Source organism: Lissotriton helveticus, chromosome 9, assembly GCF_964261635.1.
Source record: "Lissotriton helveticus chromosome 9, aLisHel1.1, whole genome shotgun sequence".
NCBI lineage: Eukaryota > Metazoa > Chordata > Amphibia > Caudata > Salamandridae > Lissotriton > Lissotriton helveticus.
Window position 1 is genome coordinate 687,196,130 of NC_136070.1, and position 288,358 is coordinate 687,484,487.

Consider the following 288,358-nt stretch of genomic DNA (forward strand, 5'->3'; position numbering starts at 1 on the left):
GGCATGTTACAGCCAGTACACGTGGCGCCTTTAATGTACTGTAAGACAATGTTTAAAAATCAACATTTTGTTTGGGTTTTCAGGTATGCCCCTGAGGAAGGGACTTAACTGTCCCGAAATGCATCGGGCATGATAGAAACAGGATGTGCATCTTTGTATTATGAAAGATAACATTGTATAATCTCAATGCCCCAAAAAATTGATGTAATTTATGTTTGCGAAGGAATTGTTTAGTTGATGTATGAAGCATTGAAAGGAATTCAAATAAAAACAACTAAGGTTAAAAAAAGAAATTAAAAATGCTGTAGAACCGAGTATTTTGCATATTGTGATTTGTAATAATGATAAATTGTTTATTGTGAGCAGTGCACACCGCATTCAAGTAGATTGGCTTCTTATATTATTTACACATATGTCCTACGTGTGTTGACAGCACCACTGGTTTAGTCGGATTAGGTGTTTTCTTTTTTAAAAGTAAGCAAAAACCAGGAGTGCACCTCGTACCACATTATTATCTGTATTATAATTGGCACAGTGGCAATCTTGCATTTCTGTGTTGACCATATTTGGCACCATGTCCATTTGAGTTCCACCAGGGTGGAATTACTAAGTGAATATATGACCCAGAAACCGGTCACTCAGGAAAGAAGCAGGCTGAGATCACCAGTTGGTATCCTCACATCTTCCTTGCTGGCCAGCAAGTATGCATGTCTATAGACATATACATTCAATTTGTTTTTGAGCAAACTGCTGTATTGTATGTTTCTTTCATTGTTCCTGAGAGGGTGCAAACGCATTTATTTACCTAACACTGGTTGCCACCTTTCTCAGAATTAAAAAATACTTTCCATTTGTTTAGGCCTTTCTACTTTGGAAGGGTCAATATCTGGTAGATGACAAATAGTTTGCACGAAATTCTCAGTATTCTTTTGCAGTATGGCATTTATCTGTTTGCTTGTGAGTATGTTCATTTATGAATAATTTCGACAGTTCTTAAATACTTTTAAAATGATTTCTTCATATGTTTACAGTTTTAGGTTTACATTTCAAAAGGGAAAAAATACTGGATTTCACTATTTTCCCTTTTTTCTTGGCTATTCACATACAAATACAGGCCTGGCTGGCAAAATACCAGATAGGGGCACCCCTGCAGTCGCCACATTTTTAATAATAACTATTTGGTAACTGGAATACTCATTTCTCGTATTATGGAATAGTATTGGAAGAAGATTTGTTCTTTCCCAAGTGATTCTTGCAGGCAGAACTCAGCGCATGTGCTGGTGAAAGAATACATTTTCAAATGTGCTGGAGTTTAACACTGTATGCAAGTGATTTGACAGGTCTGCGACTCCAGGCATTAATGAGTTTCAATGACCCCTGCATTAGCAACGGTTATGAGCCTCAAGCAGTAATGATTATCAATTGCACCACGGAGTAATGAACATCAATGACACCAAAACACAATTAGACAGAAGGGTGGCAACATTAATGATCATCAACGGCCTCAGCATTAGTGAAACTTAATGTCATCAAGTAGTAATATTTACCATTATTTACCATTCTCATCAATAGTCACTTTGAGTAATGAATGTCAAATACACCATCATCTTCCAGCCTTGCTCATGGAACAGGAGAGCTATTAGTGCCTCCTCCCGCCTTTCCAAATGAGGAGCAAAATATCAGTCTATTTTTCGCACCATACCCTGCCCTCCTTCTCCGCCTTAACCAAAAGCGAGTGGGAATTTCTGATTTTATGGGTCAAGACCTGAGGCTTCCATTATGCTGTAATTCTTGCCAATTTATTTTTCTAGTCGCCAAATAATAATATTAACAATAATGCAAAGAACTTTGATACCCAGAAACACCCAGTTACTGGACTACCAATATAAATTGCAAGTCTCATTATTAGTCTATAAATAGTAACCCAAGCCTTCATCACTTCCTCTTTATTGCTGCTGGTAGCCAATTAAGTGTATGTTTGTATTTCCTATCATGTTATTATGTGTATGAATATAAAGATTTGATTATTGTCTTAATGTTGTTATTTATTGTTCAGAGCATTTTCAGTTCAAGTGTTTGCTATTTGTTTAGAATTCTTTGCCTTTTGCCCAGGGCTCAAGATTTAATGTTGCTTTGCATCATTCCTTCTGGGACCACCGTTCATGAGGGTGTTTGGCTCACCTGCTTGCACCAAGCATGTTAGTTTGTTTATTCCATCTGGGAACATCACACAATCAGTGTTGTGGAGCTGTCTGGACCAAACAGCCCCTCCGTTTTCTTCCGGCCCCATTCAGGTCAGGTGGAAATCTATGAATTCTATGTCAGGAAAGGAGGCTCCAATTATACTTCTGTTTCTTTACTCCACAAATTTTAGCAGCCAATTATATAAAAACGTTTTAAAACACTACTTTTCCCATGACCATTGATAGAGCGCGCAGGTCGCCCGACTAACAATTTTACCATATGCACACTTGGGCCCATAAATTCAATTTACCATATTTATTAATCGGGTAACCTACACTCTACTACCAGTAACCTTGTTCATTCCTATTTATTTCCAATGTACCTGACTTACCAATCCTTGTCACAGGTACCTATGATCACAATGGATCAGGGAGCTAGCTGGGAAAAAATAAGCAGTCACCAAAATACAATAACATTTATAATATTTGCATTTTTTATAATAACCACAGACTCAGGAAGTTTAGGAAGTTTTGAAAACCTTTATCTAGTTCTCGTCACTGTCAGAAAGCATTAGGTTTACAGTAAGCAAACTATCAATAACCAAAATCATGAAAATTGTGTAACCATGTAGAAAATAGATTATGCCAACCATTTAGAACTCTAAAGGGAAGGTGAAAACAGAGAACATACTAATATGAAGTTTTCAGAATTTAGACTTGGTAGGGTGTGTCTAAAGGACGGGAAAGATAAGGAACATGCTAAAATAACACAGTTTGAGTACCCCTAGAAGATGGGTAAGGCAAAAGAATTTTAATTTATACTGAAGGAATTTGAAAATACCATGTAGCTATAGGGATGGTAAGAAGAGTGGAACACGCTAATAATTCCGAGCAATCACTATAATCCGGCTAAAAGGAGGGTAAAGAAAGGGAACAACTATACTTCATGAACGGTATTTCACCATTGACTTAAAGGAGGGGAAGAAAATGGAACATGCTAATAAAACAGCTAAAGTGTAAAACGTTATTATTGGTCAGCACATGGAAGGAAAGAAAGAACAATGTGCAAATACGATTTTAGCAGTTTCAGAAAGCAAGAAAAGGACGTAAGTGTAGTTCCCTCTCAGATATATATATTTACCTAGAACGGTGTGGAGACCAACCCTGGCCACGGGTCAGTTAAGGACAGTAGGAACCCCCAGGAATGCAGTCGCCAGTAGGCCAGCAGGTGCAGAATGGGAACCCAGGACAGGAAGATCAGGATCAGAACAGGACACCAAGGTAAGACCAGCACCCGCAGTTCAGTAGCGCTACACCTTCTCTGCAACTATCAGTCAAAACCCCGAGTGGGTTCTCGAATTCCCCAGCAAAGTGCTTCGCCAGCACTTAAGTTTCTCAAAACCCCGATTGGTCGGACAGAGTGCTCCGCAGCACCTCTATTTCAATCAGCTATTGAGTGCGTAGGGTCAGTGACAGGTCAGCTATTCGGACAAGTCGGACAAATTCTCTAGCTAAACCTAGGCTAGATAAACTGTTTTCGGGTCAGTGTACCACCCCCCAAATGCTGCAAGTGTAAGGATCCCAAATTTCGATTGGGCAAAAGAAAGGAAAGGTCATCACACCTCCTAGGATTTGACTTTCTCAAGCTTAATATTTGCATTTTTAAGACCGCCCCTTGAATTTCAGGTTCCCATGACATGTTCCTTGCACATAACAATGGTGAATTTAACTTTTTATACATTGTAATACATTTAGCACAAATCAGCTTCTTCGACTAGGTGAATGTGCCTCTTCCCAGGCGCATCTTGGCTTGGACTTCTGTGTTGGCACGTGTTCAATGTCATAGAGTTCATCCTCTGGCTGTGGACTGTCATGCGCAGAAAGGATTATCAAAATGGAGTATCCCCGTCCATCATGCCCAAGGATTACGATACATAAAAAGTAAATAGAAACAGCTTTAGAACACAGAATAAATGAATTCACTGTATACCATGAATCCCTACATTACTCCCAATATTTCATAATAACTATAGCATTAGAATTAATGCAAGACAAACAGCATAGTCAAAGCAGCGATGCAAGCTTCAGGCATGTGAGAACATAAAGCAGCCATCTTAATTCTACTGCGCAAGTGCAAAAGGATTCCCACCAAAACTGCGAGTACGTCACATCACATGGTTATGACGACGCATGCGCAGAAGAAATTCCCGCGTAGCAGCAGCCATCTTAAGTAGCAAGCGTTTTAGGATTAGTAAACACATAGGCAAGCCTCTCTGGGACACCCATAATGTCAGAATAACGGAAAATTAATAAGACAAACAGGTTGATTAATACTATTAGGGTTTTTTGAGGTTCATGAGTACAAGCAAGTCGCTAAACGTGCGAATCCTTGCTCCATCAATCCCCTCTTTGATGATATTCTATATCATCACAAATTAATGGAACCAGATGCCAACTTTTTACATATTACCCAGTTCAATCTCTTCAAACATTCTGTTTAGCCTTTTCTCAGTCTCTTTATTAGGGTGAGAATTTTTCACCCTTTTATAAATCTGATTATTTAATTCTTCAAATTCAAGCTCATCAACATTTCTCTTCACTCCTCTCTTGTTCACAGTATACTTTTTCTGGTGTTTTCGACATTTACAGCAAATTATTATTATGAACGCAACTAACCCTATTCCCGCAATTGGCATCAGTACGTTGCTCAAAAGGCTTTTACCTAGGTTAGAGAACCAATGACCTACAGCAGAGAGACCATCAGTAAGTCTCTTCCAGGCACTGTCAACCTCCAGTGGTTTAAGCTCTTTTTCCAAATTAGTAATGTTCCTCACATACCCTTTGATTTCCACACTTTTATCAGGTATGCAGGTGCAACAATGTTGCGCTTTCAGCATTCTGCAGACTCCGCCCTCTTTTGCCAATAACGTATCAAGAGCAAGTCTGTTTTGTAAAACCATTGATCTGATCGCAACCATTTCGGTATTGACCATCAGGAAACCTCCAGCAGTGTCAGTTGATAACCGATCTACTACTGTTGACAATTTGCAAATTCTGTGTGTATTCAGAGTCACTCCCACTGCAGGTATCAATGCAGTAAATATATCACCTACTATTTCACTAACACTTTCTCTTTTACTACGTACTAATTCATTAGTTCTTTCAGTGCTTCCAGTGGTTTTCCCCACATGGTATATCTTTGGGAAGACAATACCAAAATAAAAGCTTCCGTACCAATGGTCGGCCAATTTGAAATAAGCCTTGTTCCCACATATAAAATAGATTCCAGGAAACACGGGCTCTGACCCATCTTTGAAACCCCAACCCCCAATTACCTTGTAATTGTGTTCGCACTCACTGGAACCAATGAATATATTGTTATAATAACTTGTTCTTTTTCTGTGAAGACAAAGTTTCCCTTTCTTTTCAAAATCCAGTAACATAGCAGCATTAGCCCCACCATTTGAGGTGCTATCCATACTTTCAGCCCATTTAGGGGTTTTCTGATTTTTGTCTTTTGCTTTCTTTTGGAAACTTTCTCTTCTCTTCTCTACCATGTTTAGAAATTATTTTTCTTTTTCGTGTAATGAACAGGTCAAGTTATCTTTGTGTGCGTTATCTATGTCTATTTTACCTACAGTTAGAAAATAGTCACTCATGTATTTAGTTACATCTCTAGTTGTATGTACAGGGTTCAGGTTTCTTCGCACAGGAAGTTCAGAAAATGTCACATCAGAGTTTGAGTAATAATACTGTAAAGGTCCTCTTCTATAAAATAAACTAGTTAGTATACTACAGGAAATTCTATAGGTTAAGGGCAAGTGGTGATACGTCACACCTTCAGCAACCGACGTAGGTAGCTTCATACAGACATAACAGTCGTCTATTTCCATACCTTCTACATAATGTACTAACAGGTTTGCAAAAACATTTAAATGAGTTTTGTTCTTGATCTTGTTGTAATGTAATCCTTCCTCATCTGGTGCTTCTAAATCTAACTTGATTTGCTTAAGGCTGAGTGGTTTCTCAGGTGCATCTACTCTTTGTGGTGTATTTCTAGTGTGTGATTCTACAGTATCTTCCGGTAAGTGATTATTTGGGTACAGGTTCGGGTCTTTACTCATCATAGAAGGAATAGCTATTGTTAGTCCTATCCAAAGTATCAGTACTATCGCTACACTACATAAACATACTTGGCAGCATGTTTTTAAACAACTTCGTCTCGGCCTCCCATTCACAGAGGAATCAGACATTTTAACTCAAAAGAAGCTTCAACCCCTCTTTGTAACTCTGCACAATTTGCTTACTCAAGCAACTTTTCAGGTTGGTTTCGCTTCTTCTTCAGCTTGGTCAGCAATCAATTCTTCATCACTTTCGTCACTTATTTCCAAGTTTTCAAAGTCTTCTAATACAAAGTAAGTCCACTCAGGACTCTGGTACTTGTTATTCAGTTTCTTTATACGAGCACTTCTTCGCTTTGGTTTTGTTACAGCTGGGTCAGTTTGACTCGATACTTCATTTATTTGTTCAGGTTCTTCGTTTATTGTCTTTAATCGCAATCTCAGTCTTTTCACAAATCTAGGTACTGAGTCACCTTTTCTGAGTCTTTTAACTGGCACTGTCTCTTGGCTTTCTTCAAACACTCTTTTATTTTCGTTCAGTTGTGGCACATTTGTTTCAAGTTTGTCTTCAGTATTTCTCCCTAACTGACTAGGTCCAGGTCTTTCATCAGTTTCTTCTGCCTGGTCCCTAAACTGGCCTTGTTCAGGTATATGCCGATTTTGGCTTTGGTCTGTATCGTTTTCTTCTTCCTGAACACAATTGTCTATTTCTATCTGATCCTGTTCAAGCTCTTCGAACTCTTGATTTTCTTCCGCTTGAACTTCCGCCCTATTTTCTATCTGTCCCTCTTCTGGATCAGGCGTTCTTGGTGGAGTGTCAATTACCTGTTCTTTCCCTACCTGTTCCTCCTCAGAATCAGATTGGACTTGGATTTCGATAATCTGAGTACCTTCTTCTATACCTGTCTCGTCCTCACTATCCCACTGTCTATCTAAATAGATTTGTCTTCTGGTTCTCACAGGATCTATAGTCAGGTCGACTATTGGGATCCAATCATCTTGACTGGAGCTCGGTTGTTCCTCTTCAGCTACTTCAGGACCGATATCTTGGGACCCCTCAGCTGCACAACCTTCAGCCTCAGTTTCTTCAGGTTCAGTCACTCTCTTTGTATGGCTGGCATGGATCCAGCGAGGTACTCCTGCACACTTCACAGCTGTGGTGGTTACTAGGATCACCTGTCGTGGCTTTCCCCACCTTGGTGCAAGGCAACTTTTCCGAGTATGTTTCTTTATTACAACCCAGTCACCTGAATTCAGGTCATGTGCTGGAGTCGTTGGCCTGGCGACAGCATCTCCCCCAACCTGGTGAGAGATAGAATGCACTTGGTCAGCCAGTTCTTTACAGTATTCTAGTACCAAATCATCAGATATGCTTATCAGTTTGTATCCTGGCACCCATGCTTGCCGCATTGCTCTTCCCATTAGTATCTCATGGGGGCTCAAGCCCGTGTTCCGGTCTGGAATACTTCTGAGTCCCATCAATATAAGTGGCAAAGCATCAGGCCATTCCAATTGAGTGTATTCACACATTTTTCCCAATCTTGCTTTAATTGTGCCATTCAGTTGTTCTACCACTCCAGAAGCCTCTGGGTGATATGCACAGTGCAGTTTTTGCGTGATTTTGAATGCTTCACAAATTAATTTTATTATTTCATTTTGAAAATGACTTCCTCTGTCAGATACAATCGTGACTGGGAAACCGTAACGAGGTATAAGTTCCCTAAGTAATAATTTGGCTACTATAATGCTGTCATTTCTACGTGCAGGGTAAGCTTCCACCCACTTTGAAAATAGGCAGACAATGACAAGTAGGTACTTCATTCCTCGACAAGGGGGTTACTGAATAAAGTCTAGTTGTAGTCGAATAAAGGGGCCCTCTGCCTTTCCAATTGTTCCTGGTAATACCATAGTTTTCTTTCCGGGGTTAAATTGCTGACAAACCAGACACCTCTGGCAGAGTGCCTCAGCTACGTTTCTGAATTTCGAATTGAACCATGTCTGGCGGAACATGCGAATCATCGCATCTCTTCCCAAATGTGTGTCTCCATGTATCGACCTATTCAGAAAAGGGGGTGGTGATGAACAGAGTGTCTGAATTAAGCAGACCACTCTTACCCAGTCCAAAGATCAGGGCTTGATCCATCACCGTTATTTAGCTCACTGCCCCACCCCAGCTCAGAACCTGGCTATATGCAAATTAGTCTATCTGTCCCTGGCCCAGTGCATCATGGGAACAGGGCAGACCAAACTACCAAGCCAATTCTTCACCAGAAAGAAGACAAGCTTCCGGGGACCGGTTTCTGGCATTTCAGCCGTCGTCGGCCCGGCTTGCTTGAATCCTGATGGAGCAGGATTCAAGCAAGCCGGGCCGAAGACGCCTGAAATGGCAGAAACCGGTCCCTGGAAGCTTGTTTCCTTCCCAGTACAAGAATTGGCTTGGTAGTTTGGTTTGCCCTGTTCCCATCATGCACTGGGACAGGAACAGACTAATTTGCATATAGCCAAGTTCTGAGCTGGGATGGTGCAGTGAGCTAAAAAACGGTGATGGATCAAGCCCTGATCTTTGGACTGGGTAAGAGTGGTCTGCTTAATTCAGGCACTCTGTTCATCACCACCCCCTTTTCTGAATCATTTTGTCCACCATAAGCGTGGAAGGGTATACTCAGATGTGAGTCCCTTGCTCATTGCACCATCAGGATTCAAGCAAGCCGGGCCGAAGACGCCTGAAATGGCAGAAACCGGTCCCCGGAAGCTTGTTTCCTTCCCAGTACAAGAATTGGCTTGGTAGTTTGGTTTGCCCTGTTCCCATCATGCACTGGGACAGGAACAGACTAATTTGCATATAGCCAAGTTCTGAGCTGGGATGGTGCAGTGAGCTAAAAAACAGTGATGGATCAAGCCCTGATCTTTGGACTGGGTAAGAGTGGTCTGCTTAATTCAGGCACTCTGTTCATCACCACCCCCTTTTCTGAATCATTTTGTCCACCATAAGCGTGGAAGGGTATACTCAGATGTGAGTCCCTTGCTCATTGCACCATCAGGATTCAAGCAAGCCGGGCCGAAGACGCCTGAAATGGCAGAAACCGGTCCCCGGAAGCTTGTTTCCTTCCCAGTACAAGAATTGGCTTGGTAGTTTGGTTTGCCCTGTTCCCATCATGCACTGGGACAGGAACAGACTAATTTGCATATAGCCAAGTTCTGAGCTGGGATGGTGCAGTGAGCTAAAAAACGGTGATGGATCAAGCCCTGATCTTTGGACTGGGTAAGAGTGGTCTGCTTAATTCAGGCACTCTGTTCATCACCACCCCCTTTTCTGAATCATTTTGTCCACCATAAGCGTGGAAGGGTATACTCAGATGTGAGTCCCTTGCTCATTGCACCATCAGGATTCAAGCAAGCCGGGCCGAAGACGCCTGAAATGGCAGAAACCGGTCCCCGGAAGCTTGTTTCCTTCCCAGTACAAGAATTGGCTTGGTAGTTTGGTTTGCCCTGTTCCCATCATGCACTGGGACAGGAACAGACTAATTTGCATATAGCCAAGTTCTGAGCTGGGATGGTGCAGTGAGCTAAAAAACGGTGATGGATCAAGCCCTGATCTTTGGACTGGGTAAGAGTGGTCTGCTTAATTCAGGCACTCTGTTCATCACCACCCCCTTTTCTGAATCATTTTGTCCACCATAAGCGTGGAAGGGTATACTCAGATGTGAGTCCCTTGCTCATTGCACCATCAGGATTCAAGCAAGCCGGGCCGAAGACGCCTGAAATGGCAGAAACCGGTCCCCGGAAGCTTGTTTCCTTCCCAGTACAAGAATTGGCTTGGTAGTTTGGTTTGCCCTGTTCCCATCATGCACTGGGACAGGAACAGACTAATTTGCATATAGCCAAGTTCTGAGCTGGGATGGTGCAGTGAGCTAAAAAACGGTGATGGATCAAGCCCTGATCTTTGGACTGGGTAAGAGTGGTCTGCTTAATTCAGGCACTCTGTTCATCACCACCCCCTTTTCTGAATCATTTTGTCCACCATAAGCGTGGAAGGGTATACTCAGATGTGAGTCCCTTGCTCATTGCACCATCAGGATTCAAGCAAGCCGGGCCGAAGACGCCTGAAATGGCAGAAACCGGTCCCCGGAAGCTTGTTTCCTTCCCAGTACAAGAATTGGCTTGGTAGTTTGGTTTGCCCTGTTCCCATCATGCACTGGGACAGGAACAGACTAATTTGCATATAGCCAAGTTCTGAGCTGGGATGGTGCAGTGAGCTAAAAAACGGTGATGGATCAAGCCCTGATCTTTGGACTGGGTAAGAGTGGTCTGCTTAATTCAGGCACTCTGTTCATCACCACCCCCTTTTCTGAATCATTTTGTCCACCATAAGCGTGGAAGGGTATACTCAGATGTGAGTCCCTTGCTCATTGCACCATCAGGATTCAAGCAAGCCGGGCCGAAGACGCCTGAAATGGCAGAAACCGGTCCCCGGAAGCTTGTTTCCTTCCCAGTACAAGAATTGGCTTGGTAGTTTGGTTTGCCCTGTTCCCATCATGCACTGGGACAGGAACAGACTAATTTGCATATAGCCAAGTTCTGAGCTGGGATGGTGCAGTGAGCTAAAAAACGGTGATGGATCAAGCCCTGATCTTTGGACTGGGTAAGAGTGGTCTGCTTAATTCAGGCACTCTGTTCATCACCACCCCCTTTTCTGAATCATTTTGTCCACCATAAGCGTGGAAGGGTATACTCAGATGTGAGTCCCTTGCTCATTGCACCATCAGGATTCAAGCAAGCCGGGCCGAAGACGCCTGAAATGGCAGAAACCGGTCCCCGGAAGCTTGTTTCCTTCCCAGTACAAGAATTGGCTTGGTAGTTTGGTTTGCCCTGTTCCCATCATGCACTGGGACAGGAACAGATTAATTTGCATATAGCCAAGTTCTGAGCTGGGATGGTGCAGTGAGCTAAAAAACGGTGATGGATCAAGCCCTGATCTTTGGACTGGGTAAGAGTGGTCTGCTTAATTCAGGCACTCTGTTCATCACCACCCCCTTTTCTGAATCATTTTGTCCACCATAAGCGTGGAAGGGTATACTCAGATGTGAGTCCCTTGCTCATTGCACCATCAGGATTCAAGCAAGCCGGGCCGAAGACGCCTGAAATGGCAGAAACCGGTCGCCGGAAGCTTGTTTCCTTCCCAGTACAAGAATTGGCTTGGTAGTTTGGTTTGCCCTGTTCCCATCATGCACTGGGACAGGAACAGACTAATTTGCATATAGCCAAGTTCTGAGCTGGGATGGTGCAGTGAGCTAAAAAACGGTGATGGATCAAGCCCTGATCTTTGGACTGGGTAAGAGTGGTCTGCTTAATTCAGGCACTCTGTTCATCACCACCCCCTTTTCTGAATCATTTTGTCCACCATAAGCGTGGAAGGGTATACTCAGATGTGAGTCCCTTGCTCATTGCACCATCAGGATTCAAGCAAGCCGGGCCGAAGACGCCTGAAATGGCAGAAACCGGTCCCTGGAAGCTTGTTTTCTTCCCAGTACAAGAATTGGCTTGGTAGTTTGGTTTGCCCTGTTCCCATCATGCACTGGGACAGGAACAGACTAATTTGCATATAGCCAAGTTCTGAGCTGGGATGGTGCAGTGAGCTAAAAAACGGTGATGGATCAAGCCCTGATCTTTGGACTGGGTAAGAGTGGTCTGCTTAATTCAGGCACTCTGTTCATCACCACCCCCTTTTCTGAATCATTTTGTCCACCATAAGCGTGGAAGGGTATACTCAGATGTAAGTCTCTTGCTCATTGCACCATCAGGATTCAAGCAAGCCGGGCCGAAGACGCCTGAAATGGCAGAAACCGGTCCCCGGAAGCTTGTTTCCTTCCCAGTACAAGAATTGGCTTGGTAGTTTGGTTTGCCCTGTTCCCATCATGCACTGGGACAGGAACAGACTAATTTGCATATAGCCAAGTTCTGAGCTGGGATGGTGCAGTGAGATAAAAAACGGTGATGGATCAAGCCCTGATCTTTGGACTGGGTAACAGTGGTCTGCTTAATTCAGGCACTCTGTTCATCACCACCCCCTTTTCTGAATCATTTTGTCCACCATAAGCGTGGAAGGGTATACTCAGATGTGAGTCCCTTGCTCATTGCACCATCAGGATTCAAGCAAGCCGGGCCGAAGACGCCTGAAATGGCAGAAACCGGTCCCCGGAAGCTTGTTTCCTTCCCAGTACAAGAATTGGCTTGGTAGTTTGGTTTGCCCTGTTCCCATCATGCACTGGGACAGGAACAGACTAATTTGCATATAGCCAAGTTCTGAGGTGGGATGGTGCAGTGAGCTAAAAAACAGTGATGGATCAAGCCCTGATCTTTGGACTGGGTAAGAGTGGTCTGCTTAATTCAGGCACTCTGTTCATCACCACCCCCTTTTCTGAATCATTTTGTCCACCATAAGCGTGGAAGGGTATACTCAGATGTGAGTCCCTTGCTCATTGCACCATCAGGATTCAAGCAAGCCGGGCCGAAGACGCCTGAAATGGCAGAAACCGGTCCCCGGAAGCTTGTTTCCTTCCCAGTACAAGAATTGGCTTGGTAGTTTGGTTTGCCCTGTTCCCATCATGCACTGGGACAGGAACAGACTAATTTGCATATAGCCAAGTTCTGAGCTGGGATGGTGCAGTGAGCTAAAAAACGGTGATGGATCAAGCCCTGATCTTTGGACTGGGTAAGAGTGGTCTGCTTAATTCAGGCACTCTGTTCATCACCACCCCCTTTTCTGAATCATTTTGTCCACCATAAGCGTGGAAGGGTATACTCAGATGTGAGTCCCTTGCTCATTGCACCATCAGGATTCAAGCAAGCCGGGCCGAAGACGCCTGAAATGGCAGAAACCGGTCCCCGGAAGCTTGTTTCCTTCCCAGTACAAGAATTGGCTTGGTAGTTTGGTTTGCCCTGTTCCCATCATGCACTGGGACAGGAACAGGCTAATTTGCATATAGCCAAGTTCTGAGCTGGGATGGTGCAGTGAGCTAAAAAACAGTGATGGATCAAGCCCTGATCTTTGGACTGGGTAAGAGTGGTCTGCTTAATTCAGGCACTCTGTTCATCACCACCCCCTTTTCTGAATCATTTTGTCCACCATAAGCGTGGAAGGGTATACTCAGATGTGAGTCCCTTGCTCATTGCACCATCAGGATTCAAGCAAGCCGGGCCGAAGACGCCTGAAATGGCAGAAACCGGTCCCCGGAAGCTTGTTTCCTTCCCAGTACAAGAATTGGCTTGGTAGTTTGGTTTGCCCTGTTCCCATCATGCACTGGGACAGGAACAGACTAATTTGCATATAGCCAAGTTCTGAGCTGGGATGGTGCAGTGAGCTAAAAAACGGTGATGGATCAAGCCCTGATTTTTGGACTGGGTAAGAGTGGTCTGCTTAATTCAGGCACTCTGTTCATCACCACCCCCTTTTCTGAATCATTTTGTCCACCATAAGCGTGGAAGGGTATACTCAGATGTGAGTCCCTTGCTCATTGCACCATCAGGATTCAAGCAAGCCGGGCCGAAGACGCCTGAAATGGCAGAAACCGGTCCCCGGAAGCTTGTTTCCTTCCCAGTACAAGAATTGGCTTGGTAGTTTGGTTTGCCCTGTTCCCATCATGCACTGGGACAGGAACAGACTAATTTGCATATAGCCAAGTTCTGAGCTGGGATGGTGCAGTGAGCTAAAAAACGGTGATGGATCAAGCCCTGATCTTTGGACTGGGTAAGAGTGGTCTGCTTAATTCAGGCACTCTGTTCATCACCACCCCCTTTTCTGAATCATTTTGTCCACCATAAGCGTGGAAGGGTATACTCAGATGTGAGTCCCTTGCTCATTGCACCATCAGGATTCAAGCAAGCCGGGCCGAAGACGCCTGAAATGGCAGAAACCGGTCCCCGGAAGCTTGTTTCCTTCCCAGTACAAGAATTGGCTTGGTAGTTTGGTTTGCCCTGTTCCCATCATGCACTGGGACAGGAACAGACTAATTTGCATATAGCCAAGTTCTGAGCTGGGATGGTGCAGTGAGCTAAAAAACGGTGATGGATCAATCCCTGATCTTTGGACTGGGTAAGAGTGGTCTGCTTAATTCAGGCACTCTGTTCATCACCACCCCCTTTTCTGAATCATTTTGTCCACCATAAGCGTTGAAGGGTATACTCAGATGTGAGTCCCTTGCTCATTGCACCATCAGGATTCAAGCAAGCCGGGCCGAAGACGCCTGAAATGGCAGAAACCGGTCCCCGGAAGCTTGTTTCCTTCCCAGTACAAGAATTGGCTTGGTAGTTTGGTTTGCCCTGTTCCCATCATGCACTGGGACAGGAACAGACTAATTTGCATATAGCCAAGTTCTGAGCTGGGATGGTGCAGTGAGCTAAAAAACGTCAAGCCCTGATCTTTGGACTGGGTAAGAGTGGTCTGCTTAATTCAGGCACTCTGTTCATCACCACCCCCTTTTCTGAATCATTTTGTCCACCATAAGCGTGGAAGGGTATACTCAGATGTGAGTCCCTTGCTCATTGCACCATCAGGATTCAAGCAAGCCGGGCCGAAGACGCCTGAAATGGCAGAAACCGGTCCCCGGAAGCTTGTTTCCTTCCCAGTACAAGAATTGGCTTGGTAGTTTGGTTTGCCCTGTTCCCATCATGCACTGGGACAGGAACAGACTAATTTGCATATAGCCAAGTTCTGAGCTGGGATGGTGCAGTGAGCTAAAAAACGGTGATGGATCAAGCCCTGATTTTTGGACTGGGTAAGAGTGGTCTGCTTAATTCAGGCACTCTGTTCATCACCACCCCCTTTTCTGAATCATTTTGTCCACCATAAGCGTGGAAGGGTATACTCAGATGTGAGTCCCTTGCTCATTGCACCATCAGGATTCAAGCAAGCCGGGCCGAAGACGCCTGAAATGGCAGAAACCGGTCCCCGGAAGCTTGTTTCCTTCCCAGTACAAGAATTGGCTTGGTAGTTTGGTTTGCCCTGTTCCCATCATGCACTGGGACAGGAACAGACTAATTTGCATATAGCCAAGTTCTGAGCTGGGATGGTGCAGTGAGCTAAAAAACGGTGATGGATCAAGCCCTGATCTTTGGACTGGGTAAGAGTGGTCTGCTTAATTCAGGCACTCTGTTCATCACCACCCCCTTTTCTGAATCATTTTGTCCACCATAAGCGTGGAAGGGTATACTCAGATGTGAGTCCCTTGCTCATTGCACCATCAGGATTCAAGCAAGCCGGGCCGAAGACGCCTGAAATGGCAGAAACCGGTCCCCGGAAGCTTGTTTCCTTCCCAGTACAAGAATTGGCTTGGTAGTTTGGTTTGCCCTGTTCCCATCATGCACTGGGACAGGAACAGACTAATTTGCATATAGCCAAGTTCTGAGCTGGGATGGTGCAGTGAGCTAAAAAACGGTGATGGATCAATCCCTGATCTTTGGACTGGGTAAGAGTGGTCTGCTTAATTCAGGCACTCTGTTCATCACCACCCCCTTTTCTGAATCATTTTGTCCACCATAAGCGTTGAAGGGTATACTCAGATGTGAGTCCCTTGCTCATTGCACCATCAGGATTCAAGCAAGCCGGGCCGAAGACGCCTGAAATGGCAGAAACCGGTCCCCGGAAGCTTGTTTCCTTCCCAGTACAAGAATTGGCTTGGTAGTTTGGTTTGCCCTGTTCCCATCATGCACTGGGACAGGAACAGACTAATTTGCATATAGCCAAGTTCTGAGCTGGGATGGTGCAGTGAGCTAAAAAACGTCAAGCCCTGATCTTTGGACTGGGTAAGAGTGGTCTGCTTAATTCAGGCACTCTGTTCATCACCACCCCCTTTTCTGAATCATTTTGTCCACCATAAGCGTGGAAGGGTATACTCAGATGTGAGTCCCTTGCTCATTGCACCATCAGGATTCAAGCAAGCCGGGCCGAAGACGCCTGAAATGGCAGAAACCGGTCCCCGGAAGCTTGTTTCCTTCCCAGTACAAGAATTGGCTTGGTAGTTTGGTTTGCCCTGTTCCCATCATGCACTGGGACAGGAACAGACTAATTTGCATATAGCCAAGTTCTGAGCTGGGATGGTGCAGTGAGCTAAAAAACGGTGATGGATCAAGCCCTGATTTTTGGACTGGGTAAGAGTGGTCTGCTTAATTCAGGCACTCTGTTCATCACCACCCCCTTTTCTGAATCATTTTGTCCACCATAAGCGTGGAAGGGTATACTCAGATGTGAGTCCCTTGCTCATTGCACCATCAGGATTCAAGCAAGCCGGGCCGAAGACGCCTGAAATGGCAGAAACCGGTCCCCGGAAGCTTGTTTCCTTCCCAGTACAAGAATTGGCTTGGTAGTTTGGTTTGCCCTGTTCCCATCATGCACTGGGACAGGAACAGACTAATTTGCATATAGCCAAGTTCTGAGCTGGGATGGTGCAGTGAGCTAAAAAACGGTGATGGATCAAGCCCTGATCTTTGGACTGGGTAAGAGTGGTCTGCTTAATTCAGGCACTCTGTTCATCACCACCCCCTTTTCTGAATCATTTTGTCCACCATAAGCGTGGAAGGGTATACTCAGATGTGAGTCCCTTGCTCATTGCACCATCAGGATTCAAGCAAGCCGGGCCGAAGACGCCTGAAATGGCAGAAACCGGTCCCCGGAAGCTTGTTTCCTTCCCAGTACAAGAATTGGCTTGGTAGTTTGGTTTGCCCTGTTCCCATCATGCACTGGGACAGGAACAGACTAATTTGCATATAGCCAAGTTCTGAGCTGGGATGGTGCAGTGAGCTAAAAAACGGTGATGGATCAAGCCCTGATCTTTGGACTGGGTAAGAGTGGTCTGCTTAATTCAGGCACTCTGTTCATCACCACCCCCTTTTCTGAATCATTTTGTCCACCATAAGCGTGGAAGGGTATACTCAGATGTGAGTCCCTTGCTCATTGCACCATCAGGATTCAAGCAAGCCGGGCCGAAGACGCCTGAAATGGCAGAAACCGGTCCCCGGAAGCTTGTTTCCTTCCCAGTACAAGAATTGGCTTGGTAGTTTGGTTTGCCCTGTTCCCATCATGCACTGGGACAGGAACAGACTAATTTGCATATAGCCAAGTTCTGAGCTGGGATGGTGCAGTGAGCTAAAAAACGGTGATGGATCAAGCCCTGATCTTTGGACTGGGTAAGAGTGGTCTGCTTAATTCAGGCACACTGTTCATCACCACCCCCTTTTCTGAATCATTTTGTCCACCATAAGCGTGGAAGGGTATACTCAGATGTGAGTCCCTTGCTCATTGCACCATCAGGATTCAAGCAAGCCGGGCCGAAGATGCCTGAAATGGCAGAAACCGGTCCCCGGAAGCTTGTTTCCTTCCCAGTACAAGAATTGGCTTGGTAGTTTGGTTTGCCCTGTTCCCATCATGCACTGGGACAGGAACAGACTAATTTGCATATAGCCAAGTTCTGAGCTGGGATGGTGAAGTGAGCTAAAAAACGGTGATGGATCAAGCCCTGATCTTTGGACTGGGTAAGAGTGGTCTGCTTAATTCAGGCACTCTGTTCATCACCACCCCCTTTTCTGAATCATTTTGTCCACCATAAGCGTGGAAGGGTATACTCAGATGTGAGTCCCTTGCTCATTGCACCATCAGGATTCAAGCAAGCCGGGCCGAAGACGCCTGAAATGGCAGAAACCAGTCCCCGGAAGCTTGTTTCCTTCCCAGTACAAGAATTGGCTTGGTAGTTTGGTTTGCCCTGTTCCCATCATGCACTGGGACAGGAACAGACTAATGTGCATATAGCCAAGTTCTGAGCTGGGATGGTGCAGTGAGCTAAAAAACGGTGATGGATCAAGCCCTGATCTTTGGACTGGGTAAGAGTGGTCTGCTTAATTCAGGCACTCTGTTCATCACCACCCCCTTTTCTGAATCATTTTGTCCACCATAAGCGTGGAAGGGTATACTCAGATGTGAGTCCCTTGCTCATTGCACCATCAGGATTCAAGCAAGCCGGGCCGAAGACGCCTGAAATGGCAGAAACCGGTCCCCGGAAGCTTGTTTCCTTCCCAGTACAAGAATTGGCTTGGTAGTTTGGTTTGCCCTGTTCCCATCATGCACTGGGACAGGAACAGACTAATTTGCATATAGCCAAGTTCTGAGCTGGGATGGTGCAGTGAGCTAAAAAACGGTGATGGATCAAGCCCTGATCTTTGGACTGGGTAAGAGTGGTCTGCTTAATTCAGGCACTCTGTTCATCACCACCCCCTTTTCTGAATCATTTTGTCCACCATAAGCGTGGAAGGGTATACTCAGATGTGAGTCCCTTGCTCATTGCACCATCAGGATTCAAGCAAGCCGGGCCGAAGACGCCTGAAATGGCAGAAACCGGTCCCCGGAAGCTTGTTTCCTTCCCAGTACAAGAATTGGCTTGGTAGTTTGGTTTGCCCTGTTCCCATCATGCACTGGGACAGGAACAGACTAATTTGCATATAGCCAAGTTTTGAGCTGGGATGGTGCAGTGAGCTAAAAACGGTGATGGATCAAGCCCTGATCTTTGGACTGGGTAAGAGTGCTCTGCTTAATTCAGGCACTCTGTTCATCACCACCCCCTTTTCTGAATCATTTTGTCCACCATAAGCGTGGAAGGGTATACTCAGATGTGAGTCCCTTGCTCATTGCACCATCAGGATTCAAGCAAGCCGGGCCGAAGACGCCTGAAATGGCAGAAACCGGTCCCCGGAAGCTTGTTTCCTTCCCAGTACAAGAATTGGCTTGGTAGTTTGGTTTGCCCTGTTCCCATCATGCACTGGGACAGGAACAGACTAATTTGCATATAGCCAAGTTCTGAGCTGGGATGGTGCAGTGAGCTAAAAAACGGTGATGGATCAAGCCCTGATCTTTGGACTGGGTAAGAGTGGTCTGCTTAATTCAGGCACTCTGTTCATCACCACCCCCTTTTCTGATCCATGTATCGACCTAGCCATAGGAGCAAGCAGACAGTCTGGCAACACAGGCATACCATCCACCTAAACAATGACACCATCTTCCACCCTCCTCTGGCAACCAAAGTTTCTCCACCTTTGTTTTTCCTGTGGCTCTGCTGTGTCCTGTAAGTCTCTCACTTCCTCCCATGTACTCACTCCCTCTAGCATCATAAGTTGGCAGCTGTTTCCGTTTCCCCCAACCTTTATATTGATTGCTATTCGGTACCTTGCACAATGTTGGGCTAACTGGTCAGCATATCGATTACCTGCTGTCACTTTGTCATCGCCAGATTTGTGAGCAGCACACTTAACTACAGCCAATTCTTTTGGTAACTGGATTGCTTCCAGTCAATCAATCAATCAATCATGCCATTTGTATAGCGCACTACTCACCCGGGAGGGTCTCAAGGCGCTTGGGGGGAGGGGTATGCTACTGCTCGAACAGCCAGGTCTTGAGTTGTTTCCTGAAGGCGAGATGGTCCTGGGTCAGCCGAAGGTGGATGGGGAGGGAGTTCCAAGTCTTGGCAGCCAGGTAAGAGAAGGATCTTCCTCCGGCGGTGGCTCTTCGGATGCGTGGTACGGCTGCGAGGGCGAGGCTGGTGGACCGTAGCTGGCGGGTGGGCGTGTAGAAGGTCAGGCGGTCCTTGAGGTACTTGGGGCCCAGGTCGTGGAGAGACTTGTGTGCATGGGTGAGGAGCCGGAACGTGATCCTCTTGTCGACGGGGAGCCAGTGCAGGTTCCTCAGGTGGCTGGAGATGTGGCTGCGTCGGGGGACATCCAGGATGAGTCGGGCGGAGGCGTTCTGGATGCGCTGGAGTCTTTTCTGTAGCTTGGCTGTGGTTCCGGCGTAGAGGGCGTTTCCGTAGTCCAGTCGGCTGGTGACGAGTGCCTGGGTGACAGTCTACCTGGTCTCGGTCGGGATCCAGCGGAAGATCTTGCGAAGCATACGCAGGGTGTTGAAGCACGATGAGGAGACGGCGTTGACATGTCTGGTCATCGAGAGGGAGGGGTCCAGGATGAAGCCCAGGTTGCGTGCGTGGTCGGTTGGCTTGGGTGCGGTGCCCAGGGCTGGGGGCCACCAGGAGTCGTCCCAGGCGGAGGGCGAAAATCCCAGGATGAGGACTTCCGTCTTGTCCGAGTTCAGTTTCAGGCGGCTGTCCTTCATCCACTCGGCGACGTCTTTCATCCCTTCGTGTAGGCAGGTTCTGGCGGTGTCGGGGTCTCTGGTGAGGGTGTCGTCGGCGTAAGAGATGATGTTGAGGTTGTGCTGGCGTGCGATGGCTGCGAGAGGTTTCATGTAGATGTTGAAGAGGGTGGGGCTGAGTGAAGATCCTTGCCGGATGCCGCAGATGACTTCGGTGGCCTCGGAGCGAAATGGGGGGAGGCGGACTCTTTGTGTTCTTCCGGCGAGGAACGAGATGATCCACTCCAGTGCCTTCTCTTGGATACCGATGTTGCTGAGGCGCTGGACTAGGGTGCGGTGGCAGACCGTGTCGAACCTAGCGGAGAGATCCAGGAGGATGAGGGCCACTGTTTCCCCCTTGTCGAGGGCGGTCTCGGTGCTGTGGTTGGCTCTGAAGCCGGACTGCGAGGGGGTCGAGGGATCCGTTTGTCTCGAGCAAGGCGGTCAGCTGTCTGTTGACGATCTTCTCGATGACTTTAGCAGGAAAAGGGAGGAGCGAGATGGGGCGGAAGTTTTTGAGATCGGTGGGGTCCGCTGTAGGTTTCTTCAGGAGGGCGCTGATCTCGGCGTGCTTCCAGCTCTCCGGGAAGGTGGCGGTGTTGAAGGAGGCGATGATGATGTTCCGGAGTTGGGGTGCGATGGTGGAGTCGGCCTTGTTGAAGACGTGGTGTGGGCAAGGGTCGGTCGGTGATCCGGAGTGGATGGTGTTCATCGTGCGGGCTGTGTCTTCGGTGGTCACCGTGGTCCAGGTGCGAAGGGTGGCGTGGGGGGCATTGGTTCGACGGTTGGGTGCGTGGGTGGGGCGCCGAAGCTGTTGTGGATGTCGGCGATCTTGCGGTGGAAGAACGAGGCGAGGGAGTCGCAGAGGTCTTGTGACGGAGTGATGTCGTTGGTGCCGGTGCTGGGGTTGGAGAACTCCTTGACGATAGTGAAGAGCTCTTTGCTGTCATGGGCGTTGTTGTCCAGTCGTTCCTTCAGGGATTTCTTCTTGGTGGTGCGGATGAGCTGGTGGTGCTTGCGGGTAGCGTGTTTGAGGGCGGTCATGTTGTCAGTGGTCCGGTCGAGGAACCAGGCTTTCTCGAGGGTGCGGCAGGTCTTCTTGGAGTCCTTGAGGTCGTCGGTGAACCAGGATGCCTTCTTGCTTCTGGGTCTGCTGGGAGGGTTCTTTAGTGGCGCGAGGTCGTCGGTGCAGGCGGTCAGCCACTGTGTGAAGTTGCGGGCTGCTTCGTTGGGGTCCGTTGTGTTGGCGGGTGGGCTCTGGCTGAGGGAGGTGGTGAGCTAGTAAATCCTGCACGTAATTTCCATTTCTGATAGGGGTGCCTGAAGAAGTCAGGAACTCCCTTTGCATCCATAACTGGCCAAAGTCATGCACAACCCCATAACCATATTGGCTATCAGTATATATGGTTATCTTCGAGTTCCTCCCAAATTTACAAGCTTTTGTTAAGGCAACCAATTCAGCTACTTGTGCAGACTTGACTCCATGTAAATAGGATGCTTCCACTGGGCCTCCCAATGTACACACTGAGTAGGCAGCGCTTAGGCCTCCTTCCTCATGTCTCATGCATGAGCCATCTACACACAGCTCATAATCTTCATTAATTAAAGGGTTTTCTTTTATGTCTGGGCGTGGTTTTGTACTGAACTCGGTCAAATCAATGCAGTCATGTTCAGTTTCCTCCCTTACTTCTTCTGCGAATGAATTGGCAGTAAGGTGGCTGGATTCAGAATATTACATCTAGCAATGGTCACGTTTCCTGCACCTACAAGGATTCTCTCATACTTAGTCAGGCGACTAGGTGTGAGATACTGAGTTTTAGCTCTTGTCAGCAGAATTACAACAGAATGTGGAACATACACAGTTGCTGTATGTCCCATCACGATGGATTCACTCTGTTCAAGACTTGTGCATGTTGCAGCTACAGCTTTCAAACATCCAGGTAATCCAGCTGCTACTGGATCCAATGTGGAAGAAAAATATGCCACTGGACGTCGGGTCAAACCATGAATTTGGGTCAGGACTGAAAGTGCACAATTATCTTGCGTGTCACAGAAAAGTGCAAAATCTTTTGAATAGTCAGGCATTCCTAATGCAGGAGCTGTACACAGACATCTTCTCAATTTTACAAAAGCAGTCATGCTTTCGTCATCCCATTCCACAGGATCCTTTGCTCCTTTCTTTGTCATTTTTATCAATGGTCTTGCTAGGACTGCAAATCCCACAATCCACTGCCTACAGTATCCTACAACTCCTAGAAACATTCTAATATCTTTCTGTGTGTTTGGCAATTCCATGTTTCGAATTATTCTAATTCTTTCTGTGGTTACTTTCCTGATACCTCGCTCTATCTGGTGCCCCAGATATTTTACTGATGAGGTACAGAACTGTAGTTTTTCTGGCGACACTTTATGTCCCCCTTCACCTAAATGGTTCAGTAAGGCAATGGTGTCGACAACACAGTCTTTCCTGCTCTTAGACGCCACCAATAGGTCATCTATATATTGCACCAGGACGGATTTTCCCGGCAACACCAGGGTTTCAAGGCACTTTTTCAGAATCTGATTAAAGATCGAAGGGCTTTCAGTGTACCCCTGAGGAACACGATTTCAGACATACACATGGCTGTCGAATTCAAATGAGAAAATAAATTTGCTGTCTGGATGTAATGGGATTGAAAAGAATGCATGACATAAGTCAATGACGGTAAACCATCCAGCATTCCACGGTATTTGGTATAGAATCACTGCAGGGTTTGGCACGACAGGACAGCAAGGAACTACGATTTTATTAACCTTGCGCAGGTCCTGCACGACCCTGTACTTACCACTAGGTTTCTTTATGCCAATTATCGGTGAGTTGCAAGGACTGCTCAACACTTCTTGCAATATGCCTGCTTCTAGCAATCGTTTGATTTCAATAGCAACTCCTGCTTTTCCCTCTGCACTCATTTTGTACTGTTTAGTATTTGGGTAGACTGCATCTTCTTTTATGGCTATTTTAATTGGGTCTACATTTGCCATTAGTCCTACATCTTTTCCAGTAAAATCCCATACCTCTGGTTTCACTGTTTCTCTGAGTTCTTCAGGTTAGTCCTTTATTATCAGTCTTTTAATTTCTGAGTCGGGTCTTGCTAACATTAATTTGTAAATTCCATCTTCATCTGGGGTCTGAATTTCGACGCCATTTGGAGTGCAAAATATAGTGCAGTTTATTTTACACAACAAATCTCGCCCTAGTAGGTTTACAGGACTGGAATCACAAACAACAAATCTATGCATTTCTTTAAAATTCCCAATTTTAATCTCCATAGGTTCTGTAACTGGGGTACTAATTAGCTGATTAGAAACGCCCACTACTTGGATCGCTTCTCCCGAGAGGGGTAGGTTTGGTACGTCTGCTGTTCTCACAGTAGAACGGGTAGCATCAGTGTCCAACAGAAAGGTGACGTCATTTCCTTCAACCTTTCCTTCAATGTATGGCCCTGACTGGTCCACCGGCAAGGAGGCGCCAAGCACGCACTCCTCGTCCTCCCCCCTCAGGCACCGTCAGTAGGTATCGTCACAGAGGAACGTGTCATTTAACAGAAATTGTGAAGCTGCTGCATTTCAATCCTCCCTTCCTTCCCAACCTTCAGTGTTTTCACTCTGTTGTGCTTTGCTCCTATAATTTGGCCTAGGTGCACGAGGCAACTGATTCTGTTTTACCTGCTGCTGGGTCATTCGTGGAGTTTCTTTCTGCGCAGTGGATTCAAATCATTAATTTGCACATTACCATTCTGTACAGCCTTACACTCGTCTCTCCAGTGATCTATCTTTCCGCACCCGTGACATGGGAACTTCTTCCGGGCCTCTTCTCGACTCATTTTTACTCTCGGCTTTCCCCCACCTCCAGGCCCCTGACTCTGATTACTAGTCATTTTATTCAGCTGCTGTTCTTGGTGCTCTGCTAATTTTACCTGTGCCCACATGACTTTTTCTTTCAATTCTTTTCGTTTTTCTGCCAGTTCGTCCTTGCAATATTTATCATATTTCAGGACCAGCGATTGGTTTAGCTTGCCAGCAAATTTTATTGTCTTTGATCCACTGTGAAATCTCAGGCCTTAACCCTAACACAAATCGATAAATCAAATGGATCATGTCCTTCATCTCAATGTTATCCAGCCCACTGTACGTCTTGAACACCTGTAACAGTCGTTCATAATATGAATGCACAGTCTCATCTCGATTTTGGGTAGTTCTATCAATTTGGGTCCAATCAGTTTATTTTGCAGGCACCTTTCCTTTTAGATACAGCATTACCTGATCGTATTTCCGCATGACATCCCCTGAAGGAGCCCCTGTCTTTGTGTCCCTTGGGAATTCTTCACTAGGCCAATCAACAGCAATTTTACATTCGGTCCACAAATCTACAGTAACTACAATGTCAAAGAAACCATCTAGGTCTTTCAGGAGGCATTTTTGAACTTTCACAAATCTTTCAACCTGTCTGTACCAGTCCACAGGTTTTTCGCGCAATTTTGGGAAGTCATTGGTAAAGGACACAATATCCTGTCGGGACCATGGAACATGTACATATCCTCCACCTGGCACTTCTCGCATAGGATATAACTTTTCCGTCTTTTCTGCTTCTTTTAAGACATATTCAGAAGTCATTTGTCTTGATCTACAGTCTTCCTTTTTCTTGGCCCACCTGGCTTTCCATTTTTCTAAATCTCCCCATTTCTGTAACAGGTTTAGCAATTCTCTTATTTGCACCTTTTTCCCTGACACGTTCATGTTTTCCAAATCTTTGTCTGAGAATTCTGCTCTGTAGGGTTTTTGCAAAACTTTAGGGCCTAGATGTAGGTAATAGCAAATTACCGAATGGTAAATACCGAATTTTACCGATTCGGTATTTACTAATCGGTAATTGCTATGTAGGTAAAAAATTCGGTAAAAATACCGATTCGGTAAGATACGGTAATTACCGATTCGGTTATTACCGAATCAGTATTTGCATTGATTCCTATGGGCCTTGAAGCCCATAGGATTCAATAGCAAATACCGATTCGGTAATTACCGAATTGGTAAAATTACCGATTTTACAAGAGGGACAGGGTGTCACTTTGACACCCTGTTGCACCCCTGTTTCTGGCCTGTGTGCCATGTGACACACATACATGCCCTTAGGGCATGTCTGTGTGCCACATGGCACAGGTGTACATGCACCGATTCGGTATTTTAACGAATCGGTAAATTTACCGAATCGGTAAATATACCAATTCTGTAAATTAAGCCTACCTACATGTCAAATCCCAAATACCGGTCGGTAACGGCCGAAATCGGCCATTACCGACCGGTAATTGGCGACCTACATCGGGCCCTAGATCTGCTAATGTCTATTCCCATACTAGCCGCAGTGTCCATTAATTTCTCATGGAACACTTTGGTGTTACGGGTAATACTTTTGCAAATGAATAACAATTCCTCTTCACTAAGGGTGTTCAGTGTGTCCAAACCCACATTCCCAGCCATCAGTTCCTCCAATTCTATTCTTAGTTTATATATATCCAATGGTTTTGGCTGAGGATTTGGCTTCTCTAATTCTCAGGTCCATCTGTTGATTTCTTCAGGAGTCACGACCGTAGCACTTCTAGTACCGGAAGATGACTCAATTTGAACTTCTCTCGAGGTAAAAGGAGTATTCTTTCTCTGTGAACTCCCTTCTGGTTCCCTTATCGGTAAATCCATCAAGGAAATCACAGATTCACATTCACTTGCCTGATCATCTACTATCAATGGCTCTTTTCTCGGCTGTACTACAGATGGGGTTATTATCCAAGTTTTCTGACTACTTTGCTTATCCCCGTACAAAGGAACAACTGGTCCAATAGTTACTGGGATTGTCAAAGCTTCAGGACTGGTATTCAATTGGGAAATTTTCTGAATTAGTTCTGTTCTTTGTTTAATTAAAGCCTCTCGTTCTCTATCCTGCAGTACCTTATCCATGGAGGTTTCATGTACTATCTGCGGAATTAAGGGAGGGCCATAACTTGGTGCACTTGGATTTGTCATACTTGGACCCTCGCCATAATTAGGTTTCAGGAATGGGTTTCTCGTGCTTAGGGATCTTGGTTCCTCATTATAAGGTGATGGATTTTTCATTAACAAATCCTCCAGATACTCATCATCTGAATCATCAGTGGTCATTAAATGTTTTCTTTTCTCTGTCCTTTTCCCTCCCATGGGCTCTTCTACTGTTAATACAGGGTACAGCCCTTCTGCCATCATGTTCTGTCTCCATTCTTTCATTCTTTTTTCTCGGGTTTCTTTCTTCACCTTCGGATAAAATTTAGCTAACCCTTTGTCAATTCTGGGTCTGTCTCGTTCAAAAGCCTCTATTTCCCATTCTTCTAATGCCTCATATTGCGTTAGTCTAGGTCTGGGATGTAAATCATTCATTCGAGTTCTCAGGTTAAACAGAATCCTGCCATTAAATGTACCTTCTAATGGAAATGCTAAAATTCCGTCATTTTTAGTATATTCCACCCAATTTTCTAACCATACACAAGCATGGTAGCCTCTGTCGATTAACATAAATGATGCAGGAGTATTAGGTGGTCGAATGATAACTCCTTCTCTAGTTTTGATAGGCTTGTCTTTCTTGAAATAATTCTTTACTTTGTCTACAAATGTCATTTTTCTCTTGCTTCTGTACATAATGTTATATCTACTGCCTTTCCACTGATCTCTCCCAAAACCTTGATATCTTGGGTCAGGTCGAGTTTCTGGATGGGTTTGATGCCACATATACTTTTTCGCAAATGACTTTGTTTACAAAAACCACTTCCAATATAAATGCGTCTTTTATTTTTCTGCAATCAATCAAATGCGTGATTTCAAACAATTTCAACCAATGGGTGCGCGGCGTTCCTCGTGAAACGAGTTCTCACGCTCCTGTGCTCACCCCTCCTTTACAATGCTATCTCAGCTACACACCCGCCGTTTTGACCAATACCAGCGCGGCACTGAGTGACGTCAGCGCAGCTCCGCAACTGACTCCCTCCTTCACAAGGTACCGTAAAATTCAATTCTTTATTTAAAGTGCAAGTGCTCTGTTTATTTTACAACGCAAAAACATTCGCCACTGTACTCGAGCGTCTAGAAAGAAAAAGATTTGTTTTACTGCAAGTAAATCTCTTCTGTTTACTTTTCATATACTGCGAGTAGGTCCCTTCTACCTACTCTTCACACAAGCATTAGAGAACCTGCTACTCTTTCGACTCATCCACTCAGGGATATATACTAAACCAAAAGTTTCACCAGTGAACCCCTTTGCTATCACACAAGCTTAGATGAACCCGCTACTCCTTCCGTGTGACCCTTACTAGGTGATATCACAATAGAAGTTTTGCCAGCGAACTCCTCTCTATCATTTATTCATACACTTATACAGAAAAACCCTAATTAGTGCTTCTAGTTCTGCCCAATCTGCACCAACTTTCTTTGAGCCACTGACCTCACTGCGAGGTGGATTCTCCTCACCACCCGCTATTCTGCCCCCGGGGATTCCAGACAACATATAACAATCACTAACGGGTTTATTAGTACATAGATCAATATAGCAGCATTTCAGAGAAAAATTTCAAACATTTCATAACATTTTAAAACAATTACATTTGCTCGATCAATACTTTTAGCAGCAATTTTAACTTCACAGTTTAGCAGCAGTTTACCTTTCTACCTATCTTAACTAGTCCTGCTACCTTTAACTAGTCCCTAACCATGGCTCTGCTACCAGAAAATTACTGATAGAGCGCGCAGGTCACCCAACCAACAATTTTACCATATGCACACTTGGGCCCATAAATTCAATTTACCATATTTATTAATCGGGAAACCTACACTCTACTACCAGTAACCTTGTTCATTCCTATTTATTTCCAATGTACCTGACTTACCAATCCTTGTCACAGGTACCTATGATCACAATGGATCAGGGAGCTAGCTGGGAAAAAATAAGCAGTCACCAAAATACAATAACATTTATAATATTTGCATTTTTTATAATAACCACAGACTCAGGAAGTTTTGAAAACCTTTATCTAGTTCTCGTCACTGTCAGAAAGTATTAGGTTTACAGTAAGCAAACTATCAATAACCAAAATCATGAAAATTGTGTAACCATGTAGAAAATAGATTATGCCAACCATTTAGAACTCTAAAGGGAAGGTGAAAACAGAGAACATACTAATATGAAGTTTTCAGAATTTAGACTTGGTAGGGTGTGTCTAAAGGACGGGAAAGATAAGGAACATGCTAAAATAACACAGTTTGAGTACCCCTAGAAGATGGGTAAGGCAAAAGAATTTTAATTTATACTGAAGGAATTTGAAAATACCATGTAGCTATAGGGAAGGTAAGAAGAGTGGAACACGCTAATAATTCCGAGCAATCACTATAATCCGGCTAAAAGGAGGGTAAAGAAAGGGAACAACTATACTTCATGAACGGTATTTCACCATTGACTTAAAGGAGGGGAAGAAAATGGAACATGCTAATAAAACAGCTAAAGTGTAAAACGTTATTATTGGTCAGCACAGGGAAGGAAAGAAAGAACAATGTGCAAATACGATTTTAGCAGTTTCAGAAAGCAAGAAAAGGACGTAAGTGTAGTTCCCTCTCAGATATATATATTTACCTAGAACGGTGTGGAGACCAACCCTGGCCACGGGTCAGTTAAGGACAGTAGGAACCCCCAGGAATGCAGTCGCCAGTAGGCCAGCAGGTGCTAGCTGGGAAAAAATAAGAAGTCACCAAAATACAATAACATTTATAATATTTGCATTTTTTATAATAACCACAGACTCAGGAAGTTTAGGAAGTTTTGAAAACCTTTATCTAGTTCTCGTCACTGTCAGAAAGCATTAGGTTTACAGTAAGCAAACTATCAATAACCAAAATCATGAAAATTGTGTAACCATGTAGAAAATAGATTATGCCAACCATTTAGAACTCTAAAGGGAAGGTGAAAACAGAGAACATACTAATATGAAGTTTTCAGAATTTAGACTTGGTATGGTGTGTCTAAAGGACGGGAAAGATAAGGAACATGCTAAAATATCTCAGTTTGAGTACCCCTAGAAGATGGGTAAGGCAAAAGAATTTTAATTTATACTGAAGGATTTTGAAAATACCATGTAGCTATAGGGAAGGTAAGAAGAGTGGAACATGCTAATAATTCCGGCTAAAAGGAGGGGAAAGAAAGGGAACAACTATACTTCATGAACGGTATTTCACCATTGACTTAAAGGAGGGGAAGAAAATGGAGCATGCTAATAAAACAGCTAAAGTGTAAAACGTTATTATTGGTCAGCACAGGGAAGGAAAGAAAGAACAATGTGCAAATACGATTTTAGCAGTTTCAGAAAGCAAGAAAAGGACGTAAGTGTAGTTCCTTCTCAGATATATATTTACCTAGAACGGTGTGGAGACCAACCCTGGCACGGGTCAGTTAAGGACAGTAGGAACCCCCAGGAATGCAGTCGCCAGTAGGCCAGCAGGTGCAGAATGGGAACCCAGGACAGGAAAATCAGATCAGGATCAGAACAGGACCACCAAGGTAAGACCAGCACCCGCAGTTCAGTAGCAACGCCTGCGCTACACCTTCTCTGCAGCTATCAGTCAAAACCCCGAGTGGGTTCTCGAATTCCCCAGCAAAGTGCTTCGCCAGCACTTAAGGTTCTCAAAACCCCGATTGATTCTGTGAATCGGTCGGACAGAGTGCTCCGCAGCACCTCTGTTTCAATCAGCTATTGAGTGCATAGGGTCAGTGAAAGGTCAGCTATTCGGACAAGTCGGACAAATCCACCCCCCAAATGTTGCAAGTGTAAGGATTCCCAATTTCGATTGGGCAAAACAAAGGACAGGTCATCACGCCTCCTAGGATTTGACTTTCTCAAGCTTAATATTTGCATTTTTAAGACCGCCCCTTGAATTTCAGGTTCCCATGACATGTTCCTTGCACATAACAATGGTGAATTTAACTTTTTATACATTGTAATACATTTAGCACAAATCAGCTTCTTCGACTAGGTGAATGTGCCTCTTCCCAGGCGCATCTTGGCTTGGACTTCTGTGTTTGCACGTGTTCAATGTCATAGAGTTCATCCTCTGGCTGTGGACTGTCATGCGCAGAAATGATTTTCAAAATGGAGTATCCCCGTCCCTCATGCCCAAGGATTACGATACATGAAAAGTAAATAGAAACAGCTTTAGAACACAGAATAATTGAATTCACTGCATACCATGAATCCCTACATTACTCCCATTATTTCATAATAACTATATCATTAGAATTAATGCAAGACAAACAGCATAGCCAAAGCAGCGATGCAAGCTTCAGGCATGTGAGAACATAAAGCAGCCATCTTAATTCTACTGCGCGAGTGCAAAAGGATTCCCACCAAAACTGCGAGTACGTCACATCACATGGTTATGACCGACGCATGCGCAGAGGAAATTCCCGCGTAGCAGCAGCCATCTTAAGTAGCAAGCGTTTTAGGATTAGTAAACACATAGGCAAGCCTCTCTGGGACACCCATAATGTCAGAATAAGGGAAAATTAATAAGACAAACAGGTTGATTAATACTATTAGGGTTATTTGAGGTTCATGAGTACAAGCAAGTCGCTATACGTGCGAATCCTTGCTCCATCACCATCTCCTAGTCACATGATCAACCATAGAGTCCCAGCCCAATATAACCCTCTTACAAATGTACAGCTTGCTCTTTCTTTGCTGCTTCACAGCCATTTAAGTTCATTCCTCTATTACTGTTGCTTTGTTATTGATATCCTGCTTTAGATATTCGCATCTTTTCGCATGTACTGCACAATGTCTACTGTAAATATCTTTCCTATTTACAGTTGGTATTTCTTTATTAATATTGGCGTTTATGTGCCTTGTGCGTTGCGGGTCGTTTCTGCGCTGGGTTAGTTGTGGGCTTCCTGTGGGTCAAAAAGGAGCATCTATCCTCCCGGCAGGGCAGTGTCCCATCCCTGCCTTTGGCACAGTGTGCAGAGGGAGCAGGGGAGCGAGGACGTGCGACTGATTGTTGTACGGTCCTCTTTCTATGGAAATGTTTGGGCAGCCCACAAGCATGCACGAAGGCCACATTGCCTGATTCTGGCGTTTTCAGGCAGTTTGTGGATGCGGTAAGATGCGTTACCCCCTTACCCACCTCTTGCCTCCGCCCTTCATTTTAGGCTCCCCACATACGCCCTGGTGGGTTTGCTGTCTCCCCCCCCGGGTTGGAAAATATTAATAGGCTCTGCCTAGTTTTTGTACCAGGTCCTTCCTTCACATTTTACCTGTTTTACAGCCACACCACGTGGTTTGATTTGACCTGCACTTGAGGTGAATTAATGCTGATTCTCCCTGAGTTGCTCCTGAATGGTGTTTTTTTTGTATCCTCCTCCTATCCTTTAGTCCTATCCCCTCTTGAGGTGCTTATATATTTGCAGAAGTTTGAGGATGTCAGAGTACTATGATGACTATATGGAGGGCTATTATTATGATGATGACCCTGAGGAGTCTTTGGAGCAGGACCTAGTGGACACGCTTGGCGCTGGGGTACAACATTCTCTGAACAAAGTCCTGGTGAGGGCTATTGAATATCTAAAGCCACACCTATGTGGGTACGCTGAGCAGGTTGGCAGCCAACCCCGTCTATTGACCTCCCCAGACCCAGACCAGTGCAAAACCCCCTAAGGACACTACAGATTTTGAGGAGTTGGTGAGTTTTCTGACAAAAGACCACAGTTATAGCGCTGCACCTCTACACTCTGTTCTGGACCTGAGGCGAATGACTCTAGCTCCACTTCATCTCCGATCAAGGGGACGAACCAGGCCCTAGTAAGCGCAAATGCAAGACACGCCACAGTAACGTGCCGAATCAAACTAAAGTGCTTACTTTTGAGCCTAATGAGATAATCCACCTAAAGTATACTGTGTGGCTCCCACCACAAGAAGGTGATTATCTACAATCCCATATCTGTCAAGGTTCGATAAGGATGTCAGGGGACAGCTACGATCCGAGTGCCCCAGACCAGACCTTCCATGAAATGTCACTCACACACCTGAGTTGGATCCCACCCTAGTTACATACCTTAAAAAATATTCTAAGGATCCCAAAGAAAGGTATCGATAGGGCTTGGCACGGGTGCCAAGACAAACTTCTCGATGTATCAGGGCCCCTAATCAAAATACTTGAGCTAAGTTATCATTCCAAGGAGTCAGTGACCCCCACTGACCCATATGTCTTGGTCGGTTTGGCACAAAGACCTGTTTGCCAACTGGGAAATGCAAACTGCACCATATCCAGCAAGAGGCGCCAATCCATCCTCCTCAAACTCGACCCGAAGCTCACCGAGCTCGCATTGTATGATTCAGGTCCCATAGCTCAGGACCAACTGTTTGGTAACCCCTTTCTGAAGGAATTGTTAAAACTTGTAGCAACTTTCAGGATTTAGATAAGGCTCAAGGGTACCTTCAAAAAGGTCTTCCGCCCACTTTATGTCAGGGCCAGGCACTTCCGAGGGCGAGTGTTCAGCCATGGCTATAGCCAAGGCAGACAACAAGGTTTCTATCAACAAGGTAGAGGTGAATACCAAGATTCCTTCAATAGTTCCACTTTCTACCCTTCTCGCCCCGAGCCAAAAGAAACTGTTTCAATGAGAGTCAATATGGAGGGTCGCAGGGCTCTTCCCAGGAGTCTGGTGCCACAGGTGAGACTAATTCCACGTTCAGAGGTGCTGCTGTGGGGTGGGACCAGGTTATTCTTATGCAACTGGCAGGGTATAACATCAAGACCCTTAGGTTCTAGAGGCTATTCAAGGTTACAGCTCCCCTATGCAGACCGCCCCTTCTCCCACAATGTATTTTTCCCAATAAGAGCAAGACTTCATCTCCTCAGAGGTTTAAACTTTGCTGCAGAAAGGTGCCATGGAGGTGTCGTTACCCTACCTTAACGGGTTTGTCAGTTACATCTTCTTAATGGAGAAGAAGGGAGGCAGTCCAGCTTGGTGTTGAATCTGAAGGATTTCAATGGTTGGATTGTGTATTCCAATTTCAAGATGGAGGGGATCATTTCTTAAGGGATATTTTTCAGAAAGGAGATTGGAAGGGCAGATTAGATTTAAAAGACGCCTACCTTAACATCCCCATTTTTCTGCCTCACTGGCGTTTTCGTCAATTCCTCTGAGAAGGTTGTTGTTATAAATACAAAGTCCTTCCTTTTGTTTTTTTCTCCGCCCCTTGGTGCTTCACAAAGATAATGAGACCGCTGGTGGAATCCAACCTCATTATCATGGCCCAATGTCCTTAGTTTGCCTTAACCCACTTGGAGAAGACAGTTCTCTTTCAAGATCTTGGCTTTACAATAGATGCTCATAAGTCGATTATGTCTCCCTCCCAATGTTTGGAGTTCTTGGGTTTCAAAGTAGATTCCCTCCTGTCCCAACTAATTCTCCCCCCCCCCCCGAAAGTCTGAGGTATCAAGAAAGAATTGAGTTTGACACTGACCAGGCAGACTGTATCTTTAAGGTCGTTACTTAGCATTGTGGGGCTGTTAGCCTCATCGATCCAGGCAAAATTTCCCGGTCCTCCCCACTATCATGGCCTTCAGAGACTAAAAATTCAACATCTCTGAAAGGGCCTCAGTTACTCAGAACATATTCTACTTTCAGAGGAAGTGAGGATAGAGATATCATGGTGGTTGGACCACATGAAGGCCTGGAATGGCAGAGCAATTTTTGGTTTGACTCCAGAGATAATAATAGAGTCTGATGCAAGACAGTGGGGTTAGGGCTTGTTGAGGTCCGATCTCAATGGGGGGGTCTATGGGTCCAAAGCAGAGCTATATCGCCACATCAATTGCTTGGAACTCCTGGTGGGTTCTATTGCGATTCGGAGCCTCCACCGAGAGAAGTCAGATTGTTGTATACTTCTTCATATGGACAATATCTCAGAGGCGCGTTATGTGAACAAGTTGGGTAGGATGAAATCTTGCCTTTTGGTGGAGCTAGCCAAAGATGTTTGGCATTTTTGTCTCCAACATCGGATATCGGTGGTAGCGGAATATCTCTTGGGCCAGAACAATACCTTTGCAGATTGGCAGTCAATCTATCTTTGGGACTTGAGTGACTGGAGACTCCACCCAAAGGTATTCTGTGCGCTTCACCATCTGTGGGGACCCTGTCTGGTGGAACTTTTTGCATCTCACCTCAACTGGTAGCTCCCGAAAAGGCCAAAGATACATTTCTTTAGGACTGATATCCCTTGATGGTCTATGTTTTTCCCCCATTCATGATGATTACTAGTGTTTTAACACAGTTGAGATGCCAAAGAACAGAATTGATCTTAGTCACTCTGGTTTGAAAAGCACAACTGTGGTTTCCGGTAATTCTGGAAATGGCATGTGCCTGTTCGATTCTGATTCCTTTCCATTGGAACCTCCTTCTCTATCCAGTGGGCCTTCTACATCCAGTAATCATGTCCCACCTCTCTCTAGTTGCATGGAGAGTTTCTGGGAAAGATGGAGTCTCCCGGGACTATCGCAAGAGGCTAATGTCAAGCCACGTCCTCAAACACACACAAGCGATATGTGTCAGCTTGGAGACGCTGGTGCTGTGAGCTGGCTGCATATCCAGTTTGAGCAGATTGTGGTTTGGTAAATAATTTATTGTCCTCCCTGGCCTCCTCTGGCATGGCCTATCAATCAATGAACAACTTTAGGTCCGCTATTTCGGCATGTCATTTGCCGATTTGATGGTAAACCGGTGGGCGAACACCCAATAGTGTGTAAATTGTTAAGGGGTATCCATGTGGTAAAGCCCCCTCTTCCTAAATATTCAGTTTTATCGAACATTAACATAGTCCTGAGATTTTTAAATTCTTGGGCAGACAATAAATATCTATCACAGAAACAATTGTGAGGCAAATTGACCATGCTCCTGTGTCTAATTTCTTGTAAACATGTGTCTGACGTACCAGTTTTAGATCTGGCGGGGAGAGTTTTTTCTCCTGAGGGTGTTACCTTCTCGATTTCTTGACAGACCAAATGTAATTCCAGGTCAGTAGCTTACCCAGCTTTCAGGATAATTCTAAGCTTTGTGTAGTGCAATGTCTGAAAGCCTATGAGGTAAGTACAGCTGAATGTCGTAGGAATATGGCAGGTCATTGTTAATTGTCTTACATGAGCCTTTTCGTCCGGTGACATCTGCCACTCCTGCCAGATGGAAGAGATGGCTTATGAGTGAGGTCGGTATTGATACATCTGTGTTTGGTGCCCACTCAACTCGAGGGGCGATGGCTTCCAAATCATTTGCTTTACATTCTAGTTTGAATGATATTCTAAAGGTAGCCAATTGGTCGGTAGAATATACATTTAAGTCATTTTATTATAAGCCTATTGTTGATGTTGCTTCTGTGGTGGCGGCTCAGCTTTAAACAAGCACGGTTCTGACATAGATGAATTTTTTTTAGCATTCACGAGAAGAATTTTCAATTCTATTAAGGACACAGCGGTAGGGATTATTACACCTATTTATCTGTCTTTATCTGAATACAGTTATTTGCATACATATGTATTTTGATGAATTGTTTGATATGGAATTGTTCTTTTCCTCCCAGATGACATTGGGTATTAGCAACGATATGTGTTTTGTGGGACTAGTTTTTTACGGATTTGATGTTTTACTTCCTTCCTAGGAATAAAAGACATGAGATTTGTCAACAGCAGTTCACTTTCGAATGACCATTTCCTGATGTTTCAGGCGGAGGATTTCGGATCCTGTGTCCTGTCGTTACAGGGTCTCAGACTGTTTAACTGTTTTTCCTTGGACTGGAGCAAAGAAAGAGGAAGCTGTATTGCTGCAAGACCTTTATATAGGGCTGGGACTCTATGGTTGATCATGTGGCTATGAGATGGTCAAGGGACATGTAGTGTCTTAAAAAACAAAGCCTATCATTGGCTGCTGGAATTTGAAGAGTAAAGAAAGAGAAGCTTAACGCGAATATTAGAAATACTTTTACTCTGCCATTTCTGTCACTAAGACACAAGTCCAATTTCCTTTGGTGAACTGCAACACTAGTTCAAAGGGTGTTGTTTAATTGTTAAAACGTGTTAATTGTTTTAACAATGATTGTTGTGTTCTGATGAACCAGGATTCTATTCCTAACAGGCTTTCTATTAATATTATTAAGTTGTGGATAATTAAATTTATAAAAAAGGCCTCAGTTTATACTAAAAAATAGTAAATATTGTATTATTATTCCATTGTTGTGGTTCATTCGAGTAAATAACATAGCTGAGCCTGCTCAAAATGAGTCAATGGATAAAGGCGAGGAGATTTTCAGAGGATATGTATGTTTTAGCAATAATTATGTAAAGTTAGCAGTGAATGCTTCTATGGGCAAAACTTCAGAATTTTAGGAAAATATGAGGAAAATACTTAAGTCCCAGACCATCCCTGCTTGTGGAAGCAGGCTTTCACTCCCTAACAAGGTAGCAAACAAGAGCCATGGCTCATACATTGCAGAGCTTCTCACAAAACCTGTCAACAAACATGGTGCAAAACACACCGTATCTACAAAGCATGGGTTTTTGGATGTATCAATTACATTAGCCCAAAAAATTTCTGATGGTGTTACACCAAGAACTGAGTAAGACATATTCTCCAATGACTGTCCCATTCTCTATTGGAAGGGGCACCCGCCAAGGCTGTCCCTTGTCATCTTACCTTTTTGCTTTGGCAATGGAGCCTCTGGCGGCATGAGTGTGGATGGATGCAAAAGTGGCAGGCTTTGAGTGGGCATATGTGCTCTCAGACCGCATTGCATTATACGCCGATGATGTTCTATTCTTTTTAATGAATATCAATTGGACGGGACTGAGGCTGCTCCGCATCATGCAAATTTTCTGGGAGTCGTCGGGGATTTACTTGAATCCCTATAAATCTACTCTGTGGGTATTGGGGGACAAGACGGAACTGAGGCCTTGGGCATCGGCAGTGCAGGTCACTGCGGGGGGTGAAGTATCTGGGTGTCTTTCTGTTGGATTGGCCCTGCATGTCCTGGGACAGAAATATTGTTCCGATATGGCCGCGGGTACGCGAGAAGTTAAAATCATAGTTGCATATGCCCCTTTCCATTTATGGTAGGTCAGCCATTTTTAAGATGGTATTGCTGCCACGTCTGCTGTACCAATTGCGGAATTATTCACACCCAGTCCTCCATAAATGGTTTTGTCAAGTTAATGTGGCTCTGGGCCACTTTCTGTGGGTGGGAGGGGCATCCAGGGTTGCGCTGCGGACCTGCTTTCAGTCGACGTACTGTGGGGGGCTGGCTACCTCGGATGTCTATTCATACTATATGGCTTCGCACCTGCTGATAATGAATGGTGGTATGGTGACAGGTCAGATCCGGCATATGCAGTTGAGCAAAGATGCATGGGTGACTCCACCCTACATACTATCTTGTATTCAGCACCCCTATGTAACTCTTTGACGCCAGCTACAAGGATGGTGTTCTAGATGTGGAAGCACGCTCTACATAAGGTGGTTTGGTGGGACAAATTGACAAGGGAGACCCCACTGTGTCATAATGGGCAGCTTCCACAATTGGCTGCTCAAAGTAGATTTCGTGCATGGGACAATATTGGTATCTCTACCTTAGGGGATGTAATGCACGGCCCAGTACTGAAATCCTTTCAGGATCTCCAGCAGGAATATCAGATGCCAAAAACCCAATTTTATAAATACCTCCAAATTAGACATGCTATCTCCCCCAGCATCGCGGGATTGGAAGTCCTTCCTGAATTCAGGCCCATCGAAGCCAAAGTGTTCATAGGGGACCTACAAGACCACATAATCTCCAAAATGTATCAGTCCCTGGTGACAAAGGGCTCTACCAAGCTACAGAAACTTAGAGAAGCATGGGAGAAGATCTTGGTCCATTAGATGGGGAAGATTGGACGGAGGCAGCGATCAAGATGTGGCTACGCCTCATCCAATTTGAATACCTACATCGGGTGTACCAGAGTCAAGCTTTGGAGGGCGGGCCTAGTGTCATCCCCGATATGCATATGGTGCGGGCAGGAGGAGGGAACCCTCTTACATACAATCTGGAACTGCACAGCACTCACTAGATTTTGGAGAGGGGTTATGGCTTGTCTCGCAGAGGTATTGGGGTGGAGCCTCCCCTCCTCGCCAAAACTAGCAATCTTGCACATAATAGACGGTGTGGGGTGAAACATCTACAAACGACATCTAATGTTGTTAGGACTCATATTAGCTAATAGGGATATTGCAAGGCTGTGGAAAACAGCGGCTCCACCTTCTCTGTCGGCATGGAAGAACGGGCTTGACTTTTGTATGGGGCTGGAGATTCAAATATTCAAAGCCAGGGGATGCTTGCAAAAACATCCAAAGATCTGGAAGCGATGGGCAGTTACCGTACCCCAAGTGGATGTCATGATTCTGGGTTAATCATTCGATCCTGTGAGGGAAGGGACCAATGATACGGTGATAGACTTCACATGTTGGAGTGGGCATTGGAGTGGCGCTCAGGATGTGGGGATAAAATAGTGTATCGGGAGGGGGGTTTTAATATTTCGTTTCTCTTGTTTTTCTTATTGAACATATATAATCTAAATGCCAATGCAGTGATCTTGCAATGTTTACCGTGGCAGAAGTCTTCTGGGCTACAGAGCTCTGCATTATATTTGACACTTGACACAATAACATCTGTTTATAAAAAAAACTCAAATAAAAAGAACCTCAAAGAATGAGGTAGATATACATTTTAAAAAGCTGCATTGCCCTAAGAATCAAAAGACCATTCTGATGACGATTCTGATATTATAAGTTAGTTCCCTTGTTCTGATGCCAGAATGATTCAGACCTCAATTGGTTTGGCCCTAACAAAAGTAAACTCAAAATAACATCCACATTTTCAAGAGAAAAGAAGGATCTTCAGACGTCCTTTGAGATTTGTGATACCTCTGGTGAACCCCTTTTTTTTACTCCTTATTGTTATGCCACCCATTGTCATCAGACCAGTCCACTATTCCTCGCACAGAGGAATATATATATATATGCAGGAATCACTAGCCTTCTGGCCAAGTTCATTGAAAGCAAGCTCAAGTTGGAATGTCCATGTCTGATTATTGCCTAGTTCTTTTTCTCTAAATATGGCAAGGACCCAAAGAAGGGAATTGGTAGAGCCTGGTCGGCCTTTTAGGAAACATTAATTGATGTTAATAGACCCATAAAGAAAATATATGAAATGGCTTAAAAAGCAAACATTAGAGATGTAACTAGCAACCCATTAGAACTCTCAAACAAACTGGATACAGAGTGTCAAACACCTCATTGGCAGTGCCAAGACTGCAATGTCCACTGAAAGACGCAATGGTGTGCTCGTAAAGATGCACACCAAATTTACTGTCAGGATTATGCCATACTACCACCAGGTGTCACTCATAAAGGCCATTTGCGAGCCCCCCTTTATATCTGTATAGGACATTATACTTCTCAACCCTTAAGATATTTCATTTCTCTTCATCTTCTAGTCTAGGTTTCTGTCCCACTTTTCTGATGCATTAAGGTCTTTGTAGTCATTTCTGCCCCCAAACACAACCCCAAATACACCCTGGTGGTGGTGCTATAGTCTCTCTTTTGATTCCTGGCTTCACCAGCCTTTCTGACCCTTTTATACCCGCCTCCGAGACTTTTCACTTACTTGGTTCTAAACTGTACTCCGTTCCTGGCTTTCATGCGTTCTGTCTTGTGCCTCCTGCTTTTGCTGACCTGGCGCACAGAACCACCTATTGCTTATTCTCAATAGGAGCTACTGAGTATCTCCCGGAACTATTTGAGATTAATCTTCTCCTTGCTGTCTTGTAAGATCTTTTTCACTACAAAGAGAGATCAATTCTAAGGAGCAGACAAACTATCATTTTTGATAGTTGTCAATTGTTTCCCTGCTTACCCCTTCTGTGGCTTGTATGTGTATTATCTTCATAGTTTCCCCTGCTAACTTCTCAATTCTCAATGTACTGTTTTTTCTAACTTGCAGTATACAACTGAAGTCTAAAACTTCTGTCCTGCCTTTCTCACAGCCTTTAAGTACTCTCTTGTTTATATGTTTTACTCCTTCTTGGCAAATGTCTTGCCCCTGCAGTCAGCAAGCACCCACCTGTTACCTTGCCCTGTGCCAAACTAGGTCCCTTACATTTACTGCATTGGCATCAGAAGAAGAAGGCCTGTCAATCAAGGGCCGATTGTTTGGGGACAATTTTGTTGAAGAAATATTTAACAACTTGAGTGCTAAAAGCCAAGCACAACTTTTTCAGAAAAAAAGGATTCGGACAACCTATTTTTCCATGACCAGTAGAGGAGAGGCAACTCAGTTTGATATGTGACAATCAGTCATAGTTTTTACAACAGAGGAAACCTTGAATTTGAATGTAATAGACCAACCTTCTACCTTCAGAGATGAAGGGGCTTACATGATCAAAGCAGCCATCTTATAAGAATCTCTGTTCACAACTGTGAGTGTAAATCCGATTCAAAGTTGGATTAGTCAACAGCTGATTGCTAGTTCAGGTTGGAGCATGTTTGGATGTTAACAGTGGCTGTGTGTATTCACCTATGCTCCTTCTTGAACTAAAAATCAGCTTCTGACTAAACTTTTATTTAAAATGCTTATAATTATTTTTCAAACATCTTTATTGATTTTATAAATACATTCGTTAAATACATTGAAGAGACAATATAGTAGACTTCAAATAAGTTTTACGGTTACTTGATGAAATTATTATCATTTTAGGAGGAACCATATTTGTATACTTACTCAGCTGAACATCCTTATGATTATTGATAGAATACATTGTTAGAGCTCACTTGGGTCCGGAACACCTGAATAGGTGCTGGGGACCCAAGGCGTTCAGTGACCATATGTTAAGAACCGCTGGTTTAAGTTATGCTGGCTTAGTTCACTTAAATCAGGAATCACAAGAAACAAACTGGTGGTTCCATGTCTGGAATGGAAAATTATTTATGTTCCAGAACTTCTATTATAATCTTAGTCATTCTTGTTAGGAAGGGCATTCACTGTGGCCTGCTCTTGAATTGTGGTGCATGGTCTCAGATCGAGCCCTCCGTGCACGTAAACTATTTAGAGCTGCTTGCCTCCTCCTTTGCCATGCAAACATTTCCAAACAAATGCAGAAACATGCTGTGAGGGATGCATTTCATAGTCAGGCAAAATGAAAACAATCTATCTCCTCGCAGTTTCAAATAGTCCACATCAGTCCATTACTGTTATGAGGCATTTAGGAAGATGCATCTTCCTTCTTGACCTTGAAAGGGGAGTAGAAGAGGTAGGAGATAAAATAGAAAGAGGAAGGGGAACATTTAAATTAGTTGACATCATTGTTTGAGGGGACTAAGAAGAGACAACGGCGGGGTGCAAGGAAGAAGAAGAAGAGGATAAAGAGTGACCGAAAGCAGGAGCATCAGGAGCAATTAAGGTTTCACCAGCGATTTCAGTGTATGTTTCACTTTCATCTCAGAATCAGCATCCGAAACTGGAGGGACCATCTCAGATAGAAGTTCACAAAAGTCTTGAATCAAGTGTCCTAACATATGAAGAATTCCTGGCAATTATATGTCCTTTATTGCCAGCCTGGGATTATCTACCTATAAATATCAGTGGCTAGATATAGTTTGGGATTAAAGTTGAGATCATTCTTGTGACTGCCACTGGGTTTGACAAGCATTAAGCTTTAATGCTTGAGATACACGTCTGGCTCATCTGTGTTGGTCTGTGTATTTCTTCATCTTCTTTTTTTCTTTGCCATTCCAGAGTATATCCAGAGTTCCTCCATTGTCAAGAATATTCCAATACATCAGGGACAGTAGTGTGAATTCTTCTCCGAACTGTTAGCTCAGCATGAGATTTGCCCGTGGTATTATACGGAGTGTCACTGTAGTCCACGAGCATTTGGCACAAAGCTTCAGAAATGGAATAGTTGATTTATGCAACTTGAAGAGCTTTCATAAGTGCAGCCATGATTCACTATATAATTCCATTAGCTTGAGGCCACAATGATGTTATTGTCTGGGGCTTAAAACAAAGGCAGTCCACAAACTCTTTAAACTCTCACTCTGAGAAAGGTGGGCTATTTTCTTACTTCACTATCTTGGCGATGCCAAATGTGGAAAAGTTCTGATTGAGAGCCTCTATGGTTACTTCAGAAATATTGCTCAGGAAACCCTTTTAACAGTCATCAATGACAATCAGCCAGTGTTGTTAAGTTACAATAGGCCCAAATACTTGTATGGGTAACTGTACCATTTGTAGAGGCTCAGGGGAGGAGTCCTTGCTCTGTCAGATGAGACATTCTTTTAGTTTCTTTTCCACTGGCTTATCTCATGAGGGAAATCATATTTTCTATCTGAACAGTCTTTAATCAGACTCTATTTAATCGAATCCAATAGTAGCATGTGCGAGCTTCATTTGCACCTGAAGAAAAGCTTTGGGATCTTTCAGTTTGCTTTGCGGATGATGCTTGTGAGTACGATCGAAGTCTCTCCATTTTTGATGCATTATAAGATTAGCAACAATGCACAGAGCAGGGTCTTGTGGTGAGGCTTGAATTAACTTGCTCTTTTTGATTGCTTGTGGTCTTGTTTATTTATTTTATTTATAAAGTAAAAACTCATATCAGAGATATGCCTTAACGACTGAGGGGAGCATGCACCACGTCTCAAGAGGAAATCGAGAAGCAGAGTGAGCAGGATTTATGTCTTTGCTAGGCCAATGGAGTAGCCTGACCTTATCATTTTGTAGGCGGAAACGCCATTGTTATGTCCTGGGTCTGTATTTTTTTGTGTGGTGTTACCAAATATAGTTAGTAGTGCCTGGTGGTCAGTGATCACAATGAATGAGTTGCCATAAAGAAAGAGATTAAAATGCTCAAAGGCCCATACTACTGCAAGACTCTCCTTTCCTGTTTGCTTGTAAGCCAACTCCTGCTTGGTACGACTGTGACTGGGGTATGCAACGATCCTTCTTCATGCTTCAGAATCACCTTCACTTTGCAAGATTTACTTCCAGACCCACAGGGCTGGCCTTAACAAGAAGGAAAGTGTGAAGTACAGGGTCAAAGTAGGCCAGGTTTTCAGCAAGTCCATTTATTTTGACCACTTGAAAATCAATTCTTTCCTAGTTATATCTCTCAGGGCTGCACTAATGGATGCAAGGTCTGGTACACATTGGGAGGAGTTACTGGCTAGACCTGGAAAAGAGTTAAAAGCTGGTAGATTTCCATGTAAAAGTGATAAGGCCAAAGGGGGGACTTTGTGAGTTTCAGGGCACATTTCATTTTTAAAGAAGATATGCCTAACGAATGTTGAGGATTACATCTGAAATTGATACTTCCTTTTGTTGAGCAAGAGGTGGGCATCTTGTAATGCCTGGCAGACCTCAGTAATGTGCCATGTTCCTCCTGTGACTTCCAAAGGCCAGAATCTCATCACTGTAACTGAGGCATTTAGGTACCCTGAAATTACATTTCTTATTTCTTCCTGATCTGCAGCAGAGAAAACACTGAAGCTGGGGCATTAGTAATGATAAAGGCCCCAATGAGTAGCGAATGTCAAGATATACCTTGATCCTTCTTCCAGATGCAACTGGTGATAGCATTTGTTAATGTCTATGTTAGAAAATACACACGCACTGTTCAACTGATGTATCATGTCCTCAATTAGTAGTGCGCACCGCAGAATTGGAGTAAATACTTTTGAGGACTTTCCTTCAACTGCAAACAAATCGAAATATTCAAGAGGTTTAAGTTGGTGTCCTCTTCAGCTTTAATGTGATGCACGCACATCCGATCAGAATGTTTTCTTTTTACATCTTGTCATTTTTTGAAGCCCATTTTGATCAAATATGGAATTCTGTCTCGAAATCGAGATAAACAATGTATTGAATGAAATAAGATTTAGGGCACAATTTTTAAAGGTTGTTCAAAAGGAATTTTCACTATGGTCTCAGGCCTCTAGAAATCTACTTGCCCACTTGCTGTGGCAAGTCAGATTTTATCTGGTTGAGCTACATTTAGGACTTACTGCCCCTTCTGAAGAATAGGTGTTCTGTTCAGTCATAAAGTTAAGGAGCAATAAAGATGCTTGTTTTTATCTTGTAACATTTGCTCTGTGTTCAGAGACAGAGGTCAGAAATCAATGTACAATTACTTTCCCTTCTCTGACTGCAGATTTCCAGGATTTTGTAATGTGAACTGTCTGACCTGCTGTAGGGAAGTGTGAAATGAAAGGCTGTAAGGTATCAAGTTTTTCCTAACACAGATTTAAATAGCTAATAAATCAAATGTATAAACATTTCAAAATATATTTCAGCAGTTGTAAAAGAACATTTTCTGTACTTATGTGTGATGAAAAAATATTTTAATTGGATGAAAAACTAATCAGAACACTGTGCCTGGTGATGTGCAAATGTTAAATGTTTTCGGAACCCCAATGATCACAGGTTATTGTTAATACACTATATAGTTTAATCAGTACAGCTGCATGGTTGTGGGAATGTTTTTGGCAATTCCTTGGAAATATACTACCTGTAAATGGCAGTGCTCTACCACATCATGGTTTAGTAATATATTTATTACATGTTAGTGTTTAAACATGAACTGAGAAACACTCCTGCCTCTGCCCTGATGGCAATGCTATAGTAAACTTAGAGTCAAGTCAGGGATCATGTGTACCCTCTATGTGAGCTAGTTTCTTATTACACATGGAGCAAACGTTTAGTCTATTTAATCAAACAAAAAAGTTTTGTTTTGTACAGAAGAATGCTGAATCGCATATTTGAAGGTGCACTCCTATGTGAGAACGAAGAAAAAGGTGACTGTAAAATAAAATATTTACTAATGATCACATAATTTGAGACCAGTTTATGGGCCAAGTACATTACATTTAGGTCAATTTGATTAAGTAGATTACTCTTGTTACTCGACCTGAAGGTCTAGTAATATTTTTTCTGATTTTATTTAGCCCTGCAGGCTTTGGGTTTAATAGAATTATTGATTTTTTTCTTTTTTTTAAGTGTTTTATGGTCTCAAATGTTTTTTATTTCAATTTTTTTTTAAACTCTGCCTGTATTTGAAAGACTGTATAAATACATAAATGCAAATCTGAATCTATCATTTTTTCTGCAAATAATTTGAAAATGTCCAACCTTGTTGCATGCATGACACGTGCTAGGTGTCACAGGGTAGTCACATAGCACATTCTTGTGTGTCGAAAGTGGAAACCACACCTGAAACAAGTACCTTTGGACCAGATTTTAGGAGTGTGCATACTTTACACATGCATAACAGATTCCTCTAGGTTAGAATTTATCTTATGAAGAATAATTACTTCAGCCTGGTACTCCACATTGGGGGATTTTCGAGCAATGCTGGGAATGCCTTCAGGTTTTCTGTGTTTTTGCCTGAACGCAGAAGACTTGCACCCTGCTTTGATTTGGGATATCTGAGAGCCTCCCAAGTACTATAATTGTCAAATTCATAGTGCTGCATCGGTTCCTTTAGCTAGTAACGCTGTCACGCATCAGACCACTCACACAGTAAGTCACGGAGTCTTCATTTGCTAGGATAAGCAGAGCATTTCTACAAGCAGCTCCGAGAACAGCATGAACAATGGATCAGCTAAGGAGCGCACCTGCACTGCATCCAATCTCTGCTCTGTTCTAACTGGCATTGCCCAATTCTATGTCAGGACCGGACGCTTCAGATTATTCTTCTCTTACTTTACTCCAAATATACAGCAAGCAATCACATTACAGGAAACATATCAAAAACGTAATTTCCTGTGAATCAATACCATGACATCAGTACCTATCCACCGTTCAGGGCCCTGCTGGCCCTATAAGACCTGTTGTCACCATAGTCCTTCCTCTTTCCTTGCTGCTCAAGCAGCCACAGATAACTGCCTCTTAATGTATTGTATTATTGAAGTGAAATGAGAATGTGAATGCTATTAATTTACTGACATACCTCTTGTATCTGATTTCCATATACAACACATTATTTTGATTAGTCTTGCAGTGTGAGTTGTGCACTCTTTCGATCCGTGGCTCTAGTTGGCCTCGAGGCTGAATTCGGTTTGTTTTCAGTGCGGTGCACATCCCTGCACTTTGATTAGACAGTGGTGGACTCAATGGGTGTGGTGGAGGACCTGAGGAGTCTTGAGAGCCTGCAATCCTCTCTGAGCAACGTGCAATCCTCTGTTTATTGTGGCCATCTGATCACGCATGTGTGAAGATCCCTCTTCTATCAAAGCATTCCTGCCTTAGCGAGCCTCAGAGACTGTATACGCCAATCTGCTTACCCGCAAGTGCGTAGTGAGGAGAAGTTTACTTCTCACTGCGCACTTGCGGCCTGCAATAATTGGCAAGAGCATTGCTCTAGGGGCTACAGACTGCTCTCTCTACCTATTTATTTATTTTATTTTATTTTATTTGTGCATTTTTATATAGCGCGGACTTTACCCGAAGGTGTCAGAGCGCTTCACAATAGGAACAGAACTGATACATGAGAACATTACAAGTGAAAAAGATACAAAAGCAAACGTTACATTAAATGAAGCAAAAATGACAATCGTGAGCCAACAAAATACAGGAGGAATTAGCAAATGGTGCATTACAAAAGTGACAATCGTGAACCAACCAAATACAAGAGGTAGCAAATGGTGCATTACAGGAGGAATAAGTGACGTGTGCAGGTTACAAAAGCGTACAAAGTAAACAGAGGTATAATACTGCAATATATGGAGGGCCCTCAAGCACACTAACTAACGTTACGTAGGCCATGGTGGCACTTGTGCAGGTATCGAAAAAAATATGTAAGAGGTAGGAAACAGTGTGTTACACGAGAAAGTGACGGGTGCATGTTACACAGGAGTACCAAACACAGGTAAAAAGATAATACCGCAATAAATGGTAGACTCCCAAACCACAAGAACACACTGGGAAGACACTACCATAGTCATGTACAGTAGATTTTTCTATAATGGAAGGGCTTCCTTCAGATAATAGAGAGGGCATGGATTACATTTGGAAGTGTCTTTGAAGGAGGAGAACTTTGAGGTTAGTTTTGAAGGCCTGGGAGGAGGTGGTGGTCCGGAGCTGCGGCGGAAGGGAGTTCCAGATTCTCACCGCGTTGCCTGAAAAGGATTGTGCCATCGTTCTTTCCTTCTTGAAAGTGGGAGGTTCAAGCAGAAGATTTTCCGCATTACGTGATGGTCTAGAGCCTCCAGAGAGTTTCAGTTTATCCGCCAGGTAGCGAGGAGAGGAGGAGTGCAAGGCTTTGTGGGTGATACAAGCAGTTTTGTAGATAGCTCTAGCCTCGATTGGAAGCCAGCGGAGGGTGGATAAAATCGGTGTGATGGGGTCGCTTCTTTTGGCCCCATGAATGAAACGAGCTGCTGAATGGAGAACAGATTTAAGGAGGGACAGGTGGGATTTGGGGAGGCCAGTAAGAAGAGAATTGCAGTAGTCAAGTCTGGAGAGGACCAGCGATTGCACCAGGGTTATAAGGTCCTGCTCCGAGAAGAAGCGACGGATCCCCCAAAGAAGGCGCAGATGGTATCGAGCAGACTTTGCAATGGAATTGATGTTGGGGGTTAGATTGAGTTTTTTGTCGAGAATAACACCCAGGGATTTTGTGCTGTCTGCAATGAAGGGTTTAGTGTTCAGTAGATTCAACTGATCCATCCATGATTGCACCGGGGGAGGAGATATTGAAGAGGAGAAGAGGAGGAATTCGGTTTTGGAGGGATTCAGAATCAGTTGATGAGTAAACATCCAGTTATGAATGGAGTCGAGAGTAGAGCTTAGGATAGAGAGATCGTGAGTGGAGGCAACCTTGAGGTAGATTTGAGTGTCGTCAGCATAGAGATGATAGTGGATCCCGGATTTACTTAGGAGATTTCCTAGTGGTTCTAAATAGAGGTTGAACAATGTGGGTGCAAGTATAGAGCCTTGAGGAACACCTTGACCTACCGCCACAGGAGATGAAAGACTGTTCGCTATTTTGATCATTTGTGATCTATCAGAGAGGAAGGAGGCAAACCATTTAAGCACAGTACCCTCCATGCCCATTCTCTGTTTAAGAATGTTGAGAAGGGTGTTGTGATTGACAGTGTCAAAGGCTGCAGAAAGGTCAAGGAGAATAAGAAGACAGGACCCCCTCGATTCGAGGATCCTCAGCGAGTCATCAACCACTTGCAGTAGGGCTGTTTCAGTGCTGCAGTTTTGAATGAAGCCAGACTGGAAATTGTCAAGAAGATCATTGTCCTTGATATGACGAGAGAGTTGTTTCGCTACACATCTTTCTGTAATCTTCGCAAGAAAGGGTAAGTTAGTGATGGGGCGGAAGTTGTTGAGGTCAGACGCATCAGCAGTTGGTTTTTTAAGAAGCGGTGTGACCTGCCCAGTTTTGAAGGAGACAGGAAGGGAGCCTTGATAGAGGGAGAGGTTGACCAGAGTGGTCCAGTAGGAGAGGGAAAGGGTATAAAAGTCCTATAAAAACCTATAACCTGCCAGGCACAATCAGTGTACGGCCGTTACACTTGAGCCTGCTTGGGGTAGCCTCCCTCCTTGATACCGTTTTTGAGAAGGAAAATCTAGTGACTGTTAGTCATTATGCCAGAATTCTACCCTGAGGAATATGAGGGTTATGATGAGTAGTGTTATGAAACATAGGAGGTCCACACATCACGTAGTCTTCATAGGATAGGTTTATTGTAGATAGGGAACAGCTTAGACAACCACCAACTGCCCACCAGGACAGTCCAGCTCCAACTGACCCAGAACAGCGTAGGAGCATTCCACATTCCAGAAGCTCGCGTGCTGGGACACACGCAAGCAGCATACAACACACCTCCCCCCCCAAAACACAAAAAAACAAAAAAACAAAAACAAAAAACTAAGAACAAACATAATCTTTCATTTTTGCAGGTGGCCGCGAGACACGAACACTCCTTCTGGGTACCACGTCTGCATCTCTTTGCACAGACTCATCTTGAGCCACAGGTCCCAATTCAACGACATCAACTAAACCATCTGAGTCATTGAAAATCTCCTGCGGGCCAAGGGTGGTGACAACAGGTACATCAGAATTAATAGGCAGCGAAACCTGAGAGTTTTGCAAAGTATTGAAATCATCCAAAAACAATTGAACATTATCCTCAGCATTAGAGTGAGTAAGACATTTCCTAGAATTCATAACCAATTTGTCAGATCTAACGACAGAGACACGTCTGAAATTCCAAATTTTCCCCCCTTCAACACGCACAGCCTTACTAAACACTTCAAGCACTCTAACAGGATCCGACCACTTAGCCCAATTCCTGGCAGACGAGCTCCCAAATTTCACACGCACCAAATCGCCAACTTTGACCTTGTGGCGTGAAACACTTTCCACGGAACGTTTGCCCATTTTTTCTTGATAAATCTTGACACGTTCTCCCATTTCCTCGGCATTGAAAGCAGACACATTGGGACCAATGGATTTCAGCCACCAAGGTAGCAACCTAGATCCAGGTTTGCGACCTCTTAACAATTCGAAAGGGGAACACCCCGTCACCGAATTAGGTGATGTACGATATGTAAGCAAGGTAGCACTTAATGCTTTTTTCCAATTCAAATCATTCCTGACCGCTAACTGAATAGATTCCTTGACCACTCTATTAAAGCGCTCGGTCTGGCCATTGGCTTGAGGATTATAATTGGAAACCCTCTTGTGAGATATGCCATGTTCTTTAAAAAATGTTTCAATCTCACTGCTAGTAAACTGCGTTCCATTATCTGATATCACCTCAGAAGGAAGGCCCTCCCGACAAAAAACATTATTGAGGAAATCAATGACCTGCTTGGAGGTGATTCTTTCAACGATTTTGACCTCCGGCCATTTCGAAAAATAGTCTATTAAAACTAACCCATAGACCTCCTTGCAGCCAGGCAAATTTAAAGGACCAATGATGTCAATGCCCAACCTTCTCCAAGGCCCTTCAGCATACTCAATGGGAGTGATCGAGGAGGATAGTGGTTTCACACTCTTGTCACTATTGGAACAAGAAACGCAATTCCTGACCCATCTATCCACAACGGCATCTAAAGAAGGCCACCAATAGTACTCCCTTAACCTCCTCTTCGTGGTGGACATGCCCATATGACCCTCGTGAGCGATCTTAATTAAATTTTCCCTGACTGACGAAGGAGGAATGATCTTGTCACCCCTGGTGATAATGTTGTTAGAACACATGAGCTCATCCTTAACCTTAAAAAATGAACTTAATTCACCCGTCAACTTCCTTTCTTCAGGCCAACCACATCTAAGATAAGTATTGACCAAACCCAATGTATTATCCTCAGACATGGCTTCCACCCAAAGATTCTCACTGATGACCTCTGAGTCATCCACATTAATGTCTTTCATAGTGTAAGCTACATCACACTCATCAGAGAGTTCGACTTCGTGATGAGGTAAAGCTAACCTTGACATGCAGTCGGCATGCACGTTGAGTCTACCAGGGATATACTCCACAGTGCATTGATACTCCTGTAGTTTGGCCGCTAATCTGGCCAACCGGGCAGTAAGAATCCTTCCACCACCCGCAGACAACATACTTACTAAAGGCTTGTGGTCCGTTCTAAGCACAAATTTTGTGCCCCACAAAAATTGTCGGAAATGCTGGGCTGCCCAGGTGCACGCTAATAGCTCTTTTTCGATCGTCGAATAGTTGCACTCAGCACCTTTCAATGTCCTTGAAGCATAAGAAATAATACTTTCTTCACCCATACCTTTCTGCATCAGGACTGCACCCAACCCAGTATTACATGCATCAACTGAAACAATGCATTCTTGACCCACAACAAAAGGTTTCAAAAATGGAGCAGAACAGATTTCTTTTTTTAACACATCAAATTGCAATTGCTGTTCATTTCCCCATACAAATTTCTCACTTTTCTTTAGCAACAGTCGAAGAGAAGCCACTTTGGAAGCATAGTTCTTCACAAACTTGCTAAAGTATTCAGTTAAACCCAGAAAAGAATACAATTGATCCTTATTGGTAGGAGGAGGGGCCTTTGAAATACTTGAAATATGATCAAATTTAGGTTTTATCCCTTCTTTGGAAATCTCATGTCCCAAATAATCTACCTTCTCCTGTCTGAATTTGCACTTAGCAAACTTGAGGGTCAACCCTTTTGATTGTATCCCCCCCAACACAGCTTTGAGGTTCTTATCATGTTCCTGAACATTACTGCCAAAAACCAAGATGTCGTCCTGGAATGCAATAGCCCCATCACATCCATTCAACACCTCCTTCATTAAGCGCTGAAACACTGATGCAGCACTGGCAAGGCCGAACGGCATGCGTAAATAGCGAAACATACCCTCAGGAGTGACAAAAGCTGTAAGATTCCTAGAATTCTCATGCAAGACAACCTGGTGGTATGCACTAGCAAGATCTAAGGTGGAGAATACGCTTGCACCAGAGAGGGTGGAAATAAGCTCATTGATCTTGGGTAGGGGATGCATGTCAGACCATATCTCTTTATTGAGGCTTCGAAGGTCCACACATAAGCGAAGCTCGCCATTGGCTTTTAAAGACAAAACGATAGGGGAAACCCAAGGGGAAGACTCAATAGGTTCAATAATATTGGATTTAACTAGATCATCAAGAATCCCTTTCATTTTGCTACGATAGGCTAAAGGTACATTCCTAACCCTATGTCTTACAGGTACCGCATTGTCCTTAAGAATGATCTTGTGTTTGAATTGGGCATACTCGCCTAACTTCTCATTGAATACTTTTGGGAATTCCTTCTTGATGCTATCTACAAATTCATTGTCATTCGGGGCTACCATGCAAACTGGCCATGAAATGCTTGGGTCAATATATACAGGGGGTGAGGCATTGGGGTCTAATTTAATGCCCATCTCTTTCTGATGGGGCCAGCCTAAAAGCGATTCCCCTTTGTTAGCAATATATATTTTGGCTTGAGTAAACCTGTCTTTAAATTCAACCTTTGCCCAAAAGAAACCAACTAATCCAATCTTGTGGCCAGAATAGCTGCCAGGTTTGATATCGGGGCAAATGAACTCTCTGTTAGGCCACAATTCTTCGAACACATCTCTCCCAATTATGGAATACCAAGCACAGGAATCTACTAGCATGGAAACCTCTTTACCATCTATGTAAAATAAAGCAGAAGGGAAACTTTTGCATTCGTCAGAAGATACACAGGAAATACAGTTGAACTCACTAAATTCTGCGTCAAACTCTTCTTCGTCAACAGAAATACAATTAACTTTTTGGGGTGAACGACACATTTTCCCAAAATGACCAGTTTTTTTACATTTTACACAGATCTTATTTAGAGCAGGACAACTTTTAAAATTCCCCACATGCTCAAAACTTCCACATCTGTAACAGATAATGAAAGAGCGTCTATTATTAAACCTATTATCTTTCATGGAACCTTCATTGAACCTGTTATCTCTCGTGAAACCTTCTCTTTTAAAATTGGAGACAACAGGTTTCTTTTGAAATGCTTGACCTCTGACAACGGACACTTCAGGTACAGATTCTTGGATCTTGACGGAAATGCCCTGACCTTGACCTCTTATTTCGGAAACGAACTTTTCTGACTGTTCAATCCCTTTGGCTATATTGACTACAGCCTTAAGTGAAGTTTCCGTTCCCAACCACAATCTTTCCTGTATCTTCTTGCTCTTAGTCTTCATCATGATCTGGTCCCTGAGCACCTGTTCATAATTAATTGTGTCGAAAGCACAGGAACCAGCCAGAGCACGTAACGCAGAAATATAGTTCTCTATAGTTTCGTTTTCCTTTTGCGCCCTTGAGTAGAATTTAAAACGTTCCATTACTGTGTTCACTTTTTTCCCAAATCTAATGGTAAGTTGCTTGACAGCAATTTCAAAAACATTTGTTTCAGAGTCAGAATCTTCCAAGGGAGGCAAATCCGATAACTCCTTTAGCCCTTGTCCACCTAAAGACAAGCGTAATAAATCTAATTTCCTTTTGGCCGAACAACCTTCTTCCTCTAAAACACTGACATAGGCCAGAAACATGGGATACCACAAATCCCAATCCATTTTAGGCTCTCCTGCTACGGGTAGAAAATGTGGTGGAACCATAATATTCGCCATAACTGCTAAAGTTGTGAAACAAAAATGGATAAGTTTCCCTTTTCTTTTCTTTAAAAAAAAATCAAATTTCACTTTTTTTTTTTTTTAGATTAATATGTATTATTTTCCACTACACGTTGTAAAATTGTACAATTTGAAATCGTTGTAAACGGTGAAATACAAATGCCGTTTTTCCAGTAAAATTATGTTTTTTTTTCTTTGCTGAACAAGCTCCTCGAACTCTCCCAAACGCATTTCAAAAGAAACCTGTTGTTTCCAATTTTAAAAGAGAAGGTTTCACGAGAGATAACAGGTTTAATGAAGGTTCCATGAAAGATAATAGGTTTAATAATAGACGCTCTTTCATGATCTGTTACAGATGTGGAAGTTTTGAGCATGTGGGGAATTTTAAAAGTTGTCCTGCTCTAAATAAGATCTGTGTAAAATGTAAAAAAACTGGTCATTTTGGGAAAATGTGTCGTTCACCCCAAAAAGTTAATTGTATTTCTGTTGACGAAGAAGAGTTTGACGCAGAATTTAGTGAGTTCAACTGTATTTCCTGTGTATCTTCTGACGAATGCAAAAGTTTCCCTTCTGCTTTATTTTACATAGATGGTAAAGAGGTTTCCATGCTAGTAGATTCCTGTGCTTGGTATTCCATAATTGGGAGAGATGTGTTCGAAGAATTGTGGCCTAACAGAGAGTTCATTTGCCCCGATATCAAACCTGGCAGCTATTCTGGCCACAAGATTGGATTAGTTGGTTTCTTTTGGGCAAAGGTTGAATTTAAAGACAGGTTTACTCAAGCCAAAATATATATTGCTAACAAAGGGGAATCGCTTTTAGGCTGGCCCCATCAGAAAGAGATGGGCATTAAATTAGACCCCAATGCCTCACCCCCTGTATATATTGACCCAAGCATTTCATGGCCAGTTTGCATGGTAGCCCCGAATGACAATGAATTTGTAGATAGCATCAAGAAGGAATTCCCAAAAGTATTCAATGAGAAGTTAGGCGAGTATGCCCAATTCAAACACAAGATCATTCTTAAGGACAATGCGGTACCTGTAAGACATAGGGTTAGGAATGTACCTTTAGCCTATCGTAGCAAAATGAAAGGGATTCTTGATGATCTAGTTAAATCCAATATTATTGAACCTATTGAGTCTTCCCCTTGGGTTTCCCCTATCGTTTTGTCTTTAAAAGCCAATGGCGAGCTTCGCTTATGTGTGGACCTTCGAAGCCTCAATAAAGAGATATGGTCTGACATGCATCCCCTACCCAAGATCAATGAGCTTATTTCCACCCTCTCTGGTGCAAGCGTATTCTCCACCTTAGATCTTGCTAGTGCATACCACCAGGTTGTCTTGCATGAGAATTCTAGGAATCTTACAGCTTTTGTCACTCCTGAGGGTATGTTTCGCTATTTACGCATGCCGTTCGGCCTTGCCAGTGCTGCATCAGTGTTTCAGCGCTTAATGAAGGAGGTGTTGAATGGATGTGATGGGGCTATTGCATTCCAGGACGACATCTTGGTTTTTGGCAGTAATGTTCAGGAACATGATAAGAACCTCAAAGCTGTGTTGGGGGGGATACAATCAAAAGGGTTGACCCTCAAGTTTGCTAAGTGCAAATTCAGACAGGAGAAGGTAGATTATTTGGGACATGAGATTTCCAAAGAAGGGATAAAACCTAAATTTGATCATATTTCAAGTATTTCAAAGGCCCCTCCTCCTACCAATAAGGATCAATTGTATTCTTTTCTGGGTTTAACTGAATACTTTAGCAAGTTTGTGAAGAACTATGCTTCCAAAGTGGCTTCTCTTCGACTGTTGCTAAAGAAAAGTGAGAAATTTGTATGGGGAAATGAACAGCAATTGCAATTTGATGTGTTAAAAAAAGAAATCTGTTCTGCTCCATTTTTGAAACCTTTTGTTGGTTGACGCACATGATAAAACGGTGCGGGAGTCTGTGAATAAAGCACTGGTAATTGGTCATTTTCTGAACCCCTAAAGTCATACGCCCATCGAGGGCGGGGCAGAGAGCCCCCTATGTTGGATGTATGGCTAACAGATAAGGTGACTGTCCTGTTAAGGATACACCTGTTTGGCCCAACACTGGAAAAGATCTCCCAGAACGCCCTTCTGGACCATGGTTACAGAGTTTCTGAACCCTTGTGTACTTCTACAAACAGGGAGTTGATAAGGGATAAGGATTCCTCACAATCTACCAAATCTGGTGCACTTTAGATCCAGAGGAGATTAATCAACCAAAGTATGCAGAGTAGTTTCCTTCCGCGTAGATGGCGGACTACATCCAGTCATGCTTAGGAAAGGGATATGAAAAAGAGGTTAAGGCAAAACTACAGGCTGAATGTCCCCGCCCTTCTCTAATTGGGAAGGTTGTTGATACTTCTGAGATTGACCAGAATATGGCGGTCTTCATGAAGAAATTCTCAATAGATACGGAAAAAAAGGATTTACTGCACTTGGTGCGGCTGTCAGGATATATTCTGGACTTATCAGGGCTGTTGACAAGAATCCTGGAAATATCAGGCTACACTAAGGAAACAGGGTCCCCTTAATGGGGTGGATCCAGTGTGCGATATGCTTACAGGGGAATGAAATCTGCCCTATTTCATGAGAAAGGTGCTGATACATTTTTATGCAAATTGAGCCCAAGCTTATGGAGTTGGTCCCATCGGAGACCAGACCATTGGCCAATGGACAGCTAGTTGGAGACAGCTTTGTAATGGATTCAGGAAAGTTTGTTTTTACCTTTTCAGTGCTGGACAGTTATAATTGTATTTATATAGCACTAACTACCCAATACGAGGTGTTGGAGTTCTTTTCGGTGAGTAGCACCCTATTCCGGAACCAAAAAAGGATTAGTGGTGGATTAGTATAGGTACAATCATCACTTAAAAGGTGTTTCACACTAGCCTTTCAGTCAGTGCCGGGCACTGTTGAGGATTAGATTCAGACCATGGTTAAGTCCAGGCCTCCTCCAGAGGTTTCTATCCTAGAGGACGGGGTGTTTAGTTAACAAAGTGGGAAACAATACTTTTTTCCCCTCCAGGGCCAGAGGTGGCCAAGGCCGTTTCCACTGTTACAACCACCAAGGCGAAGCTGCAGGAACTACAGACGCCTATTCAGATACACATTATTCCTTCCTCCGACATCATTTTGGGGGACAGGGTCTGTCCTTTTTTCTGCAATCGGCAGCAGATCACAAGCAGTCTATGGGTTTTGGAGATACAAAGTGGAGTTTTACGGAACTCCTGAGATACCCTTCCCTTCCTTCTCCATTTTTCCCATCACTAAATGCAATTCATTAAGGCATAAATTCAAAAGCTCTTGCACAAAAAGGTAAATGTCCCGTCCCAACCTCATTCCAGAGGCTTCACCGACACTATCTTCTTAGTGCAGAAAAAAGGCGGTGGTTACAGGTTGCTCCTAAACCTCAAACAGTTCAATATTTGGGTAGTCTACCGTCACTTCAAAATGGAAGGCATCCACTTCCTGAGGGATTCTGGTTAGTCAGACTCAACTTGAAAACTCTGTGGCCTCACAGACGATTTCTGCAGTTTCAATGGGGTTCAGATTGGTATGAGTTCGCTGTCCTATTGCTGCTTCACTGAGTGGATGAGACCTGTATTAGAGACACTCAGGCAGTGGCAGCCAGTACAGATGGGGGTGTGAGGGGTGGGATAAGGGGGTGTAAAAAAAGAAAATAAGAAACGTACCTTCTCGCTGCATCTCTCTTCCGTGTCGGGCCGGAACAGGACGCACCCATGCTCCCCTAAGCCAATCACAATGCTGCCATGGTTCTGCACTCAGACAGGGACTGGGAGCCTGGGCATGTTCTCTACCCAGGCTGTAATGCAGCTTGGGTGGGGAAAATGCAAAATGTGCATGACTGTTTGGCTGGCCCACGACGACCGGTCAAACATTCATGTGCACTTACAGAGTCCCCACCACTCCTCTCCCCGCTCTGTGAGCAGAGCAGCCCTGCCCCACACAGTTGCCTCAGCAGGAAAAAAATAAAATGATAATAACATCGAGTTATTATCATTTTATTTTTCCTTTATTAAAAGCATTTGGGCAAGCTGCCACTGCTCTTAGGGGTAGGGGAGTAAAATTGATAATCTGTTTAGACGACCTGATGATAATGGCAGGATGGGGCAGAGTCATGCTTCACCTATCCTAAATAATTAAATTGTTATAGGACTTTGGATTTATTATCAATGTCTCAAAATCAAATCTGATCCCATCTCAGTGTCTATAATTTCTGGACTACCAGATATACTCAGGACAAGCGAACCTTGAAATTGCCAGGTCAGAAGATCATTTCTATGAAGAAGAAGTTGATACAGGCTCTCTCATCATAGAACGTCTCTGAGAGTCGTCACTATTGTGGGTCTGTTAGCATCGTCCATCCAGGTGATCTTTCTGAGTCCTCTCCACTATCAAGCCTTACAATGTTTAAAGATCCTCCATCTGCAGAAGCATCTTTCATATTCCGAGCAGATCTCCCTATTAGACAAGGCCAAAACAGGTCAAGTTTAGAAGCATGTTTTTTAATTATTTAATAAACTGTATAAAATCAGGAAATATCAAAATCATATTTGATATTTTGGCTGCATTTGATTCTTTCAGTGATATGTAAAATGGCTGGTTTCATAGCTATCTTTCCCCATATGTGCCACCACATTTACCCACAGAGAATGGGTATAACCCTTGATACATCAGCCCCCAGTTTCTAGTGAGTCAGTATCGATAGTAGGTGAATTGCCAACACCTCAGGCTTTAAATATTCATTGCAAGGTATAGTTACAAGTATATGTGAAAAGAGTGCTATCACCAAGCATCTGGGATAGTGGTGAAAACAGGACACCAGACTTTTGGAAAACATGGAACGCAGTGTCACTTTAAATACTGCTGCAAAAAGGTTCTTTCCAAGTTCAACAAAGATGGAAGTGATATTGTTTGTATTTGCAGCGATTCAGCTATGTGTATGAAAAAGTTGTGTGATGACCTGTCAAAATCGATACCTGAGCAGAAGTGCTTCCCTGTAAGAATCCTTGCCACTTGTTAGATGGTATGCTGAAAGCATCTTTACAATCTTCAGAGTTACTGAAGAATGCTATTGACTTTTTAGTCCATTTTGATCCACTGTTTTGTTATGCGCGGGAACTAAAGCACAACCATTTCTCATGTTGTACTTTGTGTGGCATCAAAGAGTCATCCCAACTGTGTGTCGCTTAGTTGATGGTTCTCTTTCCAAGGTAAAGGGCTGTGCGGATGCTATATTATCCATGTGGCAACCGTTTATAGAACTTTTTCTGAGTGATGATGCCAAAGGCAAGAAATGTGAGTATCTTTGGTCGCATATTGATAGTGATGTGGAAAAAAACTCTACTGCATTCTTAGATTTTTACAGAAAAACATAACTGCAACTTAACTCTGAAAAGTCTGAAAACACCCTTGTCTGCCAAGTGTTCAGCATAATTGGTGTAGATGTGAAACATCTCATTGAGAGTAGGCTTGGTGACACCTTTAGTGAATTTGGCACTGCAACATGGTCCATGTTAGAGTGCTTGCCACTTGGTAAGCAAAGCAATGTTGAAGAGAACTTCAGGAACTTTTCTTTTACAATGTATGAGAAATGGCTTGCAATGATGCATAGAAATATCCTCTTGGCAATCATGGCATTTGAAATCAATGGAACCTCACTGTGGTACTCTGTACAAGTTCTAGATCCCTTCCGTAAAGGGAATCTTCTCCATAGTTTCAAAAGTGCTGCTTCACTTTTGACCGCTTCAATAACTCTGAGGGCATAAGCTCCCCGTTCAAGGCAAACGGTGCAGAACCTGCCCAGAGAATCGAATCTTCAAGTGCACCAGTATTTGCATGGAAAGCTATGTCAGTGGCCAGAGTTAGTAAATTGTGTGCTGGCCCCCGGTACAATCTCTGGATGCTGTGAGGACACTCTGCCTGATTTGCCCCGTACCGGCGCCACTTCTTGCCGCTCCCGCTTCGCGGGAGCCGCTACGTGGGAGGACTGCCCACCAACGCTGCCTGTTTGCTCCGTGTTTGCTGTGCACCAGAGGCGCTGAGAGGCTGCAGGGGAGTTGCGCGGCAGGGACTCGCTCTTCCAGGAGTCCCTGCGTGACCAACCAACATCCGGTCAGCGCCCCCTGCGTGCCCCGCGCCCAGCCGCCCTCCCATCTACAAAATCAGGTGAAGGACCGTCTTGCGGGATGCAAGCGGGACGCCCGGGGCAAAGCCCGGGAAAAGGGCGGGCCCTCTTAGGCCCTCAGAGGCCTGAGGAGACTGGACTGGGCCAGACCCCCTGGCTGTGGGTTCCCATCAGAGTAAGTCAAGCAAAAACTCCATACCTTGGAATTTTATAGCCACTGTTGCCAATGTCTACCATCTTGCTCAGTCCGTCTACTGCTGTTGCCTCTGATAAAACAGGGGCCCTGTTGAATGGCACCCTGGACAATTATTTTACCAAAGCTGTTTCCGAGGGATCTAAAGACTCATCCTTAGCAGAACGACGAGCTGATCGTCGACGTTCTATTGAACGATTCAAGAACAGGGCCTTTTCTGAACCTATCCCTGTTGTTACCATGGATAACGATGTTTGTGTAGACACCATGGATGCTACATCATCTGGGAATAGTGTGCCCCTATTGCTAAGGGAGTGCTTAGCACCTTCTATTGGTTCAACCCAAACTGACTCAGCCACTAACACTCTTGATTCCACTAGTACACCTAATGCACTAAAGGCCTTGACTTCACCAATACCCAGGCCAGGGAAGGTAGTAAGAGGGAAAAATAAGAGTTCTTTGCTATACATAACACATTGTCCACCGCCAACTAAAAAGAGACGTAAAAGGTTGGATCCAAATAGGCCAAAGTTGAGTCATTCTGAATTTGGGAAGAAACCTAATCCTATTAGCACCAAAGTCTCGGGAAGTACAGTTGTCAAGGAAGCTGCAGGAATGGCGCCAGATCCCCCCACACCTTTATTACTGTCCCCCCACTTGGTCACTGAGTGCAATACTGAACATGTTTTGAACGTCGAAGGGTCTCAAATAACCCCTACTGGCAATTTACTAGACAGCATAGAACTCATTGTGAGGAGCTATACACTAGCTATAGTTGAAAGATTAAAAGGAGTGGAGTTAAGACTAGGGAAAATAGAGGCAGACCTGGCTACACATGGAAACCCTATTAGGACTTCAGGTCATAAAGGCCCAATGATAACATCAATCCCTGCTCAAGCGTCTACATCAGTGCAAATTGTTTCATCAGATGCCGTTGTAGCAACTTCTACCATCACATCACACGATAACTTGAGGACAGTCACTCCAGCTGCTATTAATAAATTGTCTACAAGTATATAATCTGCACCTAAGCATCTTTATAATTGCAAAACTAATCAGACAAAAATACCAACAATAAGTTTAGCTACATCCCTGAATCGTATTCCCGATATTCCTGTTAATAACAATCTAGAAAGGGAAATGGGCAATTTATCAAACGGACCGCCAAGACTGGAAATGGAAGATGCTAGATATACTAGAGGGGCTCAAAGCAGGAGACCACCGACCGAACTCCCGCCGGAAGCCGTACCTTATGTGGTGGTCCTCACTGGGGTACCGGAGCTGTCTGTAAACAAGCGGGAAGGATTCTTCCAACTCAAGAATAAAATAATGCACTGGCTATCCTCACATAGACCAATAGCCAGTAACATTTATGGTGAAATAGTTCATGTCCGACGTCTGCCATGGTTAGGTAGAAGACCAAAGGACATAGGGGGAGACGTGGTTGTAGTAAATTTTAGGGACAAAAATGCAGTCCAATACATATTGAATTGGCCTCATGGCAATGAAAATAACTGTATTATACCGCGCCCATTAACCTACTTCTATCCTAGGTCTATAGTATTTCCACACCAATCGTCAACCAGCAATGCCCTATTTGATAATAATTTTTTTAATATGGAGCTTGCTAGGAACCCTGTTCACATGTTTCCACCAGTACCAGCTTCTGTTGCATCTGGGTGGAACACTATACCCCCCAGATACAATACAAGTGAACACAGAAGCATGGCTCATTTTATGCCATTCACGCCACTGGAACTATCGAACAGATTTGATGTATTCAGCGGTTTACAGGAATGTGATTGAAGATTAATGAACAGGGTGGAAGAGGTGTGATGTATTCCTATAGGTTCTGTATCGATCCCCCTATTCCTGACCCTGTTCTGGTTAACAAGTTAACTAGCAGCCATCCCATGATGCAGAAACTGTTATCTGATGATGCCACACCACGGCACAGGAACGTGTTATCTGATTAAGTCATAACGCTTGCAATCTAATTAGACAAGCGATATTCCTCCAGCCCCTGATAAGGCATACGGAGTTCTCAAAACAAATCAAACCTATGACACCCCGGGAAAAACCCTGCGGCCATTGTTTTGATTTCATCGAGAACTTCAGCAAAAGAATGTGCTAACGACCAAGTCGTATGACATCCTTATTGACGTATCTATGTCCATCCTTACGTCAATCTCGGCACCTTACAGGTATAAATATTACCGGTATTGCCTTAAGCAAACACACGCGGTGGTGACGAGATCGGAGCAGCCAGACTTGCCGAAGCCCAGAGCAGAGCAGACCCCGCTGGCGCAGCCCCGCCTTCCTGACGCGCTGAGAACGAGACGCTGCTTTCTCCTGCCGAGAAATCCAGCTCCGGTGCTTCCGGGTAGCCCTCGCAGGCAGCCTGGAATATCGAGACCAGAGACGAGAGATACCATCCCTCATTCATCCTAAATTCCAGGTACAGAACTGAACAACCCCTCGCAGAGAATTCTTGAGTCAGTCACTTGGCAAAACAAACTTAACTTAAACTGCTACTTTCTATTCCCGCCCACGTATTAGGCTTAGGTCAGGTACACTGGGGTAGGCGTAGTTAGAAACACCAGTTGAGTACGATTAGTCAAATGTATATGTGTATGTATCTATTTTATCCATTTTAAACCACCTTATGGCTTAGAAACCATATAAATGTTTTTACAGTATTATTTTATACTTCTGCTTTTATTGTATGCACTTTACTTAACCATAAGTATTGCGATAATATCGATCCATTTCTCTTGTATGAGAAAAGAGACTGATCAATAAATACCATCTTTTATTGAACACGCCCGTCTCTTCCTTTTCTCTACAATCTGCGGAGACTAAGAATGCACGTACTGACTGAGTAAAATAAGTTGTCTTTTGTTTTCACACGACTCTAGAGATACACTCTTGATTAGGGGAGAGCAAAGTTGTAATGTTCTATGGTTGTCAGAAACTAAATCCCTTCTTGTCTATCCAGGGAGGTTCAACTCCTCCTTGCCTATTCAAGAAAGTTTCTAGTGAACTCTGAGCTAGCTGGCAAACCCAAAACTTTAAGTCTAATATCGACAATAGAAGACCTAGTTAACGTCTGGTCTAGGCCTATACTATTGAAGGTATTATTCCAATGCGCAGAGCCTATTGGGATAATAGGAACTACACTACATGGCGCCCAAACGTTTGGAAAGGCGATAAAACTAACGCAAGACATTAGAGTAACTCAGTCGTGCTTTTTCACTCAGACCCCTTTTTTCCCATAAATACTCCAAAGACGTCTGGAGTGGGTGAAAGGTCATATCCGCCAAACCTCGCAGGAGGAAACTCCTATGTATGGTTCTTGGTATAGTCAACGTTGAAGGATACACTGTTCCAAAATATTGTGCATCTAATCTTTGCTTCCATAAGAAACCTGATCTGCAAACAAACAAAATAACCTTCCTGACAGTAGAATGTCAGAAACTGAAGAAGAAAGAGAGATAGCTAGAGTAGCAGCTGAACTCGTAACAGCTGATAATACTATGCAAGCAGCAGACCCGGATTTAATACTCATCCCGGTCAACACAAGGAAATCTATAACTTTAAAACTTATAGAAAATGGACTGACACCTAGAGGTGGCACAGTCATATTCGTAATAGAGGCACACGAATATCGGCAGACAGAGGTATTCTATTCATGGATAAACTTTCCAGCAGCAAACGCTGTAACAAAGGTCTTCCACCATTACAAAACAGAGGAACCTCCTGAAGAATACACTCCTTTCGAGGAGGTGGAAGTACCACTTAAATTTCAAGAGCACCTGCTCTTGTTTAATGGCGCCCTACAACACAACAATCACATCACCAGGCTCGGTCCATTAGGTAGACCAGGAGCAACGTGGCCGGTCCTAGCCGGATACACACCACATCCAGACATCGAAAGGATGTCTGCAGCAGATCTTTTAGTACAACTAAAACAATTAATAAAAATACATAGACAATTAGTCCAATACGTAATGCGGACTTCAACAATCCAACCAGCAATTAAAATTCCACAGCTGACCCCTCATCAGGGGAACACAAATAAAATTACACCACAGAACATACAGTCCTGCCTAGGTAAGGTACCAGCTAAAAGGGAACAAATACCATTCTGGTTAGCACAAAAAATCACCCAAATAGAGGCGGTGTTTCCAGACACCACTCCTGTTGATAAACACAGGATTCTGACTATCTGTCTTCCAATGGGAATCGCACCACACGTGGAGGACTGTGACACTTGGGGTACAGTCTTTGCTTCCATCTACACAAAAACGCATGGTGTTCCATCCATCTCGGTAATACCAGATGTGCTAAAACAAATTCAAGACGAATACGGTCCAGAACCCGCTTTAACTCTTGGTATGAAATTACTGAAAGACTTCAAGCAGGTCTCGGCTATATTACTAGCCAATATAAAGGGAGAAGCAGCAAACGTGGCGATCCGCCAGAGGTTAAAAGAAACAGATATAGCAGACCAACCAGCTGAAATTGCCAGAATCATAGAAAAATCCTATGAGGAACTAGGTAGAGATAGTTTAGGTGAAATACCAGTAAAACCCCAACTGATTGAAAGTCCTGAAAAAATATTTATTAAAAATAATTTAACATCACAAAAGAAGAACTGGGATGGAAACAAACAATCCAATCCAAAAGAAAAGAGATTCCAGTCCAGAGGAAGGTCTCCTCGGCAGAGAGAAAAATCTCCAAACCAAGGACACAGGTCTCCCCAAAGTGAGCCCTCTGGGAAAAAATACAACCTAAGAAATAGGGATAATATAAAGAAACCGGATAGATATCAAGATTTTGATACACGTCCCTCTCAATCTTTTCAGACTTCCTCGCAGAAATCGGAAAGGAGAGGACGATCGGAACCCAGGGAAGGGCACGTCAAGTCCAAAGACAAGGAACCTGTTCCTCCAAATAAGAAATTACAATTTCCAAAAAAGAAGGTAGCCAGTATTAAAGTATTCAACAATGCCGAGAATACTGAGGACACAGCTGAAAAACGGAGAGTGGGCTCAGACAATGCTAGACAGCGCAGCAGAAGTGAGCATAGCTCGCAAAGTCCTTATGAATCATCTGGAGACAGTGGACACGAATGAATACCTTCAAGTGGAAACTGCAGACACCAGAGTTAGCAAACCTCACAAAATATATGAAATAACATTACGTATAGAGGGGGATAAGACTAGAAAAATAAGGGGACTATTTTGGGATAATCTCTCCAAGGGCTATGACATCCTTCTAGCTGAAAAAGACTGGCCACCCGAGTTTGTCAGGGAGTGCCCTCATGGCGAAGAAATAATTATGCCTGCCTTCTCAAATCATATCCCAATTCATAAAAAATATACACTTGCAAGAAAGTGGGCAGTAGCTCAAGCTCCTGCTTTATATACAAATCACGTAGGATGGGATGAGGACTCTCCTCCTCACAAAATCCAGTTAAAATCACAACCTACTGCACAAAGACAGTACCCAATTAAGCAAGAAGCTAAAAAACAGGTAAAAGAAATCCTAGACCAATTAGAATACCAGGGGGTGATTGAAACTTGCACCTCACAAATGAACAACCCTTTGTTTCCTGTCTCCAAACCAGACAATTCATATCGTCTAGTTTTGGATTACAGACACCTTAACTCATGTTGCAAAACTTTTGCAGTACAAAACTCGCATAGTGCAGCACTAATGAATAACATAGTGCGCAAAAAATACAAAACAACATTAGACATCTCTAATGGATTCTTCTGTCAAAATATAGCACCAGAGAGCAGATACTTGTCTGCGTTCTCAATAAATGGCGCTCAAAAACAATTCTGTCGGTTACCCCAAGGGTTCAAGAACAGCCCAGGATTATTCTCAGCGAGAGTAACAGAATTATTACAAACATATGACGAAGAGGCATTATCTTATGTCGACGACATATACCTAACAGATGATGACTTGGATACTCACTTGAAGAGAGTGAACACCATAATACTTGGGTTCGCAGCAGAGGGTTACAAATTCAACTTCAAAAAATCCAGAATTGCCCATCTAACAGTCCTGTTCTTAGGATATGAATTATCAAGTGAAGGCAAAAGCCTGGCTGACAATTTCCTAGAGAAATGTGCCGTACTCCAAGCACCTAGAACACTAAAAAAACCTACAGTCAATTCTAGGCTTCCTAAATTTTGGAAGAACATACATTGCAAATTACGCAGAAAGGGTCAAACCCCTTTATGATCTAATAAAACCAGATTTTAAAAGAACCAATTGGACTCAAATACACACAGAAATTCTGAGATCCTTACAAACAGACATGTTAATTAAAACAAATATAGAAACACGTGATAACACACGCAATCTTGTGATTCGAGTCATCCCAGGAAGATGCGGATTCACATACCTGACCTCTAACGAGGGAGAAAAGGTACCAATTGCATTCAAATCACACTTGTACACAGAAGCTGAAAAGAAATTCAGCATTAAAGAAAACATTGTTCATGCAGTTCAAACCGCAATAGCTAAAGAAAAAGATAAAGCTGACGGTAGACACATCACAGTCATAACAGCAGAATCAGCCTTTGAGGCATTAACAACACCGTGTAATTTACCAACAACAGTATTGAATCCGGAATGGATACAATGGGTGAATTCAATTACAACGGACAAAGTAAAATACTACTTTGATCCAGAATTAAAAGAATTGAAAAATCTAGAATATGAAAGAACATTCCCTCTGCCAATCGACATTCTGCCCTTACGACAGTACGCTTGTGTAATCTATACAAACGGACATGCTCAACCCTCCGTTTGGGGAGAACAAGCATACAACCCCACATGTGAGATTACAAAAGAAGTGTGGCGCGGAGGTAAACTAAGACCTCTATTAACAAAAACACACTCAGTAGAAACCAATTCAGAACAACAGACTGAAATAATAGCATTGAAAATGGCGCTAGGTAATGCGGATCGCGAATTCCCGACACTTATAGTGTCCGATTCATATTACTGCGTCAAATCATATAACAACGATTTGCAGAAATGGATTCAAAACGGTTACAAAGATGACACAGGTGCAACAATAAAGCAAAAACTGCTTTGGGAACAAATAGTTCTGTTACAAAAAGAACTACCAAAGACTCACGTGATACACTCACTGAGTCATCAGCGTGATGGCGTTCACGTTGCAGGGAATTCATTGGCTGAGACAGCCACAGCGGTAGCAACTAAATCGGCTTCCGTAGCTAGAAAAAAGCGTACAATAAAATACATTGACGGTGAAACAGTGCTGGCGGTGAAACCGTCATCAAAAGACGACTGCTCAGCGCTACCGATCAACTATCCACTCAATTATACATACATAATTGATGCAAACTCCGTCCCTTTTGCTCGAATCCCTGGAGTGGGGGATAGAGTAATTCCAAACATGGACAGGAGAACTTTGTTAATTGCAGACGCACATATGGGTGAGGGTCTCAGACACCTCAAACTAAAAGATTCTCTGGAAGAATTACAATCAGTGTACTGGTGGCCAGGCATGAGCCTGCAGCATGACATTTTTGTAAAAAAATGCCCGGACTGCAACAGAGATCGCAGTGGCGAAAGAAACGGTATACTACCGTGGCGTTTCACTCCAGAAAGGATCAGCAGTAAAAAGCAAAGCGTCCGATTAACCTATACAGGCTAGTTTCCACTTATAATGTAGATCCCCAGCACTCGGCTGACGTCTGGACTGTTATACAAAGATTTGCGAGTCTAAATGGCATATACGCTAGGAGCATGCTACGTTTGACCAATGTTTTCACTTTAGCCCTCAAGCTTGTGGGGAAGCACGGCCAAATGAGCATAGCGATGCGGGATTCTTCTCACTTCCTTCCTGAGGGATACGGGATGGTGTAAAGAAAAAACCAAGGCATAAAGCTATCTATAACGGAAAGGGTATTAGGTTCGGGAGCTGGGTGGGTCAAACATCTAATAAGTGTCCAACGTAGTCTAAATAACCTGCCAAGAAATTCTCTGAAGGGATTCAGTCCGTACGAATTATTGTTTGGAACTAGGATGTTCCGGCTACTTCATAAACTTCGATGATTCCTCTGAAGACCTAAGTGAATCAAAAACACAGCCATCATCAAAAACCTTTAAAGATAAAGCTAAAGAACTTTTGAAACAACTGAAAGACACATATCTAATTTCTCCATGGATTGAATTTTGGGTGGGCTTTGGTGCATTTATCCTCATACTTTGGCTTATCATGGTACTAACTTTGGGACGCTTCATTGAGGGAAAATATGCTAAAATGGACACAGCAAGTCAGAAAATCAACTTGATCCTCAAGCCACACACATCTTCACACGTCGAGAAAAGAGAACTTTCTTCAGTCAACTTCACAGCCAATCCTATACCAGGTGGGGTAGCATGGGACAATACTGACTACGAAATTTATGGTCCGGTTGAAATCCTGAAATATCCACACCAAATCAAGATCTCGTTGAGTGACTTTGTAAAACCAAGCTCATTTGCTGATGATTGGGACTTTGAAAACATTAATGATATGATGTCTGACTTAGTGATGTCTGCTAAATTTACCAAACATGATTATTTGCAGGGTTCGACAAATTATGATAGTATGTACTGTTACAACCACTATGGTAACCATTTTCTACATAAATCGGCACAACCTAGAAATGTTTTAAATTATAATCAATGGGAACATTGTGCGACCCCTCCAAAAGGAAGCTCAAGAACCTTTTACGACAAATATTCATACTTTTCAGGGTTCAACACAAGTAATGCTGAAACATTTTATTTCAAATTGTCAAATAAGACAGGGACAAAGATCATGCTAACAAACACGAAATTTATATATTCAGACTCATTTTTTGAACACATGAATACTTTTGGTTTTGATTATTGGGACAAAAATGTTGAAGTAAAAAGTGTTTGGGGTACAAAAGAATGGCAAGTACAAGGTATAGAATCATTGTTTAGAGCCTGCATGATCCCAGAACAAATGATATTTTTGAATGACACTGTTCAACAAACTACCTGTCTTGGCCTAGCCAAAATCAAAGACTTAAATAAACCGTCTATTCCAAAGCCAACAATGGACAGCAATAGCTCTACAGATGAAGAGATAGACGTAAACTATGTATTAAACCAAAACAGAACACATCCTGATTGGAAACAATGGTTGATCTGGCCCACAGATACTAATAACTGTCAAGATAGATTCCTGGATAATAACCACCTACAGTGTGGGCAAATTATGCCTTCAATGGCTGCAAACTTCCACACTGACAGAAATTAAGCAACACCTAACTTTACTTACTGATGGTGCTGACTTGCGTGATTTCATTATGGGACCGCGCAAACAGCGTCAGAAACGTTTCATAGCAGCCTCTGTATATGCAGCTTACAACGAGGCCTGGAAGGTGACTCAAATTGAGACAGCAGAAAGAATACGGGAAATTGACCGTATTAATTTGGAAAAATCACTTTCTGTAGTGGACAATGGGTTAATGACTCTGTCCTCCAGAATTTTTTCTTTGGACAGCATTGTGTCTTCAGCAATCGACATATTATCGCAAGACTTACTGTTGTTACAACACGGTCAGTCTCAATTGCGTTCTATTGTACAGCTTGGCTGGACGTTACAAAATCTGCGTTCAGGCTATGTGCCTTGGCGTTTAATCAACACAACGTCACTATTCAATATCTTTAACCTTACTGATAAACAAATCAGTATGGCACAAAAGGGTGCTGATTATACAATCCTGAGCATTGAGAAACTCGAGAGATTACCAGTGACAATGTCAGAACGACCTGTCAGTGAATGGATAATACATGGGATAATTAATATTCCGATATCAACCTTCAGGTTTCAATACTGCCAAAAATATATACAGGCTGGCATGTACGAAAAATTGGGAAAAGGGTACATTAAGACAACATGGAACTTGCCCTATTCACATGCATGTGTCAGTAATAAAGGACAGAAAGTGTTTCTTAGTGGCAATAATTGTGCGATGTCACTAAGCGGTACACTTCTGTGTAATGGAATTAGTTTGCATGGAGCCTGTGAAGGGAACTCAAATAACCTTTCATGTCACCAGCTAGGCACACCTGCAACAGAGATAGAACCATTTTTTCAAAGACTCTATAATGGGAGTTACATTCTAATTGTGGACCGCAGATGCTGTAGTCTTATGCCCGGGACTCCTTATCTCGTAACTACGACTGCGAAGGTCAAGTGCTGTGGACGCTTATTGTTCCCCAGCTCCTTTCCAGACAGGGAGGCAAGGGCATGGCCCAACTAGAAAATTACTTCTATTCGAATAGACACTTTAAGCAGAATGAAAACAGTGCTTCTTCAGACGCCGACCAGACTCACGTCATCAAAAGAAACGTATGATCTCCTAGTCGCAAGGACGACTGCAGAGATTCACTCATTGTTATCAACTAATTCCCCCATACATTTCGCAGAAATCCTGAATGAAATCTTAAATATTTCTGATACCAGTGGAGTCTCAAAAGTATTTAAGACAGTATTTTCGATGGCATTAACACCATTCAAAGCCATACTGGGTATTTTTCCAGATTTCGTCCATTCGATTTTTGGCGGACTTCCCCTCATTTTGGGACTAATTGCAGGAATTCTATTCTTAGTCCTTATATTTCGCTATGGCAAACCGTGTCACAGACAAAACACCTGCGACAAGGGAAGAAACAATCCGAGCCATTGGATACCGGGACCGGATATCAAAAATCCTGGGACTAACCCGGCTTAGAGACCTGAACATGACTTGGTTTCTTTCATTTCGACCAATGTGGCATCGATGTGTTTTACCTGTATTAAGGTGCTTGCTGTGCGGAGAAGAATGCGTGTTGGACACCTGTCTGACGCTACAATCGGATGCGCCAATGGATGCAGAAACATTGTTGAGCCCAATAAAGGCTCATGCTTTGTGCTGCCCTCAACGGCTGCCAATCCTGATGACGGCATTCGTGGAGACTTCACCGCTACGATTAAGGGGTAGTGAAGTTCAAGATGAAAGCAGCATCGATCAGGTACGACCTTCTGTCAGCAATACTAATCAAAACGTCAATGGAGACAATCATGCACATGAATGCATGGTTACATCCTTTTCCGAGTTAGTGGAACTCTCCCAGGAAGCTGTTGACAGCTTTTTCGACAGTCTAAATGATATGATGTTCTCTTCAGAGCAGAAATAGAGACTTTTGAGCAAGCTAGCACACGGCGTTCCCTGAATTTGGCCTTCAACTTTAATAACAGAATACCATGAACGATTTCCCCTCCAGTTCACGGACAGCAATTTTTTCAGCAGCCCCAAAATATTTTTCGATTTTTCGGGACACTTATCTTCTGCTTAAAGTAAGAACTAAAATTTCTATTTTTAGAAACTTTATAGACATTAGCTGCCCGCTGGTATGTTCATAATTATTTTTATTCTGTGATGAAATGGTCTCGAACCTTTTTCTTCTGTATTAAGAGCCATTTCATGTGTAAATTCTCATATACCAATTAGCAATAATGTATACATATGCGTGATTACTTTAGCATTATTCTACAGCTTGAGTGCATATAATACATGTGACTGTTTTTTCCGTATATTAGATAATTTCGAAATGCATTATATGTATTTTGGGGTGGTAAGGTATACACGATACTCTACAGTATGTTTTACTATGCCTAGATTCGTAAACATGGCCATAGTTAGCGTGGAGTGGGTGTGATGTATTCCTATAGGTTCTGTATCGATCCCCCTATTCCTGACCCTGTTCTGGTTAACAAGTTAACTAGCAGCCATCCCATGATGCAGAAACCGTTATCTGATGATGCCACACCACGGCACAGGAACGTGTTATCTGATTAAGTCATAACGCTTGCAATCTAATTAGACAAGCGATATTCCTCCAGCCCCTGATAAGGCATACGGAGTTCTCAAAACAAATCAAACCTATGACACCCCGGGAAAAACCCTGCGGCCATTGTTTTGATTTCATCGAGAACTTCAGCAAAAGAATGTGCTAACGACCAAGTCGTATGACATCCTTATTGACGTATCTATGTCCATCCTTACGTCAATCTCGGCACCTTACAGGTATAAATATTACCGGTATTGCCTTAAGCAAACACACGCGGTGGTGACGAGATCGGAGCAGCCAGACTTGCCGAAGCCCAGAGCAGAGCAGACCCCGCTGGCGCAGCCCCGCCTTCCTGACGCGCTGAGAACGAGACGCTGCTTTCTCCTGCCCTTCCGGATAGCCCTCGCAGGCAGCCTGGAATATCGAGACCAGAGACGAGAGATACCATCCCTCATTCATCCTAAATTCCAGGTACAGAACTGAACAACCCCTCGCAGAGAATTCTTGAGTCAGTCACTTGGCAAAACAAACTTAACTTAAACTGCTACTTTCTATTCCCGCCCACGTATTAGGCTTAGGTCAGGTACACTGGGGTAGGCGTAGTTAGAAACACCAGTTGAGTACGATTAGTCAAATGTATATGTGTATGTATCTATTTTATCCATTTTAAACCACCTTATGGCTTAGAAACCATATAAATGTTTTTACAGTATTATTTTATACTTCTGCTTTTATTGTATGCACTTTACTTAACCATAAGTATTGCGATAATATCAATCCATTTCTCTTGTATGAGAAAAGAGACTGATCAATAAATACCATCTTTTATTGAACACGCCCGTCTCTTCCTTTTCTCTACAATCTGGTGAGACTAAGAATGCACGTACTGACTGAGTAAAATAAGTTGTCTTTTGTTTTCACACGACTCTAGAGATACACTCTTGATTAGGGGAGAGCAAAGTTGTCATGTTCTATGGTTGTCAGAAACTAAATCCCTTCTTGTCTATCCAGGGAGGTTCAACTCCTCCTTGCCTATTCGAGAAAGTTTCTAGTGAACTCTGAGCTAGCTGGCAAACCCAAAACTTTAAGTCTAATATCGACAATAGAAGACCTAGTTAACGTCTGGTCTAGGCCTATACTATTGAAGGTATTATTCCAATGCGCAGAGCCTATTGGGATAATAGGAACTACACTACAGAGGGAGGTAGTGCAAATAATCATAATATTGATGGAGCTAGGGAGGAAGAAGGGAGTAGATCCCGGAGGGCGGAAAATACTGTTATTGCAATTGACACTGGGGCTAATAGTAGTTTGTTATTATCTACATTATCTGGCAACTATGGGTCAAATGAGGGGCCCTCTCTGACTACACTAGTTTCATGGAATGTAGCAGGGGTCCGTGCAAAATTATGTGACCCTGACTGGAATAACTACATGAACACTTTTGATATTTGTGTGTTGCAGGAAACTTGGGCTACTGATCAGGTCCACAGAGTCGGATATAAAACATATCAAATAGAGGCTGTGCCTTCATTAAGAGGACGAGCCTCAGGAGGCCTACTAATATGGATTAGTGTATCTATTAATATAGGCATAACAATTCTAAATATTGACTCCCTAGATATATTAGGATTGGAAATAACGACAGAGGATAAAAGGGTGATTAACCTCATAAATGTGTATAACAGTCCCCTCCCATCCCATAAGGTGTCGCCATGCATTGAAAAATTGGAGACTTATATGGATACCCTAGAGCCAGATGCAAGCGTAATCTTATGTGGGGACTTGAACTGTAATTTTGAACCGATCACGGGCATGGCCAAATTGTATGAAGATGAGGATGTGGCTAACAGGATACCTCTCCTGATTGATAATGGAACTGTCGCTGCGACCACACTAGCCCTCCAGATCACAAGGCTGCTTACAAGCCATGGTCTGAGGGCTTGTAATGGGCGCATGCCATCTGATAGCCCGAAAGTACCCACTTTTAAGAGGCGAGATTACAAGAACAATTTAGATTATGTTATTATTTCGTCTGACCTATGGCTATACACAATTGATTTAAAAGTCAAGGAAAGATTTGATAGCGACCATCATCCACTAGAAACTAGTTTTCTTCAAAGCTTATTAAAGAGGTTGAATGGTATAGAGGGAGGCCATAGTCAAGTACAGTTACTATCACCAGATAACATCATTCTTAGTAATAATCGTAGGGCCGTTAAGTGGGCATACATACTGGAAAGAGAGGATTTACTAGTAAAAATTTACAGTACCCTTGTAAACACATTTGAATTATATTGTCCACATAGATGTGAATCTGGGGAATTTATTAAATTGCATAAATCCCTCTTTAGTAAATTGTTAGATCTCCTCACAAAAAGACCAAAAAAAGGGACTGGCATAGCAAATGCAAAACCAGTGGGAAAACCCTGGTATAATAAGGAATGCCGTGCTGCCAAAACCATATTGATTGAGGCAATTAAAAGTAAAAGTCCTGTAGAAATTAAAGATAAAAGGAAATTATACAATATGATAATGGCAAAAGCAAAATCCTCTTGGGATGAGGAATTATGGTCCAGCATGCTATTAGCAGCCAAAACCAAGGATCAGAGGCACTTTTGGGAACTAGTGGCTAAGGGGAATAAACGTGAGAAAGGTTCCAGAGAGGTTTTTCTAGACAAGGCCACGTGGGTAAAACACTTTACAACGTTGTATGCAGCAAAACTAACTGAGGTTATTTCACCGGAAGACCCTACTTCTATACAGCCAGCGAAACTACACCCACTGGTAGTCTTTGACTTACATGAAACTGAGCTAGCAATTGCTTCAGTCAAACAAGGGAAGGCTCCTGGACTCGATAAAATTCCGGGCGATCTATATTTGCATAACACTGATGTTTGGGCACCGTATTTAAACCAGTTATTTAACATTATAGCGGCTGGTGAACGAATTCCGGACACATGGGATGGTGCAGAAATTATCACAATTTTTAAAAAGGGGGATAGAGGCGATCCAGCTAATTATCGCCCCATTAGTCTTTTAGATATAACTCAAAAGATTTATGCCAGGCATATATTAAACCGCATAAATACGTGGTTAGATGAAGAACTAGTTTTATCAAAATACCAGGCGGGGTTTAGGGAAAAAACCGGGACCATAGACCAGGTATTGCGGTTATGCTGCTTGTATTGGAAATATGTTATCATCCGCAAGGGTCACTTGTATGTGACCTTTGTAGATCTACGAGCAGCGTTCGACCTAATACCTCGTGACCTACTTTGGAAGTCCTTGGAAAGGCAGGGACTTCCTGGAGAACTTTTAAAATTGGTGATGGGCCTGCACCAGGATAACTATGCCAAGGTTAGGTGGGGCCCGAATGGGGAACTCACAGACCCAATCCCCATAAAAAGAGGAGTACGCCAGGGATGCGTACTGGCTCCCACACTTTTTTCCCTTTATGTTAACGATATTGCAGCCTATATGGAGAATTATGATAATGACTCGCCCCGATTGGGAGGGGAATGCGTACCGTCCCTCCTTTTCGCGGACGACACGATTCTCATTTCACAAACTCCTCGGGGCCTTCAGATCTTATTAGATAGGTTCCAGCAATATTGTATTTCAAAAGGGCTAGAAATTAACTTAAAAAAAACCAAATATATGGCACTAAACCCGCATAAAAGTTTTAAAAAAAATCTAATGTTAAATGGCCACAAACTTGATTATGAACAGAGCTTTACTTATTTAGGGGTATTACTTGATTCGTCAATGGGATGGAGTCCCCAGCTAGGAAAATCAAAAATAATGTTTAAACAAAATTGTCTCCCAATATTAAAAAGACACAACTTATGTGTGAATAAGGCAGTTACTCCAGCCATAGAGATATTCAGGTATAAGGTGCAATCAGCAGTTCTGTATGGGGCAGAACTATGGGGACCAGTATGTCGGAAGACCTTTGAAATACTGGAGAACAAATTTATAAGGAGATTACTAAAAGTTCCTAATAACACCCCATTGATACCATTATTTCTAGATTTAAATATTAAGCATACTGACCATCATGCAATGTTGAGACCATTATTATTATGGGTTAGATTATTGACAACCCAAGAACTGACTGACTATAAAAATGGGGTGAAAGAAGTATTGGACCTAGACAGTGGTAGGAAAATTTATTGGTTTAAGCACGTAAGAACGTGGCTTAACAAGCTAGGTCTAACCCACTTTTGGAGTGAGCCGGAGTCTTTAAATATGGCCTCCAAGAAAATTGTTAAACTGTCCTTTTGGTCCTATGTGAGTCACGATTCTATGTATGCTAGATCGCATGGCCCCCTAACCGAAAAAATTTTAATGTTTAAAAATGAGGCCAACTTTGAATCATTTCTTGATGAGGTACAGCCGCCATTGGCCAAAACTCTGTACCTAAAATATAGATACGGAACATTAAGAACTAAGGCCACTGAGAAAAGCTGGGGGATGACAAACAGTGAGTACTGCACCTTATGTTCAAATAATACAAGGGAAGACGTTTTACATATACTGTTCTTCTGTCCTAGTTATGGTAAAGCAAGGAAAAAATGGATAGTGCCATTATGTCATATTATTGGCTCTACTTCCCATAAGGAAGCTGGTAGAATTCTAAAAACGGATACCAGCCAAATAATTGTGTTTGGAATCAGTAGATTTCTTCTGGCTGTAAACTTCATTAGATTGAAAATGTCTCGTACTTTTTAAGTTGTATACCCTGCGGATTTGTTCAATCCACGTATAATGCTTTCTTTCCTTGTTTTATTGATTTGTCAATTTTAATCTTTATGCCAAGGCTGTTATAAATTCGATGTAATGTTTTTTTTAACATTGTGTAAAAGTTTTTTTAACTTATTTATTCTATTTTGTGATAATTCTAAACCATAATAGTGTGTCCTGGAATGATGAAGTGTAGTAGTGATTATTGATTTTTCGCAATAATGTTGTTTTTTTATTGTACATATTTTATGTTGCGGAGCAACGAAATAAAGATTATTGACCTGTGTACTGGCTGTTTCGGCGTTGCCCGTCTCAAGTGCCAATGTTGAGGGCCTTTTCACAGAAAAAAAGTTTACATGGGAGGGAAAGAGCGAGCGCACATGACAAAAGACTCACTAAAGAAGTATTCTATGGTGTACTACAATAATTTTGATTTGCAAAAATATATTTGGACCTCGTATACACTGTATGTACACTGTCTATACACCATGCACTATCAGTGCAGAAAGCAAACCATAATAAAAGCAAAACGGTTCATAAACACCGGAAAAACACTGTTTCTGTTGTTTTTAATGGCGTGAAAATGTGTAACCACTGATAACTACTATTTTTTAAGGTATTGAAATCACTTGAAACACTAAAAAAAACACCAGAATTTACAAAAAATAGAAATTGAAAACAGGAAAGCCTAATTATAAGGATGCTTGGACCGGCAAGGCCATCTTTGTCTGCGTTGTGGATGTTATTATGAATCAGATGCCAGCAGATGGGACTGAGGAGCAAGCTATGGCCCATTTTCTATGAGGGGGCAGTTGGTCCCAGAGAGAGTTACAAACTCATATCAATTGCCTGGAACTCTTGGCAGGATAGTTTGCAATCAAAATGCTATCTCTTCACAAAGCACAGTGCTGCATTCTTCTTCGCAGGAACAACATTTCAGCAGAGAGGTACCTCAACAAGATGGGAGGTACCCAGTTCAAGCTTCTAGTGGAAAATGCCAAGGTCTTTTGGCACTTTTGTCTACAACGTCAGATATCAGTGATTGTACAATACATTCTGGGATGGGTGAATGTCAATACAAATTGGAATTTGTGCCTCCTGAGGGACTCCAGGAATTGCAGACTTAATCTCCAGGTTTTTCATCTTCCTTAATCACCTATGGGGTCCGTACGTATCGGATTTATTTGTTGTGAATCTGAACACGCAACTTCCGATCTTCTGCAATTGGAGACCAGATCCGCTAACAGTGAGCTCCAATGCTTTCCAAAGAACAGGGTGTGGATTCCCTGGGAGACAACTTGCATCTGATCATTACCTTTCTGTGTCAATTAGCGGAGCAAGGACTGGCATACCGATCAGTCAACAGTTTTCAGTCCTCTATCTCTGCAGGACACCGCCCGGTGGATTGTAAGCCAGTAGAGGAACATCCCTTAGTTTGTAAACTCCTATCAAGCATTTGGCTTGTTCAGCTTCTCAAGCCGAGATTCTTGGTCTTATGGGATGAGGATGTCATTCTTCGATTTCTGAGAGCCTGGCCAGTGAATGAAGATCTATCTAGGAAACAATTGTCAGCAAAGCTCACTGTATTGTTGTGTCTCATTTCATGTTGGATAGTCTCAGATGTAAAATCCCGAACAGGTAGCGTTTTTTCACCATCACAGTGCCATTTAAGATCTCTAATCTTACTAAGACGCCTTCACGCTGGGTAAATTACCCTGCCTTTCCACAAAATAATAAACTGTGTGTCGTAAGATGTTTAAAGGCTTACGAGGATTGTACCAGAGAGTTGAGTCAGTCAATTAGAAGGCAGCTGCTTATTGCTTTACAGAAGCCCTTTGGGCCAGTGAAGTCGGATACATTGGCCCGATGGATTAGATGGTTACTGGCAGAGGCAGGTATATATATATATACAACCTTGTTCGGTGCACACTCTGTCGGAGGAGCAAATGTATCAAAGTCATATTATCTGGGATCCCCATTAGAAGATATCATGGTGGAAGCCAATTGGTCCTCTGATTCTACCTTTAAGATTTTGTATCACAAGCCAAATGTGGATGCACCTTATGTTGTTGTGGGACAGCTTTCAACAAGCATAATCCGAAGCCTGCGGTCCTGCCATTAAATAATTTTTCTCATAGCTAACACATCAAGATTTATATACTCTATTAAGGACACAGAGACGAGGATTATTCCTCGCTTCGTTATTTTGATGTCTTTTAAATTAAAGCATTAATAAGATGAGTTAATGTTTTACAAATGTACTGTGGATATTCATATATTTCACACCCTATGCAATTACAGGAGTTATAATTGTGAGATGTTGCAACTGCTCTGCCTTCTGTTCACAGGTTCGGATACTAAACAAAGTTGAATGTCCTGAAAGCACACAACCTTCACGAATTTTCGCAGAGTGACAAGACATTGATCCTGAAGAATGCTACGAATTTACATCATTTAGCAGAAACATGTTGACCTAGTCAGATAGGGAACATCCTTAACCCTATTGTTACACTGTTTTTAATTCCATCCATTGGGGATATCGAATAAAGATTATTTTCCCCATATTAGGTGGTTTTAACACACACATTTTGATATTATTTAGCACTCTGCCCCTCACTCATATATCACATTGGAGTAGAAAACACCTCACGCTCCTCTTCTAAGGGAGAGTTGAAGCCTACACTGTGCGCAACTTGTGGGCACTGTGTGCAAGAGGGAACCCAATGATGAAGCATGTCACCCTTTGGGTGAGTGATAGTTCTCGTCTTTAAAAAGCAAATGCCCTTTGTCTTGCTTTAAGTTCACCTTTTTGTATCTTTTTTTATTCTTGTGCAACCATCCGGTTACCTTTTGTGAGAATTATATGTTGGAGTGGGACCGTGGATGATGATAATTCCTCCATTAGAGACCCTATTGGGATTTAATAATCATGTTGGATGACTGTGAGAAGTTGGCCTGGTATATGATGCTCACTAGCTCTAGTGATCACCCTGTACCATGCCAAGCAACCCTTATGGTGATGGTTGTAAGTCAACCTTATAGACAAGCTATCCTAGGGGTAGCATGGACTAAGCAGTCTTAGGCTAAACTCTGTAAAGGCATGTGAAGCAAGCTGTATTACCATACACAATCCCCTTGAATACCAAATGAAAGGACACCACACAGATATTGAAAATATATATAGATTTATTTCTACAAATATCCCCTATACTCTTTATGAGCACAGAAGCAAATGCGTTAAAACAAAACACAGTTAAATATACAAAATTTGCACAATATGGATGAGCCCTAGGGGCCACCTAAACCATATACTAAAATAGTGGTATAAGAACCACTATGGGGAAAGGAAAGAGGCCTAGGGCCTGGGGAATCGCTGGAGCTGTTCGGGACTAGCAGTGATGAATTCGGGAAAGGCCCGCGGGACTCGGGTGCAGCGCTTAAAGCGCACGCATGCACCAATGCAATGTCAATGGTGCGTAAAAGTTACAAAGTTAGTGTTCTAGGAACCTTCCGATGGACCTACAAGGATAAAACTTTAGACACAGGCACTAGAGGTGTACACCAGTGTGGAAACACCAGCGTTGCTGAGTTACCTCACCCACAGGAAGCGGGTGCACAGGTGCGAATTAGTGTCGGGTTTCGTCACGCAGGTCGATGGTGCTTGGAGCTGAAGATGCTGCAGGCGGGTCGTCGAGGAGAGTTCCGGTGGATCCTAGGGTGGATCTGAAGAGGTGAAGACCTGAAAGCAGAGGGGACAATGTTCAAAGTCACTAGCCAGTGACTACCGTGGAACCAGGATGGAGCCAGGCAATGTCAGGTGCAAACAGGTGAAGAAGTGAAGATTGTCTCTGCAGCCACGTGGACACGAAGAGGTCGAGGACGTCCAGGCGTTGGTCACGAGCTGTCCCACGAAGGCTCTAGCTGTTGGCGGTGTCGGCTTCTTGATTGGAGCAAACAGGCCTTGGCTGATGCAAGCCACGCAGGAATCGATGCAAGCTTCTTACTCGGACCAGCAAGGTCAGAGCGGGTGCTCCTTTTCAGGGGAGCAGGGGCCAGTCTGGAGCAACCAAACCAGCGGTGCAAATTGTAGTTTTCGTCGCCAAGATGGCCGCTAGCCACGTGGCAAGTGGCCGGGATGGCACGTCGAGTGGCAAAGGGCCCCACGCAGATCGTGGAGATGCTGGGGGGCTGATCTTCGGTGCAAATGCTGCTCGGTGTCGGGGCTTCTCAAACCCCAAAGCACAGCGTCGAGGGTGCCTCGGGTGCTGCGCAGTCAGCTTCTCGGGGGTCTTCCAAGATGTCCGGTCCCACGTCTCTCGGTGCCTCCACGGGTCTCTTCTTTTCAGGGACTGTGGATTGGGCTCTGAGATGTCTGGGAGTCTGGGTCTTGTCAGGCTCTGGGCTCGGGCTCCGGCGGGAGGCGGCGGCAAAGCAGACGTCGAGTTGCTGGTTGGTGGCTGTATTCACAGGGTGGTCACTCCTTTGCCACAAGGGAGATTCTCTTCAGTCTTCTGTGCAGCAGAATGTCGAAGTCCAGTTTTCTTCTGTATTTCAAGTCGAGTTCAGGATGATCTGAAGTCTTGGGACACAGCTCCTACTCTTATTCTAAATCTAGGGGCCGGATTACCTGCTAGGTCCCTCCTCTGGGTGGGACCAGGAAGGGGGGTGGTTACACCCCCTTTCCTTTGTCCAGCTTCGCGCCAAGACTGGGGCTGGAGAGCCCCCGCACCAGTTTGAACTGGCATATGCACAAAAGTTATTTTATTTGTATTCGCTTGAGCGGAGTCCGGTCTGACCAGCCTTCTTAGACAGCTGCTGAAGAACAGACCCCCGTCCACACAGTAACACAAAATATACATTTCCAACACCTCTAAAACCCTGCCCTGACTGGAATTTTTCAGGCTGGGCACGAACGAGCAGAGGGAGTACAGAAAGGCCAGCTACCATCTTGGGAACGGGTACATGCTGTCTTGGTTTCAAGGTTACTTTGCCCGTGCTCGTCTCTCTAGGGTGGGAGCAGGGCTCACTCGAGAGGAAAGGTATGCAGGGACAGAACGATCTATTTATTAAGGTAGTGGAACTCAACCTTGCATAATACTGAACAGAAACAACCAAAGCTGCTTTTTCTGCTGAGGCAAACATTATGAGACAGGAGCTTATTTTTGATCATGGTACAAAATGGCGGCTGAATACAAAATGGTGCTGCAAATGCTAACTTGACTTACATAATGCTGGAAGGAGTCGGCTAGACGCATTCTCAGTCTACCAGACCCTCTTTTTAGCATTTGCTAACAATTTTGTCTAATGCTAGAAGGCGTATCATTACTCACATAACAAGAAAAGAATTAGTAAAACATGAATATTCACATTTTGTTCATATTCAAAGATGCCCTCATCGATGGACATCAAAGCATGGACAGCCTGTACCATCATTAATGGACGAGGACTTTGCATCAGATATAAGGGGGCCTTAGAAGTGGGGGTCAACTTTCCAACACAATAAGCACAGCAGGCCCGGAGGCAATGTATGCATAGACAACATGTAAAAATAACACCCGCTATTGCTATGAGAACAAGAAGAATTTTCCATCCCCAGGATGTGATTAAACCCCAGAACCAACCAGAGAAAGTCCAGGTACCATTCTATTGGTGAATGTCAGATTCAAGCCTGTGCAACTTCTGTATTGCAGCATATACATCTGGAGCAGGGTCCAGTATGTATACATAGCAACTACTGCCGATGATGCAGCAGGCCCCATCCCGGTCAGCAAGAATGACGTCTAACACCATCCTGTTCTGAAGGGCAACGAGACTCGTAGCCTGGAGCTCAGCTGTAATATTAGTCAGAATTCCAGCTGTGGTATTAATTACTCCTTCCACCACACTGAGGCAACAAATATTAAGGCTATTGGACATAGGGCCCCAGAAGGGAACAATCAGTAAACTGCTGCAGACTAGTGTCAGTCTGATCAATGTCTTCTGTATGGATGACCATTCTAATATGGGATAGATGGACAGCCCTACGCCGCAATCGGTGATCCCTGAGGCAGGTGGACGGTGCTATATACACCGGAGGAAGGAGGAAAGAGACATAACATATACCAGACCACCCCCTGGAAGCCACACATAAGCCTGGTACCCATAAAAAAAATGAACAGTATGGGGTGGAAGTAAAGGTGGGCTATTTATTAGTCATGCTCAACTTATAAGTATTATTGCAATTACTCCTTCCCACGTTAACATTCCCAAAGCCTTCAACACAAAAAACTGGCTGTCGTGTTAACTACTGGCACCGGCATTGCTTCATCCTGAGTAATATTGCACATCTGGAAATACTTCAAATATTCAGTGACATTAAAGCCCTCAAAATCCATCATTTCAGTTTGAAACCATGTTACATTTTTTTCGTTCGCTTATACGTTCATACAGGCTGTCGGAGACAAGGTATCAGGGGCCCCTTGCTCTCCTGGATTAAACCCTTGCTGAACACGTATATATTGTAACACAGTGTCATAATCAGCATATGTCATATTCATGGCTTCTGAATGGTAATGAGTATACACCATAGTGAACAGTTGAAACCATGACTCACAACTCCCGAGATAAGAAAATGGCATGGACCGAAATATATAATTTTTATGGGTCACAGAAGGGAGTAGTCCACAAATCCAACAATTTGTCACATTCGATGAATTGTGAGCCTGGTGGAGCATCTGTAAGAAGACATTATCAACACATGTTTTTCTGTGCTCGCCCTAATGAGGAGCTAAAGTAACGAAAATGGGCTCACGGGAGCGGACGTTGTACCAATCAAAGAGTGCACAGGATATTTCTCTTCAATGAACCATACTATCCCAAGTACTGTTACCAAAAAGATCAGGACAATTACTACAAAAAACATCTTACTCTTGATAGACCAGCTAGAACAACAAGAACCACCTTGCCTAAAACGTGGGGTCGTAAAGCGCTGTTCTTCCTCCATTATGGGGTGACCAAATGGGTACATTTTTTTAAATCAGATGAAAGGACATGCAATTGATCCGACTATTGATAAAGCAAGAAAGAGGGCAATTGTTCCTAGCACCCGTCAGAGCCTCGCTGGTAGACTCCTATTGTTCATCAAGTATGGCACTATTGAGCACCAGCAGTGGAGCTAGGCGATCCTAACTCTTTGGAGAAATCCCACGCCACACAGGATTGATGGAGTGTGCTCCTTTCCCAAAAGGAGCACACTCCAGCAATCCTGTTGAATGTTCAAACAATGCACCAATGTCACCTCTCCCTATTCTACTGTGGCCAACTTGTCGAGTCCATCCCTTCTAATCTGAATTTTCCTTTAGTGCACTGTTCCTTCATCAGGGGCGCAAATTGTATCTAACTATGTCAGGACCCTGGAACCACAGGTGGCTCTGATTCAGCACCAAAAGCATCAACACGAGGATTTGAGACCAGTTGGGGGTTCCTGGTCCGATAGAATACGATATCGGAACTCCAAGATGGCCGCTGCTTGTGGGCAGAGGTCAGCGGTCTAGTTCATGGTCCTCCGGTGCAGCGAGTCCAGGTGGAGCGCGCGCTTGATGAATCTGCGCACTTCACCAGAGATTCGACCGTGAGGAGATGTTTCCCTGAAGTTCCTGCGCGTATTTAGAGAAAGTAATAACCGAGTAGTAAAGTAGTAAGTCGGACGACAGTTATTGCCTGACAAGGAGAATTCTGAACAGAGAGCACAGCTTGTGAACATTCGCTGTCAACAACAACAGACACTCAAGCGGCAAATCTTACCTGACCACAGAACTCGAGTTCACGTCGTGCAGCGAAGCTGGACCCAGCGGCTGACAAGAGAAAACCAAGAAATAGAGATAAGTGACTAGAACTCGTTTGTTCTTAAAGTAATGACGTTATAGAATCTAAAAGGTAAACAGATACTTACCGGAGATAGAGCCTGAATAATCTTTCGGTGCAGTGTATAAATAAGACAAGCCCAATGGAAGTAATCCTAGAGAAAAATAAGAGAATAGAAGACAAGGAATAAATTAAAATCCCAAAAGAAGATATACGAAGAGTACAAGATTAAACAGAATAGCTAATCAGTAAGTAGATCAAGAGCTTAATAAATAAATAGAAGGTTATATTAGCTTACACACATAATAGTTAACTCTGGTGTCCTTTAAACCATAGGAAAGGTTGGCAACAAAATAATAAGAAGCATATGAGAATAAGACTACAGGAGTACTGGAAAGAAGTGAGTAAGTTAAAAAGAGTAGTTTTTCAAAAGAGAATTAGGGAGATCCTAGAAACTAATCCACGTACATGTAATTGTGCATTGCAGGAAAAAACGTAGGAAGCCAAATTCCCCAGCCAGTACCAAGAAAAAGAAGACAAATAGAAGAGAGGGCAAGACTCTTGGAAGTTTATGGTAGGTCAGAGGAAGAAAGAAAGCCAAGATTAGAATAGAGTAGAGTAGTCATAGGAGAATCTAATTAGTGTTGTTTTCCTTCAGGTACTCCAATCGGTAGCGGTCTGCAGGTCGGACTGACGAGAGGAACCAGCCAAGAAAGTCTCTTCTTGTTTATTATTTTATCCACTTTCCCCCTTCCCTCCCGAGATAACCAGTTGGAGACTCGTTTACTTGAGCTCTGGTTTGTTGCCAGGGGTGGATTTGGGATCAAGCATCTCTGTTCCCGTGCAGTTACCTAAGGAGTTTTCTCATAGTCTGACAGACTGCCCCAGCGACAGAGGGGTCTTCAAAAAGGGGCTCAGACACAGAGGGTCCAGAGGACCAGGGCGGCTCACGCACAGCTGGGCCAACAGGCTGGGGCTCCTGGATTGCCTTGATCTCAGGTGGTACAGCCTCGTTCAACACTGCGTTGCTCTTTTCCTCTGTGGGCGCCCACGTCAGTCGGGCATCTGTGAAGGGAATGAAATGAGGTACTTGCTCCGAATCGCCAATGCCATCGAGCACCCACCGATCGTAGGGTAACGGGAGGGGCACTCTCCGGCAGTTGTTAGAGTGAATCCAGTTCTTCCGGCCGTCAACCTACACTCCCGAGTGAGTAGTGAGGAGGAGCTGAACAGGCCCCTTCCAATGCTGCTCCAAACTGCCCTTCCTCTGGAAGTTCTTCATGAGAACATAATCACCGGGCCGGATGTCGTGGCTTGGCCCCTCGGAGTTGGTGGCAAGGCTTCATGAATCTGTTGGTGAATAGAGTGCAAATTTTTAGTCAACTCATATAAATAATCCACAAGTAAAGGGTATTCTATTTCAGAAAATCCATGAGGTCGCGGGATGCCCCATACATTCGCCGGGCATCCAAACACGACCTCATACAGTTACAATCTGTCATAGAGTGTGCCGTAGCTCTTGTAGACAAAAGTTTGAGAGTACCGTTGTGCTTCGCAACCAGACTTGCTGACTGGAGGTTGTTTGCAGCATGGAATTTCTGCTTGATGTGCAGGCCGTCGCACACCAGCTGAATGACCTTTGAATTGAAGTGACTTCCGTTGTCACTCCAAATAAAACGGGGCAAACCAAAACGCGGGAAGAAATCCTTTAGGAGTGCCGTCGCCATGGCTGTGTTCTCTTTAGTGGCGTTAGCCTCAATAAATTTACTGAATGCACAAACGACTACTAACACATATTTCAGATTGTTGACCCGTTCCATTTCAAAGAAATCCATCTGGAGAACCTCGAAAGGGAAGGAAGGGGGTTCAAAATTACCAGGGGTGGAGGGGTGCCTTTTTCAGGGTTATTCATCATGCATATCATACAGTACTTTACTAAGTGAGCAGCAACTTTGGGAATGTTATCATTCTGCCATACAGGATCTAACAATTTGCAGATACCCTTCGCACAAATGTGGGCTGACCCGTGCGCCATAGTGACCACAGGGAGTACATATGCATCTGGTAAAATACATCTTTGTTTCCCGACTTATCCGTCCAGCACCCATCCTCATCTAAGCGTGCTGTGCTCTCCTGCCATACTGCCAACTCCTCAATCGTTGCCTCACTCTGTATCTCCTTCACCTTGTCTAGAGTATCTTCAAAAATGGTGACCTCAGGTACCCACCTGGCAGGACCCGCTACAAACATCCTTTTCATCTTTGTTTGAGCTGTCTCCTTAGCTGTCTGATCTGCAAATGCATTTCCCCATCCAACATCATCAGTAATTGCCTTGTGGGCACTGCACTTTATTATGGCCAATTTCTTAGGGAGTATCAAAGCAGACAAAAGCCTATGTATAAGGGGTCATTCTGAATGCGTGTTCCATGAGATTTAAGAAACCCTCTCTCTGCCCAGAGCCGCCTAAAATTATGGTCGACCCCGAAGGCGCACTGGCTGTCAGTATAAATATTAACAGCCAATCCTTCGCTCAACTCACAAGCTCTAATAAGGGCGACTAGTTCTGCAGCTTGGGCTGACTGATAGGGAACTTGTGGTCAACAGAACAAAATGCCAATACTGCTCAATGATTAATCTAAATTAACAGAATAATGGAACCACAATTATTCTGAATGGACTACTCTTTCGGTTCTGAATTAATCGTGAAAAAATGAATTTTATTTTTTGATATTCATTAGTCAATCATTAGATTTTTTGTCACTTTTTTTTACAATTTTTACAAAGTGGAAAAACATCCTATCTAACACAGGGAGCTCCTATTTACACAAGAAATCTGTGAGTTTATGTATGAAAGAAAAATTAGGGAAAGGAAGAAAGTAATGAATGAAAATTCATAAAATATGTACAAGCTAATCACACAGACTTTTTAAAGAAATGAAAAAAATGAAAAGAAAGGGAGGGAAAGTGGCTAGTGGGGTTGAAAAAAGGAAGGTGTATTTTAGGCTAAACTAGTCTTAGATCAGTTATCAAAAAAACATTTTTTAATTGATTTTTCAAAGATTAGACCATCCTAATAATCACAAATTATTGAACAGTTCGTAAATAACAAACAACGTAAGTTTTGATTGGCCTAAAAATTAAACGACAGAGGGGTCGACGCGTTTCGAATCCCCCAAATGCGGGGATTCTCCTCAGGACCACGTGAAGAGAGAATCTGAAAAACAGAAAGTAAGTTGTCTTACTCTCTACTACTATTATATAACCATAACATCTCATTCATACTCAGGAAACACTCAGTGTGTACCTGTTATCTTGCGAATTCCATTCTGAGACCCATCTGAAATATACTTACTAGAAATACCAATAAAGAATTTGCTGGATTACATTTATATTAAAGCAAACATCTCCAACGGATAGCTCTGAATCTACTGGCAGCTCACCAATACCCTGGAAGATTGGGGGTTTGATAGTGTGAAAACACAAGCCAGGATACAGGTATCCTGACCCTATAGGACACATGGAGGGACTCCCTCATGGGCAATTGCTCAAAATGTTTTAGGGGTTTTACACTGACATATGTTGATGTTTTACCTACAAAAAACAACAGAAATTCAGCAGTTATACTTATCTGAAGAAACTAGAACTTGTGCCCTTAAGTAACTTAAGGCCACAAGTTTAAAAAAAAAAGTTATTAATATTTTAAGTGCTGATATTTCTATGTTTGTGTGGGTAAAAATGAAACTAATGTCCCTGGAACCTTTGGCTTTTTCAGTGGATTGTAAAACTTTAATTGTGACAGACATCTGGGTAGTCAGAGCAATAATTCTGCAAGGCATGGTCACTCACCATTGTGGTAGCTCTCATAGAAAAAGTTGGACTGCCGATTTAACTGGCCAAGAAATTATTCAACTTGAGGCAATAGGTTCAATGTCTTCAGATTTGGCTCCTACAAATCTTACCTTTGCATACTGTTCGTACCGTACGCTCTCCCTTTTTATTTGTTCCTTGTAAGCCTGGAAAAAATGTTAGATAAATAAATATTAATTTATACACATACTGCTAGTTCAACTACAATAACTTGGTTGGAACCTAGAAGAGAAAGCATTCAATGTGGACAGAAACCCTTTAGAAACTACTCTGCCACCAGGGTGTGCCAGATAAGCGTTTAAAAAACACCAGGGACTCTTATTAGGGAATGACCTGCAATCTCGCTCCCTCCACAAGCAAGCAATCAAACCCCACCAAGCAGGCCGTGACCTGAAACCCTCAAGGGAAAAGAGCACGGCCAAGAGACAAGGCGAGCAGGTCTCCAAGGCAGACTGCAAGGCAACGGGTTACACCGGGTCTGATTTAATTGTTGGAAACACCTCTGCCAGATTTTCTGAAAACAAATAAAAGAACATTGTCATTTACAATGCAAATAGATCAAAGTCTCTCAAATGCGAGACCTTTGAGGCACTCGTGCTTTAGCTGTAAACATCGTAAGATAAAGACGAGAAGCTGCAATTGCTTCAAAAGCAAAGATATAGAAAAAATGGCGGCTGCATACCTTTTTTCTATTTGTTTAGATTTGTTACAATGGCAGCACCTAAAATAAAGTGCAGCTGCTGAGATTGTAAAAAAAAAGTATATTAAGAGGCATATATCCGTGTTGGACGCTCTCCAGGAACAAAACGAAAGTGGGCCATCTTTAGTGTGGAGGCGTGCGATGCTAGTTAAAAAAAAGTAACCAACTGTTGCGGGAGAGCGCATCCTGCCTGCCCTTTAAGAAAATAGTGCTTGGGGGCTGCAATTAAAACCTACTGAGAAATATGTAACAGGGGGTCTGGAGGTCTCCTCGTGGGAGGTTACAAGAACAGAAAATACTACACAAGATGTCAAAACACTGAAACAAATCTGCATATACATGGAGTAAAACAAAATGTAAATGAGGTAACACATTTAAATAAACTTACCAACTTCCTTTTTGCGTGATCAGATGATTTTACATGTTGCTGCACAGAACTATGCAAAGCAGGAACATAGACACTGCAAACACTGCAATGTACAGTCTCAACTTTCATCATATGATCATCAGCAGAAACACCTAGATACAAAAAAAAAGTAGGCTTGTAGTGCAATGGTAGATGCATGAAACTTCACCAAAGTATATTTTAGTGGTTCTACCCTTCAAGTGCATTCTCAAGAACTTAGGGAAACGCAGCCAAAGGGAATGGGACAACCTTAACTTATTGTATAATTTGAGAACCAGACACAAACACCACAGATCTTCACAATCTGCAAAAAGACGCAGTTCAAATAGCTTTAAAAACTTCACCTTCCAGTAGAACTTTTTCTAGTGTTTTTGCGGCCTCAGTCTGGTTAGTCTGCGCTTTACATAGAGAGGTCTTCTTAAACTTATTGACCGTGCATTCCTGAAAGATGCTGGGGAAGTTTAAGGCATGGTAGACGTATAATTATGATTGCCAACATGACATTTGAAAACCATTATAGCATAGCTATAAATGATGTGCTACCCAGAACTACACTAGTTAAAAAAACCTCTAAACATAATGCACGTCAAGCAAAACCAAAAAAGGACGGTCTGAAATGTCACTATGCAGAACACCAGCACTTACATGCAAAAAGGACATCACAACTTTGTCGAATTTGGTTTGCTTCTGTATATGATCCAAGATTTCCTGGTGAGCAGTACTTTCCAGGTGAGCTTCAATGTCCTTTTCTTCAAATGTCCGAAATTTGCAAAAAGGAACAAGTAAACGCAATCCTGGGAGAATGGATTATGAAGTGTTAGTATCAAACATTGCAATGCATTGTGACAAATGCTCTATAAAAGTGATCCAGATTCTAGAGTAGCTTTTATATGAATCAAAGTTTAGTCCACTGATGAAGGCGCTGGAACTCATGGGTCTCTTTCATGGCACCCAGGAAGTTACAGATCCAATCCTTGTGGCCAGAAGTTACAAGTTGTGAAAACACGTGTTCACTAGCTACACCTTTAGTAAGTTACGTTCTAGTATATTGCCTGACTATAGCAATTGGAGGGCAGAGCAATGGTCACCTTTGAAGAGCAGAACAGATTAATGGGAGTGATTCACTGCACCATAAACCAGCGAAGTAAAAACATCCCATAAGCCAGAGTTATTCAAACTGTGGGGCGCGCCCCACTGGGGGGCGCGACGCCATCTCAGGGGGGGCGCGCTCTCCACCATAAAATTTCACCTTTCATTGTTTCCCACGGCGGAGAGGCAGAGTGGAGCTGCAGGGGCCCTAAGAAGGGGTGAAAACCATCAACGCCTGATTAACATGCAAAAGGACTGTGAAGTACTCGAAGGGGGCTGTGTGTCTGCGAAGCTGAAGCTGTCTCATCCCGGGATGCCACCCTGAGACGCAGGAGGGGTGGGGGAGGGGGGGGGGGGTCGAGAGAAGCCCTTTAATTCCAATGGTGCGCCTGTTCTTGGCTCGTGATATCTGCGAAATTATTCACCGGCTAATGGCAGCATAAAAAAAATAATGAAGAGGTAGTGAAGGCACCACGGAAATAGCGTCCCCTTCTCCAGAGTCCTTGCAATACTTGTCTAACAGCGTAACCAGTAGGATGAAAAAATTTAGAGAGATTTTCGGGCTCCTTGTAGAAACCGCACCCTTTCCGGTATAGATTAATTTGGGTACAATTAAGGATCCAGATCTGTCCGGAGAACAGGAGGGCAGGGGCATCATACCCGGCCTGGCATTTACACCCACGCTTTGCTGGCACCCAGAGGGAACTGGGACAGTTAAAGACAAGCCGGAGGAGGCAGGAGATGAAACACATAAAAGGATCTGGGATTAGAACGGGGCATAGAGTGAAAGAAAGTGTAGGAAGGAGAATGAGAGGAAGAGGGAGAAGCAGAGGAGGAAGGAGAGTGGAAGAGGGAGAAGCAGAGGAGGAAGGAGAGTGGAAGAGGGAGAAGCAGAATGGAGGACGAGAAAACATGGGAGGGGAAGGGGATGAACGAGGCCTTAGAAGTGAGGAGAGGCATGTACTGAAAGGTGAGAAAAAGAAGGCGTGCAGAGGAAGAGAGAGGTTAGAAGGTATGAAAAAAATAGGTGGTAGTAGGAGGAAGAGGGAGATAGGAAGTGAGTGTGGAATAGAAGGGAGTGAAAAGAGAAAGGAAGAGATAGAAACCGAAATGGGAAAGAAGAAGCGTAAAATTGGGCAACAAAATGGAGGGAAAGGGAATGAGAGAAGATGAGTGTGTGTGAGGGAGAGAGAAAGAGGAAAAGAGTGCAAGTGAACGAGAATAAGTGAAAACAAGAACGTGAGTAAGTTATTTATGTATTTATTGTTTTGCAAAGTGTTTAACAGTGGTCTTTTTGTCACTTACAGTAACATATGAACCGCCTGGGCTCACCATAGCGCGCTTAGGTAGAAAAAGCATAAGTATGAGAAACCCATTTTCCCCAGCATATGCTTATTTGCACTTTTCTGCAGATGGATTGAGAAAAAGTTGAAATTAGAATCTTTTGTGAATATAAATGGCATTCTCCTTCCAGAAGGGCTTTTAAAATGTGCCAGGATTTTCTGCAGGTTATTTCGTTCATGTGTTATCGGATACAGAAGCACTGCCGTAATTCGCTCACTGCTCACCGACTGCAGTTTAAATTTTACACCCAGTGCTGCTTAGGATGGCCAGAGTTGAAATTGTTTTTTTTAATGCCATTGGACAGTGCTTCTCAGTGGAGAGTATGGTCTTTTAATGGTACTCATTTTATTGACCACAGAAGTTTCTTTGAGGAGGCTTTGCAAGAATTAAGTGGAGAATCCGTAACAATTTGCACACATTTTATATTGAGAAATGTAGTTTTGGACTGTGTAGTAAGCCTCTGTCATTTCACCACACCAACTCACAAACCTGCAGTTTTCTAAACACTCTTACTGTGACATTATTAGCCAGATATGGACTGGGAAATGTGGATGACAGTCGATTATGTAGAATACCAGGTTCCAGAATTTTTTGTCAAGTGGTGGGGGGCCCGACATCTAAATAAATTCAGCTGGGGGGGCTCAACCTAAAAAGTTTGAAGACCTCTGCCATAAGCCAACCTCAAAAATAGGTTATTCCAAAACCTGTTCATGGAGAAGCTCGTGAATTCTTAGCACTTATGCCATTTCAGGGTTAAAGGCAGTCGAGCTGGAACCTTTGCGATCTGAAATTCAATCATAACATTTGGTGCTTTACAAACTGGTTACATCCCACAATAGAAAACAATCTTCCACTCCGTTCCTTCTTGGAACTGTGGTCTTACTGGTTGCGATTATAATTGATTCTATTACCATAATGTATTTTATTTTAATGTATTATAAAACTATAATTTATGCTAATACCATAATTGAGTCATAATCAGTAAAGTACGAGTGTGATACCCCCTCACCCTCTCCCCCCACAGGACTACAGCCATGTTACCATTCTTCAATTAGCAACTGTGCAACATTTTTAATGTGTTCAACTCAGCATATCTCGGTAGCAATGACAGTATAGTGACAGAATTATAGGCGAGGTGTCAGCGTGGGGCTTTATAGATCTAGTTCGCCAGTTAGCAGGAAACGCAGCAGCGTTTGGAGGAAAGCACGACGCGGCTGGGGGATTAGCAGGAAGGATATGGTTAGCGGAAGAGGATTTCAGGAAGCGGTTGGGGTTGGCAGAAGTCGCTGAAGGACAAAGTGGCACGTAGTTAGCAGGACACTGGATGGATTTAACATGGAGCAGTGAGAGATTAGGGCTTCGGTTGGCTGGAAGCGCTGTGGTTTGGGAATTGGAAACAATACGCAGCACATGAGCAGATATATAAATGCGCTCGTCTGAAAAAAAATAGAATGAAGGGGCTATGGAGGCGGATTGAGGTAGCAACGCACTCGTTAAAGTACAGGGCAGACTGGAAAGAGGTGCGGGGTATGTATGATGGTAAGAGGTGCAGTGCAAATATGCACCGGAAACTAATGGGGCAGGGTAGCTGGTCATAAAGTGGATGCCAATCTGCAGGCAGACTAAAGTGAAAGCGAAAAGTGCAGGGCAAGCGGGCGATGCAGAGGAAAAGAGCAGCGGCGGGAAATAGATTCAGGACAGATCCCAGGGCAAACACTGCATGGCAAGGTCGGGCAGCTTGGCAGTGCAGAGGAGGTGCAGGGCAGGCAGACGGTTTAAGGGAACGTTTGCGAGGCCGACTAACAGCGCTGAGGATAAGCTGCAGAACAGACAGACAGCGCACGGAATGAGTTACAAGACATACTGACAGTGCAAAGAGGATAAACTGACAGCGCAGATGATGGTGTGAAGGGAGAGTGGATAATGCAGAGAAGCATGGCCGCCGGACAGTGCAAACAAGCTCTCGGCATTGCTGTGGCGGGCGCTGGAGCGCATTCCTTTGAAGTCTGATGCCGAGGCACAGAGAAATGGTGGTGTGCGAGCGTCTTCCTTTCAAGTCTGATGGGGTGGGGGACGGACCAAATGGTGAGCGTGCGCCCGGCGCCCATGCACTGGCCATAATCCGCATTCCAAAGCCCTCTTGGCAGCCTTTCCTGGAGCCCCTACATAAGTCTCGCCGAAGCAATGCGCAAGCCATTGACTCAGCGAGACCTAAAAAAACACTCTTGAAGTTGTCTATCTAGAAACATACCTTTTTTGACCGCATTGCCATTTGATCCAGGTTTTGTCAATTTAGGTTTTTTGCCAACAAACGCCCCTCCAACGGGTTTATTAAGTGGTTGCATCATCTTTCTTTTCATCCCACTTCCAGCAGGCCCACCAAATACCAGACTTGTCTGGTACTCGACAACAATTCCAGGTCTCTGCATACCGCCATAATCCTGCAAATTGGTTAACATAAAATTAGCAGAGAGTATGCAGATAAGGCAAGTTACATGGTGTGCAAAAATGTGTAAACTGTTTTATAATATGGGCAGGCATAATCCAAGAACCACTGTTGGGTGGTCAAGGAATTCGTCGGCTAAGCAGGAGTTGTTGCCATTCTGGTAGGTGTGGATACTTCTTGGCTACAATTCTTAAAACTGCAGTAAGGACACTGCTGTACAGGTTTTCATTTGCATTGGTGAGCTTGAGAAATAAAGAAGATAAAATGCATATAAACATGTGTGTGGTTGGGTCTGGTTGCGCGTGTGGTGTGGTTGTGTGTGTGAGAACAGGGAGTTAGAAGGAGGCGGAGTGAAAGAGAACAGCAGATCAGCACAGGAGAAGAGCAGGGAGTTAAAAAGGAGGCGGGTGGAAGAGAACAGCAGATCAGCACAGTAAAAGAGAACAGGGAGTTAAAGAAGAAGGTGGGGTGGGAGAGAGCAGCAGATCAGCACGTGAAAAGAGAAGAAAACAGGGAGTTAGAGAAGGAGGCGGGGTGGAGAAGAGCAGCAGATCTGCACGTGAAAAGAGAGAAGAGAACAGGGCGATAGAGGGAGGTAAGGCGATAGAGTGAGGGCGATAGAGTAAGGAAGGGTGATAGAGGGAGGGAGGCGATAGATAGAGGGAGGGAGGGTGATAGATAGATAGAGGGAGGGTGATAGAGGGAGGGAGGGCGATAGAGGGAGGGAGGGCGATAGATAGATAGAGTAAGGGAGGGCGTAGATAGATAGAGGGCGATAGATAGAGAGTAAGAGAGGGCGATAGAGTAAGGGAGGGCGATAGATAGATAGAGAGGGAGGGCGCTATATAGAGAGGGAGAGATAGAGAGGGAGGGCGATAGATAAATAGATAGATAGAGAGGGAGAGCGATAGAGTAAGGGAGGGTGATAGATAGAGAGGGAGGGCGAAATATAGATAGAGAGGGAGGGTGATAGATAGAGAGGGAGGTCGATAGAGTAAGGGAGGGTGATAGAGAGGGAGGGAGGGTGATAGAGGGAGGGAGGGCGATAGAGGGATGGCGATAGATAGATAGTGAGGGAGGGCGAGAGAGTACGGGAGGGCGAGAGAGTAAGGGAGGGCGATAGAGAGGGAGGGAGGGCGATAGAGTAAGGGAGGGCGATAGAGAGGGAGGGAAGGCGATAGATAGACAGATAGATAGGGAGGGCGATAGAGTAGGTGAGGGAGATAGATAGATAGATAGAGAGATAGATAGATAGATAGAGGGAGGGAGGGCGATAGAGGGAGGGAGAGCGATAAAGAGGAAGGGTGATAGATAGAGAGGGAGGGAGGGCGATAGATAGAGGGGGAGGGCGCTATATAGATAGATAGAGGGAGTGCGATAGATAGATAGAGGGATGGCGATAAATAGAGTAAGGGAGGGCGATAGATAGAGTGTGGGAGGGCGATAGATAGAGTGAGGAGGGCGATAGACAGAGTGAGGGAGGGCGATAGATAGATAGAGTGAGGGAGGGCGATAGAGTGAGGGAGGGAGGAAGATAGATAGATAGAGTGAGGTAGGACGATAGATAGAGTGAGGGAGGGCGATATATAGAGAGGGAGGGAGGGCGATAGATAGAGAGGGAGATAGAGTAAGAGAGGGCGATAGATAGATAGATAGAGAGAGTAAGGAAGGGAGATAGATAGATAGATAGATAGATAGATAGATAGATAGATAGACAGACAGACAGACAGATAGATAGATAGATAGATAGATAGATAGATAGATAGATAGATAGATAGATAGATAGATAGATAGATAGATAGATAGATAGATAGATAGATAGAGAGGGAGGGCGATAGAGTAAGGGAGGGCGATAGATAGAGAGGGAGGGCGATAGATAGATAGAGAGGGAGGGAGAGCGATAGAAAGATAGATAGATAGAGAGGGCGATAGAGTAAGGCAGGGCGATAGATAGAGGGAGGGCGATAGATAGATAGAGGGAGGGAGATAGATAGAGGGAGGGCGATAGATAGAGGGAGGGCGATAGAGTAAGGGAGGGCGATAGATAGATAGAGAGGGAGGGCGATAGATAGATAGAGAGGGAGGGAGAGCGATAGATAGATAGATAGAAAGATAGATAGAGAGGGCGATAGAGTAAGGGAGGGCGATAGATAGATATATAGAGGGAGGGCGATAGAGAGGGAGGGAGGGCGATAGATAGAGGGAGGGCGATAGATAGATAGAGGGAGTAAGGGAGGGCGATAGAGTAAGGGAGGGCGATAGATAGATAGGGAGGGCGATAGAGTAAGGGAAAGCGATAGATAGATAGAGGGAGGGAGGGCGATAGATAGATAGAGGGAGGGCGATAGATAGAGTAAGGGAGGGCGATAGATAGATAGAGGGAGGGCGATACAGAGGGAGGGAGGGCGACAGATAGATAGAGGGAGGGCATTCCCCCTGACTCCTATCACACAACCTACTACCATGGAGTACCCGCTCCACTGGACAACTGACACGATTAGATACCTGGGAGTGCACCTACACACAGATCCTGAGACCATATTTAGGGCTAACTATGGAACGGCCTTCAGCAAGCTGGAGGACGATGTGACTACCTGGTGCAAGCTCCCGCTTTCCCTATTGGGGCGAATTGCCATAATGAAAATGGTTGTACTCCCCAGATTCTTATTCCTATCTATGACCATTCCGATGGTCCTCCCTAAGTCATTCTTCAAGAGGCTACAACAATTGATGACAAAACTTGCCTGGGCAGGCGTCAGCCCCGTGCGAAATGGTTGCTCCTCACACTTCCTTACTCCATGGGAGGGCTTGGTGCGCCTGACCTCGAATTATATTACCGAGTAGCGCAGGCCGCTCACTTAACACACTTGGATACACGGGAACCGAGACATACCGCACGTGAAAATGGAGACTCTGTTTGCCTGGCCTCTCTCACTCCCTCATACGATTTTCGAACCGACAGATCATAGGACTGGAATACTAGATTCAATCTCGACCACGAATCACGCGTGGTTCAGTCTTGTGCAGGTACAAAATGGTGCACTGCTGTATTCCCCTATTATGCCCATTGATTGGGCCCGGTGGCTGCCTCCCCTCCGGGAGAAAGGGGTAGTTACTGAACTGCAGAAACTGAACATTAAGGTCGTCGGAGACCTGTTCAACGACGGAGTTGTCAAGACTTGGGAGCAAGCGATAGTTGGCCTGGAATCACCATCACTTCTGATGAGGTTCCAGTTTTACAGAGTCCGCCACGCGCTTTCTGAACTGTTGGGAGGAGACATGGCGGCGCCACCAGAGGTGAGAGAACTCACGTACGTTATCAAGGCCACTTCTCCCCAGAAACTACTGTCTCATTTATACGCACTGTCGCAAACACATAGAGAAAACACGTACACCAAAGCATGACTGGCATGGCAGTCAGATTTACAAAGGGTATTGGATGACGACATGTGGCAATACTGCTGCACCAACACTAGGAAGCTTTCATTAAATGGCCGGCACAGGCTGGTTCACTTTAAATTCCTAAATAGAATATATTATACGCCAGCCAGGCTCTACAGGTATGGCCTTAGAACCACAGCGGATTGTGAGAGGTGTCACGCTCCTGATGCGGGCTTCCTACACCTAGCGTGGCAATGCCCTAGAATATGGGACTTCTGGGATAAGATCTTCGCTGAAATTAGCGCTGTTGCAGAAATTGACATCGCACCAGACCCTATGATGGCTTTGCTAGGATACACCAAACAGCTGCCGAAAGCTGTGCGTAGACTAGTAGACATGGGGTTATTAATAGCGCGCAGAGCTGTAGCATGCTGCTGGATGAGAGGCCCTGCACCGACACCTAAAAGATGGGCACATGAGATGATATATTACTGTACGCAGTCCGAGAACTATAGCGAACTCCTCCCCCCCACCAGTAGACCCAAGATCTTTTGGGGGCTTTACCAAAATTCCAAAATTATCTGGCGGATAAAGGGGACAACACCGCCGACACAGAGTCACAGGGAGTTTGAGACCGAAGAGTGCCAAGGGCGGCATAACTGGGACATTGAGTAAACTTCTAATCTAGTGGACTAGCGCCATGGGTATCAGTATTGTTGTTTGCTGACACTGTCTGGATTGCATATGTTAGCCATGTTATGTACTATGAGCGCCGCCTGCCCTATTTAATGGGTTGTTGGGTAAATGGCTGTGTATTTGCTTGAGTGTAAGATGACGCGCGATTGATTTCATAGGGATGCACTGACAATTTGTGGGATGGGAGATGGGAGGGGGGCTTTGGTACTATCACTCTGGGTTACTGTTTGTCATCTTTCTAAAATATTCAAAATAAAATAATAATTAAAAAAAGATAGATAGAGGGAGGGCGATAGATAGATAGAGGGAGTAAGGGAGGGCGATAGATAGAGGGTGTGAGGGAGGGCGATAGATAGAGGGAGGGCGATAGATAGATAGAGGGAGGGCGATAGATAGAGTAAGGGAGGGCGATAGATAGATTGAGTGAGTGAGGGCGATCGATAGATAGAGGGAGGGCGATAGAATGAGGGAGGGTGATAGATATAGTGAGGGAGGGCAATAGATAGAGGGAGGGCGATAGAGTGAGGGAGGGTGATAGAGTGAGAGGGCGATAGAGGGAGGGCGATAGATAGGAGGGCGATAGAGTGAGGGAGATAGATAGAGAAGGCGATAGATAGGGAGTGCGATAGAGTAAGGGAGGGTAATAGATAGAGGGAGGGAGGGCGATAGATAGAGGGAGGGCGGTAGATAGAGGGAGGGAGGGCGATAGATAGATAGATATAAATGTAAATTGATACTTGCATAGCGCACTACTCACCCGCAAGGGTCAAGGCGCTTGTACGAATACGGCTGTGGAACCCATCCTGGCTTTCCCTGTGAGGTGTCCACTCCTGGGCACCCCCAAGGTGGAGGCCAGGCATCCTTAGCATTGTGGGGGCCGTAGTGGAGATTAAGCAAGCTATTGCCCAGAGTTGCAGAGTGGGACTCCATGATTGGAATAGGCACCTAGGCGAGAAATATCAGGTCCGTGGAATTTTGAGCCCAAGACCCGCCGAGGCGGGGAATTGAACCCTGGTCCCGGGCTAGACCTCTGCATCAGGGTCTGCCGCTCTAACCATTGAGCCACACTTCTCCACATAGATAGAGTAATGGAGGGCGATAGATAGTGAGGGAGGGCAATAGATAGAGGGCGGGCAATAGATAGAGGGAGGGAGGGCGATAGAGGGAGGGAAGGCGATAGATAGAGGGAGGGAGGGCGATAGAGGGAGGGCGATAGAGTGAGGGAGGGCGATAGATAGATAGAGAGGGAGGGAGGGTGATAGAGTAAGGGAGAGCGATAGATAGAGAGGGAGGGAGGGCAATAGAGGGAGGGAAGGCGATAGATAGCGGGAGGGAGGGCGATAGATAGATAGATAGAGAGGGAGGGCGATAGAGTAAGGAAGGGCGATAGATAGAGAGGGAGGGAGGGCGATAGATAGATAGATAGAGCGGGAGGGAGGGCGACAGAGTAAGGGAGGGCGATAGATAGAGTAAGCTTTATTCAGCTCCTTGCCTTCTAACCAAAGAGCTGTAGCTTGCGTAATATTTTCATAGATGTCAATCAGTCTGCTCCTTTGAAACTTTTCCAACCAAAGATTACACTTCGCCCTAGAGACAGAGAGTTCCATATCGTTCATTTGTTTAATGTAATGTTCTAGGAAATGATCAGAGACTTGCTGAACATTATTATCATCTGGAAATGTTGTGTCTAGCTCGAATGTTTTCTGTAAAGACTTTATTTCTTTTCTACGAACACCAAGCCAAAAAATTAACAAATGCTGTAGAACAAAAAGCAATATAACATTTTCCTTTTTGGCCTGAGAAGAAGGCTAGCCTAATGAATACTAGTCTGACTGCACCTCCCAAAGGGCACTCTGTCTTAAACCCCTAGACATATGCCTGCATATTGTGCAATAGGAAATCTGGCCCTATTGAAGCTGGCTAAATAAATGCAGGAGCAAGAAACATTGTTTATAAATATTCTTACTCCAAACATCTGGTGACTGGTAGTTTTTAGGTCTCGCCTCTCAATGCGCATACGCATTGAGCGAGACTATAGGGGCTTAAACAAGGTTTACCTACACAGGCGATTTGATGCTGTGCCCGTGCGCTTTTAGGTCAATGCGCAAGCGCATTGACCTAAAATGCGCGTGCACATCATCAAATCGCCATCTGTTCCCCAGCAGCACTCCTCCCACTCCTTTGAAGTGAAGCTTAGCTTCACTTCAAAGGCCCCTGCTGCTTCACACTCGCCGCTCTCCCCGCTCCGCCCCGTGTCGCATTTCTCCTCCCCCTCCCCACAGCAATGCCCTCCGTCTTTTTTTTCTCTGTGCCCTCACCTCTCCAGCCCCTCCCTGCTCGCCGTGCTCCTTGCTTCCAGCCCAGGCCAAACTCATGCCTTCAAAACGTGACAGCATTGTACAGCCTGGCCGCCTTTTGGTCTCTTGGTTAACCTTCTCACTCCCTCTTTCTCCCACGCCACCTCCCTCTCTGTGTCTGCCTCCGACTCTCCGCTGCCGTTGTTTCACATTCTGAATCTCTCCCTTTCATCTTCGTTTCGCCCCTCGTTTATTTACATTTAAACATCAGCTGTTGTGTGTTTGAACTTGCTGGTGTGGCCCCTTTATCTCCCTTTTTCGGCTCTTGCCGATCCTCTGCGGCATATCTTTTAGCCATCTGTGGCACTATTTTTTTTTCGTTTACATCAGCTCGCGCACAGCTGATGGCTTAAGTGTAAAAACACTCCCAGCATTTCTTTGTTTCCTGATCGTCTTGGGCTCTTATCTCAACACATTTTTGGAGCAGTTAAAGACTGAGATTAGATGTCAGACTTGTTCCGAGGTCACCAATTCCATGCACCAAATCCCTCCCACTTGTTTAACTTAAGGGCTGGTTCTGCATTGCACTTAATCTCCCCGTGCGGTCCGTCCCCCCCCCTCCTGTCCATCTCTGCTTGTTATTTTCAGTGCTGCCATTGTTCTAGAATCGTTCCCCCTCCCACACAGACAGAATTATTTCTACTTCTAATTATATTTGAAAATGCATTTTGCCCAAAGCAGTATATAGTTGCACTGGGTTATTTTATTTAATTAGTTTTTTAAAGAGCTTGGTGTTTACTTGTAGCATGTTTCGTTAAAGCTTTTGCTTGTTTCCCCTGCAGTAACATATGCAACCCCCTTAACTGCTCAAGGGTCAACAACAGCATGCTCCCTGCAGTTAGCCTCGCATTGTCTCACTTTTCCGTCTCCATGCTGTAATCTTTCAGTCTCCCTGGCAGACTTCCTCTCTTCTCCCAAGGCCTGCTTACTGGTAGTGCTTTTCCTTCCATTAGCCTATCCTTCTCAGGGAATTTATCCACCCAAGCATTTTCGTTGCGTTCTGATACTCGTTTTATTGCTGTTCCCATTATTAATGGAGGAGACTACCATTACCAGAATGCACAGGAAGAGCCTTGCTGTATGTGCCACTCGCCCAGGCAATGGGAAGCTTGTAAACATTTGGGGCAGATAGTCTTGGTGTGCTCGAAAAAAGAGATTTTTGTTGGTTCTTAGTGTATGGTAACTTGATGTCAACCTGCTTCTTGACGAAACAGCTACTTTAACTTGGTTTTTTTTGTAGGCATGGGGAGGGCTGACATCAAGTCTCGAACTGGGTTCCCTAGTTCCAAAGTCAGCTGCTCATGGTCTTACGCCACACCCTCTCTCCAAATATTGCTGGGCATAGATATCAGTGTGTTCTGCTGGTAGTGGCCGAGATGAGTAATTAATTTTTTTCTCGTTTGTTTTCCTGTAGTCACCTCGAGAGGGGGTAGTGCCTGGGGCTGTAGAAGTTAATGAACTGAGTAGCTCACGCGGACACCATGTGTGACCTTGGGCTAAGTTGCAAGCCAGTTTACCCATCACACATTTTAGGAAGAATATCACCAGGTGTCTCTAGTTGGGAGACTGCATCACCCCAAAGGTGGTTTCATGCCATTGAAAGACTGCTGGAAAAATAAAGCCATGTCTGGAGAATACCACTACACATCAGTATCTTACCAACGCAGTCACCACGCAGTCTCTTCTCTCTGTCTTATGAAGTCTGCCCTGCCACCATGTACTTCGGACCCTCACCCTCTCACCTTCACACACCCTCACTCACGCTCACACCCTCACCCACCCTCCCACCACCTCACTCACCCTCACCCCCTCACTCACCCTCACCCCCTCACCCACACAACCATCTCACCCTCACACATACCCTCACACCCTCTCACCCTCACACACCCTCACTCACCCTCAGACCCTCACTCACCCTCACACCCCTCACCCTCACACACCCCCTCATCCTCACACACCCTCACACCCCCTCACCCACCCTCACCCTCACACACCCTCACTCACACCCCCTCGCTCACACACCCTCACACACCCTCACCCTCACACACCCTCACACTTACACCCCCTCACCCTCACACCCCCTCACAACCCTCTCACCCTCACTCATCCTCTCACCCTCACCCCCTTACACCCCCACACACCCTCACCCTCAGACCCCTTCACCCTCACCCACCTCCTCACCCTCACAACCTCATCCCCATACCCTCACACACCTCCTCACCCTCACACCCCCTCACTCTCACTCACCCTCATCCTCACCCTCACACCCCCTCATCCTCACCCTCACACCCCCTCACCCTCACTCTCACACACCCTCACTCACACCCTGCATCCTCTCACCCTCACACACCCTCACTCGCCCTCACACCCCCTCACCCTCACACCCCTCACTCTCACACACCCTCACCCTCACACGCCCTCACCCCCTCATCCTCACACACCCTCACACCCCCTCACACACCCTCACTCACACACCCTCACCCTCACACCCTCACCCTCACACACCCTGACCCTCACACACCCTCACCCTTACACCCCCTCACCCTCACACCCCCTCACTCACCCTCACTCACACACCCTCACGAGCATAACATAGCATAGCATAACAAAACACAGCATAGCATAGCATAACAAAAGAAAAGCATAGGATAGCAAAACATAGCATAGCATAACAAAACAAAGCATAGGCTAGCAAAACAAAACATAGCATAACAAAACAAAACATAGCATAGCAAAACACAACATAGCATAGCATAACAAAACACAACACAACATAGCATAACAAAACAAAGCATAGCATAACATAACAAAGCATAGCAAAACAAAATATAGCATAGTATAACAAAACATAGCATAGCATAACAAAACAAAACAAAACATAGCAGAACAAAACATAGCATAACAAAACATAGCATAGCATAACAAAACACAACAAAATGTAGCATACATAACAAAACATGGCATAGCAAAACATAGCATTGCATAACAAAACACAACAAAACATAGCATAGCATAACACAACATAGCATAGCATAACAAAACACAACATAGCATAGCATAACACAACATAGCATAGCATAACAAAACAAAGCTTAGCAAAGCATACCAAAACATAGCATAGCATAACAAAACACAACAAAGCATAGCATAACAAAACAAAGCATAGGATAGCAAAACTAAGCATAGCATAACAAAACAAAGCATAGGATAACAAAACAAAACATAGCATAGCATAACAACACATAGCATTACATAACAAAACATAGCATAACAAAACACAACAACACATAGCATAACAAAACATAGCAAAACACAACAAAACAGCATAGCTTAACAAAAAACAACAAAACATATAATAGCATAGCAAAACATAGCATACCAAACACAACAAACCATAGCATAGCAAAACAAAGCATAGCATAGAAAAAGACAACAAACCATAGCATAGCATAACAAAGCATAGCATAGCAAAACATAGCATAGCATAACAAAACATAGCATAGCATAACAAAACACAGCATAGCATAGCATAACAATTCAAAGCATGGGATACCAAAACATAGCATAGCATAACAAAACATAGCATAGCATAACAAAACATAGCATAACAAAACACAGCATAGCATAACAATTCAAAGCATAGGATAGCAAAACATAGCATAGCATAACAAAACATAGGATAGCAAAACAAAACAAAGCATAGCATACAGCATCACTCCGCACCACTCAGGGGCACCACAACATCACTATGCGCTACCACAGCATCACTGAACGCCACAGCATCACTCGTTCGCCATCACATCACTCAGTGTCACCACAGCATCAATATGTGCAACCATTTAACAACACCTGGTTCAAATATGTTTTCGCAATGTTTCAAGCTTCATTACAAATGTAACAAAAAGATGTTAATATTTCACTTCTGTTCTTGGATTTTCGTCACAATTAAATACACTGAACATAATCTTCACAAAAGTTATTTACAAAACTTTAAGCTCTTGCCAATATGAATTACAATAACTTTTATTTAAGTATTAATTATTGGGAAAAAATTAAAAGCCATTGTCATTTGTAATATCAATACATGTAAGCCACGTAAATACAACACATATTGCATTACAAATGCTATACGTGTCACATTTGCGAAAGTTATAACTATTGGCATTGTAAATGACACAGCAATTAATTCTGCTATTTTCAAAAACAAAACATAAATACAAAATGTGTAATTTACAATACCAATAGCTCAAACTTTCCTAATGCGAGACCTATTGCATTGCAAATGCTTGTTTTTTATTTTCACTATGCGAAGTTTCTTGTTAAGTGTACTAGCTATTGGAAAATATATTCACAAATGTATTTCTGAAAGGGATTTAATATTTATATACTTCACTACCTCTGTGAGGAGGTGTAACATAACTATTTATTATGGTCAGTGCTACTACAAAAATGTGATTCCACTCAGTGCTTAGTTTATAAATGAATGAGTGCACGTGTCTAAAGCTCGCCTTGGAAGCCCAAGTCCAGCCCTATTAAACGTTGGCCTTCCAAATACCAAGGCTGCATTGTCTGGAATCCACCTCAGGCCTCTTTAATCCACCACCAGACACCATCTGCCTCTTTATCTCACTCATGCAGGTTAATGCTTTCTCCCTTGTTGACGTTTTTTAGGTTTCGCCCTGGCCATAGCAACTGCGTAGCAGTTGCTCCGCCCAGGGCGAAATCTTATGTCCTACATATGGGGCTTTGGTCCCGCCTCTGTCTTCCATTGGCTAGCTCCATAAATGGAGGCTAGCCATTGGAAGAGATTGGCTGTCAATCACGCTTTCCCCGTGAAAACGCGATTCGGGGGCGTTTCCGTGTGTTTTTTAAGTCCCGCCCTCTCCTCTTCCCATTGGCTGGAATTTTACCTTCCAGCCAATGGGAAGGGGAGAGCACGAAAAACACGCCCCCGAATCTGCCGGCCGGGACACCCCCATGACGTCATTCTCCGGGCCGCGCTGTGATTGGCTGCCGGCCCGGGACCTGACTTGTTTGTATAATCTGGCACACTCTATCTAGGTTCACGATTGGCGAGATACCTTAATGTCCATTGTAGTTTTCATTGCGTTCCCTGTTCAGAGATATTATGTTCGCAACGAGAGCGTCATTTAGCTTTTATGTGGGTGATCAGTGGCTGTAGATTTCTGAGGTCTCTGTGGGCTGTCGAGCTGTGACATTCCCAGGGTTTCAGTTTATTTATGACTGACATCTATTCTGCTCTCAAATACGTGACAGTTTATCGCATTAAAAAACAACCAATTACGTCCATTGTCAGATTCCTGCTCTCCAAATTGAGCAATGGTACACTGTAGAAGAACGGCTCAGAGTAGACAAAAGCACATGCGGAGATCCACAACCAATCAGCATCTTGGAATTCTGTGCGCGCGATATGATTGGCTGACGTACCGGGAGTGTTCCAATCTGATGTCACTTTACACGTTAGTTGTTCCTCCCAGAGCCAGGCGAGTCCCAGAAAACGTTCAGCGGCTGTATTGGTTCTTATGGAACTAGGAAGTGCTACATTGCGGGAAATGACATCCGTTAAAAAATATTTTTAGAACGGAACAGAATTCGGACATTTGCCTGGGGTTCGTAGACTGTTTATGTAAGTATGGGACAGGTGGTCACCTTAGCCACAATTTACATTTTCATTTACTGCGTTACAGCCATAACTGGATGAACAGGTTTCTTCAGGCACCCAGATTATTGATTTGTGAGAATTTATGTGTAGCATAAGAGAACTCGAGGTTTGTTGTACATAGGCTGAAGTGAAATAAAACATCATCACACTTTGATAGTGTGTATTAGTTCTTCTAAAGCTACAATCGCGTTTTATACAAATTTTATTCAAAGTCTTAACCATAGAATATTTTGCATGCAATGTTCATCTGACATTTACTAAAGCTAATTTCGTTGACATTGGAAAGATGTTTGGGTGAATTGACCATGTCTGCAGGGGGACGCTCGCACAGCTGGAACAATTTCCAATAAAGTTGGGAGGGCGTTTGAATTAGTTGTGACGTCAATACATGTGATATTCGTTTGCATTGCCATTTCTAACCCGCACCTTTCTTTTAATAACGAATGTCATGGCCTGAGTCAAGTCACGATGTTTGAATACCACAGACATTTGTTGTGCTAGTTCTGTGTAGGGAGGGAGTTGGAAATGCTTTGAAGCAAGGATTTTTTTTATTGCTAGGAGAAAGTGTGATTTGTTAAAAAAAATTGAGTAATAATTGAGAACAGAGCACAATTCTCTCCATATATTGGGATATAGCATAATCTGGTGTTCGTATTTATTCTCAGCTTCCTACGATGTAGCTTTGATCACTCCCAAAAAATATTCTGATTTTGAGTAGGGACGTTTTGGCATCTCCTAGTGAAACCAAATTGAGGTTTATAATGGCGGGAGAGAAAGCACAGTTTTACATCAGTGTAACTGTCTATTTGATAGTTTCAGGGAATAATGTATCCCTTTTATGGACTACTTTTTTCAGTTGTTAGAAAACAAAATATTGTTACATTGAAATCGTTATTTAATTTTATAGTTTTTCCAAAAAGCTTATAGGCTGTGACTTTTACTGCAGTCATGTGTCGTTGTTGATTGTTTTAAATGTGCTACTATCTCTCTTTTTTGACTCTCTTTATTGATTTTTAAACACATTTGGAAAGCAACCACTTTTCCGCCACAAAAAGAGAAAAAACAAACGAAGTATGGAAAAAACAATACAACAAGCTCAGTTGACTGGGGAACCGGCCCAGAACCTGCAGAAATTATATGCACAATCCTCCTCATGCGGGCTCTCACCGTGTGATATCACGGGCATTCCGTTGTGTCCTCTGACTCTAGGTTGTGCTAGGCCTTAAACCCCCCCCCCCCTCCCCTCATGGAACATCTTCCTCAGCGTGTTTACAAGCTCTTGCTTTTACTTTGTGTGGCAGGCACGTGCCTCATATACATTTTTCATAGCACATGCTCCAATCTATGTTGGATTTCCATGGTCTTTGTGAATCACACCCCCTTTTGCCACCGTCAGGGTAGTGTTACAAAGGAGTAGGGAGTATCGATCGAGAGACTGCTCCCCTCTCGCCCCCCATATCCCTGGACGATCAGCTGGGGTCAACTCCATTGCACAGCCTAAGGCTGTGAATATATTCCTACCCATTGCCCCCAAGTGCATCTGCTTTTTGGGGCACTCCATATAGTATACACTAGCAGGGGAACAACTCGAGCCACATTTGAAGGGGGGTTAATACTTCCAGCAATGTAGAGCCAAAGTTCGGGGAGGGGGCTAATACTTCCAGCAATGTGTCCTTGTATAATATAACTGGTGCTCATGCAAAGTGCCGCAATACCTTGGGGTGCAGTTTCAGCTATATAAAACTGCAAAAGAACAACGCTTAAGGTTATTTTTTAGGTAATGCATTCTCACACTGTGGTAGCAAAAGTAATTTGCAACTTTAAAGAATAGGCAGAAACAAGGATTTTTTTTATTGCTAGGAGAAAGTGTGATTTGTTAAAAAAATTGAGTATTAATTGAGAACAGAGCACAATTCTCTCCATATATTGGGATATAGCATAATCTGGTGTTCGTATTTATTCTCAGCTCCCTACGATGTAGCTTTGATCACTCCCAAAAAATATTCTGATTTTGAGTAGGGACGTTTTGGCATCTCCTAGTGAAACCAAATTGAGGTTTATAATGGCGGGAGAGAAAGCACAGTTTTACATCAGTGTAACTGTCTATTTGATAGTTTCAGGGAATAATGTATCCCTTTTATGGACTACTTTTTTCAGTTGTTAGAAAACAAATATTGTTACATTGAAATCGTTATTTAATTTTATAGTTTTTCCAAAAAGCTTATAGGCTGTGGCTTTTACTGCAGTCATGTGTCGTTGTTGATTGTTTTAAATGTGCTACTATCTCTCTTTTTTGACTCTCTTTATTGATTTTTAAACACATTTGGAAAGCGACCACTTTTCCGCCACAAAAAGAGAAAAAACAAACGAAGTATGGAAAAAACAATACAACAAGCTCAGTTGACTGGGGAACCGGCCCAGAACCTGCAGAAATTATATGCACAATCCTCCTTATGCGGGCTCTCACCGTGTGATATCACGGGCATTCCGTTGTGTCCTCTGACTCTAGGTTGTGCTAGGCCTTAAACCCCCCCCCCCTCCCCTCATGGAACATCTTCCTCAGCGTGTTTACAAGCTCCTGCTTTTACTTTGTGTGGCAGGCACGTGCCTCATATACATTTTTCATAGCACATGCTCCAATCTATGTTGGATTTCCATGGTCTTTGTGAATCACACCCCCTTTTGCCACCGTCAGGGTAGTGTTACAAAGGAGGAGGGAGTATCGATCGAGAGACTGCTCCCCTCTCGCCCCCCATATCCCTGGACGATCAGCTGGGGTCAACTCCATTGCACAGCCTAAGGCTGTGAATATATTCCTACCCATTGCCCCCAAGTGCATCTGCTTTTTGGGGCACTCCATATAGTATACACTAGCAGGGGAACAACTCGAGCCACATTTGAAGGGGGGTTAATACTTCCAGCAATGTAGAGCCAAAGTTCGGGGAGGGGGCTAATACTTCCAGCAATGTGTCCTTGTATAATATAACTGGTGCTCATGCAAAGTGCTGCAATACCTTGGGGTGCAGTTTCAGCTATATAAAACTGCAAAAGAACAACGCTTAAGGTTATTTTTTAGGTAATGCATTCTCACACTGTGGTAGCAAAAGTAATTTGCAACTTTAAAGAATAGGCAGAAACAAGGATTTTTTTTATTGGTAGGAGAAAGTGTGATTTGTTAAAAAAATTGAGTATTAATTGAGAACAGAGCACAATTCTCTCCATATATTGGGATATAGCATAATCTGGTGTTCGTATTTATTCTCAGCTCCCTACGATGTAGCTTTGATCACTCCCAAAAAATATTCTGATTTTGAGTAGGGACGTTTTGGCATCTCCTAGTGAAACCAAATTGAGGTTTATAATGGCAGGAGAGAAAGCACAGGTTTACATCAGTGTAACTGTCTATTTGATAGTTTCAGGGAATAATGTATCCCTTTATTGGACTACTTTTTTCAGTTGTTAGAAAACGAAATATTGTTACATTGAAATAGTTATTTAATTTTATAGTTTTTCCAAAAAGCTTATAGGCTGTGGCTTTTACTGCAGTCATGTGTCGTTGTTGATTGTTTTAAATGTGCTACTATCTCTCTTTTTTGACTCTCTTTATTGATTTTTAAACACATTTGGAAAGCGACCACTTTTCCGCCACAAAAAGAGAAAAAACAAACGAAGTATGGAAAAAACAATACAACAAGCTCAGTTGACTGGGGAACCGGCCCAGAACCTGCAGAAATTATATGCACAATCCTCCTCATGCGGGCTCTCACCGTGTGATATCACGGGCATTCCGTTGTGTCCTCTGACTCTAGGTTGTGCTAGGCCTTAACCCCCCCCCCCCTCCCCTCATGGAACATCTTCCTCAGCGTGTTTACAAGCTCCTGCTTTTACTTTGTGTGGCAGGCACGTGCCTCATATACATTTTTCTTAGCACATGCTCCAATCTATGTTGGATTTCCATGGTCTTTGTGAATCACACCCCCTTTTGTCACCGTCAGGGTAGTGTTACAAAGGAGTAGGGAGTATCGATCGAGAGACTGCTCCCCTCTCGCCCCCCATATCCCTGGACGATCAGCTGGGGTCAACTCCATTGCACAGCCTAAGGCTGTGAATATATTCCTACCCATTGCCCCCAAGTGCATCTGCTTTTTGGGGCACTCCATATAGTATACACTAGCAGGGGAACAACTCGAGCCACATTTGAAGGGGGGGTTAATACTTCCAGCAATGTAGAGCCAAAGTTCGGGGAGGGGGCTAATACTTCCAGCAATGTGTCCTTGTATAATATAACTGGTGCTCATGCAAAGTGCCGCAATACCTTGGGGTGCAGTTTCAGCTATATAAAACTGCAAAAGAACAAAGCTTAAGGTTATTTTTTAGGTAATGCATTCTCACACTGTGGTAGCAAAAGTAATTTGCAACTTTAAAGAATAGGCAGAGTGGAGATGCAGGGGCTCTAGGAACGGATGAAAAAACAACAAAGCCTTGTTATCAAGTAAATGGTCATTTGAAAACCTGTAAAATACTCCAGTGCAGCTGTGACGAGATGCCAGCCCACAGCAGCTCAAGGTGTGTGTGTGTGTGTGTGTGTCTCTGTCTGAGCCCTGGTTGATAAACAAGACGTTCTGAAGCCCTTTGAAGCCTATGAGTGTTGCCCGTCTGTGCAGTAGTGTGCCTTTTTGCCTGCTTCACCTCAAACACAGTTCCCCATTGCCCATGGCCTTCAACTGCCTTCAAGCTCTTCAAGCAAGCTGTTGCCCATTGTTGGGTTTCTAAGGTCAGCTTAACCATCCAGCCGCTGGCCCTGGTCGCTTAGTGCCAGTCTTGACGACAACCACTGCAGGCATCAGCATCCGAGACAGCCCTAGTTTTTTAGGTCTCGCCTGCCGATGCACTTGCGCATTCGAGCTGGCGAGAGATATAGGGGCTTATCCAGAGTTTAACCGAAGTGGCGATTTGATGCAGTGCACGTGCGCTTTTAGGTCAATGCGCAAGCGCAATAAGTTAAAATGCGCGTGCACAGCATCAAATCGCCAGCCATCTGTTCCCCAGCTTGGTGCCGCCAGCAGCTCTTCAAAGGATTTCTCCTCCCCTAATTATTCACGCCCGGCCAGCCGTACTTTCACTTTCACGGCCGGCAGGCCGTGTCTCGTTTTTTTTAACTTTAAACCGAACTCCGGGCTTTCATGGCCGGGAGGCCGTGTCTCTTTTTTTTTAACTTTAAACACAACTCCGGGCTTGTCTTTAATAACGCTACCCCCGCCCTCTCACTCGAGCTGCTTCAAATGCCTCCTCTCCTTCCCCATGCTCTGTCACGAGCCTCTGCCCCCCCCCAGTGTCCTCTCTACCAGCCTCCTCCTTTCCCCAGCGCTGTGTGTGTGTGTGGCTATGGGTGTCTGTGGCTCTGGGTGTGTGTGTGTGGTAGTAATTGCTGTCTGCTGAGCTCGTCCAGTAGGGTAAAATAGGTCTCACATTTGCGAGAGATTGAGCTATTGGCAATGTAAATGACAATGCCATTTATTTATGTTTTCAAAACCAACACATATATAAACAAGCATTTACAATGCAACGGTCTCGGCTTTGCAAAAGTTAGAGCTATTGGCATTGTAAATTACAAACTTTATATTTATGTGTTGCTTTTGAAAACAGATAAATAAATGGCGTCATTTACAATGCCAATAGCTTAATCTCTTGCAAATCCTACACTTATTGCATTTTGTCTCGTCTTTATTAAAGTTTAAGCAATTCTGTTTGTAATTAGGTGGCTTTTTAGTTTTTCTTTTATTAGTGTTTTATAAAGTCCCATGTACATAACATGCATATGTGTGCATCTATGTATATTACCTACTGGCGGTCGCCAGTAGGTATATATAGTTAGGATTTTTTCCCTATGGGATTTTTGAAAATTCTATGTCTAATAACTTTGGCGTTTGTGGACGGAATTGGCTGAAATTTTCTGGAAAATGGAACATTTTGTTTCTGAGCAGCCCCTGGAAATTTGGGGGGGGTTCGTCAAGGGGGGGCCGAGAAAAAAGGGGGTCCCAAAACGTGTTTTTAACATTGAGTTTTCCGTAGGGCGGTTGGCCTCACTTTTAGCCCGAACAGCTGAATGGATTTCCACGAAACTTGGCAAAATTGTAGGGACTGGTAGCCCGATGTGCCTTTGCTAGGTCTCAATATATGTGCTTCAGTGGATTTTGAGAAATTAACGTTCAAAAAAAGATATATATCTGTAACAGCGGACCGGGCAGCGCTCCGGTTCGCGGACTTTACGCGTAACGGAACTTCGCGTAGCGAAGCTGATTGGCTCTCCGGTGTCTGTCAACATTCTAAACAGTCCGGAGCGGCCGCCATCTTGTCTCTCGGTAGGATTGAGAGACAAGAGGAGGCCAAAACAAAGGGGGAAATGACCATAAGGGGGCATAGTAGATCCTCCCTGACCCCCTAGGTTTAATGTGGAGACTTTAAAAGGGCTTTGCGTGGGTAGCGCCCGGTTCGCGAACCGTGAAGCGTTATGGGCAGCGTACTATAAGGAAAAAAGAATGATAGACTTTTCAAATACTGTATGTTAATTGATTGTTGGTTTTGTTGATTATTTTTTAATTTTTTTATTTTTTAAGCAATTATTTATTATTGTGATTGTGTTTCAAAATTTAATAACATTTCTAACATTTAACTAGTTTATGAATTACATATAAAAATGATTAAAGACTCAAACAATTTTTTAATATTACATACAATTTTATTTTTCGGATTGTTTTTCAAAATTTAATAGAACGTCTAGCATTTGACTGTCCGATATGTCCTCTTGTTGAGTGAACATAAGTTCCCACATTTGACCGTCATCATAATGAAGTAAATGATCCACACCACAGATTCTACACATTGAACTAATTCATGGTCCCGTGATTCATCCATGAAATCTGAGTCATCACTGTCCTCAATATCTTTTTCTGTGTTGTTCTCCAGAACAATTTCGAAGGAAACATTCTGCTCACCTTCCATTTTATTGCTGTAATTTGCATAAAAAATAAATATATCAGTAGAGATAGGGCACTGTTGGGTTTAAGTTCAGACAGGTACTTGTGAGTTTATAACAGAGAAGTAATCTATGGGCACTGTATGGTTTCAGGCGTGAAGTAGTACTATTAAAAAGTGCCTGTGAAGAAGCCTAAGTAAATTCATAATTATACCACAGAAACCTAAATCAATCCATAATTATAATAAAGAAGCCTTTCTCAATGTCTAACTCTTACAGAGGGATAGTATATAACTATCTGAAAATGTTTTCAAATTTATAAAATAATATCTCACCTTCTAAAAACAAGTTTAAGTTGTGAGTGAAAATGATCTTGCAATGTAGTTCAGGAAGTAGTAGTCAAAATGGCTGTGTTTCTCTCTCTTCCTTTATATATATTCAGGTACATAGCCAATCAAACGTCAAGTAAAAAAAGTAGAAAATGAAAGTAACATTTTAATTGGTTGTCAATTCCAACACTTCAGATGTGTTTTGTGAAGTAATTTACCTCAGGGTATTTAGAGAGGTCTACAGGCTAAATGGTTAAATGGAATTTCAATCAAATTTGTGAAAATGGTAGGCATTGGTATGTAGTATGAGCTAATCTATATTTGGTGAAATTGTCTCCAGTCGCTTTTCTGTAAACTACTTTCCCACCTTTTTTGATGGTGCGCTTCCCAGGGAGCGACCCGGTACGCGAACTGGCGAGCGCCCCAGTTCGCGAACCTTAAGCGTTACGGGAGTCCACCATTTTGTGTTTCGGTCGAATTAAGATACAAGATGGAGGGCAAATAATGTTCAGAATGGGTAGAAGGGGGCACGGTAGACTTATCTTGACCCCCTAGGTTTTCTGAGGGTGGCTGAGGAGGCCCATATGTGCGAAAAAAAACAATTTTTTTAAAAATTTAGCGAGGTTAGCTCCCGGTTCGCGTACCGGGTAGCGCCCCAGGGAGCGTACTTTGTTGAAAATTAGTGAAAAATGTTAGAGTAAAATAATAATTGTGAGTGATCAGATGTAGGGTAGCTCTGAGAAGAGCTTTTGGGTTTATGGTACATTTAGGTACTTATAAGTAGGTACCAATGCACAGTCTTAAATTCAGAATGAAAATTCTGTTGCCCTCATCTGAGAAGTGAACTCCATCTCCTCTGTAGATATCTTGCATGTAGTAACGCAAGTTATTGTTGTACAGGGAGCCCATTCCATGGTCTCTCATGTAAGCTGAAACAGATTTGTTTACATGCTTCCTCGACTTCTCAATTTGTGGACAAAATTGGTTTGACCACCTCCATTTCTGTCTTTGGCATATATTTGAATATACCAAGGCAGTCTGAGAAAAAAGTGCCATCAATTGCTCAAAGGTGTCCTTTAAAAGCATTTCCAGACCTACCCCAGTCAAAGTGCCCAAATCATTACCTCCACAGTGCACAATTAACAGGTCAGGTTTTGGCAAATGCATAAAGGTTTTCACCAATGGTATCAATTGGTGACATTTTAATCCTCTGTGGCCAAACCACTTAATTTCCACATCTTGTAAATTGAGGTTAGGTAAATTCCTGTTCTCAGCATACCTCTGAGCCCAATAGATGTAACTATGTCCAACAATCCAGACAGAAAACATGGTGAGAGAAGGTTCTCCTGCAGTCAGATGAAGTGTGGCAATGAAATGGCAGTTGAAAAAATAAGAGTTTAAAATGAAAAAAACTGTGGAGTTTCTGTGTTAATGAAGCAGTAACAGTGATTGGTGGATTTTGATTGCTGAAAACAGAAAGTTAGGGTGCATGGATGAGTTGTTTGAAAGATGTATTTTGAGTGGTCAAGAAAAAATCATTAAATGAAAGAATGCACTGGATATGAGGTGCACTGAGAGTTCAGAGTTCAATTGCAACATTGTTGTGTGAACTTGCAAACACCAGAGGTCTTCCAAGACGTGGTTGCCATGCAAAAAAGGCAGAAAGGGCAGAGGGGGGAAGGGTTTTCATTTGAAAAAAAGTGAGGGAAGAGTTTTGATTGGGTGACATGAGAGATATGTGTGAAGAATTACAGCATTTCTGTGCTTTTGATAGCTGCAGACTCTGGAGTGCATACCTTTTGCTCTGCTGAAGACAAATTGGTGTGTTTCTGAGACTGTTTTGAAACTCAAAGTATTTGCTAAGGTGAGAAAAGATTTCTTTAATTTAGATAGAGAATAGTGTGCTTTAAGGAGAAAATTATGAAGAAAGTTGTGTTCTTCAAATGTTGCTTTGTCTCAAGTGTTTTACAAATAGATTTTGTTTCTTTGAGAAAATGTAATTGGAGAAAATGTGAAGTATTAGTACTGACAGGGTGTTATTGTGCATAGGAGCTGTGGAGTCTTTTCAAATTATGACTTGAAAATCGTTTTTGAGGAAAATTAATGGTTATAATATTTATGACAAGGACATAATGGTGTATGCTTCATTATAAGGCAATTGAGTGTCTCTGATGTTATTTTTCCCATTTTAATGTAAGACCTTTCTCTGTGGAGCAAATTGCTTGTAAATATGCTCCCACCTGTGCATGGCAAATTTAGATTTTGAATGTTTGTGTTACATAGCCATGTTAAAAGTGACCCAACCATGCTGGAAAGGCAATCAAAAAACGCTTTCATGTGTCTTAAGGACATTTTAAGTCATTTCCCCATGTGCAGTGTTTTCAAATTATGATTTGAAAATCGTTTTTGGGGAAAAGGAATGGTTTGTAAATTTATGACAAGGATATAATGGTGTATGCTTCTTTATAAGGCATTTCAGTGTCTCTGATGTCATTTTTCCCATATTACATTAAAAGACCTTTCCCCGTGGGGCACATTCCTTGTAAATATGGTCCCACCTGTGCATGGTAAATTTAGATTTTGACTGTTTGAGTTACATAGCCATGTTAAAAATGACCCAAAAACTTGCAAAGGTTTAAAAAAAACACTTTCATGTGTCTTAAGGACATTTTAAGTCATTTCCCCGTGGGCAGTGTTTTCAAATTATGACTTGAAAATCGTTTTTGAGGTAAAGGAATGTTGTTAAAATTTATGTGTGCCATATGCCCCCAAATTTCTTTTTCAGGGGTGCAGCAGGGTGTTCTTGAGACACCCCTGCACCTTTGGAAAAATTCCTAATTTGCGATTTGCTAATTGCTAATCGCAAATTGCACCTTCATTCCTATGGGCCTCCTGGCCCATGGAAATGAATGGGTAATTTGCAATTAGCAATTTGCTCATCGCAAATTAGGGTATTTAGAGAGGTCTACAGGCTAAATGGTTAAATGGAATTTCAATCAAATTTGTGAAAATGGTAGGCATTGGTATGTAGTATGAGCTAATCTATATTTGGTGAAATTGTCTCCAGTCGCTTTTCTGTAAACTACTTTCCCACCTTTTTTGATGGTGCGCTTCCCAGGGAGCGACCCGGTACGCGAACTGGCGAGCGCCCCGGTTCGCGAACCTTAAGCGTTACGGGAGTCCACCATTTTGTGTTTCGGTCGAATTAAGATACAAGATGGAGGGCAAATAATGTTCAGAATGGGTAGAAGGGGGCACGGTAGACTTATCTTGACCCCCTAGGTTTTCTGAGGGTGGCTGAGGAGGCCCATATGTGCGAAAAAAAACAATTTTTTTAAAAATTTAGCGAGGTTAGCTCCCGGTTCGCGTACCGGGTAGCGCCCCAGGGAGCGTACTTTGTTGAAAATTAGTGAAAAATGTTAGAGTAAAATAATAATTGTGAGTGATCAGATGTAGGGTAGCTCTGAGAAGAGCTTTTGGGTTTATGGTACATTTAGGTACTTATAAGTAGGTACCAATGCACAGTCTTAAATTCAGAATGAAAATTCTGTTGCCCTCATCTGAGAAGTGAACTCCATCTCCTCTGTAGATATCTTGCATGTAGTAACGCAAGTTATTGTTGTACAGGGAGCCCATTCCATGGTCTCTCATGTAAGCTGAAACAGATTTGTTTACATGCTTCCTCGACTTCTCAATTTGTGGACAAAATTGGTTTGACCACCTCCATTTCTGTCTTTGGCATATATTTGAATATACCAAGGCAGTCTGGGGAAAAAGTGCCATCAATTGCTCAAAGGTGTCCTTTAAAAGCATTTCCAGACCTACCCCAGTCAAAGTGCCCAAATCATTACCTCCACAGTGCACAATTAACAGGTCAGGTTTTGGCAAATGCATAAAGGTTTTCACCAATGGTATCAATTGGTGACATTTTAATCCTCTGTGGCCAAACCACTTAATTTCCACATCTTGTAAATTGAGGTTAGGTAAATTCCTGTTCTCAGCATACCTCTGAGCCCAATAGATGTAACTATGTCCAACAATCCAGACAGAAAACATGGTGAGAGAAGGTTCTCCTGCAGTCAGATGAAGTGTGGCAATGAAATGGCAGTTGAAAAAATAAGAGTTTAAAATGAAAAAAACTGTGGAGTTTCTGTGTTAATGAAGCAGTAACAGTGATTGGTGGATTTTGATTGCTGAAAACAGAAAGTTAGGGTGCATGGATGAGTTGTTTGAAAGATGTATTTTGAGTGGTCAAGAAAAAATCATTAAATGAAAGAATGCACTGGATATGAGGTGCACTGAGAGTTCAGAGTTCAATTGCAACATTGTTGTGTGAACTTGCAAACACCAGAGGTCTTCCAAGACGTGGTTGACATGCAAAAAAGGCAGAAAGGGCAGAGGGGGGAAGGGTTTTCATTTGAAAAAAAGTGAGGGAAGAGTTTTGATTGGGTGATATGAGAGATATGTGTGAAGAATTACAGCATTTCTGTGCTTTTGATAGCTGCAGACTCTGGAGTGCATACCTTTTGCTCTGCTGAAGACAAATTGGTGTGTTTCTGAGACTGTTTTGAAACTCAAAGTATTTGCTAAGGTGAGAAAAGATTTCTTTAATTTAGATAGAGAATAGTGTGCTTTAAGGAGAAAATTATGAAGAAAGTTGTGTTCTTCAAATGTTGCTTTGTCTCAAGTGTTTTACAAATAGATTTTGTTTCTTTGAGAAAATGTAATTGGAGAAAATGTGAAGTATTAGTACTGACAGGGTGTTATTGTGCATAGGAGCTGTGGAGTCTTTTCAAATTATGACTTGAAAATCGTTTTTGAGGAAAATGAATGGTTATAATATTTATGACAAGGACATAATGGTGTATGCTTCATTATAAGGCAATTGAGTGTCTCTGATGTTATTTTTCCCATTTTAATGTAAGACCTTTCTCTGTGGAGCAAATTGCTTGTAAATATGCTCCCACCTGTGCATGGCAAATTTAGATTTTGAATGTTTGCGTTACATAGCCATGTTAAAAGTGACACAAACATGCTGCAAAGGCAATCAAAAAACGCTTTTATGTGTCTTAAGGACATTTTAAGTAATTTCTCCATGTGCAGTGTTTTGAAATTATGATTTGAAAATCGTTTTTGGGGAAAAGGAATGGTTTGTAAATTTATGACAAGGATATAATGGTGTATGCTTCTTTATAAGGCATTTCAGTGTCTCTGATGTCATTTTTCCCATATTACATTAAAAGACCTTTCCCCGTGGGGCACATTCCTTGTAAACATGCTCCCACCTGTGCATGGCAAATTTAGATTTTGAATGTTTGTGTTACATAGCCATGTTAAAAGTGACCCAACCATGCTGGAAAGGCAATCAAAAAACGCGTTCATGTGTCTTAAGGACATTTTAAGTCATTTCCCCATGTGCAGTGTTTTCAAATTATGATTTGAAAATCGTTTTTGGGGAAAAGGAATGGTTTGTAAATTTATGACAAGGATATAATGGTGTATGCTTCTTTATAAGGCATTTCAGTGTCTCTGATGTCATTTTTCCCATATTACATTAAAAGACCTTTCCCCGTGGGGCACATTCCTTGTAAATATGGTCCCACCTGTGCATGGTAAATTTAGATTTTGACTGTTTGAGTTACATAGCCATGTTAAAAATGACCCAAAAACTTGCAAAGGCTTTAAAAAAACACTTTCATGTGTCTTAAGGACATTTTAAGTCATTTCCCCGTGGGCAGTGTTTTCAAATTATGACTTGAAAATCGTTTTTGAGGTAAAGGAATGTTGTTAAAATTTATGTGTGCCATATGCCCCCAAATTTCTTTTTCAGGGGTGCAGCAGGGTGTTCTTGAGACACCCCTGCACCTTTGGAAAAATTCCTAATTTGCGATGAGCTAATTGCTAATCGCAAATTGCACCTTCATTCCTATGGGCCTCCTGGCCCATGGAAATGAATGGGTAATTTGCAATTAGCAATTTGCTCATCGCAAATTAGGAATGGTAAAGAATCGCTATTTATTCCTTAAAATTCGCTATTTTGGAAATGCAAAATAGTTTGATGATACATATGGCGGTTCATCTCTAACAAGATAAGAAGCTTAGGGATACATTTATGATGACTGGCGCAATGAAGTGGACATCACTTACTTCATTGGTAGAGCTTTACATGTATTATCTCCTCTGTATTCTTCATCAAGCGTAACTTTCATCTGCAATCCTGAGTAGGCCTCACCTTAAACAAACCTCTGGATAGGGCACACCTTATCGTCATCCTGAATTAATCATTTAAAATGCTAGGGACAGATTTATGATAGGTGTATGCCTCTTTTGCGCCACTGTGCGTCACTTTTGTGATGCAGCGGCGGTGCAAAAGATTTGCTATGAGGCGACAAAATTACAAATTGATGCATTTAGGCAGATGTGTCATGGTGTAAAAAACACCGTGCCACATGAAACTGATGCAGCAGTGATGCAAAAGATGCACCATGTTGCAAGACAGGCCTCACTTGGGGCCATATGTATGAAGCAAATTAGCATTTGCAAAGGCCGAAGTTCTGTGAATTTCGGCCTTTGCGAATGCTAATTAGACAAATGGTATGTATCAAACAAGTTTGATGCAAAATAAGGAATAGCAAAATTTGCTATTCTTTATTTTGCGATTGCACTGAAGGATTTGCAAATTTTGTGATTTCTTAAATGCAATGTATCAAACAAAAAATATGCAAAAAATGCCATTAAGGATTTGCAAATTACCACCAACTTCTAGTTGGTGGTAATTTGCGAATTCTTTTCAAAAAGCTTTTTTTCCAAAAAACAAAAGGTGACATATGACGCCCATACATGCCCTTAGGGCATGTATGTGCGCCATATGCCCCCAAATTTCTTTTTCAGGGGGTGCAGCAGGGTGTTCTTGAGACACCCATGCACCCTTGGAAAAATTCCTAATTTGCGATGAGCTAATTGCTAATCGCAAATTGCACCTTCATTCCTATGGGCCTCCTGGCCCATGGAAATGAATGAGTAATTTGCAATTAGCAATTTGTTCATTGCAAATTAGGAATGGTAAAGAATCGCTATTTATTCCTTAAAATTCGCTATTTAGGAAATGCAAAATAGTTTGATGATACATATGGCAGTTCATCTCTAACAAGATAAGAAGCATAGGGATAGATTTATGATGACTGGCACAATGAAGTGGACATAACTTACTTCATTGGTAGGCCTTTACATGTATTATCTCCTCTGTATTGTTCATCAAGTGTAACTTTGATCTGCAATCCTGAGTAGGCCTCACCTTAAACAAACCTCTGGATAGGCCACACCTTATCGTCATCCTGAATTAATCATTTAAAATGCTAGGGACAGATTTATGATAGGTGTATGCCTCTTTTGCGCCACTGTGCGTCACTTTTCTGATGCAGCGGCAGTGCAAAAGATTTGCTATGATGCGACAAAATTACAAATTGATGCATTTAGGCAGATGTGTCATGGTGTAAAAAAACCGTGCCACATGAAACCGATGCAGCAGTGATGCAAAAGATGCACCATGTTGCAAGACAGGCCTCACTTGGGGCCATATGTATCAAGCTAATTAGCATTCGCAAAGGCCAAAATTCTGTGAATTTCAGCCTTTGCGAATGCTAATTAGACAAATGGTATGTATCAAACAAGTTTGATGCAAAATAAGGAATAGCAAAATTTGCTATTCCTTATTTTGCGATTGCACTGAAGGATTTGCAAATTTTGCGATTCCTTAAATGCAATGTATCAAACAAAAAATATGCAAAAAATGCCATTAAGGATTTGCAAATTACCACCAACTTCTAGTTGGTGGTAATTTGCGAATTCTTTTCAAAAAGCTTTTTTTCCAAAAAACAAAAGGTGCCATATGACGCCCATACATGCCCTTAGGGCATGTATGTGCGCCATATGCCCCCAAATTTCTTTTTCAGGGGTGCAGCAGGGTGTTCTTGAGACACCCCTGCACCTTTGGAAAAATTCCTAATTTGCGATGAGCTAATTGCTAATCGCAAATTGCACCTTCATTCCTATGGGCCTCCTGGCCCATGGAAATGAATGGGTAATTTGCAATTAGCAATTTGCTCATCGCAAATTAGGAATGGTAAAGAATCGCTATTTATTCCTTAAAATTCGCTATTTTGGAAATGCAAAATAGTTTGATGATACATATGGCAGTTCATCTCTAACAAGATAGAAAGCTTAGGGATAGATTTATGATGACTGGCGCATCACCAGGGATGTGCCAGTCATCCTGCGCCGCTGTTCCGCCACCCATGGTGTGCTGCATTTACAATGCGGCGCACCATGGGGCAAAAATGGCACAGATGCGTGACGCATCTGTGCCGTAAAGGTGGCGCATTGCTGGAGTTGTATTGCAAGTGCGATGCAGCTCCAGCAAGGCTCAGGGGTGCTCCATCTCCACAATGCTGCGTCAAGACCTATGCCTGCTTCAAGCAGGCGCAGGGTTTTGACGCAGCTTTGTCCTATCTGATTGTAAATGCGGCACACCATGGGTGGCAGAGCAGCGGTGCACGTTAACTGGTGCATGCCTGGGGATGTGCCATTTAACATAAATCTGCCCCTTTACATTTAAGTATGTGCAGGGGACACAGAGTCGGTGAGGCTTATCCAAGGTTAAGAAGAGATGAGTCCTGTTCACTGAAAAATTGGACATAGGCTTCACCTCCTCAGCGTCGCTGGACATGGCTAAATAATAGCTGCAAAATGTTACTCTTGTTAAACAATTTTACTATTATAATCTCTGAGATTTGTCTCTTACTCTGCAACATCTCATTGTTGTTATCTTTCTTTAAAGATAAAGACAACATCAACATGAGCGACAATCAGCAATCAGTTGATTTCGACCTCATCATTAAACTCGTAATTGAAACATCAGTGGATGTTGATCCCTTGGATGATTTAAATCCTGAGGATGAAGAAGAACGTGATGAGGATGCAGATTTGTCCGAATTATATGACATAGGATGGGAAGCTGACGTGCTTGAGCCTATGGAACTATAAACATTTATTTTAAAAATTTATAATAAATAAAAAGTAAAAATGTAAACCGTTTAATTTAAAAATAAAGACACCTTCAAAAACAGGTTATGTGTAGTGTCTTCAATAAAATATTAAAATATGCTCATAAAATTAGATCAGATTCACATATAAAATAGCACAGGTAACATGAATATAAATTCCATTTCTTTTCTGCTATTTCTGTATTCTAAATTTGCCAAGCACTAAAAAATCTTCTATGTATAAATGTCAAGTAGTGTTTTAAGTTTTTGATTACTGTTATTGATTTACTGTTGGGTAATAGTGGTTAATAACATTTTTTATTATATTTTACCACAGATTCAACTGCAGATCATTTCAAGATTTCAGCATGCCAACCAAAGAAAGAGTGAGAAAGGCTGCAAAACGTCAAAGACAGCAGGTTAATGAAAAAAAGCAGCAGTCCTCTAACAAAAAGATTTGTCAAGTCACCAAGAAAGCACCGGGTAAGAGTACAAAAACATTCATAAGAAATATCTGTAGTAAAAAAAATATTACTACAGAAAATGTTTCAGTCCAGAAAAAGAGAAGCAATTCAAACGGAAAGGAAAGGCCAATGAAAAATGTTACTGCTAGAGCAAGAGATAACTCTGTGCATGATAGTAGAAGGAAACAACAGTTTAGGGACATTCGTAAATGAATGTTCCGCAACAGGATAATTGGCAATTTGTTAAAAAATATTAAGAAAGGTCAACAGAAAGTGGTTTTTTATAAGAGAAAAAAAAAGTTGAGAAAGTTATTGATCAGGCATTTGAAATTAAACGTAAGTTATTTATTTTGATAATCAATAGAATTAGGAGGCTAAACAAGGCAATTTATGATTTCAAAAGAAATAGTAGATGGAAGAGAATAGTTAATCGTAGTAATTTTTGTGAAGTTTTTTCTGGAGAATGGATGCATAGTTCAAGCTGTGAGGCATTTTTTAATGAGGAGAGTTATTTCCAGGATAATGATTTGGTGCATGCAGTTGACACCAGTGGTCGTGCTTATGAAGTGAAAGATGGTTGTCCAGTTGAAAAAGAAAAACTTGTGACAACAGAGGCAGAAGAGGTGTTAGGTAATGAGGTTTTAGGAAGACGTGCTAAGGGTCCTGTGTACACCTGGAAGTGTAGTAGTATTTGCAGTGTGCGACAGGATTCCATCAATTTGCTTTGTGATTTTGTACGGTCATTTAATAAGAAAAGTTTGAAGCAGAAAATGAGGTTGTTGCAAGAATTAGATCCTTGCAGAGTGAGAGAAGTGACAGGTTTGCATGGTCATTCACTGGCTTGTCTTTCCAGGAGAGTATGCCAGAGTGTTTTTCATCATTTCAGGATGCTAGCAGTGCATCATAATAAAGTGAGGAAATTAGTTAGAATGTTGTATTATGCTAAGAGTCCAGCAATTATGCTTAAACAATTATGCGCTGCTCTTTTGCATGGTTCTGAAATAGATGTGAAGAATATATGTGAAGAAATTGAGTTTTGTTACTTTGGAAGTAAAGAGGAGAATGTTGAAATTGACCAAGAAGAAGCGGGTAATGTGGAAGATAGTGTACAGGTTTCCAGTACAGATAATTTCCAGAGGGAAATTGCGACGTTTCAGGTCAAATCAAGTGAGAGGCCAAATTTCACTTGTGTGTGTTGTCGACGCACTTATTATAAGAATCAGACTAAGTTAGTGGATTTATATGCAAAAAGTGAAAGGGAAAATAATAGTGAATGGAAGGATTTCGCAACATACTTGATGGCAGAAAATTGTTTTGATTTGGGATTGGATCAACGTGTGTGTACTTATTGTTGTTGCAAATTAAATCAAAACCAGATGCCTGCTAGAGCAGTTCATAATAATCTGGAATTGGTTGAGATTCCTTCTGAATTGAAGGATTTAAATACTTATGAATCTATTTTGATTCAAAGTATCCATCCCTTTCAGGCTATTGTAAGAATGGAGCCAAAGACAGGGAAATTGCCTCCATCAGATTTACAGAGAGGATTAAAGGGAAGAGTTGTTTATTTGCCTCTAGATTTGAAGAAAAACATTAACACAATTGGAGTAGAAAAAGTGGAAGAGGAACCTCTGGTTATCTTAGTTAATGGGGTTCCGACAAAGAATAAGAAAATATGGCAAGATTTAGTGGATGTTAGGAAAGTTAAAAAGGCAACATTGTATTTGAAAAAAAATAATAAATACTATAAGAATGTATATGTTGCAGAAGAGGAAGTAAGTGAGGAAGAGGATAGCGATTTGTGTGCTGGTCAAATTGAGAAAGTAGAACCCTCTACTAGTGAAGAAATATATGAACATTATAGTGTTCATCCTTTGCATTCCAAGGAAGTCATGGGGAATGCTATTGAGTTGTTTCAAATGAAACAAGCCAAAGGGAGTCCCATTAGTGTTTGGGAGGAAAGTTTGGAAGCTCGGTGTTTCCCACAGCTTTTTCCAACAGGTCAGGGAGGAAGATATGATGAGCGACCTCATCAAATTCCTGCTTCTGAATACCGGACTTTGCGATTGTATGCAGGAGATGCTAGGTTTCGACAATGCATTCCTTATTTGTTTCATCTCCTGTTTGAAAGCGATCTGTCTGGACTGTCATATGCAGTGAACCACATCTTGAAAAGTGGTATACACATGCAAAACATCTCGGCAAGTGACTTTATGGATAAAGTCAATGTCCAAGACAGTATTTTGGATTCTCACCTGATTAATCTCATGGCGTGTCAGCGTGGTACTAATGAGTACTGGTACCGTCGTCATGGTGATTTAAAATGTATGCTGAGGAACTTAGGAACTCCCACATGGTTCCTCACTCTGAGCTGTGCCGAGTATGGCTGGGAAGACTTACTTGAATTTCTACGAGAGGCAAATGCTAACGTAGAAAACATCGAATTCAAGACACCCGGAGAACTGTGCTCTTTGGATCCAGTCAATGTATGTAGGTACTTCAATCATAGATTTGAAGCTATGATGTCTTTCATCATGAATAAGAAGAATCCACCTCTTGGAGAGGTGTTGGATTTCTTCTGGAGAAAGGAGTACCAAGCAAGAGGTGCTCCTCATATACATATGTTGCTGTGGATCAAGGATGCACCTAAATTTGGAACGGATCCAGAAGACTCAGTGATGAGTTTTATACAACAGTATTCTACATGTGCTGTTTCAAACGCAAAGGAGAAGAAAAGCCTAAGAGAAAAAGTTCTGCGTTTCCAAAGCCATCGATGTGGAAAGTACTGTCGTCGTAAATTCCGAAACAAGGACAAGTTCTACACCAAATGTCGTTTCGGCTTTCCACGACCGGTGATTTCTAAAGGAAGAGTAAACAGTTTGATGTCTTCGCTGCGACATAATGTGATGAAGAAATCACCTAAAAACACATACAATTTGAAGAGGAACGAAGAGTCCAAGTACATCAACGACTACAACCCGGTGATTTTGTCCATGTGGAATGCTAACATGGATATACAGTTTGTGGCTGATAACTGTATGGCTGTGGCTCGGTATGTGACGTCTTACATCACCAAAAAAGAGAAGACAGAATTGAAGGATATGTGGGAGGACATTTCCCATGAAAAGAGCCTCAGCAAGAAGTTGTACAGTTTCAGTCTGAAGATGTTGTCGCATCGAGAAATTGGAGCGTACGAATGTTCTGACCGGTTGTCTTCAGCAAGTCTCTATGCCAAGTCCAGGAGTATCGTTTGGGCGAGTCTTGGTCTTGCTGCAACGCGTAATCGAGTTCTCAAACCTGTGCGGGAAATTGAGTATTTGGCGGAAAAGGAGCCAAACAGTACCGACATTTTGAAGACCAACATGTTGGATACATATTATCCAAATCGAAGCATTCACCTCGAGAATGTTTGTCTGTATGAGGTTCTTCAAAATTACATATTCAAGAGGAACATCAAAGAAGATACTGAGAAAGGAGTGTATGCTGTAATAGGAAGTGAGGGATGTCTGGTCAAGCAAAGAAAATGCCACTTGGTAAACCATTGAAAATTGAGTGGCGAATCTCCTGAAAAAAAGGAGTTTTTCTATTTAGCACTTTTGCAACTTTTCAAGCCTTGGCGTGCAGAAGAGGAACTGCTTGGAGATTTTCTCTGTTACGAAGACTCTTTCAATGCCGCCAAGGAGACCATAGAATGTCCTGCTTTTCCCAAATATGTAGAAATGTTGAATGCAGAAATTGAGCAGGAAGCAATGATTGCAGCCGAGATTGCCAGAGACAGTTCTCAGGACAGTCAGAGTTCTGCTTCATTGAGTCAGGATCCACTAGGAGGACCTGTTATCTTAAATGAAGCTGCCACTGCTATGAATGAAGTGGAAAGAGCCATGGCACATGCTCAGGAGGATGCGGTTAACTTAGAAGAGTTGGAAAGACAACTCAACGTTGAGCAGAGGAAAATATATGACGAAGTTACCATGCAAATTGATCATGGATTAAGTCATGACAAGAAAGAGTGCTCATGTACGTCGTTGAAGCCTGTCCGACTGTACGTGAGTGGAGAAGCGGGAACTGGAAAAAGTTTCCTTATTAAAGCAATTTCATGTTATTTGCAGGAAAGGACAGAGTCATCGCTGTCTTGTGTTGTCACCGCTCCAACTGGACTGGCAGCACATAACATTAAAGGGATTACTTTACATCGTTTACTGATGCTGCCAGTGGAGCATGACAACAAATTACAATATCACAAGCTATCTGGAGATGCTTGTTTTGAAGTTTCAAGAATCTTGAGGAAAATTAAACTTCTTATCATTGACGAAGTAAGCATGGTTTCCAATGTCATGCTTGCCTTTGTGCATTTGAGAATGCAAGAAGTTCTCAAAACAGAGTATGATGTGTTATTTGGTGGCAAACACATCATTGTTTTCGGAGATCTTCTGCAGCTGACACCAGTGAAAGGGCAACCTGTGTTCAAAATGCTCACGCATGAAGATACCAGGAAGTGCCTAGGCAGCATTGGCAACGTCAATATATGGTTAAACTTCAATTATGCTGAACTGCATGAAAATATGCGTCAGGCGAAGGATGAAGTTTACAAGACTATTCTACAAGATGTTAGAATTGGAAAAGTGACCGAGCATGGGAAAGAAGCTTTACATGCACGATTACTGTCAAATTTATATCCAGAACAAGATGTTGTGCCTGAGAATATTTTTCAGAAAATTACTGAGAAGAAATCTGGAATATGTTTGATGCCAACTCTTGCAGAATGTGCCAAATTCAACAACAAAATATTGCATTTAGAAAAGCAAGAGATTGTGAAACTGGAAGCTATTGACAGAGTAGAGCATATGGGATCAACAATTATTTTGTCTGAGAATCTGAAAACAAAATTGGATTCATTAGAGAAGAGTATATCTAAAACTGCAGGTTTTGAAAAGACTCAATGTGTGCTTGAACTGCCGTATAATTTTAAGAAGGAATTTACATGTTGAAAGAGGTCTGGTAAATGGATCAATGGGTAATGTTGTTGATTTTGTAAAATACAGAAATAGAGATGGAATTGAATTCTGATCAAAGATTTTGCAGTTTGTTAAATTCTGTCTTAGAAAAATGTAGCACTGATAGAACAAACATAGAAAGTGTGTCTGAAATTCGAAATCTGTTAGACAGATGTTCAGGCCAAACACAATTCTCTCAAAATATTCAGCAAGATTGTCAGGAGTTTTTAATGTATATGCTTGATGTATTGCATGCTGAAGGTGTAGATGTAGATCAGCTGTTTGGGCTTTCTTATCAATGGCAGCATGACTGCGAGAACTGTAGGGTATCAAGTACTACTAGTGTAGACTCAGAAAGATTTATATATTTAACTTTGCCAGACAGTAAATCAGTCTCCTTTAATAAGCTAGTAAAAGCAGCTGATCACAACATGGAGTGTAGCCAATGTAAATCTGAAATGATGTCCACATTATTTATACGAACATATGGCCAGTATGTCATTTTAATGTTCCAACGATGTAGGCCTGATGGAACAAAATTGACAACTTTAATTAAAAATGTTGTGGCTTCGCAGTTGTCAATATCAGGAAGGACTTTTGTAACTGCAGCAATTATATATCATGACGGTCCTTCAACAACATCAGGACATTACACAGCTTATTTAAAGTCTAGAAATGGCTGGTCATTCTGCAATGATTCTGTTTTAATTTTCAAAAAAAAATTGCCGTATGACCTTAAAAACTCTTACCTGGTGTTTTTAAAACCAAAATTTTAGGGAAAGAATCTCGGGATGTGCTCTGAGGAATTTCAAGAAGTTCTAATGGCTCCTACACGATTTGGCCTTGAGGATAAGTGTAGTTCAGAGACATAACTTCTAACCATAAGACTGGACGTCATGGAGAAATAAGTGCACTTTGAATGAGTTCAGAAAAACTATTTCTTTTTATAAGCTAATTGAAGCAGCCAATCAAAACATAGAGTAGAGGGAATGTAAGTCTGCAATGCTGTCTACTGTTTTACATTGCTTTGTGATTAAAAGTGATGTAGAGAATTAAATAATTGTAGTAGTCATAGAGGTAGTGTAAGTCTGCTTCATAGTAAGCAGTATCAGTGTCATAGGAAATGTAGAACATGACTGAGGAAGAAGGGGAAGATATTACTAGTCCAGGATTGTGAAAATGATCTTCAACATTTTAATTCTGAAAGTTGCGGAAATGCCAAATGACGGGATTGGCTTACAAGAAATCCAAGAGTTATAAATGGCTCTGACAAGATTTGGCCTTGTGGAAACTTGTGGTAGAGAGCAAGAAGTCATTTATTGTATGTAACATGTTTTTTAAAACGATGGAGGTTTTCTTTCAGAAAGTGGCGGGCTGAAAGTAATAACAGCACAACAGAGTGTAAGCTGTTCATAGGACATCCTTTGACGTCATGGAAAGTAAGTTAACTTTAAGGAGTTCTGAATTCTGATTTGTTATGTTGTATGGGTTTTTTAAACACAATCATTTTGATTGTGTTTTTTTTTCCCCGCTGTTATATGATGAATACCTTCAAGTCACTGTTTTTAGTGAAATTTGATACATTCTGAGAACAGCAAAAATAAACCATTTAACATGTATAAATAATTCTGTACTGTTTCCATTTATGATGTACATTTAGAACTGTGTAGGAGGCATGGAGAAGGAGAGGCTTCTGTAAGTGTCAAAGTTCTTGCATAGAGTGCTCATATACTCATATGATAGACTACATTTCCACAATGAGATACCTAAGCAAAGGAAACACAGGTCATATGATTGTGGAATGAGCAAAAAAAATTGCATGTTTTTCAATTATATTACCTGTGTTTCCTAACATTACACACCACATTGTGTAGATGAGGTTTAGGCCTGTTCCTGGAGACAGAGGAGGTCTGACATTTGTTCAAGAGTGCAGTGGACAATACTCACTTCGTTGGTAGGCCTCCACATGTATTATCTTCTCTGTATTCTTCAACAAACCTAAATTCCATCTGCAACCCTGAGTAGGACTTACCTGAAACAAATCTGTGGATAGGTTACACCTTATTGGCATCTTGAAACAATCATTTAAAATGTTAGGGTCAGATTTATGGTGGCCGTGCGCCTCTTTTGCTCCATTGTGGGTCACTTTTGTGTAAAAGATGCACCATGTTGCAAGATAGGTTTCAGTTCATCTCCAGCAAGATACCATCAGTTTAAAATGTATATAATTAGCATTGTGTAGGGGGCATGCAGAAGCAAAAGCTTTTATAAGTGTCAAAGTTGTTGCATGCAGTGCTGCACTTCTAGGTACTGTTTAATATGCTGGACTACATCTGCACTATGAGATACCTAAGCAAAGGCAACACAGGTGATGTGATTGTGAAATGAGGAAAAGAAACTCCACATTTTTCAATTACATCACCTGTGTTTCCTAAGTTTATGAATGACATTGTGCAGATGAAGTTTAGGTCTGTCCACGGACACAGAAGAGGTCTGGCCTTTGTTCAAGAGTGAAGTGGACATGACTTACTTCATTGGTAGGCCTTCACATGTATTATGTCCTCTGTTCTCTTCAAACAACTCGAAATTTCATTTGGAACCCTGAGTAGGTCTCACCTCAAACAAACCTCTGGATAGGACACATCTTATTGGCATCCTGAAGCAATCATTTAAAATGTTAGTGTCTTGCGACACTTTTCTGAGACAACAGCAGTGCAAAAGATGCACCATGTTTTAAGATAGGCCTCACTTCATCTGCATCAAGATACTGTTAGTTTAAAATGTATATCTTTAGGACTGTGTAGGGGGCCTGGAGAAGCAGAAGCTTCTGTCAGTGTCAAAGTTGTTGAAAAACTGTTTGTCCTTCAATCTTTTCCCTTGTCTTTTGTAATTTTTAAATACATGTTTTAATATTTTTCAAATGTTTGTTCTCTCTTTCACAGATTGAAAGTATAAAAACAAAAAGTGAGTAATTTAACGACAATTATAAGGTAAATGTTTTGTATTCTTTTCGTTACATTTCTATCACATTCACCTACTATTAGTTCCACAGCTTCATTTCTTTAACCCTCAGTTTCCTGCCTTTGCTACTTTCCTCATTCCTTTCTCTATTACCTACTTACTCAACTCCTTCCACTCTTTTTCTCAGTCCCTCTCTTCTCATAGTTCCTCACTCTTGTTCACTCACTCCGTCTCTATTACTCTTAGTGTCTTTGACTGATCACTTTTTCACTACTTGTTCATAATGCTTTCTCTGTGTAGTTGAAGCACACTAAGGGGCATATTATGAACACAGCCAATAAAATTATTGCTGTTTTTATTGGCAGAAAACTGGTGCAAAAGTGGTTTTAGCGGCAGTTTTCTGCCGCAAAAGCGGCTTTGGTGACATATTTCTGCCGATAAAAGCTGCAAAACTTTTATTGCCTATGTTGATGATATGGCTCTATGTTATTTACATTTCTTTGCTGTTTTAATTTATTTATGGCATTTATTAAGCGCGAACAATTGCCCGCAGGCGTCTCGGCGCTATACTGTTTTACCCTCCTTTATGATTTATGCAGTTTTTCAGAGGTTGAATAGCCAGGTTTTCAATTTCTTCCTAAAGGACAATAGATTTGGGCTTGATCTTATTGTTTGTGGAAGCGTATTCCATAATCTTGGGGCGGCAGCTAAAAAACGTCTGTCTCCCCAATTGACCAATCTAGGCCGTGGCACTACTAGGTCATTCTGTCCTGCAGATCGTAGCATTCGGGTGGGAATGTACGGAACAAGGTGGTCGCACAGGAATTGAGGCGCTTGATGGTGTAGTGCCTTGTAGACGATACATAACGTCTTAAATTTGATTCGGTTCCTAACAGGTAGCCAGTGGAGACTCCTCAAGGATTCGGATATAGGTTTAAATTTAGGAATGTTGAGGAGAAGTCTGGCTGCTGCATTTTGGATTGTTTGCAGTTTCTTAATTGTCTTAACTTGGGCATTTGCAAACAAGCCATTGCAGTAATCCAGCGCTGATAGGACCATTGCACTAACCAATGTCTTTCCCACATTGGTAGGAAGAAAAGGAATAATCTTCCTTACCAGTCGAAGTTTGTAGAAGGCTTTGGAGGCCGTCTGATTGGCATGAGCCATGAAATTTAGGTTATCATCGAAGATGACACCCAAGTTTCTCACTTTCGTAACTGGTTCAGGTACAGCTCCGAAAGATGATGGCCACCAAGTAGGGGACCAACTAGGGCTGAGGTGGCCAAAGGTGACCACCTCGGTTTTGTCGGAGTTTAATTTCAAGCAGTTTGCTGACATCCATTTTCCAATGGCCAGCATACCTGTCTTGAAATTTTCCGCTACTTTTTCCCCATCATTTCTGACAGCCAGTGTCAACTGAGTATCATCCGCATATGAGGTAAGGTTCATCCCATGCGCTTTGATGGTGTTAGCGAGGTCCGACACATAGATATTAAATAGTGTCGGACTAAGGGATGAACCTTGAGGTACCCCACATGGTAGTGATAGGTCAGCATGCTATTAAGTCTTTTGCTAGGCCTTGCACGCCCATCATTTCGACACGGTTGACTAAGATCTTATGGTCAACCGTGTCGAAGGCAGCTGATAAATCTAAGAGCACCAGTAATGCAGTTCCACCTTGGTCTGCTTTTTCTGTTATTTTTTGTTTTCTATTTTTTCTCTCTGTTATTCCCCATGTTTTAATCTTATTTTGAACATTCACTCACATTCTCCAAGAAACTCTTCTTTGTTATTGTTCTACTCTCTTTTTTTTCTTTCACTTCCTTATCTATTTTGTTTTCCACAATTATACCCTCTTCCGTCTTTTCTTCGGTAAATAGATCTATTAAACAGTATCTCTGGTTTACTCCCTATAGCTGTCTTTCTTTTAACATCACTCTCTGTTTACTTTCCTTATACTTACTCTTCTTTTTTAAAAAAAAAAAAATAAATGTTTTGGTTCGCGAACTGGGAAGCGAACTAAAAGAAATAGAGCTTGCCAGAGTGCTAAACATTCTAGCAATTTTTTTTGAAAGGGGAGGTAGTTCTGAAAAGAACTTTTTTTAATGTATTTGTTGTTTTATATATATATATTTTGTTGTTGTATTTTTTGAACAATTTTATATTTTTTTTGGTTTTTTTGGGGGGGGAAACAACAAAAAACAGGCATTGAAAAGGGCTCAACAGGAGCAAAAAAAAAATTACTGTCTGGGGCGGTTAGGGCAATTATGATTGTTATAAGCTAGGTTGATGGAATTAATACTCATGTTACCACATGATATCAATGCACCGCAGTGCAGACAAGTATATTTCATATGCCCAAAATTCTCCTGGATGTTTGGCACGGTTTCCCGTGCCTCTGCTGCTGTCAATGATATTAACGATGTTGACCTGGCCACAGGAGTTGCTGTTGGGTTTTGTTCCATGTCACGTATTTCCGCCTGGCTGTAATTGAGTGGATTCCACCTGTTCATGTGCCTATGCATGGTATAGTTCCCATAGCTATACTTTTTATCAGTCCCTCTTGATAATTTCTCTTTGCAAATGAGGCAGGTGACATACCTCGCATTTACTTTCTTCTGCCCTGGAGGGATTGAAAAAAACTGCCAAATGAAACTGGCTTTCCTATGGGAAACCCGGGGCACCTCTTCCAAGAACTGTGGTCCTTCTCTCTCCTCTTCCTCTATTTCTTCCTCTTCCTCCTCTGTGTTGGTGATGACCTGGGGAGGTGGTCCTCTCTTCCCATGAGGAGGTGGAGGTGGTGGTGGGGGTGCACCAGCTGAAGCAACTACTGAAGCCATTGCTCTACTATGAATAAAGGTCTTCCTCTCACAATGATGAAAGTCAGAGTGAGGAAAGAAGGAGGGGTTTTCATCATTTGGGAAAAACAATAGTTCTAAACCAATGAAAAGTGTTATTTTTAGGTCACCTGACCTAGCCTTACATGATTATGAAACCAAAAGTTAAATGAACCAATGAAAAGTTTTATTAACAAGTCACATGACCTCTCACGCTTATGTTACGCGCTGCGGAACGCGCCCCGGATCGCTTCCGGGTCGCTGCGCTTCGCGCCTCGGTTCGCGTACCGGAGCACTTCCGGGTGCGCTAACGCAGCGCGTCATAAGACGCATTACGCGACAACGTGATACGTCGCGCTTCCGCGACGCGTCACGATGTTGATTTCTAACGCGGCAGTTGCGCTAACGGAACGTTTACCGGTTTGCGGACCGGGTCGAGGCATCAAATTGAGCTAACGGAAAGCTTCCCGGTTCGCGAACCGGGAGCGAAACAAAAAAAATATAAAAAAATTTTTTTTTTAATAAACATATAAAATATATTTTTGGATTTAAAGAAGAATACATTTTACAGCTATAGATATTAGCTTTTAAAAAACCAATGAAATTCACTGAAAAAACCATAGGTTATAGACCATATATAGTTAGGAATTAGCATTTACAAAACCTTGAAAATTCACTGAAAAAACCATAGGTTATAGACCATATATAGTTAGGAATTAGCATTTAAAAAACCTTATTTTACTCACACAAAACCATTGAAATTCCATATATAGTTAGTTGTACTAACTATATATCGCGCACCCGCAATCCACTGCTGATCATGTCACATATTACATCATTCATGACATGGTCAGTGACATCACTGATGACATCACTGATGACATCACTGATGACATCTCAAATAACATCACTGATATTGGTATTGATATAGGTATGCAGATGTGTATGTTTATATATGTATGTATATATACATATATATATACACACACACACACATACATATATCTACGCATATATATGCATGTTATGTTCATGAAAGTTTGAAAAGCACTAATAAAGCTAAAAAGCCACCTGATTACAAACAGAATTGCTTTACGTGTAATAAAGATGAGACCTATGGCATTTTCTTTACTAGTGCCTTTAGGCAAAGAGTAAAGGTTTGAAGTAAGGTTAGGTTGTTTTTGCAGATTGCGTAGTAGAGAGTGAGTAGTACATAGTGAGTAGAGAGTACTAGAGAGTAATAGAGAGTTAGTAGTGTGATTAGTAGAGTGATCAGTAGAGAGTAGTAGTAGGGAGTAGTAGTTAGTAGAGAGAGAGTAGTAGACTAATAGAGAGTAGAGTTGTAGAGAGCAGAGTAGTAGTGAGTTGTAGGCAGTAATAGACAGTGAGTAGTAGAGAGTAGTATAGAGTGAGTAGGAGATAATGTGTAGGAGATAGCGAGTAGTAGAGAGTGACAGTGTCTCACACACACAGTCTCTCACACATGCATTCTCTCATACAGTCTCTCACATACAGTGTCTCTCACACACAGTGTCTCACTTACACACAGTGTCTCTCACACACACAGTGTCTCACTCACACACACACAGTGTCTCACACACAGTGTCTCACTTACACACAGTGTCTCTCACACACACAGTCTCACTCACACAGTCACACACACAGAACACAGTGTCTCACACAGTTTCACAGACACTGTGTCACAGACACAAATGCAGAGGTTGCCAAACACCAGGGGTCTGGCTCCCGTCTTGATTCTCGCTTATGCCTTTTTCTTTAAACACCAAAAGCATGATGATGATAAATAAGTCACATTCTCTAAAAATGAGTGCGGTGCCTACCACCGGCACAAATTAAGCCCTGGCTGGCAGGACGTGAACACGATCGCTTTCCACTTGATGCCTTACCAAGTGTGGACTGCATGCCTCCTTCAATTCTGTAACTGTGTGTGTTTAATGTTTTATCTCATGAGCCCGGTTGGGTTGAAATGCAATACAGTTTTTTTATAATAAATAAATAAAAAAAAAATATATATATATATATATACTCTTCTCGCTTTGTAGCTCTTGACATCTATAATTCTCTTTCCTAAGCATTGTCTTTAAAGGGGTCTATAGTTTAGTTCCTCCTTCCCTCTCCTCTCCTGATCAACACTACACACTCTCATACCCCCTGCTTACCGCGAAGATATCACCAAATGGAACTCCGAATTGTGGGGCTTGCCAAATATCTCTCCACTGTAACAGAGAGAAGGCCGACGCGTGACGTTCCCAAGATGTGGGCTCCCAAATAGTTTATCCGACATAAGAACTAACAGGCGGTGCAACCACACCCTTTCCGGACCTAAATAGCACAGTCCGGCAGCTCCAAAGAATACACAAGGAACAAATGGCCACATCGAGGGGAGCAGAAGTGATTTTATCCTTCTTCCGTTCTCCCGCAGAAGTCCACGTGCAGCCGCTAGGACCCCTCATACACGTAGTTAGTTAATTCAGTCCCGGTGGTCCCGTTCCTCAATGGAAGACCTCCGTGAAAACAGAACAGGGTTCATACTTGCTGCGGACATTTGCGTCACCTGTAATCTGGTGAAAAGAGGACGGGAAGCGGGTGGCACAGGGGAAACTTACACCTATCTTCCCTAGCAGCAGCCCCGGGCGCCCTCCTCCCTCGCTCATAGTGGTAGAGTCCGCACTTACGGTGTTAAAAGCGAAACTACATGCCCCAGAATGCACCGTACTGTACGGAGCGCTCTCCTCCCGGGTGTGTGAGAGCTGCCCGTGTGCGGGGGGGGGGGCGCAGCCTCCTGGACCACAGCGGATGAGGGGGGAGAGAGGACGGAGTTCAGTTGTTGGAGCTTCGTTGATTTGCAGAAGGTTCTGGCGAGTGGGGGACCCACACGCATTTCGAAATTACTTTACTTTCACCTGTGTTTCGGCTGGCGAATATTTAAGTGAATTCTTATGCGCATCACCGACGAGTGCATATCGCCTCACTGTTTATCAGGTTTGCAGTGTAGGTGTTCTAAATTACACAGGAGTCTGTTGGCGATGTTTTCTTCAACGTGTGTACCTTCGAGTGCTTTGTAGTTTCGTCAGCTGATCCAGGATCCTTCTCCGGCGGCTGCGTGTACTGGTATTCCTTGAACCTGATTTTCTTTACTATCTGGCACAATTTATTACCTCAACTTCAAGCACTCATCAGTTTCCTAAATGACTATAGGTGTGTTTAGAATTCGACCGTCCTTCATTCCATTGCTACAATTACAAGAGAGCCCGTGAACCCTTCTTATGCAGCGTTTTCTACATGTAAGGAGTGGTACCACAAGCCAGTCTACAGCATGTCTTGCTCACGCAGCCCCCACGCGCCAGTAGGCTCTCTGATTGGTTGAGAGTCCACCAATCAGAAAGCTTATTTGGTAGTTGCTAACCAATCACAGCAGACAGCGTAAGCAAGACACTCCGTGCCTTTTGTCTGTAAGCCCCGTCCTTTAGACTAGGGGGCGTGTTTGAAGAATGTAAAAAAAACCGAAAGGCATGACGAGAAAAGGGGCGGGGCTTAAAAAAAGACCCAGAAACGCCCCCGAATCGCGTCAAGGCGGGCCCTGAACTCAGTGACGCTCCTCTCCTCCAATGGCTGGCCAGCATTTACGAGGCCAGCCAATGGAGAAGAGGGGCTTGTTCAGGCCCCCATACTACTGACAAAAGATTTCGGCTCCGCCCACCCACTGCTTACGCAGTGGGACGGTAGCCGAAACCTAAAAATTTGTCATTTACAATGCCAATAGCTCTAACTTTTGAAAAGGCGAAACCGTTGCATTGTAAATGCTCGTTTTACTTTTTCTTCCTCCTTCCTTTACTTTTGTGCGTATTTTTCTTTTTTTACGGTCAGTAAATGTTTGATGAGTGAACATACGTTCCTGGTCCCCAAAAATGGGTGCCTGGTGGGGCCCATCAACTAAAATGATGCACTGATTCCACTGTCATTGCAATTTCCACGTAAATGTGAACTCGCTGGGTCTGTCACATAATCTACAATCTGCTGCACAATTTGCAGAGTTTAATCACAGATGCTTGTTGCTTACACAAGTTATTAAAATTGCTACGTGTGAGACACAAATCCACCTCCTGTCGTTTTATAATTGTAATATATCATGCTTACTAGCCCTGACGAGGCATTGAAGCACTTTCGCCAGGCAGCACACTGCTCCGGAACCCAAGGTTGGAGGTCAGTCCAGTATTATTGGTTATTGTTAGCTGGTCATCTTTCTGCCATTTGGTCTAGTCATCTTCTGTCTACTATTGAAGAATTTGTACGAGAATAATTTTGTCTTGGTAGTTTTAATACCCCCAAAGCATTGACTGGCGGAAGAACTTTTGTCTGCTGCACAAAAGATGAGTGTGTAAACGGTTAGTCAAACGGGACGGAATCACTCCTTAATTGAAAATGTTTGTTCACTTGTCACAGCAATGTATGTTTACATTACAGACACTGCTCAAACTAGCAGTAATGCTAAGAGGACTTAGACTGTGCAATACGACAGACCATGAGATAATTGTACTACGCCTTTTGTTGTAAGAACTGTGCACACATAGGCTTGATTTCTTCTGAGCGCACAGTTGTATAACAGTTGGTTTACACTTCCAGTATGATTATCTTGGGAGGTAAAATAGAAACGACAACGCAACAACATTAACAGATCTTATGTGCTGGGAGAACGTGCTCTTGCTGTCTAGCATTTACATCTACTCTGCTGAGGTTGCAGCTTGCTTTCTTGCTTATGCCAGCCATCGCGCGCAGTAAATACTGTACTCCCAAGGAGCTGCCTCTGAAACGAAGCATGTCACATCCCGGTGCTGGTAGTCGGGGCGCTGCCCAACGAGGTCTGAGGTTGTCTAGTGCTTGAGGGGGCCGGAGTGATAATGGTTGGTGAGCGTGAACAATACTGCCATGCGAGCCTCTACGCTGCTGGGTGTCTGTCTGTCTGAGCCCTACTGAAAGCAGCAGCAACAGAGCAGACAGCGGCGACGAGGACCGCCAGAGCTTCCCCGGGGCAGCCGCCGCCGCGCTGCATATTTGGGCGACACTGGAGCCTTCTCCCCGGCGGACCAATTGTATAAAAAGAGGATAGAGACAGGCGCCCGCGCCGCCCCTGCTGATTCGCACTCTTGGCTCGGTTCGCGAAGCCCCTTCCTTCCTGCTCGTCCACGCCCTCCGCCTCAAGCGCCACTTTCCATCGGGCACAAGGCGGGCTCTGCAGAACAGCGGCGCAGCAGCACACATAGCGTACAATGCCAGGATGCGCAAAAGCAAAACGTTAGGGGTACACGGAATGATGGTGGGCGTGGTGCACGTCAATATGTCGTAATGTGCGCATGCGCAACATTCTTGCGCATGCGCAAAACGGGGGTGGTGGTTTACAGCGCTCCATAGGGTACAGCGCTCGATAGCACACCGCCCTGTCAGACTCTGCATTACGGCTTCTGGGTGCGTCATTTCCGGCTCCACATGGGCGGGCAATTTGAACTTTCCTCCCGGCATCCTTTTTGTGCGCGAGAAAGATCTGCAGATCTGAACAGTGAAAAGACAACAAAACTGAAAATGCAAGGCTGCAGGAGCCGCAGCGGAGGCGGCAGCCCGCAAGGTGAGTAGAGCGGTACTAAAATTGTTGAATTAGATAGGAGTGACGTTACGATGGGTTTGCCAACGAAGTATTATTGCTGTCATCGGATCGGATCTCTTAAATAGTGGCTTAGCTCATAGCTGCCAAGGTTTCAGATTGCTTATGTGTGACATTTTCATAATTTCACTGTAATTATGAGTGACATTCAACGACTATGAGTGACACTTTATCGCAAGCAAAATCCAGCAATGAAAAAGAGGGAAGTATATACATTTCAGAAATTATGACCGCTTAAGCAATGAGAAACTCTAAGATCATCTTAAAACTACTGGAAAGCACCGGCAATGAAAAGGCACTGGGACCCGACTATGCCAAACAGGACGTGAGAGACCATAATGCCTTCAAATGAGTCTCATGTTCCATAACGCTCCCTCCCCACCAAAAAAAACAGGATAGATCTTTCATGGGTGGACTTAAAAAGAACCATGTTCCTCCCTCAGCATGAAATGATAATACTGTGCTGAGAAGCCCATGCACGAACAGAGGTAAACCACAATAACAAATGCTGGGCTTGAGCTCTGCTGTCTCACTCAGGCCTCAGTCCCAGCATGCATTCCTTTTCACAAGCAGGTGCAATCTATTGCTTCCTCAATAAAGTTTTTGAGGTGGGAGGTGGCAAAGCTTTGAGCACAATTTATCCCACAGTAAGAGAGACTGCTCACACATCATGCAAACGTATGTATATCAGACCCAACCTCTTTCCTGTAAAGCTTATCTAAGACAGATCGATTTGTTAATGTTATAGAAATGTGCCACATAAATTGTCAGAAAAGTCTTTCTAACTGAAATACCAATGTGGAAAGGTTTGCAATTCTTGTGAAGATGCAAGGTTTTCAAGAGACCTACACAAAGGCTCCGAAAAATCCCTTTATAACTTTGCACAAAGCTGCTTGGCACATTAGTATCGCGCATCACTGTCTAAAAGCGTACCTGCTAAACATCATGCCTGTGCGCTACTTGCGTTAATTTAAAGGATTAGAGACAGAAGTTTACCTCCTGCACATAACTTCTGCCTCCACCTCTCCCATCACCCACACATTCAAAATATTAATGGGCCTGAATTCCAGCTGAAGCGCTAGTTAAACCCGCAAGACCATTGCACTTCTGTTTGTATTGAACATCTCAGAGAGGCCTGCAGAGGCTAAAAGACGGCACACTGCGCTTTCAATATTCATATATAGAACAAAAGCATCTGTGCTGTACCGTTTATCTTTAAACCTGCGAAAGCCTATACTTTTTTTGTCGTGATAGGGTGTGGAAAGTCCTGGTAGCTCCCATCTCAGTGAAACGCCGGGAGAGGAGCCTAGCAGGGGATTCCTGGAGGGACCAGCTAATCAATCGGGCCTCCGATGAAATCTCAAATTAGGGCTCGGCTCTACAGTGTGGCACCTATTTTTTTAAACGTGCCGGTTGCTTCGCAATGAGTGTTTATAATGAGGCGGATTTGTAAACAAACACTCGCTGATTATGGCAATAAAGCACGTGAGGAGGGAAGTGGGATACAGTAGACTGAATGCGTGTGCCAGCAGATGTTCAACTGTATTCAGGTTAGACAGCGGAAGATAGATGACAGCGCGGCGCGCGCTGAACTGAAGAGCTATTATAATTTATAAAAATACGTTGAATCAGAGTGAGATACCTTACTCCTAGCAGGTATGATTCCCTTACTTTGCGAGGCTCCTGGCCGCAGCGACTCTCGCAGTAAATGCTGCCGGCCCAGGCATGATTTAGAGACCCACACATAGGGTGACCAACTGGCATTGGTGCAAATTCAGGACGGTGAGTGTAAAAATTCAGGACAAAGAGTCAAAATTCAGGACACAAATTCAGGACAGGAGGTCAAAATTCAGGACAAAACTTCAGGACAATAGGTACGTTTTACAGACACATCAGAGGTCGCGCAATAGTATATAAGTAAGCCCAGCCATTTCTAAACATATTCAACCATTTGCAAACCTATCCATCATGTATCCTTCCATCTATCCTTTCACTCATCCATCCCTTCATCCATCCTTTCACTCATCCTCCATTATCCATCCATCCACCCTATCCATCTGTACACTTATCCATTCACTCTTCATCCCATCCATCCATTCAGCCATTTACCCTTTCACCAATCCAGCCATCCTTTCACTTACTAATCCTTCCACCCATCCACTCTTTAATTCATTCATCCATCCTCCCTTTCTCTCCATTGACCCTTTCACTTAGCCATCCTTCCATCCATCCACCCATCCACCCATCCATCCATCTACTCATCCACTCATGAACCCATCCATTGACCCTATCATTCATCCATCTATCATTTCACTCCTTCACACATGTATTCATCCTTTGGTCCATCTACCCTCCCTTTCACTCACTCATCCATCCTTACATCCACCCTTTCACTCATATGTCAATTCATTCACCCTTGCACTTATCAATCCATCCATCATTTCACTCATCCACCTACCCACCCATCATCCACCCAACCATCCACCCACCCACCATCTACCCACCCACTCATCAATCTACCCACTCATCAATCCTTTCACCCACCAACCATCCAATCCACTGATCCATCCTTTCACCCACTCATCCATCCATCCTTTCACCCACCCATTCATCATCCATCCATCCTTTCACCCACCCACTCTCCATCCATCCATCCTTTCACCCACCCACTCTCCATCCATCCATCCTTTCACCCACCCACTCATCATCCTTCCCCTCTTCATCCATCCTTCCCCTCATCATCCATCCATCCTTTTCCCTCATCATCCATCCATCCTTTTCCCTCATCATCCATCCATCCTTTTCCCTCATCAATCCATCCATCCTTCTACCCACCCACTCATCATCCATCCATCCTTCCCCTCATCATCCATCCTTCCCCTCATCATCCATCCATCCATCCTTCCCCTCATCATCCATCCATCCTTCCCCTCATCATCCATCCATCCTTCCCCTCATCATCCATCCATCCTTCTACCCACCCACTCATCATCCATCCATCCATCCCCTCATCCATCCATCCTTCCCCTCATCCATCCTTCCTTTCATCCATCCTTCCCCTCATCCATCCTTCCCCTCATCCATCCTTCCTTTCATCCATCCTTCCCCTCATCCATCCTTCCCCTCATCCATCCCCCTCATCATCCATCCATCCTTCCCCATCATCATCCATCCTTCCCCTCATCATCCATCCTTCCCCTCATCATCCATCCTTCCCCTCATCATCCATCCTTCCCCTCATCATCTCATCCTCCCTTCCCCTCATCATCCATCCATCCTTTCACCCACCCATCCATCCTTCCCCTCCATGCCATACCCTCCCCTCCATCCATCCCCTCATCCATCCATCCATCCCCTCATCCATCCCCTCATCCATCCATCCCCTCATCCATCCTTCCCCTCATCCATCCTTCCCCTCATCCATCCTTCCCCTCATCCATCCTTCCCCTCATCTTCCCCTCATCCATCCTTCCCCTCATCCATCCTTCCCTCATCCATCCTTCCCCTCATCCATCCTTCCCCTCATCCATCCTTCCCCTCATCCATCCTTCCCCTCATCCATCCTTCCCCTCATCCATCCTCCTTCCCCTCATCCATCCATCCTTCCCCTCATCCATCCATCCTTCCCCTCATCCATCCATCCTTCCCCTCATCATCCATCCTTCCCCTCATCATCCATCCTTCCACCGCATCATCCATCCATCCTTTCACCCACCCATCCATCCATCCTTCCCCTCCATCCATCCCCTCCCCTCCATCTATCCCCTCATCCCCTCATCCATCCAGCCCCTCATCCAGCCCTCATCCATCCCCTCATCCATCCTTCCCCTCATCCATCCTTCCCCTCATCCATCCTTCCCCTCATCCATCCTTCCCCTCATCCATCCTTCCCCTCATCCACCTTCCCCTCATCCATCCTTCCCCTCATCCATCCTTCCCCTCATCCATCCTTCCCCTCATCCATCCTTCCCCTCATCCATCCTTCCCCTCATCCATCCTTCCCTCATCCTTCCTTCCCCTCATCCATCCTTCCTTCCCCTCATCCATCCTTCCTTCCCCCTCATCCATCCTTCCTTCCCCTCATCCATCCTTCCTTCCCCTCATCCATCCATCCTTCCCCTCATCCATCCATCCTTCCCCTCATCCATCCATCCTTCCCCTCATCCATCCATCCTTCCCCTCATCCATCCATCCTTCCCCTCATCCATCCATCCTTCCCCTCATCCATCCATCCTTCCTTCCCCTCATCCATCCATCCATCCTTCCCCTCATCCATCCATCCTTCCTTCCCCTCATCCATCCTTCCTTCCCCTCATCCATCCTTCCTTCCCCTCATCCACCCTTCCTTCCCCTCATCCATCCATCCTTCCCCTCATCCATCCATCCTTCCTTCCCCTCATCCATCCTTCCCCTCATCCATCCATCCTTCCTTCCCCTCATCCATCCATCCATCCTTCCCCTCATCCATCCTTCCTTCCCCTCATCCACCCTTCCTTCCCCTCATCCATCCATCCTTCCCCTCATCCATCCATTTATCCTTCCCCTCATCCATCCTTCCCTTCCATCCATCCATCCTTCTCCCCATCCATCTTTCCCCTCATCCATCATCCAGCTACCCTTCCACCCATACATCCAGCTATTTACATTTTCTCTCCATCCTTCCCCTCACTCATCAATCCATCCATCCTCTCTCATTATCCATGTAGTATTCAATCTTTCATTCATCCATTCACCCTTTCACTAATTCATCCAGCCATTCACCCATCCCTTCACTTACTTACTCGCCCACCTTTCCATATTAATTTTGAGCTGAGCCCTTTTGAGAAGAGGCCCATCAAGAACTTCACCCTCGCTGTAGGGGCCGTTCCAGGACTGGGACAGAAGCCACCCATGGCGGAGACAGGATTCACCACAGGGGGGGACAAGAGTCATCACAGGCGGGGGTGGACTGGAGCCACCACATGTGGGGACAGGAGCCATCACTGAGGGGAGGGCAGGAGCCATCACAGGAAAGGGAACAGGATCCACCAGGGTGGACACAGGGGTGGGCATGCAGTATTCTAGTATCATCTTGGGTTCCTCGCCCCCTCCTGCACAAGACAACGAGAAGACAGGCTCTTTGTCCAAAATGCCATCCCCCACTGTGATGTACAGTACTTACAGGAGATACTCTAAGAGAACTGATTAAACTGATTGTCCTCCATACTTTGTTAATCAGTGTGGGTGCGATTGTTCCATTTCTTTATTGTATTACATTATAGACTGCATGTTTGAAGAACCGAGATTTGCTTACAATTTAGTGACAGTAATTAAGCTCAGTGAAGAGAAGCACATGCTGCCTGGTGTAATCAGGGGTGTAATCTGGCCGAGTCTAGGATGTTTGGGGCCCTGGGTAGAAATGGAATGTGTGAGCCCCCCTCTAAATTGCGGAGACATGATGCATTCAGGGCTGTTTGCATGTGCATAGATGTCGCTGCTCCTGAACCTGCAACCCCTCCCTCTCAGTCACCTTCGAAGCACCTCTTAACAGGTCATCAAGGGCTGGAGGTGTGAGGGTTGCCCTCCCGCTGTGCCTCTCCAGTGCTGATGAGTGTCTGAGGAGCTTTGGTGCAGCATCGGAGTGAAGAAGGGAGGTGGGTGCAAGCTGTGCCGGCTTTAGGGTGGGGCAACCGGTGCCCTGTTAAAATGACTGACAAATGGCGTCCGTTAAAGAATCCTTCACGGACAACAGACAGACGGCCGAAATTACGGACTGTCCGTGAAATTTACGGACGGTTGGTCACCCTACCCACACAGTAGGTGCCATAAGGTTCCAGAGGCCGTCGCAGTCCGTGGGGTGGGGTGGGCTCGGGTCGGGTCGGGTCTCGCCATTAATTGTTTTTTCAGATACTGCCGGTGCGGTGCCAGCAATGCTAGCTGCCATTGCTACAACTCCAGCCTCCCACACATCTTGAATTCAACTTAACCACTGCGCAGCTGCAGGTTGTGACGGCCCGCCGCCTCAGCCTATTAAAATGCGCTTCGCGGCAAAATGTCTTAAACAGTCACTCCGGTATCGGCATTGACTCTTACAGGGTAGCAGCTAGGTCAGTCAGACCCCAAGCATGCCGGGAGCAGCGCGCATAGTGCGCTGCCACTCTTACTTTAGCATCCATGAATGATTAGCAGCTCTAGTACGGCTTGACAGATGACTAGGCGCTATGTCTAATATGCGTGACTTTGCATTTCAGTGCGGTGATGCGGACCACCACACTGATGCGTGATACTTGGCAGAGCTGTTAGCTGGGGATAGTGCAACGCCATGACATTCCTGCATTTGACTGATTTCAGGAAGATACATCTATACCAGTTGGAGGCTGGAGCATAGGAATGCAAGAACTTGCTGTAGTAAGCCGGGTATTGTGACGCATGTAGCGTTCGCACATTATCTACGCTAGCACTTAGCTGGGGGTTAACTGGAACACGATCTGTTCCTTGGCTGTCAGATTCGATCCGACAATGGTGGTTTTGGATACATGGCATGCTCCTCGGGTCACTGCATAAGTATATAGTTGCAGTTTTCTCTTGTTGATCTGTGTCACAGGTGAGTTGTTTCACAGGGTCAGCATTGTGACACTGGCCTCAGTCTGTGTCTTGTTTTCGTCTGTCAGATGCCTTCTGACAGTGGTGAGTTTTTGTATACCGAGGCGGTAGCCTCATTACTCCACATTCATTTTGAGTTTTTTTAGTCGCTGTTTAGGTTGTGTTATTGATGTGTGACGCTTTGTCACAGTTGAGGTTGGATCACAAGGTCAGCGCTGTGATAGGCCGTGGGTTGCGGGCAATTGGGTTTGCAGAAGTGTCAGGAAGTTTTATCGCAGAGTCTTTTTTTTCGTCTGTCAAATATCTTCTGGCGGTGATGAGCTTTTGATGGCTGCCGCGGCGGTTGCCTTCTGACAGTGATGAGTTTTGGGTGCCTGCCAGGGCGGTTGCCATTCGGCAGTGATGAGTTTTGGATTCCTGCCTAGGCGGTAGCCTTCTGGCAGTGATGAGTTTTTGGATGCTGTGTTGCTTTTCAGTTTCTGTTTTTCTTCCGCTCCGTCAACCTTTATACATTCCCCGACTTCGCGTTCAGGGTCACTGGATGCGTTATGACGCTGTGCGCCAGTGTTGATTAGTAGAATTCATGCCTCCTTTTTAACTTGGATTCAAATACACTAACATCTCATTCTAAACAGTTCTCGCTGCAGTACTGTTGACCAGTCCTAGCCCACCAGCCTTTGGGAGGCTGTGGGCTAGGCTGGAAGTTTTACTGGCCTTCCTCCTTTTGTGGGTTGCAAAAGGGGGGTTAACCCATGAAAGTCACTGGGACCTGGGTAGTCAATGAAAAGAGCTGAAGGGGCCCCAGTAATCACACACAAAATTAATAAAACGTTATTCTAAATATATATAACCACGAGTCAAATGAGCTGGCATTGTTTTATTATAATGAAGTTGTTCAAAAATTATTTGATAACATTTCGTTTGCAAAATTGATACATTTCGATATCAGTGCCCTGGAAGGGGGACGGGGAAATTGTGCAATGAGTGAGTATAGGGAGGGTAGAGTGACATAAACACAATGGCCAAAAGGGCCACACACTATTATGTACACAATTATTACAATTTTTTTTAGGAATAAATGACCATTAGTTCTGTTCTGACTTCAAAACTTCCTCCTTTTGTGACAGTTCACTGTCACTGTGAATGACAGGTTAGTTGTTGACTCCCCCTCGAATTCTATTTTCCTAATCTGTTTGAGGTGGGAGAGCCTGCTCAGCACTATTTACCTCGCTGACTGGAACTTCCTACGAGTCTGGTGTCCTGAATTCCTTAGCCCCATGGCTTGAGTCCTAAACAAGCATTTGCAATACAATAGGTCTCGCATTACTGAAAGTTTCAGCTATTGGCGTTGCATTATTATTTGTAACGCCAATAGCTCAAACCTTTAGTAAGGTGAGACCGGTTGTATTATTGCAAATTCTTGTTTTTACTTTTGTTAATAAGTGAACCTTCCTTTGTACAAAATTCGCTCTTGGCATGTGTTCAGGTCCTGTGCAACTTTGCGTCATCTCTTCTGCAATGCTGTGAGCCTCTTATCATTGAGTGAGATGCTCTCAGCAGCACGCATTACCTACAAACCGCAATAAGCAATTCTCGTTCCTCTTCTACTCATGCGCACTCTTTGTTAACCTTGGTTCTGCGCACATTTGTGCATGTTTTATTTGGAAAATAGAATATACTATAGCAACTCATAAATCTCAACACCTCCTGAAAGTAACATTTGAGAATTTGTGTGCAATATTTACCTCTGTGGCGCTTAATATTATAAGCAAGTAAAACAAACAAAAGAACGACCTAACTAAAACATAGAAAAGTATAGTCTTGGAGTATACTCTTGATTTTTGAATGAAGTTTCATGTATAATTGAAGCCGTGAGTAGTATTGTTGGTTTGAATGACCATGAAAAAGATGACCATTTCCTTCGCGGCTAGCCTGCAGCTCAGGTGGTGGCCATTGAGCATGCCAATCTGCAGTCTGTGGCTGGGAGTGGCAGGGCACTGTGATAGAAAAGGAGGGATTTGGAAAGATGAGGAGCAGCTGTGGCGGAACAGGCAGGAAGCCTGGGAGAAGAGGATAGGCAGTGCTGTGTTCTGTTCAGGAGGCCAGTCTGAGTTGAGGGCATGCTGTGGCATATGAGTGGTGAAGTCTGACTGGATAGGCACTGCAGAGCCTACAGTGGTTGTGTCCAGAGCGACTTCGGAATGCAATGTGCAGGGATTATACCTAACACAAAGAAGAAAAAATAATAAAGGCAAAAGCATAGACGAGCCCAGCACAACAAAAGACGACGCGCAGCTGCCATTGATAAACAGCAAGCTTTAAATAAAAAAAATTAAAAAACGTTGTTAGGCAAGTCACGAGCAACAAAAGAAAAGACGTGCGGCCGCCATTATTAAAGAGCAAGTGCAGTGAGCTGCCACTTAGGAACTAAGGAACTGGTGCTTAAACGTGCTGCAGGAAAACCATTATAGAAAATAGTACTGCGAGGCTGTAATTAAAACGTACAGAGTAACAACACATGTAACAGGGGGTGTCCTCATTGGAGGCTACAAGAAGAGAAAAGGAGGGACTACTAAGCCTATTGATTAATGATAAGGCACCTTTTGCAAAGGACAGTGACAGGAGCCAATTAAAAAAAATGGGCAGAAAGTGGGTGGAATTCCATGCCAATCTCCTGAATACAGTATGTCTCGAAGAGACGGCGCAAGTGCTGCCTAAAGTGGGGGGACTAACTAAGTTAGGCAGTATTCAAGTGACATGGCGTGTGACATTGCATGTGGCATCACAAGAAGTGACATCAGATCTTAACATCTCACACATATGTTAAGCAGGTATATTGTGAGTACATTTGAGTGCATTAAAATATTTAACAAATGAGATGTTGCGTCAAGTGACGCAGCCCCAATCCAAAATCTCTGCCTTGTCATACATTTTTTTTTAGCTCTGCCACAAAGAAATTGGCAACAAGGAAAAACATGGCCATAAATCTGTTCTGCTTCATTGATTGCAAAGTTTGCATTTTAAGATATGTTATGGGGTTAAGGGACCCGCTGCATAGATCTTTGTGTGCTCGGGGAACAAAAATAATAGGATAACTCTGGAAGTTAGTGCACTTGCTGGAGATATGTGTTTTGTCTTGTTCCAGTTATAAATCAAGGTAGCATAGAGGGTTAATATGTTTCCTGCAAAGCGCATTATGTGCCACACAGATGGCAGATTTTTATTCAATGTAAATTAATAAGTGGGATGCTACTTTTAACACAGAGATCCTTTTTAGGTCTCGCCTGTCGATGCGCATGCGCATCGAGCTTGCGAGACTATTGGGGCTTAAACAGTCTTTAACCAACTTGCAAGGAATCGTGGCGATTCCTTGCAGTGCCCGTGAAATTCAAGCTCAATGCGCATGCGCATTGACATTAAAAGCGCGTGCACATGCCCCCAGCCGCCTGCCTTGCATGTCTTTTCCCTCAGCCGCACTCCTCCCACACCCCCGCTCCGCCCCCTCCCCTGTCTGCCGTGTCGCATTTCTTCAGGGCACTTTCTCCACGGCCGCCAGGCCACATCAAAGGCTTCCCCAGCACTGCCCCACCCATCAATCACCATCCCACTGCCACCCCCCTCCCTCTCCATATGGTGCGCTCTGCCTCAGGCCTCTGAGCCGTCCCTACGCTCCCCACCCACCCCCATCCTTCACACCCTTTGTCATTACTTCGGCCCAAGCCTGAGCCATCCCTACGCTCCCCGCCCACCCCCCTCCTTCACACCCTTCGGCACCACTCCGGCCCCGATCCTGAGCCGTCACTTATTCACGGCCGCAGGCCATGACTCGCATGTACTTCCCCGGCTCTGCTCCCCGCCCCGCCTCCTCTCTATCCCTCGCTCTCCTTGTTTTGTTCTCATTCTCGCAAGCTTTTACCAAGTCTCAAGGCCGCACTTTCAAGGCCTGTCTCTTTCACGGCCAATGCTTGTTTACTTCGTCTCCCCCTAACCCCAACACTTCGAGATCGCTGTTATTTTTTATTTTTTATTTAATTAGTCGATTCCCGTGATTTGTGTATTTAAATTAGTAGTTTAGGAGATTAACGTTGAGCCAACGCCTAGGCTCGAACTCTGGTCTCCAAGTCTCTGGTCGGTGAAACTGTTTCAGCACAACAACAGCCACGTCACAACCCACCATTTGGAGCAATGCGCTCCCGCCATGCCCCCCACAGCAGTGCCAAGAGCTTGTTAATTCTTAACTAACTGCGCAAATTGCTCTGTACCACAAACTGCTACCCCCCACGCCTCAACTCTCCACGTCTGCACTTCTACTCTTCCCTACTCTCTAACACTACACCCTCTCACGCAGGCTCTCCACACTTTCACTCGCTTTCCCTGCTCCTTCACCTGTCGGACTCCTCTTCGTCCTCTCACATTTATACCTGTTTAGTCCCATCTTTCCGGCTTTCCCTTCCCATCTCCTCCCTCTGCCTCATCTCCCTGACTTGTCATTCGACGACCCCCTCACACACAGCCCAAGCCTTCCATCCATCGTACTCGCTTGTTTCCTCCCACCTTCCTCACCCTTTAACAATGTCCTACCCTCCAAGGTATCTCCCACATGCTTTACCTCTTACACTCCCCCTAACACACATGCTCTCCCCTCTTCATCGGCTCTTCTCTCCCTGTTACTTCTTCCCTTCCAACACCTTCTCCTCCCTTACCCACTCCTTCTCTCGGCCCCATGCTCCCTTCACACTCTGCCCCCCCCCATCTCTCTCTTTTTTTCTGCCTACGCTGCCTTTACTGCCCCGTCCTCGCCTTTACGAATTTACGCTGTTTACCGTGTGTCTCTTCTTTTACAACTTATTTGAGTGTTTTTTGTGTCTACACTCCAGGCTTTTGGGGTTCTGTTAACCCAGGGGCGTAACGCAGGCACCTGGAGAGGGGCATAATTTGAGCCGGTGGTTACCGGTACGCACATGGGGAAATGCCATTAAAATATAACAGTTACTCCACTGTATGGTCTTAAATGTAAGGTTAGGTGGCTATGGGGGAGAGGAGTCACAAGTGCAGTGAAATAAACTTTCACTTTTAGCTTTCGTGTGGCCGCGCTTGCTAAAGCCTCCTGCCCTACCCCTCTTCCTTATCCCCTCTCCTTTGTGCCTCTTCCCAAGAGCCAGCTGAAACGGGAGGAGATGGACTTGTTTTCGAGGTGCAAATGGGTTTTATTTAAAGGCGGTTCTGTACACTGACTGTCCAGTTGTGCAGTGGTAGAGGTGACATTGTGTACACCGTTGCATCAGCCTTGAAAGTGTGCAGTGTTGAGTGTGCATGTGTTTGTTGCATCCACCACCACCACATCCACCACCACCACATCCACCATCACCACCACATCCACCATCACCACCACATCCACCATCACCACCACATCCACCATCACCACCACATCCACCACATCCACCACCGCATCCACCACATCCACCATCACCACATCCACCGCATCCACCACCACCACATCCACCGCATCCACCACCACCACATCCACCACCACATCCTTCATCACCTCCACCACCACATCCACCATCACCTCCACCATCACCTCCACCATCACCTCCACCACCACCTCCACCATCACCTCCACCATCACCTCCACCACCACATCCACCATCACCTCCACTGCCACATCCACCGCCACATCCACCACCACATCCACCACACCCACCACCACTACATCCACCACCACCACCACCACCGCCACCACCACCACCGCATCCACCACATCCACCATCACCGCATCCACCACCACATCCACCATCACCTCCACATCCACCATGACATCCACCGCCACATCCACCACCACCGCATCCACCACCACCGCATCCACCACCACCGCATCCACCACCACCGCATCCACCACCACCGCATCCACCACCACCGCATCCACCACCACCGCATCCACCACCACCGCATCCACCACCACCGCATCCACCACCACCGCATCCACCACCGCATCCACCACCGCATCCACCACCACATCCACCACCACATCCACCACACCCACCACCACACCCACCACCACTACATCCACCACCACCACCACCCCATCCACCACCACCACCGCATCCACCACCACCACCGCATCCACCACTGCATCCACCACCACCGCATCCACCACCACATCCACCATCACCACCACATCCACCACCACATCCACCATCACCACCACATCCACCACCACCACATCCACCGCCACATCCACCACACCCACCACCACCACATCCACTACACCCACCACCACTACATCCACCACATCCACCACCCCATCCACCACCACCACCCCATCCACCACCACACCACATCCACCGCATCCACCACCACCACCACATCCACCGCATCCACCACCACCACATCCACCATCACCACCACATCCACCTCCACATCCACCTCCACATCCACCATCACCTCGACATCCACCATGACATCCACCGCCACATCCACCACATGCACCACCACCGCATCCACCACATGCACCACCACCACGTCCACCACCGCATCCACCACCACCACATCCACCACCACCGCATCCACCACCACCACATCCACCACCGCATCCACCACCGCATCCACCACCGCATCCACCACCGCATCCACCACCACATCCACCACCACATCCACCACCACATCCACCACCACATCCACCACCACATCCACATCCACCACCACCACCGCATCCACCAACACCGCATCCACCATCACCACCACATCCACCTCCACATCCACCATCACCTCCACATCCACCATGACATCCACCGCCACATCCACCACCACCACATCCACCACATGCACCACCGCATCCACCACCACCACATCCACCGCATCCACCACCACATCCACCACCACCACATGCACCACCACATCCACCACCACCACCACATGCACCACCACCACATGCACCACCGCATCCACCACCGCATCCACCACCACATCCACCACCACATCCACATCCACCACATCCACCACCACCACATCCACCACCACCACATCCACCACCACATCCACCACCACCACATCATCCACCACATCATCCACCACATCCTCCAACACATCCTCCAACACATCCACCACCACTTTCACCACCACCGCATCCACCACATCCACCACATCCACCACCGCATCCACTATCACCTCGACATCCACCATGACATCCACCGCCACATCCACCACATGCACCACCACCGCATCCACCACATGCACCACCACTGCATCCACCACCACATCCACCACACCTACCACATCCACCACCACGTCCACCACCACATCCACCACCGCATCCACCACCACCTCATCCACCACCTCATCCACCACCGCATCCACCACCACACCCACCACACCCACCACCATCATTTCCACCACCACATCCACCATCACCACATCCACCACCACATCCACCACCACCACATCCACCCCCACATCCACCACCAACACCACCGCATCCACCCCCATCACCACCACATCCACCATCACCACCACCACCACATCCACCACCACCATATCCCCCAGATCCACCACCACCACATCTATATGTGTGTGTGTGTGTGTGTGTGTGTGTGTGTGTGTGTGTGTGTGTATGTCGCTCTGTGTGTGTGGAGGTGCAAATGCAAGGTTCTTGGATTTTCGTCACAATAAAATACACTGAACATAATCTTCACAAAAGATATTTACAAACGTTTAAGCTATTGCCATTATAAATTACAATACATTTTATTTAAGTAATAATTATTCACAAAATTAAAAGCCATTGTTATTTGTAATATCAATACATCTAAGTCACGTAAATCCAACACACATTGCATTACAAATGCTATAGGTGTCACATTTGCGAAAGTTAAAACTATTGACATTGTAACTGACAAAGCTATTAATTTTGCTATTTTCAAAACCAACACATAAATAAAAAAAGTCGAACTTTCCTAATGCGAGACCTATTGCATTTCCAATGCTTGTTTTGCTTGCAGTTCATAAATTGTAATCCTTCTAATATACCACAGTAAGCTATGAAGGACATTTGACTCCTACACCTTGCATCCCTCTCTGTCTTACATAAAACATCCTGTACATTGATTTACACACACACACACACGATTTATTGTCAGTGTGTATGTGTGATGTAAAGAGCTCCGACACCTTAGATTGGGATGAGTAGCTCTATTAGAAAAAAATAAACAAGATGGTGTTTTTTACATTGGTATTTGTGTAAATACTTGGACAGCCAAACATATCTTTCTTATGTAACGCATCTTGTACATTGATTGGGGCACATGTGATTTATTGTCCGTGTATTGTGTAAAGTAAAGTGCTCCAGCAGGCTAGATTGGGATGAGTAGCGCTATAAAAAAATAGTATTTAAATTATTTGTTTGAGTACTGGGACAGCCCAAAACATATGACATACTTTCAGTGCATGCATATGTCTTACATACAGGGACTAAACAAAGTCAAAGCGTGCTTCTCTTAGGTACCTGTGAAATAATAGCTAGCCGTGAGCCTTTGTATCCCCTACATTGCATTTGCAGCAGTGTATGAATTTCCTGATAGCGCCCAAATAGGATACTCATTCAAAAAAAGGTCTGATTGCCCCTTACATTTGGTCTTTATTTTGGGCTCCGCTGGAATTTAAAATGAGAAAGCTCCCTCTCCTGCACGTTGCTGTTCTGAATAAAAGCAGCCAATGTCTAGGAGCTGCTGAATATGTCCCGGTGTCTGAAAATTACACTTTGGGAACTTAAAGATTTTGCCTGCATGCCATTTGGTTTAGCGACCCATTTCCAAAGGGTGATATTGAAGGTTTTAAAGGAAATACCAAGAGTATGAGTATTTCAAGACGATATTTTGGTGTCCGAGAAAGACCTGTCTGAGCACAATCTCATATTGTTTATGATCTGGGGGAAAGATGTGTGGTGATCTGGTTCTTATGTCATGGGAGTCAGAGTTTAGAACCTTCCAATGTCACAACCAATGGAACGTTCGGTAGGTAATCAAAGGAAGATTCTGGGTTTGCCAGTTGCTGATGAGGGAAGCTATATTTAGGTTGGTGGTTCCTGTACTCCTGAGATTAAAGAATACATCCAATTGACCTCTTCCTGGAGTCTGGCTGGTTGATTGGGGGGTACCATCTTAATGGGATTACTGCATTTTCTGACAACACCCCAACCTCCCGCACACCATGTAAGCAACATGATTCGTTCTGTCACAGTTCAAGCACGTTCCATCCTCTGCTGCAGAGTGAGGTTCAGCAGATCAGGATCTGCAGCTTTCTTTCTCGGTGACATACATTTCATGCTGTGGTGCCTTCAATTGATCTTGATGTGATAAGGCCCCTCCAGTTCTTATAGAGAGTTTGGCATAAGCTGATTCCTACAGATCGGTGGTGTAGGATCTTCTAAGTTTAGATTCGCCAGGCTGTCTGCGTATCAGGCAAAGTAGAACTGATGAACAACACCCCTGTTAGTTCTGCATTCTAACGTCTTTGTTAGGGCTGGTTTCTGTGCTTGCAAGTTCCTTTAGTCTGACGTTGAAGCAGTCAATTAAGTCCTTTTTATTGTCTGACGTAATAGCGCTGTTGTCGCCAGACAATTATGTGAGAGTCCCCAGGAAAGGGTCTTTGGCTTCGTCCCTATGTTGGGAGACAGGAGTATATGTTTTGATTCAGCAGAAGCGTGCTTCCACAAAAAAAATGCTTGCTCTCCTCACAGCTCTGGTAATTTTATTTATTTAGCTACTTGACCGTAAACTTTGAGGGGCACACGCATGCTCATTGTAATGCTATTAAAGTGTTGTGGATAACTAGATGATTTATGGCATTTTTCTCTGGCAGCAGCACAGGTGGGAGGAGGGCAATCACAAATGTACATGGATTTTTTGGTCTGGCCTGGCAGTGCATGCATAAGAAGACCTATTGGCATTGCCTCTGCTTGTTTGAATTGCTTAAAGTCTTCAAACAGTGAGTATTAAAATGAGCATCTAAAACCGTAATGGTTCTATTTTAGTTGTTTTCACCTCCAGTATCAGGGAGATTTAAAAAAAAAAGCTTGAACATTTCTTCTCAGGCTTAGTGTAGGATTAAGGATAGTTTACTTTAATTTTGTTTTTTTGTTAATGACTAAAGTATTTGTTGAGCTATTCATAAGCATCACTGAAGTGGAACCAAGGTGATTGTGTCACTCGCTCAAAGGTAGCTAAGGTTTGACTCTGGCTACCACATGGTGAGTAGGAGTTCTGGGGAGGCCCTTCACCCATCTACCTGAGGTGCTGCTGGGGTGTTGGTGTTGTCAGGCTGTTATCCTCCTTGATCAAGTAGATCATGGCAGGCCTTAGGCGAGCACTTAGACCTAAGTGAGCACTCTTGATTGGGAGATAGCAGCACCTGTGTCTTGTAGATATCCTTGATGAGCCCAGATTATCGCTGGGATCTAGCACCTTCTTGCGTCTTTTTAAAAAAAAAAAAATGGTAGTACTGTATACACCTTTAGTAATAAGAGGAGAAGCACCATTTCATGTACTTTTTTTTTTTCCTCTCCCCTTTCTTTGTCCATATTCTGCGTCATATGTGTGGTCTCTTGTACACATGTTTCTGTTTCTCTTGAAAATTCCCTTCTATGTCCAATCCTATGAACTACAGTTTCAAAAAGCAAGAGAGCCTGTTATTGGCAATACCCTTCTGTGCTGTGCCATTGATTAACATGAGCCGTCATCGAGTAGAGGGTGAAGGAGTGAGGACAATGCCTGGCTGCGTCTACCGCTATGGCAGCAGAAGCTCTCACATAACCTACCTGATGCAAGACGATGGACGTGTCCCCTCCAGTTGGACCTTCCTCATTACCAGTGTAGTGTGGCAGCTAGCCCTGGGAGGTGTAACGCAGCATTGCATTCCAGCTTGATCCACACAGAACCTTAGTTGGTGGCTAACTAGGCACTGAGATAATGTGCTGTGTTTGCTTCTATTTGCCCTTTATGTAGCGCCTTCCTGTCAGGGTGAGGGGAATGCGTGATGGCACTGCGTCAGTGCCGGGTGGCTTGCTACAAGGACCAGCATGGCGATCAATATTGGCAAGGAGTGATGCAGTGAATGGATATGACAGCTGTCAAGCTTGCATATTGATTGTGACATTTCCATGTTTTAGATGTAGATGTGTAATATGTGTGTCTTTTGTGTGATACTTTGACATTTTACCATGTCAGCAGTCCTAGTGACCTTGATTACACCCAGCCAATTTTATCTGCGTATAGTATTCCCACCGGCATCGCTAGATGTTCTGCACATCATTTAATTTTGTACTAGTGTGGCCTGGGCTGTGTACATAATTGTGAGGATGTGGATTATTATATGGAGTGGTTGTGCAGCCTCTGTGCAATAATGTCATAATTCAGTATAAGGTCGTGTTAGGTTGTTTGTAAAACCTTACCCCAGTCCTGGGTAGCTGTGGCACAGAGCAGTCAGACTTTATCAAAGAAACAAGTGTAAAGTAATTAGAAGTCACGAAACGGTAAACAAAAAAAAACACTACACAAGAAAAACCCAACACCAATTCATAGAAATAGAATATATTTTTGTCTTTACATTGACACCTCAACAACTGAAATCTACCGGCAGTATCCACTAGGGATATGATTCTTAAAAGAAACAATAAGTCCCTGCTTTTTCATTCAGTGCAAAAAATCATGGTCACCAACAGCAATATCTGTTGGGGTTAGCTATGACAAGCAACTTGAAAACAGCTATCTAGCACTGTAGGACAGGCCAAATCCGAGGTGGGGCTAGTAGCAGGGACGAAACTGGCCAAGTGGGACAGCTACCTGCCCCTTTTAGCAGTCTCCAGTCCAGTTAAGAATCTTTAGAAAGGGCCACTATTTAAGTCAGTGGAAGTAGTCCTGATGCAAGGGATAAAGATGCCAATGATGCTTTGAATGAATGCTGATCTGGTGCAGGGGGTTCTTCCTGTGGTCCTCAAGCTTGGGGTGGCAACTTTGGTCTCAGTGGTTGATCTACCATAGTGTCTGGGTAAGCTCAGCATAGGACTGTTTGCCACCTGTCTTCTGTTCTCGGGTAACAGCAATCCCAGCAGTTTCCTTTAGTTGGCAATAACTTTCTTGCAGGGTGCCCAGAAGGCACTCCGACAGCCTTCCAGGTCTAACAAATTTGGGGGCATCTCGTGAAGGTCAGGATTAGGTCTCTCATGCTGTACCTCGGCAGCCAGCAGTAGCTAGAGTTCCTGGCACCGGGCTCTCAAGGGTGCAGCCTTCCCACAATTTGTTGCCCTGAGTCAGCCAACTGAATCTCAGAGTCCCTTCTTCTGCCTGGCACCCATGGGCAACTTTCCCACGAGTGAGGCACTGGTGCAACCTCCCTTTGCTGGGTGCAAGGAACAGCAGGACAGTTCTTCTTTAGTCTTCTTTCCAAGTCATTGGTGATATGAGTTTTGGGTGGCAGGGGTGCCACTTTTATGCCGGCTATGAACTAAAAGGGTAGATGCAACTGAATAGCCAGGTTGCCTGATGACTTCCTGTGAAGTGTCATCTAGCTATCCGAGAAAACACTATTCTGCCCTCATGGCCAAACCCTTCTCTTGGTGTGTGGAACTCCCTAGTCCAGCCATGGGTGTGGCTATGTGCTGGCTACATTGCCCTTGGGGAATCGGGTTCGATAACGGGTTTCCTCTCTTCTGTGATGCCAGGTTGCCTGCCTAAACAAAGGAGCAGCCCTTTCCTAGTGTGACTAGCATTTTCCCCTCAAAGGCGGCGTCACCTTTGAAACTCGCTGCCCGAACTCACACCCACTATGGGCATCCTGCCAAGAGGAGGTCATAACTCCTTCCTTCGGTAAATCCTTTGTTCCTCTTCCTCAGAGTCGTCTCACATCTGCACAGGAGTGCAGCAAGCTGTCTTGAGGACAGCAACAGTTTGGATCAGAAACGGCTACTTGAAAACTCAGATAAAAAAGTTGCAACTTTCCAAAGCTGCCATTTAATTTTTTTTATTTTTTTTTATTGCAGGCAATAGTTTAACCAGATCTGGAAAACACAAGTACATCCCACTGCTCTTCATGCTTAAGCTGAAAATGCAGTTTATCGTTTTGAATAAAAAGTTTCCTAGCTATCATAGCGGGAAGTTTCAATTCTTTTAAGGACTCAGAGGCGAGGATTATGCTCTTCTTTCTTGATTTATTTGAATAGCGGCCACCATAACAGTGTCACCAACAAGAGGAAACTTCATTTCCCATAACCCCAAGGGAACAATGAATTTCCAAATAAACTAGTTCATATCTAAACATGTGCTGGCAGCCTCTGTAAAAGGTGTTATCCCTCTTCTATCGCCCTCTTTCTTCCTGCAATCCAGTCGACCGTGGAAGATTCTTACTCTTGCTTGGAGGTCCAGGTCCTGTAATTTAGAGAGCACTTGTTTATGCTGGAAAGTATTGCACCCAGCTATAACCGTATAAGCCAACGGTAAAGAAATCATGAACGCTTGCAACATGGTGAATCATCCTGTAACAATGACACCAAATTGAAAATACCAGCCTTACTTACATCAATAAGCTGATCCAATCATCTGGGAGGGTCATGATTCATGAGAGGATGGGCTAATGCTAGTCTCAAAGTCCTTACTACAATTGAAACTTTCCGTTACGATAGCTGGATTTTTTTTATTCTATGGCAGGATTATGCTAGTTTAAAGCTTCTGCACCACCATAGCAGCATTGGAGGAGGTTGAATTCAAGGACCAATCTGCTGCATTCAGAATATTCTCCAAGCAGGTTCCCAAAGCAAAGGCTTTTGAGGCCATTGTGCCTTGAGCGGAGGGTAGTCCGTAATTCTTGGTATCCACTCCAGCTTCCTGCATTATCCACCCCACCCATCTTGCGATGCTTGGTGATGAGACTGCTCGTAAAGGTCTCTTCAAAGCGATCAACAGGTGCTTCTCACTGTGAGGATGTGACTCTGCCGTCATAGTGTCATAGGCCTTGATGCATCTTACAAAGCACAACTTGGGTGACTAAGGAAAAGCAGGATATGAAATCACACGGAAATTACATTTAGTCTGTCAAGCAACATGAAAGTGACCCCTTCTGGAGTAAATGATCTTTCTGTAATGTCCATGGCTGTAACATCAGGCACACTCCTGCAGGAGATCAGGCACAACAGAGTGGCCAGTTTGGCTTCAAACTGTTTCCGGTAGATGTACCTATTACTTGGACATGAAGACGAGATCCAAAACCTTATTAACATCACAAAAGACCAATTACCTGGGCTCCGGAGGAAGGGATAATCTAATGCAGCATAGGCGCTTTTTGACCAGTGGATGTTCTCAGATTGGTAGTACCGCCATTATGGCATGGCCTGCGGAAATCAGCAATCAAAACATATTGACTGATCTGTAAGCTGTTTCACCGAGCCCTTCCTCCTTACCCCTATGAGTGTGTTCATCAGGTCTGGTGGTTCGGTTTTGGTTTGAAAGTCAATTGCTTACTGTCAAATTTAGCTTTGCCTAGTGAACATGTATGTATGTATGTATGTAGGCCTGTGTACTTTTGAGTCTCTTACCTTTTGTCTTCGTCAATATCTCATTATGCCTGTTTGTTGGGCCCATCTTGGTTTTCATTTGGTCTGCCCATGCTGTTCAAGAACTTTGTACGTTTTTTTTCACATTGGTTCTTGATAGGCAAGTAAATATCACCAGACCGTATTCTAATGTGAACCATATTTAGGTGCGAGGGAAAACTTAACAGGTTGAAATGCTAAAGAAACAGAGGTATTAGCAAGGAAGCCTGAACTTGTATGCTTTCCGGAAGGGGACTAGTGTGTGCTTTTCTCTCAGTTGAAGCAGGGATTGTTGGAATGTTCTTTAAACAAAGAGATTGACATGATTCGCCATAAACACTGTGCCAGGGTTCATCGCGAAGCATCTAATTCCTGGGTCATAACCAAATCAGACAACTTGAATTTTATGTAATCTGCTGGTCTAATTGTAAGCTCTAATAGCCACGGCAGCATATATGAGCTCTACACAAACCCACTGCATTTTGTTCTGTTTCCTAGGTGTGGATTCTCCCCTCAAGAGAAGATCTGAACGCAAATCTGGTAGTGAGAATCAAATCCTCGATATCCCAGTGAGTAAAATACTCTTTTCCTGCTACAACTGGGCATCAATCCATTAGTTATATGCTAATCTGTATGTATGAGTGATGAGGGTTACGTGATTCTTAGAGTTCAAGCAGTGTTTGGCTATGTTCTTAGCTAAATGAATTGGTCTGGAAGAAAATTATTTCCCAGCACATCTGCTGTGTTAGTTTCTCTTCCTGGGTGTTGGGCAGTCTACATTAGCTCTGCACATCTAGAGAGTGGTCAGGGCTGGTCAAGGCATCATATTTGCTTTTAGTCCTCTGGGAGCAGACACCTTGATTAATGGCTTTTTATGAAGTATTAAATACTGCACTTCCTCAAATTGCTATAAATTTCAACTAATACGGTTCACATTTTTATTGTACTCCATTGACCGCTGTCAAAAGGGTGGAAATCTGAGTCTGCCTTTCTGAAATGTGAATATATGACCTTCAGATCACAGTATGGGTCACCTGCAAGTGTTAACCTAACTGAGCCATCATCCCTGCTGTAATTCAGTACTAGTCTCCGCAAAAGGGAAGGTATTGCTGAAGGAATCTAGGCTTTCCCAAGTAACAAGACATTGAATCCGGAACCTCTTGAAGAAACTAGAACATTTCTATTCCAAAATCCTTTGGTAAAGTTACTCTAGTAGGGTACTAACTGATTCTTGATCTTGTGCACCTGAAGCAATATGTAAAGAGAATTAAGTTGAAGACATTGTACTGCATTATTTCTCTTAGATACTTGTAGTACTGCTTGATCTGATTTAGGCTTTATTTCACATTCTCATTGCACCATGGTTTCAGAAGTCATTAGGTTGACACTTCACCAGCATTTACAATTCAATATGGTATCCACAGCCTGCATCAAATTAATTATTCCTATCATTATTAAAAAGGTAGTTGATGCTTTACATTCTGTGATCACGTATGAATGTGTGGGTGGAATAATGAGGAAGGGAAGATGGGTGTGGATTTTTATAAAATATTAACTTGTCCTAGGGAAGATGTACTGCAGAAATGTACTTGCCCTGTTTTTTTTTTTTTAAAAAGCCACTTGTACCTTTTTGGGGTCATACAGCAAGGTGACAAATTGTGGCAGTTTTCTGGCAAAACTCTGATAATTGCCTGATTATGTTTGGGCTCTTACCAGAGTTTGGATTCTTACTAGGCCCTGATTTTGCCACCATCTGCAAATTTACTTAGTGGAGCTGGAAGTCGTTTGGAAGCGTTGCCATAATTTACATCTGTGCACACCCACAAGCATTCAGGCATATTCATTTTCTTGAATCTCTTCCTACCCTGGAAAACGTTGGAAATTTAAAACTGTTCAGTGCAAGAGTAAAACCTTTTACAGGGCGGGGGGAAGGTAGGTGTAGGGAAAGAAAATTTGCAATCTCTGCAGATTATGACATCACTAAATAGATACTTGTATATTTGCCTATTTGAAAATGGAATCCACAAAAGTTTTAGAAGTACAATTTTCAGGCCTGCTTTTTTATACTCCAGTGAATTCCTGAAAGTTGTAAGTCTGCACCAAGGCTAGGACTTGTACCCTTAGGTGCACTTTTTGTTGTTTTCTTTTTGAAGCTTCAGACCCCTAATTATTTTTAAGTTGCCCATGGATGATGGTTTTAGACCAACTATCGATTTATTCTTGTATATGCATTAAACATGTTTTAAGAAATGATGCCTCAGATATTGTACGTAAAGTTGCAAATTTTTCTGTGTACATTTTATTGTGAAAGCAAAAAATTATTAGTCAATCTTACTTTCATGCTATTCTATGTGTATTTTGCATATAATTAGGGCGCATTGTGTAGGCATTATAAAGAGCCTCAATTGTTACATTTGGCAACCAAGGACCTGTTGTACTGGAACCACTGTCTGTAATGTTCGTTGAGCTCATAGCCTACTGCATTTTCTTAGAGTTTGCATTAATACTAAAGGCTTTAATGTTAACGATCATATAGAAATGTGAGCAACTTTCTATGGATGAATTCAAATATTTCCTTTCTTGGCACACAATCTTCACTATAGTAGTGTAAACTGGCATTTGAGGAATTGGTGCTGCAGGGCTTAGGGCTTACTCGTCCAGTGGGTAAAAAAAATGTCAACTTGTTGCCCTTGTCCTCACCAATATGTCCTGGATTTTGGATCATAGGGAGGTTGATGGGCATGTTTTGGAACATGTACTGAGGGAGTATAACATTCCTGGAAGGTGTTGAATGTTCTAAGACTTTGTGTTAGAATGAGAAGATAGCTTTTCAATACTTGTTGAATTTGCTTATTTCTATTTTTTTTAATATCAAAGATGGAAAAGTGTGTAGATGTGGTACGAGTGGAATGTGGGCATAAGTAAAAGTGTGTGAGCTGCGAGTGTGGAATGCAGAATGTGTATGGTAGGTAGCCTAAAATGGTGTAGGTGAAAGGAAGAGGCATGGAACGAGGAAGGGAAAAGGTGAGGGGGGTGGTTGACCAAGGTAAACATTTTAGGGTTCTGCATTGTATATGCTTCTGAATTTAGTTATTGGATGAGAAATTAAACATTTTTCCATATGACTTTGCAACCACGGTCCGCTTTCAATTCTCACACAACTCTTTTCTCTAATTCTGCATGATCTAATGAAGATCATGAGAAATTAGGACTGAGGTCATTATACCAGCATTGTGCCAAGAATGTCAATTTGAAAGCAAGACCGGAATTTTAGGTATCCTTAGCTGGACCAAAAATGACATTTGCTTCAATTTAAGAAATCCGTAACTAATTATTTTTCTTCTGGTTTCCCTTGTTTGTCTTCGATGAATTTTAGATGAAACGTATTGGCTGTCACTGTCACCGCTCCTGGCTTATTCCTACGGCGACTGTCAAATGTTATCAGTCTGGTTTCTAAGGGGATCTTCTACACCCTGGGTACTCGCTAGCATTTTCCCAGGGGCCATAAAGTATGGTCTGTGGCGAGACTTAGGGTTGCACAGCAGGGTGGCGGTCAGCTATATGGGTTTTGTACGGTGCACTCTTGTAAAATGTCTTTTAATAAATCACGGTGTTTCTAGAGTTAAGTTGTGCAGAACGCCTTAGTTACTTTCATTCTGAATGTTAGTGCTGAGTCAAGTAAACAGCAGACCAGTGCTGCTGTTCGCAAGGGGCTGCACGGAAAGGTCAGGAGGGCCGCAAGCAACCCCTGGGACATACTTTGAGTATCACTGATATAAAACATTAACCCAAGCCTTAGCCTCTGAGATCTGTGCAGTAGAGCTGGCTTCTCAACCTCCACCCCCGTTTCACCACAAGTGATGATGTTGGATCCTGAGGTAAATGTTTTAAGGTTGGTATATTTAGACTGCTTTGCAGAAAGCTAATCTGTACACTGGGACAGTGAATGCTGTGTGGTAGTTGACTGCATACTGGAATCCATTTCAATTTCCAGTACTCAAGTGGTACATAAGATGGTCAGTTGGAGCAAGCCTGCCAGACAATAGATGAAGGTTGCAGGGCTTTTCCAGCCATTCTTGAGATTTTTATAGTACATTCAACCTCCGATTCCAAGGAGGGGAGGGTTGGAGATAGTGAAGTCCTTTTAAGGTTCTTGCAAGTTCTGCCCCAGTTAGTTAAGTGGGGCATCCTCACCCTCATTTGCCCCCTTAATTTGGGTTAACTTAACAGTAGACTCCCATCTCCGCCTATCTTCTGTGACTTCTTGGCAGTAGAATCCGTGGTTTCACAACTGGAAACAGTGAAACACTTTCCTTTGTCAGTGTTTAGTTCTCGGACTGTCAACTTCCCTTTGCCAGTTTTGGGAACAGTAACCTGGAAGCTATGCAGCCTTCTATTAGAAGAGCTGGATTGTGGAAAGGAGGTGACAGACTGCTGAAGAGGGGCACAGCAGGTAGCTTGCACTAGGAAATAAGTAACTCACCTCATGAGGCTTGGTGTTAAAGATCATCAGTCACCATAAGTGATGGTGACTTTGGTCTTGAGGGGATCCTCTGTGATGATTCGGTTTGAGCTCCTCTTTGTTTGGGGTGGGAGTTTTTGACCTGGACCCCAGAGAGCGCTTCTGCACCAGAGACTCACTTGACCGAGCTGCATACAGTGAATAGGTCACGTCCCTTGCACCAGCATCTTATTTCTCCACCCTCGTCCACTGGAAGTTTTCATGTTGGTGGAAGCAAAAGTTGCTTGGGACAGGGTCAGCACAGTCCTGTTATAGGTGTGCACCACTTCGGCCGGGCTCCCCCCCAGACCAACCTTGCATGAAAGCTAAACAACTGTCAAGTGAGGTGCAGTGCTAAGGTGCAACACTGAAGGGAACTACTGTTTTTGAAGCCTTTACTCTCCAGAAAATGATCATCCTCCTTAGGAAGGGTAGACTGGAAACGTTAAAAAAAAAGAGGCTGTCCTCTTTATTCACTGCTAGGGCACATGTCTAGGTTTGCACTCCTGGTCGCTGGTTAAACAGCATCAGCCTCTCACACAAGTATTTTTAACTTTGCCTTCTGACTTTGTGTTCATTATTGTGTTGAGTGGAGAAATGAAGTACTTTTCCTCTTGCATAAAAGTGCTAGTTGAACAGTGATTTTTATTAATCCTGGTCTACTGAGTTTGAGGCTCTACCTTAAAAACGCAACGCTGAGTAAACCTTAACCTGCTTGAATTCATTACCCTGAAGGTCAAGAGATATAGGTGTGTACCAGGTGCACAGGTGTGAGCTCCGGAGTAAGATAAAGCACCAGGGTGAAACTGGTAAAAGACTGTCAAAATCTGAGCCAGTTCACTCCAGTCTTCTCCGGGACTTCTGAAAAGTTCCCTTAGTGAAAGTCTCAACAAGTTTATATAGAGAATTTGACTGTGTAATGAGAGTACATTTACGCAGGGCCAGTGGGTGTGTGCATTTCTTGTGCCAGCGAGTGTCTGATGTCACTATAGAGTAGGGCTGGATAGACAGTGTGTCCAGTGGAGAGACAAGAGTAAGAGTGAGGTTTCATAGTTACAACCAGAGAGAGTATCAGACCAGATATGATCTGTTTTCAATTCACCTGAAGATGCCACTGTGCAATAGCCCACAGTTTAGCGCTTACATTTGGGTTTACTTGGTCCCACTCTGCACCCTTATCCTAAAGAATCCTAGGCTCCTGAAATCATTTCACTGATTGGTTGAGCCATATCACTACCTTCAGTGTAAAGCTGTACATTGAAAGATGGACCTTGTGATAAATGGTAGTCTGGTGAATCACCAGGATCCCACGTAAACGGGCGAGCGGTCTAGTGCTCGGCCCTTCCCGCCCCAGCAATTATAAAATGGGCCCCCCCTACAGGGAGCGCAGCGGACCGGCGCAGCGGGCGCACCGAAGGCAAGCCCGTCTGCGCCCGTCCACGCCAGGCCGGGCCCAGGTGCCCGGGATGCTGGCCAATTCCTCTCTTACTCAGATAACACCCTCAGACAGTTACAAACTACGCATCTGCCGCTCTCCCCTGGTGCAGTAAGGTGGATCAATGCTGCTGGCATTGCTCGTAGGGCATCCAGCAATCCGGAGGGCAGCAAGCACGGTACGGGGTCCGCAAGGAGGGTGACACCTGTTCGCGTGATGTATCTGAACACCCGCTCTCTGGTAAAACACCACCTAGACATCTTCATCCTCCTTACCACTGAAAAACCTGACATATTGCTAATCACAGAGACCTGGCTAACGACTGATTCCTACCCTGACATTCTTGCAGCCCTTCCCTCAGATTATTACATCCTCCATGTCGACCGTCCCCCAGGCCGTACTGGGGGCGGGGTGGCAGCCATCATACGTAAACAACTTAAATTCATCTCCTCTGCCTCCCTTCTCCTCCCAGAGGTGGATAATCTTGTCATCAGTCTAGAAACAGAGGTTGTGGCCCTTACATTTAAACTTCTATATCGGCCCCCTCACCCTATGCCCTCGTTTCCTATCTCCTTGACAGAACAGTTGGCTAATTTAATGATACACCACGCCAGAATAGCTCTCTTCGGAGATTTTAATTATTGGTTCAATGATGAGAAAGCTGGCCCTCATGCAACCGAATTGTTTGATGCTCTAACCAGCCTCAATCTTACCCAACAAATCTCTGTGCCTACTCATATTAATGGTCACACCCTTGACCACATCTGGACTCACGAGCTAGAACTATCCTGCCCAGTTGTCTCCCCCTGTGTCTGGTCCGATCACCATCTAATCGACACCACTATCACTGTCAGTGGCAGGGTCAAGGCCCCTATCCTGGCAGGAGGGTCATCACGTAAATGGAGTTCTTACGACTCCCAAGCCTTTCTTGCTGCCCTGGCCAAGTCTCGGCCTACCACTGACATCGACACCAATGTCGAGACGATGGAAGGGGACATCTACAACTGGTTAAAGGTGGCCAGTGATCAGTTTGCCCCTCTTACCAAATTCCCACGCACCAGACACAGTAATTCCCATAGATGGTTTTCTAGCGCCCTCAAAGAACAGAAATTGAAGGTGCGTCAATTAGAACGGATTTGGAGACGCAATTACTCTGATTCTGACAGACTGCTCTTCATGGCGGCTCGTAAAGACTATAAAGGCGCGATCTCCCTGGCCAAATCCTCACACATCTCTGACAATTTCTGCAGCTGACAACAAATCTAAAGAAATCTTTAAAATCATAAATGAGCTCACTACGGACGACCGAATCCTCCCCACTCAGGTCCCATCCCAAGAGACATGTGATGCCCTGAACTCATTTTCATCGAAAAAATTGTTAATATTAAGAATTCCATTCCTCCTTTTACTCCGGTAGGGCTATTAGACACTTCGCCCATCAATCAGTTGTCCCTCAATCAGTTCCCTATTCTTAATCCCAACTCCCTGGCTGAGTTTGCGACCCGTGTTAAATCAGGGTCCCCCAATGATTGCTGCCCCCCCTCTGTCCTTCGGGACGTCTGCCTCACTTTACCGGAGTGCATACTGCCCCTACTGAATGCCTCTCTCAACACCGGCACGGTCCCCAGTTGCTTCAAAAAGGCCACCTTAGTGCCCCTGCTGAAGAAACCAGGGGCGGATCCTGTTGATCCCTCCAACTATCGCCCCATCTCCCTCTTGCCCTACCTGTCCAAGCTCCTCGAGGCTCACGTTACTCGCTGCCTCTCAAATTTTATTGAGAGCTCCGGCTATCTTGAACCTAATCAAGCCGGCTTTAGGCCGGCCCATTCCACCGAGGCTGTCATCCTGGCAGTATTGGATGCCTTGAGGGAGAACGCCGATAAAGGCTCACCTCAGGCCCTGGTGTTACTGGACTTGTCGGCTGCTTTCGACACGGTGGACCATAACATTCTTCTCCACCGTGTCGGACAGGCCGGCATCCTGGGACCTGCCCTCAATTGGATTGAGTCTTTCCTCACCGGTAGAGCACAAGCCGTTCGTTTGGGCTCTTTTACGGCAGCTATGGTACCCACGACTTGCGGAGTCCCTCAAGGCTCCTCTCTCTCCCCCCTTCTATTTAATCTATACCTCCGGCCATTGATCCACGCGCTCAAGAGGTGGGATATCACAGTGTTTAACTACGCTGATGATTTGCAAATCATTTTCCCTCTCGACTCCCCTGATGCCGCAAAAATGTTTCAAGCAGTGATGACTCGTATTCAGCTGTGGATGAACCATAACCAATTGAAATTAAATCCGGGGAAAACGGAGCTCATCCTTCTGGGAAATAGCCCAGCATACTGGGGCCCTCAATTCTGGCCAAAGGAGTTGGGCTCTCCCCCTACCCCGGCAAGTGTGGTAAAGAGCTTGGGGGTCATCATCGACGCGGAGCTCTCCCTCAAGGCTCAAGTAGGGGCTGTGATCTCCTCCAGCATGTTTCAACTGCGTAAAATCCGCAAAATAGCCCATCTACTACCACATGCGGCACTAGTCCAGGTGGTGATCTCTCTCGTACTATCCCGCATTGACTTCTCGAACTCCCTATACTTTGGACTCCCTCAGTCATTGCTTCGCCGCCTCCAAATTGTACAAAACCAGGCTGCCAGACTCATCTATAAAACTCCAAAGTGGCAATCAGCGAAACCATTACTGCGTAAATTACACTGGTTGCCAGTTGAGCAAAGGGCGGCCTTTAAGATTGGCTGCATGACTTTTAAGGCTCTTTACTGCACTAGTCCTGCCTTCCTGAAAACACTGATCACGCAGTACCGTCCGGTACGCAACCTCCGTTCGTCTCATCTTCACCTGCTGGTCGTCCCCACAGTAAAGCTCAAAAAGTTTGGTGGTCGTAGGTTTGCCCACCTGGCCCCCAAATTATGGAACCCTTGCCCCATGTCAGTTAAATCAAGCTGTTCCTTATTGAATTTCAGGAAACTTCTGAAAACCCGGCTCTTCACTTTAACTGGTTAATCCGCCTCCTGTAATCCCAGCACTCTCTCTTTTAGCGCCAGGAAACTTATGGTGTCAGTGCGCTTTACAAATTTCATTTAAGATAAGATAAGATGTGGTAAAGATGTGATCCTCTCAAATTGACAGGACAAATCAGTGTTGGTATGTCTGTGAGGAAGCTCCATTTAGGCAGAGTAACACTACCTGGAGAGTCAGGAAATGTGTTGGTTTCAGATAAATGATGCAGACTGAGAAAAACTTGTTTTGTTCAGTTGAGAATTCATGCGTATCCGTGGGAATGGATAGGAAGTAGGTTAGAAGACATTCTGACCCCAATAGTGCCAGGGTAGTTAATTTATGGAAGTGATGTGCAGACCCATGGTTGAAATCGCCTTTCTGGTGATCATGTTTACATAATGCATATCCAAAATGAGTTCTCAGTTTCTAGCAGGCAACAGGTCAGAACCATTTTGCTTTTCCTCTTGAAGATTGTCAAACATTAGGTCTGTCAGGAAATGTTGTTAAAGTACCAGTTGTGGCCAAAGAGCAGAAGAAGAGCAGAAGAACGTGTGAGGTATAGCTGAACAAAGTAATGCCAGCAAATGGGTCCAAGGCAATGTGCTGGGATAAAAATGGTGGACACTTGTCAGAGTTGCCAATGTCAGAATACTGCTGTTTTCCTAAATATAAGTTAGTGCCAAGTTATTTTATAATGGGATTATACCTGTGCCAGGACATTTTATTTATATAATTTCTTGAAATATGTGCGCACTGTTGACAAAACAATATGGCGTACTCTAAGAATTTTAGCATATGTTTTGTGTATTACATTAATTTAGGAGAAAGCCAGCTTCATTAGGATACTAGTGTCCGATAGTTACAATGCTCAAAAATGTTCCGGAGGAGCGTGCTGCCCATGCATGGAAAGTATTTTGGCGCCTTCTCTGGGATGTAAAGCAGTACATTAATGCAATTGCAAATCTGTTCTATGTGAGAAGTTGGCCTGGTATATGCTGACCACTAAGTAAAGTGGGCACCTTGTACCAGTCCAAACAAACCTTATTGATGATTAAGTTAAAGACAACCTTTATTGAAAGCTATCCTAGTGGTAGCTATGGAGAGCAACCTTGAGGCTAAGTCTCAAAGAAATGTAAAGCAGCTTGTTTTACCAGGCTATAACTTCCTGAATGACCAAATGAAAGAACCACACAAGGTATATATAAAATATATGTATTTATTACTAAACACTCTCTACTAACCTCTTTATGAGATTAGAGAACAAGGCACACAATATTACAGTACTAGAACAGCAGTAAATAGCACAATACACAGCGGGCTCCAGGGGGAGACCGAACCATATGCTAAGAAAGTGGTATACCAACCATGACTTGACTCGACACAGTGCCCAGAGCATGTAGAATCGCTGGGACCCCAAGGAACCACCCAAGGTAGTGACACAGGGGACCTGTGCAGTGTGAGAACACAGCCGTGAGTTCCGTACAATCCTATGGGAAAGTCGAGGTTGGAATTTTAAAGTTTAAGGACACTTAGGAGAGGACTTTGAGCAAACCCTTTCCAACTTAGAAGGTTCTAAGGCCAACACCCATGTGAGCACCGGAGTACTCCTGTTACCTAACCCAGGGAAGCCGGGTGCATAGGTGTCAAATGGTTTCGGGAATCTTCGTCGTTTTCAATGGTGTGATGCTGCCAAGTGCTGCTGCCGTGGAAAGGAAAAGTGTCCGAGGGGGCAGGGGGGGGAGGGAGAGAGTGTCCAGATTGAACACCAACAAGCCTTGGCAACTGCAACCCACGCGGTCAGAGAAAAGATGCTTCGGTGAGGACCGGCAAGGTCCTCTGGACTCACCAAGCAATGCAGAGTCTGGGCATGTCTCGCGCAACTAGGTAAGTCCACTGAAAGTTAAAGTTAACTTCACAGGGACCCACAGGCCAACGGACCAGGGATCGTGAAGGGACCTCGGGAGGAATCACAAAATACCAGCCCACAGAACACTCGTAGAGTGTAATGCGGTAATCTTCGGTGAAATCACTGCTCTGGGTCTGGACTACAAGTAGCCCAAAGCACAGCTTCAGGGGTTGCCGGAAAGCAGATGCTTCTGCACATGGACACGGTTCCCAGGGGTTCGGGTTGCACGGTCCCCACAAGGGGCTGATAGCTCCTGCAACCGGTTTGGGCTTGACTATGCACAGGGACACCAAATGTGCCCCCAGTGCAGACATCAAAGCACTCTTGGAGTGCACCCACCCAGTACCAATACACTAACGCCTGTCTGGGAGGTGGTTACAGCTTCCTGTGACAGGAAACCTATTGTCCAGCCTTCCCCTGCTGGAGTGTCGTCCAGCAGCAGGAGGGCAGACTCGTGTCTGTGGCTGGCAGCACCCATCTTATGATGCCAGGGTCGAGAAAGCTGGTACAGAGTGTACCGGTGTTGTCATATTTCTCCCTCTAGAAGTGTGGAATCCTACCCCTCACACCAGTTAGTGGTGTGGAGGTATGATTCCAAGGTGTTTGACACCAAACACAACAGTTTTCTGTGCAGCCGTTTTAAAGTTAGCATTTACCGCAAGGTTATAATGCACTTAAGAGTATATGGTATGGTGCATCACAGAACAACCCCGGAGAATAGATTCTGAAGGCTGCAGATGGGCCCTGCTCATGCATGGGCACCCTCTCACATAAAACCCAGCACCCTGCCTTCAGGATTGATCAGGGCTGCCGTAAGGGTGACTGATAGGTTTATATGTGCAGTGATAAGGTAGATATAGTGAACCTATATCTAAGAAAGGGGTGCATGCACCACCTTACACAGGTTGCTGTAGCAGACCTGTGGTGTCAATTTGAGTGGCCTCTCTGGGTGGCATAATACATGCTGCAGCCCTGGGAGGCCTCTGGGGTACCTAAGCCATAGGTACATAATATACCATACACTAGAGACTCATAAGGGTACTCCAGAATCCAATCTGGAATGTACCTAAAGTACATGCAATCAGTTAATAAGAGAAAGCAGCTAGGCTGAGGTCCTGACTAGCAGGATCCCAGCCAGACTAAGTCGAAAAAAGTGAAACATCAGCAAAAAGTGGGGGTAACTATCAGAAGCAGATTCAGCTTGCCTACATTCTATACATGCTGTAATGTTCTCATTGCCTAGCATTCTTTCCCGCTGCTTATATAAAAGGTGCAAAGTAGAGACTCTATATTGTATTTTGAAATGCGCATACTAAACCATTTAGTAGCACCCTAATGTAGTGTTGTGGGGATTAGTAAACGCGGTACTGGGGTGAAATTGGTGTCAATGGATTTGTGAGTGAGACATTAGTCTCCTATGTTTATAATATAGCTTCTTGTATGAAAAAGGAAGACGTAGGGATGTGCTTGTTAATGATCTCCTGGGAAGTAATGCGATTAATAAATATTGAGTGCATGTGGACAACGTGACTTTAATCTATTTGGCCCTTAAAGCATGCTTTGGTATTGAGCAACCAGGAACGAGATCTTTGTTCATGCTGTTAATTGGTGCTTGAAAGAAATGTTTAAGTGGACGCTTATGGCCTACGTCAGATGTTTATTTTTCAGATTTAGTCCCAAAAACAATTTACAACATGAGGGTGTGTCTAATTTTTGCAAATGTCCGAAACCCACAGTGGTTGGCGTTTTGCTTCTGATAATCCGACAAAAGGTGTTGTGCTAAATGTAACCTTGTTTTCCTTCAACATTGACCCATGGTTTGCTTTTTGCTTTTTCAATTTTGTATTAACTGGCATGAACAGTTTCAGATTCTAGTGATTCTATAGAGGCAAAGGAGTGTTTCCTTTCCAGAAAACTCAGTTGTTTGCACCCATACTTGAACATCCTGCTGCTGTTGTGCGTTTGATTTATGAAAAGAGGGGGTTCTCTTCGTGTAATCGGTCTGCTGTGTTGCTCAATGACATGTTGGATGGCCGGCAAAAGAGGACAAGAAGTCTGTGTTAAGCACAGATGGTTGAATTTCAGTAGGTTGCCCGGTCTGAAGCTTCTTGCCCTGCTTAAGCTTCTTTTGACTGACAACCTGTATTTTCACACCTTTCGAAGGAAGATGCGCAGATTTTTAAAACCGATGGTTGGCATGTTTCATCTTATACAGTACATTATAGGGCACTGGTACCTCAACTAGAGATGGCTCCACTATTTTAAGACTTTACACAGTTGTGATGGAAAGGCTGTTTCGCTAAAGTCTTTTTGTTGTTGTTTTTTGTTTCTTTGTTCAAAGGACAATTAATTTATAAGCTTTGTTGGTAGATTTGCCACCCATAGTATTAGCCAAGGACAAAATGTCTTTAAAAGTGAATCCATTTTTCCTTGTTCCATTGGATCTAAATTGTATTTGAATTAGTCTATTCGTTTGCCAATAGTCTTCCTGCTGCTTCACTGACTAAAGACTGATTAGAGACTGCATACTTTGAAACCCAAGAGTTATTAGTCATGTATCCAGATTTGATGAATGAAGAATCTGCAGGGGAAATACAATTGAGTGAGAGAAACTTACACACTTCAAGTAAGGCTTCTGGTTTTCTGTTTTTACTGGTAAATACAATCAGAAGGCAATCTATTTTCCTGTTTATTTATTTTTAAATATGGAAAAATATTGAAAGTAGGTTTTCTTTTGAACAATTTGCCCTACTGTCAATCATGTGTGCTAAATTAATAGTTAGGGGAGTAAAAAAAAAGAAGATTTCATAATTCAACTGAAATATGCTCAGTACTAAAGCTGGTTAAGCTGTTTTGCAATGCAGATTATTTCAGATGACTGTATTGTACTGTAAACGGGTAAACCTCATTTGACGTTCAAAGATGAGTAAATATTTGTTAGTTAAAAAATGTGGAAATATACCCATTGCATCTTTATTTTATTTTTATTTTCAGCAAGCACAAAATAAATATGGATTAATACAGATGGAAAAGTAAAAGAAAATACCATATAATTAGGAGCCCTGATCTTAATTAACACTGGTTCTGATGTATAGTGTTTCTCTAGGTTCAGGCATTCCCTTTCTCTCCCTTCACAGTCCTATGACCTTTTCACTTCTGCTTGGCTTGAAACATCTGAGAAATGTAATTTGTCGGATCAAATGTTATCCGTTATGTAGTTGTGTATTGTCCTGTCTGTTCTGTTGTACAATGCTCTGGTGCATAAAGTGTTTTGTGAAAACTTGTGAAAAGTTTTTTTTGGGGGGGGGGGGGGGATTATCTCTATGTATCTCTGTTTTAGAGATTAGCAATCTGTTTAGGCGTATAGATCAGAGTAGCGATCAAAGCAAGCTTCACAGGAGGTATGTAACATTTTTCCTGATACCTTCTGTGATCAATGAGAGATGGAAAAATGGTTTGCTTTATTTCCCACCCACTTAATTTTCCAGAGAACTCTATTCTACAGTGCTGATGTAATGGTGAAATAAAATGTAATCTTCCAAGTTGACACTATTTCATTTCTTTAGGCTCTGGCTCTAATTGAAAAGCGTTCCATAACTGTGAGAAAGATACTCCCTCGTAAGACGCTGGTAAGTGCTCTATTCGGATTAGGCATTGATTATTTTGCGATAAAAAGTTGTGTAATAAATAAGTGTTTATTTTCCCTATGTCCACACTTCCCTATAGTCCTAATTCTGTATAATCTAGGGATGTCACAGAGCCGTAATTTAGTGAAGGCGAGCAATTTTGTGTGACCTGCAAATATCCCACGGCTAAATTCTCCCTCCTTCCATCCCTGAGGTAATCTAGAAGTCAAGTGATCTAGGACAAATTCCACTGCAACTGCTATCACCTCTGCCTCCTATGACATAATTTGTAACTTCTGCGCACCTTGGTTGGCTAGGAACGAAGATCAAGACCTCTTTGCAAACTCACTGAGCCAATTTAGACCCCAGGGTTAGTGAATGTGTGGAGGGAGATCAAGAAAGATTGCTTTCCATTTACGTTGCCCACACTGACAAAGATTCTGACCCATGTTCTTGACCATGTTAATTCTAAAACATGCTATTATGCTTTAACACATCTTAGAGGATATCCTTTATAAATGCCTGCAGTCTCAGAAACCTTTTTATATCTCTCAATACTTTTTGACCCTTCGATATCGGTAATCTCGAACATCACCTCCTTTCCCACCTTGCACATTTTCAAAGTGCTGTACAATTACATATTGCAAATCTTATCCTGCTCGGCCCACTTTGTGCTATTAACCAGTTTGTGTAGTTTACCAGGTCACTGGTATAGAAGGAAAACGGGTGCCCCTATAATAAATACATTGGGAAGGGGTAAGTTGACCCATGATCATTAACTCTTTCCCTCCATAGTTTCCATATCCACCTCTAGATCAGTTCAGATAATTTTTCTAGTTCTCCTTTTCGAGGTCTAGAATCTTACTGTGAGGGGCTCTTACACGATCTCTTATTCTGTAGGGTGTAATTTAGACCTGTGAATGTGTGTGGCCTCACAAATGATCAGCTAGCGTGATTCAAAGACGGTCAATTGTGCTCCTTTTATTATGACCCTTTAAGTATGGGAAACTGAGTCCTCCCTTCTCTTTGGGAAAGTAAAGCACATCTGGTTATTTTACCCTTCCAGACAAACTCTAATAATGGGGTTTGTTTACTTTACTAAAGAATACTTGGTTCTTGTGGACAGCACATTGAAAATAATTGTATTTAAAGATGATTATTATAAGTTTTTTTTAAATTGTAATTATAACCGTTTAAAGGACTTGATCAACAAAGAGATTTTGGCCAATGAGCGGGATCAGCTAACTAAAGTGATGTGCACTTTCATGCACCAGGATTTGTACATTAACAATAGAATGATGTGAAGTATAGAAGGGGTGTTTACTTTTGTATCTCTACTCTTACAGCCATCTCATGTTGTGGGCGAGCCTCGATCAAGTCCCAGAGTAAGTACATCTTTTAAGCTGCATTTTCTTTTTTCATTCATATGGAAAGCTGCTTTTTGGGAGCAAACACCCAGTGTGAACATTTTCTATCATCAAAAACGAGTTGAAATCAGTTTTAATGGAAAAGGTTGTAGCCTAGTTACTTGTGTATTGGGACTTGGCACTTGTTGCCATTCCAGGTGCACGTTATGGTGAATACTTTGATTTCGTAAGCTTCACAAATGTTAATAATAAAAAGTGTTCCTAACTTTCCCTGTTTGTAGGTAGTTATTGAATCTTGGGCTATTAACCTCTTTAATCGCTGTTTAAAGTTTACTCAAGCTATTGGTTCTATTTTAATCTCATTCCTTGGGCGCCAAGCCCATTGCCCCCTTTCTGGAGATTTACAAGGCCCAGTGTGCACCGGCTGAGACCTATGGAAATGGAATTTGGGGTTCCACAGATTGCCCTGCACTGCAAGTAGAGGAATACAGTTTTGCATCAATCTTCTTTCCCTCCCCCCCATTCTACCTCCCGTTTTGTTTGTCATGAAAAATTAAGTTTATCCTACATTGAGAATTATGTAAAACCTGGCATCCTACTGTTATGGCTTTCATCTGGAATAATTCCTACTCTGTCCTAAATCGGACTATAATTAAATATTGCTTACTTTGCGACCAATTCGCATTTGTTAAGCAGAACCTAGAAGTGTTGGGCAGGTAGGTTCTCCTTGTTCTAGAATCCATTCTTTATGTGAAATGAGAATAAGACGCATGTTAAGAATGTTTTTGGAACAAAGGTGTCAATGAGAGAGAGCGCAGAGCTGAGCAAGCCTTCAGTGGGGCAAATATGTAAAGTTTTTTTTTAATCTTGCTGTTGGACCGAGCTGTTTCGGACCTTTGTACAAGGTAGTTGGGAGAGACCTCTGTTACGGAGGTTTAGAGCTAGAACAATTTGCCATGTTTTATTCTTCACTCTGGGTCAGTTCACTAGAAGAGGGTATACGTATTTTCTTGTGACAGCGTCTCTGCCCAAACTTAGGTAACGAATCTTAGATAAATATACTTTATAAGATATATACAGATATTTACAGATCTCTCACCCAAAATGGCTGGGGTCATAAACTTGCAACTAAAAACTGCCAGACCCTCACAAAGCTAAACTAAAGCTCTGCCCTTCCTTTGGTCCTCCAAAATAGACATATGACTCACCGCTACCCCCATCAAGATAGAAGCAGGACTTCCTTGATACTTGTCTGCATCCCTGTCCTAAGGGCATAATAACAAACATAGGATTACTGTACTCTTTGCTACCTCTTTGTCTCGGCGGCCATCTTGGACTAGTCAATCCTCATCTCTTCACCACTCCTAATGAAGCGGCCATCTTAGACTAGTCAAATTCTCTACCCCTACATACACACTTCTTAACTTCTTAACTTTTCTTTTTCTCCTGCCTCTCCACATTTGTCCCACATGGAACTCACGGGCAAACACACATATAAAATTAATTCCCCCCCAGAGCTCTCCAAAAAAAACGCTTTAAACACAACTTCTTAAAGTCCCACCCTGAAACGCCCTTTTTAGACACTTACTTCTCCCTCATCAATGGAGCTAAGAACACCGATATCATTCGCTACACCGCACGCAGAGCACAATGGAGAAAAGCATTCCTCACCCTACTCACCATCTCGACCTCCAAGAAAACTGCCCATGGCATAACACTTTCCACCACACCATCCCAGCTCTACCCAGCTAGAGCATCCATCACTATCTACAATAACGGTACCATCTTAATTCAATCCACAGACAGAAACCTCGACCTTTTTGACAACCTGTTCCCCACCTTCAAAGAATACGTATCCAACGCGCAGTCCCCACACATCCGGCCTCCAATACCAACATCATCGACCTCACAGCACCTCCTACCACTGACACGCACCTCCTCCCTCCCCCCCAGTACTCCACTCTATCACCCCCTGGCTACATATATCTCCCACTCCTCAACACCAGACGCGGATCTCCCCCCCCGCCACCAACACCCCCACCCCCTCTACCCCACTCCAACTGAACCAGCACACCACACTTCCAACTAACTTCTCAGAACAACCCACCGCTTCTGACCCTCACAACACGACTCTCTCCCATCCCATCTCCCCCCCCACTCTCTCCACTCCCGCCACTCCTAGCCCCCACTCCTCCCTCGACCTCTCCCCCCCCCCACTCTTTGCACTCCCGCCACCCCTGGCCCCCACTCCTCCCTTAACATCTCCCCCCCCACTCTCTGCACTCACGCCACTCCTGGCCCCCACTCCTCCCTCAACATCTCCCCCTCACTCTTCGCACTCACGCCACTCCTGGCCCACACTCCTCCCTCAACATCTCCCCCTCCACTCCCTGCACTGCCGCCACCCATAGCCCTCACTCCTCCCTCAACCGCCCCCCCCCCCACACTCTTTGCACTCCCGCCACTCCTGGCCCCCACCTCTCCCTCAACCTCTCCCCCCCCCATTCTCACCCCCTTTTACTACACTTTCACCACCGCAACGACCAGCCTCCTCCACACGTCCCGCAATTGCCTCACCCCCCTATCATTGATTCCCTATCCAATAACACCAACACCGTCACTTATCCTCTCACTCCTCCCCCCCAACATCGCTACCTACACGAACTCCAACACACTCACTAACACCCCCAACTCCAACTCCATCTCCAATCACCTCAATAACACCCCCACCCCTCTCCCCCATACTCCAGTCACTTAGACACGTGCTCTCCCTCTGTGCCCCCCCCCAACTCCTTACCCAACTGCACGCTGGACACAATCATGACCACCCTCCTCCAAGTGAGAGAAGAACTCCACACCCTCAAAGAGTTACTCCTCACGCACCCCAGACACCCCCCTCCCACCACCACTTCTCAACGAAACAACAACTCCCCCTCACATCCCACTCACCCATTACATTGGACCTCTATCCCCTCTCGCAACACCTCCAACCGCCCCCAGCGCACTATCAAGACACATCGCACTCACCCCTTACATTGGACCTATCCCCTCTCGCAATTCCTCCAACCGCCCCCAGCGCACTATCAAGACTCTCTCGGACCTCGACATACATACCCTACTCCACACATATGTCCCGGCAACCCAAAACCTATTAGCCACCACACACCTGTCCATTCCTACGATTCTTTCCAACCCTCTCAGACACCCCACGCATAACAACAGAGGCTCCGTGCCCAACAACCTCACTAAAATCCCTCTCACCATAGACCCATCCTCCTCCCCTTGCACCCCCAGACTCAAATGCACACTTCTCAACTGTAGATCGGCCCAAAAACACTCATCGGAGGTCGCTGACCTCATCATGTCTCTGAACCTTGACTTAGCCATCCTAACTGAAACATGGCTAACTGAATCCTCTACTCCTATCATGGATATCCTAGTCCCCCCCCCAACTACTGCATCATTAGACTTGACAGGTCCAACAAGAAAGGCGGCGGAATCGCATGCATTTACAAGAACAACCTCTCAATTAATAAAGTCACCGCCCCTTCTCTTGCCTCCTGTGAATACTTCTGCCTTGTTGTCATCAGTGAAAACAAACCTGTATGTTCACTACACATCATATACCACCCTCCTGGGGACAACCTCATCTTCTCCCAACAACTCATGGACACAATGTCAATCAACTCAGGACGGCAAAACACACAAATCTACCTTGGCGATTACAATCTTCACTGGAATGACTGCAGTGACGCAGTGGTTAATAGCCTCAAAAATTTCCTTAACGCTTCTAACCTCACACAAATCTGCAACAGCCCGACACATGACAAAGGCTCTATCCTCGACCTTGTCATCTCCAAAGAAGGCACTATTCAACTTGATTCAATCCAACCTTGACTGGTCAGACCACCATATTGTCACATTCTTCATCAAGGAAAAAGTTAAACGTATCCCGGTCCAATTCTCCAAGCCCAAAGTTTGGAAAAGAGACCTGAGGAAACTCAATCCAAACTCTCTACCCCTTAACAGCTGCATCTCCTACTCCCCCCTACCGACGTTCAGTACTTAACTGACCACTATCTCAACACCATGGCCGCAATAATCAATGAGGCTGCACCGATGCAACTGAAAAGAGTCTCCACCAAGATCTCCAACCCCTGGTACAACGGGAGCCTCAATGAAGACAGACGGGCTATGCGAATGGCAGAGCGCACCTGGAGATCTGTTCCCTCGACACTGCACTTAAAAATTCTGAGGAAAAAGAGAAACGCATACTTCAGGAAAATAAAACGCTCAAAATCAGAGTTCTTCAGACTCCAGCTCGCGCAAGCAAAAAACCGTCCAAGTAAACTGTTCGAGCTAATCCGATCACAATCTAAAGAACAACCCCCAGCTGTTGACATTATGGGCACTGCTCCTTCCTGTGAAGATTTCTCTGCCTTCTTTAACCAAAAAACTGACAACATAAGGAGCGATCTCCTCATTGACGCAAGCCTTTACTCAAAACCCCACTGCATAACACCCAATGAACTAAAAAACAATGTGACATGGTCATCCTTTGACACCTATTCTGAAGATGAAATTGACAGGATACTCAGCACCCTGAAACATTCCAATCACCTAACTGACCCTCTTCCTGCTAACGCCGTAAAAGACTTCACCCCTTTGCTCCTCCCACTCTGGACTAAAATTATCAATAGCTCACTTCAACAAGGAACCATCCCTGACTCCCTCAAAGTTGGACAAGTTACACCTTTGCTGAAGAAACCAACAGCCGACCCCACTGATCTAAACAACTACCGTCCGATTACCAACATTCCCACTCTCGCCAAACTGTTGGAAAAATGCGTCCAACTACAACTGACAAAGCACATAGAACAGTTTGATCTCCTCAACCCTCATCAATCAGGCTTCCGAGCAGGGCACAGCACTGAAACCGCTATGACACACATAATTGATGACGCCCTCCAAATTTTAGATCAAAATGATACCTGCCTCCTCATCCTTCTTGACCTCTCCTCAGCATTCGACACTGTGAAACATGAGAACTTACTCGATCTCTTAAACACAAGAATGGGTCTCTCTGGGACTGTTCTCCAGTGGTTCACTTCCTTTTTACACAACCGGTCTAAAAAATTCAAGAGCAAAAACTTGATGTCCTCTCCAGTACCTGTCTCGTTAGGTGTCCCCCAAGGTTCATGCCTATCCCCTACTTTATTCAACCTAGTTATGGAGCCTCTCACCACCCTGCTACAAGCATCCAATGTACACTTTCACATGTACGCCGATGACACTCAACTATATCTCAAGCTACAATCCCCCAAAGACATTATGCGTCTGAACTCAACGATCAGAAGCACCCAATCTTGGCTGACCGATAACCACCTCAAACTCAATGCCATGAAAACTGAGTTCCTCCTGATCTCACCTCCCACGAAAATATCAACCACACAAACATGGCTTAAGCACCTAACCGCACTCAATGTCCAACCGACCATCGTGGATTCAGCAAAATCCTTAGGCATAACACTTGACACCAACCTCAACATGCAGCAGCATATCAGCAAGGCAACCAAGGGGGCGAACTTCCAAATAAATACCTTGAGGAAACTTAAACCATTCCTCCCAGCCAAAGACTTCAAACTGCAGTACAAGCACTAGTCATCCCCCGCATAGACTACGGCAGCGTGGCCCTCTGCGGCCTCCCCCGAACTACAACTGCACCCCTAAGAGCTTCACTAAACGCGGCAGCAAGACTCATCACTGGATCTAAAAAACATTCACATATCTCCCCTGACTTTAAATCCCTGAACTGGCTGCCTTTTGAAGCCAGAATACAGCTGAAAATTGCCTGCATGAGGCACAAGGCGATACATCTGAAATCACCCGGCTACCTCACGCAGAAGTTGACAATTTCCGGCGGGTCCAGAACCACCAGAAGTACAAACAATCTTCTGTTGAAGCCTCGAAGATTCCGGAAGGAAAAAACTTACAAAGGCTCCTTCTCAGGAATGGCGCCCAGGATCTGGAACTCACTCCCTCCTGAAACCAGACTCATCTCCTCCACTCTTCTTTTTAAGAAAGAAGTTAAAACTATCCTTATGGCTAAATACACTTGAACTACTACGTTTGATTTACTTTGCGTCGATCAGTATTACCTGTCTGATTCCTATACACATGTGTTTTACTTGTATTATTGAACTACCTGATTGTCCATGCTCCCTCATATCTGTACTATTTGTTATATTTGTACTATTTACATTGATTTGACGACCTACCTTCCTACTATGCCATGCTACCTCATACTTGTACTATCTGTAATATTTGTACATTGATTTGATGACCTACCTTCCTACTATGCCAGGCTACCTCATATCTGTACTATTTGTACTATTTACATTGACTTGTTGACCTACCTTCCTACTATGCTCCCTGGTTTCCCTACCCTTCCACTTGCCTTTGTAAAGCGCTCTGTTATCTGCAAAGATCTTGTTCGCGCTATATAAAACTTTCAAAATAAATAAATAAATAAAATAAATAAATGCCTGCAGTCTCAGAAACCCTTTTATATCTCTCAATACTTTTTGACCCTTAGATATCGGTAATCTCGAACATCACCTCCTTTCTCACCTTGCAGATTCTCAAAGTGCTGTATCATTGATTCATGCAAATCTTATCCTGCTCGGCCCACTTTGTGCTATTAACCAGTTTGTGTAGTTTACCAGGTCACTGGTATAGAAGGAAAAGGGGTGCCCCTATAATGAATACATTGGGAAGGGGTACGTTCAAGTTCAAGTTCGGGCATTTATATAGCGCACTACTCACCCAGAGGGTCTCAAGGCGCTTGGGAAGGGGTTGAAAAATGAAGGGGTTCATTATTTGTCGAGTAGTCAGGTTTTAAGTTCTTTTCTGAAGGAGATGTGGTTTTGAGTAAGGCGGAGGCGGGTGGGGAGAGAGTTCCAGGTCTTGGCCGCCAGGAAGGAGAAGGATCTTCCTCCCATGGTGGATTTTCGGATGCGCGGGACTGCGGCGAGGGCTTGATTGGACGATCTTAGTTGGCGGGTGGGTTTGTAGAAGGACAGTCGAGTGTTGAGGCATTCGGGTCCTAGATTGTAGAGGGCCTTGTGTGCGTGGGTGAGAAGACGGAATGTAATTCTTTTGTTGATGGGAAGCCAGTGGAGGTCTTTTAGGTGTCCGGTGATGTGATCTTGGCGAGGGATGTCCAATATGAGTCGCGCTGATGCGTTTTGGATGCGTTGGAGTTTTTTCTGTAATTTTGCTGTGATTCCGGCGTATAGTGTGTTACCATAATCCAGTCGACTCGTGACCAGTGCGTGGGTGACAGTCTTTCTTGTCTCGAGGGGGATCCAGCGGAAGATCTTTTTGAGAATGCGAAGAACGTTGAAGCAGGAGGATGAGACTGCGTTGAGTTGTTGACCCACGATCATTAACTCTTTCCCTGCATAGTTTCCATATCCACCTCTAGATCAGCTCAGATCATTTTTCTAGTTCTCCTTTTCGAGGTCTAGAATCGTACTGTGAGGGGCTCTTACACGATCTCTTATTCTGTAGAGTGTAATTTAGACCTGTGAATGTGTGTGGCCTCACAAATGATCCGCTTGCGAGATTCAAAGACTGTCAGTTGTGCTCCTTTATTATGACCCGTTAAAGTTTGGGAAACTGAGTCCTCCTTTCTCTTTGGGAAAGTAAAGCACCTCTGGTTCTTTTACCTTTCCATACAAACTCTATTAATGGGGTTTGTTTACTTTACTAAAGAATACTTGGTTCTTGAAGCAAGCACATTGAAAAAATTGTTTTTAAAGATTATTATTATTGTTTTATTGTTGTTATAACCGTTTAAAGGACTTGATCAACAAAGAGATTCTGGCCAATGAGCGGGATCAGATAACTAAAGTGATCTGTGCTTTCATGCACCAGGATTTGTACATCATCACTAGAATGATGTGAAGTATAGAAGGGGAGTTCACTTTGTATCTCTTTTCTCTTACAGCCATCTGATGTTGTGGGCGAGCCTCGATCAAGTCCCAGAGTAAGTACATCTGCTAAGCTGCATTTTCTTTTTTCATTCATATGGAAGGCTGCTTTTTGGGAGCAAACACCCACTGTGAACATTTTCTATCATCAAAAACGACATGAAATCAGTTCTGAGGATGTGTGCTGCATAGAAGCAGGTTTTCTTAAATCGGCTGTTTACTGTCTCAAATGTATGCATCTATAAATATTGTCTAGCTGGCAATCGATTTTACTTGTGTTTTGTATTTTTATGCTTATTCTTTTAAAATTGTCTCAGACTTTCAATAAAGCTCTTTGTAAAATGTACTAAAAATAGTTGTGAAGGAGATGCTATTATGACAAAAGCAATTTGTGGGATGTGAGACTGCAGCAATTACACCAACCTCTGGTTTTGTTGCTCCTATCTCGTTGTACACCACTGCTTGTTTATCTTCTCACTCTGTCATATTCTGACTCTTTGCTTGCTAATGTCTATGGGCAGTGACCACTGTACAGTACTTTTGTTCAGGATGCTTAATGATTAAATGAAAAAAACACCTGAGAGAGAGGGTGATTAGTATCCACTTCTACCTAAAGTATAAGAGGATTGTATATTGTGTGAGACTTGCATTTAGTACACTGATCCACTGCCTTTAGACTAGGTGTGCACTACACAAATAGCATATAGTACGGATTTGCAGTGCTCTTGGTGTGGTTTCTCTAGACATCCTGCCCTTTATTCATGCAAGGCCCTGATGCTTTTTTTATTTAATATATTCCCTATTACGTGAATGTTTTGGATAATTGTCATACGGTAAACTGAGGAGCGTTTAATTTGAAACCTTTAGTGTCTATTTTTAATTTTTTCCCTTGTTATGTGTTTTTATGCAATGTGGGTGGTACTGTTGCTTTGATGTAAAGTGTCTGCTGTTTCGTAAATTGCTTTTTGCTCCTGCCTTCCTTTCTGCCAATCCAGTCTATGTTGCAATGGCATATCTGCAGGTACCAAAGAGACCCACTGCCTGAGCTGGTCATGTCATGTCATGTTGTTCCCTCTCCAGTTTCCTTATTATCATGTGCCAAAGTATTTGTGATTGTTATTGTAACACTTTTCCCTTCCTGGCAGGTTTTAAATTCCACACCCGTCCTGCGATGCAGTCCAAGGGTAAGGTCATTTAATCTGTTTTTGTAGAGTGCTAACACTATAGCCAGGTAGTGGCTTCGGAGCCACTTAAAGAAACAGCAGAGTAATGGGACCGAATGATTGCCTTTGATTCTTAATTTAGTTAGTTTCACATGTTTGAGGGGCTAATGCTTATGGGTTACTGGGGCTATCTTATTAGTACCATCTTGAACCTGCCAGGCCAAGTGGTGTTTTTTTCTTTTAATTCCTGTTTTAGAACATTTCTCTTCAGAAAGAGATTTTCCCAAAATCTTCTTTTTTTAAGACCATGAATGACTTGTCTGTCTGCGAATTCCCAGAGGCAAAATCCAGTTGTTGAGAAACAATTTTGACTATTTGAGGTGTCTTTTTGGCCTCTCTTACGAAATTGCTAGAGTTTAGTTATGAACCAGAGGCTTCATGAATGGTGGGGGGTGTATAGCAGTATGCATAGTCTCTCTTTTCTTCAACCTTTTCGTACATGTTTGATGTTCAGAAGTCCTGAGTAGAACATTCATATTCTTCAGAGAGTGTTTAAGCATGCAAAGGTGGTGTCCATTCCTGCCAGGCGAGCCTTTGAACCTAACTGGCTTATTTGCTGGCTTAGATGGGGTTTCCCGGGTTGGTAAACTCTCTCCTTGCATGTGTTGTATTTATTTGGCATAAATAGTTGTGTAGGAGGGATTAATCTTGGACAGTGCTTCCTTTTGGATGAGAATATGGGTCAAAGAAAGCGGCACCCACCCCCTTCTCTCTTTACCCTTTCCTTTCCTATTTTTGAAAATGGGGTGAGCCACTGTTCCCGAGTGAGATCATTCTTGGTAAGCACTTCCTTTCCTACTATAAAACCTTGTATGTTTTCGATCGCCTGAGCAGATTGTAGTCCTGTGCAGCAGACCGCAAACTCTTTACTGAAAGTTAACTGTGTCGCAACCTCTGCTTCTCTCATCTATTTAATATTTGTGCAACTTTTGCAGCAGTGCTTGACACCATCCTGCCAGTCTGATGACTGAGAAGGTGCAAAGGTGCCAAGATGCAAGTCAAACTGTCGAGGTCACCAGTCACTGAGCGGTTTCCTCAGATGGTTTCAAGGTGCATCGAGTTCCCTGGGATGTCGTTGACTTCCCAGCAGATTGGTACGGCCATATTGGAAAAATTCAGTTCACTTCTGGCTCCACTAAACTGCATATGGACTCCTGTCTGGCTGTCACCATTGGCTCCCTTAATGGTGCAGTCTGTCTACTTTGGACTAGTTACCTGGCCTGTACATACTTCTACTCCAGCCCAAAGAGCCACATTGGTTCCTGCCTCCCCACCACCACCACCAGAGGATGATCTTTTGTGGACGCCCATGTTGAAATCTGAACTGACTTTGGCCCGAGCTCCACCTTTGTTATGCTTCGAAATTACAAAAGCGCAAACAGTTGTCATAGAGCCTGACTAATCATGGGCGTCTACCTCATTGTAGCTATAGGCAGAGCCTCCATTAACATTTTGCCTCTTAATCTGACTCTGACAGAGAAGGGTGCATCCTAGGATAATGAGGAAGAGGATGATGAGGCAGATGCATTGCTCCTTCCTCAATACTCTGATGATTTGCATCCAGTATTTGTCCTTTACTTCCTACTCTTTCAGGGCAGGTATCATTAGTGATACAAACAAATAGAGTGCCATTCGTCTGGCCCCACTGAAGTACCTGTGTTGGGGTGATGTACAGATTTTTTTTCTCTCGGAGACACTCTGTATGTTATAGGGTATCATTAAGAGAACTAAGTCATTAATGTCAAAGGATCGAGTTTTGGCTTTTTTTATCATACTGTTTTTTTTCTGGGAGTTTTGAGCTTGTTCGAGATGGGGTTGGACAAGGTTACGGATGTGGCTCAGATGAGTTTTTAGACTAAGTATGTATTCTGTAAAGGCTCCTCTTCCCACTCTTCCTTCAACATGTCTAGCAATGTACGCGGCTGACGGCCGTACAGCAATTCGAAGGGGGAATACCCAGTACTCTTTTGGACTTGACAACTTATTGCAGAGAGAGCTAGGGGGAGCATGTCTTCCCACTTCCTTGTTTCAAGATTCAACAACTTCTTTAGTGTTGTCTTAAGGGTGGTGTTCTAACGTTCCACCAACCTGTCTGTTTGGGGGTGGTACGCCGAAGTGTGGATCTTCTTGATGTTTAGGGAGAGGCACACCTGTTTCATGAGACGAGACATGAAAGGGGTTCTCTGATCAGTGACCAGTTCTTTGGGAAACCCCATTCTTGAAAAAATGGAGATCATGGCTTTCGCTATCTGGGAAGCGTTCGGTTGGCGTAAGGCTACTGCTTCTGAAAAGCGGGTGTCATATTCGACCAAGACCAACACGAATCGACATTCACTCCGTGAGGTTAGTAGAGGGCCTATGATGTCCATGCCAACCCGGGAAAAGGGTTCCTGTATAATCGGCAAGGGGCGTAAGGGGGCTCGTGATGGCAGAGTCCTACTGTTTCTTTGGCAAATGGCACATTCTCTACAGTATTTCCGAACCTGTGAAAAAATGCCGGGCCAGTAGAACCTCTCTAATATTGTATTTTCCTTTTTTTCTGGCTTGCATGAGGGTTGGGGTGGTCTGTTGGGCTGCATGGGGGTTCCAGGGTGTTTCCAATGTGTGTCTTCCCGTCCCCTTTGGGGTTCTTGGGTCCTATGGAAAGCACTGGCGATGTCAATGGCTCGGTCCAAAGTCAGGCCTGTATGTTGTCTCACCCATTTTGGGATGTTTGGATACAGGGATGACGGGTATTGCTTTAAATACATTTTCTCCATGATCTCTTCTTTGGTTGATTGTTGGGGTTTCAACCACATATCAGCCATGTCCCAGACTCTATAGGCCAAGGCACGGGGAGTTTCCGGAGGACATTCCTTAAGTTGTCACAGGTGGATGCAGAAAGTCTCTTCATCTATTCCCATCCTTTCTAATATGCTTCTTTTGATATCGTCGTTAGGAGTAAGACCAAGGGGGTTCACAGCTTGGTAGGCCGCCTGGAGATCCCCAGGCAACAGGGGACCCAAATATTGCCCCCACTTATCTTGGGGATTATCTCCCCCTACATATTTCTGCAGGACCACGGAGGGAAACCCCATTGTACCCCTTTGTTGGCTAAAGGTGTCGTCCAGCTTCCCTATAACAGCTTCCTGGGACTGGCTCTGCTCCGCCAGAGATCTGTGTATGTTTTCCCGGTCCTCTTCGGCTACGGACAGGAATGCATCGTTCCAGTTTCTCTTGGCTTTCAGCCATCTTTTTGACGACTGTCTCCATTTTCCCCGATCCCACATTTGACACCAGATGTGAGAGGGAAGGTCAGAAAGTAAAGCGAGGTCTTATGTGTGGCTGAATGATGGCTTAATTTATTGAAAAGTACCAAAAGAGAAAAAAAAAACAATTGAACAACAAGGGTCCGGTATGAGGGTCTTCGGTCGTCGTCTTCCTCTTTAGGGCTGAAGATGAATTCTCTCCTCTTGGCAGGGCGTCGATGTGGCACAACCTCAGGGATGTAGCGGAAACAAAAGGAAAGAAAGGCGATCAATGTCACTGTTTCCTAAAGGAAGACTAACGTGAGGGTAGCTCACGCTCCACCACCTTCTGCCAACGTGCTCAGGGAGGGATAGAAAACAAAAGTTGGAACCAGGTGAAATTTTTAATAAAGATGAAAAAGAAAAGCAGGTTTAATCAATGAAACAGATGGGAGTGACCTAATTTATTCAGGGTCTTTGTACTCCGGTTCCTTGGTAAGGCATAAGTCTGCCAATATTCCGCTAGACTCTTATGATTACAGCGTCTCTTTGATGCGTAACCAGTAGTTTTGGACGACAGGTTGGGCTGAGTGTCTGTTCTCGGGGAATTGCCTACTGATTCAAGTCTGAGTATGGGCATGGATGTGGTCTTCCAGGGCTGCCTGTCTTTGCACTCCAATTTTGCCAGTGCAGCATTCCACATCCATTGGCCCCTAAGGGTGGCCTTGGCTACTGCCCAAAGAAGCTGAGCCAAGTTCAAGGAGCCTTTATTTGTGTGGTAGGTGGTCATGTGAGTCTTCAACTGGGCCTTCTGTGTAAACCTGAAGTGTGTGGTGTGGAGGCCTCTGTGCTTCTTGATGTCCCAGTCAATAATTAGGCAGACCGGTGCATGGTCTGAAAGGGAGCTGGGTGGGAAAGTACATTCTAGCACTGTGGGGATGGTCGGCTTGGAGATTCAGAAATCTCCAAGCCGGGACTGGGTGCTATGTATCGTGGAGGGGAACGTTTATTCTTCTTGGTGGGATAGAGGTACTGCCAAATGTCCTGGAGGCCCTGGCCATCATGGCGTTCTTGGAGGATTGCCCAGTCTTAGTGTATTGAGCGTCAATGGGGCCGGTGCGGTCCAGAACAGCTTCTAGGGCTAAAATCCAGTCCCCACCCACTATCACAATGGAGTCCCGGATTTCCTTGAGGGGCTGGTTGAGACTGGTGTAGGCGGGGGGAAGGGGTGGTGATAAGGCGAATTTGCCACCAGTTGGTGGGTAGACAGATCCCACTCTGGACACCCTTGTGCTTACCCAGAGCTTAGCAAGCACATACTGGCCCGCATCCTTGAACAATGTCTGGAGTACTGTGAATGTAAGAGATTTACGGAGGAGAATTTCTAAGCCGCATTTTCTGGAGCTGGTGGGAGCAGCTTCAGGTTCTTCGGTTGCGGAGTTCATAGGGGTGTGGCTTTTTTCAGCTTATCTGATCCTTTTGGTGAGAGGTGCGTTTCTTGTATAAGGGCTGTGTCAATGTGCTTAGAGGCCAGGACGATCAATGTATTTTTTGGTTTAATGTAGGACGTCAAGCCATTGCAGTTAAGCGTGGCGATATTTAGGGAGTCGTGTGCTCATGGTGACAGTTGGTGAGGTGCAACGCTAATGTCTGTGGTGGGGGGAGGATTGAGGAAGCAAAGCCCATTAAATCTTGAATATTCTTGTTTGCGTCTGTTTGATGTCTGTGAGAAGGGATTTTATTTGTAAAGATTGTGCCCCAGACCACAATATTGGCAACTTAAAACAAAAACTCCAACCTACCCAACCAAGTTTTCTCTAATTGTCCACTTCAATGAAGGTCTTTGTAGATTGTTAATCAGGTCAGGAAAGTAATCTTTGTTAAGGATTTTGGGAGACTAGTTTGATAAATATCACACTATTTGATCTGTGATTGATTAAAAAGAGATTTCCTGTGCAAACAAGTTATTTCATCAGCCAGTCCTGTAGTCTGACCTTGTAGTTTTTAGACAGTCTTTTGTTCAATCTGATCCTCTTTGACAAAGTTTTCATTATTACTGTGGAAATGAGCATGAGCAGACTTAGCCATGATGTGCTAGACAAGATAGTTATGGGCACAAGAAGTGTTTTTGATTCCTTTATACAATCTAGATGTCCCCCCTCTGGTTGTCAAAGGCCAAAAATGAGGTACTCGGCTTCAGAAAGATTCCATTGGTATTTGGGTCATTCGCATCCAGAGGCAACAGGAATGCTTGACTTTCCTAGGCCCAGAAAATAAGTTAGCCTGCCACTCACTGCCCTTTAAAGCAAGTTTACCACCCTCCCCACAGTCATCTTGAGCTTATTAAGTTGGTATACAGTGTTGCTCCACTTACTAGAGTAACATTTAGTCCTGCTTCAAAAACTTCAGTGCCTATGATCGCCATAAACTCTCACCTGTTTGAGAGCCTGCTTTCATAAGGCAGCTAGATTGCGATGCAATGTGGGTTCATTTGAGGATCAGATTTCAATTTCCGTATGCAGGATTGCCCTCTTGCTGCTGTTTCAAGCTGCAACTTAGTTCACCAGCAAATTCAGAGCAGGAAGGTGGTGAGAGAGGGTTAGAAAACAGGTGATCAGGCACTTTATATCGTTTTTAGAACGTCAAAAGGCGAGATTTAATCTTCAATATATCCGTTCCTATTGAAAGAAAATTGTTGAGGCTTGAGCTTAGAGAGTGTCTGCAAGTCTTTAGAAAAAAGCAGCTATTTACCTTATTTGCCAGGCCATTCATCTTTTATACCACTTTAAAATATTTATTTAATTGCAGGTTTCTTCAAAGGCTGGAAAAGAAAACACTGAACCGAAAGCAGTTAAATGTGGAATTGGCAGCAGGGAAACTGCCTGTGCTTCCATTGTGCTGAGTACAACCTCATCATCTCTGCAGAATTCAGTCGTCTTCATTGATCCGGTTGCAGAGAACAACAACAGTAATGTGCTGTCACCTATCCCTGTCAATGCCTTGCCCTGCTTGGGAGAAGAGGACTCTGGCATGGCCAAGAAGGTGCGGAGATCTTACAGCCGCCTTGAGATGTCCCTCTACCGCAGCTCATTTGCCACAGAAAGTCATGCTGCTTCCCAGGAGGATTCCTCTGATACATCAACACCAAATCAGTCCAGGCTTAGTCGCAGGTCCTTCTTTGGATTTGATAACCTCCTTTCGCAGGAGGTTTTAGCCAACGTCTCCCCTGTGGCGGCAAAGACTGGAGTAAGGCGAGAGTCTGGACCCGATAAGCAAGCAGAATCTTCAGCGATTATGTCACACACTGTTGCACAAGAACTGGAGACTAATATTCCTGGAATTGCCATGGCAAAAGAGAGGAGAAAAAGACGAAAGATTCCACAAATTGAGGTGAGTCCAGTGAAGTTTGTTTTTGGTGTTTCCTCTTTACTTTTTAATCTAGTTTAATCTTTGAGAATGGGAATTTTTAAAGGAACTCTAAGGATGTGTGGGACTTAATGTCCCTATGGGCTTATATTCTTATGTTTGAGTCCTCTTCATCAGGATTCAGTCTTCCAGGTTGTAGGTTTTCTTGTTTATCTTTGGTTTACATTTTTAGGTTTCCTGCAGAGTTCAATGAATGAATAATTTTATTGCATAATTACTTAAAATCATTCACAATTGTGCATCAGTGACATAAAATAACAGTTAAAAACGGACCTCACCCCCTTTGTAAACAATGACTTTGTGCAAAAATACAACGTGATACATGCCCTTATTCTGACCTTCTTTGCAAATTGCGCATCAGTGACATAAAATAGCAGATAAAAGCGGACCTCACACCTTTTGAAAATGATGACTTGGTGCAAAAATACAGTGTGCTACATGCTCCCATTCCAGCCGTCAAATGTGTCCTTAGCGCCCCCTCAATACCCCAGCTTTCGAGGAAAGATTCTATTGTTCAAACCCCATTTATACCAGCGACGTTCCTGACTCGAGGCAAACCTGTCAAAATTAATGATGTTTAAAATTTGACCTATTAAAAAGCTTTGCACAGTGTGAACCCGGGGTCCATTAGTCTTGAAGAGGTGTGTTGTGAGACATAAAGCGGTTTCAGAGTACCTTAATGCTTGTTTAAACTGTTCAAGTCGTCATTTGATTGCCGAGCGCCTTGGGGTTGTTTTCCGGTATGCTGTTGCCGAATATGTTCTGTGGCCTCCAATCCCACCGTTGTCCAGGCTTTGCCGAAAAATGTCCCCTGTGTCATGGTCTAGGATTGATCAATTTTGGCGGTGCGGTTTGCAGCTAGTTTTGTTTCATTCAGGTCCCTTTGAATGATACTAATGAATTTGGCCAATTTGGCTTGGTCCGAAGGCTCTGTGCAAGACAAGAGCAAAGCAACTGTGTCTGCGCATGTTTTAACCCCATACCTTATAAACCTTGGTTTTAGCGACTTCCGGTGGCTTTGAAGTATGGAGGGGCAGCAATATATTAGATGTTCCATAGACTCTGATCGAAAGTTACACATCCTGCATTTGACAATCTTCAGCAGAGATTTTTAGCCAGGATTTAACTCCTTTATTGGCAACAACACTGTGCGCGCCCGTTGGATCTCTTTCAGGCATTTGTTTCCTAAGGTTCTATTCATTAATGTCAGAATGTTGTTTGCCTCATATGATTTCATTAGGCCTGACAGCGGCCCGATATCCTTGAATCTGGCCATGTTGTCCTTTCTTGAAAGTTGGAGGATTTGGTTGCTTAGCACCTTTTTTATTGCTGTGTAGTTTACTTCCTCTAGGGGCCAACTAGCTGTAGATGGGTCCGACTCTACCACAGTGTCTTGAACCAGTATTTTACCAGGGTACTCCTACATTTTTATTTTTGTTGCACCAGGCCAAACTCTAGCCGGATCAGGCCATTACGTGTATAATTAGGAAGTCCAAAAAGCCTTTTGTAACTCTGGCACTGAGCTTTATCCATTATATTCTCCATCTTCCCTGGGAATGCTTGTGATACGTACCCAGCTAGTCAAGTCAAATAATTTATATAGCGCGCTACATACCCAGAGGGTCTCAAGGCGCTTGAGGAAGGGTGGGGAATTACTTGTCGAATATCCAAGTTTTAAGTTGCTTTCTGAATGCTTGGTGGTTCTGAGTGAGGCGAAGGTGAATGGGGAGTGAGTTCCAGGTTTTAGCTTCCAGGTAGGAGAAGGATCTTCCTCCCATGGTGGTTTTGTTGATGCGGGGTACGGCAGCAAGGGCTTAGTTGGAGGAGCGTAGCTGGCGGGAGGGGGTGTAGAAGGGAAGTCGTGTGCTGAGGCATTCGGGTCCGAGTTCGTAAAGTGCTTTGTGTGCGTGGGTTAAGAGGCGGAATGTTATTCTCTTATTGACGGGGAGCCAGTGGAGGTTTTTCAGGTGACTAGAAATGTGGTCTTTGCGCGGGATGTCTAGTATGAGTCTGGCTGAAGCGTTCTGGATGCGTTGGAGTTTTTTCTGAAGTTTTACGGTGGTGCCGGCGTAAAGGGTGTTACCGTAGTCCAGGCGGCTCGTGACCAGTGCGTGGGTGACCGTTTTTCTGGTTTTGGTGGGGATCCAGCGAAATGTTTTTTTGAGCATGCGAAGAATGTTGAAGCACGATGATGAAACGGCGTTGACTTGTCTGTTCATCGAGAGTGAGGAGTCCAGGATGATGTCCAGGTTCCGTGCGTGGTCCGTCGGGATGGGTGCTTTTCCAAGGGCCTCTGGCCACCAAGAGTCATCCCAGGCGGAAGGGGAGGTGCCTAAGATAAGGACTTCTGTTTTGTCTGAGTTCAGTTTCAGACGGCTGTGTTTCATCCACTCGGCTACTTCTTTCATTCCTTCATGTAGGTTGGTTTTGGCGGTGTTCGGGTCTTTGGTGAGTGAGAGGATCAGTTGAGTGTCATCAGCGTAGGAGATGATGTTGAGGTTGTGTTGGCGTGCGATGGTCGCGAGGGGGCTCATGTATACGTTGAAGAGAGTGGGGCTGAGTGAAGATCCTTGTGGTACGCCGCAGATGACTTCAGTGGCTTCTGACTTGAATGGTGGAAGGCGGACTCTCTGAGTTCTTCCGGTAAGGAACGAGGTGATCCAATCCAGTGCTTTTCCTTGGATTCCGATGTTTATGAGGCGTTGTAGGAGGGTGTTATGACAGACTGTGTCGAAGGCTGCGGAGAGGTCAAGGAGGATGAGGGCGACTGTGTCTCCATTGTCTAATAGAGTTCGAATGTCGTCTGTTGCTGCGATGAGTGCGGTCTCAGTGCTGTGTTTTGCTCGGAAGCCGGACTGTGAGGAGTCGAGGGATTTGTTGGTTTCGAGGAAGGCGGCGAGCTGGCTGTTGACGGCTTTCTCGATGACTTTGGCCGGGAATGGTAGGAGCGAGATGGGGCGGTAGTTTTTGAGTTCGGTGGGGTCAGCTGTGGGTTTTTTCAGAAGGGCGCTGAGTTCGGCGTGTTTCCAGCTTTCCGGGAAGGTGGCAGAGTTGAGGGAGCAGTTGATGACGTCTCGGAGGTGTGGTGCTATGATGGAGTCAGCTTTGTTGAAGATATGGTGAGGGCATGGGTCTGTGGGGGATCCTGAGTGGATGGAGTTCATCAGGCGGATGGTGTCCTCAGTGGAGATTGGGTTCCAATCAGTAAGGATGTTCAAGGGGGGTGAGGGTACGGCAGAAGGTTGGGTGGGTTGGTCTCCGTGTTGGTTGTCGAAGCTGTTATGGATGTCTGCGATTTTGTTGTGGAAGAACGAGGCTAGGGAGTCGCAGAGGGTTTGAGAGGGAGTGATGTCGTTGGAGTTGGCTGAGGGGTTGGTAAATTCTTTGACGATGTTGAATAATTCCTTGCTGTTGTGGGCGTTGTTGTCTAGACGGTCTTTAAGTGCAGCTTTCTTGGCAGTCCGGATCAGTTGGTGGTGTGTACGGGTGGCTTTTTTGAGGGCGTCCTTGGTGCTGGTGTTTGGGTCTTTTTTCCAGGCCTTCACAAGGGATCGACAGAGTTTCTTGGATGTCTTAAGGTCGTCGTTGAACCAGGGAGCGTTTTTGCTGCCTAGTTTAATTTGATGTTTTTTCAAAGGTGCTAGGTTGTCGGCGCTATTGGTTAGCCATTGAGTGAGGTTAGTGGCTGCTTGGTTGGCGTTTGAAGAGTGGGCCGGGGGGTTTTGAAGAAGCGATGAGGAGATCTGGTCGATGGTGATTTTGTTCCAGTTTCTTCGCAAAGTGGGTTGAGGAAGGTTGTGGGTTGTGATCTTTTTGTAGACAAAGTGAACACAGCTGTGGTCCGTCCAATGGAGAACTGTGGTGTGACTGAAGGAGATAGTTTGCTGGAGGTGAAGATGGGGTCGAGTGTGTGGCCTGCGTAGTGAGTGGGGGTGTTAACAAGTTGTTTGAGTCCGAGGTTGGCCAGATTGTCCAGAAGGGTGGTGGCGTTGCTGTCGTTGCTCTTTTCCAGGTGAAAATTGAGGTCTCCCAGTAGTATGTAGTCCTCGGAGGGGAGGGCGTGAGGGGTGATAAAGTCAGTGATGTATTCACTGAATTGTGCACGGGGTCCTGGTGGCCTGTAGAGGAGGGTGCCTCGGAGTGTGGTCTTGGGGTCGGTGTGGATCTGGAAGTGAAGGTGTTCGGCGCTAGCGAGGTTGGCGTCTGAGCTGGTTGAGATGCGGATGGAATTCTTATGGACGATTGCGATGCCTCCTCCTGTTTGCTTGATGCGGTCCTTACGGATGATCTTGTAGCCTACCGGGATGGCAATGGTGATGTCTGGGGCTGAGGATGCGTTCATCCATGTTTCTGTTAGGAAGGCTACGTACGGAGAGATGGTGTCTAGTAGATTCCAAAGGTCGATGGCGTGTCTGTGGACCGAGCGGGTGTTGAGCAGGATGCATTTTAGGTGGTTGGGGTCAGATCTCTGTTTGGTGTTCGTGGATGAGGAGTTGGTCTTGGTGCCGTCATACTTGCAGGAGATGCATGTGAAGGGTCCATGGGTGTGTCCAGGAGCGGCTTGGGCGCAGTTGGGGAGTCGGCCGGGGTTAAGGGCTAAGAGGGTGGAGGCGTCGTAAGTAATGCGGGTGGGGTTGGTGGTACAGGGGCCAGGGGGTCTGGCGCTGGGCGCGGGCTTGGCGCGGACGGGCGTAGACGGGCTTACCTTTGGCGCACCTTCGGCGCGCATGGGGCGCTTCCGCTGCGCGCAAAATCATCTGTCATATGTGGATAGTGCAAGGGGAGGGGCGAGGGAGGGTCAGCTGGGAGGCGGGGGCGGGGTGGAGATCAGGGCAGGGAGGCTCAGACAACAACAAACCAAACAAAATGGCTGCATTCGGGCTGGGGTACGATAGGCGAGTGCACGAGGCTGATGGGGGTGGCTTCGGCAATTTAAATCAGCAGGCAGCAATTTAAAGCAGCAGGCAGCTGGACTAGCGCACCCTGGCAAAAAGCGCTGCTATCATGTAAATCTTAGCGGAAAGCAGATAAATTATGCAGGCTATCAAGTCGGTTCCGATAATTTATGCAGGCAATCGTATTCAATTCAATAAGTTCTGCAGGCTTAGTTAGTGCAGTGCGAGATCGCTACTGTACCCGGGCAGGTGAGGGCGTGGAGCAGCTTGTGGAGCGACCGCTTCTCCTGGGAGCAGGACGGTCTACTGCGAGCAGTTTGAAATTTGTGACTTTTTCTTATTGGTACTGTATTATAATTTGCCCTGTAGTTTTCACAATGCATAGATGGTGGCTTGTGTTTTGGCTTTTGTCTTTAACTGGTGCATGGTTGCCTTTCCTTTATCATTTAGCCACGCACCCATGTAGTGGTATGCTCTTTCTGTGGCTATGTTCTTGCTGCCCAACCTTCACCTTAGAAGAGTATTTTTCAGGTGGTGTCCAAAGACCATGACTTTGGTATTGCTAGGGTTCGCTAGAAGTTTGTTCTCCTCATTGTAGGCGTTCAGTGCATCCAAACCTCTTTGGTGTGATTAAAATCACCCGATAATCCATGTACTGGCGCACGTGTAGTCTTTACTATCCAATTTTTGGAATTAGCAAGGTTGCACCTTGTAGGGCTTTCCCCAGGTCAGCCATGTACAAGTTGAAAAGAGTTGGAGCAAAAAGGGCAGCCCTATTTTAGGCCTCAGTCTGTAGACATTTTGTGTGTGACCGTGTCCCCTGCCAGTCTAATTCTCACCAAGGTATTACTATAAAAGGAGATGATTGCCTTTAGGATGTTATCTGGAAACCTCCAGTTCAGTTTATTCCATAGCTTGCTTCGATTTACTCCATCGAAGGCTTTTGAATAGTCAACGAAGCATGTAAATACTGGCAGTTAGTTTCTTGAATTTGCTTGTTGTGCTAGGAAAGATAATGTCACTGTGTTCTCTATGGTCGAGCAGCCTTTTCGAAACCTGGTTTGATTAAAAAGGTAAGATTCCATTGTCCTCGATTCAGGCAGTTATCTCCTGCATGGCGATAAGCCTATAGTTTCTTGGGTCTGCTATTTCACCCTTCTTGTAAATTGGTTGCAGCAAGGAACCTCGCCAGGAGTCCGTTTCATCCCCCGAAGTTCTGCATTCCATGTACAGAGTGGATAGGATCTCCGCCCAGGCTTTGGTATCCTGTTTGCACAGACCGCCCAGTAAGCTGTTGGGCCCTGGAGCCCCATCCCTTCCTATCTTTATGATCTTTGTAACCTCTTTGGGTTCCTGTGCTGTGCAGCCTCCTACCATCCGGCCTCTTCTTCAAGGGCAGCACCTTCAGGCCATGGGGAACTCCTGCTACTTTTGTTTTCCATCTTGGTTATGTACTACCTGAATTGCTTCTGTTTGTTGTTTTTACATAGATCAAATACTTTAACCCATTTCCTCTCAATAATCATAAGTTTTTGTTTCAATATGAGGTGTTTGAGATTCCGGTTCACTTGTTTATAAATGCTCTCTGCCGCCATAGGCCCTGTTTTTTTATATACCTTTTTGACGTGTCTGAGGGTGCGGTGCTCTTCCTCAGGCTTCTGTTTCCAGTTTCATTCTGGGTTCCCTGCCGTCTTGTGAGTTGCCTTCCTGGCTCCATTCAACAAGACTGCACGCAGCTCTTCTATATTCAGGTGGCCCAGTTCTGGATGGATGGATGGAGTGGGTGGCACACTATTTCCCTTGCATCGTAATTCCTGATTCCAAGTCTCCCATTCTGCTGCAGTAGGTGGGTTCCATCTGATCTTCCTTAGTAATTTATAGTTCTCCATTCCTCTTGTTGGTTTATGACCTCTAATTCTTCTCGATGTTCACTCTGGATGTTGAATTCTGTAATGAGCATTGCGTGGTCGCTTGCCTCTTGTTGGTGCGTCTTGACGTCTCAGATTCGGCGCCTCATGCTTTACCTTCTGATGGTGTAGTCAATAGTTGTACAATTATTGAAGGTGAGAAAGTTTGATTCCTTAGGAGTCTATTCCTCAATCCAGGCCTCTGCTGAAAATAGTTTGTAAGCACATGGGAAGTTATTGAATGCTCTTTCTGCAGGTGTACCATTTCTGTTATCCGGGCTCATGTGGCGAAGGTTAAAATCCCCTGTAATGATCGTATCCAGGACTGATTGTTCACATAGCACTTCCTCTAAAGTGGCGATAATCTGTTTTGTCGTCTCCAGCTTCAAGGGGCCATTGCTATTGTGAGATACGTTGATGATTCCTTTCTTGTTTTGCCATCAAATATCCCATTTATCGCGATACGCTGAAGCATGTCAAGCGGTTTCCTAACCTTTTTGATGGAAACTTCTATTGCGTGCTTTACATATTTTGCAAGGCTGCCCAAGGGCCAGCCGTAGGAATGTTATTTTCTAGCTGGTTTGTATAGGCTAGCGAAGTCACGTAAGTGTACTTCTGTAGTTCCCATGTTTCCTGTATACAGAGAATTTCACCCCCCTGCATCTTTTTCATTGACGATTTGCTGTTTAATGTACTTACGATTCCTGCCACATTCCATGTTATGAGCTTGAGGCTAGATTTTATTGTTCTGTTTGGAGGGCCTTGACCAATGTTTCTTAGTGTGGTGGTGTGTGCCTGGCATTGTGGAGCCCTGCATTGTAGAGGCCTTTCGAGTCTGGATGCCTTGCCAGACTTTATCTGCTGTTATCTTCAGTTACTTTTCTCTCCCTTAGGCCCTCTTTTTCAATGTATTCTATAATGAAATTGCGGAAGCTGGGAGTGATTTCTGAGTGATGGATCTCTTTTAGCAAGCTTTGTGTGGTTGCCCCATTTCTTTATTGTTCGGGGCAACCACTCTCTTGGATGTCGAACACGTGCAGGTATTTTTCGTCGCCAAACCCCTGACCCACTGTGCCCCATTTTTCAAAACAGTTTTTTACCCACAGAATAAAATGAGCATGGGCAGTTTTTTTCCATATTGCTATTGTTTTTTCTGTGGTGCTCCACTGCTTGTTCTCCTCAAAGTGGAGGCTGAGGAGGTCCTAGTTTGTTATGTGAGCCAGCGAGGGAATATGTTGAAACAGTTTATGGATATTTCCCCTGTTAAGTGTCTTTCATTTCTCGTGACGTGTACTAGGGGCAAAACATCACTTTCTGTGAGGCCACTGTGTAGGCCCGGTGGTCAACTTCTTTATTTGTTAAGTATTGTTTGGCCCGATTTTCCATCTGTATGGCATTCATTCTCTCTCTTGGCAGTCCGTTGTGTGGCTGGTCACTAGTCCTCTCTACTGGCCTAGCGGTCATTCTTTTTATTTCATTTAGCTCTTCCTGCATTGCCTGACAGGCTGCATCTGAGTCCAAAGCTCTTACTTGTCTAGTGCTCCCTCCGGGAGCTGCTTGCGCTGGCCTGCGAGCTTGTTCTGTTCCCTTCTGGCTGCCACTTGGGCTAGCCTGAGCTCTTTTTTTTCTGGGTTTTGGACGGGGCTTAGTCCGCACTCTCCATCTTCAGCGTTTTGTTTTGCTTTTTCTTTTTCTTTAGCCTTTTTTTTCTCATGTCTTGAGATAGGTTTGTGATCCTTATTTGTGGGGCTTGTATTGCTTTTAGTCCCAGTCTTGTTGCCATCTGAGGTCATGCCCGTCTGCCGGTGGTGGTAGTTGTTATTGGGGCTGCTGGCTCTATTTGCACCCGCTATATCTGTCGTAGAGTCTCTGTTGGGTGGTGACTGTTGCTTGGAACTTAGCTAAGCGTGTTTCTTTCCTCGAGCTCTGTGATCTTATTTGAATTTTGTGTACCTTGGTTTTTACGGTTGTTACCTCTTTTTCAACGTTTGGTTCTGAGCTTGTTTTTAGTCCATTGTTTAACCTTAGATTTTTCAGATCTGTAATTGTGGTTGTCAAAACTTCTGTCAGTGTTGAGAGCTTCTCCGCAATGGCTCTACAGTGGTAGTCCTTTATATTTACTCTCTTTTCCAGGTTTTTCAGCTTGGTGACTGTTTGCAATGGCCAATGCTGTAGTTTGCATAGTGTACATTTGGACCTCTAGTTTGTGTGACTGCCAGTTGAGGGAGTTTGGTGGCTGCCGCTAGAGTGACGTTGATCGAGGACAAAAGGTTATCTTGATTTTTGAACAGGTTATGGCTTGTCTCTTTGCCCTTCTCCTAATTTTATTTGGATGGTATGTCTATTGGGTCCATCCTGTTGGACAACCTCCGTCCTTGCTGTAGCACCTCGTCATCCAACCATACAGTGTATCTGCTTCCACTCGGGTCATCCCATCTCTTTAAGGACAGCGGGGTGGTTTGAGTGGCTTCAATTGGTTCAATATTGTCACTAGCCACGTCTGCTGCTTTGTTCTGTTTCTGTTGCGGGTGGCCTGTCACCTGTCTTTAAAGGCAGATCGCTGAATGGAACACGCTCCAGGCAAGTCCTTACTAATGAACTTGAAGAAAGTTATATCACACTGGCATCATCCACACTTGCCCATGTGCAAATGGTAGAGGTACCGACTTTGTTAGCGTTGTCCGTGATGTGTATTTCATGCATTAGGACTTTAACTGCGCTTTCACCTTTGCAGGTCTCTAGCCCTCTTTCGGTCTTGGCAGATCTACCCCTCCTTGTCTGGGGCGCCTCATGATAGCAGCCTGACAGTGCATTGTCGTTATCAATGTCATTTTCATTGTCCCAAAGAGAGGTGTCTGATGTTGAAACCACTCTCCTGCATTAGTCGACCAAGGTTTTTGGAGCCCTTGCTGCTCCCCGTGCACTCCCCTGGGCTCTCCCTCTCTGCTGCTTTCTGTTTCCCCCTTATGTCAAGCTTGCCACTCCTCTCTGCAAGAAGACTCTGTGGGCGATTTTCCAGCCCACTGTGAAGCACATGGCTCTGGCCTGCTGACTCCCCTGGGCCTCTCTTGCCGGAACAGATTATTTCTTCTGGGTATTTTCGAGGCGGTAGTCGGGTAGCTCAATAAGCTCAGACTGGAGGTTAAAGGCTCAGGCTGGATTGCTCTATATTCTGCACTGCTTGTATGGACACTTGTTGCTCCAGTCGTGTTGGGCATAGCGTGACTCGAGGCCTCGATCTTTTACTGAGATTTTTGTATTTCCTGCTATCTGGCTGTTCCTGCAAAAAGTTGGAACAAAATTGGTGTGGGCTGTATGCCAAAGCGAGTACAGGGGGCTGGAGTACTCCTTGACCTCAAGCCTCACCTGAAACTAGGTGGGCTGCCTCCGCAGAAAAAGGGTCTCTACCTTGTACAGAGACTCTAATGCCACTGTCCTCCCAGAGTTTTCTCTGAGCCTATATGTTGCCACTGCTCCGCCTTTCTTGCCATCTCTTACATCTCACCCCTTGGCGGCTCCCTTAATATTCCTTGTTTTCTTTGTCCCCGATAGTAGGCAGACCGTGACTGGGGTGGTGCTTCTGCCTGCTTAATGGTGGCTGTAGGAAGGAAAAAAAACGCCCTGAGTCAGCGATAACCCCAAGGACACCAAGGAACACTGGGGCCTTCAACTGTGCTGCTTTGTGCTCCAAAAGCCTCAGCTGCGGCTTGCGAGTGGCCGGCTGAAGAAAGCCAGGGTCGCTAGGGCCACTGACCGACTACGTGCCACCACGCGGCTGCTTGCTCTGCCGCTGGGACCAGAACTGGTGAAATAATGCAGTGTTCGGGGCGGGGGGGGGGGGGGGGGGGGGGGTGCTTGGCGAAGAGCAGAGGGCTTACTGGCACAGACTACGATGTCCCCCGGTCTTCAGACCATCTCGTCGTGCGGTGTTCGGCTTCAGCAGGTTTCAAGCGGCGCTGCCAGCTCAGAGCTCCAGCGAACACTGGCGAGCAAACCTGCTTGAACCGAAAACACTCTGCTCACTGTTGCCAGGGCGGGTGTCCTTAGTATTGCTGGAATAGCTGGCGTGTTGTACTTAGATTGTGACAGACTCCACCCAGGTCATCCCTCGTGTGAGCAGGAGTTGCTTTTTAATCCTATATAGAATTATGTCTACATGTCAGGTGTTTTGTACTTTCAGATTCATATTTCAAAGTTACTTTCTTGTCATGTTACTTTCTTGGTTGTATTTCTTGGTATTATAATGGATTAACGTCCTTTAGCCAATTGCAATCTTCGGACTGGGCTTAGTTTAACGTTTTTGTAGGGTTTGTTTAACTCCTGGGTTATCTTTAAATCAGAATAGAAATAAAAGATGACACACCAAGCGAGGTGCATGTGACCACAATACTGAAAACCTTCATGGTAATTGGTGAGCCTCAACCTAAGCCAAAACTGCTAAATTTGGCAAGATAGCACGAAAGCAAATTTTTATGTGAAATGTGCCCCTAACACCACTGAATTGTATCTTCAGTTTAAAGTTACACCTGAAGTAAAAACACATTCTTCCCTCAGAGCGTACTGAAACTTTGCCTCCTTGAAGTCTGCACTAAGACTATAACATAGCAGTGCCTGGCCATCCATGTTCCTTCCTGCAGTGCCCTCTACCTTTAGATGATCCAGCCTATTTGTTTATGCTGCTGAAAAGGGACTGTAGGGTGCAGCAACATTTTTGTTTACGCCTACTTGTTAGACACAAAAATGAGGTGAGACTTCAACATTTTCTCAAGATTACTTACTTGACACAAAAGTGTGCGTTCCTCACTCTGAATCCATGAAGCCACCTCACAAATATTTTGTCAGTCAGTTACATCCTTAGCCATGGACCCCTTCCACTTGCTCCACTAAATTGTGTTTCTGCTCATTTAGGGGTTCTGCTTGATCTGTTGCTTTTGGGAAGGTTGTTTTGAGATTTTTAAGCACAGTAGACTCGAATTCAGAAAGTAGACTTCTTTATCAGATGTCCAAAGTGAAATGAAGTAGTGTGAAATTTTATCTGTGTCTAGGAATAAGTGGCTCAACTCTATTAATGCCCGGCAGAGGTGCGGCCCTGACATGATTTTTCTCTTCACTGTTTCTGCAATCCAGCCAACATTTTGATTTATGCATTTCAAGGGTTTTCCCCATTACAAACATTGGGAGGCGTGTTAAAGAACTAAATGTCAGTGAAGAGGACAGCTGCAATTATCCACATATCTCTGTGCTGATCATGCTGCAGCATTCACCCAATACAGAATTTAGATCCTTGTTGCTGTGACATTAGCTGAAAAGTGCATTTAAGAGTGCAGCACACATAAAATAAATTAATGTCCGCAATGACTTTAAGCTCAATGCAGCTATGCACAAAAGTCATAATTAAAGAGCAAATGGATCAGTAAGAAGTTGTTAGTCTGCTGGTGTCCTTCCGAGTGTCTCACTAAGAACTTCAAGCCGGTACCCGAAAGAACACTGGAGTCTGCTATTCCATGCTATCTATGGAATAGTAGAGCTGTTTCAACTGGACCAGCTTTAGCTCTCCTCGCCTCTAAACACACCAAACTGTCAGTTCTGTGTTGCCTCCCAAAGTCCCTGGTATGTAGCTAGCAATCTGAATTGAGCTCTGCTGTCACTCAGATGGCACCTTATTAAAGTAGTATTTGCCCCACCCTAACTAGACTTAAAAATGCCCTCTGGATTACTTTTGGGATTATAGATGAATGTTCACAAGTGGTCGTTTTAGCAGGCTCGTAATGGTATTGTTTTCTAAATGACTTATTTCTATAAACTGCTCATATCAACATTTCCTTTTAGGGCACTTGAACAAAAATGCAGCATGTAGATTCAGTTCTGTGTTTGTGGTGTCGCATTCTAGTTGTTTTGCACCACGTGACCACTGCTATGCCTAGTGGGATAGGTGGAGTCTCGAAGTACGCAACGGGGCACGGGCTGTAGTGGTTGCCCCGCTCGCCCTCTCCCGAATAAAGAAGTGTCACAACTATACGTGGTGTTCGGGTGCTTCATTTCGGGGAAAAGCCTGACTCTGCCGGTGAATCGGACGAACCCTCAGCGTGCGAGGCACCACGGGCCTTGACTGGCGCCTCCCAAGCAGTATGTTACAAGGCGCTCCTGCAGCCTCGATCGCCAAACCAAGGTCAGTCAGAGAGAGAGCGGCGGTGTAAAGGCAGGCGGTGGGAATTTCTCCGGACCCCCCCCCCTTCCATGTGCAGCACCGCCTACACAATTTATTGACCTCCAACTTCACTCCCAGCAAGTTTAAAGTACACGCCAAAGCCCCATGTTGGATAGGGAGCGCGTCGTGTCGGCAGCCATCTGGGCCACGAGAAAGATCGGCCTACTCAGACTCATGTGTGACAAGGCGCGCTTTCTGCCTGTCAAGCTCCTCGGCAATCCGTGCTATACCCAGCTACTGCACCTTAAAGCGGCACACAGCCACAATCCTTCTGGCTGTCGACCTCCTGGATAACCCTGTAGCGTGCCCTGCAGGAGTCAACGAAGTTGCTGTTATCGGAGAGATATTCTTTAACGTGAGTCTGCAGTTGGGATTTGCCGGTAGGGGTCCGGTAGCGCTGGATGTTCATCCGCCAGGGTTTGCGACCGGGACTGGTAAGTCTCAGTTCTAAGGAAAGGAGAACAGGGGAGAGGTCGGAGAGGGCCGCCTCCAGGATTTGGGATTCTTGGGTGAGCTGCACCACTCTGTGAGAAATGAGGAAGTAGTCTAACCGAGAAAGCGTACCGGGAGTCGGGTAGGTAAAGGTGTAGTCTGTTTCTGACTGACTGACTGTCTTTACTTGTAAAGCGCACTATTGCAGAGGCGTCTTGGCACTGTGTTAGAACGAGACATCAACTGTACAGACATTCAGATGACTTTAGGGAAAGAGCCAAGTTTTAATTTCCTTTCGGAATGTGTGTCTACTGGGCAGACTTCTTATGTGCAATGGAAGTTTGTTCCAGAGTTTTGACGCCAGGAATGAGAAGCGCTTTCCTCCACAGCGTACTTTCTGTATCTTTGGAACTTGTAGCAGACCCAAATTTGAAGATCTAAGGGTCCGAGCAGGAACATACTTTGAGAAAAGATTCCGCACCCTCTCCAAACACAGCCTTATGGACTAGACAGAGTGATTTGAATTCTATCCGTCTGCACACTGGAAGCCAATGAAGATTTTTTATAGCTGCCGATGTGGGATGGTGTTTTGGCAGCCCAAGCAATACTCTGGCCGCAGCATTTTGAATGGCCTGGAGTTTCTGTGGGGTGACTCAGACGCCAATGATCCACTAGACCATTATCTTGCATCACGTCCCCCATCAGAGCCCTGTCTGCTGCATTGTTTTTGTCCAATGGCCTTGTTCTGTCCAGACTGGATCCCCTGCTATGAGAAGCTGTGAAGTCCCTATTTCCGTCAGAACCCTGTTGAGCTGTAATATGAACGGTTTCTTCGCTCCTGTCGGGGCATAGACCGACCCCACACAGATATGTTGGTCACCTAGTTTTAGTTTTGCGAATACATATCGTCCATCGGAGTCTGTCCATGTTTTAGTCCGCGTCCCAGGGAGAGACTTCCGGAAGAGGGTTGCCACTCCACATTTACGAGTGGGTACTGCGTCCCCAGCTCCCTCATTCTTTACACTACTATATATCACCCTTCCCATCCATTCCCTACTCAATGGTGTCATGGTGAGTTTCCTACAGGTGTGCCCTATCGCCCACTTGGATTGTAGATAGGCCAGAATATTTTTCCGCATGTAATGCTTGAGGCCATGGACGTTCCAAGTTGTAACCCGCAGCATGTGTGAAGTACTCATGGTGTGGAGTCACAGCAGGGGGGGGGTCCAGTGGTGTGTGGTGAGGTTTTTGCAGAGAGCAGATATAATAAGATCCTGCGGGGAACCCTGGTCCTATAAAGGAAGAGGAGGCTGCCTAGGAGGTTATGTCAGGGCTGATGGAGAGGGACGCACAAGAAAGTGGATAAGTTGCCCAAATAGAAGGGGGTGGAGGGAAAGGAAGAATAAAAATATCCTATGTCATGAGGGTGGGGGTGGGAAAAGGTGGGGTGAGGGGAGTCGGGCTCAGGGAGAGGAGTGAGTCACAGGGTTGGGGGAGGCAAAGGAGAGGAGAGGGTGCTAATATAGGGTACCCTCTGGCCTTCTCGGGTGGGGTGTAACTCTGTTGAGTCGTCAAACCCTCTGGTAGGCAGAGGACGGCCCTTATTAGATCTAAAAAACCTGTGTTGCCAGATAAGGCAATGGGAAGGAGAGGGAGAGATGAATGTATTAGGTCGGTGCGATAAAGATGCACAATGCCAGTACTAAGTAGGCTGAAGTGAAGGAGAGGGAGGGTAGTGGAGGGAAGAATACCAATCGGACGTGGGATGTGAGAGAAGCCTTCTGAGTGCTTAGTAGTACAGGGAACGCTAACCTGTCTACCGCGGGTCGAAACTCAGCGGAGCACCACTCCAAGGGAGGGTCCAACCTACCGAAGGGGGAGGCATGCATTGTGTCTAATAGTATTGAATAGTGGGAGACGAGACGAGACGATCCGGAGGTAGGAAGAAGGGACGACAACGTGTTGAGCAGCAGAGCACAGGCGCGCCCTGCTTGGCTTGTGTATTTGTTTGCGTATGTGGTGCCCTCTGTAAGACCAATATTAATGTCAAGTTCAAGGTCCGCAACGCGTTTGGGGTGCAGGACGGGGGGGATGGAGGGGTGGCAACAAAGGCATGTGAGTGTTACAGGTGGTCAAGATTAGCAAACGGTCAATAAAACAGGTAACCTATCTAGAATAACACAAAGATCACTTATAAGCAACGTATACAGCAAATGTAACTTAAAGCTTGCACAACACTCTATTGATCAATACAGGAAAGATTATACTCCGCTCTCTGTCCGATTGTCAGTTCTTTGGCCCAACAGGTATATGTCCAGCTTCATGGGGAGGCCGTCAGCCCGAGCCGTTCCCTGCCCAGTCTCCGTTGTGGGTTTCAGGGGTAAACAGGATTTGTCTCTGTTGCTCCTGCAAAAATGCAGCCACTGTTTGGAGGGCAGAGACTTTATTCTATTGTGCACGCGTCAACCTGTCCTGATCCCTGCCTCGATGCCATGTATCACCGATGGTCCTTCTGCCATCCGGTGACTTAGAGGTGCCGGGTGGGTGTGAAAGTTCAGGGTCTCCTTGTTGGATGTCCATTTCTTGTTGCCCTATGCTGTCCGAGAACCGGTGCAGGTCCTATGAATCCCAAAAATCTCTGGACTCTCAATCCCTGGTTATGCGAAGCCTCGCAGGTCCGAAGAGGCCGTATTTGATGTTCAGCTGATGAAGCCTGGGTCTGAGGGAGAGAAAGGCCTTGCGGCGCTCATTGGTTTCTTTAGAGAAGTCTGTGGCCATCCGAATGCTGTGTCCATCATGTGTGAACGACCCCGGAGTGCGCCCCGCAGCCAGAAATTGTCTTGTCTGTTTGTGACGCAAAAAGCAGGCGATGAGTGGACGCAGGCGTGTATTGGTATCCTTGCGTAGGAGGCCTATGTGATGGGCTCGCTGTATTTCCAGAGGGTGGTCAAAGGTGGCCCCAATGGGTTTTTGGAGGGTTTCCTTTAGGAATGCACCAGTGTTGGGGCCCTCGATGGATCTTTGAAGCCAAAAAAGCAAACGTTGTCCCTACAGCTGCTGTCCTCCAAATTGATGAGTTTGCTGCGGAGGAAGAGGAGTTCCTGGTCCTGATTCTGTACTACCTCCAGAAGGTCCTCTGCTGCCGTTAGCCTCTGGTCTAGCCCCTCAGCTCAAGCGTGGAACCCTGCTATGTCTGCTTGGATGGACTTGGCTTCCTCCGTCAGTTTAGATATATTGGAGTCCATCCTTTCCAGCCATCGGTTGACGGAGAAAATTTCCTGGAGTATCTGATCCATGGTGTCGCTAGGCGCAGGGGTCATTGGGGGTGCGGGAGGGCTGCTCGCCGTCATTCTTTGTAGCCATGGTGCGTGGTTGTTTTAGCACCTCTGTAAAGAGAAGATGTCTGGATGACTTACTCCCGGGCTTCGCTGTGGACTTCCGCGCCGTGTCGCAACGTCGGTTCAAAATGTAAGTGAAGGCCCTCCCAGTCCAGGAAATGGAACAGAGGGCTGACCAACCCTCTGTAGAGGTGGATTCTCTGTAGCTCAGGGGGCAGGGCAGCGTGCTAGTCCCCCTCCGATGTGCTAGCCTTCTAACTATGGGCCCTTTCACAGCTTCCCAAAGTTGAAAGAGGATGGGTAGTTAGCTGTACCACCAAGGTTGGCGTCACTATCGTGAGCTTTGCCGCCCCATGCTCAGAAGAAGAGTCCAAGTGGTAATTCTATTGTAGACCCTCACCTCCACAGTCATGGGCCTATGCGCTAGGGTTGGGGTCTGTGAGCCTTCTTGAATCTGCATCCCATTCCACAGTCTTGAAGAGTAGGACTTGCAGTTTGAGATCCCTTACCATCGGGGGGGGGGGGGGGGGGAGAGAGAGGGGGGGGGGGGGGGGGAGAGTACATTCCCCAAATCTTCGAAGTGCCGCCTTGGACCTCAGTATTGACCCCTGGCCTTGGGGGGGGGGGGGGGGGGTGATGCTTGGTGCAAGGATGCTTTTTAGGGCTCGCCTGCTGATGCGCATAGCTGGCGAAGCTCTATTGCGGCCTATCCAGAGTTTAACCACCACTGGCGATTCCACTTATGATTCCTTGAAGTGCATGTGCTTTTTAGGTCATTGCGCAAGCGCAAGCCCTAAAAAGCGCGTGCACAATGCCACCAGCCGCCTGCCTGCCTGCCTCGCATTACCACTTCAAAGGCAGCCCTCCCAGCGCATTTCTCACCCACTTAATTATTTACGTCCGCTTGGCTGTGTCTCTCCCTCATCGCCGTTCTCCCCCCCCCCCCCCCCCCCCCCCACAGCAATGCCCTCCGTCTTGTTTTATTGTAGCTTGTTACCAAATGGTCACTCCCACAGCCTTTTGCTTGCAGGGGCGTGCAGGCTGGCAGTTGCAGTCCTCTCCTCGTGGGTCAGGTTACACGCACAGCACCGTGAGGAATTTCCGTGCCTTGTGGGAATCTTGTATTCACTGCACTGGGTGATTTATGAACTTTCCGGAGTAATGTTACAAGGACTGTAACTTAAAAACTTGAAGCAACAAAAGAAGTGTGCTTTGCAGCAGGCACATTAACCCTCTGTGCTACGTTATAATGAGTCAAACCTTTGATTAGACAAAACATAGATGTCTGCATTGGGTACATTAACCAACAGATTTATTTTGTCATTATAAGTAATCTTTCTTCTCAGGCTGGGCATCAGCGCAGAAGAGGAGACTTTCTCTTTCAGTCCCAGTCGCAGCCAGGCTTGACTCTCGTTTTAGCACCATTCACCCCGCTCACTGGAGCACGTGCACACACTGGGCATGAGGGGCAATTCCCTACAAACGGGGCCATCATTGGCAGCTGAATTAGAATGACAGCCTCGCGACCGAACACCACCGGAGGATGCTGTCCCCAGTGACACAAGTAGTAACATTTAGGCGCACAGATTGCCATCGCGCCTTAATGTAACTCCTTCTGTCATGACTGTGTGTGTGCCCGTGTTAGCCTGCTACTGCCTCAGAGCGTGGGATGGGAGAGGGGGGGCTACAGCCTGCCTACGGTAGGCACTCACAATGTGCATAGCAGCAATTGGCTCCTCAGGAGAGAGTGCACCATACAATCAGACATTCATAAGGCACCAAACAACACGCACACAGAGCACAACCCAGCCCAAACATCTCTCCCTTGCGAGGTGTTTTTTTCTCTCGCACAAATGGGAAAAATGGCACCCATCTGTGTGGGAAATAGCCCAACCTGGCAACCCTGGGAGCTGCTTTCCTTCTTAGATGGCATCACGGCAGCAGCTATTCCGGGCCCCTGCCACTCCGGGTCCCAGTTCAGGCCTTTCTTTTGAACGTCATTGTTTTCGGGCAAATTGGTCCAATTTTCAAAAGGGTAGGAGGTGCGGGGGCACACTGCAGGTCAGCATTACATACCGCAAATCATTATGGCAGATGCAGTTCCTGTTGTTAGATGTGTTTTAACATATGTGTTTGCACAGCCAATGCTTGCTTTTCAGGTATCTGTGGTGACCTCCGTTGGTGTGTGTGTTCGTGTTTTTGTTTAGGATGTGATATGTGACTGAGTGTGTTTGAGGTCTTCTTTTGCTTGTTTCGACTTGTTGGTAGAGTCAATTAGTAATTCGTAGAGCGAGGAGACGAGCTCCTCCCCGAATGTCTGCCTTTCAATTGAAATGACGTCAGCCCGAGTTAAAATGCAGTCTGGCACTTTGAAATGCCCTCAGTGAAACCTGGAGTCTGCTGAGTTCCTCTGAGCTCTGTGTACAGAAACCAGGTCGGCCCAGCCGTGGGTGTCTGTTTTACCAGACATCTAAGTTCACGGTCACTCAGCACATACTAGCTACCACACCAATGTCTTTCTTTCTTTCTTTCTTTCTTTCTTCCTTTCTGTCTTCCTTTTTCTTTCTTCCTTACATTTCCTTCCTTCCTTTCTTTCTTTCTTTTTCTTTCTTTCTATTTGTTTGTTTGTTTCTTTCTTTCTTTCCCTTTCGCTCTGTTTTTCTTTCTCTTTCTTTCTTTCTTTCTTTCTCCCTTTCTCTTTCTCTCCCTTTCTCTTTATCTTTCTCTTTCTTTCCCTTCTTTTTTCTCTTTCTCTTTCTTTCTTCCTCTCTTTCTCTCTTTGTTTTTCTTTGTTTCTCTCTTTCCCCTCTTTCTTTCTTACTTTCTCTCTTCTTTCTCTTTCTTTCTCTCTTTCTTAGTTTCTCTTTCCCCATGTCTTTCTTTTTATTTCTTTCTCTTTCTCTATCTTTATTTCCCTTTCCTTCTCTTTTTCCTTTCCCTTTCTCTCTTTCTTTCCCTTTCCCTTTCTTTCTTTCCCTTTCTCTCTTTCTTTCTTTCTTTCTCTTGAGTCAATGGGTTTAAAGAGTAGATAAGAGGGTGGGCAGGTGGGATAGAAGTGGTGTCACCACACTGTAAGGCATACTGACGCATGTTTCTATTCCACCAGCTAAATACAGGGTCTTTCCTGCGTTCCAGTCATGCACTAGTGGGGTTCAAGTGAAGTTCAGAAAAGTGACACCCACTCTATCTATCGCCCTCACTCTATCTGTCTATCTATCGCCCTCACCTTATCTGTCTATATCGCACTCACTCTATCTATTGCCCTCCCTCTATCTATCTATTGCCCTCCCTCTATCTATCTAGCTATCGCCCTCACTCTATCTATCTATCTATCGCCCTCCCTCTATCGCCCTCCCTCTATCGCTCTCCCTCTATCTATCGCCCTCACTATCTATCGCATCACAACAGCATCACTCAGCAGCATCACTCAGGGGCACCTCAACATCACTATGCGCTACCACAGCATCACTGAACGCCACAGCATCACTCGTCGCCACCACAACATCACTCCGCGCCACCACACCATCAATCTGTGTAACCATTCAACAACAGCTGGTTCAAATATGTTCTCTCAATGTTTCAAGCTTTATTACAAATGTCACAAAAAGATGTTACTATTTCACTTCTGTTATTGGATTTTCGTCACAATATTATGCACTGAACATAATATTCACAAAAGTTATTTACAAAAGTTTAAGCTATTGCCATTATAAATTACAATAACTTTTATTTAACCCCTTCGACGCTCATGACGAGCTCAGCTCGTCATGAGTTACGCCTGTCGTACGCTCATGACGAGCTGAGCTCGTCATGAACCGCGGGATTTTAAAAAAGTCAGCGCACAGCGGGAAAATGTGTAGCGCGCATGGGGTTAAGTATTAATTATTTTAAAAAAATTAAAAGCTTAAAAGCCATTGTTATTTGTAATATCAATACATCTAAGTCACGTAAATGCAACACATATTGCATTACAAATGCGATAGGTGTCACATTTGCAAAAGGTATAACTATTGGCATTGTAAATGACAAAGCTATTAATTTAGCTATTTTCAAAAATAACACATAAATAAAAAAAAAATTAATTTATAAGACCAATAGCTTAAACTTTCCTAATGCGAGCCCTATTGCATTTCCAATGCTTGTTTTTTTTTAGTACTGAGGTGGCTGGACCCGGTATTTCCAGCACGGACGTGTTCCAATGGGCCCTCAAAGAGTGATGGAGTACACTTCCATGCACTGGGGTCAGTCCCAGCCGCTCAGTAAGGAGCGATGGGCAGGGGTGGCCCAGCAGGGCTGTGACTCGGCAGCAAAGGGTGGGGACGATCATCTACGCAGGGTCAAGGCTTCAATTCCGCCTCCAGGCCTAACCTTTGCCCCTCGGACTCTTCCCCAGTATCCGTGCGTCCTATACATTCAATTAGAAATCCGCCGGTATGGCTGTCTCTTGGTGTGCTCCCGGGGTATTTAGGGCATGCTCCACTGCTCGTCTGGGCCAGTCCCCAGTGCGAGACGAGCTTACGGTAGGGCATGGAGAGCAGGAGTGGCCTGATGAAGCTGCGGCTCGGAGGCAGAGGGCGGGTTTACAGGACTATACAGGGCCGAGGCTTCTATCATGCCTCCAGGCCCAGCGCACGCACTTCACTCAATGTCCCCCGTTTGAGGGGCATCGGCTACAATAATGGGATTGGAGCCACCCGAAGTGCTCCTCCCTGAGGATCATCAAAGTGTGAGTACCTCACCATCTCCAGTATGCCGCAGCCCCCACTCGGAGACTCCCTCAGAGCGGAGCTCTCTTACTACGCGGCAATCTCTGTTCATGGCCAGACCACGCCCCCTGGGTAAAAATTTTAATTCACTGAGCCTCCATGTCTTCTTTATCGCATTTGAGAGCACCTTCAAATACGTGAGTTCAGCAGGTCTGCTGTGCAAACAAAACTTTAATTTGATTCAATAGACTAAACTTTTGCTCCATATGTAATACAAATCTAGCCACATACAGGATACGCATGACCACTGACTTGCCTCTTAGTTTATTAACTGCATTGTCATCAGGGCAATGGTGGGAATGTTTCTCAAATCATGTTAAAAACTATCACTTTTAATAAATACATAGCTGAAGCATGAAGTGGTAGCACACTTATTTGCACATCAACGGTTTTTCCATTGAAATGACCATATTTCTCACTGACATTAGGCTTTGATAAAACTATATAGTGTATAATTATTTGGAAATCGAGTTTCTGCAAATATTTGTCATTTGCTCATCCCCAAGTAAAGTGTTCTGATTTGTTTTGCTCCTGCTTAAACTTTTGATTGTATCACTCTTCTGAATTCCAAAAGTGTTTTTTACCCCCTTAATTCCTGATCTATTTTGAAATACTTGTACTGTTCATTTACAAGCTGCTTAAATGTTGTGTTAGAAAAAAAACTGATCTTTCACAATGATTGTCAGGTTGCTGGCTTGGCAACAACCTCTAGCTGTAATAAGGTAAAGAAAAGTAAACCCCATTTTCCAGGATAAGATAAGAAACAATTAGTAAAAAGACAAACTGACATTTGACCTCTTTCCTTGAACATAGCAAATGAGTCAAGATAAAAATAATATTTAAAGGCGTCTTTAATGCTCCTCTTCTTCCTGAATGAACAGAACATTTGTTCCTTCCAGCTTAAGTTCACTCCCCAGAATGGAGGAGTAGGTGCTAAAAATAGCTCGACCCTAAAAAATATGACTCCCCATAGCAAGTGAGCGAGTAGATTTTTGATGCCTGGAGTTGTCTTGCGAAATAATCAGGGTTGACAGAGACCCAAAAGGCAGATGGATTTGGGTGAAAGTAAGGATAGAAAATCTATTTAATTTTCTCAGCTACTAAGGCCCGATAAAAGATTCCCCCTCGTCATTAGCTCTTTATAGAATGCATCAAGAGGCCACAGGCTTTCTCGTGATAGGGGGAGATTTTAATTTACTCAAGAACATTTCCCTAGATTCACCCCATATCAATAAAAACCAAAATAAACCCCAAAACATCAAGATATTACAATTGGATAATCCATAAGAGAATAATATCCATGTCACTCTAAAAGTTATAATTCTGCCTCATGTATTATTATTTTTTTAACATTGCATACCTTGTCGTGAGAAATCAGAGATAATTATTAATCCATTTTCAGATCACTCTGTAAACACATTAGATATTGCTGTTTCAGCCATATAGCCTCAAAACTATAGATGGGCTTTCATTAAAACATTATTCACTAATGAAACTTGGGTAGAGCAGGCGCGTCAAATCTTTGAGGAATTCCTAAATCGTAATGTGAACTCATCCGATTTTGCAGTCTGGGAAGCACTAAAAGCTTATTTTTAAGGGCGAGGCTATTATCTTTCGGGTAAGTCTTGGATGGCTGGAACAGGTGAAATATCAGCAGTTGCAGATGGCTCTGAATGAGGCGTGCAGAGCAAACAATCTTACTCCATTTGCACAAACTAAGAGTTGTAGCTCAGGCAAGTTTCTTATTTCAGAACTTTTTCACATTACACAAAATAGCAAATAATAACTCATATCTTCAAAAAAGGTGTAAGGGGGGGAGTGGCTAAGATGGCGGCCTAACAAGACGTGTCTCTCTCGGCTCCCCCGCCCTGAACCCCGTATCGCCCCTTATATTCGCTGGTAAACCCCCCAAAACATAGGCACCGCAACCCGCTGAGCTGCACTCCTCGGTGCTACCCCCTGGACTCTCCTACAACTTCAAGGGCGACGTCCGGAGTCATCACCAGCCCAACACTGAGGCCTTGCCGGGAGACGCGAGGTAATGCCGGCAGAGCGCTGACGGATGCGGAGCACGGAAGCGGAAGCCTGGCCGAGTGCCGCCTGAGTGGTGCGAACCACTCATCGTCAAGATCGGGACCTGGTGCGGTCAGTTGGGCACTAGCGCGGACAAGGCGACATCAGAAGGGGGAGGTGGCGGAGCCGGCGGGCCGCTACGTAATTGAGGCCACGGCTTCGGGCCTGTACTGAGAGAAGGGGCCAGACCCTGCCGCGGCGCTGGACCAACGGGGGCTCTGTAAAGCGGGCGCCGCGGGAGGCTCTCAGCCTGCCAGGGAGAAGCGGGCATCCACTGCTCCCCACCTTCTGGGGCACCGCCACCGGGGGGGCAAGGCCGGTGCCAGGAACGTAGGCAGTCGCGAAAATTGAGGCCCAGGCTTTGGGCCTAGGAGGACCTAGAGGCCAGCCTGGTGGCGGCAATAGGCAGGCCAACTGACAGCGGTCTGCGGGCGCATTGGAAGACCTCCCGAGACTGGAAGACCCCACAGGCAGTCATAGGCGTACCGACAACCCGTGTTACCCAGCAGCAGAAGACTCGACGGCCGACAGGTGAGGAGGGGCACGGAGGGAGTGGAGGTGCCAGCGGCAAAACACACACCGAGCTGACCGGCCACAGCAGGGGGAGTCCTGGAAGAGAGCGGGGAGGCTGTCCCCTCACGGAGTGACCCCCTCAGAAGACGCACATCCAGCAAGACCATTGTTTAGGAGCCCAGCTGCCTTTGGAGTGTCCACTCACAGCACCTAACTCGAGGGGGAAGCACATCCACCCCAGACCCTCAGAGACGGAGCACCCACGGCGCAATGGCCAACAATGGGCGCAGGTAAGGCCAGACTATAACAGACCTGTTGGTTAAGAACACCCCAAAGGCGGAGAAGAATTACGCGCCCCCCTCCCCGACGATATCCACCAACGCCACGGGGCAGGATGATGGAGGGGCCCCCCCATCACCAAAGTCTTCCTGGAGACGCTCTTTAATACCCTAAGGGAAGATTTCCAAACCCTGAAGCAGGACCTGGCCGGAGAGCAATGCGAGATCTGCCAGGATGTCGACAACTTAGGAGAGAGGGCGGCAACGATGGAAGAGGCGGACAAGCCCGGAGCGGGGAGATGGAACTTTTACAGCAAGAGGTTCTTCGCCTCCGAGAGCAACAAGTGGATCTCCAAGCACATGCAGAGGATCTTGAAAACTGCTCCCGGAGAAATAGCATACGGGTCCGGGGGTGCCATTAAAAGCGGAAGGGAACAGCATCACTGGCTACTTGCAAGAACTATTTAGAGAGATTCTCCGCGAACCCGCCGACTTCGAAGTTCGCATAGATCGGGCGCACAGTCGGCCTGGCGCGGCGAGCGCCTGCGCCCCCACCAGACATCCTAGCCTTTCTCCCGGACTTCCCTCTGAAAGAACGCATTTTGAAAGAAGCCCGCCTGAAACAGCCTCTCCACTTCCAAGGCCAACCTGTGGCCTTATTCCAGGATCTCTCGGCCATCACCCTCCAGAAGAGGAGATCTTTCCGGGTGGCTACGACATTTCTGCGAGACAACGGGATACCCTACTCTTTGGGCCACCCATTCCGATTAATCTTCGAGTGGAAGGGGGCCTTACACCAGCTCCGCTCGCTTTGGGACACATGTGCCCTGCTGGACATCGCCTCCCAGAGGAAGAGCGGGTGGGAGAGGCATCACCACGACCATCGCAAGAGGGATCCACACACCAGTCACATGACGGATGGCAACAAGTGAGACGACAACGCTCTCCTAAGGCGAATCTTAAACCTGACCCTAAGACCATGGCCCAGGAACAGGCAGCGGCCATAAAAGAGGTGGTCAGGGACACGAAGGCTCCACCATGAAACACTGTTAATAAGGGATTTGCCTTCTTTGCATTGGATCCACGGGGCAGGGGGACGGGCGGGGGGGCCGAAGGGGTTGCCACTGCCACATACTCCTCCAAATTGAGACTCTACGGGCCTTGACTGCGGTCTGATAGGCCTGGGACTATAGTTTGTTCTTGGGGATTCCTAGTTGGGGTTGGGGGGGGGGGGGAGAGGAGGTTGGGAAAGTTGGGGGAGGGGGGATGGGGGTCGGGTTGGGGGGATGGGAGGGCTCCGATGTGGTGCAATGCAGGCAGCGCAGAAGAGGTGACACGGCTAATGATGCCTAGACACGAAAGGGCTATCATCTGCAACTCCCAGGCGACTGACTCCACTTTGCAGGTTATTTCCCTCAATGTCAAGGGGCTTAACAACCCCATCAAGCGCAGGGCCGTCCTATCCTTCCTGGAAAACTCCAGGGCGGAGATCTGCCTTCTACAAGAAACACACTTACTGACTAAGGATTGGCACCGCATGCGCTCTAGGGCGTTTCAGACACAATACTATATCTCCACCACAGAGAAAAAAGCGGGGGTAGCCATCCTGTTTGCACGTCACTTCAGGGGTTTGGTTGGGGACAAGGTCGCAGACATTAAAGGGAGGCTCCTAGCATACAAAATTCAACTGGGAGGGTGGTCAGCCGTGATAGGGTCGATATATGCACCCAACACCAAACAGGAATCCTTTCTCACGGGGGCTTTGGCAGACGCGCTCACTCACAACATCAACTCCACACTTGTTGGGGGAGACATTAATCTAGTGATGGATTCCCATAGGGACAGGTCGGGACAGAGATTCGGTTTCACAGGAGCGATCTCCAAAGAGGGGGAGCGATGGTTAGAGATCAGAGGGTTTGTAGACATCTGGAGGATGATGCACCCAGACAGCCCCGGATACACTTTCTACTCACATGTACATCACACATATGCCTGAATAAGTCCACTTCCTGGGTTCCTCGGAGGTGGCGTCTCTGATCACAGACACTGAGGTCGTCCCTGCAGCACTCTCGCACCATGACGCGCTAGCACTACACATACGGATTCCCAGACCCAAGATGCAGAAGGGTAAATGGCGCCTTAAGGAAACTCTCTTGCACCGTAAAGGGGACACACAACAAATCCACACACGCATTACCGAGTATTTAGCTACTAACAACACAGCAGACATCTCCTTGCCGGCGTTATGGGGGGCGTTGAAGGCGGTGGTGCGCGGGGAGTGACTAGCGATTGCAGCGGCGGAAGCCCGGGAGCGTCAAGACAAAAGACAAGCGCTGTCCGATCAGGTGCTTGAGCTCGAGCGGGTCCATAGCAGGACTGGGGCCCCAAGGATATGGCGCAAGCTTAAAGCAGCCAGGGCCCAACTGGCAAGCCTTGACTTGGACCGAGCAGAATATGCAGCACTGCGCCTATGAGTGGCGACAAGACCGGCCGCCTACTAGCCAGCAAACTCAAAGCCACGGTCCTTCGTTTGAAAATCACATCCATCCGAGATAGTGACGGGCAGGAGCAGCGGGACGACGAGCAGATCGCCGAAACGTTTCGGGCATTTTATGCGTCATTATATGCCGCGGAGCCTAGCCGGGATGAAGGGAGCACGGACCTTATCTTAATACGGCAGCAGTCACGGCCCTCAACGAGGCGAATGCGCGCTCTCTTGAGGCACCGATAAGGACAGACGAGGTAATCTCCGCAATAGCGCACCTCAAGGCGCTCAAATTGCCAGGACCAGACGGCTTCTCGGCGGGCTTTGATAAAAAGTTTTTCCCTCTGATAGCCCCGATCTTGGCCAGACTGTTTAACTCTTTTGGGGGCCCTGGCTCCATCCTACGCGACATGCTTGAGGCCGATATCATTGTTCTGCCGAAACCGGGGAAGGACACTGCCAACTGTGCGGCCTATAGGCACATATCGCTGCTCAATCTAGACCTCAAGCTATTTACTGGTATACTAGCTGCGAGACTGGGCCCATGCCTTCCCGGCAACATCAAACCTGACCAAGCAGGATTTATCCCCAACAGACAATGCGCGGACAACACGAAACGTCTGTTGCATGTCATAGACAAGGCCCACTTCAACGATTTGGACGCGGCCCTAGTATCGGTCGACGCTGAGAAGGCGTTTGACCGGGTCAATTGGGGGTACCTAGATGCCACCCTGGCGCGCTTCGGGGTGGGAGAACGATTCCGTACCCGGGTCGCTGGTTGCTATTCTGCCCCGTAGGCGGTCATTAGGGTTAATGGGGTGTGTTCCAAGCCATTTACCATCCAAAGGGGGACGAGACAGGGATGCCCCCTCTCTCCACTGCTTTTTGCTTTTTACATTGAACCGTTCGCACAAAAAGTCGGAGACAACCCAGCGATTGCCGGAGTTAAGTTCGGGGGGGAAGCGCAGACCATAAGCCTTTACGCTGATGATATCCTCGCAGCGCTGGAGGACCCTATCTACTCGATGCCAGCCCTTTTGTCGGAAATGGAGACATTTGGGAAGGTGTCGGGGTTCAAAATTAACGTTGGAAAGTCACTGATCCTGCCACTCTGGTGTAATGCCAGTGCGTCCAGCAAGCTGCCCCGCAACCTAGGGGGACTCTCCTCCAGCATGTCCGTGCCCTACCTGGGCATATTCCTAACGCCAAACACTGCGCAAACCGTGGAACAGAATTACTCAGCCCTCCTCAGTCAATTATTGGGCGACCTAGCGAGATGGCGCCAACACTCACTCTCTTGGCTGGAACGAGTGGCGGCGATCAAAATGTCTCTACTACCGAGGGTCCTATATTTATCCCAGATGCTGCCAGTCACCCCCCCAATAGGTCTACTTACAAAACATCAAGATGCCATCCGACAATTCGTCTGGGCCGGCAGAAGACCGCGGCTACGCAGGGACATCACTAGTCACACCACGTCGGTGGGCGGTCTGGGAGTTCCGGACCTACTGAGATATTTTCAGGCGGCACAACTCCGATATCTCCTGGAATGGTAACGTCCCGAATCTGAAAAGAGGTGGCTGTTCCAAGATCGCGCAATGGCCCAAATGCCACTGTGGAGGATTCCCTTCCTCAGGCGGCAGGATCGGCCCGCATATATGAAAAAAAATCATCTATCACTCGCACTACTCTGCAGGTGTGGGACAAGGTGGCGGTGTCCCGGGGACTCACCACGTACCCATCGCCACTGACGCCCCTGTTCGACAATCCAGCCTTTGAACCAGACACAGCTCGTGGATCCTTCCCCCAATGCCGGCTGTCGGATTGCAGGTCGGCTGGCCACCTTTTCGATCTCGATGGCTTTATGACGACGCAATCCCTACAGGATGCCTACATGCTTCCACGGATCCCACGCTTCGAATACTTTCAAATTCGTCACTGGCTCACGAGCAGGGACATGTTATCGCAGGTCAGCAGACGCCTCACCCCGTTTGAAAAATGGCTCCACACCAAGTACTCGGATAAGCAGGCGATAACGGAACTGTATGCAATAGTATGCCCGCCGCTACCTTCCTCGCGCTCAGCGGGTCAAAAAAGATGGGAGCGGGAACTAGGTCGATCCCTCACTGATAAAGAGTGGCAAGACATAAACTTTAGGGCACACCACACCGCCAAGAATGTAGCTAGCAAAGAATCTACAGTCAAGATCGCTTACTATTGGCACCTGAAGCCGGCACGACTTCATCAGAGTAACCCGCTTCGCGATCCCCTGTGTTGGAGGAGGTGCGGTCAACCAGGCACCCTGACCCACATATTGTAGGAATGCATGGAGGTGCAAGAATTCTGGGAGCAAGTACTCGGGGACATTGACAAATACTTTGAAACCGAAATCACTCGTTTCCCTGCCTACACACTGCTGGGACTACCCAACAAAATCACCTTCCCACTGAAATCACTGTCGCTATGGGGTTCCACACGGAAACCCACGCACGCTGGGTGGCTCCACAAGCTTTGGTACACGATGGGTATGGAAAGGATACAGGCCTCCCTAACCCAGACGCAAGACACATTCCTTGATACTTGGCAACCCCTGGTAGACCTACTAGCCGAGGAATTCAATGAACTCACCTGTCCGAAATACCTCAGGGTCCTGCGACTGGCGGACGAGTTCCGGTCAACCTCTGAGATTCCTGTCACCAACGCCTCAGCGTGATAAGCTGGCATATAGTTCTTCTGCAAGCGACCACACCTGGGGGAGGGTTCCGGGGTAAGGGGAAAGGAGTCAGGGGCAGGGGGGTTGTTCACGGGGGGTGGGGAGTTGTTCTGTTGGGGTTGTTTGGGGCATGGCCGGTCCGCTTTCAGCCGAACCCGCCCGCATGGACACATTTCCTAAACCCAGTCATTCTAGACCACCGTGGGAGAGGGGGGATGCGAGTCAGGAAAGGGGCATGTCCCCGACATGCACATTGTTCGACCGGTGTTATGTCTTATTTTTTCTGATTTGCAATAAAATGATTTAAACAAAAAAAAAAAGGTATAAGGAGAACAAACATATGGGCAAGTACCTAGCCTGGCTGGCAAATCGCTAAGCCAACATTATTGCATAAAAACTATCTCAAATCATCTTACAGGTTTATTAGTATCTCAACCTCGAGCACTAGCCAAAGCATTCAGGGATTATTACTCCAAGTTCTACTCAAATTCTCATAAACCTTCTTTAGAGAAATTCAAAAGCTGGTTAGATGGCATTGATTTTCCAAGATTAACAACAGAGCAGATGAAACTTATTACAACTCCGATAACTACGGCAGAACTGCTACAGGGGATGAATTCCTTACCTAACACCAAAGTGTGTGATAAAGACAGTATACCCATGGAAACTTCAAAAACGTTCACTCCTCAGCTGAGTAAATTCTTAGTTCAGCTTTTCAATCAGATTCTTTCGGGGTGCAAAATACCCAACATATTACAGAATACATTGTTGGCTTTTTAAAAAAAAAAGAAGAAGAAGAAGAAATCTGACAAAGATTTAAATTCCTATCGTCCAGTAAGTCTTTTCAGTAGTAACTGTATATTTTTTACCACAAATTATCGCTAACCGGCCAACATCAGTAACCCAATCAATTATTCGTAAAGCTCAAAATGGTTATATCCCGGCCAGGAGTATTACCACCAATACAAATTATCTGATTCAAGCCATGGAGCTCTTCACAATCCCAAAGGCAGCGGCCATATTGTTAGAAGCAGAAAAATTGTTCGACCTAGTCTAATGGGAAGGTCTATATGCCATTCTTCTAAAGTTTGCTTTCACACTCCACTTTATTCAGCTTCTGCGAGCACTCTACTCAAATGCAAAGGCCAATATAATTATAAATAATAGCGTAGCAGGTGAGCTCATAATCAGACAGGGAACAAGATAAGGGTGTTTTCAGAGTTGCTTGACTATTTATGAATTTACTGGTAAATACTTTAGGCTCTGTGCAAGGATTTTATGTACATATCTATTTAATTTCAGGAATCTTATTTTCTCCATATCTAGCTTACTTCCATATGCCAGCAGCACCACTGTTCCTTCTTTATAGGGCACCCAGGTGTATATCTATTTAATATGAGTAAACCCAACTCAACTGAAAGGAAAACAGCCCATAGTAATCCACAAGAATTCACCCCGAACAGTGGTGTGAGAAAGACGTACACCATCTTAACTTGCTACAGTTTTATTTACGTGTGTGTGTGTGTATATTTATATATATATATATATATATATATATATATATACGCTCACTGCCCGTCTGCTTCCCTTCACTCGCGGCCGGGTGCTGTGATAGCGGGTGACGGAACCACGCGGGTCACACAATGCTCCTCTTGCACAGAAAGCACAAAGCACTCACGGGGACAGATCCAATAGGTTTATTGGCAAACACTCTCTAACAGACGCGTTTCGGCAACCGCCTTTCTCAATTAGAGTATATATATATATATATATATATATATATATATATATATATATATATATATATATATATATAAAATCTGTGTGTGTGTATATTTATATTTACATGTACACAACACTAATTACCTACTGGCGATAGCGAGTAGTAGTTATAGTGAGGACCAACATTTCCCATAGACTAACAGTGTTTTGGTTTGCTAATAACTTTGGCACAGTTTGATGAATCTTCACAAAATATTCAAAACTAGTGTCCCAGTTACTTTAGCTGCTTGCTGTTTGGAACGTTTCGGGGTGATTGGTGTAGCGGGGCCTGAGAAAAAAGGGTGGTCCCAATACGCTTTTTTCCCATGCAGTGTTCTATTGGAATTTTGCATTGTTTTGAACATGTCTACAGCCTGAACCGCTGAACAGAATTACACCAAATTTGTCAGAGAAGTAGATCTTGGTTCAGCAATCGACATTTTTGTAATTTTGTGTAAATCCGTCCAGTAGTTTGGGAGTTATTACAGAAAGAAATGTATAGCTATCTATGGACGCAGATCCGAAGCCCAATTTGGGAGGGGGGACGACGGGACTCTCCCACTATTACTTTACGTTAAAAAAGCCATAGACTTTGAGGAATATCATTCGTTTTTAAGAATGCCTCAATGGTTGCTCTGAATAATTTAATATGGCAAGAACTAAGAGCCCCAACAAGTGTCTCACCATATAGGGATTACAGGGAGTCCTTCCTATTATTACTACAGGCATCTGACTTGCTAGCACTACCATGCTCTGGGAAGGAATTACAAACTCCTAAAGGACAAGTTATTTACCTTTGGTAAGTCCCTATCTGGTAGAGACAGGATCTAGCTGCATACTCCTTATCTTAGTTAGAATCCTCCCCAGGCACCAGACTGGATCTGAAACTTTTCTCAGCAGTACCACTGCGCGTCTGCAGAGGGCGTCGAGCGACTCCGCAGTGACGTCATCTCCCAGATGTGACGTAGATGGAGTCCATATATGCCCTGTCCCGACACCAGTTTCTTTTGTGATTATTTTAGCACAAACAACCGGGAGCCACTTAGAGAGAGAGTCTCTGGAAACAGTGTTACAAAAAGGGGAACAATTGTATCAACAAGTACAGAATTAAAGAACAAAAGTAGGGACTGTCCGAAAATTACAGGTGAGGAAAATGCTCACAGAGAGGACTGATCTCCAAGAGAGACTATGGGAGCCCATAGGGCGTAGAAAGCTACAAGACCGTAAGAACACTGTATAGAACCAGGAAAAGAGGCAGTCCAAAAGGGAATGTAACATAAGATCGGGGAATGCAAAGTGACCAAAGGACAATAGTCTAAAGAGTGCAGGCCAAAAACAAATGGAAGGAGCATGCACAGCATGATCTGCCGCAACAACACATACAACGAATAAAAAAGCACCCACTGAACGTCGGTGAAACTATCCTGAGAAACAGATTTTGAAGGGAAAAAAAAGATTTCCAATGATAAAATGATGGAGAAGGGAGAACAATGGATGCTGAAGAGCAGAGCTAGGGAACAAGAACAGTAAAGGAAACCGTCCTTACATTGAGGACCTTGAGGGTATATAAGGCATTCTCTGAAAAACAGATGTTCACTGAAGAGAAGAAAGGAAGCAGACAAGTGCAAGCAAGAAGTTACAACAGTAACGGAGGTGGAGACAGAAAGACAAGGCTGGAAAACAGCAACACAATGCCCACTACAGGAAAACATCAGGAATCTGCGGCTAGATGTCTCTATCAGATCAAATACAAAGGCTATCATTCCTGGAGGGGAAAAAAGATAAACTGGCAATGCGACCAAACTCATGGTAAATAACAATTAGCTACCACTCCTTTGGTCCACAACCTTATCTGTTCTCATCCCTCTCATATTTTCTAAAAACAAGGCCCATGAGATATCGTTTTAAAGCTGTGCCAGCACTGGCTAACTTAGCTCCCTGGTTGACAAAAATGTCTTCTACAGTTTGCAGGTTGAGCAGCAACGCAGAACAAACTTATCCTTACAATAAGTATTTGTGCGATTCTTTTGGTTGAACATAGACATTTTTTGAGAAAGCCACTTATTGCTCTGGGGGTTCAGACTTGTAGACGTCCTGTTAAGTGCCCTCCAAATATAGCACGCAGTGTAGGTTTTGTTAAATTCTTGATGAATTTTAGAAAACGGATTGCGGTCCAGTGTGGCTCATAATCCACATAAAAGCATTACAATCGATAGTTAGCCGTCGTAGCATACTGGCTTCAAAAGCTATGTTCAACAACTTTATGTGCAATGGGTCAGCGTTCCCTTTCATGTTGCTTCGCTGTTACTCCCATGCCCATTAAAAAAAAACATTTTTTAGATACCAATATGCTTTTTAAACTTTAGCCATGCTGTGCAACGTGGCTAAAAACCATCATTAGCAAAGATTATTCAATTTTTTTATTTTATATTAAACTGTGTTTTGCCTACCCTCTGAGGCTGGACTCGGCATTTTAGACTCCTAGCCTATGAAACTGCTGACCTTCGAAAGAAAGGTACAGGGCTGATTTAAAAATATAATTAAAAAATCTATGCAATCTGGGCTTCTTACAGTACAACATACCTACATATGCTGTTCTGTTGGATTTTTTTCTCCGTGATTGTCAATTTGCATAATCGGTAAATTAATCCATTTTCGCATGCATATAAATTAATTATTCACAAACACTAGCCTGTAAATTGATTTTTCCTGTAGAGTACATATTGCTTTGAGTTAACTCATAGCATTTCTTTCAGCAGTATAACTCTTTATGGTGCTTGGTGAATGGGTAAAGTGTTCTTGCAGTGCATAGAGGCTTGTGGATAAGTGTACAATAAAAACAGCTATTTGTCACTTTTGAATATTCTCAGACTGTGCCACACATTGTCAAAAAGAGTCTCAAGTTGAGCCGGTACAACGATCTATAGAGCGTCTTTCCACAGTGGATGAATTAGTGCAAGCCATAATGCAAGAGCTGAAATCTGTGTGCATTTCTTCTCATTTTCGCATAACAGACTAACAGATGTTGAAATTGTGCCTCAATAGCTGCCCTGGAGTTGTGGATCACTAACCTATCTGCACGTCCCACTTTCATTTCAACTTCTCTGGGTCGTTTCCGGGTTGGTCCGGGATTGGTGCGTAGTTTTAGGTTGCAGTATTTCTATAAAATGTTACGGCAGTTTTGTTTGTTTTTATTTATTATGTCCACATGTTTTTGTATTTTCTGCTATTTCTTCTGCTCTCTCCTTCAAGGATTCTGTTCCCTATTGTTGGTCCTGGCAATCTTGGCGTGGTTACCCCTGTCTTTTTTGCCTCTACCTCCTGTATATTTGCTGGTTTAGGTACTCTGGGCACTTTGCCACTGCTGATCAGTGGCAAGTACAATTGCTCCCTCTGTAAACTACAATTCTGATTGGTCCTCCATGAGTGGCAGATTTGGTTTGCTGGTAAGTCACTAGTAAAGGGCGGGTCCTTGGAAGCTCTGGATTTATCGATAATCCACCCAACCCTACACCGAAGCTGAGAGTGGTGTACCTGGAGAGGTGGACTTGCGGCCCCTGTGCTTTCCTGGATTTCCCGTCTGCCAAATACATTTTGGGCAGGGGGAAATAAAGGAGAAGGACAGTGTGTGACTTGGCACAAGGAACACTGAGCTGTTGCCTGACTGGAGGTCAGGGTGGGCATATGCTGCGGCTTCTAGGCTGCAATGACCTGTATGGATGTGGGTATTTATAGTGGGTGAACTTAGTGGTTGGGGGCAATGGAACACTATAAGATCAGCGTCTCTGGTTTTAGAGGTGTCCATCAGGTGTAAGAGGAAAGGAGACTGGTGACGAAGACTACATCCAGCATTCAGAAATTGGTGAGAACCATGTCATTAGGTTCTGCTGTCTTGTGTTCTTTTAGTGAATGTGTTGATTCTAGGTCCCTGAATGGATGGTATTAGCTGACCAGATACGTTTTCCAGAAGAGGGATGGCGTTTAAAAATATTCTCTGCTGTAAAATAAGTGTTTATTCTAGAGGTAGATGTTAGTTGCAAAATAAATGGACCTTACCAGAAAGCTAACCAATAAGATGTCACCCTTCTGTGCCATGACCTTGAAACAATATTGGGCCATGACCTTGAAACAATATTGGAAACAATTTTCTTGCAGATTTGCCACTAGAAATAAGCACTCCTGACTGGTTTTTTTTGGTCTTTATCTTGTTACAGAAATCTGACCTGGATCAGTGGGCCGCACAGATGAACGCACAGTTTGAAGAAGCGGAGAATTTTGACCTTCTGGTGGAATGAGTGAATGGTTTACTGCCTCTCAGCTCTTGGAACTGCGCATGGCCATCAACGCCCATAAACTCTTGTAGGAGGTCGCTTGTAAATATGCACCTGATGGACATTCACTAACTAACTTATGGAACTGGGCCTGTCTGTCTCTTTCTCCTTCATTTATTTTCCTAGCAGGATCTGGCTTTGGAAGATTACTTCAGGTTCTGTTTTTTTTTTTTTTTTGTGCCATTTGTGCAGTCTTTGGCAACCTTGATGTTGCTTGCCTCTTGTGGCCTGTTGGAGAGTGCTTACTGCCGTCTGTGAACCATCATGCTTTTTCAAACGAGGTTCCAATGGTATCTTCAGTTACTGGTCAGGAAATGCTGAACGGTTCAATTGGGAAGCAATGATAGGGATGTCACATTGTAAGCTGCAGAAATGATTGGCTGTCCTAGGCTTCGGATTTGAATTTTTGCTTCAGTTTCTAAGTAGAATTAAAATGCGCCATTTTAGGGGGCCGAGGATGGTCTATACGAAGCTGGCTTGAGACTATTATGCAAACTGGAAAGGCATGGTACGTTTTAAAGGCAGTGAAATGTCCTAGATGCTGTGTTTTTGTAATCTAAGTTTGAAAACCGCAGTGGTGGCTGATTTCTCTTTCTGAAATCTGCATATGTAGATCAAGTGTGTATATATATATATATATATATATATATATATATATATATATATATATATATTATTTTTGAGTGGGTATTAAGTATAAGTAGTTCCAGCTTTAAACCGTTCACCATGTTAGCTAACATCAGATGTTCTGAGACCCACTAAAGCATTTTCTCTAAAGCAGGTAGTAGGAAGTGCATTTGCTCAATGTGATATAATAGGAAGCATAGACACTGCGACTAATGTGTGCGGCGCCGAGGATGGAGGTCTGTGGTTGGCACGTCCAGGATGTCCATGCAAGGCGATACGAGGAGGACTTGCAGAGAACTCTCCAACACGCGCCACACAGACTCGTGCCGCTGCTTGTCACCGAAAATGAGCAAGCTAATGTTCTGAGGATTGTGTTTTGGGATCAAAGCAACTAACAAGCCACCCAGGACCAGCTGCACACCTGAAGCTCTTTACAAGAAGACCTCCTAGTGCACCAGTGTGTCTCACACTGCTAACCTATAATCACAATAATAAAATATCACAACTGCACGGCTCCTTGATAAGGGAGCTGGTGACCAGCCTACCCGGGATAGAGTCTGATTACGGCAAGTATGCTACTAGCTTAAATCACTGATGTGTTCTCTTGCCTTTTATGTGAAATAGATGTATTTGTGTACCTTTACAGTGCCACCGCCCTCTTCTAAACTGACTCGATTCTCACCACTCAAGTTGATTGATTACACTCGAAGATCAGTGTGTGTTTAAAGGGGCCTATGTAGTACATATAGTAAAACATACGAGCCTGTTAAGTGCATGTGTCTAGATATTTTTGTTCAGATGATTTAAAAAGGCCAGACCAGGAGCTTCACCGGAATGTCTCGGGTATATGACGAACATCACGAGTGTCCGGTTTGCAGCAGCCTGTTTGTTGGGTGCCATCGTTTTGATCTGAAAACTTATTTTTCTTTGTCCCGGGTGTTAAACAGTTGCTCCCTTTGCAGTAGAATAACGAGGACTGTAAGCTCCCCAACCCCCTCAAGTGTTTGGGAAGTGTTTCTGCTTTTAAGTAGCAAAACAGTGTTTCTGCTTTTAAGTAGCAAAACAGAATTTGTACCTCCGGGACTGTGGAAAGGAGGACTCTAGCATTAGATAGTGATGGCACATGAGACTGGGGATGTGGGGGTGTACACGGCCAAGTGCAGCCAAAACGACCTCCTGTCAACTTGCTGGAAAATTATTAAAGGGTGTAACGTAAACAAGAACTGTTTTTCGCAAAATCACAAAACCCTCTGAAAAGCTATGTAGGGGCATAAAACTCCTAATCTGTAACATTTTAATGCGAAAATCTGTTTAGAATGTAATTCGTGTAAATATGTATCTGACGCAAGGACATACCTAGGCCAGTTGTTCGTGCAAGGGGGATGTTTTTTTTTATATATATATTTTTTTTTTAGCATTCCTGCCTTTTATGATGTGGACTGGCCTGTAGAGAAACGGGAAGGTTCCCAGGTGAGCTGGTGCTTTTACAAAGCTTGTCGTAGAACTGGCATGTAAAAAACAACGGGAAGGTTCCCTTTTTGCGCCGGGGCTTTTACAAAGTCTTCCGTGCTTCTGCATGTTCAGTATGTGCCAGCTTGACCATTAGATGTGTCTACACACTGCTTGCTTTTCAAAGGTGCCACCCTACCTCCGAGCAATCTCCATTTCACTCTTGGTCCACCAGCATTGGTGTTGCCACGTTTTTTGTGTTTCAGGTCCTCACAGCCGGTCTGTTTTTTTTTACTCTCTTCGCAGAGCATGTGCATAACACCCATACATGTGTGGAAATACATATTTTACGTAATTATGTTGAAAAGCTCTAGAAAGTACTTTCGTATGATGTCTGTGATGATGATGTTGGACAACGCCTCGCAACTGTTCTATTGTTACAAATATAAGAGACATTTCTCACAAGAACTAGCTTCAGAGAATTGACCATGTTGTTCTTTGTTCAAAGACCTTTAGTTGGTTGGGACAACATTTGTTGTTTTCATGTTTTGCAAGATGTTTACGTAGATGCTGCGCTGGTATTGTCTGTAAGTTGCAGGTTTCCTGTGTCTTCTGTAATACTCTTAATCGGTTTTCTGCTTTGTTTTAAAGTGTTTTATGAATGTTTTCTTCCTCTCTTGGCAAGATGTGCTTGATGCAGCTTTCAAGACCGCCTCAAAAGCGCTGGGAGGAACCACAAATTCCCTGTCCACACTTGGGTGCACTTGCTGCTGACTACATCATACTCTACCTTTAAGCGCAGATTCCAAGTGTATGTATAAGAAACGGTGTGGTAACAGGCTCCAAGCCAGGGCTGTCTACCTTCTTTGGCTTTGTCAAGTCAAAGGTGCCAGAAGCCGGGAGTACCCTAGTGCTGGTGAAGCAGTAGTGCGAGGCTATGTGGCCATAATCCCAAAACTCATCAATTTACAGACCATTACATTCTGGTGCCCCCCACTTCACCTGTTGATACTATACGAAGTAATGAATTCCTTGGATTTATGTATGGGTGGGCAAAGTTGCCGCAAATTCTTTTTCTCGCGCGAAATGAGTATTATTTTTACAACAGATTCCAACAAATGAACTTGGCGATATATTGAGTAAAATCTGAGCAAGAGGGCGAAACTTGCATTAAAAATATTTGCAGGAGACTGCTTTGAGCTGAAAAGCTCTCGGGCGTTGTTGATATGAGTTTTAAAGTTACTGCAAGACGTTTTCTTCTTCAACCAGGGTTCCACAGGATAAAATGAATGTATGGACACGTTAATTTTGTGATATTTTGCCTGGACCTAGTTATAGCCTTCGGTCTTAATAAAACAATCACAAAAGTGTGTGACTATTTTCCACGTTTTATTTACACAGTCCTAACTTTCATTAATAAATAAGTGATCTAATTTCATTAGCAAAAGTAAACTAACTTTAAATCCTTTTCTTTTTATTGCGTCAACTGCATACATTATTGGGTTGCTTGTTGTCCTTCCGATAGGAGTAAAAATATTTAGAACAACAAACCCTGTTTAGTTTTTTCTTAACATAGTAGCTGACATGCCTAATTGGAGAGTTCCAACGTTTTTACACATTCACCCCTGTTCGAGGACTAGCAACTGCATTTTCTAATCCGGTGTAATTGTGTGAATAATCATCGCATGAAATGTTAATACTACTCCTGGTTCATTAATTGCACAATGTGTTGAGGTCTGTATTATCACAACTGGATCACTAGCTTGTAACAAAGAACAAAACTGAAACTGACTCTTGAATGTGTGTGTGGGAACTGGGGAAATAATATAAGGGATAAAGTACCCCCTGCCATACATTATAAGGATATTGCAGGCCTCTGAGGAGTTACATAACCATATAGAGCAGGGGTACTCATAGTACGGCACGCGGGCGGCAAGCCTTCCTTGGCGGCCCGCGGACCTTGCAGACAATCGTACCTGTGCTTAAAAAAATTATTTATTAACAGAGCAGAGGCTTTGTTGTATTTCACCTCTTAGCGCCCCTGCTTCTCCACTCTGACAATCGCTGCTCCCCCGCCCCCCACGGAGCAGAGTGGAGATGCAGGGGCGCTAAGAGGTGAAATACGACAAAGCCTCTGCTCTGTGGGGCCGGGCGAGCGGTGATTGTCAGAGTGGAGAAGCAGGGGCGCTACGACAAAGCCTCAATAACATGTAAATGGTCTTTTAAAGACCTGCAAAGTACTTTGGTGCGGCTGTCTGTGTGTGCGCGCTGTCTTAGCCCTGGCTGAAGGCTGACACAGACAGACAGACACACAGTGAGATGACAGAGGGGGAGGGAGAGGGAGGGGCAGGAGGGAGAGGGGGGCAGGAGGGAGAGAGAGATGGAGAGGGAGGGCAGGAGGGAGAGAGGGAGGGAGAGAGAGCAGGAGGGAGAGGGAAGGAGGGAGAGGGAGGTCAGGAGGGAGAGGGAGGGCAGGAGGGAGGGAGAGGGGGCAGGAGGGAGAGAGAGGGCAGGGGAGGGAGAGGGCAGAAGGGAGAGATGGAGAGGGAGGGCAGGAGGGAGGGAGAGAGAGATGTATGTATGCTGGCTCTGGTGGCTCAGTGGATGAAGGCATCTGCTGCAGGGACCTGTGTGCAACCTCATGGTCACAAGTTTTCTTTTTGTTTTAGCCCCGCCCCCTCCCCTCTGACCCTGCCCCCACCGGTACGGCGCTCTGCCACAAACCACACTGTAAATTTGGCCCCAGAGAGAAAGTTTGTGAGTACCCATGATATAGAGGAACGAGGCCGAAGGCTGAGTTCATTTATAAGGTTAAGGAACTCTGGGGTGACTTGCAATATCCTTATAATGTATGGCAGGGGGTACTTTATCCCATATAATTAAGGCTCCCTGTTTTCCGTTTTTACTGATTTTTACAGATAAATACAGACAGAAAACCGTTTATTTTCTTATCTGTATTTTTAAATGTGGATAAAAACGTAATTGGGTGCTTTTTGAGTGATTCGAAATACATTTTGCCAGGCCAATAACTGTGTGGATAGATGGGTAAGGTGGTTAAAAAAAGTAATTTTAGTAAAGAGACTTAAACAGCAGTAAATATGCACAAGGCTGATACTAAAATGTGCATATTTTCACATAAGTGCATTGATTTATCTTCTGCATGTGTTCATATCACTGAAACCTGGCAGGCATTCAAGCATGACTGCATATTTATTGGTTAAATAAATGTGGAAATATTCCAGTTTCACCTTTATTTTTTCCACCAAACTCATAATAAATATGGATAAATACAGATAAAGTTGACAAATAATAAATATGGATAGATACAGATGGCAAGGTTAAAAAAAAACAGATACCATAAAACCGCGAGACCTACATATAATACATGCTCACACCATCACCTTTCCCACAAACAGCTTAAAACCGTTGGGCATATTTATGAAATATTCATGCAATGCAATGCAACCCAGCCAGCCACCTTGCTGTGCTGCATGAAGGGGAATATGCTCTATTAAACATCATACAGCGCATTCCTGCTCTCTGTCTGCACTGGTGCACGAACTGCTGCCTAGCGCCAACGCAGGGACCCTTGCACTGTAGTGTAGTGCAAGGGTGCCTGCGTAGTAAGCAGGATTGGATTTGTGCAGGAAGGGACACCTCCCTGCACAAAAAAATCCTCTTAGCCTTTTCCTGTTTCTATGTGTGCTGCACAATGCATCGCACACATAAAGAGGAAAAAAACTAGCTAGAAATAAGCATATTTCTGTAGTTGGGGATCTCTGTGTATAGTCATAATCTTGTGAATAGTCCCTTGCATGTGCGTGGACGCCGGAGCAATCAAAATAGTCTCTTAAGTTGTCTTCTTCTGCAGTCCTGCATAGACACTTAAGAGAAATTCAAAGACAAATAATGCAGCCTAAAACTACAAGGCAAGTGGGTGTGTGGACCACCCATGGAATGCCTCCCTAGGGCAGAGTAACGCAAGGCAGTGACTTGCGCTGCCTTGCGTTACCTCACACCAAGCCACAAAGGACCACGCAAGGCAAACCTTGCATGGTTAATAAATCTTATTCGAGGTTTTGTCCCCCCTGGCATGGAGAAAGGTCGATGAAAAATCATGATATATAGGCCCCTTGGTGAATAGCTCTTTCAAATAAAAAAGAAAGCATGTTTGTAAACCTGAGGACTAATACAAATAAAACTTCTAGTGCAAAATTGAACTCATTGAAAAACAGTTAAATATTTGTGGCAAACAGATATCAGAAAAACTTCTATACAAGTCAGTTAAAAAAAAAAAAAAAGCTGCAGTAGCTTGGAATGTATGAAATCCTGGGATCATCACCCTCCGCCTGGGACGACTCCTGGTGGCCCCCGGCCCTGGGCACCGCCCCCAAACCAACGGACCACGCACGCAACCTGGGCTTCATCCTGGACTCCTCCCTGTCGATGACCAGACAAGTCCACGCTGTCTCATCCTCGTGCTTCAACACCCTGCGCATGTTCCGCAAGATCTTCAGATGGATCCCCACTGAAACAAGGAAGACCGTCACCCAAGCACTGGTCACCAGCCGACTGGACTACGGGAACACCCTCTACGCCGGAACCACAGCCAAACTTCAAAAAAGACTCCAACGCATCCAGAACGCCTCCGCACGACTCATCCTGGACATCCCCCGACACAGCCACATCTCTGCCCACCTGAAAGACCTGCACTGGCTCCCCGTCAGCAAGAGAATCACGTTCACAAGGCTCTCCACGACCTGGGACCCAAGTACCTCAACGACCGCATGACCTTCTACACGCCCACCCGCCAGCTACGATCGACCAACCACGCCCTCGCCACCGTACCACGCATCCGCAGAGCCACCGCCGGAGGAAGATCCTTCTCCTACCTAGCAGCCAAGACTTGGAACTCCCTCCCCACCCACCTTCGGCGAACCCAAGACCATCTCTCCTTCAGGAAGCAGCTCAAGACCTGGCTGTTCGAGCAGTAACATACCCCTCTCCTCCAGCGCCTTGAGACCCTCCCGGGTGAGTAGCGCGCTTTACAAATGCCATGATTGATTGATTGATTGATTGCAGTTAGAGTCTAGCTTTTCTCTGTTTAAGGAGTGCAAAATATACTCATTCTCGCTGCTTGTAATTGTAAACTTACAATGGAGCAGAAGAAAGAAAAGCAACATTTTAATTACTTCAGTTATGTTTCGTGACCTGACCTGCCTTTCACCTCTGCTGCTGGCTCAGGCAGCAGGCATTGTGCTGTCAGAACTCAAGTGTAATAACTTATACTAGTCGAGTTCTGACGTCTTTATAATCAGCGACTTGGGTGAGTCACCAGTCACCCATTATAGGAAAAATTAGAGCGTGCCGTTCGTTTATACAGGGATTACAGAATCCCACGTATTATATAAAAGTATATATACACATCATAATGACAGTGAATTAAATGTGGCCCAATAATGTTACATAGGGCAGTAGCACGAAAAAACAAATTTATTACTACAGTGCAAATATCCAATACCACACCAGAGGGAAATTCACATGATAAAAACTGCTTACTGCCACACAAGTTGTTTCTTTACACGTGGAACAAGTCTCCTACTAGTTATGACATCTCATTAATTTAATGTTACTTTGGTGCACCAATTTAAACCCTTGCATCCTGTTTCTGGCTAAATAACTTTTTATTTTTTTAACATACACATGAAAAATGCCATTGGGGAGCGTATCAGTAGGGGGCTCAAAAATGGTAATGAATAGCATATTACGAATCCCACACATGAAAATATACTATATGTTCGAATGATCGTCTAATTCTTTTTTTTTTTTAATTAATATACCCATTAAAACCAATTACAATATTATTCAACGTTTCATGTATTTATGGGCAGTTCAATATTAAAAATGTCCATATACATAGGATAATAGTCACAAGCAATTTCTATTGGTTCGTATATCAATTCATAAAAATTATTGCCATGGATCCATTGAGAGCATAATAAATAAGGCACTACAATTAGTTTATATTGGTTCATAAAACAATTCCTAAAAATGATTGCCTCGGATCCATTAAGAGGTACTACATAAGGCACAACAATACAATAAACAAGCATTGGCATAGCCAATAGGTCTCGCTTTTGGTACTGTATTTAGTTATGCAGCACAATATCCTTGGTGCAACAACATCAACTGTTGCATGGCTAAACACTTATAAGGTCCTAAAGGCGAGACCTATTGGCTATGCCAATGCTTGTTATAATTTTATGGGCTGGAACACCCATCCAACTTTCTAACATATCAATGATAGTAGCATGAAGTTGGAGGAGACTAAGGGAATAACACAACTTGGTTTACCATAGAGAAGTATTCAGAAGCCATATTTAAATGTCCAATGACCAATACATAATGTTCACATGAATAACCCATACCACCTATATAAATAAAAAGCCAATACAAGAAACCATGATAACCAAAGATGCTTTCCACAGGATTGACAAAATATAACCCATTTGCTTCTATACTGTTTTCTTCTTTATAGAAGCACCCATGATAACTATTTTTATATAACAGGGCAAAATGCACCTAGGCTACTACTTTCAGGGACCAGGATCCCAGTTCTACAATGAAATGGAAGGGTAAAGAATAAAAACTCTTTGCGGAATGGAAAAAGGGCAGACAAAGTGGCTCTTTAAGAGCAATTGTGCAGACAACATTTGGAAAGGCCAAAATAGGTATATCCGAGGTCTCATCTGATCCCATCTCAGGAACTGCTGATTGATAGTAGTCCCTAGACTCGGGGAAAATGCTGCAGACAAGGAGAAGACTCGTGTCAACAAGCAGTGGAAGATTGAGTTCTCACCAGTAAATCGTGTGAACGGGGTAACGATGGACCCTTTGAAGATAAAGATGGGCAACCACTACCAAATGAAACCTTTGTGAACACTCTGGCGGACACACTTGAGCCCAAAATGTTACTGATGGTACTGATTTCCAAGTGTAAATTTCAGGTAACAATAATGCTCTTTCTTGATCGCTATATGCTAGTATCCATCTTGGAAATATACTGATGGTATATGGTCCTCGATCTGATAGTCTGCAAAATCTGAGCTACACAACCAAATGAAAGATGTCCACCTACAGAAGCTGATCAGATCACAGAAATTGAATATTGGCCTGATGTACTCATTCTTCTCGAGTACCATTAGATACCTGGAGTAAAACACTCAATCCTTTCTCATTCCCTGCTACTAGCTTAAATCACTCACAAAATTTGTTGTTTTTGATTCTCTTCTAGGCTTTCTCATGAATTCTGCCATTTTGAAAACATTAAGGGAGGGGGAATGATGGAAGATTCAGACCAAAACGTTTCTTAAATATTTGGCGAACCCATTGGTACAGAGTGAACCCCTGGTGTACTGGTGGTAAAATAAGTCTTCCTACAACTGGGATTTATTCTCAAATAAGTTAATAGCAGCACTCCACATCCTTGGTGAGGCTATTATCTTGAAAGACCCTCAATGGAGGTTGTAGAAGAGGAAGCACCCGATTTGGGCTTGGATCATAATCTGATTCTTTTCAGATGATGCCTACCTTTTAACAATTTCCTCTCAATGATGCTTCATAATTTTCCTAGTGCTGAATTGTTCCTTGCATCTAAGGTGTGGAAATTAAAGTGCCAGAAGACACGTCTGTCCCAACACCAGTCTTGCACTTTCCTAACATTTCATCTGCTGAAAAAACAAGGGTTTCCTCTCTAAATGCAAGTGCATGACAGTTTTAGATGGCACTGTGAAGTGAGGACTTATAAACACAACCATGTCTGTGCAGACATATGAAATGCTCACGTTTATTCACCTTTCTTATACGCCTCTTCCCATTTTGAATATGGCTTGGTATCTAAAGAGCTTTTTGGTTCATTGGTGATTTGAATATCCATTCAATGACCTTTCTGAATTAATCACCTATTTTGTTAAGATAAGGGAATCCCAGACAAGGGTGAGGGATTTGTGTTGGCTCAGACTCACTACTAGATCTGGTATTTACATCAGAAATCACAGGGGTATTTACAAAATGTTTCAACAACTTCATCATCTCGGTCCCAAAGGTAAACATCATATGGAAGCCCTACTAACCATCAGGGGAGTTTGCATCTCTAAAGATTTTGGTGCGCTGAAATCAATTATACAGCAACTAAACATACTGGAGGCCAAGGTGGTTAAGCAGGAAACTCCACTTGAGTCTGCCACTGTTCCAAAATTACTGGGTGAGATCATAGTGAGCTGGACTAACTTAGAAATACGGCTACGCACACACTATTGACAATTCATGCAGATGTCCTTTGCACATGTCCCAGACATGATGAAGACCAAGGACCCCGGTTTTTGACGGGAATGGGTGCAGCCTTATACAGGGGCAGCTGGAACACGTTTAAAAGGCATGTGCCCCCTGACTAGAATACTTGGTGCCACCACTGTCAATCCATTGTAGCTTGGGAGAGATGTTGGTAACAGCTCTCACAAAAGGGTTGAACTCAGGCAGACCTCGGACATTAGATCCTAGCTATCATATAAAGAAAACCGCTCAAAGATGCAACTTTCAGTGGTCTGATAGGATTGTCTAGTTAACGGGGTGAGATGAGAGGATTGGAACACACCCTCTCAAAAGCCATAACAGAACTTTGGTCCTTTACAAAGGCAATGAAACAACAGAAGCTTTCACTGTTCTTATGCCATAGTGAACAGGAATCCAGACATGGGGTGCTGAATGCCTCCCTCCGTGTCTCAGAGTAATTTGATAACCTACTAGTAGTGCTGACGATAAAATGGGCAGCTTCTAACAACTGATGTAAGAGAAACGGCCTGACACTCCCTGTATAATCTACCAACGACAGTGTGAGCAATACCCAATGTGCCTGATCTACGTAAGGGAAAGAGGGCAATGACGCCACTGCCTGATCTACTGGGAGCAGACACTCTACCATCTGGTAATGTGAGGGAACAGTCCCAACGCTTGTCCAAGAAGTGGGATGAGCACAGCCAGAGGATCCATCCAGGAAAGCAGAGGCCAACCATATCACCTGCATCGTTGCAAGAGGTTGGCGGGGTGTTTGCAACAATTAAAGGTAGGAGCAGTTAAGTTTAACCCTCGCTGAACACACGATTTACAGTTGAAATCACAGCTCTTGATATACTGACACTGGGGCGGTTGGACGTAACATTCCAATATAACCACTAGACCTCAATGACATGTCAATCACCTTATCTGTAGATTGCATGCAGTCTTATTATGGGTGAATGTACATACAGACTTCCAAACCCATCTAGGGGTGGGGTAATCACTTCAGTTTTGCGAGACCACAAAATATCACATCTAAAGAAAGAACAATGGCACATTCCATTTAAGAATGAAGAGGTAACTCCCCCGTACACCTGGTCTACGCCTTTATTTGCCCTTTAGTCTACCCTGCAACAATTAAAAGGAACGCAAAAGAAAAGGGGTGTTAACTGGAACAGTGGCATTAGCAAACAACTGCCTCTAAACTGCTTTAGCTAAGAAATCAAATGTGCGCTAATAGCAGTACCCCTGTTCTCCAGGTGAGCCAGCCCTGACTCACACAACACCCAAAGGGAGGCGATACCATTCGAGAAACGGAAGGTATTCACAGCAGGTAACTAGTGTACTTCTCCCACCCGCCGACCAAAGTGGTGCACTCCCGGTCTGTGCCTGCCTGTGCACAGTCTTTGGTGCACCAAATCCGGACCATACAAGTTGTGATCTTAGGCTGATGATTGTTTCCCAGGGTACTACAATAGGGAATTTGGTCGGGGGTGATGCGGGCATGTGAGAGGGAACGGCGAGGGGGGAAGGTCATGAGGGCTCTCGTTTTGGTGATTGGTGAAGATGGGAGGAGTCTAGTTACAAGATTGAGGCGGGGAACCCGGCTGCGCGGGAGGGGGATGCTGATGGGAATGTAGGGGGTCGGTGGAGAGTGCATGGGGTGTGCCTCCCACCTTTTGAGGGGGTGTTGGCGCCGCCAGGCACCGGGGGTGCATCAGCAAGAAATGATTTGTGCGCCATATCCGAGAGTGAATTGCACACTGGGGGGCATGGTGGCTACCATACATTGGGTGGTTCCTCACATCTACTCCAGGCGGTGAGTGAAAGCATATGCAGCGTCGCACGCGCGGCGACAAAAGTGAAAGCAGATGTAGCATCTGCTTGTAAGCGCCCGCCCGTGCGCGTAACAGCAAGCTCATCGCCACAGTGGTAGCATTTTCGGAAGCCCTTACTAAAGTCTCGTCAGAGCAGCAGGCTCAGGCGAGACCTAAAAAGTGGGTATATCGAGTGATAAAATCTCAATACCAGCAACAGCACAATGCCTATTATAGCCTATTATTGTGGGGTGTGTTGCAGTTCAAGTTCTCTCTCCACCTAGCTATGGGTGCCCAGATTTCCTGCCCCAGCTTTCTTGCCTCTCTGCCCCGGCATAAATAAAGTGCAATCTCTTGATTATAGATCCCTAGGAGGCATGCTAACCACATTTGAAAGGTGGGGGGTGTCCACATCTTTCCATCTTGAAGCTATAAGTATCCTCAGAACAGCTACACATATAAATATAAAATATTTTTCCAGTATCTATGGCCAGACTGTTATCGTGACCCATTATCATCAGAGTAGGGGATAGATTAATTGTACGCCCTAGCAACCCCTCCCAGAACTTTACAACCTCATTTTTGATTGATAGTAACCTAGCACAATCATAAAACATATGCACCAAAGTAGCTGGTCCTTCCCCTCACCTTGGGCATTTAACATCTTCTCTTTTGCCCCAATTAAAAAATGTTTAGCAGGGGTAAAATATAAATTAAATAAAGTTTTATAATGTGCTTTTAGGTTAGTTGACCGAAAAGTTTTATCCGCTATTAGCAAAGTCTTATACAGATCGACATCTGGATTGTTTAATTTCGTAGCCCACAAGACTTCAGTTTTCTCCAAATTATCCTTGGTAGTTTGTAACAGCATAGTCTAAATATTCTTAATTCTTCTGCCACTCCCTGCTATTAACTTCATTAATGGGATTCTTCCGCCAGGGGATACATTTGGCCTAAGACCAGCAAGAGATTTTTGAATATGGACATATTTAAAATATTGTCTTGTTGGAATCCCATACTTTTGCTGTATATCAGCAAAAGGAAGTAGCTGGTCTGATTTAAATATGTCTCCTATCAATGTTATAACAAGTCGTTCCCAGTACCTTCCCAACATATCATAAAAGAAGTGCGGTAATACATGTGTTCGCCATAATGGTGTATAATAATACATTTTCGGGATAAACATGGCTTTCTGCACCTTATTCCAAAGCTCCCATGCGCTGTGCATAACCTTAAAGCGCACCTTCTTATAATACCTCCCATCTACCTGGCGTAGTAACAGCCCTTGAGCCTCTTTTCCAGAAATAAGTTTGTATATCAAGGGAGGTGTATTACTATGTCCTTCCTCTACATCCTCCCTTTTTACAGGGAGGAGTAATACCGACATCTGACACAATAGGCATGCCCAATGATAGAATCTAATATTTGGAAATGCCAGCCCACCCCTCGCCTGCGGGAGTGTCAGATATTTTAAAGAACACATAACTTTTCAGTATTGCCAAGTGAAGTTTGAGAACATGGCTTCCAGAATCTTCAAAATATCTTCATCTATCATAAAAAGAATAGACTGAAACATATAAAGAAATGTTGACAACATAGTCATTTTTAAAAAAGTTCCCCTTCCAATAATGGAGGTGCAAGCTGTTGATCCTTTTAAGATCTGTGGAAATTTTCTTCACCACTGGATCAAAATTAATCTTGGCTATTGTATTAACTGCCGGGCTAATGCATACTCCTAGATATATAGCCTTCTCTGTCCACCTTGAATCATTAAAACTAATTTTGTCTGTACATACTATAAGAGTCTTGCTTTCATTCAGCAGATAACCTGATCGCAGCCCAAATTCCTTAGCTATAACGGTGGCTTCCCTAATATGTTATGTTATGTTAAAAAATTTATACCGCGCACGTACACCGAGACGGTTTCTTGGCGCTCATAACAAACATAGCTAGCCAGGGCAGAAGAGTTACTCAGAAGCCGCCTTGAAAAAGTGTGTTTTGAGGGTTTTGCGGAACAGCTCATATGAGGTAAGATGGCGAAAGGAGGAAGGGAGGGAATTCCAGTAGGAGGGGCCTAAAAAAGAAAAGCATGATCCTCCATGTTTTTTACGGCGGAAAGATGGAATGCAAAGGAGATTATTGGCGGAGGACCGTAGATTGCGGATTGGGAAGTAGCGCTTAAGTTTGGAGGAAATGAAAACTGGGGCCTGGTCATGCAAAGATTTGAATAGGGTGCAGCCTAGCTTAAAGGAGCATCGTTTAGCCACTGGGAGCCAATGAAGGCTCCTCAGAAGGGGGGAGACATGCTGATGTTTGGGTTGGTGGTACACCAGGCGTGCTGCCTGGTTCTGAATCAGCTGAAGTTTGTGAAGCTGATAGGCAGGAATCCCCACATACAGAATGTTGGCGAAGTCGATTCTGGAGATGACCAGAGCCAGTATTACTAGAATGAGTGCCTCTCTAGTTAGAAATCTACAGATCTTGCGGATCCTGCGTAGCTGGAAAAAGCAGGATGATGTTACCGCAGAGATCTGAGGTTTCATGGAGAGATCCTCCGAGATGATCACTCCTAGGCTTTTCACAGAGCTGACCGGGCAGGGGGGGAGGCCCAGAGAGGGAGGCCAATAGTTGGCATCCCAAGGACTGGAAGGACCGCCTACCAGGACAAGTTCCGTTTTAGACGGATTCAACTTGAGCTGGCTGTGAGCCATCCAGTCCGAGATGAGTAACATAGTTGTTTGGAAGTTGAGGCGAGAGGAAGGTGTAGTGTCCAGGGGAAAAATCAGTTGTAAATCGTCGGCATAGTTGTATATTGTAGCAGAAGAATGGCGGAGAGAAGCCATGAGTGGTTGCATATACAAATTGAAAAGGAGGGGAGAGAGAGCCGAACCCTGGGGAACACCACAGGTGAGGGAAAGAGAAGAAGCAGAAAAGGTGGAAAGGTGGACTGCCTGGGAACGGTCCTGCAAGAAGGATCGAACCCAGTCGAGGGCAGTGCCCCGAATACCGGCGTTTCTGACACGGTCGACCAAAATAGTGTGATCGACCGTGTCAAAAGCCGCCGACAGGTCTAACAATACGAGGGCCTGGGAGATATTGTTGTCAGCTCCAGTTCGAAGTGTGTCCATCACGGCTGCAATCACCATTTCCGTAGAATGCAGGGGGCGAAAGCCCGCCTGCAGGGGATCAAGGAAGAAGGAAGACTCAATAAAAGTGCTCAAGCATTTAGTGACGTAGGTCTCTAAGATCTTTCCCAAGAAAGGGAGAAGGGAAATCGGTCTATAGTTGCTTAGCACTAGGGGGTCCGCGCTGGGCTTTTTCAGGATGGGTAACACTACCGCCTGCTTGAAAGCTTCAGGGACGACGCCTGATGTTAAAGAGGAGTTGAGAAGGGCTAGAGCAGGGTCAGGGCAGTGCATAAAGATTTCTTTGAAAATGTGTGGGGGGCAGCAATCCTTTGGAGACCCGGAGCTAACTTTGTGAAGAAGACTGTTGAATTCGGTGATGGAAATAGGAGGGAAGGATAGAAATTTCTGAGAATTTTCCGGGGGGAGGGGAAGTGAATTGGTAGGGGAAGGTGGAGAAATGTTATTTTTAATGGTGGAGATCTTATCTAGAAAAAAAGCATTGAGCTCATCACACAAAGCCTGAGTAGGAACAGGTGGGAGGGTGACACGATCGGGGAGGGAGAGCTCATTGACTATTGAAAAGATGTCTTTGGCTTTTGAAGCCGACGCCAGAATTTTACCAGAGAAATAGGAAGTCTTAGCCTCTAGAATAGAGGATTTGTATTTGCTAAGTAGGTTGGTAAATTCGGTCTTAAGTGCTGGGTCATATTTATGGCGCCAGCGCCGTTCGGCCTGCCGAAGAGCCAGTTTGTCTAATTTCAGCTGGTCCGTGAACCAGCGCTGAGCGTCGTGGGGGCGTGAGACTTTGATAGCCTTTAGAGGGGCTACAGAATCAGCAGCTGACTTCACCCAGTATTCGAGAGCGGAAGCTTGGTCCGAGACAGATTCTGAGGCTGAGGGGGCTGAAGTCGCCAGAAGGGAATGAAGTATTGACATGTCGGCATTCTTCCAGTTGCGGGCTGTGATGCTAGCGGGGCGCGGGGGGCGAGAAAAACTGGGAAGATCAATGGAGAAAGAGACAAAGTAATGGTCTGACCAGGTGCAGGGGGTGATCAAGGGAGGAGAATGATCGAGATTGGCAGTCCAAACCTGGTCGAGTATGTGCCCCTTGCAGTGGGTGGGGGCAAAAATCAGTTGCTGACAGTTCAGGCTAGTGAGGGTGTCTGAGAACAGCTTAGAAAGACGGCATTCTTGGGGGTCAGTGGGCCAGTAATTAAAATCTCCCAAGATAAGGATTCTGGAGTGATTTATGAGAAGCTGGGAGAGAAGTTCCCCAAAAGCTTCAGCAAAGGCCGGCATGTAGGTGGGAGGTCTGTACATGAGGACACAGATAAGGGAGGTAGTGGTTGAACGGAGCTGGATGACGAGGGTTTGAGAATTGGGAATGGGAGTGCAGTTTAAGGTGGAAAATACGTGTTCCTTGCGAATAATAGCTGCTACTCCTCCGCCAGCTTGCCCCCCGGGGCGATTAACATGAAGAATGTAATAGCCGATGGGGAGGGCGGCCAAAATATCGGGTGCAGAGTCCTCCGTCAGCCAAGACTCAGCTAAGAAGAGGATATCTACATTAGTATCTTCTAATAAACAGTAGATTTCTAGTTGGTGTTTCACCAAGGAGCGCGTATTCAAGTAAAGGATGGTAAGGGTGCAACTGGCGGGTATAGGTGATGGGGGATTGGCGAGAACATGGGAGGGAACAGGTCCAGGCAGGGGAGGGGGAACCAAACAGGGGGTAGTGGAAATGCCGCACGCATGAGCCCGCCTGGTGGCTTCGGGTGGCAGGGGGACTGGGTGTAGAAGGGAAAGCAAGTCCGCGGGCGAGTACCTGAATGTTTGGGCAGAGTGAAGGGCCGCAGGGCGCAGCCGGCCGCGGACGGGCGCAGACGGGCAGGACTTTGGCTTGACTTCGGCGCGGAGTCGGCGCTCCCGCTGCGCTCGTCCGCTGCGCTTCCGCCATGCCGTAATTTCATATGACGAGGGCGTAAAACCACTATACCGCTAACCTGCGCTGGGTGCGTCAGGGCGGAAGTGGGGAAGAGGAATGCGGGCTATGGCGCTCCAGCGTACGACCCTCCGCACAAACGGCACTCAGCCGGGGCGGACCGGGGTCAGGAGCGAGGGAAACAGGTAAGAATGCCCACAGAGAGCAACAACAAAGCCAGTTGACGTTATAACAATGAGAATTGCAATAAAAACATGTACAGCGGTAAATGCGGAGGAGCCGCGATAAAAAGCTATTTAGTCAGCTAGTTCCAACACAGAGCATAAATAACACATGGCAGCCTGGATCGCTGCGTCTGTCAACTGTGACCCGCGTTGACTGCCCAGATATACTCTGTGATCAATAACCACTATACCGCTAACCTGCGCTGGGTGCGTCAGGGCGGAAGTGGGGAAGAGGAATGCGGGCTATGGCGCTCCAGCGTACGACCCTCCGCACAAACGGCACTCAGCCGGGGCGGACCGGGGTCAGGAGCGAGGGAAACAGGTAAGAATGCCCAAGATCAGTAGTTAAAATAGCTAGATCGTCGCATAGGCGAGTATTTTAGATTCAGAACCGTTAGTGATAATAGGTTTAATATCTTGACACCTCTGTAATCCTTCAATCAGCGGGTTTATGTACAGGGCAAACAGTATGGGGGAACAAGGACACCCCTGTCTAGTCCCTCTTGAAATATAAATATTATCCGAAGTTTCCCCATTAATTGTATTCGTGCCCTTAGATCAGTGTACATTGCCTTGATTGCTCTAATTATTCTAGGCCCAAACCCTTTCTGCTCTAATATTCCCCACAAAAAGCTCCAGGCCACCCTATCAAACGGTTTACCTTTTTTGTGAAATACTATGATGTTCGTTTCTTTCCATGATTCAGAACTTGGACATTATGTTGTATTCCTTAAATAAATCTAATAATAGGGGAGCACGGTATGTATATGTTTGTAAATTTCTAATGGAATACTGTCAGGACAGCTGCCATTCCCTACGGTAACTCCTTCAATGCTACTACAACTTCCTCTAGTGTGAAGTCCCTATCTAGTTCTTCCTTTGCCTGGCTGTCTAATTGGGGTCCCAATTCGGCTTCCTCTAGTCTGGACATATCTGAATACTCCTCTTCCTCATAGAGTAGCTGATAATACTCCTAAAAAACCCCGAGTAAGTCGTTAGTCTCTGTGTATGTTTGATCATCCTTTTGTATAGCAACTTATTGATTCTTGATATTTTTCTGCCTGATTCGAAGTGCTAGTAGTTTCCCGGCTTGCTCTCCAGTCTCATATACTTTGTCCTGTTCTGACTGAAATTCGTCTGCTGCTTTCTGTGCTAACCGTTTATTTATCTCCAGTTTTATAGACAAAATCCGGTATTGTAAATATGTTGCCTCCTGCCCCTGAATTATGGCTACTGTGTGCATTTCTTCTGCCCTGGCTAATTCAACTAATAACCTGTTGTTTTCAGTCCGGGCCTCTTTTTTGCCTTGCTACAAAGCTAATCGTTTCTCCCCTAAGGGTAGCTTTAAAAGCATCCCATACTGTATTTCGGCTAGCACTGTACCTATTGATATCTAAAAAATCCTGGGCCCATTTCTTCACATGTTCTATATATGGCTTATTAACCAGTAGCTTTCTACCTAGTGTCCAAATATTATGCTTCTTATTGGAAATGTCAACTTTGATATTCAATATTAGGGGGTTGTGATCCAAGATCACTTTTGGAAAGTTTTAGATCCCCACTTTACTAATCAAGGTTGTTGAAGTAAGAAATAATCTAGCTTAGTATATTTTTTGTGTGGGCAGGAATAATATGTGTACCCTGGATTATTTGGTTCCTTATTTCCCCAAATGTCTGCCAAACCGTGACTAGTAATAAGGGAGATCAGTGCCCTATATACTTTGGGCTTTCGTCCCATATATCTATTATTATTACTCTATTCGGCGGATATATTAAAATCACCACATATAATGAAGGGGTAGGGCCAGGTTGCAAGTTCAACTTCTAGATGCTCAAAGATCTTGAGATCATCTTAATTTGAGCCATAAATTGCACATATGGTATAACCAATTTCAAGTTCCACCACGGCCCATTGTCTTAATGCATCTGTTGCTTTACACTTGCCCCCCCCAAACATTTTTAGCTAAAATTGCAATACCCCGGATACTAGAGGTCTGAGATGTACAAGCCAGCAAATTATACCATCTTATACTCAATAAATTTCTCTTCCCCCATGGAATTTGTGTCTCTTGTATGCAAACGATGTATAAAAGGTTCAACCTAACAAATTCGGCCAACCGTTGTCTCTTATTCCAATCATTTAGTCCACCCACGTTTATTTTACATATATTTAATTTACCCATTCCTATTTGCTCTTTTTTGAACCCTCATAATACGCCTTCTATGCCCTCTACTATTGTTAATTGGTCTGTTACCTGTTACGGAAAAAACTCATCAATAGTATTTGTTTTGGTTCTGGGTATATATTCCCCCCTTCCACTCACAGCCCCTTCCCACCTTGCCCTTACCTCCCCTCCGCCCTGAGACCAACCCTCCCTCCACCCTGCTACCCTGCCCCACCACCACCCACGTGAAGCGCTCAGACTTAGGTCTGTGCGTGAGATGAACGCAGAACCTGTGAGCGGGCTGATCTTTTTTTCTGTGAATTCAATAAACTTTCCCTGTGATATGTTATTAACATGCTCTAGCATATAGTATAATTGGTTACAATGCCTGTATAATATTTTTAATTCTACATCTTATATCCTAGCAGGCTCTCATATGTAGTTATTTTATCTTTATTTGTCCAAGCCATCTAGGTATTCTTTTGCTTTCATTTCGGACGTGAAAAAGCGTGTCCGGCCCTCATGAATTACTTTCAGTTGCACTGGGTTCATCAGATAGGTTTGAATGCTTTTATTCTGGAAGGGCTTAATCATCTGCCTTAATCTCCACCGTCTCTCCACCGTGGTATGACAGAAGTCAGGGCAAACAAAAAAGGACACCTCTCCACTTGATCTTTTGGATTCGGGTCTGGCTTTTTCCGAGATCGCTTGGTGGAGCAGAAAGTTGCCAAAGTATACAAGAATAGCTCGAGGTTTTGCTCCTTCTTTCACCTGATATCTTGGCGGGGGTTCAATGAGCTCTCTATTTCCGTTGCCCATTTCCGTTCTGATAGTTCTGGGAAAGTAGACCTTAGCAACTCGACTATATAAGCTTGAGGATCAGACCCTTCCGCACCTTCTTGAATCCCAAGCACCTTAAATTGTTCCTCCTCTGTCGATTTTCATAGACCTCCAGTTTCCACTGTATATCTTTTATTTGGGATTTGTGCTCTTCATTCTGGCTTGTTACTCCTAAAAGATCTGCCTCAGCCGTTACAATTCTTGCTTCAAGATCCGTCATCTTTTCCCCAATACTGCTACATTGCTTAGTCAATTTCCTAACTACCCCTTGCGCATTGCAGATTGGGCTTTCCTGCTATCCTTACTGGTCTCTTCCCTGTGCATTGCTATCGCTTGATATATAGCTTCTAGCGTTGGTGGGTCCGAACTGGCTGCGGTGGAGATCACCCTTGTTAAAGAACTTGTCAACTGGGTCACCGATGCATAGTCCCATTTGAGGTATTTTCCATCCCGACGTTGAGCATTTGTTCTGTGTCCTAGCATTTTAGCAGTTAAGACTTGTTCATTTTCTTCTGGGTCCGTTTCTAAGATGCTTAACTCTGATGAGGAGCTCAAACCATCTTCTGACCACCCAGCCCCTTCTGAGACTGAACAACTCTGCCTTATTGCTTTTATCAATCTCTTCCATACCGTGCAGGGACTCAGTTTTAGATAACTCCAAAGCGTGACCCGCATTTCTTGCCTGTTCTTGTATCTCATTTATGTTACTTGTTGAGCTACTTATTGGGTCTGGATTGGACTTATTTTCCTCCTGAATTTTCAATGTCTCAGTTTTATTTGCGGCTTCATCATGCTCCCCCATATTATCTTTCTCAATATGGACCCCTGTCTGTTTGAAAACACACATAGTTATTGTCTGTGTATGTGGTGCATTTGCCTCCCTTAGCCTACCTTCATTGAGCAGCGTTGCTATGTCTTCTGCTGGCTGTGCTGGAGGCGCGTCCGGATACTCGCTCTGATTCTGCTCCACACCGTGCTTGCCTGCCTTTTCGCTGGTTAGTCCTGACTGGGTTTCCCGCGTACGTTGGAACAATTCGGCCACCGAGGGGCTGGGGAAAGCAGTTTCCCCGTCTCTTCTCCGACGGGATCTCACTGCCTGGACTCTGTGGCTGTGCACGCCGACCGCGTCCGGCTGCCTGCTCCGCCAGACTCGAATGGTCATGCTCCGCCATACCACCTGCTGCGTGTCTGGCGATTTCCCCCAGCCTTAGATGCTCCGCTGGTCCCCGCAGCCTTAGGTCCCATCTCCATGAGGCAGTGGGTCAGACCGCTACAGATCGCGCAAGGTAGTTGTCCCGCTGTAGCTTGTTTTAAAATATGCAAACCGATTCTGATCCACTCTGTCCAGGTACTGCAGCGACAGCTATGAACTCTGTTAATTGGGGGCATCAATCCGTATTCACTGTCCACAGGTTATCGGCATACCGTGTCAGCACACAGATCACTAGTGCTACTACCGACCTCCTAGGCGGCTGCCATCTTGCTTCAGGACACTGCATCCATGATTGTCTAATTCTTATGTTTGAGCGCACATGACATTTGTAGTGAAACCGGCTCAACATACGGAAACAATTCTGGAGCTGAGTAGTGTTAACTTAGTTTGCGTTTGATTTTTGGGTACTGGGTAATTTGATAAGTCAGTGCAGCAGGAGACAAATTGTTTGCCCAGTTTTGCACCTCTAGAAACTAAACATAGGAAAGCGGATGCCCTCTTAATCCGCCTTTCTAAGAATTTGACAAACTGCATAGTTGTTGACTTGATTGTGGGATAGTTTAAACATGTTATCCAATCACACTTTTGACCATTCAATCTGTCCTAGATCGGTAGTCAGCAGTCTAGTGGCTGAACAGTGTCTCCATCATCTAATCATTGCGCAAGAGGATCAAGAAGCAGGATCCCACATAATCATGAAACGGACTACCTCACACCCAGATTCCAAAGAAATACAGCATCCTTTCCAAGGACAAAACAGAAAAGAACCATCAGAGGAGGACTGGGGTGGGACCCCAATTTAATATTTGAGAAAAGCGCCCCAGAAAATCAAACTGTGATAGACTGCTTGAGGGATTTTTTTCTCAGCTGCTAGAAGGATTCCAGATAGAGTGAGGCCCTCTGCCTCTTCTCAAAACACAGTCTCTCAATCCTACACTAGACGCGAATATTTTCAGTTCTAAAGTTAGCAAAGATAAATCCATTTTGACAAACGCTGATCCTGAATTCCACTTGAACAGCTGAAGTGGAATTCAGGCACCTGTGGGGCATTGGAGGCGCCCTTGTTCAGCCCAAGGCCTATGAATATTTGTGCCATATGAGAGTCTCATGGTCCCCTTGCTTCATCCTGCGGGGGGGGGGGCACCATTTAGTGTTATGCCAGTGCTGAAGAGGCTGTCACTGTAATAAGGTGTTAATACCGACAACAGATAAGATGTGGAAAAAAAGGATGTATGACAGTACAACGCATGCTTTTACCACGCATGCTGTTTCAACGCAGTTTTTACAACGCATAGCGCTTAGGGGTGCTGGATAGTGAATAGTTTAATTTACTATTCCAACTCCAGTCCCCGTGGATAGTAGGGAAGGTGTTGGATAGTAAATTAAATCCATTCCCTATCCTAGGGCGCCCCCCCAGCGCAATGCGTTGTAATGACATGCGTTGTAATAGTTGCGTCGTAAAGGCACTGCGTGGTAAAAGTTGCGTTGTAAAGGATGTTTCCCGGAAAAAAAGAATCAAGGGCGTGGAAAGGCAGACGCAGAAGAGCAGGAATTCTGGCGATGCACCGTGAATAGAATGAACTTCCCCAAAGGCTTGTAGCTCAACAACTAATGGAGTGGTAGTAGGGTTTTGATCACCACTCGCAGGTGCCATGTAAAGTCGGGAAAGGAGAAAACAGAAGAACCACGGCTGGCACCAAAGAACAAAGACTGATTTGGCTAGAGTAGGGGGAATTGGGTCTGATACTGAGAAATTGTGCAAGAGTCAATCCTGGCACGAAATTTACTGTTTTTGTCCGTGCTGTGGAATGTCTTGCAGGTTTAGGTGCGTACGAAAATGTGGTATGCATGAAGATGTAGAAATTTTATTAGGCCGTGAGTGCTGCACTTCACTGGTAAAGCTGCACAGATTCCCCACCTTTACATACTTGAGTGAGTGAATTTAATTTGTATTGTGAACCCAGATATCCTTTTAGCTGCAACTTGCAAACCTGCATTCTGTAGAATTGAGAATTATGACTCTTAAACTCCACAATACTTAAAATAGAAAGTGTTACTTCATTCTTCAAAGTCCTCGCCTCGTTCCTTAGTGCAGCTGGATCAGTCCTGGTCCTTCTGGGGATCACTTCTGCTATGAAAAAAAAATCATAAGCCTAATTGCATGAGTAGCTTCACCTGTATACCCACAGTTATCTATTACAATCCGTTCCTTTCTGCCTGCTTCAAGGCATGGACATTTTTGCCCACTGTTCTTTCCTCCAAATAATTACTGCACTTTTGTATTTTGTGAAGAGGGGACTCTTTCTTGCATTATAAGAGAATGACAAGGGCAGTAAATTACAAACTGGACCACGTTGCCTGCCTGTGATCAGAATGTGACACATCCTACATTTCTGAAAGAATGATGCACTGACCCTCTTTTATACAGATTTGAGCTTCATAGGAAGATTTGTACCCGACCTTTTAGATTAGGAGCCATATGTCCCATGCATAAACTATTCCCACCTGCAAATCCCTTTTCAATCTCATTACCCAATAAGTATTTCTAGCCACTCATATCCCAACCCATCCGACCTGCTTATAGCCCTATTGTCCATCTACCAATCTATACTTTCTCCCCATTCATTAGTTCATTCATCCAGCCACTCACCTATTCATAAGTTCATCCATTCACATACTGAGTAAAATACCCATCCATTCATGCTCCCACCCACTCACCAGCCTATCAACTAAGTTATCAGTTCTTCCTATCACGTATCCTATCACCAACCCATCCACTTACTCGCTGATATAATCTTAACTGTCCAGCCCTTTGTCAAGCCATACTCCTCCCCCATATCTCCCCAGTCACCTGTTCCTACTGGTCAATTACCAAACACTTACACCACATCCATCTACCTACCCACATATAAACCCACTCACCCATCAACTCAATCACTTATCTATCTGATCATCCGTTCACTCGCATCCCCCATGCATATATTTGCACATGAGTACAAGCCAGTTCAGACAATATTTCAGATGTTACCTTCAAACCTGAACACAATAGACCAGAGAAGCCTTGTCCTGGATATGAAATGCCAGACCGACCATCTAACTGGGCTCAACTGTCACGATTCCCCAAAGCCCACCAAACACATTCATGGAGGACTCTATATTTGCAGGTTTTTTTATCATAAAAACCCACCCCATATCCCGCGCAGACAGCACCACCATGTGTAATTTGGGTTCACAGTATAATCCTGTGTATTTGATGGAGACTACTAGCCGCAGATTCCTTCATGTAGAATTATCCCCAGGCGTGAGACTGGATCCGGAAAACTCTGTGCCACAGCATCCCTGCGTGTCTAGGGAGGGGCGGCATCACACAACTCCGCCCAGGTGTTGTCCGTGAAATCAGCGAAGTCACATAAGCCCCACCCCGGCAGTTTTTTCCTTTCCGCGTGTAACACGGCTCCGGGCCCCTTTTTCTCCCTCATTGTACTATTTTGTGGTGGAACAGTGTGCGGATGCCTTCGGGCTTCAAGTCTTGCACGTTGTGTGGGCGTCTTATGTCGGCGACGGACCCTGCTTAGGGGAAGATCACGGCACCACTGATTGTGAGGCGTGCCAACAGTTGAAGATGAAGTCGCGACGAGAGCGCGGGATGAAACTACTCTCGGCGCGTCTCAAGGTCGGCTTCATCCCCTCGTTCAGCCTCGTCGGACGATTTCAGAGACGACCGTCTTTGGCTTCTCCAATGTTGCGAGAGCGTCACTTCCCGTTGGGTAAGTGTAGCAGTTTGTCCCGGGGGCTGGTGTTGGGCCTACCGGGGGCGTGGGCTCTCCGCAGGTGATGCGGCCCGCGTGTCGTCCTCCTATCCACTGTTTCCCGGTGATGGGGCGTTGCGAGTTCAGATGGCGACATACGCGGCGGTTTTACAGGCCTCGCTGGCATCTCCTCCTGGGGCGTCAGCGGATCCCTTGCCTTGCGCGGGGCCCTCCGCGGCGGCTCCGGCCCTAGCACCAACTGGTTCGGATCCAGGCTTGGAGGATGTGGTGCTCTTGGGGTGCGGCCCCTCGGGGATCCCTCCTTTAGACCACTGTGCCTCTGCCTTGCCGCAAACTCCCGCATGACTCCCTGTGGTGTTGCAGGAGGTCACCGGGGGCTTGGGTCGCATCCCCCAGCCTCTCATGGTCCTTTGACAAGGTGATCCTGTCTAAGGCCGAGGTGACGCCGCTATGGCGCCGGCAGCCTCTGGACCGGGCGGTGCCACAGGGGCCGGTGGACCCTCCTCATCCCTCTCTGGGTTGAGGCTGGATGGGGACCCCTCGCCCTCCTCCGGGACTTTCTCGTCCCTGCACGCAGGTGTCTGCCTCGTCGGAGGGCGAGTTGGAGGTTGAGTCGACCCTGGCGGCGCTGCATGGTTCGCCGGGCCACCTCCGTCACATGCTGGGCCGAGGCTGGCAGAGGGCTTCGTGCCACTCCCCTGGTCCCTCTTGTTCCTCAGGGGATCCGGTGCCTCACCACCTTCTGCACCAGCACATTCTGGCGCCGCGTGACCCGGCTTATCTTTCCCTCCACCCCTCTGCCTCAAGTCCACTTTTGCGGACTGCTTTTCCCTCCCTGCCGCCGCTGTTGACTCCGCCGCCCAGGGAAAGTAAATTGCAAGCCTGCGGTACTGGCGTGCAAGGACTAGTGCAGAAACGGTTTATGTCCGAGCCACCGCGTCAGGCAGTCTCCTCAACTCCACTATCAAGCGTAAAGGTATTGCCCCTTGAAGTCGGAGACTGACGAGGAGAATCCCTCCCGCGGTTCCGCATTGACCGTGAACCTTTTGTCAAGACTTCCGTCACCATTATCAATTCATTTAGAAAACAAAACAAGAAGAATCGACGTTTCAAAATCAAGTCCAAATATCCGCAGTGGCGGTGGAATCATCGAGTTACATCGTTGTTTGTTAAACGATGCTTGTCCGAGATGAGTGGTCTGACACTGAACAATGGCCGTCAAAGATGGATGCGGCTAAAGACAAAAGGCCAGTCTAGTCTTTTGCGTCGCGCAGACAGTGGCCGTAACAAAGCGCACGTTCAATTAACGAACTGCGCACTTCAACTGTCCAGCTCCGGTGTTCGCCACGTTTTTTCAGGCGGTTCAAGTCTTCCCGAAAATTCCAGTTTGTGTGCTCGCCAGTGAAGAACTAATCGCATGCGTAACGTGGGACAATTAAAGACAAGGTATCCCGGTGAGAGGACTGTCTAGCGGTTGCTAGACCCACTGGGTTTTTCTTAGAGAATTTTGTTTGACTTTGAGTGCTCCTTGCACGTCACGTTCAGGGGGAAATTATAGTTCTTCAGAACTCGATAGTGACAGAACTATCAGGGGTTCATTCTAGCTTCCTTAGTTTACGCATAGTTAGGTATTCTATAGTCCAGGAGTTTCAGAAAATTTCCCGGTTCCAGAACAGTTGAAAAATATACCAGTTATCGTCTGCCAGTCAAAGGTAACAAGTGATACAAGTAGTAACTAGAGGTCTAAAAGAAAAACTTGTATAGTGAGTTAATAATACTGTGTACGCAGGTTTCTGGCGGATTGACATAACAACACCAACTACGAGGGAGAAACAATAGCCCAGGTTCTGAGGGTAAGAGTTTTCTTAAATAAGATTTGGTGTAATAGAAGAGTAGTGAAGTTGTGGTTACATGATTTATTTGCCCACAGGTGTTAACTGATACTCCAGCAAGAACCCAAGATGATGACAACAGCGTTCTACTGAAGGCTGCCATCAGCTGTCATCTGCGGCTGTCTCTCTCTTTTATCCACTTCCGCTTTCCCCCCTGCTTCATGGGTTACCTTGAGATAATTTTCGGGTGATCCTTGGGGCGGAGGGGCGTTGGGACTTACGTCGACTCCTGTGGTTCCTGGCCTTCGTGACACCTTTCTCCCTACCAACAGGTTATCCCTTTTTTTAATCCGGAGTATTCGACTATCCTGAGCCACTTTTGCCGACCTAAGGGAAGTGCATATGCTCGATGTAAGCTGCGTTGCGGACTTATCACTGCCGTAAATACGCTAGAGGACACCGCACTAGTCCTTGCACGCCAGTGCCGCAGGCTTGCAATTTACTTTCAGGCATATAAATTACAGTCCTGATGATGATCCCAATAATTGTTTTCTAGGGATCGAAACGCCGTCGACCAGTTAAATAGTTACACACTTCTTAACCAATGTGTTTGATTCAAGTGTAAACTATTTATGGATAGCTTTGATATACTCTATTCCTAATTATCAGCATCCGTTTTGTTTCTGTCTGAATATTTTTCCTTCTCTTTTGTTTATTTTCATTTCTGTTTTGTCCTTTGTGTATTGGATACAAGAGTGTATCCCACTGTATTTTTTGCTCCAAAAATTCCCTTATACCACTATACAAAATAAATATCGTGTCCGGCTGGACACTTTTCTTGTTCTATAGTACACATTGTTGACTATACCTTACTAAATTGTTGTTATTTAATGCGTTAAGGACCAATGTTATGTTTATAAATCCAAAGAATCTTGGCAGGGCTCCGTCCTCCTCCTCCTCCTTATCCGCCGCCTCCTCCTCCTCCTCCTCCGCAGTGCTTGCTGTGTTGAGTTGGTTCTGGACATTCTTTCGGGCCGGTTGCCCTTGCTGTGGAGTGTGTTTGTTTTTGGCCACTCGGGTCCTCCTGGCTGGGACTGTGGCGTTGTTGGCTGCTGGACGGCCCCTTTGTTGTCTGTGTGTTTTTGCTGGAATTGTCTGTACGGACTTGGCCCTCAGATTAGGCCTTCTGTTTTCCCTTGGGCTGCTTGTCAAGCCTTCCGCAGTTTTTTTTTTTTTTCCTGTGGCTCTTTTGTTCTTTCCTCTGCTGCAGAGGTTTCTTCCTAAGAGGGTTCCCATGTCTTGCCCATGTCTTGGGACTTAACTTACCCTATGTGGGGTAGTGGTAGCTGTTATATAGCTTGCTCTCTGCTAGGGAGTTCAGGGCTCCTTCGGGCTCGGTGCATTCAGGTTGGAGAAAAGTAAGCATAATAAAGGTAATATGTCTGACCCAGCCGCAGTCAAGTGGAAAATGAAATGGGTCATCAGGGCATTTCTCCAATCCTCGTCCTCAATAGAACCCGACCAACCCTCCCATCAGAGTCTAAGATGCTGTAGCGTACCAGGGGAATTGATTTTCAGGCTGCAATACATTTGAGAAATTCTTCCACGCCCTATGTTACCCATAAGAAGTTTGGCCTCAAGAGGGCCTGCCACTTGAGAGAGGAGATGTCATCCTCAACTGTGGAGATTTGAGATTCAGCTTCTGTAATGTGCACTGTAACATTTAAAAAATCCTGATGAAGCAACACCATTTCCATTCGCACCTCTCCGATTTTTGTCTCCACCACCGCTTGCCATGTCTGGATGGCTTGAAGAATAGTCGTGGAAGGACACATCTTATCTTATCTTATCTTAGGGGGAATTTGTATAGCGCGCTGACACCAAGAGGTTTCCTGGCGCTGACACATTTATCTGCTTCAGGCAGGCCTGTAGGTGCATTGGTGGTGCAATAGTATATTGGTCCTTCTTTGTCTGTGATGTAGCAGATCGGGCAGATCAATCCTTGCCCATCTCAACAGGAGCACAAGATGTCCGAGCTCCACTCCGGAGGAACCAGCCTGCCCTCCATAGAAACGCAACAGCATGAGCAGCTGGCCTCCTGGGTTGACAGATCTTTCTCCGCAGTGGGTGGCATTGAAGGTGGTCAAGGACCTAGTATCTTCAAAGCGCACTCTGCTGGTTGATTAGTAGTCTCCCTCCCAGAGCAGGGCACTAGGACAGAGGAGGTGAAGATGGCGCAACAGTGCTTTCTTACCTCAAGTGAGTCAGCGACCCTCGAAAAATAAGTGGGTCCACCACTGCCAATAGACCATTCAGATGAATGCAGAAGTACAGCAACAGAGGTTGGTTGGGGCGCACCAACCACCCTGATAACGCAGTTCGTCTCTGAGGGGCTGCACTGACAATGAGCATCGCAAACGCCTGATATATAGGAGCTCAATAGAGTGCGAAAGAGCCACAGGTAACAGCTGCTGGGAGAAGTATAGCGCTAAGGGCCCACATATTTCCACCCTCTCAGTGCACCCCTTTGGCATGGTCGATGGATCAGTCACAGCTCCCCACCAGAGCATGATCACCAAGGGTTCAACACAGAGAAGGACCCAGCTATGAGTGAATGAGCCCAGAATCTAAATCCAGCGCTAGGGGGAAGCAAAGACCAGGGTGGCCAAGGGAAATACTGCAGCTCAATGTCAGGCCGGGCATCGAATTATACCGGCCAGGGGGCCCACAGCAATGGCCCCGCTCTCATAAGAGGCCGCCAACACCTTTTACCACATGGAGGAGAAGCCAGGGCTCCATCTGGCAGCACACACCGTGCGCTGCAATGTGTCTTAAATGGCTCAGGGGTGGAATACACACTGTCCCAATGCAGTCATCTAACCCAGTGTGGGAGGGGCTGATGTACTTCATGGGGCCGATAGAGAGTTTAAATGCGGGGGCCCCTGTGGTGTAAAATCGGTCAAGAGCAGTGGGGGCCGCAGCAGTGCGGGAATCATGTCCCTAGCCCCGATGAGGAGGTAGTCTCTAAGTGCATGTTGTAGGGCTGCTGCTACGTCTAGTGGCGTGCCCTAGCGCAGGAAGGAGGAAGATGAAAGGCCTGTGCTGGATTGCAGGCCTCCCCCTTACCTCAAGCACCAAAAAATACAGTGCCGGTCCCCGATCTGCTGGGACCAGTCAGCACCGCAGCGTGAAAGTCCTAGATGGTGTGTGCCCCCCCCCCCCCCCCCGCCCCCAGGATATCCTGGAGGGGAGGGCGTCAGCCACACGTCTTGAGGTAGGCTGTCACCTTACACCTTGATTCGCGCAGCAGGCCTGTCACACTGTGCAGCTTCAGAAGCACCCTACGGTGAGTCCCGGGGGCAAGGATTACATCACCACTGCTGACAGGGCTGAAACAAGCATTTACAATGCAATGGTTTTGCCTTTGTTAAAGTTAGAGCTATTGGCATTGCTCTTGACACTCTGAAGCTCCACTCTGAAGCTCCACTCTGCACTCTGAAGCTCCACTCTGCACTCTGAAGCTCCACTCTGCACTCTGAAGCTCCACTCTGCACTCTGAAGCTCCACTCTGCACTCTGAAGCTGCACTCTGAAGCTCCACTCTGCACTCTGAAGCTGCACTCTGAAGCTCCACTCTGAAGCTCCACTCTGAAGCTCCACTCTGAAGCTCCACTCTGAAGCTCCACTCTGAAGCTCCACTCTGAAGCTCCACTCTGCACTCTGAAGCTCCACTCTGCACTCTGAAGCTCCACTCTGCACTCTGAAGCTCCACTCTGCACTCTGAAGCTCCACTCTGCACTCTGAAGCTGCACTCTGAAGCTCCACTCTGCACTCTGAAGCTGCACTCTGAAGCTCCACTCTGAAGCTCCACTCTGAAGCTCCACTCTGAAGCTCCACTCTGAAGCTCCACTCTGATGCTCCACTCTGATGCTCCACTCTGATGCTCCACTCTGATGCTCCACTCTGAAGCTCCACTCTGAAGCTCCACTCTGAAGCTCCACTCTGAAGCTCCACTCTGCACTCTGAAGCTCCACTCTGCACTCTGAAGCTCCACTCTGCACTCTGAAGCTCCACTCTGAAGCTCCACTCTGCACTCTGAAGCTCCACTCTGCACTCTGAAGCTCCACTCTGAAGCTCCACTCTGCACTCTGAAGCTCCACTCTGAATCTGCACTCTGAAGCTCCACTCTGCACTCTGAAGCTCCACTCTGAATCTGCACTCTGATGCTCCACTCTGAATCTGCACTCTGATGCTCCACTCTGAATCTGCACTCTGAAGCTCCACTCTGCACTCTGAATCTGCACTCTGCAGCTCCACTCTGCACTCTGAAGCTCCACTCTGAAGCTCCACTCTGAAGCTCCACTCTGAAGCTCCACTCTGAAGCTCCACTCTGAAGCTCCACTCTGAAGCTCCACTCTGAAGCTCCACTCTGAAGCTCCACTCTGAAGCTCCACTCTGAAGCTCCACTCTGCACTCTGAAGCTCCACTCTGAAGCTCCACTCTGCACTCTGAAGCTCCACTCTGAAGCTCCACTCTGCACTCTGAAGCTCCACTCTGAAGCTCCACTCTGCACTCTGAAGCTCCACTCTGAATCTGCACTCTGAAGCTCCACTCTGCACTCTGAAGCTCCACTCTGAAGCTGCACTCTGAAGCTGCACTCTGAAGCTCCACTCTGAAGCTCCACTCTGAAGCTCCACTCTGAAGCTCCACTCTGAAGCTCCACTCTGAAGCTCCACTCTGAAGCTCCACTCTGAAGCTCCACTCTGCACTCTGAAGCTCCACTCTGAAGCTCCACTCTGCACTCTGAAGCTCCACTCTGAATCTGCACTCTGAAGCTCCACTCTGCACTCTGAAGCTCCACTCTGAAGCTCCACTCTGAAGCTCCACTCTGCACTCTGAAGCTCCACTCTGAAGCTCCACTCTGCACTCTGAAGCTCCACTCTGAAGCTCCACTCTGCACTCTGAAGCTCCACTCTGAAGCTCCACTCTGAAGCTCCACTCTGAAGCTCCACTCTGAAGCTCCACTCTGAAGCTCCACTCTGAAGCTCCACTCTGCACTCTGAAGCTCCACTCTGAAGCTCCACTCTGCACTCTGAAGCTCCACTCTGAAGCTCCACTCTGCACTCTGAAGCTCCACTCTGCACTCTGAAGCTCCACTCTGAAGCTCCACTCTGCACTCTGAAGCTCCACTCTGAATCTGCACTCTGAAGCTCCACTCTGCACTCTGAAGCTCCACTCTGAATCTGCACTCTGAAGCTCCACTCTGAAGCTCCACTCTGAAGCTCCACTCTGAAGCTCCACTCTGAAGCTCCACTCTGAAGCTCCACTCTGAAGCTCCACTCTGAAGCTCCACTCTGAAGCTCCACTCTGAAGCTCCACTCTGAAGCTCCACTCTGCACTCTGAAGCTCCACTCTGAATCTGCACTCTGAAGCTCCACTCTGCACTCTGAAGCTCCACTCTGCACTCTGAAGCTCCACTCTGCACTCTGAAGATCCACTCTGCACTCTGAAGCTCCACTCTGCACTCTGAAGCTCCACTCTGAAGCTCCACTCTGAAGCTCCACTCTGAAGCTCCACTCTGAAGCTCCACTCTGCACTCTGAAGCTCCACTCTGCACTCTGAAGCTCCACTCTGAAGCTCCACTCTGAAGCTCCACTCTGAAGCTCCACTCTGAAGCTCCACTCTGAAGCTCCACTCTGAAGCTCCACTCTGAAGCTCCACTCTGAAGCTCCACTCTGCACTCTGAAGCTCCACTCTGCACTCTGAAGCTCCACTCTGAAGCTCCACTCTGCACTCTGAAGCTCCACTCTGAAGCTCCACTCTGCACTCTGAAGCTCCACTCTGAATCTGCACTCTGAAGCTCCACTCTGCACTCTGAAGCTCCACTCTGAATCTGCACTCTGAAGCTCCACTCTGCACTCTGAAGCTCCACTCTGCACTCTGAAGCTCCACTCTGAAGCTCCACTCTGAAGCTCCACTCTGAAGCTCCACTCTGAAGCTCCACTCTCCACTCTGAAGCTCCACTCTGAAGCTCCACTCTGAAGCTCCACTCTGAAGCTCCACTCTGAAGCTCCACTCTGCACTCTGAAGCTCCACTCTGAAGCTCCACTCTGAAGCTCCACTCTGCACTCTGAAGCTCCACTCTGAAGCTCCACTCTGAAGCTCCACTCTGAAGCTCCACTCTGAAGCTCCACTCTGCACTCTGAAGCTCCACTCTGCACTCTGAAGCTCCACTCTGCACTCTGAAGCTCCACTCTGAAGCTCCACTCTGCACTCTGAAGCTCCACTCTGCACTCTGAAGCTCCACTCTGAAGCTCCACTCTGAAGCTCCACTCTGAAGCTCCACTCTGAAGCTCCACTCTGAAGCTCCACTCTGAAGCTCCACTCTGAATCTGCACTCTGAAGCTCCACTCTGAATCTGCACTCTGAAGCTCCACTCTGAATCTGCACTCTGAAGCTCCACTCTGAATCTGCACTCTGAAGCTCCACTCTGAATCTGCACTCTGAAGCTCCACTCTGCACTCTGAAGCTCCACTCTGAATCTGCACTCTGAATCTGCACTCTGAAGCTCCACTCTGAAGCTGCACTCTGAAGCTCCACTCTGAAGCTCCACTCTGAAGCTCCACTCTGAAGCTCCACTCTGAAGCTCCACTCTGAAGCTCCACTCTGAAGCTCCACTCTGAAGCTCCACTCTGAAGCTCCACTCTGCACTCTGAATCTGCACTCTGAAGCTCCACTCTGCACTCTGAAGCTCCACTCTGCACTCTGAAGCTCCACTCTGAATCTGCACTCTGAAGCTCCACTCTGCACTCTGAAGCTCCACTCTGCACTCTGAAGCTCCACTCTGAATCTGCACTCTGAAGCTCCACTCTGCACTCTGAAGCTCCACTCTGCACTCTGATGCTCCACTCTGATGCTCCACTCTGAAGCTCCACTCTGAAGCTCCACTCTGAAGCTCCACTCTGAAGCTCCACTCTGAAGCTCCACTCTGAAGCTCCACTCTGAAGCTCCACTCTGAAGCTCCACTCTGAAGCTCCACTCTGAAGCTCCACTCTGATGCTCCACTCTGAAGCTCCACTCTGAAGCTCCACTCTGAAGCTCCACTCTGAAGCTCCACTCTGAAGCTCCACTCTGCACTCTGAAGCTCCACTCTGCACTCTGAAGCTCCACTCTGCACTCTGAAGCTCCACTCTGAAGCTCCACTCTGCACTCTGAAGCTCCACTCTGCACTCTGAAGCTCCACTCTGAAGCTCCACTCTGCACTCTGAAGCTCCACTCTGAATCTGCACTCTGAAGCTCCACTCTGCACTCTGAAGCTCCACTCTGAATCTGCACTCTGAAGCTCCACTCTGCACTCTGAAGCTCCACTCTGAATCTGCACTCTGATGCTCCACTCTGAATCTGCACTCTGAAGCTCCACTCTGCACTCTGAATCTGCACTCTGCAGCTCCACTCTGAATCTGCAGCTCCACTCTGCACTCTGAAGCTCCACTCTGAATCTCCACTCTGAAGCTCCACTCTGAATCTCCACTCTGAATCTCCACTCTGAATCTCCACTCTGAAGCTCCACTCTGAAGCTCCACTCTGAAGCTCCACTCTGAAGCTCCACTCTGAAGCTCCACTCTGAAGCTCCACTCTGCACTCTGAAGCTCCACTCTGAAGCTCCACTCTGCACTCTGAAGCTCCACTCTGAAGCTCCACTCTGCACTCTGAAGCTCCACTCTGAATCTGCACTCTGAAGCTCCACTCTGAAGCTCCACTCTGCACTCTGAAGCTCCACTCTGAAGCTGCACTCTGAAGCTCCACTCTGAAGCTGCACTCTGAAGCTCCACTCTGAAGCTCCACTCTGAAGCTCCACTCTGAAGCTCCACTCTGAAGCTCCACTCTGAAGCTCCACTCTGAAGCTCCACTCTGAAGCTCCACTCTGCACTCTGAAGCTCCACTCTGAAGCTCCACTCTGCACTCTGAAGCTCCACTCTGAATCTGCACTCTGAAGCTCCACTCTGCACTCTGAAGCTCCACTCTGAAGCTCCACTCTGCACTCTAAAGCTCCACTCTGAAGCTCCACTCTGCACTCTGAAGCTCCACTCTGAAGCTCCACTCTGCACTCTGAAGCTCCACTCTGAAGCTCCACTCTGCACTCTGAAGCTCCACTCTGAAGCTCCACTCTGCACTCTGAAGCTCCACTCTGCACTCTGAAGCTCCACTCTGAAGCTCCACTCTGCACTCTGAAGCTCCACTCTGAATCTGCACTCTGAAGCTCCACTCTGCACTCTGAAGCTCCACTCTGAAGCTCCACTCTGAAGCTCCACTCTGAAGCTCCACTCTGAAGCTCCACTCTGAAGCTCCACTCTGAAGCTCCACTCTGCACTCTGAAGCTCCACTCTGAAGCTCCACTCTGCACTCTGAAGCTCCACTCTGAAGCTCCACTCTGCACTCTGAAGCTCCACTCTGCACTCTGAAGCTCCACTCTGAAGCTCCACTCTGCACTCTGAAGCTCCACTCTGAATCTGCACTCTGAAGCTCCACTCTGCACTCTGAAGCTCCACTCTGAATCTGCACTCTGAAGCTCCACTCTGAATCTGCACTCTGAAGCTCCACTCTGAAGCTCCACTCTGAAGCTCCACTCTGAAGCTCCACTCTGAAGCTCCACTCTGAAGCTCCACTCTGAAGCTCCACTCTGCAGTCTGAAGCTCCACTCTGAAGCTCCACTCTGAAGCTCCACTCTGAAGCTCCACTCTGAAGCTCCACTCTGAAGCTCCACTCTGAAGCTCCACTCTGAAGCTCCACTCTGAAGCTCCACTCTGAAGCTCCACTCTGAAGCTCCACTCTGCACTCTGAAGCTCCACTCTGAATCTGCACTCTGAAGCTCCACTCTGCACTCTGAAGCTCCACTCTGCACTCTGAAGCTCCACTCTGAAGCTCCACTCTGCACTCTGAAGCTCCACTCTGCACTCTGAAGCTCCACTCTGAAGCTCCACTCTGAAGCTCCACTCTGAAGCTCCACTCTGAAGCTCCACTCTGAAGCGCCACTCTGAAGCGCCACTCTGAAGCTCCACTCTGAAGCTCCACTCTGAAGCGCCACTCTGAAGCGCCACTCTGAAGCTCCACTCTGAAGCTCCACTCTGAAGCTCCACTCTGCACTCTGAAGCTCCACTCTGAAGCTCCACTCTGCACTCTGAAGCTCCACTCTGAAGCTCCACTCTGCACTCTGAAGCTCCACTCTGAATCTGCACTCTGAAGCTCCACTCTGCACTCTGAAGCTCCACTCTGAAGCTCCACTCTGCACTCTGAAGCTCCACTCTGAATCTGCACTCTGAAGCTCCACTCTGCACTCTGAAGCTCCACTCTGCACTCTGAAGCTCCACTCTGAAGCTCCACTCTGAAGCTCCACTCTGAAGCTCCACTCTGAAGCTCCACTCTGAAGCTCCACTCTGAAGCTCCACTCTGAAGCTCCACTCTCCACTCTGAAGCTCCACTCTGAAGCTCCACTCTGAAGCTCCACTCTGAAGCTCCACTCTGAAGCTCCACTCTGAAGCTCCACTCTGAAGCTCCACTCTGAAGCTCCACTCTGCACTCTGAAGCTCCACTCTGAAGCTCCACTCTGAAGCTCCACTCTGAAGCTCCACTCTGAAGCTCCACTCTGAAGCTCCACTCTGAAGCTCCACTCTGAAGCTCCACTCTGCACTCTGAAGCTCCACTCTGAAGCTCCACTCTGAAGCTCCACTCTGAAGCTCCACTCTGAAGCTCCACTCTGAAGCTCCACTCTGAAGCTCCACTCTGAAGCTCCACTCTGCACTCTGAAGCTCCACTCTGAAGCTCCACTCTGCACTCTGAAGCTCCACTCTGAAGCTCCACTCTGCACTCTGAAGCTCCACTCTGAAGCTCCACTCTGCACTCTGAAGCTCCACTCTGCACTCTGAAGCTCCACTCTGAAGCTCCACTCTGCACTCTGAAGCTCCACTCTGCACTCTGAAGCTCCACTCTGAAGCTCCACTCTGCACTCTGAAGCTCCACTCTGAATCTGCACTCTGAAGCTCCACTCTGCACTCTGAAGCTCCACTCTGAATCTGCACTCTGAAGCTCCACTCTGCACTCTGAAGCTCCACTCTGAAGCTGCACTCTGAAGCTCCACTCTGAAGCTCCACTCTGAAGCTCCACTCTGAAGCTCCACTCTGAAGCTCCACTCTGCACTCTGAAGCTGCACTCTGAAGCTCCACTCTGAAGCTCCACTCTGAAGCTCCACTCTGAAGCTCCACTCTGAAGCTCCACTCTGAAGCTCCACTCTGAAGCTCCACTCTGCACTCTGAAGCTCCACTCTGAATCTGCACTCTGAAGCTCCACTCTGCACTCTGAAGCTCCACTCTGAATCTGCACTCTGAAGCTCCACTCTGCACTCTGAAGCTCCACTCTGAATCTGCACTCTGAAGCTCCACTCTGCACTCTGAAGCTCCACTCTGAATCTGCACTCTGAAGCTCCACTCTGCACTCTGAAGCTCCACTCTGAATCTGCACTCTGAAGCTCCACTCTGCACTCTGAAGCTCCACTCTGAATCTGCACTCTGAAGCTCCACTCTGCACTCTGAAGCTCCACTCTGAAGCTCCACTCTGCACTCTGAAGCTCCACTCTGAAGCTCCACTCTGAAGCTCCACTCTGAAGCTCCACTCTGAAGCTCCACTCTGAAGCTCCACTCTGAAGCTCCACTCTGAAGCTCCACTCTGCACTCTGAAGCTCCACTCTGAAGCTCCACTCTGCACTCTGAAGCTCCACTCTGAAGCTCCACTCTGAAGCTCCACTCTGCACTCTGAAGCTCCACTCTGAAGCTCCACTCTGCACTCTGAAGCTCCACTCTGAAGCTCCACTCTGCACTCTGAAGCTCCACTCTGAAGCTCCACTCTGAAGCTCCACTCTGAAGCTCCACTCTGAAGCTCCACTCTGAAGCTCCACTCTGAAGCTCCACTCTGCACTCTGAAGCTCCACTCTGAAGCTCCACTCTGAAGCTCCACTCTGAAGCTCCACTCTGAAGCTCCACTCTGAAGCTCCACTCTGAAGCTCCACTCTGAAGCTCCACTCTGCACTCTGAAGCTCCACTCTGAAGCTCCACTCTGAAGCTCCACTCTGAAGCTCCACTCTGAAGCTCCACTCTGAAGCTCCACTCTGAAGCTCCACTCTGAAGCTCCACTCTGAAGCTCCACTCTGCACTCTGAAGCTCCACTCTGCACTCTGAAGCTCCACTCTGAAGCTCCACTCTGCACTCTGAAGCTCCACTCTGAAGCTCCACTCTGCACTCTGAAGCTCCACTCTGCACTCTGAAGCTCCACTCTGAAGCTCCACTCTGCACTCTGAAGCTCCACTCTGCACTCTGAAGCTCCACTCTGAAGCTCCACTCTGCACTCTGAAGCTCCACTCTGAATCTGCACTCTGAAGCTCCACTCTGCACTCTGAAGCTCCACTCTGAATCTGCACTCTGAAGCTCCACTCTGCACTCTGAAGCTCCACTCTGAAGCTGCACTCTGAAGCTCCACTCTGAAGCTCCACTCTGAAGCTCCACTCTGAAGCTCCACTCTGAAGCTCCACTCTGCACTCTGAAGCTCCACTCTGAAGCTCCACTCTGAAGCTCCACTCTGAAGCTCCACTCTGAAGCTCCACTCTGAAGCTCCACTCTGAAGCTCCACTCTGAAGCTCCACTCTGCACTCTGAAGCTCCACTCTGAATCTGCACTCTGAAGCTCCACTCTGCACTCTGAAGCTCCACTCTGAATCTGCACTCTGAAGCTCCACTCTGCACTCTGAAGCTCCACTCTGAATCTGCACTCTGAAGCTCCACTCTGCACTCTGAAGCTCCACTCTGAATCTGCACTCTGAAGCTCCACTCTGCACTCTGAAGCTCCACTCTGAATCTGCACTCTGAAGCTCCACTCTGCACTCTGAAGCTCCACTCTGAATCTGCACTCTGAAGCTCCACTCTGCACTCTGAAGCTCCACTCTGAAGCTCCACTCTGCACTCTGAAGCTCCACTCTGAAGCTCCACTCTGAAGCTCCACTCTGAAGCTCCACTCTGAAGCTCCACTCTGAAGCTCCACTCTGAAGCTCCACTCTGAAGCTCCACTCTGCACTCTGAAGCTCCACTCTGAAGCTCCACTCTGAAGCTCCACTCTGCACTCTGAAGCTCCACTCTGAAGCTCCACTCTGCACTCTGAAGCTCCACTCTGAAGCTCCACTCTGCACTCTGAAGCTCCACTCTGAAGCTCCACTCTGAAGCTCCACTCTGAAGCTCCACTCTGAAGCTCCACTCTGCACTCTGAAGCTCCACTCTGAAGCTCCACTCTGCACTCTGAAGCTCCACTGAAGCTACACACCGCGCAGGGCAGCTCTGGATGCTGATGCGAGAGGCCAGCTGGGAGGCGCGCTGCTCGTCTTCCTGCTCGTGCTGACTCGGAGAGAAAACTTGTTTTCATTGGGAGAGCGGCCTTCAAAGACCCGGTCACTGCGCCTCTCCGAGTGTTTAGCTTGGGATAAAATGGGCGCAGTGTTGTGGTGATGACAGTAGAGCAAGGGAGGTGCCGGCAATGCCGGACCAGACTCGGGGGCGTTCCCGGCGTCGCGTGACGTCGGCAAAAGGCAAAGAATGTCAGGAACGCCCCCGTGTCTGGTCCGGCATTGACGGACAGGCCCCTCGTCCAATGGCAAGGCTCTGTTTACGGAGCCAGCCAATCAATGACGAGGGCCGACCCAAAGCACCCTACAGTTCTCAACAGGATTTCGCCTGCGCGAAAAGCTGCGCAGAGCGCAGCTTTCGCTAGGCAAAACCTAAAAATGGCTTGGAGTAGGTCGATGGCAGCCACAGGCCCGGACTGTGAGCGGATCAGAGGGGTTTGATCCAGAGCTCAGTTAGTCGGTGGCCGCCGTGTTTGCCGTCCAAGCCACGCCTTCCATATTCCAAAAATTAACACAGCTCTTCAGAGATGGCTTCTAAATGCTGTGCAGTCTACGTATGAAATATTGAATACCTCTGTCAAAGGTTCAGATGGGACATCAAGCATTTGATAACCTCACAGAGGACTTTTAGAACAAGACGTAATATTTCAAAGATGCCCTCCAAACTGATTTCTACACTAGAGAACTTCCAGATATGAACACAAAATTCCAGTTACAATATCCTAAACTGGATTAAACTCTGTGTTCTATATGTTTCCTTCCCAAATAGATTTACTGGCAGAAGTGGCTCCACAATTGAACACAGTATGCTAGAACCGGACATATCTGGTATTATTTGCCTGGATGCAACACTGGATGTTTCCTCCAAAAGTGAGCACAGATTTGTAGGCAAAGCGGTGTTTTTTGCATGGTTACCCCCCACTTTTTGCCTGACACATGATGCACTTTTGACGTGATGTGCCCTGGGACCCTGGCAACCAGTTTCTCAGGGCCTATGTTCTTTCCCAAAGCTGTACTATGGCCACATGTAAGCCCCTTGTAAAAGGTACCAGGGGTTACAAGGGCACTGTGACCAGGAAAGGCCTCCAAGGGTTTCAGCTCCTATTGTGCCACCCTTAGAGGCCCTGTACCTTTACACCAAAACACTGCTATTGCAGGCTGCGTGTTTTGGTGCAGAGAAAACAGAAGAACCGACATGGCACGCATCCTTGTTTGCCATGCCTACAACCTCTGTCTGAGGCCTAGGTAAGCCCCCCTTATAGCAGGGTGAAGTAACCCTCAGGTGAGGGTACAGTGGCATCCCTGTACCCTTATAGTGTCTAAGTCCATTCACATTGTAAGTGTAGTAAAGCCATGAAAAGTTCATGGTCTGGGAGTTGGTCATTATTAACTCCACAGCTCCATAATGGCTTTACTAAAACTTGGGAAGTTTGGTAGCAAACGTCTGTGCACATTAAACCCACACTGAGGCCAGTGTGGGATTTAATGTAAAATGTCATGTTATGTTATGTTACATTTATTTATATAGCGCATGGCTGCCCCAGCAACAGGGCGTCCCAGCGCTTGCAGACATGCCATCTGGAGGAGCGCAGCAGGGAAACAATGGAATGAAAATATTATCAAACAGCAGAAGTGCTGATCATCCTAAATGGAGGCACTCTTAAAGATCCCCCCTGAAAAACGACCAGCCCATGTGTGGTTCCTGAATGGCTGCCTGCCATTTGCCACCGCCAGACAAGTTTCTCGACCGCCACTCTCTGGGTCCAGAAACAAAGCCCATTGTGGCAGAGGTGTCAGCCTCCTCTCTTAGGATGATATAACCAAAGTGGTCCCAGATACTAGAACAAATGAACTGAAATAGAGCAATAACTTCACTGGATTAAAGAAGAATATCACAGCATGTTTTTAATCACAGCGTGTACAAAATATTCAATAAAACACAGTTCAATAAAATACAACAATTAGAGATAATAAGTAGTGCCCCTACATGAGGAGGAGGGAGGGGAGGGTGGGTGTGTGAGTGATCTGGACGGTGAGGGAACTGTACAAGTGTCAAAGCAGTGGTCAGTTTGACCTCAATAGAGTTTGATTAATAATCAATTAACAAAGGCTAGTAATCACAGTTCATAAATTAATATAACAAACTCATGCCTAACAAAACAAATCCACAAATGATAAATGGGAAAAATAGGCTGAGAATAGAGGAAAGTGTCGACGTTTCGACCCAGGTTATTGCAGGCATCTGATTGGGCCTTGCTAGAGGGTCTTCATCAGGACGGGGAGACGGGGGGGCAATATATCTGCACAAAAAATCAATGATTTCATATTAGTTCTGGCGTGGCCAACAGTCGAGCAACCAGAACTGGGAAGGAGGTCGAGGGAGACCACAGAAGCAGATGCGCTTCCAGCCGGAACAGTACGGCGAGATATCAACCCGCCGCAATGTATACCGCTGGCGACTCCCCCGCCCAACCCGGTAGTAAATATCTCTAACTATCAGCTAACTGACGACGAACTCAGTATCCTTGGAAAAGGCTTATCATATGTGCCAACCAACATTCCTGACCATTTTACCATTAGGTCGGAACTTTTCAAGTTTTTTTAGGAAGGTCCGCCTTCGTTATTTTTTCCGCAATAAGGTACCATCCTATTGCCAATCACACACTGGCTTGAGAATCCCCTCTACCTTTGTCCCACCTGCGAGCACCATGTCCCACAAGATTCTGGCATATGAAGCGGTGGTGCTCCGTGATGTCAATCAAACTTTGGAGAAGCACCACTACCACACCTTTAACATCAGTAAAAATGAAAAGATGGGACTCCAATCCCTTGGTAAGAATCGAGATATCCTTATCAAACCAGCGGACAAAGGTGGGGCTATTGTGGTACAGGATGTTACAGAATATAAAAAAGAAATCTATAAACAACTTGATGATTGTATTAGTTATAAAAAGCTCAATACTGATCCATCCTTGGCACTGGCTTCTGAGATTCTAAATCTAACTAGAACAGGACTCTATGAAGGTTTTCTCACCGAGCAAGAATTCAGCTACCTTAACCAGCAAACCCCGAGACTACCCACAATATACACACTCCCGAAGATTCATAAGAATCTGGAATAACCACTGGGCCGACCCATTGTGTCGGAGTGTGGGTCAATGCTTGAACCTCTGGGACGATACATTGATTTTTTTCTTAAACCCTTAGCAGAAGCTACTCCCACTTACCTTCGTGATACGATGCACACCATAAACATCGTGGATGGTCTGCCTTTTGATGCTGGTAGACAAATTTTGGTTACCTGTGACATCACCAGCGAGGAAACGAGACGACCGGACTCCACCCTGCAGCTCCCGAATCGCCCTGATTAAGTCGAGGCGATTTGTTTCGAGGACGAACCCTTCTCCTCGGAAGCAAGTGAGCCGCCCTTCGGACCTCCAACTACGGACCACGGGCTTATTAAAATTTACTCCAGAGACCTACATACCATCATTAATTTTAACCGATCCAAAAATCATAGAACTTTAAATTCGACTCAAGCGAATATTTAATCACCACTGCAGTACTACTGTCACAATGACCGATGGATTATAATTGTATAGAAAATCAGATAAGAAATCTGACCGCTGTATTTTTCGAGGACTCCGTTTTAATCTTGAATTGATTTATCACGCCCACCAATTCATTTGGAGATTTCAGGAAGCTCATCAGTCCTGAGGATGATCTAAAATCACTATAGATCGAAACGCCGTCGACCTATCCAAGGAAATACCCCCACTCTACTGTATATATTTATGTGGTTTATACCTTGTTGTTGTGTGACGTGTTCTTTCGTCTTCACTATGTTCACTTATGTCACGTTCTGCACTTTGTCACCAATATGAGCACCTGAAACGTCTTTGATATATATTTTTTTATATGCTAAAAAATGAGAATAAACTAATGAGTTTGTCTACCTACACCTCAAGCTCCCTAAGTGTTAATTAATTATACACTGCAGATATTCTCTCAAGGACCTTATTAGGCCACCCCTGAACCACTGTTCCTTAAATACGATGCACACCATAAACATCGTGGATGGTCTGCCTTTTGATGCTGGTAGACAAATTTTGGTTACCTGTGACATCACCTCGTTGTATACCAGCATCCCGCAGGAAGAGGCCTTGTCAGTAATGGCACGGTTTCTTGACCAGAGAACTGCCCCTACACCGGTACCAACCGAATTTATTGTATCACTCTTAAGGTTGGCCATGATGCACAATTTCTTTATATTCCAAGACCACTTTTACTTGCAAACTAAAGGTGTGGCGATGGGGGCTACATTTGCCCCTGATCTGGCCATACTGTACATGTCAGCTTTTGAAGAGGATATCATCTTGAATGACCGGAACCCATACCACGACCATCTTGGGTTATGGGTCCGGTATATAGATGATATTCTATTAATCTGGAATGGAGATGAGACGCAGTTACTGGCTTACCAGACATGGCTAGATTTACAGTCAAGAGACATCAAGTTTACATTTGAATCTGATGTCCAACAGGTGGATTTCTTGGATCTTACAATTTATGACAAGGATGGCTTGCTACAAACCACTCTTTTTCGCATGCCGACTGAACGTAATTCACTCCTTCAATACGGTAGCCACCATCCAAGATCCCTTAGGGACAATTTGCCCATTGGACAATTTCTGCGTCTCCGCAGAAATTGTTCTGACAAAACACACTACATGGAGCAATCTGAAGACCTTATGAACAGGTTAATACAACGTGGCTACCCGCGGCGACTTGTCAAAAGGGCCAAGAAACGGGCCTGGTACAATCCTAGGGAGTGTCTATTACAACCTCAAGAGAAGACTGACTCCCAGGGTAATCGGATGGTCTGCGTTACCACCTTTTCAACAGAGAGTAACAGGGTGAAAAAAATTATCAATAAGCACTGGCCGATGATATCGGGTACACCGCCCTCCCCATGCATGCCTTCAAAAGGGGTAAGAACATTAGGGACCATGTTGTTCGATCCTTCCTGCCCCCTGTAGAAGCAACAACTGTACTATCCCTTTGGAATCTCCCGCCAGTGACAGGCCATCACAGATGCACTCAGTGCAAAGCATGCAACAACTGCATCCAGACAAAAGTTTTTGAATACAAAGAACACAAGATCCCTTTAAAAACACATACGAATTGCAGTTCTACTAACGTCATCTACGCCATCATCTGTGAGTGTGACCTAATTTATATAGGCCAAACTCAGCAGAAGGCTAAAGTAAGGATTTTGCAGCATTCAAGCAGGATCAGGTGCGAGGTAGTTGGCGCCCCATTAGTGGACCATTTCAAAACTGAAAAACACCTACCAGAGAATTTTAAGTGGGTTGTATTGGAGAAAATCAAATTGGGCCCTAGAGGTGGGAGTGTATCCAATATTCTCAACATCGGGGAAGCCAAATGGATGTTTCTTTTTGACTCTGTAAAATCAGGACTAAACGAAACTGACAGCACTTTTGCGCAAATAGCAATTTTGAATTGAAATACCTCTGTATACATATTCAAGGTGATCACTTACAGAGGATTATACAGCGATCAATTATATTTGATGTGTTTAGAATTAATATCTATTCGGCTTTTACCATCTTGTATGATAGGTACGCCGATTGTTGATTACTAAGAGGTACTATCCCCTCCCCTAGCCTCCCCCTCCCCCATGTATTACAATGTATATTGTTGATGTGCATCTTCCCCCCCACGTTGCAATGTCATCTTCCCCCCCACGTTGCAATGTATAAATTTTTTCCCCTGATTGTAATAAATGTTAGATATCTCGCTAACCAAACTTGGAGGGTTACAATACCTTTACTAGTCAAAACACATTAACTACTTGATCCTTACATTGATATAATCACCTTTTGTAGGTTGACAATACCGAACTGGTCACTATTGGTATCATCCGTTTGCCACCGCGGGTGTTGTTAAGTCAAATAGTTTGCAAGACCTCTGGGCTTGTTGGGCCACATTAAATCGCTCATTAGTGTGGTCCTAAAACAGTGCCCTGCACTACATCAGTATTTCTTTAGGTGCTGTCCATGATACGAGTCACCAGAAGTCTTTTTTCACTATCGTCTGAGATACGTGGGGTCACGTGATCGGAACCCTGACCAAGTAAGTTCAGAAATACGGCTTCATTCACAACATGGTTCCTTAGAACTCGGACCTCATACACCAGATTCCCCTTTGAAGTCCCTGTACTCCATTTCTAACAGGTATGTGCAGTGTAACTTTGTCAAATTACCTAAATCGGTATCGAGTTATATTTATGTGACGACTCACCAGTTTGTCACTTTAAAACTTTCAGAACTTGAAATTTAAGCAAGTGACATGGCCCTCCAGTGACTGCCGATATGGTCACTACTTCGGACATTAAATCTCCGTGAAAGACCAGTAATCCTTGCTTCAGGTATGCGTGATTTGCTTTTATTATATTACCCTTTGCTATCGGGCTAAATCGATGCAATTATTTACAAGCCTGTCACTTTAACATTTCTAGAAATCGAACTGCAGCAATTAATGCGGCCGACACGTAACCGCAGATAATTACCTACCATCACTTCCTTTACATATTCGGACTGATTACTCCTGACAGTTCGGGAACTTCCCATGTCCAGGTATGCGTACTAGGGTTTTACTAAAGTACTATCACTGACCATACTGATGTGAGTATTCACTGGTCTGTAATTTTTAACACTCTTAGAACCTGAATTGAAGAATCCTTTGTGGCCGCTGTGTAACCGCAGATCGTATCATCATACTCTTAGGGTCACTGGTACATCTTTCCATTCAAGGTAGGCCCCCTTATCAAAATCATCGTTTGCTTTGAGTCAGGATTCTTTCGATTGCCGGGTAATTATGGACAACTCATTTCTTATAGGATCCTGATCCGTGTGGCGGATTCTGTGTCTAACTCATACTTGCGCTCCTCTACAGAGGTAATTTCCTTGATGTGCCTTTTACCACTAATGCTTACAACCCGACATTATTATTCTCGATAAACTACCCAGTTGTGTATCCAACGGATTTATGAAAGGTTTACAATGCTTTGAGATCACTGGCCTATACCATATTCAGTGATGTGACTTATCATTGTAGTATTTCTGTCATGTGTGCTTCCCTAGATGTAAATGACACTGCTCGAATACTACTACATCTGTGTTCTATCCTGCAGTTTTTCAAAATGTGTTCACCATCACCATATAAATATTCCTTACATGACCTGGGTCTTAACTCATATGTCCCCTTGGTAGGCTCTCCTTCTCGACCTACAACAATGTAATTTCTATGAGTGATATGGATCTTTGTGACCAGAACTAACATGAAATCATTGATTTTTTTGTGCAGATATATTGCACCCCTGTCTCCCCGTCCTGATGAAGACCCTCTAGCAAGGCCCAATCAGATGCCTGCAATAACCTGGGTCGAAACGTCAACACTTTCCTCTATTCTCAGCCTATTTTCCCCATTTATCATTTGTGGATTTGTTTTGTTAGGCATGAGTTTGTTATATTAATTTATGAACTGTGATTACTAGCCTTTGTTAATTGATTATTAATGAAACTCTATTGAGGTCAAACTGACCACTGCTTTGACACTTGTACAGTTCCCTCACCGTCCAGATCACTCACACACCCACCCTCCCCTCCCTCTTCCTCATTTAGGGGCACTACTTATTATCTATAATTGTTGTATTTTATGAACTGTGTTTTATTGAATATTTTGTACACGCTGTGATTAAAAACATGCTGTGATATTCTTCTTTAATCCAGTGAAGTTATTGCTCTATTTCAGTTCATTTGTTCTAGTATCTGGGACCACTTTGGTTATATCATTTACTCACCCAGGTCCCAGCGACTTATTGGGTTAACCCGTGTTTACAGCACTTCCTGTACAGGGTTCTCCCTGTGAGGTTTTTTTCTGAGATTAATTCTCATTCTAGTATGGTCGAGAGGGAGCTACTTTCCTATTCTGAGGAATATATTACCCAACGTATAGGTGACCCTGCTAATACCTTCCTTTCTTCTAATGTGCCCACGATTGACTTTACACTCAAAGAAAAGATAGCCCGCTTGGAAAGGTTGGAAAAGAAACTGATCCAAACGAGTTGGCATGGCCACCTATTCACCCGCTATCTTCAAGAAAACATCATCCCAGTAGGCCTTCAAATTAAAATCGAACCGGACATTTTTGTTGAGGTGCCAAAGTTTAAAGAGGGTTTTAGTTACGTGGCCAATAACTGCTCCCGGCACTGGATGGTGCTGCGCGTGGGAACTGCAGGTGAACAAGTCCAGTCCATATTGAAAGAAATTGCAGCTTTAAGAGCTGAAATCAATGGGGATAAGGCACTGACCAATGCTAAAGAGGTACTTACAACCTTAGAAGCTACTCTCAAAGATTTTGAGCTTACCACACAGAATAAAAAGCTTGAGAAATTGGCCCATGACCTGCGGTTTTATGATAAAAAGAAGAACTACCCGTATTTACAGGAGGATTATTACCGTCAGGCCGTTTCATAAACAGAGGCCCGGGTCAGTCGAGGGGCAGACGGAATTACAAGACCTTTTCCGACTCCTCTTATAGTTCCGAAGGGGAATTCGATCAGGCCGGACCTAGCCATTCCTACACAGGTCAAGACTATAGCCACCAATCACGCCAACAATCTTTTTTAGATCAGGGTCAGAGACAATGGCAGCCCCCAGGAACCGAGGCAACAACTGGTCCAGAGGTTACCAGCGTGGCCAACATTCGAGCAACCAGAACTGGGAAGGAGGTCGAGGGAGACCACAGAAGCAGGTGCGCTTCCAGCCGGAACAGCACGGCGAGATATCAACCCGCCGCAATGTATACCGCTGGTGACTCCCCCGCCCAACCCGGTAGTAAATAGCTCTAACTATCAGCTAACTGACGACGAACTCAGTATCCTTGGAAAAGGCTTATCATATGTGCCAACCAACATTCCTGACCATTTTACCATTAGGTCGGAACTTTTCAAGTTTTTTAGGAAGGTCCGCCTTCGTTATTTTTTCCGCAATAAGGTACCATCCTATTGGCAATCACACACTGGCTTGAGAATCCCCTCTACCTTTGTCCCACCTGCGAGCACCATGTCCCACAAGATTCTGGCATATGAAGCGGTGGTGCTCCGTGATGTCAATCAAACTTTGGAGAAGCACCACTACCACACCTTTAACATCAGTAAAAATGAAAAGATGGCCCTCCAATCCCTTGGTAAGAATCGAGATATCCTTATCAAACCAGCGGACAAAGGTGGGGCTATTGTGGTACAGGAGGTTACAGAATATAAAAAAGAAATCTATAAACAACTTGATGATGGTATTAGTTATAAAAAGCTCAATACTGATCCATCCTTGGCACTGGCTTCTGAGATTCTAAATCTAACTAGAACAGGACTCGATGAAGGTTTTCTCACCGAGCAAGAATTCAGCTACCTTAACTAGCAAACCCCGAGACTACCCACAATATACACACTCCCGAAGATTCATAAGAATCTGGAAGAACCACCGGGCCGACCCATTGTGTCGGAGTGTGGGTCAATGCTTGAACCTCTGGGACGATACATTGATTTTTTTCTTAAACCCTTAGCAGAAGCTACTCCCACTTACCTTCGTGATACGATGCACACCATAAACATCGTGGATGGTCTGCCTTTGATGCTGGTAGACAAATTTTGGTTACCTGTGACATCACCTCGTTGTATACCAGCATCCCGCAGGAAGAGGCCTTGTCAGTAATGGCACGGTTTCTTGACCAGAGAACTGCCCCAACACCGGTACCAACCAAATTTATTGTATCACTCTTAAGGTTGGCCATGATGCGCAATTTCTTTATATTCCAAGACCACTTTTACTTGCAAACTAAAGGTGTGGTGATGGGGGCTACATTTGCCCCTGATCTGGCCATACTGTACATGTCAGCTTTTGAAGAGGATATCATCTTGAATGACCGGAACCCATACCACGACCATCTTGGGTTATGGGTCCGGTATATAGATGATATTCTATTAATCTGGAATGGAGATGAGACGCAGTTACTGGCTTTCCAGACATGGCTAGATTTACAGTCGAGAGACATCAAGTTTACATTTAAATCTGATGTCCAACAGGTGGATTTCTTGGATCTTATAATTTATGACAAGGATGGCTTGCTACAAACCACTCTTTTTCGCAAGCCGACTGAACCTAATTCACTCCTTCAATACGGTAGCCACCATCCAAGATCCCTTAGGGACAATTTGCCCATTGGACAATTTCTACGTCTCCGCAGAAATTGTTCTGACAAAACACACTACATGGAGCAATCGGAAGACCTTATGAACAGGTTAATACAACGTGGCTACCCGCGGCGACTTGTCAACAGGGCCAAGAAATGGGCCTGGTACAATCCTAGGGAGTGTCTATTACAACCTCAAGAGAAGACTGACTCCCAGGGTAATCGGATGGTCTGTGTTACCACCTTTTCAACAGAGAGTAACGGTGAAAAAAATTATCAATAAGCACTGGCCGATGATATCGGGTACACCGCCCTCCCCATGCATGCCTTCAAAAGGGGTAAGAACATTAGGGACCATGATGTTCGATCCTTCCTGCCCCCTGTAGAAGCAACAACTGTACTATCCCTTTGGAATCTCCCGCCAGTGACAGGCCATCACAGATGCACTCAGTGCAAAGCATGCAACAACTGCATCCAGACAAAAGTTTTTGAATACAAAGAACACAAGATCCCTTTAAAAACACATACGAATTGCAGTTCTACTAACGTCATCTACGCCATCATCTGTGAGTGTGACCTGATTTATATAGGCCAAACTCAGCAGAAGGCTAAAGTAAGGATTTTGCAGCATTCAAGCAGGATCAGGTGCGAGGTAGTTGGCGCCCCATTAGTGGACCATTTCAAAACTGAAAAACACCTACCAGAGAATTTTAAGTGGGTTGTATTGGAGAAAATCACATTGGGCCCTAGAGGTGGGAGTGTATCCAATATTCTCAACATCCGGGAAGCCAAATGGATGTTTCTTTTTGACTCTGTAAAATCAGGACTAAACGAAACTGACAGCACTTTTGCGCAAATAGCAATTTTGAATTGAAATACCTCTGTATACATATTCAAGGTGATCACTTACAGAGGATTATACAGCGATCAATTATATTTGATGTGTTTAGAATTAATATCTATTCGGCTTTTACCATCTTGTATGATAGGTACGCCGATTGTTGATTACTAAGAGGTACTATCCCCTCCCCTAGCCTCCCCCTCCCCCATGTATTACAATGTATATTGTTGATGTGCATCTTCCCCCCCCACGTTGCAATGTATACATTTTTTTCCCTGATTGTAATAAATGTTAGATATCTCGCTAACCAAACTTGGAGGGTTACAATACCTTTACTAGTCAAAACACATTAACTACTTGATCCTTACATTGATATAATCACCTTTTGTAGGTTGACAATACCGAACTGGTCACTATTGGTATCATCCGTTTGCCACCGCGGGTGTTGTTAAGTCAAATAGTTTGCAAGACCTCTGGGCTTGTTGGGCCACATTAAATCGCTCATTAGTGTGGTCCTAAAACAGTGCCCTGCACTACATCAGTATTTCTTTAGGTGCTGTCCATGATACGAGTCACCAGAAGTCTTTTTTCACTATCGTCTGAGATACGTGGGGTCACGTGATCGGAACCCTGACCAAGTAAGTTCAGAAATACGGCTTCATTCACAACATGGTTCCTTAGAACTCGGACCTCATACACCAGATTCCCCTTTGAAGTCCCTGTACTCCATTTCTAACAGGTATGTGCAGTGTAACTTTGTCAAATTACCTAAATCGGTATCGAGTTATATTTATGTGACGACTCACCAGTTTGTCACTTTAAAACTTTCAGAACTTGAAATTTAAGCAAGTGACACGGCCCTCCAGTGACTGCCGATATGGTCACTACTTCGGACATTAAATCTCTGTGAAAGTCCAGTAATCCTTGCTTCAGGTATGCGTGATTTGCTTTTATTATATTACCTTTTGCTATCGGGCTAAATCGATGCAATTATTTACAAGCCTGTCACTTTAACATTTCTAGAAATCGAACTGCAGCAATTAATGCGGCCGACACGTAACCGCAGATAATTACCTACCATCACTTCCTTTACGTATTCGGACTGATTACTCCTGACAGTTCGGGAACTTCCCATGTCCAGGTATGCGTACTAGGGTTTTACTAAAGTACTATCACTGACCATACTGATGTGAGTATTCACTGGTCTGTAATTTCTAACACTCTTAGAACCTGAATTGAAGAATCCTTTGTGGCCGCTGTGTAACCACAGATCGTATCATCATACTCTTAGGGTCACTGGTACATCTTTCCAATCAAGGTAGGCCCCCTTATCAAAATCATCGTTTGCTTTGAGTCAGGATTCTTTCGATTGCCGGGTAATTATGGACAACTCATTTCTTATAGGATCCTGATCCGTGTGGCGGATTCTGTGTCTAACTCATACTTGCGCTCCTCTACAGAGGTAATTTCCTTGATGTGCCTTTTACCACTAATGCTTACAACCCGACATTATTATTCTCGATAAACTACCCAGTTGTGTATCCAACGGATTTATGAAAGGTTTACAATGCTTTGAGATCACTGGCCTATACCATATTCAGTGATGTGACTTATCATTGTAGTATTTCTGTCATGTATGCTTCCCTAGATGTAAATGACACTGCTCGAATACTACATCTGTGTTCTATCCTGCAGTTTTTCAAAATGTGGTCACCGTCACCATATAAATATTCCTTACATGACCTGGGTCTTAACTCATATGTCCCCTTGGTAGGCTCTCCTTCTCGACCTACAACAATGTAATTTCTATGAGTGATATGGATCTTTGTGACCAGAACTAACATGAAATCATTAATTTTTTTGTGCAGATATATTGCCCCCCTGTCTCCCCGTCCTGATGAAGACCCTCTAGCAAGGCCCAATCAGATGCCTGCAATAACCTGGGTCGAAACGTCGACACTTTCCTCTATTCTCAGCCTATTTTCCCCATTTATCATTTGTGGATTTGTTTTGTTAGGCATGAGTTTGTTATATTAATTCATGAACTGTGATTACTAGCCTTTGTTAATTGATAATTAATGAAACTCTATTGAGGTCAAACTGACCACTGCTTTGACACTTGTACAGTTCCCTCACCGTCCAGATCACTCACACACCCACCCTCCCCTCCCTCCTCCTCATTTAGGGGCACTACTTATTATCTATAATTGTTGTATTTTATGAACTGTGTTTTATTGAATATTTTGTACACGCTGTGATTAAAAACATGCTGTGATATTCTTCTTTAATGCAGTGAAGTTATTGCTCTATTTCAGTTCATTTGTTCTAGTATCTGGGACCACTTTGGTTATATCATTTACTCACCCAGGTCCCAGCGACTTATTGGGTTAACCCGTGTTTACAGCACTTCCTGTACAGGGTTCTCCCTGTGAGGTTTTTTTTCTGAGATTAATTCTCATTCTAGTATGGTCGAGAGGGAGCTACTTTCCTATTCTGAGGAATATATTACCCAACGTATAGGTGACCCTGCTAATACCTTCCTTTCTTCTAATGTGCCCACGATTGACTTTACACTCAAAGAAAAGATAGCCCGCTTGGAAAGGTTGGAAAAGAAACTGATCCAAACGAGTTGGCATGGCCACCTATTCACCCGCTATCTTCAAGAAAACATCATCCCAGTAGGCCTTCAAATTAAAATCGAACCGGACATTTTTGTTGAGGTGCCAAAGTTTAAAGAGGGTTTTAGTTACGTGGCCAATAACTGCTCCCGGCACTGGATGGTGCTGGGCGTGGGAACTGCAGGTGAACAAGTCCAGTCCATATTGAAAGAAATTGCAGCTTTAAGAGCTGAAATCAATGGGGATAAGGCACTGACCAATGCTAAAGAGGTACTTACAACCTTAGAAGCTACTCTCAAAGATTTTGAGCTTACCACACAGAATAAAAAGCTTGAGAAATTGGCCCATGACCTGCGGTTTTATGATAAAAAGAAGAACTACCCGTATTTACAGGAGGAATATTACCGTCAGGCCGTTTCATAAACAGAGGCCCGGGTCAGTCGAGGGGCAGACGGAATTACAAGACCTTTTCCGACTCCTCTTATAGTTCCGAAGGGGAATTCGATCAGGCCGGACCTAGCCATTCCTACACCGGTCAAGACTATAGCCACCAATCACGCCAACAATCTTTTTTAGATCAGGGTCAGAGACAATGGCAGCCCCCAGGAACCGAGGCAACAACTGGTCCAGAGGTTACCAGCGTGGCCAACAGTCGAGCAACCAGAACTGGGAAGGAGGTCGAGGGAGACCACAGAAGCAGGTGCGCTTCCAGCCGGAACAGCACGGCGAGATATCAACCCGCCGCAATATATACCGCTGGTGACTCCCCCGCCCAACCCGGTAGTAAATATCTCTAACTATCAGCTAACTGACGACGAACTCAGTATCCTTGGAAAAGGCTTATCATATGTGCCAACCAACATTCCTGACCATTTTACCATTAGGTCGGAACTTTTCAAGTGAAGGTCCGCCTTCGTTATTTTTTCCGCAATAAGGTACCATCCTATTGCCAATCACACACTGGCTTGAGAATCCCCTCTACCTTTGTCCCACCTGCGAGCACCATGTCCCACAAGATTCTGGCATATGAAGCGGTGGTGCTCCGTGATGTCAATCAAACTTTGGAGAAGCACCACTACCACACCTTTAACATCAGTAAAAATGAAAAGATGGCCCTCCAATCCCTTGGTAAGAATCGAGATATCCTTATCAAACCAGCGGACAAAGGTGGGGCTATTGTGGTACAGGATGTTACAGAATATAAAAAAGAAATCTATAAACAACTTGATGATGGAATTAGTTATAAAAAGCTCAATACTGATCCATCCTTGGCACTGGCTTCTGAGATTCTAAATCTAACTAGAACAGGACTCGATGAAGGTTTTCTCACCGAGCAAGAATTCAGCTACCTTAACCAGCCAACCCCGAGACTACCCACAATATACACACTCCCGAAGATTCATAAGAATCTGGAAGAACCACCGGGCCGACCCATTGTGTCGGAGTGTGGGTCAATGCTTGAACCTCTGGGACGATACATTGATTTTTTTCTTAAACCCTTAGCAGAAGCTACTCCCACTTACCTTCGTGATACGATGCACACCATAAACATCGTGGATGGTCTGCCTTTTGATGCTGGTAGACAAATTTTGGTTACCTGTGACATCACCTCGTTGTATACCAGCATCCCGCAGGAAGAGGCCTTGTCAGTAATGGCACGGTTTCTTGACCAGAGAACTGCCCCAACACCGGTACCAACCACATTTATTGTATCACTCTTAAGGTTGGCCATGATGCGCAATTTCTTTATATTCCAAGACCACTTTTACTTGCAAACTAAAGGTGTGGTGATGGGGGCTACATTTGCCCCTGATCTGGCCATACTGTACATGTCAGCTTTTGAAGAGGATATCATCTTGAATGACCGGAACCCATACCACGACCATCTTGGGTTATGGGTCCGGTATATAGATGATATTCTATTAATCTGGAATGGAGATGAGACGCAGTTACTGGCTTTCCAGACATGGCTAGATTTACAGTCGAGAGACATCAAGTTTACATTTAAATCTGATGTCCAACAGGTGGATTTCTTGGATCTTATAATTTATGACAAGGATGGCTTGCTACAAACCACTCTTTTTCGCAAGCCGACTGAACCTAATTCACTCCTTCAATACGGTAGCCACCATCCAAGATCCCTTAGGGACAATTTGCCCATTGGACAATTTCTACGTCTCCGCAGAAATTGTTCTGACAAAACACACTACATGGAGCAATCGGAAGACCTTATGAACAGGTTAATACAACGTGGCTACCCGCGGCGACTTGTCAACAGGGCCAAGAAATGGGCCTGGTACAATCCTAGGGAGTGTCTATTACAACCTCAAGAGAAGACTGACTCCCAGGGTAATCGGATGGTCTGTGTTACCACCTTTTCAACAGAGAGTAACAGGGTGAAAAAAATTATCAATAAGCACTGGCCGATGATATCGGGTACACCGCCCTCCCCATGCATGCCTTCAAAAGGGGTAAGAACATTAGGGACCATGATATTCGATCCTTCCTGCCCCCTGTAGAAGCAACAACTGTACTATCCCTTTGGAATCTCCCGCCAGTGACAGGCCATCACAGATGCACTCAGTGCAAAGCATGCAACAACTGCATCCAGACAAAAGTTTTTGAATACAAAGAACACAAGATCCCTTTAAAAACACATACGAATTGCAGTTCTACTAACGTCATCTACGCCATCATCTGTGAGTGTGACCTGATTTATATAGGCCAAACTCAGCTGAAGGCTAAAGTAAGGATTTTGCAGCATTCAAGCAGGATCAGGTGCGAGGTAGTTGGCGCCCCATTAGTGGACCATTTCAAAACTGAAAAACACCTACCAGAGAATTTTAAGTGGGTTGTATTGGAGAAAATCACATTGGGCCCTAGAGGTGGGAGTGTATCCAATATTCTCAACATCCGGGAAGCCAAATGGATGTTTCTTTTTGACTCTGTAAAATCAGGACTAAACGAAACTGACAGCACTTTTGCGCAAATAGCAATTTTGAATTGAAATACCTCTGTATACATATTCAAGGTGATCACTTACAGAGGATTATACAGCGATCAATTATATTTGATGTGTTTAGAATTAATATCTATTCGGCTTTTACCATCTTGTATGATAGGTACGCCGATTGTTGATTACTAAGAGGTACTATCCCCTCCCCTAGCCTCCCCCTCCCCCATGTATTACAATGTATATTGTTGATGTGCATCTTCCCCCCCCACGTTGCAATGTATACATTTTTTTCCCTGATTGTAATAAATGTTAGATATCTCGCTAACCAAACTTGGAGGGTTACAATACCTTTACTAGTCAAAACACATTAACTACTTGATCCTTACATTGATATAATCACCTTTTGTAGGTTGACAATACCGAACTGGTCACTATTGGTATCATCCGTTTGCCACCGCGGGTGTTGTTAAGTCAAATAGTTTGCAAGACCTCTGGGCTTGTTGGGCCACATTAAATCGCTCATTAGTGTGGTCCTAAAACAGTGCCCTGCACTACATCAGTATTTCTTTAGGTGCTGTCCATGATACGAGTCACCAGAAGTCTTTTTTCACTATCGTCTGAGATACGTGGGGTCACGTGATCGGAACCCTGACCAAGTAAGTTCAGAAATACGGCTTCATTCACAACATGGTTCCTTAGAACTCGGACCTCATACACCAGATTCCCCTTTGAAGTCCCTGTACTCCATTTCTAACAGGTATGTGCAGTGTAACTTTGTCAAATTACCTAAATCGGTATCGAGTTATATTTATGTGACGACTCACCAGTTTGTCACTTTAAAACTTTCAGAACTTGAAATTTAAGCAAGTGACACGGCCCTCCAGTGACTGCCGATATGGTCACTACTTCGGACATTAAATCTCCGTGAAAGTCCAGTAATCCTTGCTTCAGGTATGCGTGATTTGCTTTTATTATATTACCTTTTGCTATCGGGCTAAATCGATGCAATTATTTACAAGCCTGTCACTTTAACATTTCTAGAAATCGAACTGCAGCAATTAATGCGGCCGACACGTAACCGCAGATAATTACCTACCATCACTTCCTTTACGTATTCGGACTGATTACTCCTGACAGTTCGGGAACTTCCCATGTCCAGGTATGCGTACTAGGGTTTTACTAAAGTACTATCACTGACCATACTGATGTGAGTATTCACTGGTCTGTAATTTCTAACACTCTTAGAACCTGAATTGAAGAATCCTTTGTGGCCGCTGTGTAACCACAGATCGTATCATCATACTCTTAGGGTCACTGGTACATCTTTCCATTCAAGGTAGGCCCCCTTATCAAAATCATCGTTTGCTTTGAGTCAGGATTCTTTCGATTGCCGGGTAATTATGGACAACTCATTTCTTATAGGATCCTGATCCGTGTGGCGGATTCTGTGTCTAACTCATACTTGCGCTCCTCTACAGAGGTAATTTCCTTGATGTGCCTTTTACCACTAATGCTTACAACCCGACATTATTATTCTCGATAAACTACCCAGTTGTGTATCCAACGGATTTATGAAAGGTTTACAATGCTTTGAGATCACTGGCCTATACCATATTCAGTGATGTGACTTATCATTGTAGTATTTCTGTCATGTATGCTTCCCTAGATGTAAATGACACTGCTCGAATACTACATCTGTGTTCTATCCTGCAGTTTTTCAAAATGTGGTCACCGTCACCATATAAATATTCCTTACATGACCTGGGTCTTAACTCATATGTCCCCTTGGTAGGCTCTCCTTCTCGACCTACAACAATGTAATTTCTATGAGTGATATGGATCTTTGTGACCAGAACTAACATGAAATCATTAATTTTTTTGTGCAGATATATTGCCCCCCTGTCTCCCCGTCCTGATGAAGACCCTCTAGCAAGGCCCAATCAGATGCCTGCAATAACCTGGGTCGAAACGTCGACACTTTCCTCTATTCTCAGCCTATTTTCCCCATTTATCATTTGTGGATTTGTTTTGTTAGGCATGAGTTTGTTATATTAATTCATGAACTGTGATTACTAGCCTTTGTTAATTGATAATTAATGAAACTCTATTGAGGTCAAACTGACCACTGCTTTGACACTTGTACAGTTCCCTCACCGTCCAGATCACTCACACACCCACTCTCCCCTCCCTCCTCCTCATTTAGGGGCACTACTTATTATCTATAATTGTTGTATTTTATGAACTGTGTTTTATTGAATATTTTGTACACGCTGTGATTAAAAACATGCTGTGATATTCTTCTTTAATGCAGTGAAGTTATTGCTCTATTTCAGTTCATTTGTTCTAGTATCTGGGACCACTTTGGTTATATCATTTACTCACCCAGGTCCCAGCGACTTATTGGGTTAACCCGTGTTTACAGCACTTCCTGTACAGGGTTCTCCCTGTGAGGTTTTTTTCTGAGATTAATTCTCATTCTAGTATGGTCGAGAGGGAGCTACTTTCCTATTCTGAGGAATATATTACCCAACGTATAGGTGACCCTGCTAATACCTTCCTTTCTTCTAATGTGCCCACGATTGACTTTACACTCAAAGAAAAGATAGCCCGCTTGGAAAGGTTGGAAAAGAAACTGATCCAAACGAGTTGGCATGGCCACCTATTCACCCGCTATCTTCAAGAAAACATCATCCCAGTAGGCCTTCAAATTAAAATCGAACCGGCCATTTTTGTTGAGGTGCCAAAGTTTAAAGAGGGTTTTAGTTACGTGGCCAATAACTGCTCCCGGCACTGGATGGTGCTGGGCGTGGGAACTGCAGGTGAACAAGTCCAGTCCATATTGAAAGAAATTGCAGCTTTAAGAGCTGAAATCAATGGGGATAAGGCACTGACCAATGCTAAAGAGGTACTTACAACCTTAGAAGCTACTCTCAAAGATTTTGAGCTTACCACACAGAATAAAAAGCTTGAGAAATTGGCCCATGACCTGCGGTTTTATGATAAAAAGAAGAACTACCCGTATTTACAGGAGGAATATTACTGTCAGGCCGTTTCATAAACAGAGGCCCGGGTCAGTCGAGGGGCAGACGGAATTACAAGACCTTTTCCGGCTCCTCTTATAGTTCCGAAGGGGAATTCGATCAGGCCGGACCTAGCCATTCCTACACCGGTCAAGACTATAGCCACCAATCACGCCAACAATCTTTTTTAGATCAGGGTCAGAGACAATGGCAGCCCCCAGGAACCGAGGCAACAACTGGTCCAGAGGTTACCAGCGTGGCCAACAGTCGAGCAACCAGAACTGGGAAGGAGGTCGAGGGAGACCACAGAAGCAGGTGCGCTTCCAGCCAGAACAGCACGGCGAGATATCAACCCGCCGCAATATATACCGCTGGTGACTCCCCCGCCCAACCCGGTAGTAAATATCTCTAACTATCAGCT

General features: G+C 44.8%; 1 protein-coding gene and 1 pseudogene across 2 annotated transcripts; one reads left to right on the forward strand and one right to left on the reverse strand.

Moving 5' to 3' along the window:
• Positions 1–57,292: 57,292 nt before the first annotated feature.
• Positions 57,293–132,534, reverse strand: LOC144783246 (DBIRD complex subunit ZNF326-like; annotated as a pseudogene).
• A 7,128-nt stretch (positions 132,535–139,662) lies between these two features.
• CDCA5 (cell division cycle associated 5) lies at positions 139,663–231,895 on the forward strand. Of its 2 annotated transcripts, XM_078660779.1 has the most exons (8): positions 139,663–139,845; positions 161,537–161,607; positions 175,453–175,515; positions 176,859–176,897; positions 184,891–184,929; positions 186,019–186,057; positions 192,132–192,713; positions 228,333–231,895. In XM_078660779.1, the coding sequence occupies exons 1-8, from the start codon at positions 139,710–139,712 to the stop codon at positions 228,411–228,413; spliced, it is 1,050 nt and encodes a 349-aa protein (XP_078516905.1). In that variant the 5' UTR covers positions 139,663–139,709; the 3' UTR covers positions 228,414–231,895. The 2 variants fall into 2 exon arrangements, with proteins under 2 accessions (XP_078516905.1, XP_078516906.1); XM_078660780.1 differs by lacking the exon at positions 184,891–184,929 and having other exon boundaries at positions 228,333–229,622.
• The last annotated feature ends 56,463 nt before the right edge of the window (positions 231,896–288,358 follow it).

Excerpts from the sequence above, each read along its gene's own strand:
- CDCA5 (XM_078660779.1), top strand. The coding sequence starts at position 139,710 with ATGGGCGGGCAATTTGAACTTTCCTCCCGGCATCCTTTTTGTGCGCGA. Across the intron at positions 175,516-176,858 it reads TACTCCCTCGTAAGACGCTG|CCATCTCATGTTGTGGGCGA; the intron begins GTAAGTGCTCTA and ends CTACTCTTACAG. Across the intron at positions 184,930-186,018 it reads AGCCTCGATCAAGTCCCAGA|GTTTTAAATTCCACACCCGT; the intron begins GTAAGTACATCT and ends CCTTCCTGGCAG.